The sequence below is a fragment of the Tenrec ecaudatus genome, chromosome 3, assembly GCF_050624435.1.
Source record: "Tenrec ecaudatus isolate mTenEca1 chromosome 3, mTenEca1.hap1, whole genome shotgun sequence".
NCBI classification, from domain to species: domain Eukaryota; kingdom Metazoa; phylum Chordata; class Mammalia; order Afrosoricida; family Tenrecidae; genus Tenrec; species Tenrec ecaudatus.
Genome location: NC_134532.1, coordinates 210,820,388 through 211,108,745, shown reverse-complemented (window position 1 = coordinate 211,108,745; position 288,358 = coordinate 210,820,388). Strand labels below are relative to the sequence as shown.

The following is a 288,358-nucleotide window of genomic DNA, read 5'->3' as shown; positions in this document are numbered from 1 at the left end:
TACCCTGTATGTCCCACTGCCTCACTGCCAGGTGTGACTTCCCTGACCTAACTCGTTGGGTCGCGGAACCTGCCTGGGGGGTCAAGATGCCCCCGTCCCTTTCCCTGCCCTCCTGTTCCTCCCGGGAGCTCTGTTCCTGCCTCAATAAAATCTTTCTCAACTTCACATTCCTGGCTAAATTCTATCTCTGTTCCACGCCTCTGTCTCCAACCTTTCAATACACTTGAGTTTTTCCCACAGCACTGTCCTTGTAAACTGTGTTCAACATCAACAATTTCTGTGACATTTTTCCCAAGCAGGCAACAAAATGTCACAGTATAATGTCCTCTTAAATCGGCCATCACAAAAAAACAAGGTTTGAGCAAAACTGCTTTTATGAATAAATTCACTGTGATCAGAGATAACCTTCCCAGGTGACACCACTGGGTGCACTCAGAGCAAGTTGCTCAATGCTCGCCTAGTGGGAAAAATGCGTACCATGAAAGCTCTGCCTGGAGGAGTTTTTTCCTTTTGTTTTGTTGTTGTTTTGAGGTACCCTCTCATATACCTGTTTCAAAAATTTTGTGTAAAAATTTAATTATCTTTTAACCCCATATTTTCCATATAACTTTTTGGAGTATTTAACTGCACATACACTTTTGACTATAAAGTGGCATGCCTCATTTGGAAAGGATAAAAAAACGTGTGTATGTAAAATATCCCCTTTGTAAAAATCTATTTTGTTAATCCAAGAGCATAGTCCCTCACATTTGAGCATCTCTGATACTGGGCATCTCTGGGTTAGTTTAACAAAGGCTACGGAACACTGATAGTGCTGATACTGCTGCCCTTCCCATATGTGGATTTGTTCATAATTGCTCACATTGCCCTATCATTTGAATTCTGCGCTCTATTGGTTCTAAGGGATTTGAATTTTTTTGTGTGTGTGATTTTTAAGTGCCACTCAAAAGGTTTTTTAAAAGTGCTTTTTGATTAGATATTGAAACAGTCATTGTGCATTCAGAAAGGCACAGAAAACAAGTGCCCAGGAATTGAAGCAAACACTCATTGTTGGAGAAATGACCTCAATTCTCTATTTTCCTATAAAATCACCATATATGCTTTCTGAGTTCTAAGAAAATCACCGCCAGCTGGTGAGGCGGTGACATCGTGTTCTTGAGAAATGTGCAAAGGAGGGCCTTCAATACACCAAGCCATTAGTCTGAAGGGAGGAGAAATGGGTAAGTCTCTTGGAACTGAGATGTTTCACAGCAACAATAAACAGTCTGAGTAACGTATGGATCTCCCAAGGCTATCATCAATGCTTGTCAGATTTTGATTGTAGCATTTGTTTTCTTAGCTGTTAGGTGCTGTTGAGTCTGTTCCGACGCACAGGGACATTAGGTACGACAGCAGGCAACACTGCCTGGTCTTGTACCATTTTCACGATGGCTGGTGCGTTTGAGCCCATTGCTGACGCCCTTGTGTTAATCCATCTTGTTGCGGATCTTCCTCTTTTTTGGTTCAACCTCTACTTTAGCATGTACCATGCTCTTCGTTAGGGACTGGTCCCTCCTGATGACATGTTCAAAGCATATGAGATGAAGCCTTGACCTCCTGACTTCTAAGGAGTTTCTGGCAATTATCTTCCACGACAGACATTTGTTTTTCTGCTTGTTCCAGTTACTTTCATCAACACCATAATTCAATGAACCAATTCTTCCTTTGTTCTCTTTCTTGTCCATTTTTCTTAGCATCTCAGATTGGATGAAATACCATGTACAACTTCTGTATATATGTGAATAGAAAGACTGCAGAATTATACACCCAACTATTAATGGGGATAATCGCTGACTTGTAAGGTTTCAAGTCATTTCCCTATTTAGCTTTCTGTTAATTTCCATTTTTCTACAATCAAGACTTTATTTTCAAGAATGCAGTGTTCCTTGGAAACATGGATATTTTATAGCTTTTAGTTTTAATTTTTTAAATTGTGAAGTAGGTGAGGGAATGTACATTTCAGATCATGAACTGTTAGTTTTTAAAACTCAAGCACATTGCTAAGGCATTCCTGAGGGCACGGGCCAGTTAACTGCTGTCCGCAAGTCATGTGGGCCCTGGCCCAGTCCTGTGCTCACTGCTGTGAACCTTGGCGGGAAGATGCGACTCCCTGCATCTTGGTCCCAGGCCCATGGAGGCTTCATAAAGGGTTCCCAGACAAGCCATCTGCCACCCCCACCTTCAGTTCTCCCTCTGTCAAACGAGGAGTTTGAGGCTCCTTCTCAGGACAGGTAGCTAGGGCACACAAAGGGCTTCCAGTTCCGTGCAACGTCATTCTCCTTGGCCGTCACGTTATGAGAGACACGCTCTCTCTTTATTGGGGGAGGAAGCAGAGCTTCCTAGCTTTCGAAGTTTGAAAAACTCCGAGCCATGCAAACTTAACCAGATTTTCATGATTTCTGAGAAAGCGACAAGTGCTAATGGGCACAAATGGGGCTCTGGTGGTGTAATGGTTATGTGTTGGGCTGCTAACTGCAAAGTCATTAGTTTGAAATCGCAAGCTGCTCCTTGGCAGAAAGATGAGACTTTTTACTCCAGTAAAGAGTTACAATCTTGGAACCCCACAGGGAGTGGGCAGTTCTACCCTGTCCTGCAGTGTGACTATGACATGGGCTCGGCTCAGACTGCAGGGCAGTGGGCTCGGTTTGCAGAGTGGGTCCAGTGACAGGTTTGACTTCTCCACAGCAGTGCCAGGTTTGATTCCTGGCTAATACACCTCATGTGTACCCCCCTCCCCCACCGCCAACCCTGCCCTCCGCGCTCATCTGCAAGTTCAGGCTTGTGTGTTGCTCTGATGCTGCTGTGCCCGAGTGGCACAGTGGTTAAGTGCTCAGCTGTTAACCAAAAGGGCACTGGTTGGAATCCAGCCCCATGTAGCAGTCTGTGTGCATGCTGGGATTACAGCCTTAGAAATCCTGAGCCATTTCTTGACCCTGCATAGTTGCTATGAGTTGGGACCAACTCGATGGCAGAGATGCAGAACACCCAGATGGAGACAAACCATGAAGGCCAAAACTTGGCCAAAGAGATCCTTGTGGATCCCAACAGTCTGATCCTGTTGTGCATGGATGCCTTCACCCGTCTGGCACCTGGCAATGGGGTTGCAACAGCCTCTTGAGCTGGGGTGCTGTGCTGCACTGTCCTCAATGATCTCTATGGGCTCCTCCCTGCTGGAGTGGTGGTTATGGATTCAGCTGCTAACCACAAGGTCAGCAATTTGAAACTACTAGCCATTCCTTAGGAATATATATAAATACAGAAAGAAGTAGTCTTGGAAATTCACAGGGCCATTTCTACCTTTCTACCCTGTCCTATAAGACTGCTGCTAGGCGTCAATTCTCAGTTTATGGACTCCTCCAGGAAGTGCCCGAATGCTCTGTTCTCAGGTTCTGCCCGGCTTCCTCCTTCCATCAGGGGCCCTCTGGCTCGCTCCAAGGCCGACACCACAGTGCAGCTGCCACCTGCGGCGTGAGGCTGTGGTGCCGAGAGCTGTGTCCAATTGTGAAGGATGCAAATACGAGCCCTGGTGGAGCAATGCTTATGGTGCTAGCTGCAAATGGAAAGGCCAGTGCCGAGAAGCTGCCAGGCAGTCTGCTCTGAATGCGTGCTGAGCTGTGGTCACCTGCCACCTTGGAGCAGGGCACCATTGCTGCCTTCCTCCAATTAAAACACAAACACAACAACTCCCTGCTGGGGAGTAGATTCTGACTCACAGCAACCCTGTAGGACAGTCGAACTGCTCCTGTGGGGTTCTGAGACTGTCTATGGGAGCAGTCAGCTTCACCTTCCTCCTGAAGAGCAGGTGGGGCTGAACCATGTCCTTGGGGTTAGAAGCCCAAGGCGTAGCCCACTAGGCGCAGCTCACTACGCCAACCGAATGCCTGCTTTCCAATCGGTCAGAACGCTACGTGCGAGACTTGCTTCACTGCCCTTGTTTCTCTTGGGGGTGACCATGGTTACAACGCATCTTCTCAATGAAAGTAAAGAATTGGCATTCCTCGTCTCTGACGTCCCTCCTGGGCCTCATGTTCAGTGAGCAGGTAGGAGAGGTCATCACTGCCTCCCATCAGGCAACTACTTACTGGGAAGACAGGGCTCTCACAAGGGGGATTTGAAAATCCAGGGAAAAAAAGGCTTGCCACATAGTCTTGGGAATCATTTTATAATTTATATATAAAATCTCAGTAAGAAACCATGTAAAATGACAGAAATATCCATCTTACATTGAGTTCAAGAACAAAATAAATCAAATCAAAACAAAAAAACCAAAAACCATACACATTAAATGTGAATTTTAATTAGAAAACAAGAATATGAACAAACCGCTTTTAAAATAATCTCATTTGGCAACTCATCACATCATTACAGGAGGCAAATTTGATCTTAAGAAAAGTTGAATCTTATGAAAAACACAAGTTGGACAGTCTGCTTATAGGGGAGATAAAACATGTTTAAAAAGAATCTGGCAAATAAGGCCAGAGTCGATCCTGAAATCATTGTGTATAAAACCACCAAAGACCTCAAATGCTCCACTGGGGATGAGTGGGGTTCGGGTGGGGAGCCAGTGGTCAGTGCCTTTCTCTCCTGGACAGCCTGGGAGCCAGCTGGGGTCGGGCACGGAGCAAGGGGTGAAGGGCCATGGGGTTTATGCTTCGTGGTGGGATGTGATTGTACCGACCCCAAGCCCTACACCACACCCGGGCTGGGCGGGAAGTCACGGAGTCGAACAGTATCTAAAAACAAGCTACAGTCTTAAGAAAGAAGTCGTCACAATAGAGGGCAGAAGAGCATGGGCCAGCCTTTCAGGAGCTAAGCTACTTGACCTGGACACATGCGAGGATGACTTCCCTGCCGGATGACAGGCAGGCAAGCAGACAGGCAGACGGGCGGGCAGGCTGGGTGGGGTGTGCAGAGTCTCCACTGGTGACTGACTGCATAGCATTTAAAACCTCTTCTGACCAAGAAACAAAACAAAAACGCCCGATAATAAAATAAAATACACAGATATATAGTCAAGTTCACAGATAAGTTTTCTCTGGAAAATAAATAAGGTGTTCATTGATTAGCATCTTACAGAGTAAAATACAGCCTATCTTTACATGTTTATATACTGTACACAGATGAGCAGGGCAGCAGGGGGTGGGGAGGGTGGTGGTGGGGGGCCCTGTGGGTGGAAAAGGTCGCCAGGTGGGGCAGCCCCACTGGAAAAGGTTAAAATATACAGCTACTTTGTTTTGAGTTGAGATACAAAGTAAACTTATCTTCTTTTACCTGAAAGAAATGTACATAACCTCTTCTATGAACAGTTTATAAAGCTGTTTGGAATATCCCAGGAAACAGCCAGCTAGTGGAACCACAGCACACAGCGAATCTGCTTCCTGGTTGACAAGGCAATGGCTTCCGGCTGCCAGCTTGCTCCCTGCCTCCGGCTCTCCCCGTGTCCCTGGCTGGGTCAGCAGGGCCAGGACTATCGCTTGGCCTTTTTCCCGGGGGCCTCCTCCACTCTCTGCTGGCCTCGAGTCCGAGCCCCTGGAGGGCTGGCTTCTCTCTTGCGCTTGGCAGGTGGAGAGACCTGGGCCTTGGATCTGCAGGAAACAAAGTCAGGGAAGTGGGTGGGAGTGCAGGGCAGCCACAGCAGCCAGGTCTTGGGAGCCGCTAAAAACATGGAGGATGACCCAGCCAATGCGGAGAAGCTCAGTGCTAAACTGGTACACTGAAAGGACAGGGGATGGGGAATTCCACTTCTTCGCAAAAGCAGAGTCACCCGGAGAGAAGTGCAGTTGCTAAAGCTGCGGCTTTGGGATGCTGTTCTGCCCGAGGCAAGTGTTGAGAGAAGCGGTGTTTGCTCACAGCCCCTGCACAACCCACGAGGACATGGGAGACTCAGCTGATGTTGGCACAGGGCATGGAAGGTGAGAGGGGCTTGGGTGAGTGTGGGCGTCTGCACCCAGCTCTGCCCAGTATGCATTCCCCTTGGTGTCTAGTCCCACTGTCTGTCAGAGAAAGAACTGCCGGGCCGACCAACAGACGTGCTCTTGAGGCAGCTGGGAAGAGCCAACCAGGACTGGGACTCAGGCAGGTCTGCCCGGGCAGGCACCCCTGTAGGCACTGTGAGTGAGTGTGTTGGCTGTGTCAGTGCCCGGTGCCCCCTCCCTTTCTCCAGCTGGCCAGGATGAGTCCACTCCCAGTTGGTGTAGCCCTGTGGAACACTGTCACTCCCACAGCTTGCCCGTGGGAGTGACCCTGGGAAGAGAGGCTATTCCAGGGAGCTGGACCATTCCACACACCTCCTACGACCGCCTCCCTCCGCCTGCACTGGCCCGCTCCATAACCTGCTTCCTTGAGCCCTTCCCGCTCCGGAAAGGATGCCATCCCAGCATGGGAGCACTGTTGACGGCCAGGCCAGGCCAGGCCCACTCAACAGGTCACAGCCTACAGACAGCCACAACCTACAGGTGGCCCAGAACAAAAGAACAAGGGATAAAAAGTTGTCAGAAAAAAATGTTGCCAGGAATCGGGAGATCTGACAGGTCATTTCCTGGTCAAGAATCATAGCCCTGCCCTAATGCATATTCACGACTGTGCCTAGGAAATCTGTTACATATTCATAAAGCCCTCAGTTTCCTTCCTGATGTACACTAGAACTGCAAGCCTCCCTTTTCCTGTCTCATGCTCGACCACTGCAAGTCTTTCCTTTCCAGGGTCCTCAGAGAATGATTTGTCGGAAACGCCAAGTTCTCTTTCTCTCTCTCTCTCTCTACACACACACACACACACACACACACACACACACACACACACACACACACACACGGGCACGCACTTTATAGAAAAATAATGTACGACATTGGCATTATGAACTCATGCAATTTAGAGAGTAAAATTACATCAGAGACTTCAACAGATGCACTTATCTGTCTGAGTGTCTACAAGTCTGTGGAAGGAGACGCCGTCAGGATGCAGCATGTTCGGTGGACTGCTGTGATACCGACGTCCTCTCCACGTCTCACTACTCGGGAGTCCAGGCCTGCTGCAGAATGGCCCTCTCACTGCTTCACACTCCCAAACCCCAACCTCCCTGCCTTCAAGTCAATGCTGGCTCAAAGAGACCCCCTGTGGATTTCTGAGATTGTAACTCTTTAAGGGAGTAGAAAGCCCAGTGGTTTCAAACTGCTGACCAAGCAGATCACAGGCCAACACGTGTCTGCTATACCACCAGGCCTCAGGCTTCTGCAAAAAGCCCCTGGCCCACCCACCTGGTGAGCTTCATTAAGGCCCAGTTCAAGGTAAGGAATGCCTTCAGAGACAGCCAACTGTCCTCTGAGAAGACCTATCTTGCTATGGGCTGCCAAGGCACATTGCATTTTATACCCTGGAAGCTACAGCCAGTCTTTGAAAACAACACAGGGGAACCCAACAGAGATGATCCTCCCCCTCCATGTACCATCCAACAGACACGCACCTGGGACCCCATCTATCCTCCTACAGAGATGCGCCTGGGACCGTGTGCACTGGCATCACTGCTCCAGTGCAGAAGCAGGAGCGCGAGCATCGGCTGGGCTACAAAACAGGCTCTCGGCAGCCTGCTGTCCGCCAAGGTAGGAAGTCTTTTAGGCCCATCTCCGCCCCTAGCGCACTCTTCCAGGACGCTGTTCAAGCAGCAGTACTCTGCCCTTCTCTGGGGTGTGGGTGGGGCTTGGCGTCTGTGAGCTGGTAGCTGCCATCTTCACAGCAGCTCGCTGCCAGGTCTTTCCCGGCAGGCGCTTGAGTGGGCGAGAACGGCCAGCCTGCTGCCCTTCCAGTGCCCGGCACCACTGAGGGTGAGCCAAGACCGACATTACCTAGCAGTGGGTGCAAACACGGGGTAAAAGGAAACTGCGGGAGGAGACGACTTTCTCCCCCTGAAAAAAGCGCACGGAGTCACACTGAGTAGGGTGCTGTTGCAGACGCTGCAGTTTTAAGATGATGCTACCTACTGCTGACAGAGGCGGGAAAGTCGTGCTGCTAACAGTCCTTTCCTGGCACGCTATGTCCGGGAAGACCACCGTGGCCTCCAAAGGGATGCCTGTTTACCGAGCAGTTGCTGGGAGTCAGCCAAGTGAGCTCAGGTGGCCGCATCTCCCCTCCCGCTCAGTCCAGCACAGTCAGAGCTGGCACTTTGCCCAGAGGCTGAGGGGAGCTGTCCCCCTGCTCTCAGGGTTGGGAAGGGGACCCAGAGCTCTCTGCTGCTCTTCCCTCAAGTCTACAATGGGGACACGCCCTGTAGCACAGGGTGGAGAAGTGAGAATGAGGGGACCCTAAAGCAGGCAGGCACTGGAGCTTCCTTTCCCTAACTCAGGGATGACAAGGCCCCCACACTGGAAGGCCACGGGGTTAAGAGGTGCCACAATGGCTCTTTATACTGCGAGCAGGCTTTTCTTTTAGGATGCCGTGGTGCACAGGAAGTCACGAGAGTGCCTGACTCTGAGGGCACGCGCACAAGGGAGGCATCTGGAAGAAGGCAGGCTCAGAGGATGGGAAGGACCCGGTCCGCTGGGAGGCTGGTGGTGCGCAAGCAAAGGCAGAGCTGCAGGATTCGGGCAGACGGCAGAGGGTGCCCCCTCTATCACCCTTCTCCTCCCTCAATGAACTCCTAGGGTCCTGAGGACCCCGAGAGACTAGACGCCCTTGGAGGAGACATGCCTGGCCCAGGTGGCATCAGAGGGGCAGAGCAAGGTAGACTTAAGAGGAGCCCTGCCTCTTTCTTTTGGAAACCAAGGCCCCCCAAGCCTGAGACGAAGTGATGAGGCAAAGCGCTTCACAGGGAATGAGATCTCTCCAGGGGGTTAACCAGGGTGTGAGGGAAAACAGGGACTTACCTTCCTAATGGGGGAGGTTTACTAACTTTCTCCCTGGTGGATAACTTCTCTTTTGCTAATTTTTGGCGATTTCTGGGAGAAATTGTTTCTGGGCTGCCAAGTTTGGATGCTGCACGTGCAGGTGGGCCGCTATGATGCTTTCTGAAACAGATTATAGAGATACTGGGCAATAGGGAGGTGGAAGGGAGCCCCGGACACACCAGGCCCGGGCCGACTCAGGAGGCCGAGGCAGCTCATGGGCGGGCCGGAGCCATGGGATGAAGGCCATTAATGTCACCCATGACCATTACTATCTTTGCATTTACTGTGTATGACATTTTATTGTGATTTCAAAAGAAGGGACAGAAGGACACAGGAAAAGAGAAAGTCCACTGTCCACTGATGGACACGATGGAGACAAACACAACCCCAAAGAGCTCATTGGAATCAAGTTAATGCCCAAGATAATCAAAGCAAAGTCACCAGGTGAAATGTCAAGGCCCCATAAGTTGGTCCCAAGCGCCAGCTGCACAGGTGGCAGTGGAGAGAAGGTCTGAAAGGATCTTGAGAAAGGTCATGTTTAGGCGGTGCAGGTCAAGCTGTCCTGACAGGACCTGCAAAGCAAGGTGAGGACAACCCTCTCCCGGAGTCCTTAGACCACACCTGGGCAGAACACTGCTGCTTCACGTGGGCAACAATCAACACGGGAAAAGCGATGGCCAGGGCGCAGCACCAGGAGAAGACCTGGAAGCTGCCCGCCAAGGTTCAAGAGGAAGACCCCCAAAGACCCCAAGAGCAGAAGCTACAGGGAGGCCAGCTCCCACGGGACCCATGAAGAGGATCCTGAGGAGGAAGTGGCTTCCCTTCCATCGGGAGGAGCTGAGGGGAGTGAGTGGTCCAGGGACCAGCAGGCTGCTCGGTTAGTAGGACGGCTGAGCCTGGCCAACCCCGAGAAACAGACGTTACGAAGACCCAGCACCAAACGACGTACACGATAAAGAGAAAAGGATCCGTTTGTCAAGCGAGAGTTCCTAAAATACACCAAGAGCAAGTCTTTGCTGTAGAACCAGAAGAATTTAGTAAGGTTTGCTTCTGAAGAAGCAATTTTAAAAGACAGCTCTGCTAGCTGTTACCTGACATGACTTGAAGGGGGCTAGAAGGCCTGTGGAACTTTCTGGGAGGGAGCCCTGGTGTACGGGGCTTTGTTGGGGGAGGCGGGGGTTCTGGTGCAGTGGCTGCAGCAATGCCCCCCAATCCATCAGCAGTAATCTTGGGGATATAGTTGTAAGCTACCTGTCCAAAAAGCCAACACGGGTGTCACCTTACCTTTAGCCATGTGAGCTCCTAAAGTCTCTGGGGGCAGGAAACCATGGCAAAAGTGGCTCACTCTGTGCTCACTGGAGAGGTCAGAAATACACCTGGATGTGACTATCAGGTACTATTATTACTATTATACTCGAGTGACAGGTGTTTTAAGCCACAGCATTGGAACAGATGTTGCTGAACACACTATGAATCTTGGATAAAGAAATCACAGCAGATGACACCGAGATGAACTGCCTGTGGATCATGTTACCAATGGAGCATGGCCATTAGGGTGAAGGGACACAGTGGAACGACATTTCCCAGTATGTGGCAGAGTTACTGACTGGTGTGAACAGCTTCATTACTGGAGAGGACCTGGAGAAAAATCAGCAAAACCCCACCCACTGCCCTCAAGTTGAGATTCCGACTCACAGCAGCCCCATCCAGGGTTTCTGAGGCGATAACTGTGGGAGCAGACAGCCTCGTCTTTCTCCCAGGGCCAGGCTGGTGGGGTTGAACTAGTGATCTTGCAGCTAGCAGTCTCATACTTGTCTGACGGTGCCACCAGGCTTCAATAATGGGGAGAATGGGTCAGATGCTTGTTTGAACAAAGGGAGACCAGTTTTTCCCCTTTAGGACTTGGTGAAGCCCCAAAAGCGGCCCAGGGCAGTGTTTTGGATTATGCACTAGGCTGCTAACCACAAGGCCAACCGTTCAAACCTACCAGTTGCTCTGAGGGAGAAAGATGAGAGCTGTCTGCTCCAGTAAAGTTCACGGTCTCACAAACACTGTATGGTTACTATGAGTAAAAGCCCACTCCATGACAGTAGGCTTGGTTTGGGTTTATGATTTTCTAAGAGGGGGAGAGCATTCACTGGTAACGTTAAACCCCTTTGCCCGGAGCCATTTTTCTAGAGGGTCTTGATTAGAAGGCGGTCTGGGAGCACACCTGTGGGGGAACACAGGAAACCACCCCCATGGCAGGATGCAACAGTCACACCTGGGCAACTTCAATGCATCCACTGATGACCCCGCTCTGGCTAGATGCACCTGACAGAGCTGTGCCTGCGCTTGCTTCCTCACTTGTACTACAGGGAGCTCCTGGGGTGCAGACACGCTTCATGTACCTATGTGTCCACTCCGAAGGAGTCCTGGTGGTGCTGCTGGCTTAGTGCTGCACTCCTATCCGCAAGGTCAGCAGTTCAAGCCCACAAGGTGCTCCTCGGGAGAAAGAAGTGGTTGTCTGCTCCCAGACAGACGGACAGCCTGGGGAACTCTACAGAGGCACTAGGAGTCGGAATGGACTTGAAGGCAGTGGACTGGTGTGCACCCAGCAGCTCGGCCCAGCCTGAGACAATAAAGAAGAGAATGGGATCCACCCAGCAGGCAGGGCAACCTGACAAAGACTCTGAAGATCCCCAGAGACGGAGAGAGAAGGGATACACGTCAGAGGCCGGAGAGCACGTGCTCCCGCTGCAGGGTCATTGCAGAAGGAGGCTGTTCTGCTGCAGCTGCGGGGGCGGGAGCCGACAGGGGAATCCCAGAGCCGGTCGGATGGCGCTTTATGGTGGGAAAGCCGGCGCAGCCCATTACAAGCTAGGTTTCCCCTTTACCTCTGAGCCTCCAGTCTCGTGGTGGATCGTGTGGTGGCTCCTGAAGGCTCCTCTTCCTCCTCTTCATCCTCTTCCTCCTCAGACTCCTGGTCTTTCTTGTCTTCAGTGGCAGCAGCAGCATCAGAAACGGATTTCAGGCGTTTTCTTTCTGGCTCTGAGGATTCTGTTCAAATACAGGGGTCACATCTGGCTTGCGCTGTTCCCATAGGCAATTCCATGCTCGGCCAGAGTCATGGGGTTTAGAGGAGCCAGGATGGAACTGCGAGGCAGAAGGAGTGGTTTTCCACTTCCTCTGTGTCCCAGCTCTTGCAGTTCACACTGTTTAACTTCCCCTCAAACACACGGGGATCGTTTACTTAGACAGCTCACAGCCAGCCTTCGGGAACAATGCACCTGGACTCGGAAGCACCTGGGACGTAGCACTTCTGACACGGGATTAGAGCCACCCAGCACATGTTTATTCAATGTGACTACGTGAACTGTACTCCCTGGGCCTGTCCCTCAGAACGGTGGCTGTGAAGGGAGACCTGCGGCTAAGAAAGGGCAGGAAGGACGGAGGCGTACCGGCGTCGTCCGAGGTGAGAGAGCGCTTGGGCTTCCTTCCTCTCCGACGCACACTCGCCACTGCCTTTTCTTCCCCATCCTCCTGGAAGCAAGACAAGCAGCGATGATGACCCGGCACCCCGGGATCATTTACTGAGCTGCAAAGGGAGGCGTGAGACAAGAAACGGAGCACTTACGTTGCTCATGCTCCTCTCTTGTGGGTCAGCAGCGTCCTTACTGGACTCGTCTGGAGGAAAAGGGAAAGCACGGCCTTAGTATTTTGCAGCTGGCTGCTGGCGTCGGAGATGGTTTTGACTAATAGCCCATGCCCCGTGTGACAGAGAAAACGCCCCCACCCCCACCAGCATCTGCTGATTGTTCACACCAGCAAGGCAGCAGGTTGTTCTCCTGTGGGGCCGCTGGGCGGGGGAGGGGGCATGCCTGCCCACCTTTCAGTCAGCCGCTGAGTACTCAGCAGCATCAACTTGAATCTCAACTGTCTGGCTTGCCGTCTCTGTGGCTATCAGGGCGACAAGCCAATGCACGCCAGTAGTTTGTGATCACCATGTGCCAGTCATGAAAACGAGGGTCAGAAAGCCCAGCAGAGAGCAGACATCAGGATGCGGGTGAGGATTAGGTTCAGGTTCTCTGCAGTGAGCTGTGTGGTCTGGACCAATTGTGGAAACTCCCTGAGCCTCAGCCTCCCCGCGTGAGAAACAAGGAGTGGGGCTAGGTCACCTGCAGGGTATCCTTTAGCTCTAGAGGAGCCCAGTGGCTAAGAGCGGGCTGTTAACCACAAAACCACCAGGCTTACTCCCGTAGACATCACAGCCTATGGAACCCACAAACCCAGTTGTTCTCTGTCCTGCAGGGTCGCCATGAATCGGAATTGACTCCAGAGCAATGGGTTTTGTTTTGTGTGGCTGGTCTTGTCTCAAATGCTCTGAACCCGGAAAGAGAGGAGGAGAAAAGGGCCGTCCATGAAGCACAGTGAGGAAGGGCCTTAGCCTGGGGTTTATCTGTGTCCCTGGTCCACTTTAGAGACATCATTACCCTTCTATTGGGGAACACGATCAATCACCCCCATGGGGCACTGAGCAAGTCTACGGATAGTCATGCGCTCCCACCTACTGGGCAACTACAGAGCAGGAGATCTGAACCAAAGTCCAATGACCTCCAAATCCATAACCTTGGGATAGACTTCATTCAAAGCTCCATGTAACTCTCCAAGTAGCCAGTCCCCATTTTTCAGGGAGGAAACACGGCTCATGTAACTTAGTAGCTTGGCCAGGGTCACAAAACCAATAGATAGGGGAACAGGCTGAATTTTTCTGACTCCAAATGTGTACACCATGGAAATGAAAAAGTACTCAAGCTTTTAGTACTGCTAAACGCTGCGGTGCCTCGCCTTTGTACACTTGCTTGTGCACATGCTACTGAGAATGCATCCTGGCAAGAAAAGTGAACTTAGGTCCAGTGCGTGATCTGAAATGAAAACGATGGGGGAGAATGGTGAACATGAAGACAGGATTGTGGTCCTGTTCTATCATTTATTTCAAGCTACGAATGAGGAGCCCAGAAGTGACTCAAAAGGGGGTGAGGTCAGAATTTTCCTGAGAAGGAAGGTTGACAACGACTTCTCAAGAACTCCCAACTTTTGATCAGGAGACACTGGTCCCCTGGAGAAGGACGTCATGCTTGGTCAAGCAGAGGGTCGGTAAAAAAGAGGGAGACTCTCAAGGACATTGACTGAAACAGGGGCCACAGCAAGGGGCTCAGCCGTAACAACTGTGAGGATGCTGCAGGACCAGACAGTGCTTCGTTCTGCTGCACACAGGGTCGTTATGGGTCGAAACCAGCTGGCAGGCACCTAACAATAATGAAGATGTTGCTGTTATTGAGCGCCCCGGGGTCGGTTTTGACCCATAACAACACTGTGCTCAAGAGAAGGAAACATCGCCCAGTCTTGCGTCACCTCCACAATCTTTTCTGCTTTCTCTGAGCCCACTGTTGTTGATCTAATCAAGATACAAAGAAAGAGTTCACAAAGTGATCATTACCCGGACTCAGAAAACTAATGTCCAAAAGCAATCCCTAGACATAGTGGCAGTACTGCAAAACCATGCTGCTGCTACTTACACGTTGCCGCCCTGAAGGGACACGCAAGTTACAGAGACTTCTTGTACAGATTGACATAGGATCACATCACACAGGATAACTGGTTAAAAACCAAACAGCAGCAAAATCTCACCTCTTTAAACAAAGACACACCATGATTTCCGACAAGCTCAAAGGAAGCATAACTGCAGGATCTCACAAGGTTAAAAGGATGTGCGAAAAAGATGTGAAACATCGTATGTGCTGTATCTTCCTGGTCAGAACATATACACTGCTGATGTGACCATGTATTACATTGGATCACACTGTATTACATTGGATCAAAAGACACCGTCGCACTGATTTTGGGGGTGTATTTCCACCCTGTAAGCCCATGGAGGGCTCTTCTTGCTTTTTTATTCCAAACTCTGAACCAGGAACATAATATGCACCTTATTAGAAATCTCCGGGAGGACCACTTGAACAGGTCATTGGGAATGCATCCATACCCCACTCACTACCTAGCGATACGCAGCGCCAACATTTTGATGTTGATGCTGAGGTGCGTGTCACAAGAAGCGCTGGCTGTGATGGCTGAGGTTCTGTGTCTCTTGGCTGGGCCATGGTTCTCAGTGATCTGGAGTTTGTGGATTGATGTACTTCGGCGGTTGTTACATGATGCATTCACCCTGTATGTTTACAAAACGCTGACTTTCACCTAAAGTCCTAATTTTGGAACCTACCATGTGGACACGTGTGAGTCTACTTTCCAAGTTCTGACCTTCTGAGGACACGCGCTCTAGGACACGGCATGGACATCGCGCTCTCCCTCCGTATAGGCTCTGAGTCGTGGCGGACATCAGTGTGCACTATGCCCATGGATGGGATGCCTTCACTTCTCTCTGCTGGCCGCCCCAGCATCTCAAGCCTCCAGTGAGCCCCTCACCAAAGGGAGGGTGCTCCCTATGTCCCTGCCCTGGCTGCTCACTTGGCACTTATGGCGTGACATCTTCCTAGTCTCTTCCTGAAAGAGGCTTTAATCCCCTTAAAGACAGAGGTGGTTTTTCATGTTTATTTCAAGACGTAACTTTTAGCAACTTTTTCACCAATGATAAGTTCTTAGGTGAGAGTGAAAAGTCCAGGCGGGTTCTCAGTGACAGCTCAGTGTTCTGTCCACTCCCAAAGCTCGACCCCCGTGTTCTCTCTTCCCTTCCTCTCCCCGCCATCTACCCCTTCTTGGGCTTGGGTATCCTTCTGAAGGGGTGCTGTGCACTTGCAGGAGGCTGTGATTTAAATGTTTCATCCCAAAGTTGCCTCAGGCCAGAGGAAGAGTTGACAGGTACAGTCTGACCAGGATAGAACCCCCAGAAGTGATGCCGACCCAGAGAGACCCAGGAGGGACAGTGGCTTTTGCTGGGGACGCTTTGCCCTCAGGAAGAAAACAGAACACAACTCCCAGCAGCCAGCTTCCCTCACACCCAGGGGGCACGCTGCAGGCACATACCTGGAGATGTGGCTTTCACTCTACTCGGGGGAGGTGGTTCCACCTAAATTTAAAGAAACAGAAACTGAGACAGGCACAGATTTTCAAAACACTGGGTAGAAATGTCGTCAAGCATGCCAGGAAGCTTTAGGGCCCCTGTTTATTGTGCATGGAGTTCCTGGGTGGCACAGAAGGCTAAGTGCTGGGGGACTAGCTAAGACGTTGGTGGGTCGAAACCACCCCGAGGCTCCTTGGAAGAAGGCCTAGTCATCTTCCAAAGGTCACAGCCTTGAACACCTGTGGAGCAGGTCTACTCTGCACACAGTGGGCCGGCCTGAGTGGGGCATGTCTTGAAGGCAGAAAACAAGGTGCTATGTAGAGGTGGTAACATTCTCTGTCCCTGATTCAACATAACAAGCAAATAAAGATCCTCAGGCTTCTCAACACCCATGAGTGCGAGGGCAGCAGTGAGGCTCTTTCTCAGTGACCCGGCTGCCACGCCAGGATAGGCGCAGGAGATACGCAGGAAGGCCCCTATGCTAATACTCCCTGACCCATAACCACCACACACTCAGCACTTGCACCTACAGCCAGCACTTGGTTCACAACAGTCCTTAAGGACTGCCACCACGTGACAGCCAGGGATGGGAGGCCTGGAAGGGCCTGCCAGCGAGGTCTACGAGTCAGGGCAGACCTGAGGCCTGACTGCCATTTCCTTTGTGGGAGGTCAGCAGACGCATGCTCACGCTCGTTACAAAGCTTTCAGTAAGTCATGCAACGAAACCTTCAGACAAGGATTTCATTAGGTTTATACTTCAGGGACCAAGACAAAAATGCGTCAAACGACTGTATGCCTGCGGCTCTCTATTGATCGAAATCAGCGTATACTTACTTCATTCCTCAAGTTATTTTTTTAAGAAGGCAGTAAAATGGAGATACATCAGTGATCTCCATGAAGAAACCATAATCGGAGAATCAGAGAAAGCAGCCATTTCCGACTCTCAGCCAAACCTGACTACAAGACACACCCCTTTCTACCTTTATGTAACCAAACTCAGGAGGGAGGAGGGAGTCAGAATGGAGAACAAGTCACTCACACATTGCTTTTACAAAGAGATTACAAATCAGAAGGTCATTTGAATGGCGACTCAAAGTTTCATTTAAAAAACCCTTTCAAGAATCAGGTCAAAATCTAAAACCTTGGCATTTGATCTCCATTGACCCATTTAAATTTCTTGTTTTTATTATTTCCTAGTTTCTTTTTTGATTGAGCTTTTTTTCTGGTTTATTTTGTTCTTGCTGTTTTTTTTTTTAAAGTATGTTTTCCAATATAGGATAGGTAAATCCACGATGGGTAAACCTACATAGCTAGCAACCACAATAATGGCTTGTGGGGGGCTGGGAGGGAGGCTGGAGGGAAATAGGGACCGAGTACCAGTGAACACAACAAGGAGGAACTGTTCGGGAAGTGAGTGTGGTGATGGCTGTACTGCTTTCTATGATATGATCTCTAGTGAAGTGCATGAGATGTGGATTATATGTCAATAAAACAATTAGAAATAGAAAAGTAAAACATTGTAGGCTTTCAAATGGGAAAACTAACTTAGTTGAACGTACTAGAGGCTGCCGTCCGGGGGCTGGGGGTGGGGGCGGGCTCCAAAACGGAAGGAAGAGCGTGCAATTCCTGGACCCTCCTTAGGACCTTTCAAAAAGGTCACAACCAGAAGCTGGAAGGGCTTGTTATTTTCTTCGCAATTACTTACCGTGGCGGCGCCAGTTTCTGCTCTGGAGTCTTCTTCTGAAAAACAACAGAAATCCCACTGAACATCAGCGTGCCAACGTCCCAGTGTGACCTGCACACCCATGGATACCTACTTGTTTTTACAACAGTTTCCACGGGGTATTTCCGAGGTCTTCCTCGTTTCCTTTTCACCACCACGGGCTGATCTTCCTAAAGGGCAACACGAGATCATCCATCAAACCAAACCACAGCAACAAGCACTCTAGTGCACTGGCGGTCCATGTCGGCTTTGTGCTCGCTGCAGGGTCTGAGGTTCAGTCCTACCAGCTGCTCTGCAGGAGGAAGGAGAGGTCCTCTCCCAGAGACAAGACTTCCAGCCTCAGAACCCCTGCGCAGGCTCTCTGTGCGTTGGACTCGACTCAGGGCCGTGGCTGCTCTACAAGCAGCTCATTTTCTCGGCGTGCTGCCTGCCACGTGTGAGCCACTGTGAAGTCGATGCTGACCGGCTTGGTGAGCCCGCGAAGTGAGAGCAGAACTGCACTTCAGAGGTTTCCCTGGCCGTGGAGCAAGTCCACTTGGCCTGCTGACGGGAGCAGCGCATCAGCCTTGGCGTTAAGGCCACCAGAGTTCCTACCCGATCAGATTCAGCACAGAGCACCATCACCGAGAAGTACGGCGGCCCAGTCTGAGCACCTCACTTCCCTCACTAGAGTCCCCTCTCGTGAGAAAGGTGGGGCATGGGTGAGTTCTCAGGGGCCTGAGAACGCTAGGTTATGAGACACCTCTCGCGTTTACTCTGTAACAGACAGGCCCTCTCATAAAAGACAAACGTAGTCCCTGGGTCTCTCACAAAAGCATAAGAAAACAGAACCTACATTGTGCCCTTAAAAACTTGGCAAGCTTAGCGATGGGTCCCGCAGAAGAGCCAGAGAAGTACTGGCTGGTGTGCAAGGTTGCTTCCCAGATTAGTGGGCTCGGCCTCAGGAGGCTGCAGTTCGCCACCCTGCAGGATCCCTGCACATCTAAGTGGGAGCTCTCTGCTCCTGCACCCTTCTGGGAGCCTGGTCTCAGCGCCTGGGTCTTTTGGGTCCCCCTCTTCGCCTTCTGCACTCCCACTCTGCTCCCATTTCAGCACTGCAGGCCTCCGGTGGGGACCTGGCCTGCCAGTGTGACGCCGTAAGGGCAGGACCCTGCCGACAGTGCTTTGGGTTGACTACCTGGCCGTGCCGTAAGTGGTCTCACGCCAGTGCCTTGGTGAAATGAAGAGGGAGGGAACACAGAACATCACAGTGACACTGACCAGAGGCACTGTGAGGATGGTGCCTGCTGCATTGGAAATACAAGGGCGCCAGCAAAGGTACTAAAGGAAAACCTGGCAGGTTTGAAGGCATTTGTTCTTTGGTCTTATATATCATTCCCAACAAGTACGAGGGAACGGCGTGCGTCTTGCCTCCTGAGATTTCAGGTTGTCCTCTTCGTTCTGCTCCGTCTTCTCCCCAGTGGCTTCACTGCTGCTCTGCTCGTCTGCAGAAAAGGGAGTCAGCTTGTCAGGAGCCCAGGGCAGGCTGCACCGCCGCAATTGCACCCCCGGCAAGTACCACACTGCCATCCTCATCCCCACGCTGCCCAAATCCAAAAGCCTGGCTTTGGTGAGCTGGTAAAGTAGCACCCTCGGGAGAGAACAAGCATCTCACGGCAAGTGATCCCCACAGGCTCCCAAAGCTCCAGAGAGCTGGTGACTGCGAATCAGCCAGCGGGGGTGCCTTTTCGAAGCCTCAATCACTTCCTAAAATAAGTGACCCACGTACAGGTAAGGCTTACCTCTTTCTTCTGTGGTCTTTGACATCGTGCTGTTTGTCTTACAACCTGTCTCGGACAGTTCCTCTCGATCCCTGCAGCTCTCTCCCTATGGAGGTGGAGAACAAGACAAGAAGTCATCGCCTCACTCACCCTCCCCCAAGCTTTCCCCTCAACTTCAAAACAAAGTTGTCTCTTATGATTGTCCACTGGGAAATGTTTCGAAAGAGTATCCATTACTGAGACTATGAAACAGATAAAGATTTTGAGCCAGAAACTCAAAGTATAAGATTCAACTATCAAGCGTCAAGGCCATCCCTCCCTGCACACTGGACACAAGTCTTTCCCTCCCTCATCCTCGACCTTGATTTTTTTAGAAAAACTCCAAGGAGAGAACCAACATGAACTAGAAACAAAGTGTTTTCCTTTGTGGTGGAAGGCAGGGCTGAGGAGAAGGCATCAAGAGAAACCAAGAGAGAGAGAGAAAGAGAGAAGAGACAGACTGACCGACCCACTGGGGTCTCACACTCACATAACAGTTAATTATTCCCCCTGGAGAACCCAGAAGCTTGCAGGTTCAAGTCCACCCAGAAGCAGTCATCCACATCTGAAAAGGCCACGGAAACCCCATGGAACACAGTCAGCTCTATGGCACGTGAGTCAGCTCCATGGCAACTGGCTTGTGGGTGGTGAGGATGGTTTCCCTCTTTCAGATGGCATTTCATGCATGCTTTGGTGAAGGTGTACACAGCAGCGTAATTTCCCACTCAGCACCAGCTGCACAGGTTGCTCGGGGACAGTGATTACATTCTCCCCAATGTGCCACCCTTCTAGGTTATTTCCACCCTTGGGATTTCATCAGTGGCAAAGATACTTTGGACATGAAAAACCAAAATATCTGCCTACCACTGTATTCATGAACAAAAATACATTCTTTTGGATTAATATTTGAAAGGGTCTAGAGTGAAATGCCCCACTGGCCTTCCTCTTCCCACTATCCAGTGTTCTGGACAGAAGAGGGGCTTCTGGCTTGCGTGCTCCGGGAATGAACAAAGGTCCTTGTGCATACAAGCTAGAAACCACAGGCCCTTGAGAACAGGCCTGGTGAAGATACTACAACAGGACTGCGCCCAGAGAGTCATGTGAAACCAGGCACGAGACCCAAGGACAGGCTTGACCATCAGCAGAGCGGCAGGGGGACCTGCTTCACCTCTGGTGTGAAGCGCATCTTCTCTGTGCATAAGGCGTCCTTCTCACCGCGAGAGAAGGACCCGCTTCATTTCCATTGACGTGGTTCTCTGCTTTGATAAACCGGTAGCTGAACTCTCTGCTGCTGAGTTTGGCTTCCCTCTTGACTCTTGTTACAAACCACAGGTCTGGACTTGTGATCTTCACACTTAGGATTTGGGGTAGCTGTCAGATGAGAAGGGGACGGACACCCACACTTCAAATATCTTCTTAAACCTCTTGGGGTTTGGGTCAACATTACAGCAGACATAACACCATCTTCATTCTATTTATTTGGCAGTGAGGGTGGCAAAGAGCTTCTGTCCTTTCCTGGCCATCAAAGTGGCAGCTCCTCCATCGGCTTGTTCATTTGTGCCTGCAGCACAACTGTCCCCTTCCACAGTCTCTTTGTAGGATTCGTAAACCAGGGTTTCTTTCTTTTTTAAAAAAATAATTCACTTTACTTGGGGCTCTTATAAAAGCCGTACATCAGTTGCATCAAGCACATTTATACATGTTGCCACTATCATTTTCAAAGCATTTCCTTCCTACTTGAGCCCTTGACATCAGTTCTTCTTTTTCCCTCCCCCCACCCTCTTGAATCCTTGATAAATTAAAAATTATTGTTTTCATATCTTACACAGTCCACGGTCTCTTTTCGCCCATATTTCTGTTGTTCACCCCCCTGGTGGGGAGTGCTCGTCTATCATCGAGATCGAATCCCTCTTTCCCCCCCACCTTCCCCCACCCTCATGGTGTCGCTACGCCCATTACGGTTCCTGAGGGGTTTATCTGACCTGGATTCTGTGTGTTGAGAGCTCTTACCTGTACCAGTGTACATGCTCTGCTCTAGCCGGATTACTAAGGTAGAATTGGAGTCATGATTGGGTGGGGATGGGGGGAACATTCAAGAACTAGAGGAAATGCTGTGTGTTTCGTCGGTATATATTACGTCCTAAGCCAGAATTTCTTTTGGAGGGGTTGATGCAATGAAAAGTCGACTGACAGACTGCACATACAGCTGAGCAGAGATAATGTCCATTGAACTTTAAAAAAGGCTGAAATTGGGAAAACCAGCAAGGGGGCTATTCTCAAGTCTGTATTGAGCTCACAGCTTTTCCTAAAGCCTTTGAATATAATCACACACCTGACCATGACCTAGACGCTTGCTTCCCTCACGGCCCCAGTGGCCACCTACGGATATGGCTTTAGCAGAGCTTTTTCCCACCACCGCTGGTGTCGAGGGGCTCATTTCGAGGGCACGTTTGGGGAAGCTAAAGCGCGTCTCCTGAGTGAGCAGTCCTGAGACTCAAGCTGCGCTGTGGCTCTCAGCTGGCATCTCTGGAAGTGTTCTGGGCATGCGGTGAGTGCGCTCGTGCTGCGGGTGGTGGTTTGGGGAGTCTCCTCCCTCGTTTCAGCCAGAAGAGCTCATTTTAATCTGTTTAATTCATGTGGCTGAAGAGTCACCTCCCACCAGTTTCAAACCACTGGAGCAAATGGCACTGCCCTCCCTCCCCAAGCTGGCTCACACCCTCATAACCAACACTTGGTCCCGTACACATTTAGTCAGATTGTGGGGGAGGAATGCGATTCACTTTCCTTTTTCCTGCTCTTCTTTTGCTCGTATATCAACATTTGGGTGCAGGCAAAAAGCACATATTTTGAGGGAAAACAGTCTGGCAGACACACAAACATAAAAAAGTCAAGAACAGGAATGAATAGCTAACTCAGATGAAGGGGAAAATAGTAACTTATAGAAGTGAAGAGCGAGAGAAAACTGGATTGAACAAACGTGTGAGTAATAATCATATCTGAACTGTGAGATTAATATAAGCCTGCAGTTTTAGAATGATAAAGTACAAGGTTTGTCAAAGATGCACCTTGAATAAGAAAGTGATTCTTACCAGAGATACACAAGGCAAAAGCCACTGGGATGGAAATCAGAATAAGTCCTCAGCTTGATACAATTGGGTTACCCCCAGGGCTCAGAATTCACTGTGGGAGACCTTACCTTTGTGCCTCGTGATTCGGTTTCTGGGCCAAGCCTCTGGGTACTCTCTCTCCTGGACTCCGGAGCATCTGGACTATCATCTGTAGACCAGTGCGGACAGAATCACAAAGGAATAAAGGCTGAATGAAAAGGAAATTCTATGTAAGACAGCCCAAGACTCCTTTTCTAGGCTTGTGACTTCGTGGCATTTCGGGTAGTTCTAAAGGTATTTATAAGCGACAGGGACAGAACAGGGACTGATGCCTGCTAAGGAAATGAACAAAGGAGACCTCGTAAGAACAGGAGTGGTAAACTCCTTAACCTTGAACCCTGGCCCTGGGGAACATCTGAAATATCCTGATCTGGAGCTGGAGTCGAGAGAGATTTGGAAGAAACTATGCATGAGACCCAAGGATGGACTGAGCAACTAACTAGAAAGCTGTCTGACTTCCCTTTAGATGGCGTCTCCTTGACATGGCTCCGATTCACTCTTGAGGCAAATCTTATTTAGACTCCAGGTGTCCTCACCACAGGGAGGGCCCTTCATCTCCTTTGAAGGGACCCGATGCCTTAATGAAGCTGGCTTAACTCTTTGCTGCCGTGTGCATGTGGGTCTGCGAACTCGGCTTATCTCTGGCTTCTTACCAGTCACCCGGGTGGACCTTGCTAGTTCCCCTGTGGATGACAAGTTCAGATGATTTAAGAACTGGTCACTGGCTTCCGGTCTCCTGAGGAAGAGCACCCTCCACCCCCACCCCATCCCTGAATGCAAATGCTGGAATGACAAGTAACAGTACGTTCTATGGACAGAGTGTAAGGACCAACAACGTTCCCAGCAAGACTTCGACATCCTGAACGAGGACCACGAAGAATGGTCACAGCAGACTCATAGCTTAAGACCTTGGGGCTCGATTGATGTATGAGTGAGGTGAGGTGAGGGCTGGGCCTCTTGGAACCTTACCTTTCATTGTTGCAATGTGATGCTAAGCCTCACTCACAGGGTGAGGAGAAGATGAACTGAGACTGTACGGACATACGCACCCCAGGCACAGTGGGGACTTGATATGTGACCGGAGCATAATCCGATATTGCTAACCAAAGGGGGCAAAGTGGACTACCTAATCTATCCCACATCATCATTGAGTGAGTCTACCGTACGGGTACTGCGTGTCAGAGGTTAATGCACGGTCCGATACGGGAGCCACTCTTCACTGTGGCTAGTTGAATTAACTAAAAGTAAATACAACGACAACTTGTGCCCAGCACCTACTATATTAGACAAGCCAGAGAGAAGCTGTGCCCTCCAGGCAGACGGTTCCATCAGATGGCACTGGGCCAGGTCAGGAGGAACCAACAGGATGGAGCAGAGGGGGCTCTCATATGCACATTTACAGAGCTGGACAGGGCATCCATGGGACACACAGCTGAGGCCCTCTGTGAGTTGTAGACAGTATGGGCTTGTGTTAAGTTCCAAGGGTTATGTCTTCTGTGGGGACAAAGCTCACCTCTTGATCAAGGGTCAGAAAGGGCTGTACAGTGGCCAGCCAGTGGGAAAGCACAGTGGTCCCTCCAAATGTGGGGAGCAAAACACGGCTCTAAAGAGACTATCTCAAACAAGAACACAGATATTACATGCACCCACCCAGTTTGTCTAACATGGCTCTAAAGAGACTATCTCAAACAAGAACACAGATATTACATGCACCCACCCAGTTCATCCTCGGAAGAGGGATAGTGCTTCTTCCTTTTCCTTTTAGGCACAGGTCTGTCTTCCTCTTGGCTCAAAACTTCAGCCTAGAATTATGAACGATCGTATTAAAGGCAACAAGAGAATCTGGAAGAAGCCCACTGAAATGGGAAACATTTGCTTCTAGTCTTTGAAATGAATTTATAATGAACATTAACAAAATCTCGACTAATGTTTTTGGTACCGATTCCAAGTGGACTCATTTTGAAAGCTGGTGTCCTTTCTAGAGATCTAAATATAAGTCCATATGAACTATCCAAATCTGTTTCTGGATATAGTTCAATAATCCTAAACGTTGAATTTTCAAAAGATACTTCTTCAACACTGGTAGCTCTGAAAGCCAGACGTGTCCTGCCACTGATGGCAGGTCCTCAGTAAGATGACAGGCCTTTCCTCCTGCTCCGCAGCCCAGAAATTAATGGCGCCAAAAGGCAAGCAGCCTTATGAAAAAGTCCTGATTGTACAACCTCGGCAAAAAGTTTAAAAAAATCTCTTAACGTCTACCAACAAGGATAAAATTGATTGGCAGACGCCTTAATTTGAATGCATCAAATCAACATAATTACATATTGCTAACTGAAAAGAGGGACCAGGCTACTAAGCACCGTTTCCCACTTGGCCACTGCGTATTTCTTGGTGTGCGCGTTGCCTGTGCCCAGGAAGAGAGCCCTTTGTCCTGTGCAGGTGGGACTACCACTGAGATCATTATGCAAACGCACCTCTTTAGGCTTTGCTTCAATGGTGAGCCCTCTTAGAGCTTCTGTGCTGTCTTTTTTCTCATTGGAAATCTCTGCAACAAATGCAAACAAGAAAAAGAATTCAGATATTTACTCATTCAAATACTTTCTTTTGTGGAAGCGGGATTCAATCATTTGTGGAAGCGGGATTCAATCAGCTGAATGACATCCAGTCTTGTACGTGGCGCTGCCATGAATATTTTAGATTGGTTACCGGCAGATCCTCTCAATAACAGACTCAGGGAAGCGTCTCTATGGCCTCTTTTTGAGATGAATAAATGGGGCTTAAAATGCAAGTAACCTGTCTGGGGCCACAATGCTGACTTTACATAAAAACAATGAAGCCAGCTGCTATGGAGTCAGTTCTGACTGACAGCCACCTTATAGGAGAGAGCAGACAGAACTGCTCCCTAGATTTCTGAGACTATAAGTCCTTATGGAGGAAATAGCCTACCATTTCTTCTCCCTGGGAGTGGCAAGCAGGCTTGACCTGCTGACCTGTGCCTCTCGGGCTCCGTGATTTTACATAGCCAATTTCCCCAGCCCATGTAGCAACACAGTAGTAAGAAGGGGCCAAGGAGTCAACACATTAGCAAACATTCACAAATCTGACACCGCCACATGGAAGTGACAACTGGTACACCCTAGGGCTCACCTAGTGAAGATAGAAAGGGACCTATTAACTCTCCAACAGTGGCTGTGAAATGAGATCTGATCCCTGAGCGAGGACCCACACCTAGTTTGCTCCAATACTGAGATTGCCTGCCGGGAGGGAACACACCCCCAGTTGAGTGCTTGGCCTCGAGTTCCGAGATGTCTCCTCCGTAATGGACTGAGCTCGTGTAAGGCAAACCCAACCCAGCTCCCACCAACTGAGCCACGCATGGTGGCTCCAAGTGTGTCAGGAAGCACTGTATTTGTAGGACTTTTAATGGCCGCCTTGCTGGGAGAAGCTTTCTAGACCTTTTGGATAAGGCACATCTGGGGGATTCATACCTCTACCCTTGTGCTTGGCAGCTGGGCACATCAACGTTCACACCCAAGAAGGACTACACATTTTAAGGCCAGGCATCAAGTGCAGGTTGCATGAACTGGGACGAGTACCTGGACCTCTCAAAGCCTTAGTTTCCTCAGCTACAGGCATGATACTTTCAAGGCTCACCTCCCTGGATCATATGAAGGACGTGAAAGTTTTCAGGGTCCTCAGCATAGGGACTGGCACATAGAAGTCTATCAAATGGCAATCAAAAATTAATACTGAAATGATTACTCAGAAATTCATTAACTTACCTTTATTGTCATAAGATTTGCTATGGATTCCTTCATTTGTTCTTGAGTCGGAATTTTTGACCTAAACATACAATATAAAGTGTTATTTATGAAAATTATTGACAAAAGCTTGAACGCAGGAGAATAAGAAAAACAAAGGGGAAAGTGAGTTACACAATCTGGCTGTTTCCCTGAGCAAATGCCCCGAAGAGCTGGCATACAAAAGCCCAAGGGCATCTTTGTTTCCCAAAAACTCAGTTTAACAAGTGGTCCCCCACTCTCCTTGCCTTTAAAATAGTTATGGAAAAAGGGCAGGAAGCAGGAGAGACAACCATTTCCTGGAATTCCATTCACCCCTTCCCTTTCCAGCCCCCAAATGCTTCATGATTTTGTTTAAAACTCTGAAGGCGGCTGCCATTGGTTTCCTGTCTGTTGCAAACCCCGTCAAGCCTCCTTTACGCTATAACTGAAGGGAAAGACTCTGGGGGCTGCTGGCTGTCACTGAGTTGCTCTGGCTCTTGGTGACCCCCTGTGTGCAGAGAACTGAGAACTGATGCATGGGGTTCTCAAGGCTGTGACCTTTCAGAAGCAGAGTTGACCTTTCTTCTTAGGGGCCTCTGGATGAGTTTAAAGCTCTAGTCCTTGGGTCAAGTGGGCCAGTACTTAACTATCCTGCAATACTCTAATTCCTAGATACAAAGCATCCTGAAGATCTAGAAAGGGAAGATAGTACCGGGAGGGGGAACAGACAGCTACCTGGGGGTTCAGGGGAGGGAGCCAGGTGCAGCCTCCACGAGGTCTCTGTAGGCTACAGCTGTATTTAGAACCTTTTAAAACTGGAGTTCAGCCAAGTGGGGCTTTCTCCTTTTTGTGATTCAGCAGACTGTGTTCAAGGGGTTGTCAAAAACGTTCATGGAAAAATGAAATAAAAAGATAATGGTATTTGTCCATAAACCTCTTGAAGCCCAAGGAGCATATGGACAGAGTGAGGTGGCAAGCAATGCACTCTGAGCTCCTCTGGGGCACTGGGAAGAACAGGCTGCTGGTGCTTTCTCAGCCTTCTGGAAGAGGATCCTGCATTGTGGGGTGCGGGGATGTTGAGGAAATCCCTCCAGACATTAAAGGGATTATGAGGGCTCTATCTGAGGGGAAAAATGTCTATGGCTCAGTACCTTCAGATAAGCAGTCTAATAGATCAAGGCAACTTTAATCTGGAGACAAAAATCGGTTTTGTCTGTAGGTCTAGATTGATTTAAGACCTCAAGATCCAAGTTTTAAGTGCATTATAATCTTATCAGAGATTGTTATTTATTTGATGCGTTTTTATTAGCTTTAGAAGGCAGTTTCCTCCTGTGATAGAAATGAGTGTTCTTCAATGTCTATAGTTGTTTTCTGAGGGAAATTGTGAAGAGTAAGCTTTACACTACAATGTTGCTGAATTCAGACTGACTCATTTTCTGAGGAAAATAACTATGTTTCATGGCTTCAGCGGATAAAGGTGGATGTGGAAAAAGAAGAGAGTATGTGAGCACAGATGCCAACGGGTTGAACTGTCTGGCCTCCATTCAGCTGTCACACCCCACAGCTGCCAATGCAATACAACGTGACCCCAAAGAGAGACAATGTAAGTGGCCTTACATTTAGCGATTCACACGCCCAGGAAGACTCCTCTGGTGGTTCAGCTGCTAAAAAAGAGAGCGAAATAGGGAAGTTCCACAGTGCTTCTACACTACAGAGAAACCTAGTTAACAATCTGCAAGCCAGTGAAGTAGGGTTACATTTCAAAGTAGCCTCGTGAACTGTACAACTCTGACCAATTATTTTCTACAATCTCGGTCCTGTTGTACTATCATAGAAACAGTACGAATTACTGTTGCTTCCATTTTTACGATAATGGTAACCAAAACTCAACCCAACCATTGCCCACAAGTTGATTGGAACTCCAAGCAGCACAACTGGACATCGAAGAACCGCTCCCTACAGTTTCCAAGCCTGGACGCCTTCATGGAAGCAGATTGCCCGCCTCTCTGCATGGAGCAGTGAGCCATGTGAGCTGCAGCTGAGTGTTCACCACTGCCCCTCTAGGGTTCTTGCACGAAGATGGGAATGGTCCACTAAGTCACGACAGTGGTTTCACTAGGCTGGCTACCTGAATCTTTTGAGAAAATGGGGAGGACTCGTTCTCACTGTTAAGCTACAGTGTAACGCTGGTTCACTTAAAAATAAAGCCATCAAATAGTAAGTGAGATCCTTGCCCTGCCAGCAACAGTGGTCTGTTTATCTTCCTTGGAAACAAGTACAGGTCTACTGCTTCTACTCAATAATGACAGAAAACACAGTTTTCTTCTAGACAACTTCCTTTTACGTAAGTAGATCTCTTATTCAGCTGTATCTAAACACAGTAAAGCAATCTGAAGTAAACTGTTGGAACAAAGGATTTTAAAAACTAAAAATGTGACCTCTTTAGCCATTAACAAATAAGATCTTATTTGTACCAACAGACATAGGGATCAATCTTCACTCATATCCCTGTCTGAATTTTGGGTGGATTATATCCAGCCGGGTTTAAACCAGTCCGTAGGAGTAGGCGTCTTCCAGAGCTGGTGGAGACCTTCGCTGAGCAGGCTGAGGAGGCTGCATATTTTACACATTCACTTTCAGATATTTTGTCGAGGGAGGTGCCCACAACCTCCCACAAGCCAGCCATGCATGGCAATTTATACACATAGCACATGGCATTTGAATGGTCCAAGCTCCAGTACCCTTTTCTTGGCCTTGTAGACCTTGAACGACAAACCAAGTCCATTGCAACCTGTGGTGAGCCCAGGTGAGACACAGTGGAAGTGCTTCTTCAGCGTGTCCAGGGCTGTCATCATAACAGAAACAGAGTGGCACAGCTTTCTCCCAGGAACAGCTGGTGGGTTCAGAATTACTGGCCACTTGGTTAGCAACCAAGCCCTTATCCACTGTACTGCCAGGGCTACTTTCAGATGCTAACTGACAAGCCAAAACTAAACCTACTGCTACCGAGTCAATTCTGACTCACAACAAGCCTACAGGACAGGGCAGAACTGCCCCATGGCTCCCTAGACTCACTATTTAAGAGATTGTTCAGCTTACGCACATGTCTTCCCTGTGAAGCAGGACTCCGTCCCCAGGTGGCCTCATCTTCCCTACTGATCTTTATTCCTTTGCACATGCATCTGATGGCAGGGGGTGCACTCTCCACTTTGATTTCCCAAGCACACGCAAGTACCTGGCTTCATAACATTTGTCAGGGGGATAGTTTAAAAGCTGAGCTGATGGCAGTGGACATTACTGCTGCCCCTGTGCATCTTCCCCAAGAGCCCATGCTATAGGTGCAGGGCTAAGTGGTTCCCGAGATGCTGACTCCACGCCTACCCAGGAACAGAGCACCTGAGTTAAGTCAGCCAGCCAGCCACCCTTGGGGCTCCCTGCCAGCTACTGAGAATGGGCCCTGGTACCAAGGCTGAAGCTGAGTCTCTCCAGATGTAGGCCGGAAGAGAAAGCAATGACTCTGTGAAGGGGCTGGGGAGGATAAGAAACTAGGTATTTGCTAGACGTGTCTGCTGGATCAAGCACTACCAATACTTTTCAGTCTCATGAGCGAATGCAGCAAAGTACGTTTGCGCGTGGCTCAATGCTACCTGCAACCAGAAATAACCCCGGCTACTCCTTGTGACCAGCATTAGCACTACAATGAAAACGGAGAAAGGCCTTCAATTTGGCATAGGCTCTCAAGTTCCCAGGACTTTTGCTTCCCTGTCCATACCGCCTGGTGGTGGGTTCAGACGGCCACTGTGATCTACAGGATTCTTTGGCTCCTTGCCAGAAGCAGACCGCTAGGAACTTCCTAGTAGAATTTCCTAGTTCCTCCTCATCTTGAAGCTCTACTGAAACCCGCTCAGCATCACAGGCACACATAAGCCTCCACTGCAGACAGCTGAGCATGAGCTGCACTGCCGGGGCTTCTCCCTGACCCACCACTGCAACACAAGGAGAGACGCAGGCAGAGAAAGGAGCTTACCTACTCCACACGGTTTGTCTGCACACGGACTTTCTGTTTGTGCTGGGGTTTTGGTTGTTTCTTCCACTGAAGGCACAAGAGTCTAAAAAAAGTCCAGGGTCCCAAGAGAGGTAAATTATGTGAGATTTTCCCAAGAGGGTGATTATCCAAACAAGCACAATCAGCATAATATAATGATACAGATGGCCACTTTCAAGCCCGCAAGCTTTGAAAACCAACACATGCCAGATAGAACCAAGAAACAATACAGAAAAATCAATCACATCTCCTATTGCTTTTGAAAGGAAACTCCGGCTGAGCCGAGCACAAGGCGACTCCCAATGGCCTGCCCTGCCTGTGACTAGAACGTGTGGCTCCCTGGGTCAGGACGGCTCCTTGCTTTCCTTTCCCCAACATTCAACTTCTGATGCATGCCAACATTCAACTAACTTCTCTTCTTGGCAAGCCAGCCTTCTCGTGGCAACTCCGTAGCTCCTGCCCCCAGGCCAGCTGTCTGCTCTGTACTGGCCACGCCGCTTTAACATTCATGACCCGGTCACAGGCACTCAAGGTGCCATCGATGAAGGTGGACAAGGGGCATGCAAACTAAATCCCTATTTACTCTAGTGTGCAATGGGAAACTCCCTGAAACTTGGTACAGGGCAAGGACTTGACCTAACCGATGTTTCTTTCTTTCTTTTTTTCTAGCTGATGTTTCTGTGTACCCTCTCTGCTGTGTGAGTGGAAGACTGGAGGAGAGGTTGGAGTAGAGGAAGCCTCAATCCAGTAGGGATGCTACTAAAGTAGCAGGTTAGAACAGGGTCAGGCTGTGGATGTCGGGGACATCAAGGTTCTACTTTGGAAATGGACCTAGAAGAACTGGCTGTAAATGAAATGTGGAGGAAGTGGAGGTGAGGTTCATGGTTCTGGCTGATGTGGAACAGAGGACAATCTAACTCACCACCCTTAGTGCCTCCTCACCCCGCCCCACCAAGATGTGACAATACTCAGATGTGTTTTGCACAATGAGAGTAAGAGCTCTCTGCTGCTTAGGCAGACGTGTGCATGGTGACATGGTACTTACACTACTTACAGTTCAGCACAACGGAGTTATCAGTCATACCTCAGTTTTCAAGCTGGCTTTCCGTTCCAATGCTCCCGAAATATGCGGTGGGGCCTCTTCATTGCCTGATGGAATGCAAACCATTAATCCCACCGCAGACTTCACTCACAGAATAAATCCTGACTCTACAGGCCACGGAAGGCTGCTGCCACCAGGCGCACTCAGCCCCTTTCTCTGTGGGATGACTTGACTGTCAACAGAAGAAAAAGGAGCATGTGGCATGACAAGGATCCTGCCGAGAGTCTGGGCCGCTTGCTCTGTTGCTGGGGGTAAGGTGACTTCATGCTTGCCCAGGAAGAGAACTGCTCATAAAGAGCACTAAGATGTGATTTGTAAAGACGTCTTATGTTCACGCATTTATATCCAGTGATTGGCAACACGTTTTTCCTGAAAGGCAACCTGGGGGATCCCTGAGGTGAAGTCTCAGTGAAACAAAGGTGAGGCTGAGTGGAGAGGCTCACTTTATTTGCTTCACTCGGACACAGCACAAGTGGAGACAGGGCCCAACCACCAAGACAGACAAAACGGAAGAGGAGTCCTCCCTCTGGAGTCTCATCCTTCTACCTTCTGCTTCTCCACTTTCCCTCCTAAATGTACCTCCTGAAATAACCCTGTACTGAAATGACCCTGCAACTGGGCCTCCTGAAATGGCCCTGCCACTGAAATGACCCTCTAGCCCTTTTCCTGGCTAAAAGCAGTATGCTCTAGGGAGTCCTGGTGGCACAGAGGCTACACACTGAGCTGCGTTCTGCCAAGGTCTGCAGTTCGAAACTATCAGCTGCTCTTTGTTAGAGAGAAAGGGCTTTCTACTCCATAAACAGTTACAGCCTCAGAAACTCACAGGGGCCGTTCGATCCTGTCCTATAGGGTCGCTGTGAGTCAGAATCGACTCGATGACAGTGAGTTTTCTGAGAGCTAGTATGCTGTCATGTGTAGTGCCATGTGTGTCAGAGCAGGGCTGTGTTCCAATCACAGGGAGTCAACAGAGGGTTTGGAAACAGATCACCACGTCTTTCTCTCTGGGCAGGACATCATGAACTCAAGAGACTAACCTTTCAGCTTGCAGCTGAGGGCTTGAACCCTGGGAGTCTACAAATAAGCAGGGGGAAACCTATTAGCAGTAGCTCACTGGGGCTGGACTACATGAGATCTAAGTCCGATCCAGGATCAAAGGCCCAGAGGCCATTTAATACATAGGCAAAGGAGCATCGAGGCCAGTCCCTGTCCTTTCAAGGCCAGCCTCAGTGCTCTCAGTTCGCATCGAATCATGCGCTTCATCCTTTTTAAGTGCTTGTCAGATGACATAGAACACATGGCTTGTCAGGCCAGTTGGCCTCTGAACCTGTACGCCCAGGGCCTACCAGCAGGAGCAACCTGAAGTTGGGTGGTAAGATGATGACTGACCCCCAAACCAGACCTTCCAGAGTGACCATCCATTTCTAATAAGACCTGCACCCCCTCACTCTGTTAGGGGTTTAACTCACTTTCCCTAAATATTATATAAAGGTCATGCAAGTTATCTCAACTCTCTGACCTCATTTGCAAAATGGGTTGGGGGTGGGGGAGGAAAATAAAAAAGCCTTCTCTCCAGTGCTCTTGTATGGTACCCTTCATTTTGAGAAGAAGCCTGAGGGCCAGCAGCTCGCCCCGGACAAGTAGGCAAGTGGCTAGCCAGACCCTTCTATCTCCCAGCTCCTGACTCCTTTAGTTTCTAAATATGAGTCTATTTTAGGGAAGGGTTCTTTTGTGCTTGCTATTACGATCCAAGATACAAGACAAACATCTTAAATCGACACTGTCCTGACTACCAGCCATCTGCTGAGAGGCTCACCTACACTATCACCGGTGTGCATCCCTGGGAAACTTAAACATTCACCATGAGAAATAGTTTTCTAATGGCTCACCTTTTCCACACACATTTTCTTCAGAAGAAACAGGGACAGGGCACAGTTCTCCTTGCTCCGACATGCCATTTCTGGCAGCTGGGAGAGCCGCGGCTTTAGGAGTGACTGCGGATTCCTGGCCGTTGACACATTCGATAGTGGTGGTTTTCAGGCAGTCCCCAGGCCCTGACTGGACCAGGGGGGCAGAGGACAGGCTTGCTGCTGAGACGATGGGGGAACCCAGCAGGTCAGTGTTTTTAGCACGGGTCTCTGCTGCTAATACACAGCGATTGCTAACCAAGGAGGCCTCGGCTGTCTGCCCTGCTGCTGCTGGTCCTTGCAGACTGAGGAGTGAGCGAGCGCTCATCTCTAAGTCCCTTCTGGCCGAACAACATGCTGCCATGGGGCTGCTCCCTGCTGGCCTTGCCTCAGGGTGCACATCCTCTCTCTGAGCAGAGCCCAACAGCCCATTCTTGCCTCCTCCTGCAAACAGTAGCTGGCCAGAACCATCCGGGATACGTCTGTCCTTCTCTCCCGCTTGCCGGGCGTTTGGCTGGCCTCGCCCCACAGAGAGCAGCAGCCCGATGGGCGCATTCTGGCCCCCCTCTTTGGAGCTTCCGGCCATTCCAGGGCCTCCGTCTTTTACTTCTGTGATTGGTCTGGGGCACAGACGGTCATTCTCTGCAGCGTGGCTTGGCATGGGGACAGTGTGCTGGCTCACCTTTGTAGGGGACGGTGCTGGTAAGTCACCGGGTCTGCTCAGGCTGGTGGATGGCGGTGCAGCATCTACTGTGCTGGTGGTGATGATGGCTGCATCGCTGGCTTCCTCCTCTCGCGGGGCGGTGCTGACCACAGAGGCTTCCCTTCCTTCAGAGGAGGTGCTTGTGGAGATCATGGCCGTGTCGCTGCTTTCTTCAGTGGGTGCAGGCGAGACGCAGCCGTGCCTCCTGGGGGCTGCACTGGACACGGGGCCGTCACAGTCTTCCACCGAGCTGGTGGAGATGATGGCACTGCCATCCTTTTCCCGCAGGGCCACAGCCACCCCCACAACCGAGGCCTCGCACTCTTCCGCTAGGCTGGTGGAGATGAGCGCGCACTCATCCTTCTCCTCCTTGCTGGTGGAGGCAAAGGGCCGCTCAGCTTTGGTGGGCGCGCTGGGCATGGGCCCCTCCAAGTCCTCTGAGATGGGGCCTTTGTTGCTTTCTTCAGCCGACGCTACCAGCTGCTGACCTTCGGCCGATTTAGGGGTGGTGGCGCTGGAAATGGGCACTTCGAACTCTTCCCTGATGCTTGTGGAAATCATGGCGCACTCATCTTTCTCTTCAGTCCTGGTGGCAGTGGGCTGGCCGTCAGCTCCAGAAACGGCACTGGGCATGGGGGCTTCAAACTTTTGCACGCGTACTATGGCCTCCCCCACGTACTCGCTAGTTCTCAGAGCACCGGAATGGCCTTCCAAAGTTAGAATGGCGCCGAGCGCAGCAGGGCAGTCCTGTGTGCTGCTGGTGGAAATCATCAAGCCTTTGCCTTGACTTTCAGGGCCAGAGAAACTCTGTGGGTCGGGGCTACTGTCGCTGGCTGGACTCGCCATGAGCCCATCACATTGCTTGTTTTCCACGGAGGTTATGGCGCCCTCGTCTCCTTTTCCACTTGCTGCGGGGTCGGCTTCACATTCTGGGAGCGCTCGGGACACGAGGACCTCACTGCTACCCTCCACCGTGCCGGGGGAAACAGCTGCATCTTCAAGCTTTTCTTTCCTGGGGAGCTGACCGTCCCTGTGATCGGCAGCCGCCCCACTCATAGGGCCCTCGCTACCTTCGGGCCCTGACGCCACCTCGCCCTTCGCAGGAACTGCGCTGCTCACGCTGCTTTCCACGAGCCCTTTGGCACTCGAGCAGATCTCTGTGTCTTTCGTTGCCTTCTGCGCGCCACTCCTGCTGTCGGCGCCACTCTCGCTGGCATTGACGCGGGCGACTCCGGCCTCCGCGGGCATGCGCTCTACTTCCGGGCAGAGCCGACGATCCCCTTCTGCGCTCTCGCAGACCAGCGCGCCCTCGCTCTCGTCTATCTCCGTGAAAGTGGAGGCGTGCCCAACTTCATTGCCTCTCCCGGTGCTGGTCACCACGCCCTCGCCTTCGTCGTCGTCCTCTTTGGCGCCGGTGCTGGTAACGATGCCCTCGTCGTCGCAGGGGTCGGCGGCGGCCGAGGGCACAGCGGTGACTTCTTTGGCTGCGGTGCTGTCCATGGTCGGCTCGCCACCTTCTGGCTCAGAGCTCACGGCGAAGCCCCTGCTGCGATCCGTGGAGCCCGTGCAGCCCTCGCTGCGGTCCGCGGAGCCCGTGCAGCTCGCTGCACCCTCTCCATCTTCCTCTGTGATCCCCGTGCTGGTCACGGCACTCTCGCCCTCCGTGCCGTCTGCCGCGGAGCCGTCTCCTCCGGAGCTGGCACCAGCCGCGGGCGGCCGGTTGCCATCAGCCAGGGGCACGCCGGCCCCCGTGACCGCGTGCTCCTCCTGAGGCCCTGCCCCGGTCACCAAGCAGATGACCAAACTATCGCTCCTGCCTTCTGCGACCGTGCACGTCACGGCGCCCTCCGTTTCTTTTTTGGGGCCCAGCCTTGTCGTTTTCGGGGACCCACCTACCTCTTCGCTGCGTAAAGACCCCTGGCTTATTTCTGTGCCGGCACTTGTTACCGCGCCATCGCTTTCAACTTCACTATTGCACACACTGGCCCCTTCCACGACTTCGGAGTCTCTGCCCGCTGAACCGTCGCACTTTCCTTCCGAGCCAGCACTGGTCACCGCGTCATCCTTTTCCTCTGTTCCCACGCTGCTCCCGCCATCGCCAGCTTTCCCTGGGTGAGCTGTCGCGGGGCCGGCTGCTCTCTCTTCAGGCCCAGCCGTGGCACACTCGCCGCTGTCCCCTTCCTTGGTGCTCGTGAGCAAGGTCTCACTGTCGGCAAGGCCCTCGGTGACGACGCCCCCACCTTCTTCGGCTGCAGCAAACACCGTGCCCTGGCTGCGCTCTGCCCCAGCCACCACACGGTGGTTCCTGGAGCAGGCACCTGCCGCAAGGCCTTCGTCGGCCTCAATGCTGGTGCACGGCAGAGCCACCTCCCGGCCCGTTTCTGAGGACGTAGTCGTGGCAGCCCCTGCCTTTACTGAGTGTAAGGGGCCGGCTTTGTCCTTCCTGTCGCTACTAGAGGCCATAAAAGTCCTTTCGGCTCCAGCCGGCCCAGCTGTCGTATTCCTCTGGTCACCTCCTGCACTGGTGTCTACTTCACTGTTCTGGCTCCTGCTTTCCACACCAGCGGAGGAGTCTTTCAGCTCACCTGGGCCTCTGCTTCTACTTAGCGCTCCCGTCAGCCCAGCTCCCGCAGCACCTTGTTCTGTGCTTATGTCCGCCACGTGGTGCTTGGCAAGGCAGTCCTTTTTGCCACTGTCTACCATAGCTTTTATATTCTGCTTTAAACCAGACTCTGTAACAAAACACGTTTCCCTCTTGGACATGTCCGTGAAGCCGATTTTCTTGTTGACATGCACACTCTCCACAGTTCTGTCTGTTAATTTGCTCCCAGGATGTCTGCTTCCTTTGCCTTGTTTGCTGTGTAATGCAGTGGCCTGAGAACCTTCTGGAATGTGACTTAGGTGATCCATGCCTTCTTTTGCGGTATTTACTGTAGAACCTTCACCATCTTCTTTGGTGTCACCCACGGTCAACTTTTGACTGGGGAGAGCGGAGTGGTCCGTGACGAAGGTACTAGTCGCACCATGTTCTAAAACAGTTCTTTTGGCAGACACAGGGATCACCGCTGCGCCCTGAGCCCCTTTCTGAGGCACGACAGTCGCTGAGCTGGGCGGGGAGGGGTCCACATTTCTGGAATGTTCCTGGGCAGCATCTCCTAGAGTAGCACGTTCTTCGGGGGGCCTGGAGGTGTTTTTCAAACTTTTCCGGAGCCTCTCGTTTTCTGATGGGGCACGTGGTAACGTTCGGTGACTCGTTTCAGAGTCGACATTCATGTCGTGAGTTCCTGGTTGGATGACCTCTTTCTCCTCAGGAGCGGGTTTGGAAATAGCACTTGGGGTGTGGCCTTTCCTGGCCAGGGTGCTTCTGTAGCCTGCGTGCTTTTCAGAATTACCTAGCACTCCACGTCCTGGCTTACAGGCTGAGGCTGCTGTTTTGGAATCCACTGTGGGCGCTCTTAATTCTTCCTTTAGAAGACTAGAAGTCGACTTTGTTTTGATAGTGTTTTCAGAGTCGGCGTCTTGCTGAGAACCATTATTGCTGCTGTTCTGGGTTTTAGATATTGGAGACGCATTTGCCCCGGCTGGCTCCGAGTCGACTTCCGTGGGCTCTTGCTCGGGAAGCACGGTGGCATCGCCACTCCTTTTTGGTCTCTGAAGGGAAGAACTACTGGAAGTGCCCAAACTATTGGCTGCTAATTTTTCATCTCCTTTTGTCACTTCTTGTGATAAGCTTCCTCTTCGATTTTCAGACAACCTCCGACTCAATTTCTTCTCCACCAAACTACCCTTCGCCTTTTCATGATTACTGTCAGCTTCTTTCCCATCCCTGTCATCCGGTTTACTTTCTTCCTTCTTCTTCGCATCTTTACTACTGTGCTTCCAGCTCCTGCTCTTGTGCCCATCAGATAACCTCCTCTCAGGCCTGGAGGAACTCGAATCCTTCTCACTCTTACACTTCTCCTTTGACCCGGACGACTTAGCTCTGTGACTGGGCTCTTTCTGAGCCGAGTGGGCGGACGAGGAAGAGCTCTCTGGCAGGGGCTCGGCACCCGGCTCCTCACAGGGCTTGTCCTCACTCTTAGACTTTCGCTGTTTATCTGAGTCACTTTCTTCGGTGTTCTTCTCCTTGTCAGTTCTGGGAGTGACTGCTTGTTTTGTGACATTTTCTGGTAATTCTGTTTCACTCCCTTTTGACAGTTTGCTTTGGCTTTTGGATTTAGACTTTAACACGAGTCTCTCTTCTATCAAGCTCTTTGTCCTTCGCTTCTCTTTGTGAGCAACTTCTTCTGGTTTCAAATTACTTTCTAAATTCGTGGCGTCGGTATCACACTTATCTTCTGAATAACTTTCACTTCTTTTTGGTAACGTGACACCATGCTGCTTGGAACTTAGAGCCTCTTTCTGGATTTTGGAATCACTAGATCTTCTTGATTTGTGGTCTGCTTTTGTTTTCTCGGTTGTCAGGTGCCTCTCCTTTTTACTGTTTTCTTTACGAATGTTCTCATCTGTTTTTATAAGGTATTCGGAAACTGGTTTTCCATCTTTGCCCAAAACCGATAATTTCCTCTCATTCCTATGCTTGCCTTTGCGGTCCACTTTGTCTTCTGAAGAAAGCTTTGCTTGTTGGCTTTGCTTAGGGATATTTTCATCCGCTTTTAGGCTTTTCTCAGAAGAGTGCAGCTCGGCCTCCTCGCCTGCTCTCTGTACACTGTCCCCTGTGTGCTTACGTTTGGTCGCCGATTTGTCTTCTGACAGCGCCTTCTCCTTCTCAGGCTTCTCCTTGGAGGACTTGCCCTCTTTCTTCGGCAGGCTCTTGGAATGTAGTATTTCCGAGTCCTCTTTCTTTAGATGCCGCTCATTCTTGAGGGTGCTCTTCTGCTTCTGTGGTTCTTCGGCACTCGATTCTGAGCGCTCTACTTGCCTCCGCCCATCTCGCATGTCCGTCTCTTCCTGCGCGCTGTCCACCACAACAGGGGTAGATGTCCGTCTTTTATGTTCTCTTTCCACTTTGGAGTCACTTTTGTTCTCATCGGTGGAATGCACACACTCTGAAAGTCTCCGGGTAGGCTTGTTCGAATCGCTTTTTGCATGAGCATGCTTTGGGTCCTTTGACGAGGCCACCTTTTCCTTCTCACAATGCTGTAGGAAAATAAAAATTCAAATGAGAGACACCAAAATTCAATTTTCGATTCAAATGTAATGTTTGAGTGAATTTACTATGTACAGCCAAATTACTGTCCCCTACAGCACAGCTCACGTAATCCTTGTAAGCCACCTACAGTTGGTACTACAAAGAGAGAAACACGCCTGTCACCGCGAGACAGTTCCGGCTGAGAGCGGCCCTAAGTCAGAGCAGGGCTGCTACACGGGGTCTTTCAAGGCTGGAAGAGCTGCAGGAAGAGACCGCCACATCTTTCTCCCGCGAAGCAGCTGACGGGTTCAAAGTGTCGACCTTTCTGGCTAGCAGCTGAGCGCTTTAACCCCTGCGCCATGGGGACTCCTTGGAGTAGAGCACTAACCTCATCACATGCCTAATGACACCTGAGCAACAAGCTGCTGTGCTACGAGTGGGGTGTCCTTCCTAGTACATTGGGCCAGCTTTATAGACGAGCTGTTTCTCCTGAGATTTGTGCATCTAATTAGGAAGGCTTTGTCATTCTGGATCACTTATGCCCATCCAGTGCTGAGCCAAATAGCAGAAACCAAATCAGGTGCTTCCGAGTCGATCCTGACTTAGCGTGACCCTACAGGACACAGGAGGACTGGCCCACAGGGCTTCCAAGGCTCTACATCATTATGGAATCCGACCAGCATGCGGGGTGGCTGGTGGGCGTGCATTGCTCCCCTTCTGCCTAAAAACCTAAGACCTGAGGATGAAGACAGCTGAGATTTTTCAACTGAAAAGCAGGAAATGAGGGAAATCCGATTAATTTATTGTGGAGTTCTGGGGGCACTGTCAGGTAAGGATGGTAGTTGAAAGCATCAGTTGCTGTGCAGAAGATAAGAATGCTTATTCCTATAAAGATTTAGAAAGCTTTGGAGTGTATAGGGTCACTATGGGCTGGAATTGACTCGATGGCAGTGGGGTTATTTATGTATTTGGTATGAATTAGACTACCTGTGGGACAATCTACTAGTGAGGTCTGAAATATAAATGGTACCTTACTGACAATTGGCTCTAATTTTTCTTATTCAAATACGGTTAAAGTCCTCAGAAAAGCTTTTGTGCTTCTGAGTCAGTTTATACTGTACTTCTTTCAACTTCAGCATGAAGACTAATATACTTCCACTTGTGTGTATGGTAAGACCTTAAATATACTTTATAGTTAAAATCTTCCAACAAATGAGGAATTCAAAATTTAATAGGAGTTAAGAATTCTGCAGGAACTTTCACTTAACTTGGAGAGGATCAAAATGTCTTTTAAGTTCCCCTCCAAAGAATTGAATGACCCATACACCGAGCCAAACAAAAGACCATTCCAATGAAGCGTTATTGATTAAGACATACCTCGTTTGTTTTGGGAGTTTCTCTGGAATCTTCTTCAGGTTGTTTCTTTCTGGAATTCTCTTCAATATTCCTAAGTAAACACGGTTTTTAAAAAAAAGGTTGAACATGAAGTTTGTGGGAATCATATGTAAGACTTTTTCAGGAAGATATTTTTAAAAGGCATTCTTTCACAGTACATACAGGAACATAGTCACATAAAATATATACCTGGAATCTTTTCTCCGTTTTTTGCTTAAAGCTACTTTTTTCTCTAGAACCTTGCGTTCTTTAAGGACTTCTTTAATTCGAGGGACTTTGGGTTCCACATTCTTGGCAGATGGCTCTTCCACATCCACACTACTTTTGCCTAGGAAAAAGCAACCAACGAGCAATATTTCAGAAGAGGCTTATCCACTATGTAACACTTGTTTTCCACTAATATTGTCTCATCATATTTATTTAAAAAAGAGGGAGAGAAAGTGCTCTAGCAGGGTCCTTAGGTTGCGTTGGAGTATTTTAAGGGAGATGGAGAAGTCTTTGGCTTTTCTATTTGAGATGAACATGCCATGAAAAGACAAACCCAGATGCTAACCCTTTAAACACACACAGTAAAAATGTATTGCTACACGCTCGCACTTTTATTAAACAAAATCATCAAAATGTGACACTATTATTCCCCAACATGGCCTCATCTTGGTCTATACACTTCTGAAGGCAGGGCTCCTCCCCCTAACCTTTCCCTTTCCCCTTTTGATCGACACGACATGGCAGCTTTGGCATCCTCACGGGACTCACATCACGTTCCTTTGAAACTGTCTTGAGTTTGGGGAACAAAAAGCGGTTTGAAGTGGGGAGGAGTGGGCTGTCGGGTGAATGGGTCAAGGTTGTCCAGTGAAAGCCAGGACAGTCCTGGTTACCCTTAAATGATGGGTCGTGATGGGGAAAAACATTATTCGGTACAACTATACTTGCTTTTTCTCAAGAATGCAGTTTTCAATGTTCTTAAAACTCAAGATCAGCCCTTTAGGATCCCCTAAATAGTCATCATCACCTTCTGTGCTGGCTACTGTCCTTAAATTTAACAGGTCCAGCAGACCCTCTTGGAAGCTGCTATTTTGATCAGAACAAAACGAAAAACAAAACTCATTGCCAACAAGTATATTCCAACTCACAACAACCTATAGGATCGGGTAGAACTGCCCCTGTTGATGTTTGAGACTAAATCTTTACGGGAACAGAGAACCTCATCTTTCCTTTGCAGAGTGGCTGGTGGTTTCAAATTGGCAAGCTCGTGGTTAGCAGCCCAACATGCAACCTACTACGCCACTAGAATACCCCAAAAAGACAGAGACAAGTTGATTAGTGAGAGAACTTGTCTGCACCCATCCACTGATCACAAAGATATCTAAACATTTTTGTGTGGAATAAACCCAGGAATGTATGAATTAACCCTAGTAGCAACATTAAAAAAATAATTTTATTGGGGGCTCGTACAACTCATCACAATCCATCCATCCATCCATCCATCCATTGTGTCATGCACATTTGTACATATGTTGCCATCATCATTCTCAAAACATTTGTTTTCTACTTTGAGTCCTTGGTATCAGCTCCTCATTGTTTCTCCCTCCTTCCCTGTACCCCCCCCATTGAATCCTTGATAATTTATAAATTATTATTATTTTGTCATATCTTACACCATCCGACGTTTCCCTTCACACTTCTCCGCTTCTAATTTACTTTCATATATACATACATTCATATAATTATGAGTATATGCATTTTACATAGGGTTAATACCCAGAGGAATTCGATTTAGCTCAAAATAACATTCTAGATGACTATTTGGCATTATTTTAAAGTGCAAGTCAACTCCATCAATAGCATAGGCTAGCCTTGATTCATATTCCTATGGTAGTTCATTGAAAAATGAACTGTTAGCAAGTGAGACGAGTGAGCTGGCACCTGACAGAATGCTTATAGAGCAACAGATTAAAAGGAAAAAAAGACTTTTAAATGTGACAAGATGGGAACTAAGGAAATCTCCCACATCTGGGAAAAAATGTTCTTTGATGCGCACATTTCCTAGTAACAGGAGTCCCTAGAGGGCAGCGGAGTAGACGAGCTAGATTGAAACTCTGCAGGCTCGTACCTTCTCCACCTTGACTCTTGGCTTTCGAAGACTTTGTCTTTTCTTTCTGCTTTCGCTTTTCTTCAAGCTTCTCTCTGTTAATTTGTCTTCTTAGAAGCCTCTCTTCTTTTTCTTTAGCCTAACAGCACAAAATACTCATAATCACTCTGAGATTACAAAGGAAAACAAAAGCAAACAAAAAAAGAACATGCTAAGAAATTTTGCTAAGGAAAAAAAAATATTAGTTTGCTGTTTGAATGTCTTACCAACTAGACTCAGCACGTTTGCACACGTGTACCTCGAGCTGATGCGCTTCGTGTTACTGCCTTTACAAATGGAAGGTCTGTGGCACTGAGATCTTTACAAATGGAAGGTCTGTGGCAGTCCTGCAGGATCAAGTCACCAAGTTTCCCAGCAGCGTGTGCTCTCATTTTGGTCAATCTCACAATAGTTCAAAAATTTTCATAATGCGACTGCACATGTAATAGACTGCAGTATAGTGTGAACACAACTTTTATATGAACTGAGAAACCCAAACATCAAGGCAACCAGCTTTATGGCGTTATCTGTTTCCTGTGGTGGTCTGGCTTGAACCTGCAAAGCTTCTCTGACTTACCCCTGTAACACACACATTTACAATATATTTCAGAAGTTGGAAGCTACCGGAAAAATAAAGGCAGATGTGAAGCATTTCCACAACTGTCCCAGAGTTTAAAGTTCCACAGTACCGGAAGTCTTATGCGCAGCTCGAACTCCTGACCGGTAACCTTTGCCAGAAAGAAGCATGAAATGAAGGCAGAGATTCAGAGCATGCTTTCCACTGAGGCTCGTTTTGAGCAAAGGATGGTGATAACGTGAACAAGGTTTCACCTGAGACCCACAGAAGTTGACTCTGGTGTTTCCTGCCCCAGACTGCTCCCTGCGAGGCTGGCTCAGAATCCTTCAAGTCACTCGGCAATCAGACACTATGATGAGCCCCTGCAATGACACCCCACAAGGCTCTCCTGAGATATTCCTACAACGAGACCCCAACGATGGCACTCCATGACGACAACCTGCTCACAAGGGTGACCAACAGGCACCCTACCCTAACTCTCCAACCCCACCGTCAGGATTCTGTTCTGGATCCTCTTCATTTTTTAATAATGTAAAAAAAGGGGCTTTCCTGCCCCTTTGGGGCTTCCTCCTTCCACCTCTGGTTAAATTGCAAACAGTCAACCACCCATTTTAGCTGCAGCCTCCTTGGGGAAGACTGCTCCAACCAGTAGTCTGGAACTCCAGGGAGGGGGCCACATCTCCCCTTCTCCTCCCAGGGTCCCTACAGCACGTCAGTGCAGGGCCCACTCATTATGGACCCTCGAGTCACCCACGGATGACGGACGCAGTCAATCCTTCACAGAGTATTTCTTACTTCATCTCATAGGCAGACTGTGGCTGCTCTTTTATGGAAAAAGGAGCCCCAACCCTTCCAGTCGTCACGAGATCGATGCTAGCCACGTGAACTTTAGCAAATGCGAAATAGGATAAAAAATAATTAAAACCACAAATAGGGCCAGTAACAATCATTACATTTTGTTGTTTTTCCACAAAGATTTATTTTCTTGGGGATAATATTTCCTAATTCTAAGATGCCCAAGCTTTCATATTTTAAATGCTTCTGAAGTTAGGAGCCACTGTGGTCGATGTGTGTGTGTACACAAGCTGGCATTTCTTGTTTTACCCCTCAAAAAAGTTGGCGTTAATTCACTGGCATTTCTTACAAGCATCTTCAAACCCAGCAAATAATGTAGATTGTGTTTTCCACCTTTAATGTTATGTTCAAAGCTCTATATCATTCTGTCTCTTTGTATGATTCGATCCAAACTGGATTCAACTCTCCAGACTGAAACACTTCGGCTGTCACCAGCTATTCGCTATTAATGATGAGCAGGTGCACATCTCAGTCACACGCTCATGTCTAGTCTTCCTAGCCACGCAGCAGAGTCTCTGGAGGCCGAGATGGGGCCGTTCCCGCATGTCTGCCTGACTTACGATAGACTGGCGCCGCTGCTCCACAGTGAGCTCATCATCAGAATCGCTGTAGTACTTGGAGTAAAGGTACGGTTTGTGGACATAAGCATGCCGTACATTTTTGGCTTTTCCTTCGTTAGGATTGCTGGTCTGTGCTTTCGTTTTACTCTGCTTGCTCTGCTCTTCATCTGGAAGGAAGTGGGCAGAAAGAGGAGTGCTTGTGACCATAAGGAGAAAAATCAACATGAGTTACTAAAGCATCAGATGCATTTTCCGTGCCATTACCCAGAGGGCCATCAGCACAGCTTTGGAAGCTCACACGAGGCCACTTTGCTTTTACTGGCCCCCAACCCAAACTCACTCCCGCTCATAGTGACCCAGTGACCCTACAGGGCAGGGTAGAACTGCAGCAGAGTGCTTAACCACTGCACCACTCTGCTTCCTTTCTCGCTAATTACTCCCCATCATGGAGTCACTTCCATCCCAGGGCCATGCTATAGGCGAGAGGAGAACTGCTCCAGGGCTTGCGAGTCTGTAAATCACTAAGGAAGCAGATGGTCACAGCTTTCTCTGGGAAAGTAGTTAGCAAGTTCAAAGGTGCAATCTCGTGGTTGGCAGCTCAATACTTAACCCACTGCACCACCCAGCAGGCATCCTGCTCCTGCTACGTACACATTGCCATTGTGTCGACTCCGGCTCAGAGACTCATACAGGGCTGGTTTCTGAGGCTGTGTCATCTTTGTGAAAGCAGATAGCCTCAGCTTTCTCCTGTGGAGCGGCTGGTGGGTTAGAATCGTTGACCTTGCAGTTCGCAGCCCAATGCCTAACCTACAGCACCACCACCACAGCTCCTTTCTCCACTACCCAGTGCTCCCAAACTGTTCTTGTATTTGGGATATGATGTTGATAAACTTTAGCTCTGCTCAGGGAAAAGCTATACAAAGCCCTACAAAGGCCTCCAGTTAGAATTTTCTGTGGGTGAGTAGGTGCAGTGCTCAAAGCCTGAGCAGATGCTCCCCAGGGAGAGGGCTGAAGTGACCCCTAGGGGCAAATTTCAGTAGGGGTGCTGGCACAGCGGTCTTTGGATTCCCTCATGGCTGCTAAGAAAAAACGGAAAGACAGGCAGGTTTGAGTAGCACATCGGTAGCAGTAATAAAAAGAAAAATCAATCCCTTTCCTTCCTTCCATCCACTTTCGCTTCTACTTTTCCCCACTGGGGTCCCTGTAGAAACCCTGCTGCTGCATGCCGGCCTCTGCAAACAACAGCATTGGGGAGTTGATACCAAGTGAACTACACGCAGAGACAGTGAAAATGGTGGGTGGTGGATTCTGGGGTGGAATTTAGGCTCGTGCCTATGGACAAGCCCCACTCTCTGTGTGACTCTCTCCAGTCTAGGGGTCAGCACTCTAGGAGTCAGTCCCTAAAAGCCCATAGCACAGAGCCTGGGACCCAGGAAGCACTCCGTACAGGCGAGCTCCACAGTCTTGGCTGGTCCTACAGTAACCCGGGCACAGAGCTGCAAGTGGACACACCACAGCGTACAGGTGAGGTTCAGGGACAGGGGGACCAGAGTTTGCTCTGAGAGAACATCTCCAGAGCCGGGACTCGGAAACCAACTTCCTGCCACATCACCCCATGCCCCAGCGGGCATGGCCGTCTGTGGGAGACGGAGTTGGCGGGACAGGCACCTCATGCTGCAGGGGCAGCCTCAAGGAAGGTGCCTTACCGTCGGAAGTGATCTCGCCTTCCTCGGTGCTATCAGTCTTCACAGCTTCCTCCTCAGTGTCTTCTTCAAAAGATGAAAGGTCACTGGTATGGACCGAGCTGACCGTGATGTCAGTGAGTCCGTCCACATCAGAGTCGACCATCAAGTAGTCTTCAAGGGTAAAACCAAACACAAACACAGCAGCTTGTTACTAGCACCCACTCAGAACGCAGTTTCTGTGATGCTGAAACTGCTCCTTTAAATGCTTGCCAAAAAAATGAGCTTTTACTCAAGAAATGATAAACCTCTCTGATCAGCTGATAGCAAATAAAGCAGCAGGATTTGCAGAAACACAAAGGCCTATTCCACTAAAAACCCACTGCTGCTGAGTTGAATCCAACTCACACCAACTTTATGAGGAGCAGAACTGCCCCGTTGGGTTTCTGAGGCTGATAGCCTTTATGGGAGGACAGTCTTGGAGCGGTTGGTGGGTTTGAACGGCCAACCTTTCAGGTAAGAGATAAGCAATATAAACAAAAGCAGCAAGGTATTTACAATCTAATATCTATATATATATTCCCCGCCCCCCCCCCCCCCCATATTTTCAAGAACCAGATATAGAGTGGAAACCGTGAACCGGAGCTCAAGGATGGCCTTGTTTTTCTGGGCCTGCCTGTGGTGGGGAAGCCTCCCATTTGTCTCTCCTGTCACTTGCTATCAGCGGAAGGTACTGGGTTTCCGTGTCTGTTTTCACTGTACAGCTATGGATTAAGCTGTGAGGAGTAACGCATGTCAGAAAGCCACGCGTCCTTAATGCAGCTCCCAGAACGCTCACTCTGTGAACCGATGCCTTCATGTGGAAGACAGACACAAGCTCACTGTCCTGTTTGTAGCAAAGGGGACAGATGCTTGCAGCTTCGAGACAATTACCAACCACGTTTGCTGAAATCTGATAAGCAAATGCCTGATGACCCCTTTCCCTCCTCGCCCGCTCCAGAAAGACAGCCTTTGTTCTCAAGAGGCGTAGAGCGTTTGCAAGGTGTTCGTACCTTCTCTGGACCCGTCGGGGGGTTTAGCTTTACTACTGCTCTTCTCTGGAAGAAGTTTGCAGCTCTCTGCTTCCTTTTCCTTCCCTTGCCTTTCGTCTTTTACTCTGGGTGCCTCTTCACTCCGCTTGGAGTGGTCAAGTTTCTTCTCGGGCTTCTCCTTCTTGTCTTTCTTCCGCTCTCCCCGTTCAGTGCTATCTGCTTTCTTTTCGCTTTTGTCAGTGGGCTTAGTCTTTGGGTCACCGTTGTCCTGCTGAACTTCCTTACTGACCAGACTTAAGCTACTGCTCTCCTTTGTGTGGTTTTTAATTTCTTCAAGTGGGCCAGGGAGGTCACTGGTGTCTTCAGACTTCAGGGCTGCTTCCAGCCCGTCCCCGGCCGAGTCTGGGGGCAGCCTCTCTCGATCGCTCGTGTCCTCGGACACCCTCTCTTTCTCAGCGGCTGCATCCACGCTGGGCTGAGACACCAGTTTTTTGAACATTCTCTCACCGGCCTTGGCTGATGACGTTTCTGTGGAGGCCCTGGCAGCACTAGCTTCTTGGTTAAGAGACGTGATGGTTTCCAAGATGGACATGGCATCGTTGGCTACATTAGCACTGGGCCCCGGAACAGGGACACCTTCCAGGGGAAATGAGACAAGAATACATTTAGGCAGAAGGCAAGTACCTTTGCTGAATGACCAGTACATGTCACTATTATCGCTACATGATGCACATGCAGAGATCATTCACGCGCCTTTGGATCTGCAGGCACACACGCCAGGCTTCAGTACTCTAAACCATGCTCTTTCTCGCTAAGTAGTAACACAGGAAAGGAACCATGTAAATCAGAGATGCAATTCCAGTGCCCGGCAAAATAATATGTTTTCTCCCAATTTGTTATTCCCTCTATTCCCTTTACTACAGCGCAAACACACACACACACACACACACACACACACACACACACACACACACACACACACACACCTCCTCCTCATCGTCATTACTAAAATACTACTTTAACAAAAGACGGAATGCTAGTATGAAGGGTACGGATGATAGGGGAAGCCTAAAATCCACTTATAGAATCCTCCGGTGGATGAAGTCTCCACTGAATTCCCTTGGACCATTGACTAGGGCTGTGAATAGCCTTGCCCTTAGACTGCAATGGAAGGTGAATTAATGTAAATAAGCTTAGGTTAAAATTTAACATCCTTGTTCTAGTTTCATTATTTTCTGCTTTCTTTTGGAATGAAGCTTTTTCTGTGCTTTATTTTGCTGTTGTTGCAGGGTTTGGGGTATGATTTTCTTTATATGAAATCTAAACAAGACCAAATTGACAGCCATTGAATTGGTTCCTACCCATAGGACAGGGTAGAATTGTCCCTGGGGGTTTCCCAGACTGTAACTCTTTATGGGAGTAGAAAGCCTCAACTTTCTCCCATGGAGTAGCTGGTGGCTTTGAACTGCCAAACCTTGCAGTTAGCTGTCCAATGAGTAATCCACTATGTCATTAGGGCACCCATATGAAATCCACGATAAGCAAGTCTACAGAGACAGTAACTAGCTAACAATTTCTTAGGGCTATGATGGGAAGTTGGGGGGAAATGCAGAGCTAATAATGATGAGTTCAAAAATGAAGAAAATGTTCTAAAATTGTGGCAATGACTGCACAACTTGAGAAATATATTTAAGAAGTTCAATTGTATGGTATGTGAACTATATATCACTAAAACTGTGAGAACAAAAAAAACAAACAAACTAGTAATTAAAAAAAAAAGGATGTGATGCTGGGTATAGGAAGCTGAAAGTAAGTACAATTTCAATAGATATCTCATAAATCCCCAAACTTCTTTGGCCTAGCACATTTCTTTTCTGAAAAGTACAAACCAAAACACATTATGCAGGGCCTGCCCTGGCAATTCAATGTAAGATAGCCCATCTATTGGGATGCTTTTGCAGTCCCTCTGGATGCTGCAGTCTGCCCACTTTGGGAAACACCGAGGAGCCCGGTAAGGGCATGTTGAAGGCATCAAGCACCCCTGTATTGAGACTCGGTTCACAGAGAAGAGCACTTGGTGTGAGTACCTTGTGCAACGACAGCCGCATCTGGCTTCTCGTCCTCGGGCGTGGTGCCCACACTTGCCTCCTCCTTGTGATTTAATGTGGCCAAAAACTCATGCACGGCTTTCTCTACCTGAGGTCTGAACGTGTGATTGATCTTTGGATCCACAACCTGAGAAATGATTCTGTCGATGCCAGACTCCAACATTCCTGACCTGAAACACAGGGGAATTAAGGGCATAAAAGTAACTATCACTTACATGAAATTCCTTAAAATCCATGACCTAGCCTGAGGCATTCCTCTTGACAGAGGCACAGATTAAGCAATGGAAAGTAGGCTTTCTGTGTGGAGGAGAGTAGCTTTACCCTGCTATGGTCTACCACCAAGTCACGGATGGAAACACACACAGACACACATGGGACAGAGCACACTACCCTGTGTACAGAGAGGAGGCTGCCTCATCACAGCCCTACCTGTACCACACGAGGACACTACTCGTGGAAGCAACTGAGAGGATCAGCGCTTCTTATAAAACAGACAAAAGTAAACGGTCCTTTGATAAACACTAGTCTGTGGGCAACTGAGGAACACAAACTGCAGCTTCATCACACTAAAAATATACAACTTCTGGCAAATGAAAACAAAACGTAAGACTTCTGGCTTTCCCCCTACTGTCTCGCTGGAACAGAGTACTTGCTCAACAGTCAGGGTGTGAGTAGATTGTACCCAACGGGTATTGTGCTGGTCAGCAAGGCAGCCAGAGAGCCGAAGTGCTCCCTGCACTGGGGCAGAAAGCAGATCCCAGCCACCGAGTCATAGACACTGATTCATCCCGTGGACCCACAGGGAAGAGTGAGGCTGGGAGCCTGTGGGGTGGTGGATCTGCTTCACCGAGAGACAGATGCCTAGGTCCAGCTGCCACAGAAGGGGGGGATGGGTGAACAAAGGGGCTCAAGGTGAAGAGGCCCGCAAAGAGGACAGTGATGTCTGGAACGTTAAGAGCACTAAAGGCGTCTGAACAAAATGAGAGGATGTGGATTTATTTTGAGAAATGCACTTAACCCTCGACTCTTACTGTGGAGCAGTAGAGGAGTGGAAACATCCTGTCGAGCTAGTGCTGGCAGAGAGGCCTCACATTCTCTATGGGACGGGAGAGGAGGCTGCTCTCCTTACCCTGCACAAGGCTATTTTTGAGTACAGGGCTATCTGGTGTGGAGGCTGGATCCAATTTTCATCTCCAGAGGCATCTTACAGTCTTGTGATAGTACAACTACTTATGTGGGCCACAGAGAAAAATGAGCCAATTTGTACAAAGTAGGTTACTTGCTTTCAAAAGTTCTAGGATAGAAATTGCCAATCTTGCAATGATTGCCACTTTTTAGAAGTGTCTTTAAAGTGTAGCAGGTAGAAAAGAAACCAGAAAAAAAAATCAATCTTACAAACACACCTCCTGCCTACTATATGGCACCTCTGCAAACAGTGCCCAGATGAAAACGCATCTAAGTTTAACATCTCTCACCCAGCGGTCAGCTCTGATCCTATGTACAAACGGGGGCGGTGCTACCCATCACCTGCTCAGAGCAGGCTCACCGCCTGAGGTGTGGCCCAGCTACAAAGCTAACATGAAAGTAGCTGGTGTTTTTCTAGTTAAAGCTATTTCCCTGTCTCCATTTTAAATTCTGCTAGATACTATTCTGAGTTCCCTAGGTTTTTCAGATTCTGCTGTACAACTGAATGTGCACGGAGAAGAGGTTCTACTGAGTGACCAGTACTCTGAACCATATGGAATGATTAGTTTTTGCACTAGAAAAACATCCACTTCACAGTCTCACCCAAGAGAGGCAATTTAGAACTCTGCAAAGCATCTGAATGGAAGGCTGCTTGAAACTGTGCTTGCTGGGACAAGGAGTCAGAATCCACTAGACGAAGTGGCTCTCAGCCGTCCCAATGCCGTGATCCTTTAATACAGTTCCTCAGGTTATGCTGACCCCCCCGATCATAACATTATTTTCATTGCTACTTCATAACTGGCATTTTGCTACTGTTATGACTCGGGTGATCCCTATGGAAGGGTCGTTCAACACCCACAAAGGGGTCGCGACTCACAGGTTGAGAACCACTGCACTAGAGCAAGACTCTGCATTCTGCTAGTTTAAACCCAACTAGTCTTGTTCTTTGAGGGAGGGTTACATGAGCAGTTAGGGACTTAGTAGTGGCATCTCAAAAAAACGAGAATGGATCCTGTAAACATGTCCAACAACAGAGCCATTCACGGATGGTCCGGGAAGAGCAGCGTCCACATTGTCTGAGATTGAGTGAGCTGGTGGTCCTGTTTTTAAAGGTGTCCAGAGGGAACCCCCTCATTTCCCATTGGGTGAATGCTGGCCCATCTATCACTTGCAGCTAGTGTTGTGGCGGCCAGGTTTTATCTTGGTACACCCAGAATGGTACAGCCTTACGTTCTGTTTAAGAAGCCAAGCGGGAACATCTGGCTGACATCTAGAAGGCAGAAGCTTGAGCCCATCCAGTGGCGCCCTGGAGACACCTGGGACCTGCCCGGAACAGATCAGCACCTAGCAAACCTCATGGGGGTGGTGGTGGCTCTGAGCCAAAAATCAACTTGAAGGCCACATTTAGTTTAGCTTCCTGAAACAAAAAGAATAAACGACCACTTCCCTTGCTGACCGTGCTGAGGGATAAAGCTTGTCTTCCCTTGGTCTATCCACAAATGAAGACTGCGAGCCCCCGAAACACCTGAGGAGGTAGCTCTGGAAACGGCCCAGTGAAAATCAGAGGCACCTGCCTGCTCCCACCCTCCAGCTCCTCCCCAACACCCAGAAGTGCTGGCTATGGTCCCCTTAAGGTCTGCAGGCCTGTCACCTCAGAGGCCTCTTCTGTCTCTTCTACCAGAAACGGCTCTGACTTTTCCCAACAGATCTGGGCAGCCCTCGAATGGCATCTGTGGTTCCCATCTGGACTTGCTTACAGTCTCCTCAACCGTCCTTGAAACTGCAGACAACAATACTACTGTTACACCTCCTTTCTCTCCCACTCTCCAGGGGACAAGGCACACTTCCCAGGCCCCTGGCTTCCTGTGTTACTGAGGGCTGCCCTGGTCTGACTTTCAGTCAGTGTGCGGACTCTGCTGCAGGGCTGCCTGGGAGTCAGGACAAGAGTGTCGAGAAAGGTGTCTGAGGAACTAGGAGGATGGAGGGGAGGTGGGGGAAAGGAGATTAGCTTCACGGTGTACAGGCCACACAGGGTTCCTAAAGGTGCACCTGTGGGTCAGTGTCAGTCAGGGCGAAGGAGCAGGCACTGCTTCAATAGCACAATCACCTTTCCTGGAGCGGTCAAGCAAGGAGAGAAGGGCAAAATCTTCTCGGCTGGGAAAATACTAAGAATCAAAAGACTGTAAATAGTTTTTACAGTAAGTACAATTTTTTTGTTGTTGTTGCTGTCGAGTTGATTACGAAATGTTCTCTGAACATTTCCAGTTTTTCCATTATTGTTTACTATACCATTCACCAAAAACAAGGCTGATAGAGCCAAACACTTTTTTGGGAGGGCTGGGTAGGGGTATGTGTAGGTTACCTCATCACTAAACAGCAGTGTTTAGTGACTAAACAGAGTAAGTGAACACAACTCACAATAAAAGCTATTTTAGAAAAGAGCAAGACTCAGAACAAGGGATAATATTTTTATTTCAGGCATCTTTGATGTCCTCATTTAGAAAATAGAAATAATGAAAGCCTGTTCTTTTAGGATCAAGAAAGATTTGTGAAAGTCACTGTATAGGATATTCTTGCTGTTGCTATCTATTAACAATGTATCTAGATTTCAAAAAAAATAGCCATTTTGTTGTTCTCTTCAAGTATTTACAGTTGACCCCCTCAGCAACACGGTTTGCGCTGTGTGCAGTCACGCGCAAGGGGGTTAGGAAAGTGCTGTGAGGCCGACCAGTCCCCGGAGCGGCTCATCACAGGACCCGGTGCATTTCTCATCGTGTCTACTGCGATGCTGCCAGCCTCGCCCAAGTCACGGCATGCACACGCAGCACCACTCAAGGTGCCAGATGTGCTCACGCGCAGCCGAGAAGAGCCAGCCATGATGCAGAAGACAAAGCAGAGGTGCTTCATCTGGACTTTTGAAAGCGGGGGGTGCAACCCGATGGGGCAGTGGTTCATACAGTTCCTCATGGTGTGGTGGCCTCCAACTACGGTGACCCCCAACCATGAAACTATTTTCATTATTACTTCATCACTGTCATTTTGCTGCTGTTATGAATCAGGTGACCCCTGTGAAACAGTTGTTTGACCCCCCCAAAGGGGTCGCGACCCACAGGTTGAGAACCACTGCTATAGAGGGTCGTGTGACTGAATGTGGGGTTGTGAAACATTAGGTTTTTCATTGTGCAATGAGCAGAATGTAATTCAAAATCAAAGGCTTAAAAAAATCCGAGATGTTTCTCGCAGTACTTGTCCATGTTACAACGTTCTTGGGCGGAAAGGGGACTTGAGTGGACAAAGGAGACGGAAGTTTGGAGTGCAGGTGCCCCACTGTGTACGGGCTGTGGTGGACAGGAAAAGGAAATTCGTGAAGCTGTCTCTGCAGCTATAACAGCAGGAACTAAAACCTTCCTTTTGCCGTGAAAGACCTTTTTAGCTCATACTGAAAATTCAGCTTTCATGTAGGTGTAGTATGATTAGACTGCATTGTATGGAGCAGACCAACCACCGCTGACACAACTGTCTGTGCCTGAGAAAAGAGACCCGTGGCTCTGCTTCCGGGCAGAGTCGGCTGCGCCACTGTAAACCCTGGGACTTACTTGAGCACTTGCTGCCTGATGTTGTTTCTTAGCTGGTTCTTGTTGAGGTGGGGGCTCCAGGTGTGAGTGGCTAAGTGATTGGCCACAAAGTTGTCCACACGCTGTCTCAGATTCTGATAGGCGGGCTGGAAAGAAAGCAAAGGGAAAAAAAACGCAGGTTAAAAGCCTCTCACGCTGTACAAGGACAGAAGCGGCCATGTCAGTAATCTTTATTGGTGCTCCATTTCCAGCATCAACATGGCAGCAGAGTCGTGTGTGTGTGACCAGTCTGCTTCAGGCCATTTACACGCATTGAAATACTGCTGAGTTGTTGGAGACAAGACGCTTGGAGGTCTGAGGAACACGAAGAAGATCTGCACACAACCTGCCAAAGCAAACTTCACTGACGTCAAGAGGAGAACTGCCCTGTGCCTTTCCGAGCCTGTAACTCTTTACGGGAGCAAAGTCCTGCCTTTCCCCCGGGAACACTGATGGTTTCCAATAGCCCAACTCATATCCACCAGGCTCCTGACTGGTAAACAAAGGACTAGAAGATACGGCACACAGCATGCTGTTGTTAAACGGTCACGAGAAAGGGGAGGAGACTGTGGAGAAAGTGGTGATCCGTCCAACCTCTGAGGTTTAGCCATGCAACTCCGAAGAGGTATAGTGCGTTTTGCAGGTAGCAAACCCCAAATCCTCGGCCACTGAGTTAATTTCCACTCACAGCCATCCTATGAAGGGTTTCTGAGACTATAAACAGGAGTCCTGGTGGCATAGTGGGTAACACATTTGGCTGCCACCCACAAGATTAGTAGTTTGAACCCACTAGATGCCCTGCAGGAGAAAGATGAAGCTTTCTGTTCCCACAAAGAGGTAGTCTTGGTAATTCAAAGAGGGAAATTCTACTCTGCCTGTATGGTCGCTAAGCGTCAGAACTGACTTCATGGCAATGAGTTTAAGGGGGCAGACTGTCTCATCCTTGTTGAGGCTGATGGGTTTGAATTACTGCCCTTCAGTTGGTAGTCCAATGCCTAAGCCACAGGGACCAATGAAAGCAGAGAATATGTGGATGAGAAAACAGAGAGGTGGGAGCTTTGTTGTTAGGTGCAGTGGAGTCCGTTACGATCCACAGTGATCCTGTGCATGACAGAAGGAAACACTGGGTCGTCTAGACCATCCTTACAACTGTTCTATGCCTGAGCCCATTGACGCAGCCACTATATCAACGCATCTCGTTGAGGCCCTTCCTCTTTTTCACTGCCCCTCCACTTTATCAACCATGATATCCTTCTCCAGGGACTGGTCTCTCCCAACAACATGCCCAAAGTACATAAGACCAACTCTTGCCATCCTTACCTCTTCGGAGCCCCCCAGCCTTTGGGCACCCTTTAATTTGCTACTTCAATTTGGTTGAAGGGAATATAAAAAATTAGAAAAATGAAGGTGAAGGACTTTGGGTATCTGTGGAGTTATTGTGGGGACAAGGGGAACCACTGAGTGTACGAGCAGAGTAAGATGATGACTCATCTCCCTGTGCTCAGAGAGCAGATACAAAACATGTGTACTCAACAGATCACCAGGTCCTGTCAAGTCAATTCCCACTCCCACCGGCCCATGCGTGTCACACTAAACCTGTACTCCACAGGGATGCAGATCACTGGACCTTTCGTCTCTGGGTGAAAGTGAACCCTTCCTTACCTTTACCCTTTCAGGTAGCAGCTGAGTGCTAAACTGAGGGGCTGCAAAGCGCACTTTGTAAAGCATGTAACAGTTAACGTGACAAAGCTCTGCTCTGGGCTGGCAGGAAAGGGCTGGGGCATGGATCCGGGTGGAAACCTGAGGGGAAGACAGTGCAAACGAAGTGTGGCATTCGATACTAGGTGGCGGTGCTCAAGCAGGAGCAATCTTCCTCCTCCCCAAGGCAGAGAACACAGCAGTTTGGTTATCACAGAGGAGGGGGTAGCACTGGTATCTGGCAGGGAGAAGCCAGGGAAGCTGCTCAATACCCTACAGAGCACAGGGCAGCCCCAACTCTCAAAGGGCAGCACACTGGTCCTAATCGGAAACAGCACTGAGGCTGTAGAAGCCGGACGTAAGGGGAGCTGCCAGAGGGGAACCATAGTTATCTTCCCTTACAAGGTCAGTGCCTAGAGGGATGGGAGGGTAGCTGGACCATTCACTCAGGAACATACATTCCTTCCCCACTGGTAGTCCCAAAGATTTAAAGCATACCTGTACATTTTCCATCATTTCCCCCTCTGCTCTTCAAAGTTTATATTGTGGCAATACCTCCTCAAGCCTCTACAGGCATTTGCACCTCCTAATCACTCTCCCAGGAGCCCTGGTGGGCACAGTGGATTACATGAGATTGCTAACTGAAAGGTCATCAGTTCAAAACCACCTACTGTTCCTTGGGAGAAAGATGAGGCTTTCTACTCCCTCAGAAATGCACAGGGGTTTTCCTCTGTCCTATAGGATCACCCTGTGGGTCAGGGTTGACTGGATGGCAATGAGGCTGCTTCTTTACGTTGTTGTTGAGTCCCTCTACCAGTCCACCTGGCCGGCTTCTGATCGTCAGAGCTCACTCTATTCCGTGAAGTCATCCCTGCATGTAAGGTAGCTGTAGAATGGTCATTCTCCCTCAGGCCCGTGGTCTTCAATTACTGTGAGCTCCACTGAGTCCGCTCCAACTGATGGTGACCTCATGTGTGAGAGAATGAGCGGCTGCCCTGCCCTTCCTGTGTCATGATCACTGAGTCCATGGCTGCGTAGTGCCTTCACAAGAGGCTCAGCTTCCAGAACCACACTAGCAACATTCTGTCATGAGCCAGAGGTTTCCATTGGCTGAGTTTTAGCAGTGGTTTGTCAAAACCTGTCCACCATGAGTGACCTTATTGGTATGTGAAATACCAGTGGCAGTGGCACAGATTTCAGTATCACAGCAGCATGCAAGCCACCACAGGATGACAAACTCTTATGCAGGTGCTGTATTGCTCTCATTATACTCACTACCATGGGGGAAATTCTTATATTGGATTGTATTTGGGGAGGGCGACCTATTTATCTACAACGGAAGTATAAACTGGCCACCCCCCTCATTTCATCTTGCTTCCACCCTGCTTGGCAGACAATAATCATGACAGAGGTGTCAGATGACGAGGTAACGTTCTGAACCACACTTTTCAGGTTAAAGGAAGTCTAACATCCAGCAGACAGGCAGATGACACAGCTTGTTTGCTGAACGTGAGGACTTGAAGAACTTGCTGATAAAATTCAGACCGCAGTCTCAAGTATGGATTACCACGGAATGTATATTAAGCAAACTACCCGCCCCCACAACAGAACCAGTAGACAACATCCTGATAGAGAAAAAAACTGAAGCTGTCAAGCTTTCTTTTTCCTTTGATCTACCACCAATGCTCATCGAAGCAGAGTCAAGAAATCAAATGATACATTGTATTGAGCAAATCTCCCGCAAAGGACCTCTTTAAAGTGTTGAAGAACAAGGATGTCACTTTCAGGACCCACGCTTGCCTGAGCCATCACGCCATTTTATCTTCAATCACTTCATATGCATATGAAAGTTGGACAATAAAAAAGGCCCACAGAAAAAGCATTGTGTCTTTGAATTAGGGTGCTGGAGAAGACTACTGAAAGTACCTTGGACCATCTAAAGCACAAGCAAATCTGTCTTAGAAGTACAGCCAGAATACTCCTTAGAAGTCAGGATGATGAGCCTTTGTCCCAGAAACTTTGGACAAGTTAATCAGGGGAGACCAGCCCGGGAGAAGGACAGCATGCTTGGTAATGTGAAGGGGCAGAGCAAAAGAAGATGGCCTTGGGCAAGATGAACTGACCCTGTGTCTCCAATGATGGGCTCAAACCTAAGAACAACTGTGAAGATGGCACAGGACCGGGTGGTGGTTCGTTCTGTTGTACACAAGAGGCTATTAGATAACATCTAGCAACAACAACATCAACAACACAGTGCACTTAGGACTCTAGGCCCCCTTTAACAAGTTCAACTGTGAACTGCTCTACAAATAGCTGTCCTTGTTTCCAGGCTGGTCAGTAGAAAGCCCAGTGACAAGAGGAATATGGATTCCATTCTTCCTCAAGGACTACGTGTGTGTACAGTGAAGTGGGAGAGAGCTGGAACTTGATGGGACAAGCCTATTTTTCCCAGTCTCCAGTTCCCCACCATTGACAGGGTGCAATGTTACCACCTCCCGGTGGCTATTCCAAACTCAGCCTAGCTCAGTCAGAGCCCATTCCTCTCACAGCAGTCTTCTACTGGGTTTCTGAAGGAGCCCTGGTGGTGCAGAGGGTTATGTGTTGGGCTGCTAACTACAAGCTCAGGAGTTCAAGACCACCAGACACTCTTGGGAGAAAGATGAGGCAATTAACAGTGTCAGAACCCACAGGGACAGTTCGACTCTGTCCTATAGCGTCTTAATGTGTTTGAATTGACTCTATGACAGGGAGTTTTCTTGGAGGGGGTTTCTGAAGCTGTAATATTTGTTTTCCTTCTCTGACAGGTTTGTTCCTCATGCAGGTTCTGGCTTTCACAGGTTTTACCAAACCGTCTTCCATTTCTGGTGCTCTGGCCCAAAATGTGAGTGTCATCCTTGACTCCTCTCCTTCTCTCCCTCCCCACTTAAAAACCCTTAGCAAGCTGTCAGCACTAGACTCGAAATGTTCAACCATTTAATCTCCCCTTACTGCGCCCACGCTGGCCCACGGCTCCAGATTACAGGCAGGCACTAGTCTCCCCCTTTGCCTCACCTTTGCCCATCGAGCAGCCAGAGTGGGACCTCGAGGATTACGCCCACCAACGAACTTGTCTAAACAATCTGTCTAAATCAGATTGTGACCAAGCATGAAACATGCCATTTACTCAGATGGCCAAAAGCTCACTGCCATTGAATTGACTCGGACTCATGGCCAGCCCATCTGGAACGGAAGCCAGACCCACTCATTCTCCCTTTCCTCCTCACTCTTTGTCTCACCTGCCCCAAACCTGCCAACGGCTTCCCTGCCCAGAGTGAAATCTACGGGAAGGGAGGGCAGGGACATCCACCTCCCCTCCCCATGATCTCCCCCAGCGGGTGCTGCACGTTGTGGCCTCTGTCGGGAATGCTCAGGGCCCAGAGAGCTGCATAAATAAAGGAAACTGGCAACCCTTCCTGCTCCTCGCCCTGCTTATCTTTTCATAGAAACCATCACTACCTGACATACTTTACCACTCACTGTCCTCCGGAGGCTTCGGGCTCACAGGGGCCCTGCAGGACAGAGAAGGAATCTTTGTGGAAGAGCAGCTGGTGCATCAGAACCATTGACCTGGTTTTTGAGCAGTCAAGCGCTGTAACCATTGTGCTACCAGGGCTCCTCCCCCTGGTGGATAGTCAGTGAGTGTCTCTCCCTGCTGGGATACGAGCACCTTACCTGCGGTATCACTGACACTTAACGCAGTGCCTGGCACTTAGAGGTGCACAATAAACGGAGGAAGTGTGGGAACAGCATCTTTACTTCCCGGAGAGAAGTGCCACATTTACCTGGTTAGTGGGCTCCCTGCCTCAAGGAGAGCGGGGTGGGCGGGGGACGATGATGGCTGACCTCTGCCACCCAGATGATGACAGCTGCAATGGGAAAAAGCAGATTCTGTAGCCACTTATTTTGCTCCGGCTCTGGGAGCCCAAAGGGGGAACAGCAGTGTCAGCCAGCTGTGGGGCTATCCAAGGTGCCAATTCATTGGGTGTCAAGGGCTGATTTGGTTGGCCATCCTCTGATCTCTATTGGTTAGTTAGCCAAAACACTAAGCTCACTGCCTACAAAGTAAATTGCGATTCAGTGACCCTACAGGGCAGAGCAGAACTACCCAGGTGGGTTTCCCAACTAACTCTTTACAGGAGGAGTCGAAAGCCACCCCTTTCTCCAGCAGTGGCTAGTGGTTTTGAGTGCCTGACTTTCCAGTTAGCAGCAAATTTATAAGCCAGTCTGCCACCAGGGTTCCTTTTAAGGCCCAGTGAAGAACCTAAAGCTGCTGGGGATTCTGTGGACTTCTACCACCACTTGCCTGTTAGTGTGTGTCACTGCGGTGGCTTTTCTGTTGCTGCCATGCTGGAAGCAATTTCACTGTTGTCTCAAATACCAGCAGGGTCACCCAAAGTGAACAGGGTTCAGCAGAGTTCCCAGACTAAGAGCAGAAAGATTAGACTGTCCACTTCAGAAGAATTAGCCACTGAAGACCCCAGGAATAGAGAACACTGTCAGACAGAGAGTCAGAAAACGAGTAAACCAAACTCACTGCCTTCAAGTTAATTCTAACTCATAGTGACCCTATAAGATAGGGCAGAATTGCCCTGGTGTTGGGTTTCTAAGACTAACGGTTCATAGGAGTAAAATGTCTCATCTTTCTCCCTTCAAGCTGGCTGGTGGTTTTGAACTGCTGATCTTGTGGTTAGCAGTCCAACACTTAACTACTATGCCACCAGGTCTCCTTCCTCAGGTTGGCAGGTACTCAAAGTATGTCTGGAGAAAAGCTACTTTCTCAAAGTAGAGTCGACCACGGTGACCTGAATGGAGGAAAGCCTGTGGGAGGAAAGCCTTCAAGACCTTCAATTGTTGACTGTGCATGACTCAAAATTAGAAGAAACTTCTTCAAACATCAGTTAATAATTGGAACTTGGAAAGTATGATGTTTGGATCTATGACAACTGAAAGTTGTCAAAAATTAAATAGATGCATACAGATATTCTAGGTGTTAGCTGAAATGGACTAGCATTGACCATTTTGTATCAGAAAACCAGATGGTTTACTAGGCCGGGAATGACACAATCAAGAGGAAAGGTAAGGCGTTCATAGTCAAAAAGGACATTTCAAGATTTTGAATTTCAATGCTGCCTGTGATGGGACAGTGTCTATCTGAATACAAGAAAATTCAATCAATATATAACTACCTATTGATATATAGAACCAGAAAGCTAGTGATGCAGAAATTGAAGAATTCTATCAACATCGTCAATCTGAAAAGGGTCAAACATGCAATCAAGGTGCAATGAGAGTTACTGGCAAGCAGAATGCAAAAGTTGGAAACCAACAGGAAGGTAGCTGGAAAATGCAGTCTTGCTGATAGAAGCGATGTGCTAGACTTCTTCATCACAAAACCCTTTTTCCCCAACAACACAAATGGCGACTATACACATGGACTTTCCTGGTGGAAAACAAAGAAATCGAAATGACAACAGCTGTGGGAAGAGATAATGGAGAAGCGCAATATTCGCAGCTAAAACCAGGCCAGGGACTGACCATGAAACACCATCAATTGCTCATATGTAAATTCTAGCTGAAGTTGAAAAAAATTAAAAGAAGCCCATAAGAACCAAAATACGACCTTGACTTTTGAGAACAACACAAGAACAGATTTGACTTATCAAACATGAATGACAGAAGATTTGATGCGTGGGTGGACACCAAGCTGACCTCCCATGACGAAAGCAAAAAGGTCCCTAAACAGGCAAGAAAGAATGAAAAACCAGAGCGGATGGCAGAAGAGACTGACACTTGCCCCTGATTGTAGGCTAGCTAAGGCAAATGGAAGAGTCGGAGGTGAATAGAAAATGTCAAAGGGCAGCTCAAGAAGACAGAGTAAAATGCTACAATGAAATATGCAAAGACCTAGAGTTAGAAAACAAAAGAGGAAGTGCACGCTCAGCATGTCTTAAACGCCAGGAAAAAATTAAGCCTTGAATTGCAAGATTGAAAGATTCTATGGGCAAAATATAGATGCAGGAAGGATCCAAAGAAGATGGCGAGAATATACAGAGTAACTACCAAAAGTAACTAGTTCACATTCTACTTCAGGAAGCAGCAAATGATGAAGAGCCAATGGTGCTGAAGAAAGAAGTCCAAGCAGCACTGAAAGCATTAGCCAAAAACAAGGCTCCAGGAATTGATGGACTCTCAATTGAAATGTTTCAGCAGGCTGATGAAACCCTGAAAGCACTCACCCTGGTTTATCCCAAGGAATTTAAGTGAAAGGGATTTGTGTTTGTATCCATTCCAAAGAAGGGTGACCCAGCAGAATGCTTACAGAACTTATAGAACAATATCACTGACAAGACATGCAAGCAAAATTTTGCTGAGGCTCACCCAACAATGGCTGCATCAGTACATTGACAGGAGCTGCCTGAGATGCAGAAGAAATAGAACAAGGGATATCATTGCTAATGTCAGATGGATCTTGGCTGAAAGCAGAGATCAGAAAGATGGTTACTGTGTTTCATTGACTAAGCAAAGGCATTTGACGTGTGGATCATAACAAACTCAGCCTTAAGAAGGGAAAGTCCAGAAAGTACACCGTGCTCATGCAGAACCTGTCCATGCATCAAGAGGCAGTTGTGTGAACAGAATAAAGGAATGCGGCATGGTGTAAGCTCAAGAAAGGTGTGCATCAGGGTTGAGCCCTCTCACTGTACTTACCCAATCTGGATGCCGAGCAAATCATGCGAGAAGCTCGATGAAGAGCACCCTGGCATCAGGACGGAGGAAGGCTTATTAACAACCTGCTATATGCAGATGATGCGATCTCACTTGCTGAAAGTGAGGAGGGCTTGAAGTATCTCCTGATGAAGATCTAGACTTGCAGCCTTCAGTATGGATTACCACTGAATATAAAGAAAACCAAACCACTGACCGGGTAGTAAGCAGTAAGAAAGCCTCACATCCGGACCAAAAGGTAATATCATGATAAATGGAGAAAAGGTCGAAGCTGTCAAGTCTTCATTTTACTGGGATCTACAATCAATGTCAACAGAAGCAGCTGTCGAGGAATCAATGATACATTAGACTGAGCAAATCTGCTGCACAAGACCTTTTTAAAGTGTTGAAAAACAAGGATTTTACTTTAAGGACCCAGATTTGTCTGACCCGCCAGCCATTTTATTTTCCATCACATCATATGCATGTGAAAGTTGGACAATAAATAAGGTCGACAGAAGGAGAATTACTAATTTGAATTTTGGTGCTGGTGAAGAATATTTTACGTACCTTGGATTGCTAGAAGCACAAACAAATCTGTCTTGGAAGAAGTACAGTCAGAATGCCCCTTAGAGGCCAGGATGGTGAACTTCAAACAAGTTCTAAGGACTGCATTCTGTCACTTGGAGGCACGAGGAGTTGAAATGGACTCCATGAACAACAGCATGGCTTCCCGAGTGACAGCACGGATGGGTCTGCTCTGCCTCAGACACGCTGGCCTGGCTAATGGTCTTGCTCTTGGAGGGCACCTGACAGGTACTGAGTGCCTTGATTCTTAAATATGCATGCAGTTGACACACTTCCGTTACCAATGTGTGTTACACTATGTAGTAGAGATCAGTCTGTGACAGAAAGTAGGTCGGTCCTTCAAAACAAAACCCACTGCCGTGAAGTCCATCCTAACTCATAGAAACAAACAAAAAAAGCCCCACAAAATAAGTTTACTATCATCAAGTCCATCCTAACTCATAAAAACAAAACAGAAAACTAAACTCATGGCCATTGAGTAGATACCAACTCACAGTGACCCTACAGCACAGGGTAGAACTGATTCTGCGGGTTTCCTAGACCACGCCTCTTTACAGGAGTAGAGAGCTCCGTCTTGTCCCCAGAGAGATCCTATCCACGGTTCCCACGGCTGTGAATCTTTGTGGGAGCAGTCTCCGCTTTCTCCTGCAGAGGACTGGTGGGTTCCAACCCCGGACGGTGCAGTAAGCAGTCCAATGCTGAGATGAGCACCACCAGGGCTCTGCCCTCACTGCCTGGAGTCAATGCTAATGGACACGGGGCTCTACACGACATGTTAGGACTGTCCCTGCTGTTGCTAGCAACCCAACTTGTAACCCACGATGCCACCACAGCTCCTTAGAGGTTCAGGAATTAAAAGCACCATCAGACGCAGTCTCAGCTTAAGGACGGTTTATTCTTCACATTTGAGACTCAAGGATCCCATGACAGGGACAAAGAGATGTCCTCGCTGGCCCCCACTCACCACATAGGGGTCAACATTAAGGCCACATGAAAGAAAACTCTGGTTTGGTCTTCTTTTAAGACTCTCAAAGGGGTTATTTATTTATTTAAAGATAAACAGCACCAAATGCCACTCAGTAAGAATTTCACAGGGCAAATAAAAATCTATAGAATGGTCAGTTGAGTGGGGGAGAGAAACTTGGGGAGAGGGAAGGAGCTGGCGGGGTGAGGGGCCAACAAGTGAAAGAAGAACAGGTCTGGAGGCAGGAAGTCGGAAAGTCTGAGGGCAGGGAAAGAACTAAGAGCACATCCAGTGGATGGTCCCCCGCGGCAGCAGAGAGTCGGCCCTCTCCCATCAGTCCTACTCTTCTCTTGATAGCACTTACACAGGGTCCTGCAGTCCATGACCCCCGAACTCTCAGAAACTATATATATTAGGCTGAGTCATACAAGGTTGTACACAGTCGACTGCTTTTGAGAGATAAAAACAGCATTTCAAGCGTAGACACACACACACACACACGCACACGCACACACACACACTTATTTTTCTTGGGAAACGAACGGTCCAAGCTCTCCTTAGATTGTCACAACAACTGCGATCATTTTCTGCCCCCCTAGAAAGGCTAAGATTGGCTTCCAGAGGTCTGGTGGGGCACTTCACACACCCTCACTGAGGGGCAGCGGAGGAGGGGAAGGGCCTCAAGGCGATGGACTTACACACAGTGGCTGTAACCCTGGGCTCAAACATAGGAACACTTGTGAGGCTGGCGCAGGACTGGGCGGTGTTTCGTTCTGTTGTGCACAGGGTCACTATGGGTCAGACTGACTTGATGGCACTGAACCACCACCACCACCACCACCACCACCACCAACACATGGAGGCTTAGGATGATGGGAAAGCTGAGTTTTAGGTACTGCAGTTCCCGAATCCGTGTATTTGAAATGTCAGTTTGCACACACAAAGTCAACACAGAGACCTGTGGGGTTCTGAGGACCACTGCGTGAACTCCACCTGCTGAATATACAGAATGGGCTTCACCTGGGCCCACGTCTAATCTTAATCCAGTAAAACAAGAAGCAGGCACTGACTTTATTTCCAACCTGGCGGCTGTACCGAGGTGCTAAAACATATCAAGAAAAACCCTATCATTCCTGAACTGATAAACAACTCCAAGTCAATGAGACACCCCACGGTGCCACAAAACCCCCAATACCCTGGAAGGGCACATTCTCCCTTAGGCCAACAAAGCAGGCTTTGAGAATGGTACCAGGGTCAATAAAACAGGCCCAGTGGCCCAGGCCTAAGGGAACCCCTGCCCTTTCTAAGGGAGGGTTTCCCAGAGTGGACAGCAGAGCAGGGTACCATCCTCTCAAAGCCTGACTGATGCACACAGCAAGGAGCTATCCGCGGCTGCTACCAAGGCCGTTTCGCAGGGAAGCCACTTCCTCCAAGCAGCATGTGCTGAGCGAGAACCCCGATCGGGTGCACCCCAATAGATCTCGGCCCAGGCTGGTCCCCTCGTGCTTTCTGCTTCCAGCTCTCCAGCCTCTCCGTGTCCCCTGCAGCTCCAGGGCGGGCTCCTTCCTGGTGTCCTCTGCACGGCCCTGCCCTGCCCATACCCGGCTGTCTGGTAGGATGCCCCTTCCCCTCGGCGCTGGCTCTCCGCGCAGGTCTCCCCCCCGCCCCCCAGCACCACTTACGGAGCCCACTCTGCGACCCTCCACGTGTCACCGCCTCCCCTCTCGGTTCTCCCACCCTTTCACGACGGCAGGGGAGTGGCTGTCCTCAGCCCCCTGCACCGAACAGTCACGAGTGGTGACGGAACCGTTTCCCCAGCTCAGCTCAGCTCCCGCCGGGCCCGGACCCTGACCACTGCCCGCCGGCCAGCCGAGTCCACCACGGTCACCGAACGATTCCTGCGGAGGACAAAGGCGAACCCTCTCCCCGGGCGCCAGGGGACCTTCAGGAGAGCGGGGCCAAGTGGCCAAGCACAGAGGAAAGCGGGGCGCATGGTCGCCAGGGCTGAGCCGCCCCAGCCGCGACTGCAGCCTGTTCTCCTCCCCGGCGACAAGCCGGGTTCGGCAGGTCCCGGGGACTCCAGAGACACGGGTGGTCTCCTCTCGCCCGGGGAGAGGGGAATGAATGGGCGCCGTGGACCCGAGGCGCCCCGGGGACGGGGCTGCCGAGGGCAGGCAGAGAGAAGCCGGCCCGGCGCGGTCCCGGCCCGCGCGCCCCGCACCTTGGTGTCCACGTCGGCGAGGCAGTCCCGGCGGAACTGGTCGAAGAGGCCCTGGCTCTTGAGGTGGTTCACGATCATGGCCACGAGCTGCGGGTCCCCGGCACCGGCCCCCGCGCTGCCCGCGCCGCCCGCTCCGGGGCCGGTCGCGGGGCCGGGCGGCGGCGGCGGCGGCGGAGGGGGCTGCGGCTGCGGCGGGGGAGGCGGCGGTGCTGGCGGCGGCGGCTGCGGTTGCGGGTTGGTGGCCATGGCGGCCTGGATCGGACGAGCGGGCGGGCGGGTTCTCTGAGGGAGGCGGCGGCCGCAGCGGTCCCGCCGCCTGAGGAAGCCAACGGGATGTTGTTACGGAACCAGAGGACCCAGCGTTGACCCGGAAGTGAAAGGGAACCCGGGGAAAGGAAAAAAAAAAAGGCGGCGAGAGACACCGATGAGGCCTGACGACGGCGGCCGCGAAGAGCCAATTCTCAGCAACTCCGGACGCGCGCGACCTCCCCGGCTGCCGGCGGCGAAAGCGGTGCTGGGGCGGCGCGGGCCGGGCGGTGGGGAGGCCGCCGGGCCGCGTCCTGCACCCACAGCGGCTGGGGGCTCCACCTGAGCCCCAGCTCTCGGCTCCGGGCCGTGGAGCAGGGCGCTCCATCCCGAGGTGGCACCGTCGAGAGCCAGGCTGGCGCCGTTTGTGCCCTCGCCGCCCCTCTGGTCCTCGCGGCCGCCTCGCGTTCCTCTCCCGCAGCGCTGCGCCCTGTCCCCGCCGCCCTTGCCTGCAGCTAATGATTACGTTGTGAGACCGGTCCGCGATGGGCTGCTAGCCCAAAGCCAGTAGTTCGAAACCAACAGCCGCTCGTGGGAAGAAAGATGAGGCTTTCTACTCTCACAATCAGAGTTCCAGTCTTGGAAACCCACAGGGCGCAGGTTCTACCCTACGCTATAGGATCGCTCTGGGTCGGCATCGACCCGGTGGCAATGGGATTTCTTGTCTTAAAAGCGTGGCTCAAATGGAAGCCCGGTGGGGCTTTGAGTTAGAGGTTGGACTGCTAACTTCAGGGTCGGGGGTTCAATCCCCGAACCTTCCCCCAAGAAAAATGAGGTTGTTTGTTCCCATAAAGGGTTCCAGTTCCAGTTTAGGCCGGAATTGATTCCAGGACCGTGGGTTGGGCTTATGGGTAGCACACAGGGCTCAACTACTATCTCAACAGTCCTGTTGAATCCACCCCGGAAGAAAGGCCTGGCGATCCTTGCACGTGGAAGGTCACAGCCTTGGAAACCGTAGGGCGAACAGTTCTGCCCCGAAACACAAGGGCTTCTTTTTTGTGCTCTTCCGTGCCAGGTAAGGCGGTAGTGCGTTTACAAAGGTAACTCTGGAATGACATTCAGAGGTCTGACTGCTACTGTGAGCCCCAATTTGCAAATCAGTAAACTTGGGCCGGAGACATTAAGGAACTCGCCAAAGTTTAAACAGTGAGTTCAATTGGCAGATTCTGGACTGAGCTATCTTTAATGCTAGTCGTAGTATATGATGGAAGCGACGTAAACATGACCTGTTTTCATAGTTATTAAAAAAGAATGTGCATCTCTTGGACAAATGAATAGTGTTGCTTTTTAAAATGCATCTCTCCGTCATCGATGCATCTTTCTTAGTACTGGGAGATTGTGCACCAGTGTTGTCTCTAACTTGTATGCTGTATACCCTAAATAAGCTCCTATAAATAACTACGTGGGAACGGAAGGAGTTTGGTGGTAGCAGTGCCCCTCATTTTTTTTCTTGCCATACTATTCTTGACCTCAGAAACTTTGATAAGACCTCTGAGCTGATTACTCCGTTAAGCCCCGCCTTGAATTTTGTTGAAAGCGAGGAGCCGGAAGCCACCTGACCTGGAAAAGGATTTGTTGGTCTAGTTGGGGTGCTTTCACTTTCTCAGTTTCTGGGAACCAGACCAAAAAGGCTTTATCTAAACGCATCAAATGACTATTGATTAGACTTCTTTGTTTCAACCTGGTGTGCTTCAAGTTGTTTCTCTGACTCAAGTTCAGAAACTGCCGGATAACCTAAATAACAAACACCCGTTTTCCTCTACAGGCCAACCAAATCATCTTTCCTTCTGCTTAACAGCCTGTCTCCACTGCTGCAGTTTCAGCAGCGTTTCATGTGTTTGGGGGACTGTAAAGAAAACAGTGGAGGGAAAAAGCCAGTGGAATGCATTTATAAGATTTACTTTTAAAAGCTGCCAAGATGAAAATGGGATATGCCGCACTTGTTTTTATCCTTTTCCAACATGATCTGTGCAGATGAAATGAAATTATGTTATGTTTTCTTGCACTTACTTGGCCAATGGTGGAATACAATTTGTTGCTGATTTTATACACAGTGTTGAGTATGGCATTTCTTCAGCATATATGGATGGATGGATGTATCAAACTTGTTCAGCTTTTTGGGAATAACCAATTAAGAATCAGCTATAAAAATTCAGCCATTCTCTACATATTTAATTAGATATAGCAGTTAGACTTAAAATAAGCTAGTTGGCTCTCAACAGGAATTGGTTGGGTGACTGGTAGATGATTTTGTTTATAGCATATATAAAATATAAGGTGTTTTCTAGAAAGCAATAAGATGAGTGTTTAAAAAAATAATTTAAGTGGATATAATAGGAGGGTAGAGGGAAGGTGGGGTAGAAAGGGGGAGCTGATGATAAGGCTCTACATATAACCTCCTCCCTGAGGGACAGACAACAGAAAAGTGGGTGAAGGGACACGTCGGACAGTGTAAGATGTGACAAAATAGTAATGAAGGAGAGGGGAGCTGGGAGGGAGGGGAAAATGAGCTAATACCAAGGGCTCGAGTAGAAAGCCAATGTTTTGAGAATGATGAGGGCAACAAATGTGCTTGACATGCAATGGATGTATGTATGGATTGTGATGAGTTGTATGAGCCCCCAATAAAGTGAAAAAAATAATTTAAAGTTAATTCACAATTGATCTTAAAATTTTTTTCCCCACAATTGATCTCAAACAGTGTGTCAGCTGCTTTATTGAGTGGCATACTGCCCCTAAAAGAAATAACATACTATCCCTGAGTTCTTGTTACACTCCGTAAACCCATTGCATGGCCACATTGTAACAAACTATTTTGTAGCTCCGCGAAATTTGGCAGTTCATAGAAAAGAATCAGGGCCATAGTCTATTGTAGAACCGATTTTTCAAAGGTGATTTTCTTTCCATTGGAAGACAGGTCCTAGGAACGAGTATTGTGAATATTTGGGTGGGATGGGGTAGAGAGGGTAGGAAGAGAGAAAATTGCAAGCACTTTCATCTTAAAAGCAGTCTTTTTTCGTTCCACTTGTAGACTAGGAATGAGCATTGTGAATACTTGTGGGGGTCGAGGGATTGCATACATTCGAATCTTAATAATAACAAAGCTATTTTAAGCAGTCAACATTTCTATTAATGATCTCCCTTATTTTTTCACTCTCAAACCAAAACCCAAATGCACCAGCATCTAGTTTCTGACTCAGCTACTCTATAGCACAGGCTAGACATGCCGCCCTCGGTTCTAAGGGAGGAGGAAGCAAGCATCTTTCTCCCAAGGAGTGGCTGGTGGTTTTGAACTGCCGACCTTGGGACAGACTCTCTAGAGCAGGGGTTGGCAAACTGCGGCTGGTGAGGGACGTACATGTGGCTCCTAAGTAAAGTTGAAGAATGAATATGAAACTATCATAGCTTCATTCATAAAATATATATTATTCAAAATATATATATATTATTCAGATAATGGTGATTTCATTGGTTTGTGAAAAAATACATATGGCTCTCCATTAAACTTTTAAGTGTTGTGATGGACTGGATTGGCTCTTCCATCTCAAACATTTGCCGACCTCTGCCCTAGAGGCATATGATCTTTGGCCCTAGTGACTGTCCTTACCCAACTTTTCCTAGAGCTGAATTCAGAACAGCCCCACAGGGCAAATACCTTCTCCTTGAGCGGGACTGAGCTCTCATTTTGTTCCCCACACCTGCTGCTGCTGCTGCTAGGTGCTGTGTAGTCGATTCCAACTCATCGTGAGCCTGCTCTGCACAACAGAATGAAAGCCTGCCTGGTCCTGGGCCATCCGCACATCTGTTATGTCTGAGGTCATGGTGGCAGCCACTGTGTCAATCATCTCCTTGATCTTCATTTTCGCTGCCCCTCTTCTGTACAAGAATGATGTCCTCCAGGTACTGGTCTCGCCTGATAGATGTCCAAAGTACATGAGATGAAGTTTCACCATCCCTGCCTCTGAGGAACATTCTGGCTGTATATTATTTTTAAATTATTATATTGGGGGCTCATACAACTCTTATCACAGCCCACACATTTGACCAATGTGCAAACTGTGTCAAGCACATTTGTACATTTGTTGCCATCATCATTCTCAAAACATTTGCTTTCTCTACTTGCACCCTTGATATCAGCCCCTTATTTTCCCTCTCCCTCCCCAGTTCCTTCTCCCTCACGAACCCTTGATAATTTATAAATTATTTTTGTCATCTTATACTGTCCGACATCTCCCTTCACCCACTTTTCTGTTGTCCATCCCCAGGGAGGATGTTATATGTAGATCCTTGAAATCGGTTCCCCCTTTCCAACCCACCCTTCTTCCACCCTCCCAGAATAGCCACTCTCACCACTGGTCCTGAAGGGATAGGATCCTCCGCCCTGGATTCCCTGTGTTTCCAGTTCCTATTTGTACCAGTGTACATCCTCTGCTCTAGCCAGATTTGTAAGGTAGAATTGGGATCATAATAGTGTGGGGGAGGAAGCATTTAAGAACTAGGGGAAAGTTGTATGTTTCATCGCTGCTACCCTGCACCATGACTGGCTCGTCTTTTCCCTGTGACCCGTCTCTAAGGGGCTGTCCAGTTCTGGCTGTATTTCTTCTGAAACACCTTTCTTTTTCTTTTGTCACCCCATGGTGCTTTCAACATTCTCTGCCAGCACCAGAATTCAAATGCATAGATTTCTTTTCTGGTCTTCCTTATTCAATGCCAAGCTTTCATATACATAGGAGGCGATGGAAAATGCCATGGCTTGGGTCAGGTGCACCTTAGTTCTCAAAGGAATACCCTCGCTTTTCCACACGGTTAGGAGGTCTTGTGCAGCAGCAATGTGTGCTTTGATCTCGACTGCTGCTTTTGTGAGCACTGATTGAGACGAAATCCTTGACAACTGCAATCTTTTCTCTCTTGATCATGATGCTACCTATTGGTCCAGGTGTGGGGATTTTGGTTTGCTTTACTCTGAGTTTTATTGCACACTGAAGGCTGCAGTCCTTAACTCTTATCAGCAAGTGTTTCAAGGCCTCCCCATAACCAGTAAGCAAGGCTGTGTTGTCATCTTCATACTGCAGGTGCTTAAAATGCCCTCCTCCAGTCCTGATGCCATGTTGTTCTTCCTATTACCCAGCTTCTCTGATTATTTGCTTAGCATACAGATCGACCTTTCTTGATTTTTGTACAGTATTCCCATGTTCTGTACACCTAAGTACCTCTTGATCCATCTACAAGCTGCCCATGAGCTCAATTAAGTGTTCTGTATTTGTGTTTGTCTCAAGGCTATCCATAGTTTATTACAATCCACACAATTGAAGGTCTTTGCATAGTCAGTCAAACACAAGTAAACATCTTTTAGAGGCTTATATTCAAACAAGCTGCCATCTAAGTGAGGTGTCAACTAAGTTCACACAGAAGCAGCACCCCAGCCTGTGTGATCCAAAGATGACAATAAAAAAATCCAAATAAGATGAAGGAAAAAGTATCAGAGCTTGGATTAGGAACACTGGAAGACAGTGGGATCCCAAATCCAGCTGCAGGTACCTACTCAGATCAAGCCTCTGGCAGATCCCCTCCAGCCACAGCCAAGGAACTTGAACAGCCTTCCTGTCAGACAGAGATGATTGCAGACTTGATGATGGTGGAGTGAGCCATGGTATGACAGACTTGGTTAGTTGACCTCCCTCTTGACCCAACCTGAATGTGCTCTAGGTTCAAGTATTTCTCACCTGTTCCATGACAGAGATTTCTTCTCTGGACTTTTAAATATTGATGGTGGTCTTTTCTTTCTTGTGCTTTATTTGTATTTTTATCTTTATATTATTACTTTCTTCTTGCAACTCCCCCCCCCAACAAAACAAAACCCCATAACAGTAACAACAGAACCCATAATACTGGTATTCTCTGCTTTCAGCCCAGATCACACTTATACTGGACCAATATTTCCCTAGTATCCCCAGTTTTATGACCACCTTTATTTGAAAGCACACATGCATTAAAGTGTTGGGAAGAATGTTGCAATATTCCAGAGGAACAAACAATATGTCTGGGAAGAAGTATGGCCAGAATTCTCATTAGAAACCAGGATGGGGAGAGTTTGTCTCACATACTTTGAGCATGTTGTCAGGAGAGACCAGTCCCTGATGAAGGACATCATGCTTCGTAAAGCAGAGGGCCAAAGAATGAAAGGAAGAGTCCTCAATGAGACGGGTGGACATAGTGGCTGCAACAAGGGGCTCAAACACAACCGAACTATGACTGAGGATGGTGTCGGACAGGGCGGCGTTTCCTTCTTTTGTCCGCAAACAAGATGATGTGAGACCATACCGATGGCACTGAGTTATCCTGATTATTAACCATTAAAAACCCTATGGACTCCAGAATATTGCCTGTGTTTATCTGGGTACTTCAGAGAAGCAAATCCCCAGATACTCATGTGTAAGAGAGAGCTTTTTTTAAAAAAAAAATCATTTTATTGGGGGCTCGTGCAATTCTTATCACAATCCATCCATCCATCCATTGTGTCAGGCACATTTGTACATTTGTTGCCATAACCATTCTCAAAGCATTTGCTTTATACTTAAGCTCATAATATCGGCTCCTCATTTCCCCCCTCCCTCCGCACTCCCTCCTCCTTCATGAACCCTTGATAATTTATAAATTATTATTATTTTGTCATATCGTACACTGATGTCTCCCTTCACCCACTTTTCTATTGTCCATCCCCCAGGGAGGAGATTATATATAGATCCTTGTAATCGGTATCCCCTTTCTATCCTATGTTCCCTCCACCCTCCCAGTATTGTCACTCTCACCACTGGTCCTGAAGGGGTCATCTGTTCTGGATTCCCTGTGTTTCCAGTTCCTATCTGTACCAATGTGCATCCTCTGGTCTAGCCAGATTTATAAGTAGAATTGGGATCATGTTAGTAGGAGGAGGAAGCATTTAAGAACTAGAGGAAAGTTGTATGTTTCATCATTGCTACCCTGCAAACTGACTGGCTCATCTCTTCCCCACAACCCTTCATTAAGGAGTGTCCAGTTGCCTACAGATGGGCTTTGGATCTCCACTCTGCACTCACCCTCATTTACAGTGATATGGTTTTTTTTGTTCTTTGATGCCTGATAGCTGATCCCTTTGACACCTAGTGATCGCACAGGCTGGTGTGCTTCTTCCATGTGAGCTTTGTTGCTTCTGAGCTAGATGGCTGCTTGTTTATCTTCAAGCCTTCATTCACAATGGTATGTGTATATATATATTCTTTTTATTATTTTGCATGATGCCTTATACCTGGTCCCTTTGGCACCTCGTGATCTCACCGGCTGGTGTGCTTCTTCCATGTAGGCTTTATTGCTTCTGAGCTAGATGGCTGCTTGTTCACCTTCAAGCCTTTAAGACCCCAGACACTATCTCTTTCAATAGCCGGGCACCATCAGCTTTCTTCGCCACATTTGCTTATGCACCCGTTTGTCTTCGGGGATCGTATCATGGAGGTTGCAGCCAATGATATGATTTTTTGTTCTTTGATGCCTGATAACTGATCCCTTCGGGACCACACAATCACACAGATTGGTGTGTTCTTCCATGTGGTCTTTGTTGCTTCTGAGCTAGATGGCCGCTTGTTTATCTTCAAGCCTTTAAGACCCCAGTCACTATCTCTTTTGATAGCCTGGCACCATCAGCTTTCTTCACCACATTTACTTGTTCACCCACTTTGCCTTCAGCAGTTGTGTCGGGAGAGTGAGCATCGTAGAGTGCCAATTTAATAAAAGAAAGTATTCATGCATTGAGGGAGTGCTTGGGTAGAGGCCCAAGGTCCTTCTGCCACCTTAATATTACACCTATAAATATAGACATATAGATCTATTTCCCCATCCTCATATATATATTTGCATGTACATGTCTTTGTCTAGATCTCCATAAATGCCCCTTGACTCCCAGCTCCTTCCTCCATCTCCCTTGACTTTCCTCCTACCCCACTACCATGCTCCATCCCCACGTGGGCTACAGCTATACCTCTTCTCTACGCCAGACACTATATCTTTTGATAACTGGACACCATCAGCTTTCTTCATCATTTTTCTTATGCACACATTTGTCTTCAGTGATCATATCGGGAAGATGGGCATCCAGTGATAGGATTTTTTTTGTTCTTTGATGCCTGGTACCTGATCCCTTTGACACCTCATGGCCACACAGGCTGGTGTGCTTCTTCCATGTGGGCTTTGTTGCTTCTGAGCTACATGGCTGCTTGTTTATCTGCAAGCCTTTAAGACCCCAGATGCTATATCTTTTGATAGCTGGGCACCATGAGCTTTCTTTGCCACATTTGCTTATGCACGCATTTGTCTTCAGCAATCATGTTGGGAAGGTGTGCATCATGGAAAGCCAATTTAATAGAACAAAGTGTTCTTGCATTGAGTAAGTACTTGAGTGGAGATCCAATGTCCATCTGCTGCCTTAATACTAAGAGAGAGTTTTGTATAAAGGTTAAGTGCGCATCAAGAAAACTTCCCACCCAGTGCTGCCCAAACCCACAAGTCCAACATTAACCCATATATTCGACACCAATCCACAAAATCCTCCCCCACCTCACAAAACACACACTATGACACCAATTGCAGGATGAAAGTCAAATCAGTGAATGTGTAAGCATCTCAGTGCTCACAGAGGTCTCCACACAGCTGCTCCAGTAGCCACGGCTGCATCAGTGCAGGTCCATGTGGCTTCTCCTCAGGGATGTCTTACAGAAGGTGAGCCTTGTCAGCTGAAGCAGGGAACTGGCCAAGGCAGCTGCACCTTGGTCTGACCATCACAAAGCAAGAGACCCAATAACTAGAAATGGAGGGCTCACCTAGCCATTTATCTCCCCACCCTTCAATTAACCCCACATGTGTTTTATCATCCAGGTTGGCATAATAAACTAACTACCTCATTGCCCATAGTTTTAATTCACTGACAATTCTTGGTAAAAGTGAGGGAAACCTCAATGAGATGGATTGACACAATGGTTGCAAGAATGAGCTCCAACATACCAATGATCATAAAGAGTGGGTAGGATAATGCTTTGATAATGAGTACAAGATTAAAAAAATGTTCTAAAACTGATTTTGGAAGTGATTGTATAATTCTCTTTGATGTCATTGTCCTATTGAATTGTATGACTTGAATTATATGCCAATAAAGCTGTTGGGAGAGAAAAAGTTTTATGTCAAGAAGTAATTATATATCAAGAAGCTATCTCAGCCTAGTCCAACTCAAGTTCCTAAGTCTGATGCTAGTACCTAAGTCCTTCAGATCCACATAGCTGCAGGCTGGCGATACCAGGATGCAGGAAAATCACAGGCTGGTGAATGCAGAGGCAGTAACTCTAATGTGGGTGCAAACATGGGATGATGTCCACAGCTCTCAGGGTCAGGGGGCCCACATGAGGCCATCCCTGGAGGCAGAGTTCCAGTAAGCAGGAAGGCTAAGTTGCATAGAGAGCGGGAAGTTCCCAGTTTCTCATTTATATGAAGGTGGCACCCCCAAGGAGGCATCAGCCTGTTCGGTTGGACTGTACCCCTATGCTTTCACCATCTTGAAGTTGACAAAAAAAAAATCATCTGGCAACAACAGTCATGGTTTACATGTTTCAGTGGTCTGGAAGCTGTCCCACTGGTATTTTAAATTTCAGCTGGGTGACTCATGGTGGATAGATGGCATCATGGTTATGTGTTGGACTGCTAACCATAAGGTTAGTAGTTCAAAGTCACCTGCTGCTGCTGCTTAGAAGAAAGAGGAGGCCTCCCACTCCTGTGGACTTACAGTCCTGGAAAACCACAGGGGCAGTTTCCACCCTGTCCTATCAGGTCAGTATGAGTTTTATTCTGGTGATTAGCCATCGAAACCCCTATGGATCCTGGAATTGTGCCCGAGGCTTTAATTCACTGACATTATGTTTGGTGAAGCAGAAGGCCAGTAAAAGCGAAGGAAACCTCAGTGAGATTAATCGATACAATGGCTGCAAGGATGAACTCAAGCATTCCAATGATCATGAAGAGGGAATGAGAAGGGGTAACGTCTTGATGTAGCAAATATATATGTAAGAAGGGGTGGGGGTGGCATCTGACCTCCTTTACTTCCCTAGTGGCAAAGAGAACCAAACTCAGCATTTGCCCAAGGTAGATTCCTTTGAGATGGAGGTCAGGCATGTCTCCAACCTTCTACCTTCTGTGCTGGGTTCTGTAATCCATTGAGTGGTAACAGAACTCAGTACTCACAGACAATATTCATGATTATTGGGTTATTAGGGAAGTTAACAGGTTGTAGTTCAGGGTTAGAAATGTTTAGGCCACAGTTACTCAGGCAGGAAAGCTTTGCCCGCAGGTTGGCCTCCCTAGTTTTTAATCTCTCAACCATGTGGTCCCTTAGCCTCTGTCCTCCTTGGGGGACCTGTTATGAAGCTCTTCTAGTACTGCTGATAAATTCCTAAATGGCATTCCACTCCACCATGAACCTCAGCCTGAAGCCACTCGGCTGTCATTCTGTGGGTCAGCAAACCTAACTGCTCCAATTAAGTCCCAAGAAGCATCTCACTCCACAAACAAGACTCTTGCCTGATGGCATTCGAGTTCATTGCTTCATGGCTGGGATGCCCACAGCCCTTGTCTTGTGCTCTGACTCTTGGTTCTGCTGCGGTCACTCCCTCTGGTGTCACAACTCTCTGTCTCCTGGTTCAACCTATGAGGATCTGGAGGTTCAAATGAAAGAGTCTGGTCCTTGCTCTCCTTTCTTGATGTAGTGAGATTCTTCCTGTGTGTTTCCAAGATGGCTCATTTAAAACTCAACAGGATGGCAAAAGTGACCCAAACATTAGGGTTCCAGTTTCTACAATCACCCTGCTTGTAAGTTAATCTGATTAACAACCACTGCCAACTAAATCATATCATCCCATCAGGATCTTCCCCACCTTCTTTTACACAGACCTGCCAAGAGAAGAGGAAATACACCTCATCTGCAAGGTCCAACCCAGGTTGGTGGACGTCAAAAAGACCATGGCTCTAAGAGGAGTATCAAGTAACTCACTGTACCAATGAGCAACACATTAACATGGTGTTTAAATGTCGAGTTTTGCAATAAAGAAGCATTTGTGTTGTTCCCTAAACTCAGGACTTACCTGAAGGAAGGAAGAATAAAATGAGGATGTGGTTACTCTGCCTTGAACAAGTCAATGAACATAATTTTTTATAAATAGCATGGACTCACTTCATGTCTCTGTGTCACATACTGGTAATTCTCATAACATCTCAAAATTCTTCATAATGCTATTGCACACTTAATAGACTTTAGTAGGGTGCAAGCTTGTGGACAGGAACCAGTTGTGTGTGAGGAGCCCAAATAAGGTCTTTGCAGCTGAAGGATGTTGGGCAAGGGAAGAATATTAGACCACCACTCTTCTGTCAGTTTGTCATACTGTGGTGGCTTGTGTCAACACAGCTGGAAACCATATGATGCTGGAAGCCATACCACTGAAATTTCAAAATCCAAGAGGTACCTAGGGTTGACAGGTTCCAGTGGAGTTTGGCATTGCAGTTGAATTACTTGGTATGGCTCTACTAGCCATTGACTTTGTAACTCCTACCAAATGACCGGGTGTGACTATGCAAATGAGGTGTATGGGACCTTAATATGCAGATTGGTCAGTTTTGTCATCTTGCTGGGTATAAAATGAACCATCTCAGAAGCAGGCACAGGACGTCTCACGACCATTAAGAGAGAAAAGCCAGGAGCAAAGCATGCCCATTGGAGCTTCAGATCCCTAGATTGAACCTCCTCATCCAGGGCACATTGAGTGGTGAACCAGAGACATGGCCAAGAAGAGAGGGCAGCAGAGGCAACCACACAAAGAACCAAGAGCATGAGCTGGAACTGAGTGGCTCCCAGGGTCATGAGCTGAGACAAGCAAAGTGCTTTTGAGCAGGCAGTTCACTTGCAGCATGGGTTGCTTCCAGGCACTTAATCAGCTCAGCTGGGCTTGCCTAGCTTGGAGATAGGATGAGAGCCTTCTGGCCAAGGTGTATGGTGGAGTGGTGTGCCCTTTGAGCATTTATCAGCAGTACTAAAGGAATGCTTTAATGCTTGCCTGAGCAGGGCAGAGGTCAAAGGGCAGAGAGGCATGCCTGCAGGTACAACAAAGAAGGGTGGTCTTGAACAGAAATGTACCCTGTTTCTGGTCTTAAATGATAACTTGCTAATGTCCCTAATAAACCTTATAATCATGAATGTTGTCTTTGAATTTTGTGCGGACATTGCTAGGGGTTATTGAATCTAACAAATGAGTGCTGTGGGAAGGATGGCTGGTCTCAGAATGGCATAAAGAAGCTTGAGGGGGCAGGCAGGGCGGGACGGCAGGTCTGGTCTTTGCCTGGTAGGAATTAACCTTGGACTGATGTTGAACCTGATTCCTTTTTCGCCTTGTGAAGTCAGAGGAGGTCAGATGTAGCTCCTAAGCCATTGTGTTGCCGGATCAAGACACACTAGGAAGAAAGACCTAGAGATCTACTTCCAAAAGCTAGCTAAGGAAAGCCATATGGACCACAACTTGCTTGTTTGGTTGGACCCATCACCAAGAGGGATCCGTAGATCCTTGGTGAGATAGGTTGACACAATAACACGCTTGAATGTGTCAATAATTGTGGGGATGATGCAGGACTGGGCAACTTTTCATTCTGTTTCACTGTGAGAGCTAACTCGACGATATCACCATTCATCCATCCAAGTAGAAGATGAAATAATATTTTATAGTGCTTTGAAAACATGGTCGTAATGCTTTGTTCTAAGTCCAATGCAAAACTGCTAGAGAGTCTAAACTTGGTAAATAGTGTGCTTTGGACATGTGGTCAAGTACTCACCACTGCACAAGGTAAACAAGCACTAACAACTATTTCACTGTCAACCAAGTACTGCCAACTATTTCACTTTGTCCTCACACCAGCCCTACGAGGTGGTCATGCTGAAAGAAAATAATCCTGAAGGGGGAAGAAAATGGCAACCAAATAGGACTCATCCCTCCAGAGCTCCTGCTGCTAGACCAGAAAATTGGGAGGTAAGATGAGGGAAACAGGGAGGTGGAGTCCTGAAATTTGAACTAGGGTACCAGGGTTTCTCTTGAACCCTTTTTTTATGTGGGATTTCCACTCACAAAGCAAACCAAGAACGCTTTAAAGCGCTCTAGCTTTGGGGAGCCCTAGGGTGCCAGCTGTGCCCTTGCCAGGAGCAGTGATCTCTGCAGGCAGACCGTGGAGAGGGGACAGAATCCCCAGACACGAGGGGAACCTCTCTCCGGGAGCTCTCCGTGTGGTTGACTGCCTTGAGCCCATGGCCAGGGGAGTGGTGGCAGGTAGCCATAATATAGAATAAAAGAAAAAAATATAGTATTACCTTAGGAAGATCGCAGTGTGGGAGGATATAAGCAGAAAGTTGGGAGTCCAGGGAGCAAATTTAGTTCCAAACTAAATGACATGCATAGCGGAAGCAGACATTGAGCTGCCACAGAAAGAAATTTTCAGAATGCTGCTTGGAGTCATAGAGGATATGAGGGAAACAATACAGAAAAAGGATGAAATGATAGAAGAGGTAAAAGCCTAAATCGAAGAGAAATACAGGAGCTTAGGGAGGAGATAACAAAAAACCAGTAGCACACTCATGGACCTCAAGAAGTGACTGGAACAATCAGAGAACTGCATCAGTGACTTGAAGGGCAGCCAAGTAGACTTTAACAAACATGAACAAAAATCTAATAAGATCATCAGAGAAGCTGAAGAAAACGTATGTCTGATGCTATGAAGCGGAACAACATTAGAATTAGAGGCTTACCAGAGGAAGACACAACAAAGAAGTCATCTGCAACAATAGTGAGAGAATTCTTAGTGGAAAACTTCCCCAGCTTAGTAAATGAGAACCAGGCAACCATTAAGGAGGCTGAAAGAACCCTAGCAAGACGGGATGCCAAGGAGAAGGCACACAATAGTTAAATTATCCAACTTTGAGGAAAAGGAGAAAATCATGAGAGCAACTAGGGAAAAACAAGCAATCACATATAAAGGTTCCCAGATAAGAATATGCTCAGACCTATCAACAGAAATTATGAAGAAGAGGAGAGAGCTGAGTAACATATTCAGAAAATTGAAGGAAAACAATGCAAACCTAAGAATACTCTATCCAGCCAAACTATTGATCAAGATAGACGGAGAAGTAAGAGTCTTCCCAGACAACTAAAAACTCAAAGAATACGTTAGAAGAAACCCAGCCCTACAAAAAATCCTTCCCGACACAGTGTGGGCAGAAGAACAACACTCACCAAGCATAAATAAGAGACCACCACATAGAACAACCTCACCCAGAGGGCAAAAAAGAGAAAACAGCCTTCAAGAAAGCATTGACTTAAATATAGAAATACTTGAAAGGCTGCTGAAGTAAGGTTTAAAAAAAAAAAAAGGCAAATGGGGCATAGGGAAAAGCTACGGTATACAACTATCCCTGGGTGAGGACCAGGTCATATGGCAGGGACCAGACCAAATACAGGGACACACAGGGTAGACCACTAAAAAAGGAGGTGGGAAAGGAAAACAATAAAAAAGAAAAGGGTAGAAGGGGCACAGGGTATTAACCCACCCAAGGGGAGGGTATTGTCTGTGTCTCCACAGGGAAAGAGGGACCAGACTTCATCCCGATGCTCCAAGATGTGAATGCAGCATGCCGGCGTGGAGTAGGGAACCAGTGGAGAGGTCTGGGGGACCGACCCAAACCCCAACTACTAAGGGGACATCTGCCCCTCCCCTCAGAAGAATTTATATCAAAGGACGGCACTGAATCTACAGCTCTGGAAGAGAGACATATCTGATCAGAGCACACGGGAGCAGAGGAAGGGGGAGGAGGAGAGAGTGGAGCACATCATGGCTCACCAAGCCTTGATGACGATGATCCCAATTAGAGCAGCCAGTCCACAGAGAGGACCACATGGCCGGCCCCACTCTGAGACACGATGTCCCTCACTGACCCATATCCCTACAGGGGACAACACTGAATACACAGTGTGGGAATTGCACCTGATCAGATTCCGCCACACTGATGCAAAACATTAAGGGAGTGCAACAGAACAGCAAGGAAATGGAGTTGCGAGGTCCCCAGGGAAAGCTGAAGGTGGACTTTGGGGCCAGGGCATGAAGCCCCAACAGACTGGACTGGAAAACACTCCTAAAGGCCAACAAACAATCCTTGAACTAACTACAAGCTTTTCTTTCTTGTTGAGTTTTGTGTTTGTCATTGGTTTGTTGTATATTGTTGCTTGGTTGTGCTCTGTCTTGTTTTTGTGCATGTTGCTATCTCCGCAGGTCTGTCTAAATAAAATAGGCTGGTTGAACAATTGGAGGAGAAAACAATGGGACTGACAGTTCCATGGTGACATGGGAGATGGGGACGTGTGGGGAAAGGTAGTGGTGTTAATAAACCCAGGGACAAAATAACAACAAGCGATCCAAATTGGTCGTATGAAGGGTGTGGGAGGCTTGGTTGGGCATGATCAAGGGCAACGTAACTAAGAGGAATTGCTGAAACCCTGGTGGGGACTGAGCATGATAGTGGCACAGGAGGGAAGTCAAAGGAAGTAGAGGAAAGAGTGGGAGGCAGAGGGCATTTATAGAGGTCTAGATAAAGACATATACATATGTAAATATATTTATACATGAGGATGGGGAAATAGATCTATGTGCATATATTTATTAGGTTAGTATTAAGGCAGCAGAGGGACATTGGATCTCCACTCAAGTACTCCCTCAATGCAAGAATATTTTCTTCTTTTAAATTGGCATTCTATGATGCTCACCTTCTCAACACATCCGCTGAAAACAAAGTGGGTGAACAGCTAAATGTGGTGAAGAAAGCTGATGGTGCCCGGCTATCAAAGAGATAGCGTCTGGGGTCTTAAAGGCTTGAAGGTAAACAAGCTGGCCATCTGGCACAGAAGCAATGAAGCCCACATGGAAGAAGCACACCAGCCTGTGTGGCCAAGAGGTGCTGAAGGGAGTAATTATCAGGCATCAAAGAACAAAACAATTGTATCATTTTCTGCTCATCTCCTTGATATGATCACTGAAGACAAATGGGTGCATAAGCAAATGTGGTGAAGAAAGCTGATGGTGCCCGGCTATGAAAAGATATAGCATCTGGGGTCTTAAAGGCTTGAAGGTAAACAAGCAGCCATCTAGCTCAGAAGCAACAAAACCCACATGGAAGAAGCCCACCAGCCTGTGTGATCACAAGGTGTCGAAGAGATCAGGTATCAGGCATGAAAGAACAAAAATCTTACCATAGTGAATGAGCAGGGCAGTGCGGAGTGGAGACCCAAAACCCATTTGTAGGCCACTGGACATCCCTTTACAGAAGGGTCTTGGGGAGGAGACAAGACAGAGTGCCACATAGCAACGATCATAAATACAACTTTTGTCTAGTTCCTAAATGCTTCCTCCCCTTCACCCCTCCCCCCGCCCCCCCCCGGTCATGATCTGTATCCTACCTTGCAAGTCTGACTAGACCAGAGGAGGTACACTGGTACAGATGAGAACTGGAAACACAGGGAAGCCACGGTGGATGATTCCCTCAGGACCAGTGGAGTGAGGCGATACTGGCAGGGTATAGGGAGGGTGGGTTGGAAATGGGGAACCTATTTCAAGGACCTGCATTTGACCTCCTCCCTGGGGGACATACAACAGAAAAGTGGGGGAAGGGAAACATGGTACAGAGCCAGATACGATAAAATAATAATTTATAAATTATCAGAGGTTCATGAGGGAGGGGGGAGTGGGGAGGGAGTGGAAAAAATGAGGACCTGATTCCAGGGGCTTTGGTGGAGAGCAAAAGTTTTGAGAATAATGAGGGCAACGAATGTACAAATGTGCTTTACAAAATTGATGTATGTATGGATTGAGATGGGTGGTGTATGAGTCCCTAATAAAATGATTTAAAAAATAAGGCAGTTGGGGAAAGTGGGAAGATACCATTATATTTTAATTCATTTTTCTACACTTTATAAAAATCCCCTCATATTATACTTAACCTTAAATAATACATTGTTTAATAGTATTTTTAAAATATTATATGCCATCTATATAAAAAAGAAAGAGAAAATGTTTTGGAACCGACTGTGGTAGCAATTGTACAATACTGTTTTATGTGATTGCTGGAATGTTATGATATATGTAAGAGCTCCCAATAAAATATTTTAAAAAGGGAAAGACTCCTGAGTGAGGGCTGATGTGATTTTCAGATCCTTTGTAGAAGGCTCTAGGATTCCTGATGGCTATTCCTCTGGTTATCTTTCTGATGGACTCTAGTAAGACCCGAGTCTTTGTGAGATGATGGCTGGCTTTCACTCCGCTAACCCTGGCCTTTAGCTGAGTCAAATGGCCTCGAATCATCCAAAGGCACAATTGTCCTAAAGTCTAAGCTCTCCGGACAGTCTTTTAAAAATCTAGTTGAGTGGTGATTATTGGGAGCCTCGGTGGCATAGTGAATTACAGGTTGGGCTGCTAACCCCAAGATCAGTAGTTCAAAATCACTAGTTGCTTCATGGGAGAAAGATGAGGCTTTCTGATCCCATGAAGATTTGCAGCCTAGGAAACACGGGGACAGTTCTATTCTGTTTTATAGGGCCCTATGAGTCAATTGACTTGATGGTAGTGAGCTTAATTTATTTCTTTTTAGTTGAGTGATCATCAGATCATTCTCTGTGGTAGTTACATAATATGGTGTCAATTTGGGATTTGAGAGGATTACAAGTGGAGGGGTGGAGTCTGACCTGTCAATCAAGATCTAGGCAAGGAAGCCTCTGTGTGGGCATGACCTTCCCCTGAGGATTTGAGAAAACACTAGGATTTCCTCCTTGGAGGTAGAAGACACTTTCCCTGCTCACTCCCTTGGAGACTCTACTGACAAGGCTGACTCCCTGCGAGATATCCCTGAGAAGAAGCCACATGGATCTTCCCTGATTCAGCCAGAACCTTGGACCTGGAGAAGCTACATAGAGACCCCTGCCAGTACTGAGATGCTTACAACACCGCTGGACCCAGAAGACTTCCAACCCACTGGGCTGTGATCATTCTGCATTTGATGTCATTGCATGTATTTCGTGAGTCTGAAGAGGACTTTATATATTGGTATCGGACATGTGGCTAATATTGGACTTATGGACTTAATCTGGACTGGGATGGGGTGTTTTCTCAATATTCAATTGCTGTTGTACATATAAACCTCTTTCTTAAAAATATGTATGAGTGTCTATGAATTTGTTTCTCTAGTCTAACGCAGATGGACATATTCTCATTTTCCTATAAATGAAGTACTTTGAACTATTTTAATACTTCAACATTTATAACTAGAAAGTTTTAGAACTAGTTTTCTTGATTTTTAATTCTTCTTGACCCTAAGCTTGCAATAAAGCATAAATGGCCACATTCAACCCACCTGAAACTACCTTGACTGTATCACTCATAGCCCATTGTATAGACAAGGAAGCTGAACTGTAGAGATGTTAAGTACCTTGTGCAATGCAAAGCCAGGGGATCGAGACCCTTCACTGTGCTTCCTCCTGAGGGGTGGGGGGAAGTATCAAAACCAAACTCACTACCCCCTGAGTCCATTCTAACTCAGAGTGACCCTATCAGACAAGGTAGAACTGCCTCTGTGGGTTCCTGAGACTATAACTCTTGCTGGGCGTAGAAATCATCGTTTTTCTATACAGTAGCTGGTGGTTTTGAAGGCTGAGCTTGACTTTGGCAGCCCAAGACATAACCAATTACACTCCAAGGGCTCTGTGTCAGGCCAGGTTGTCTAGAGAAACAAACCAGTGACCCCCATCCATGGAGAAGGAAGAACTTTATATTAAGAAGCAACTTTACGTCAAGAAGGCACCCCAGGCCAGTCAAACTGCAGCCCAGAGATCCAATGATGCCTGGAGTCCTCTTCAGACTCATGGAGCTGCAGGCCGATGATGCCGAAAGGTAAAGAGGGAAGCAGGGAGATCACAGACTGGTGGGTGCAGAGTCTCATGGATCCAAGGTTGGTAGCAGCATGGTGGGATGGTGACAGCATTGGGTGTATTGTTTCATTTTGTCTGTATTCCCTGTGACTCCTTGTGATCTTTTCCCTTGCCATGATCTACATGCATAGCTCATCGCCACTCCCACCCTGCTTCTTGACTTCTAACTTTGCAACTTGCTACTTCCTGCTTAAACCCATTCCTGACCTGGATGAACCTTTCTTCCTATTTGTTGGATCCAATAACTCAATTCCTCTGCTCTAGGCTGCCCTTGCCTGAGCCGCCAGCCCGTCAGGCCTGGAGCTTTTAATTCAATACCCGTGTGTATCCTGCTAATCCACACAGCCAGATGGTGTGGGTCTGAGGAGCAGAAGGAAGAGGCTCATTATCATCCTAACCTGAATGAGAGCAAACAGCCTGGATTTGGGGGGCTGGACTGCCAAGGGATAGAGATTCCCTCCTGTGTTTAAGCAGGGAATGAGGACGACCCCATGGCTGTGCTGGAGCTCATGAAACAGCTCGTGAGAGATGCTGACGAAATCTCAGTTGAGGCTTAAATGGGGGCTTGAAACCAGCCATCGTTGGGAGGACTGATTTCCACAGGAATTGAGGCCTGATTTCCACAGGAATTGAGGCCTGATTTCCACAGGAATTGAGGACTGATTTCCACAGGAATTGAGGCCTGATTTCCACAGGAATTGAGGCCTGATTTCCACAGGAATTGAGGACTGATTTCCACAGGAATTGAGGACTGATATCCACAGGAATTGAGGCCAGGCACCAATCAGATTCTCTTCCTTGCCATCTCCACCACCCAAGAGAGCAGGCTTTGACTGCTGACTGTTGGAGGTTGGACTTTCCCCAGGGGCCCCTCAGAAGACAGGCCCGGTGGTCTCTTTGTGAGTGATCCACCACAGGAAACCCTCTATTCACAGTTCTGACCCATGTGGCATCACCAGGAGTCAAATCCCACTAGATGACAGTTGTCAGCTTGATGTCAGTGCAATAGCCCCTTGAGTTTCCCTTTTGTCGTCCTAGTTACTGAGTTAGGCATGGAGAGACTCAGAGGGACAACAGCTCGGACAGGCCTTTGGCTGATCATTCCATTTTCCGGCCCCTCCCATCTCTCTCTCTCTCTCTCTCTCTCTCTCTCTCTTTGTCAAACAGACCTCACCTTCCCCACTGCAAGTGAGGAGCACTCTCCTGCCCATCCCTGCCAGGGACTGAATCCCATCCAGCTCCATCCCTTCCCCGACAAGGGCTGGTCAGTCATCTGCATGTTTTTCTCATCACTTCCATGAGGATGGTTTCGCTGGTGGTGGTGGTGGCTGCCCTCTGGCTCCAGACAACCACATGTGGATGGTGGAGTGCTGCCAAGCCCTGGAGCATCTTCAGGCTCCATGGGATGCATATTTGGTCACGGTTGCAGCACCTGCGAGTGTTGTGTTTTGAGTGTTTCCCAACCTAGGAGACTCATCCTGCTTCCAGCATTAAGGCAGATCAATGTTCTTGTGGTAGATTAGCTAACTGGTTATGCATTCGGCTGCAAATCGAAAGGTCAGCAGTTCAAAACTGCCAGCTTCTCCTCAGGAGAAAGATGAGATTTTCTATTCCTGTAAAGAGTTAACAACCTCAGAAACCCACAGAGGCAGCTCTACCCTGTCCTAGAGGGTCACTATGAGTTGGGTTTGACTTGAAGGCAGTAAGTTGAGGGTTTGTTTGTTTTTTAAAAAACTTTTCAGAAGTGGATCACCAGGCCTTTTTAGTTTGTCTTAGACTGACAACTGCTGAAACTTGCCCACTGTGGTGACCCTGCTTCCAGCATCAAAGCAATATGCATCACCACAACGCAGCCCTCTGATGGACGGTGCCAAGCACTGCCAAACCCTCAGGGGTCAAAGGTGGGTTCCGATTCATCATGACCCCATATAGGACAGAGCGGACTGTCCCTGCGGTTTTAAAGATTGTAAATCTTCATGGGTGCAGGCAGCCATCTCTTGCTCCAGTGAAGCAGTAGGTGGATGTGGGTTTGAACCCCTGGCCTTTCAGTGGAGGGAGGATGCTATGATCCAACTCATAGTTTGTGTGTAAATGTGCAGGTATGGATGCTGGGAATATGATTAGAGCTTAAATTCTGAGCACAACTTTTTTTTTCTACCTTTATTGGCACATAATCCACATCATACAATGCAATCATTCAATTATGTCAAGAAGAAGTGTACAATCATTGCCACAATCAATTTCAGAACATTGCAACACCCCCATGATTAAATCACCTTTAAAATGTGTTGTATAATCACATTCAGTTTTAGCACCCCCTCCCTCTCCTGCCATCATTGTTTACCCCGAAGCCCCCTCACCTTCCCATCTCTCCCCTACCACCCACGTCCCCTGCCAACCATTGCATTGGTTCTTATCTCTATGAATTCACTCCTTCTCTGCTTTATAAACTGGTAAACCCAACAGAAACAATAAAGAACAAAATGAGGTGGAAAGGTACAAACAATGGTAACATAAAGATAAAAATACCAACAACGGATGAGCTAGAAATGAAAGACTGCCATCAATATTTTAAAAGCCAGGAAAGGAACTTTTTTTTCTGTCATGGAACAAGCAAGATATTCTTGCACCTAGAACAAATTTAGGTTGGGTCTAGAAGGAGGTCAACTGGCCAAGTATCAAGTTTGACCCAGCCTAAACAGGTGTTTGATGTGAGATTGTTCCTGACCTTTGCCTGTGGCTAGATTGGATCTGCCAGTGGCTTAATCTGACTAGTTATTCTGCAGATGGGTTAGAGGTTCCCACTCTCATCTACAACCTTCTAAAAATTGGGTGTTCACAATATTAGGTCTTATACTTTTCCCTTTGTCATATTTGAATTTTGTTATTGTCATTATTGGATCACACAGCTGGCATGATTTTTCCATGTGGACTTAGTTGACTCCGCTTAGATGGCTGATTGTTTAACTACAAGCCCTTAAGACCCCAGACCATATTCTGATTGAAGTCAGGCACCATCTGCTCTCTTGACCACACTTTGCTGTAGCACCCTGATCTTCAGTGATCCTTTCATGAAGGCAAGTATGGAGCAGGGCCATGTGATCAGGACTAACTGTCCTTGGGTTTGGGCTTGTGTTAAGTAGGAGCCCAGGATCCACCTGCTTCTCTAAGGAATATGCATGACTGAGGTTTACTTTGGCAATTGTTGTATGACAAAATCGAATCCCCATATGACCCACTACATTAGCACCAGCAGCAAACCAACTAGCAAACAAAGAAACAAACAGAGAAAAACAAACAAACAATAAAACACAAGCTAAAGGCAGGAAAACAAAACCCCATATAAACAAAAAAATACAACATTGTCAATCATCTCCCTGGGGTATAAGGCGATTGTACTGATGACACCAATTTCCCCAATGACACAGCACTTGGGACACTGTTGGTATGAGAAGTCTCTGCCAGTACAAATCCACCTGAGCCAAGGCCCATGAGTTGTTGCCCTACACAGTTCTCTCCAGTTCTCTTGAGTTCTGTTTACCCTAAGCGTGGAGCCTGGTATCAGCGGAAACTTCCCTGGATCAGTTCTTCCATGTGCAGTTCCCTACCCAACAAATCAAAACCTGTCATGTCACCATGAGGCTGGTAGGGAGGCACTAAATATATGGTGATTCTGGGTCCCTTTTCATTGGACACTCCCAACCCCAGGGCCCCTGCCAAGGTCCAGCGACCACTACATCCACATCCCGAGGCAGCCACTCTCCGATTCCGCTGCCACTGTAGTACCTCAGTCCTCAGTCCCAGGGTGCAGGCACCTGTTAGGCAGGGTTTAGTTCATTCAGCTGGACCTCTATGTTAAGTCCTTCGGGTGTAGCCCCTGCATTAGGCCATGCTGCCTGCACAGTCAGCAATCAAGGTCATCATGATATCTAGTCCAGGGCATGGCTCAGCGAGGGTTGGGTAGAATCACATTTGTAGAGTCTACCTAGGAACATAAAATCTGTTCCATTGTCCCCCAGGTTCTTAGTCATTGTCTAGCACCCCTTTCCGATGTGAGGTTATTTCTCCCCAATCACCCACCAATAGAACTATCAGCGTCTCCTCCAAAATGTGGATGTCCCCCTTCCCTCCCCTTAGCTTGGTTCTCTGGCAAGTATTTCCTTCCAGTCCTATGGGGATCCCCTTAATTTGTCTCAGCCTTAACTTGATGTTGTAGAGCCTGAAGTGGATGGTCATCTCCCATTTCCCCCAGTTCCCGTTTCCTCTTGAGGAAGTCACCTTAGACAACGTGAACCCTCCTACTTCAAGTAGACTCTTCTGGGGTTCCCAAAAGGGAGGTAGCATGATGTTTTGGGAAGCTTGGGAGCTAGCAGTGCACAGGGTCAAGTGCACTCCATGGCACTTAACCACATTTGGCTGTGGAAGGCTACCATCTACAGCTGGAGTCCTGAATCCATTTTCAGTCTCTTCATAGATTCAGCCTCCATGGAATTCTTTCTGATCACTGACCAGCGATGTAAGAGTCTTGCCCAGAGTGGGTTTGCTGAGACGGCCCTGCCAGCCCAGGGAGGGGCAGCGTCTCCCTGTGCAACTTGCCTGGGTGCATCCTTGACAGAAGTGGGGGGGGGGTGGTGGTGGTGTCTAGAGCCACATGATCATACCCCAACCAAGGTGGTGAGAAGACCCTGAACCTGTCTTGTTAACTTATAACCTGAAATAGTCCCTTCTCCTGCGTCTGTGGTCCTGTTGGTTACTATGACCTGAACTTGATCGTGACTTTGTGAGTTTTCTTTGTGGTCCAGGTCCTGTCTACGTAGCTGAGTAACTGTGAAACCATCATGGCCCCAGGCTGTTAGCCTCTTGTATTGGGACAGTTTGTTTTCCTGCCTCTGCTTAAGACTTAAAATTGTGAAAGGTGTGTATCAGGGTTGTGTCCTCTCACCATATTTGATCAATCTGTGTGCTGAGCAATTCCTCAGAGAAGTTGGAATACTGAAGAAGAATATAGCGTCAAGATTGAAGGAAGATTTATTAACATCCTGGGATATACAGATGGCACACCTTGCTTGCTGAAAGTGAGGAGGACTTGAAACACTTGCTGATGAAGATCAAGGATTGTAGCCTTCGGTATGGATTACGGTATCGATTCGGTGTAAGGACGACCAAAATCCTCACACGTGGACCAATAGGTAACTTCATGATAAATGGAGAAAAAGTTGAAGCTGTCAAGTATTTTGTCTTGTTTGAATCCACACTCAATGTTCATGGAAACAGCAGTCAAGAGATCAAAGATGAGTTGCATGAGGTAAATCTGCTGCACAAGAAGTTTTTAGAGCAGTGGTTCTCAACCTTTTTAATGCTGTGGCCCTTTAATACGGCTCCTCCCAACCATAAAATTATTTTTGTTGCTACTTTATAACTTTAGTTTTGCTACTGGTATGAATCAGGTGACCTCTGTGAAAGGGTCATTTGGACCCCCAAAGGGGTCGTGACCCACAGGTTGAAAACCACAGCTTTAGAGGAGTGAAGAGCAAGGATATTACTTAAAAAAGATCATTTTATTGGGGGCTCATACAACTCTTATCACACTCCATTCATACAAAGGATATTAGTTTGAGGACCAAGGTGAACTTGACCCAAGCCATGATATTTTCAATTGCCTCAATATGCATGTGCAACCTGACATTGAAGAAAGAAGAATAATGAACGTACCATAGACTGCTGAAAGGACAAACTGATTTATCTTGGAAGAGGTACAGCCAGAGTACTCCTTAGAGGCAAGGATGGTGAGACTTCATCTCACATGCACGGGCTTTGTTGTCAGGAGAGACCAGTCCCTGGAGAAGAACATCGTGTTGGGTAGAGAGGAAGCAAGAAAGTGGAAGACCCTTAAGGAGGTGGATTGACACCACGGCTTCCACAAGGGACTTAAGCATAGGAACATGTGTGAAGTTGACACAGTGTTTTGTTGCGTTGTGCAAAAGGTTGTCATGGGTCCGAGCCAACTTGATCTCACCTAACAACCACAACAAGACTTAATAAGTGGCTCTCTACTTGAGTATAGGGTCTCCTTTCCCCCTAGAAGGAGCCCCAGTGGTGGGATGAATTGCACACTGGGCTGCTAACCTCAAGGTCAGTAGTTCAAAGCCACCAGCCCTTCTGAGAGACAAAGATGAGACCTTCTACATCCATAAAGCATTACAATGAGATTGAATTATTGAAATATATGTATGATATGTGAATTGCACATCAGTGAAATTGTTAAAAATAAAGAAACAATTAAAAGAAAAGTTATAGCTTTGGAAAGTCTCAGGGTCAGTTCTACCCTGTCCTGTGTCTGAATCAACTCCATGGCAGATTTGATTTGTAAGCTCCTGGATCAGCGGGGCTGTCCCCATTTTAGCCACAAGGTGGTGCTCTCTGTCCACCTGTGCTCCAGGAGGTAGGCAGGGCGCCCAGGCACAGGTGTGATTCACCACAAGGCCGCTGACATGGGCACACACCCAGTGCTTGCCTGGGGGGGGGGGGAGGGGGGGATATCTCGCATATATCCAGCCCGACAACCTTTCGAGCTAGCAGATGAAGGGTAAGAACAGGACGGTAGGCAGTTTCATTCACATGCACAACTCAGAGGCCTGGGGTTGACTTCCATTCTGACTCCCAGAGACCCCCAAGGACAGAGACTGCCACGTGTCTGCAGGAGTGGCTGGGGGGTTCCAACCATGTAACCGCTGCACCAGAAGAGCTCCTCTTGGGATGCCGAAGGACTGTTTATGTATGCATGTCCCATACCTTTTTATTTATTGAGAATATTTTAAAAATATTTTATTTTCTGGTGAAAATATACACAGCAGAACCTGCTCCCATTCCACTTCTAGGCATAAAGATCACTGGCGACATTCTTCACATTGCTTGCTTGCAACTGGTGGCTGGACCTCAATGGCTCATTTGCATACAAAATGGGTCTCCTTGGCTACTAACCGAACCACTTTAGGACTCCAGGCCCCCAGGGTTGGGGGGAGGGGAAGTACAGTCTCTCCCACCTCTGGTCTGCAGGCCCTGTTCATGGACTGGCCAAGGAGCTTCACTGTGCTCTGCAGGTGAGGAGAACAGCCATTCCTCAGAGAACACAGTGCAATGCTTCTTCTCTAGGGCCACACTGGGCCAGGAACACTCTTTTTCAAAATCATTTTATTGACATTTAACTCTCACTTCAGTAGTTCAGTCATTTTTAAAAATGCTGTTGGCTGGCCCCAGTATGAAATACTAAGTGGACGCCTGCCCCTCTCCCCAGAAGAATTTATTTCAAAGGACGGCATTAGATCTGTAGCTCCAGGAGAGGGACATATCTAATCAGAGCACATGGGAGCAGATGGAGGGGGAGTTGGAGAGAGTGGAGCACATCCTGGCCCTCCAGGCCTTGAGGATGATGACCCAGTTAGAGCAGCCAGTCCACAGAGAGGACCACATGGCAAGCCCCACTATGAGACATAACACGCCTCACTGACCCATGGCCCTGTGGGGGACAGCACTGGAGACAGAGTGTGGGAATTGCGACCAATCTGAGCCTACCACACCGAGGCAAAGCACTGGGGGGTGCACCAGAACAGCAAGGAAATGGAGTGGCAAGGTCCCCAGGGAATGCTGAAGATGGGCTTTGGGGCCAGGCATGGGACCCCAACAGACTGGACTGGAAAACACTCCTAAAGGCCAACAAACGATCCTTGAATTAACTACAAGCTTTTCTTTCTTGTTGTGTTTTGTTTTTGTCATTGGTTTGTTGTTGTTTTGTTGTATATTGTTGCTTGGTTGTGCTCTGTCTTGTTTTTGTGCATGTTACTATCTCTGTAGGTTTGTCTAAATAAGATAGGCTGGATGAACAATCTGGAGGAGAAAACAATGGGACCGACAGTTCCAGGGGGACATGGGATAGGGGGGGTTGGGGGGAAAGGAAGTGGTGTTAACAAACCCAGGGACAAGGGAACAACAATTGATACAAATTGGTGGTGAGGTGGGTGTGGGAGGCCTGGTAGGGCATGATCAAGGGTAATGTAATGAAGAGGTATTGTTGAAACCCAGGTGGGGACTGAGCATGATAGTGGGACAGGAGGAAAGTCAAGAGAAATAGAGGAAAAAGCTGGGAGCAAAGGGCATGTACATAAAGATGTACCTATGCAAATATATTTATATATGAGGTAGCAGAAGGACATTGGGCCTCCACTCAAGTACTCCCTCAATGCAAGAATACTTTCTTCTATTAAATTGGCATTCTATGATGCTCAACTTCCCGACACAACTGCTGAAGACAAAGTGGGTGAATAAGCAAATGTGGTGAAGAAAGCTGATGGTACCCGGCTATCAAAAGATCTAGCACCTGGGGTCTTAAAAGCTTAAGGGTAAACAAGCAGCCATCTAGCTCAGAAGCAACAAAGCCCACATGGAGGAACATGCCAGCCTGTGTGATCACGAAGTGCCAAAGGGATCAGTTATCAGGCATCAAAGAACAAAACATCATATCATTGGGTGCCCACCTCCATGATATGATTGCTAAGGACAAATGGATGCATAAGCAAATGTAGCGAAAAAAGCTGATGGTGCCCGGCTATCAAAAGGTATAGCATCTGGGGTCTTAAAGGCTTGAAGGTAAGCAAGTGGCCATTTAGCTCAGAAGCAACAAAGCCCATATGGAATAAACACATCAGCCTGTGCAATCACAAGGTGTCGAAGGGATCAGGTATAAGGCATCATCAGAACAAAAAAAATCTTACCATAGTGAATGAGGGGGTTAGTGCAGAGTGGAGACCCAAAGCCCATTTGTTGGCCACTGGAGATCCCCTTGCAGAGGGGTCTTGGGAAGGAGCTGAGTCAGTCAAGGTGCGATGTAGCACCGATGAAAAATACAACTTTCCTCTAATTTCTAAATGCTTCCTCCCCCGCCCCCATTATCATGATCCAAATTCTACTTTGTAAGTCTGGTTAGACCAGAGGATGTACACTGGTACAGATAGGAACTGGAAATACAGGGAATCCAGGCAGATGATCCCTTCAGGACCAGCAGTGTGAGTGGCGATACTGGGAGGGTAGAGGGAGAGTGGGTTGGAAAGAGGGAACCGATGATAAGGATCTATATGTGACTTCCTCCCTGGAGGATGGACAACAGAGAAGTGGGTGAAGGAAGATGTCGGACAGGGCAAGATATGACAAAATAATAGTTTATAAATTATCAAGGGCCCATGAGGGAGAGGGAGCAGGGAGGGAGAGTAAAAATGAGGACCTGATGCCAAGGGCTTAAGTGGAGAGCAAATGTTTTGAGAATGATGAGGGCAATGAATGTACAGATGTGCTTTACACAATTGACGTATGTATGGATTGTGATAAGAGTTGTATGGGCCCCTAATAAAATGATTTTTTAAAAAGTTGTATGGCATTTGTTTGTATTTTGTCTTGGTTTTCTATGACATTTTGTCTATTAAACCAGGATAGGTAACCTTGTAGATGCAATAACTGGATTAATATCTTGAAAGGGACATGGCCGGGGATGCTAGTGGGAAAGGAGAACTAACAACAATGAGTACAAGGAAGAAGAAATATGTTAGTCCGGGTGGACTAGAGAAACAAATTCATAGACACTCTTATATGTATAAGCAAGTGCTTTATATAAAGAACAATTGTATATTAAGAAAACATCCCAGCCCAGATCAAGTCCGTTAAGTCTGATATTAGCCCATATGTCCAATACCAGCCCAAACATTTCTCGTCAGACTCATGCAACACATGCAACGATGCCAAATGCAGGAAGATCATAGACCATTGGTTGGAAAGTCTTGTGGGTCCAGTGTTGGTGGAGGCATCTCAGTGCTGGCAGGGGTTTCCATGTGGCTCCTCCAGCTCCAGGGCTCTGGCTCCATCAGTGTAGCTCCATGTGGTTTGTCAACGGCAATGTGTAGCAGAGAGAGCAGTGATTCGCAACCTTCCTAATACTGCGACCCTTTAATACAGTTCCTCATATTGTGGTGACCCCAACCATAAAATTATTTCTGTTGCTACTTCCTAACTATAATTGTGTTACTATTACGAATTGTAATATACATATCTGATATGCAGGATTTATTTTCATTGTTACAAATTGAACATAATTAAAGCATAGTGATTAATCACAAAACAATATGTAATTATATACTGTTGTATAATTATATATATTTATGTGGTTTCCAATGATCTTAGGTGACCCCATGAAAGGGTCGTTCGACCCCCAAAGGGGTCTCAACCCACAGGTTGAGGACCACTGAGAGTGATTCTGTATCTGACCTGCAGTGTGCTATTTATCTCTATTACGCCTCCTAATAAGGTCATCAAGCTGCGTCCTGATTGACAAGCTAGACTCCACCCCTTCCTCAAGTTGACAGTAGATTATGTAACTGCCACACAACTATCCTGGTACTGATAGTGGTGATGGTTGTATAACTCTTATGAATGTGATAGAACTAGGGAAATGTGTGATATGTGAATTGCATGTCAGTGTAATTGTTAAAAAATAAACCAATTTAAAACAAAATAAAAAGAAATAGGAGAAAAAAGAGCTGTATGATCATCACGACATTCAGTTCTGGGCCCTTTTTCTTTCTTCTTTTACTCAGTGTTATGAGCTCCCCATTTCCCTTCAACCTCCCCTGCCGCACCCCAGTAAGCCATGAGTCCAGTGACGGTCTTGATAGACTGACCTCTCCTGGGTTTCATAGACAGGGAAACAAAAACAACACATAGAACAGTGCACACACACAGCCCAGCAACAATAACAAACGAACCCAGAGAAGAACCTCAATGGAAAAGAAAGCAGGGAATATTAACAACTAGAACAAATTAAAAATGGGTCAAAAGGGAGATCAAATGATAAGATATTACATTTTAGCCCAAATCTGTCTGCTATAATAGCCATTAGAAGGCTCTGTGTCATAGCAAGGTTATTTCCATCCCTCTAATACGGTAAGTGGGGATTCAACAGAGGCTTAATCCATGTAGGCCTTCCTGAACTTTGGGCTTCCACTGTCACCTATAGTTTTCTGCAAACCCAGTGTTCAGAGTCTGGGATTTGGATATTGTTATTTATAATCCTTGGATCACACAGACTGGGTGCTTCTTTAATGTGATGCCTCATTTATATGACTGCTTATTTTAACAAAAGCCTTTAGGATCCCAGATGCTATTCTTTCTGATACCCGGGTACCATCTGGTTTCTTTGCCACAGTTTGCTGTAGCACCCATAGCTTCATGAGAGCAAGCAGTGAGTAGGGACATGTCATAAGAACTTATTGTTCTTAGATTGGGGCTTGAGTTAAGTGCAAGCCCCAAATCCATTCACATATCTATGGCTTATATATGTCTCTGGCTCACTAGAGATACTCTTCTGCACAACTGACCTGGATTCCACGTCCCATCAGTGTCCAGCTATTTCATGTCACACAAGTAAAACTATGCTTTCTAGTACCTAGAGCCTAGCACCCAGTAAGCACTGAAGAGTGATACTGTGTTTCCCCGAAAGTAAGACACCCCAGAAAATAAGACCTACTTACAGCACCTTGCTGCAATATAAGGCACCCCCAAAATAAGACCTCCCCAATAATAAGGCCTCCCAGAACATAAAGCCTCCCTGATAATAAGGCCCCCTAAAGCTACTGTAAATCTGAACTCTGGACCGTAGCGGTGGGTGCCACCTGCGCAGCTCACTGTTGGCCGCAGCGCAGCAGGAGCAGACAGGAAGTGTGAGGTCTCTTTTAATCAGAGAGCCCTCGCTGCCCGTAGGACAAGCTGCCGCTTGCTACTCGCTCTTCCCTGACGGAGTCCGGCTGACTCACAGTTAGACAGTGAGTCGCTCGGGGAAGGAGTCGGGCACATTGTGTGGACACACAGGGGTGACTGAGGAAGGGGGATATGTCTGATAAAGAGGTGGAGGGGATGTCTGGTGAAGGTGTCCACTGGCACAGGGGTGGGTGAGGGGGATCACTTAAAATGATCAGAATAGGTTACAAAATGGTAATCCCCCTCTGATTCTCCTGTGTTATTTTAAGTGATCTCCCGCCACACACACTGATACCTCAGTGTCATTTTTTTCCCTCCTAGATATTCGCGCAAAAAGAAAAGGTTACTCCATGGAGTACACGAAAGGAATTGTGGAAGACTCTTAGGGCCCAAATCTTACTGCTTTCTGCAAAGAGATGTTGATTATCCGATTGGTCTGAAAATGGTGAGCAGAGTATGGTCACCTCATTGAACAAGTGGACAGGGCAATGCTGAAAAGCGCCAAGTGTGGATCAGGTCGGCCACCATTATTTCCCGAGCCGGAAGCCCTGATCTGTGAATGGGTTGTTGACAGGAGCGCAAAGGCTTTGGTTGTGAATAGGGCTTGGATTCAAGAATTTGCCCTTGCAATGGCACCACAGTTGGACATAGCCACTGAAGACTTCAAAGCATCACAACGCTGGCTGGATCATTTCCTTCAGTGAAGTGAACCATCTTTAAGAAGATCCACAACTACTACCGTACCGTATACAGGTAATACATTTCCTTTTTTGTTGTTCAACAATAAATGTGTACCGTATCCTTCTTCATGGAAAAATAAGACATCCCCTGAAAATAAGACCTAGCGCATCTGTGGGAGCAAAAATTAATATAAGACACTGCCTTATTTTCGGGGAAACAGGGTAGCACCAACCATCCACTGCCCAGAAAGAACATCCCATCTCAGCAACTCAGTCATATTCCGTTTTCCTGTCTTGGCAATTTTTCTATGGGAGATTCTCTTGTCTCTTCCCATCATCTGGTCTGTACTGGGACTATCCTAAGGTGACCAGATGTCCCGCTTTTGGCGGTACAGTCCCAATTTTTAACAATTTGTCCTGTGTCCCGCGGTGTTTTTAAAAAGTTCCGATTTTTGGAAAGAATGCACGACAAGCTAGGGAAAGGCGGGAGAACGGGAAGGGAATATACGATTTTCAGCTGCCATGTGGCTATTTCGCCCGGATATGAGTTTTATATTATTTTTGTTAATTTTATAATGTTAAACTTTAATAATAACAAATAATTGTTGAGAACTGATTATCGAGAACTGCTTATCGAAGTTCGCATTGTTGATCAGTTGTTAGAACTCGACTACCATTGTTTGGATTTAATGAGCAATGGCATCTTTTGGCATTGACAACGAAGAAAACATTTTGTAACTGTCTCTCAGATGATGCACATCATACTGCGTGCTAGTGCTAGTTAAAGAAGTGATGCAAACAAATCAGCTATTCAGATAATTTAGGTAAATTATTTGTTTCATAAATACATAAATTTTCTTGAATTTAGCAGACAGTACTCTTATTATTTATATTTTATAGTGGTGATAAAAAGTCTTGCGCCAGCCTTGAAAGTGACACTTATGACATACGTTATGGTAAATTCAGAGAAAAAAATAATACAAGTTAGTATTGTTATTATTTAGAAAGAAATATAGGATTAAAATTAAAATAATTAAAATATATATAGTTACTTTATAACAATCAACTAGATTTAATTTATAAACTAACAACAAACTGTGTTCATGTAACTATGTAACTACTTGCTGTGTTTTTAAGCAATATGTATATAATATTTATAATATAATTTTAAATATTTTTTGGGATATTTAACATAACGAGTAAGAAAAGAGAATGAAAATTCAATGATGATCTAAGAAGTGAATTTCCTTTTATTAAAAACACCAAAAGCGATTACATGGTAAAATGTGAGAACTGTAATGGTGAATTTTCCATTTCGCACGGCGGGAAGAATGATATTTCAAAGCACTTGGAGATACAGGAACATAAAAGATATTTAAATACTGCTGCATCTTCCTCCAAAATATAGGAATTTTTTTCGGAAAACAACTTATGGAGACGAAGAAAATAAATTAGCATTAGCAGAAGGACATGTCTTTTCATGCTATTAATCACAATCATTCCTTCAGATCTATGGACTACTGTACATCACAAGTTGTCAAAAAGTTGTTCAACCAAAAATTTGTCTGTGCCAGAACAAAATCTGAGGCAATTGTGTGTAATGTGCTTTCCCCATAAGCATTTTCAGAATTAAACAAAAATCTAGAAAAAATTAATTTTATATTCATATATTCTGATGCTTCTAATTATAAGGATTTGAAGTTATTTCCAACCATTATTAGATTTTTTTGATTCAGAAACTGGAATAAAAATTAGAATTTTAGATTTCATTTCTGTGCCTGGCGAAACTTCTGAAATAATTTTCAGTTCCATTATTAATATTTTGGGAAAAAATTAAAAATAAAATGATTGCATATTGTGCAGACAACATGAATGCAAATTTTGGAGGAAAAGCGAGAAGAGGTACAAATAATATTTTTTATAAATTAAACAAAAACCTTAATCAAAACATTATTGGTGTTGGTTGTGCAGTGCACCTAATACAGAACACCATTCAAACAACTGCTGATTTGTTGCCCGTAGATGTGGAAAATACTGTTATTAAAATATATTCTTATTTCAATATATACACTGTGCATGTTGAAATGCTTAAAGAATTTTGTGAACCTGTGGAATTCGAATATAAAAAAAACTTGGATACAGTAAAACACGCTGGTTAGCTCTTTTGCCAGCTGTCAAAAGAATTTTGAAAATATACGATCCTTTGAAATCCTACTATCTATAACAGGATAAATGTCCTAGAATTTCAGAAGAGTTTTTTTGAAAAAGAATCTTCAAAAATATGGCTAGAGTTTGTACGCAATCAAGTAGCTCTTTTTCAAAATGCTATAAAACTTATTGAAGGTGACAAAATTTCGGTAATCAAAGTAGCAAATGAAGTTAATAATTTAAAATTTCAGTGTCAAGAGTGGTTAGAAAATAATTTTCTTCCGTTAACTATCCGTAGTAGTATAAGCCAACTAGAAGAACAAGGTGCAATAAATCATGCAGATATCATGAATCACTTAAAAAAGTTCTATAGTAACTGCATAGGTTATTTAGAAGAGTGGATGATACATTACAATGATATTGAACATTTTCAATAGGTTACATTAAAACAAGAACTTAATTGGAATGATGTGCAAAAATCATTTGGTCATATTACTCAAAATTTTCCATATAGTAATAATACCAAAAATGATCTTTTTAATGAGATATCATTATTAAAATATATATTGATAAGGAAAAGGTTAAATCTTGGGCATCAGCAAAAATCGCAATAGAGAACAAATGGTTAGAAATATTTCATCATTTTGAAAGAACCATGTTCCATACAATAATGCACTAAAAATTGTGGAATACGCGTTGTCCTTACCAGGAACTAATGCTGTGACTGAATGCATTTTTTCTACAGTAAATGAAGTGGGGACATCAGAAAAATCACAATTAAGTGTTGAGACTTCGAAAGCCATTTTATGTGTGGAATATAATTTAACAAATTCTTGTGAAAAAACTTCATGACCTTTTAAACAACAATAGCAATCTACTAAAAAATTCACTCAAGTGAGAAATATGCCAAGGAATAAAATAATACTATACATAATTTTTAATGTATTACATTTGTAAATTATACTTATGTTGAAATTTAAAAAATATTACAATACCTTTTTGCATTGTAAGAAAATTTTTGTTGCTCCATATAGACCAAATTTTTAATCAAGAAGCCCCCCTACCCCGGGTCCATGATGTCCCGCTTTACCAATGATAAAATCTGGTCACCGTAGACTATCCTCTTTCCTCAGAGGTGCCATACAAATAAAATAACTCAATACCATGGAGTCCCAATTGTTACTATACTTGGTTGCTAACCAAAAAAAAATGTGACTCCAGTCTACCAGAGGTGCCTCAGAAGATGGGCCAGGTGACTCCGTTCTGAGAACCCCATGGAATGCAGTTCTACTCTATAGGGTTCTACTCTATAGGGGCCGTGAGCTGGCATCTATAGGACAGCCCCTGATTGGCTCTGGTAGTGTTTCTGTGTGCTGAAACCAGTGGAAGTGTCTTTCCAGCGGGGACAAAGAGGCCCAAAGTAGTCCAGGGGGGCTTGCCCCGTGGCCATCCCTGGAGAGTTCCTTGGACAAAGTCCCAACTGTAGTTTTAATTGTTCAAGTCTCCTCCCACTTCCTTCCTCCTTAGCAGCTGTTTCCCTCTTCTTTCCCTTTAAAGGTCACCGCAGCTGGTTGTCAGTTTCCCCAGACAACCAGAAGTTGTGGAGGACTGGAAGCCTGGAGGTGGCTTCTGCATCAATGGTTGGCTCAGGCGTGAGGTTCCCCCAGGGCATCAAGTCAAGCAAAGGTCTCCAGGTACACCAGGGACCCAAGGCCTGCTTTGGCAACGACTTCACGCATCATCTCTGTAGTCTTTCCTATTCTCTGTAAAACACCAGGTGGGAGTTAGGAGGACGTTTCCATCTGCTGCTTGTGGAGGCTAGAGGATTTCTGGGGACTTGAGGATCACAAGTGGGGATGCAGAGGGTGGTGTTTCCTGGACGCCCAATCAGCTCTTTTCAGAGCAGCTGTTTGTATCAATTGGTTAGATTTATTAGTTAGAGTGAGGTTCCTTATAAAAAAAACACACACACAACAAAAAAGCCTGTTCTGGATTAAATTCTGTTGTCTTAAGGTATCTGTCGAAATTCTAACCCCTGTGTCTATAAATAAAGGAGCCCTGGTGGAGGGTGGAGTAGTGGTTATACATTGGGCTGCAATCCATACGGTCAGCAGTTCGGAACCACCAGTCGCTCCTGAGGAGAAAGACTGTGTTTCCCACGCCTGTCAACAGTTACAGGCTCAGAAACCCACAGTGGGTCGCTGTGAGTCAGCATTGACTTGGTGGCAGGGAGCTTGCTTTTAGGTTTGGTGCTTGTAAACGAGAGGGTCTCTAGTGGCATAGCAGCTAAAGCAGCAGTGAGCTTGGCTTTAGATTTTGGGGCCTGTAAACAAGAGGCTCTCTCATGGGATAGCAGCGGTAGGAATGGGCTGCTAAGCAGAAGGTCAGTAATTTGCACCCACCAGTCACTCTCTGGGAGGAAGATGTAGGAACCTACTTCCATAAAGATTCCCCAAAACCAAACTCACTGCTGGGGAACTCCAAGGAACGCCAAGGAGCTGCAATGTTTATGGTCAGCCACCAGAAACAGAGGAGCCAGGCTGCCAGAAGGAAACTGATGGGGTAACTAGGTAACCCAGACCCCCTCTAACTCACAATCCCGACTTGACAGTCACCCTAGAGGACAGAGTAGAACTAGCCCACTGCATAACCCTCTCTGTCACCAGGACTCCTTAAGACAACTTCAACTCCCATTAAGTATTCATCGATAAGGAGCCCTGGGGGCACTGTCGAGTAAGCATTGAACTATTAACTGCAAATGCACCAGCCATTGCGAGGGAGTAAGCTGAGGCTGTCAGTTCCAGTAGAGACCTACAGACCCTGGAGCCCTAGATAGAGTCTTGACTCAATGTCGACTTGTTAACAATGGGTAGAGGGCTTAACAGACTTCATGATTATCTTCAAGATACAGTGCACACCCCATTGGAGGGATGCACGCTGGTTTTAAGTGATATATGGAAAAATGTTCATAGTTACTATGTTTATTTCAGTATGTACCAGGATCACCAGCATCTATGATTGCCTTGCCGTTGCTTAGCATGAAGTTCACTTGCTGCCAGTGAGTCGATTCCAATTCATAGCAGCCTACAGGACAGGGTAGGACGGCCCCTGTGGGTTTCCAAGACGGAAACTATGGGAGTAGAAAGCCTCATCTTTGTCCTGAGGAGCAGCTGATGGCTTTGAAATGCTGACCCGGCGGTTAGCAAACCAATGTGTAACCACTACACCACCAGGGTCCATGAATGAAGCCAGGATGAAGCTAGACTTAGTTAAATGATAAGTGGGCTTATTCAAAGGAAGAGAATAGGTAAATCCTGGTACAGGCGGCATAGGCTAACTCGACAAACATTTGGGGAGATGGAGAAAATGACCCCCAGGCTCCGACAGTTTAGCAATCCTCCTCCCCCTCTGCTTCTTTCTCCTCTTCCCATTTTCATTCTGTGGTCTAGTTCTCCCTGGGATAGAGGGCAAACAGCGTGCATTTGAGTTTCAAAACAGCTGCCTTGACATGCTCGGCCTGTGCTCAGTGGTCCTGTCCGCCCTCCCCTCGCCGGTAGGCAGAGAGCTGTTTCATCAGAGGGCAGCCCTGCTTGCCCACCTGCAGCCTCTGAGGAGGTGCGGGGGTGCCTGCAGGAATGCAAACCAGAAGGAGAGTCAGACAAACAAAGGCGCTGAGGGGGGTTGCTGTCTACACTTCGCTGGGGACTCCAGAAGGTGCTCGGCTCCATCAGCAGAATGGCTCAGGCGTTCATGGTTGACACAGCAGGCCCTGCCGAGTAAGCAGCTGGGAAATTGTTAGTCTGGCAGACAGTTGATCCTGTCTCGCTCCTTTTGAGCCATCAGATTTGGCTGGCTTCTTAAAAAAATAAAAATATACTTCTTGTCCACGAAATCATTTCCTATATTCTCCTTGCCAACTCAGTCCTAACGAGAGATGGTATGTTTCTTGTCTTGGTTCTGGATCCTGAACGATGCGTCCGTGATGGTTGTGAGGAGATGGGGGCAGGGCATACCCACTGTGTACAGGTGGACGGGCACGGGGAAGGGGATCTGTCCGTGAGGTGGACATATTTAGTCCCCATTTCTCACGAGCTGGACAGGTCCTGGTGGCTTAGTGGATTACACGCTGGTCTGTAACTGCAGGGCCACAGGGCCAGCTGCCCTGTGGGAGGAAGATAGGGAGAAGGGGAGAAATGTGCTCCTAAGAAGTGAAGCAAAAAACCTAACCAAACAACACCACATGCATTGCTCAAAGTACTGCCCACTGGGCGGGCTCCTTCGTCGCTGTCCCTCAGGGCGGTCCCAGGAAGGGCTACGGTGCTGCAGCTGTGTCCTGTCACGTGGTGCCCGCAGAGAATCATCTGGAAAGCGGGCACGAGACGTCTTTTCCTCAGTTGCTTGATGATAATGCACTTCCCATGGAACCAGAGGGAAGGTCATGTGACAGGACGGGGCACCATGGGCATGTGGGCCACTTTTTCGCATCACTGACTTGTGCGTCCAGGTCCTGCTGGAGCCAGAACTGGTTCTACCCGGGCTTTGCTGTGCATAGCCAGTTTGACGATTACGGCTCGGTGAGGCACATGGAGGAAGGGGGCTGGCTCCCTCCCAAGCTGATCTTTCCCCTGGTGTTCTCCCCCCTTCCTAAGCCGATTGCTGCCAAAGCCACCTGAGGAGAACTCTGCAGGGTGCTTGGCTGGCATGTTGATGGAGAGGTATGGAGGTATGGAGTGGGCTTGAGTGCACTGCAGAAGTTGAGCAGCTTGAACCACCCGGGGACCCCAGCGGCTCCTGGGAGTTTTCTTGTGTCCCAAATATGTATTGGTAGCCGAATGTCTAGGACTTGGACACGACCCTGTTCGGAAGGGGTGTTTTCTTGTGACGCGCATGAGACTACACCTAACCAGGGTGGTTTGGTAATTAGGCATGATGTCAACTGGATACTCCTGACCAAGGGTAGAGTCAAACCTGTCTAGCAAGTCTCAGCCGATACACCTCCTTGATGTCATGGTTGGAGTCCTGGTGGCACAGTGGTTACGAGTTGGGCTGCGATCCACATGGATGGCAGTGAGAAATCCCCAGCAAGCCTTCAGGAGAGACAGGGCTTTCTACTCCCACAGAGCATTTACCGTCCCAGAAACCCACGTGGGTCACTATGAGTCAGCATTGACTCGATGGCAGTGAGGGTTTTTTGGATGTCATAGCCTTTTTTAATTAGCGAGGTAAGGACAGAGCCGTAGAACTCTGCCTGTTTCTGAGGGTGGTCACATGTGGGCCACTCGACACAGAGCTGCTGGAACACTGCCATGCTTCCACCAACTGTGGATCCACTTGATTCTGCACCCACTGGTCTGTGATCTTCCTGCCTCCTTGATTCATCATTCTGCGTCACTGCCACGTGCCTCCCGGAATCTGAAGAGAGTCATAAGGACCAGCCTGGACCTAGGGACTTGAGTTGGACTCGGCCGGGAGGTCTTGTTGATATATAATTCCTCCTTGATAGAAAGCTCTTTCTAAGACATATGTGCGTATCACTGCATTTATTTCTTCTCTAGGCAACCTGGCCTAACACCGATTGTGTCGGTTTCGGATCTCTGAGGAATAAAATCAGCGAAATGTTTTTGTTGTTGTTGTTAGGTACCATCAAGTCGGTTCTGGCCCATAGTGACCCAGTGCACACCAGAAGGCCACACTGCCTGGTCTTGCCCATCTTCACATTTTTTGTTGCAGCCTCCGTGTCGATCCACCTCGTTGAGGGCCTCCCTCTTTTTTGATGCCTCTCTGAAGTGCCTGTGTAAACATATGAGGGGGTTTCGAAAAGATCATGTATCAATTTCGTTCTCTATCAACTCCATTTTTTTCCATGAACTTTCTGAAGCCCCCACCCCCCTCCTCCAGACACCCCTCTTTACCTCCATGAGGCGATGTTGGTGTGCCGTGCTGTTGAGTTGGTTCTCATTCACAGCGACCCTCTGTGCTACAGAGCCAAACACTGCTGCGTCCTGCACCAGCCTCACGGTTGTTCTGCTGGAGCCCGTTGCTGCAGTCACTGTGCCAATCCGTCGTGCTGAGGGCCTTCCTCTCTTGCTGATCTTCTACTTGACCAGCGTGATACTGTTCCCTGGGACTGGTCTCTCCTGATCACATGTCCAAAGTGCACGAGACAGTCTCATTGTGTTATCTCCTAAGGAGCACTCAGACTGTACTCCTCCTGAGACAGATTGGTTACATAACATCAACCCAGTTTCTCCTTGGTAATCAGGACCGGTCACACTAGCTAATATGGTAACACCCTTCTGGGCCAGATGATTCAGAAGCATGAGGAGCCCAAATGGCCAGGTGGCATCGTTAAGGCTTAGTTCAATGAAATTAGTGTTGTGTCTCCTTGTGGGAGCACACCTCCCTTTGGAACTAAGACTTCTGACTCCCAGGCTTCAGAGAGCAGGGTCTTGGGGACAGGAAGTAAACATTTAGTAAGTGAAACACTAGGTGTAACAATGAGGTGCCCTTTATAGGCCCCGATTTCTGGGCCCAGGAATTCTGGCGATGAGAGAAGCAGCACTAGCTATCGAATGCTGATTAAAAGTATGTACAGCCTCCTGGAAAACATTACTCCAAGCGTGAAAGAATTTTCACTTAGTCTGTGCTATAATTGAGTCTTTAGAAGAATCTTGCATCATTCTATCAAGTCGGTTGCTTTACGATGATGGGGAACATAGTCCAGTAGTGAATTACATGCGCTAGACCCACTGTCGTACTTCATTTGCTGTGAAATGAGTTTCTTGAACTAAGGCAATGCTGGGTGTAATATAATTCTGTAAGTCCATAGTTTTGGCAAAAACCCTGTATACAGGGAAGGCAAATCTACAGCAGCAGGAGATTTCTATTCTACTAAGAACAAAATGCTGTCCTATCCATGATGGAAAAGGTCCAATGTAATCAACCTGCATCAGCTTGCTGGCTGATTGCACTAAAGAATGGTGTCATGTTGAGTGGGCAGTCCTTGTGATGGCAGACTGGGCACTCAGCAGAGTCCTTAGCTGCTCTGGCCTTGGTGAATGGAAGTCCATGCTGCTAATCCACGCACAATCTCCATGCTACCCCCACAGCCACGTGGTTCAGGAGCCCCTGAGCAATGGCAGGAGTTTCTGAATAACGGACTGGTTGGTGCCCATAGAAGTGCCATTCTATTCACTTGATTGTTAGCATCGTCCATGGTGAGCCAGCCTGTAGTGAACCTTCACCCGAGGCACACATGTCTTCACTTCTTCAGAGATGTCTCCATTTAGAGATGTCTATCCACACACCTCTCCCCCAATTCTCCTTAGCATCCGGTTTCCAACCCTTTCTTTCACCAATTTTTCTGTCAAGTTTCTGGTCATCCAGCCAAACTGTTGGACACAGCCTATGAATCAGCATATGATCAGACATCTAGCCATATCTTCTTCTAAGCTAAGTGAACAACAAGGTGCACTGCTCAAAGTTCTGCCCCCTGGGAGGATTTCCCTTCATCTCTGTCCTTCAGGAGGTCCCAGGGACTTTCGAGGGGTCTCTTCAGAGCATGTAGAACCATCTGTAAAGCAGACATGAGCTGTCTTTTCCTCGGTCAACTGGATATAAGGAACGCTCCATTCAGCGCCAGGTGCAGACTGGGAGAGGGACGGTAATGTGATAGGAATGGGCACCAAGGGCATTGGGGCCACTTTTTCTTTAAAAAAAAAAAAAACCTTTGGTGCAGTTATTATTTTTAAATTGGGGCAAACACATACATTACAAAACATTCTCCAATTCGACAGCTTCTACATGTATAATTCAGGGCCATTGATTATACTCTTTGTGTTGGAAAATTATTATTGATAGCCTTTCCCACATTATTCCTCCACCATTCACATAAACTCAATGCCCCTAGAAGCAACTCTTCCTCCTTCACCCAAGGACTATTTCTTTACGTCACGTGTGCGTCCAGGTCCTGCTGGAGCTAGAATTCACACTACCGCTGCCTTTGATGATGGAGTTTGGCTATGCATGTTCAATTTATGAGTATGGTCTGTGACTCACACTTGGTAGTCACACTCTTGGGCTCATTGAGATTCGATTCTAGTTATAGGGCTCGAAGCAAAAACGGGTGGTGGTGGTGGTCCTAGTGATGTTCAGGAATGCCTTTCAAAGTATCTGCTTCAGGTGAGACCTCAGGAACTGTCTCAGGCAATTCCCCAAGCAATGTTTCCCACAAGGGCTTCTCAGAGGTAACTGAGTTAATCTCATCAGATGAGAAGATGAAGGCTGATTTGACTGCAAAGGCGATTTAGAAGACAAAGCTGGGGGAAGCTCTTCAGATGGGGTAGAAAGGCTTGTTCAGCTAACTATCGAAGGTGAGTCAACAGATTGTAGGGGCTAATTGCCCCTGGCGTCTTCTACCGGCCCCTACTTCACCATGTCTTGAGGTAGGCGGGAAGACGTGCAAGGGTACAGAGGAGCCGCACCCAGAAGTTGTGGGAGAGTTTTGAGGTGACTCAAGAGGATGTGGGCAAGCACTCTCCAGTCTCCTATAGACACATCTCAGGGTGCAGGGTGGGAGGGAAAAGCTGGTAAGCTCCCTGCCAATAAGTGGCACGGATGGCACCAGTTGGCCCGAGGGCATGTTTATTGTGAAAGCTAGCTACCGAAGATCAAACTTCTTTTTTCTTTTTCTGACGGGTGTAATTTAAAGGTACAGCCAATGTTTGCTGTGGGTAATTGAGTCTTTCTTTGCTCTTGAAAATCACGGGGGCTTGCTGTCGGCACTGGGAGACATCATTTTCGAACTTTCCCAAACGCCTGAAGCGAAACCTGGTTTCTATCGTGAGCTGGCAGAGCTGCCATTTTCAAGATGTGCGGATACCCGCCGTCTCCAGGCAGCAAAAAGGCAGTTGTGTTTGTATTTCCATTTTGCCCTTTACGAGAACATTGCAGCTGAAGCAATAGGCCTTTCCCTTCAGCCTGTTCTTTTAAATAGAAATTGCAGTGGCATTAAACTCTTTTAATTTAATTCCAAATACCAGCTTCTAAGGTTCAATGACGTCAAAGCTCGGTTCTGCTGCCCAAACACAGTTGGTGCTGAGGCAATAAAGCCTAATCAATCAGATATACCAGAATAAAAATACAGGCAGGAGACATGTTTATTAAAAAAGGTCATGGGCAGTATTTGTGGAGTATTTGGGCCAAACAAGGTTCTTTCTACATTTTTCGGGGAGACAGTCATGCGCATTTTGCAATCATTTGAACAACAAATGTAGGAATGTGTCTTTCCCTATGCGCCTCCCCCCCCCCCCCAAATGCTCATTGAAGAGAGAACAGGAAATTTACTGTGTCCTGCAATGGAAAAATCCCAATGATATATTGTTGAGTGAGTAAAGAGGCTTTTAAACACTGTTGAGTAGCGATTTTATGAAAAAGGGAGGGGTGGGTGGGAAGAGAGGAGTTGATAGTTTTATTTATTTGTATTAAACCATCGTCTGAGAAACTCTAAATGAAAACACAAAGACAAATATTTGGGGATGAGTTGAGGAAGGTAGAAATGAGTAAAGAGACTTCTCATGCGTAATTCTCATGCCATTTGAATGTTTAAAGCATGTGAACTTTAAACATAGTGAATGGAAAAATAGTGAGTGGGTTTCTTGGTTAAAAAAAGATAATATAAAAGCTAAGGAATATTAATAATAATATATATAGTATTTGAAGGTAACATCATAATTAATCCATTCCACAGAGCTCAAATATCTGCGTATAGTGAATCCTTGGCAAATATTTAGGGGTTAAATATTTCAATTTCAATTTGATATCTATGCAGCCATTCATCATCCAGACAGCAGGGGGCAGTGTTTCCTTTTCTTTTTCCTTTGTCTATTGGTACCTCCCTCCACCTCCCCAATTTTATATGCAAAATCAACCAGGAGCCCTCAAATTTAAATCTATGTGCAACATTCACCACATTCTCTCGATTCTTGTTGTAGCTAGCTCATCCCAAATATCTTTAGGGCATTTGGAGCTTCAAGACAGCATGCTAATGATAAAAACGCGCTGATTATTAGGTTTGCTTTTGTGAAGTCTAAAGTCCTTCTGCCTTCTGCTCTGAGCCTCCTTCTTGTCCTCCCAGGCCAACCACATACACGACCTTCCGTAATCAAGTCCTGAAAACAAAATGTGAATTATGGAAATTCACAGCTGGGCTGTTGTTTTTTCTTTCCTTTGTAGTATTTGGAAGGGAACACAGTTCAACAAACAACCAAACAAACAGAGAGCAGAGTTTGGGCTCCCCAGGAGTGTTGCTAAAGTAAAGCAAGCAGAGAGAGGAAGAGAATGGCAGCGGATTGAATGTTGATCTGTGCACCTGGCACTGTACCTGTGCTGACTCCAGGTGTTCCCCAGTGTAGTAGACCAGGTTGGCTAGAGAAGCAAATCCTGTGACACTCATCTTTGTGTAAGAGAGAGCTTTACATCAAGAAGTCATAAATAATCAAGAAAGCATCCCCACTCAGTCAAACTCAAGTCCATAAGTCAGAGACTAGGCCGTAAGTCCTTCTTCAGACCCACGCAGCCACAAGTGATGATGCAGAATGCAGGAAGACCACAGGCTGGTGGGCACAGGTGCATCCAAGGTCAGTGGAAGCACGGCAGTGCTCTGGCAGCACACAGGTCAGAAAATACGCAGGGGAAGATCCAGAGAGAGGGGGAGGGCCCTAGGGTCTCCTCACCCCCCACTCTTAAGGAGACAGCAGCAGGCTTTGACCTGATTGACAGGTTGGACTCTACCCATACACTTTTAGATATCTTCAAGTTGACATAAACTTTCCTGACTGTCACACTAAGCGGGGAAGTGTCTGCTCCACTTTGCTGAGGGGAGATGAAGGCTCAGAGGGGACTGAGCAACTTGCTTAAGTTTGTGTGCGTTCCTGAAGGAGTTGGAATTGGAAGTCGACTGTGACCGTATCCAAAATGGAAACCTGAAACTATTCCCTCCTTGGCTGCTGTTGTTGATTGTGAATTTGCTGACCTTGACTCATGGTGATCCCCAGGGTTTCCTTGACTGCCATCTTAATGGACACACATTAAAGGCCACAGCTTCTTCCTTGCTACTTGAAGGAGGGTTTGTAACAATAACTTCTAGGTTGGCAGCCAGCTACAAACCTCTAAGGCCACCTCAAAAGAAACCCCCCTCAAATGCACTGCCACTGAATGGATGCTGACCCTTAGTGACCCTCAGGGCAGGGTAGAACTGCCCCTGTCTGGTTCCAAGACTGTACCTTTTAAAATTATTTTTTAATTGTGGCAAAAATATACAAAATGTTCTCTAATTCAACAACTTCTACATGCATAACACAGTACTATTGATACTCTGTATGTTGTACAGCCATTATTGAAATCCTTTTCCCAATTATTCCATCACCATTAAGATCAACTCAGTGCCCCCTACGCAACAATTCTTCCTCCTTCACCCATGGTAACCATTGGTCATTTGGCCTAGTTTTGTTTCTTCTTTTTTGTTTTTCAGTAGTTTTCTTGATCTAGTATTTACATATCATACACTTCCATATTAAGTCACTTTAAAAAATCATTTTATTGATGAGTTCACACAACTCATCACAATCCATATATCCATCCATTTTGTCAAACACATTTGTACATTTGTTGCCATCATTATTTTCAAAACATTTTCTTTCTACTTGAGCCTTTGGTATCAGCTCCTCACCCACCCCCACCCCCTGCCAACTCTCCCTCATGATAAATCACTTTAAAAAAGAGTTCTATACACAACATCACAACCAGTTCTGATGCTGCCTCCCTGCTTCCATAGTCATTGTTTGCTCCCTAAATTCCCTCCCCCTCCCCATCCACTCCCAAGTCCCCAACAAACCATTGCACTACTTATTGCCTCTGTGCATCCATGACTTCTGTGTTTCACAAACTAGGAAGCCCAACAGAAAGAATAGAAAACAAAACAGAACAGCAAGAAGAAAATAATAATACTATAAAGAGAAAAATAGAGAGTAAGAAAGAAAAGACCACCATTAATTTGCAAAGAGCCAGAGGGAGAATTTCTGTCATGGAACAAGCAAGAAATATTGGAGCCTAGAGCATATTCACATTAGGTCAAGAGGGAGGTCAACTGACTGTGTAGTACATCATACCATGGCTCGATCCACCATAATCAAGTTTGCAATAACCTCTGATAGTAAAGCCGTTCGAGTCCCTTGTCTGTGGCCAGAGGCTTACTCGGACTAGATATTCTGCACATGGATTTTGGGCTCCTATTGATCTCCATAGCCTTCTACAAATTGGTCATTCACAATCGAAGCTCTGATACTTTTCCCTTCATCATATTTAGATTTTTTAATTTATATCTTTGGATCACAGAGGCTGGTGTGTGTCTTTCGTGTGGGCTTAGTTGAAGCCTTACTTAGATGGCTGCTTGTTTGAACACAAGCCTTTAAGACCCCAGACACAATTCCAATTGATAGCTGGGCACCATCAGCTTTCTTCATTACACTTTGCTGTAGCACCATTATCTTCAGTGATCTCATCATGAAGGCAGGTATGGGCCAGGGGGCCAGGTTATCATAGCTTACTTCTCTTGGATTGGAGCTAGAATTATGTGGGAGCCTAGAACCCCATCTGCTTGTCTACAGGTTATGGACTACTGTGGTTTACATTGGTGGTCGTTATTATGACAGAAACAAAAACCAACAAGAACAAAACAAACAAACAAAGAAACAATAAAGAAAACCACTGTCAATCATTACCCTGGGGTAAAAGTTGATTGCATTAATAGCATAATAATTTATCCAGTGACATAGAACTTGAGCAACTGTTGATATGAGTTCATCCCAGTATAGCCCAACAAGAGCAGCAGTCCAAGAGTTGTTGCTTTGTACAGGTTGATTTCTTAATTGACTGAGTTCTATTTACACTGACCATGGGGGCTGGTGCTAGGGGAAATTGTTCCTGTATTGTTTCTTACAAGGGCAGGTCCTGGCTTATCAGTTTAAACCTGACATATTAATGCAAGGGGGGAGCACTGAGGTACTAAATATATGGTGCTAAGACTGTAACTCTCTTCTTTGCCCAACAAGGGTTGTCTTCCAAGTGAAGGCTTTATTCTCTGCTGCCGCAGTCAGTACAATGTATGACTTCATGCACACTGCGTTCATAGGGACTAAGACGCACAGACAGCTAGGTTTCCAAAGCAGAGAAGCAACGGAATACTTGTCTATTTATAAGTACCGTGCGCTAACCAATTGCGGCACTGGAGCACCTGAAATACTTGTCTATTTAAACACATCGGCTTCTGGGCATTTAACTGTGCTTTCTAAGAGATGACATGTTCTTGAATTTGTACTTATAAATCATCTCACACTCAGAATTTCACGAAGTGTAGAACACGAAGAATCAATGAAACAATGTTCTATAACTTCAGACATCTGGATGGCTCATTGCTGGCTGGATCTTCAGGATGAGCGTCTCACCCTACGTTTCAACCTCCAAGCCCGTCTTTGGGAGGGTGGATGCATTGGCTAGGCCCTGCTCCTTCCTGTCCGCTGTCAGATCAGATTCTGGTTCCAGCTGTGGTGCTCTCCGAGGTTTTGAATGACATTCACCACCCATTGGGTCAGAAAGGGCTTGTCATCAATGCCACAGTGGTCCGGGACCCTGTCTTGGTTCTCTTTATTCTTGTAACACCAATTCCCAATGAGACGGATGAGATGAGACTTAAACCCAGCGGCCACACTTGAGAGGTCACATGCAGTCAGCAGCAGCTGCGAGGTTTATAGTGTCTTTTCCAGCTGTGTGAACCAGTCATAAAAGATCGATCCCTCTTTCCAGCAAGCCAGGAGAACCTGTCGATGGATGAGCAGGTTAGTATTAGCTGGTGTGTCACAAAAGGCCATCAAGAAGTCGGATTGTCACCAGAACCTCCTCACCTTCCGTTGGTTGCTCTTAGCCCACTTCAGCCCACTCCTGAAGTTGTCCACAGAGGCGCCGGCGATCTGCTCCCATGGCGCAGGGACACGGGACGTTGTCCGTGACCAGGGAGTCCTCACTCACGATCTTGGCTATAATAAAGTCTAGACATGTCACCCTTTCTTGGTTGCGCAGCTTTGCCCAATTCCGGGTCTTTCAGAAAATGATCCGTGACCACCAAAAAAAGGGCATTCGGATTTGGGCAGCATTTGGTGAGCTTCTGACGCCAATGACAACACTGAGGCTGGCTTGCAGGTCGCGCTCCAGACCGAGGCCTTGGAACATTAGCATCGAAGAGCAAACTGCAATCTTTTTGTCATGACAGTCCAAGCAAATAAAGAAGAATTCTGGGACAGTGCGAACTCAAACAATGGACCGGGACATCGTGTTCTGTTGCCTAGAAACTGCAGGCCACAGCGGACAGCTGTCCACAGGGATTCCCGCTCCTGAAAACGAAGTATCAAATCACACCAACAACAGTCATAAGCAAGTTTCTGGTGGGATCCTGGTTCGGGGGACACTCGATGCAAGCGCTGGGGGACGGTGAAAGAATTGGGACAGGTCTCTCCTGTCAACTTGTCCAATGTTGCCTCTGAGGATCCTTCTGGCCACTCTTCTTCCAAGACAGAATTTTGTCCTCCTGGCAGTCCATGACACTTTCAACATTCTTCTCCAGCACCATTCAAATGCCCTGATTCCTTTTCTGTTTTCTGGAAAATGGGTGATTTTCTTCTGGCTGTTTTTGAGTCCATTCAAACCCCATTTCCACTGACTCGATTCTGACTCAGAGAGACCCAATAGGGTGGAGTGGAACTCTTTTGGGTTTGCGCTACTGGAAATATTTGCAGGAGCAATCCACCCCATTTTACTTCCCCGGAGCACCTGACAGGGTTCGAACCACAGACCGTGTGGTTAGCAGCACAACAGTGTACACAATATGGTGACAGGGCTCTGACCTGTGGTGCTGGCAAAGCATACTGAGTATGCCGCGAGCTGCGAGAAGAAAGGCCACATCCATCTTAGAACGAATATAAGCAGACTACTCCTTTGAAGCAAGGGCAGTGAGATTTCAGCTCATTTTCGTTTCTTCCTTCTTCTTCTTCTTTTTTTTTTAAACATTTTATTAGGGCCTCAAACAGCTCTTATCACAATCCATACATATACATACATCAATTGTATAAAGCACATCTGTACATTCTTTGCCCTAATCATTTTCAAAGCATTTGTTCTCCACTTAAGCCCTTTGTATCAGGTCCTCTTCCCCCCCCTTCCTCCCCGCTCCCCCCTCCCTCATGAGCCCTTGATAATTTATAGATTATTATTTTGTCATATCCTGCCCTATCCGGCGTCTCCCTTCACCCCCTTCTCTGTTGTCCATCCCCCAGGGAGGAGGTCACATGTATATCCTTGTAATCGGTTCCCCCTTTCTAACCCACTCACCCTCTACTCTCCCAGTATCACCCCCTCACACCGCTGGTCCTGAAGGTATCATCTACCCTGGACTCCCCATGCCTCCAACTCCTATCTGCACCAGTGTACAACCTCTGCTCTATCCAGACTTGCAAGGTAGAATTCGGATTATGGTAGTTGGGGGGGTGGGGGGGAGGAAGCATCCAGGATCTGAGGGATCCTTCTTCTTTTTTAATTGGCTAAGATGAATCAATAGATTTGGGCAAAGTAGAGGGTCAGTGAACATGCACGAAACCCTCAATGCGATGGATTAACAAAGCACCCCAAACCAATGGACTCCTTCAATAACCGTGAAGATGGCAAAGGGCCAGGCATGCTTTGTTCACTTACACATAAAACAGCCGCTGGTTGGAGCTGGCTTGATGAAACTAACCATGGCAAATGATTAGTATAGTGTTCTATTTATGCTAACGACAAGGCAGCTGTTTTAAATACATGTAAGCTCATCGCCCTTAGTCCAAGGATAAGCTGATCTGTTTTGGAAGAAGTACAGCCAGAGTGCTCCTTCGAGGCAAGGATGGAGAGACTTTGTCCTACATACTTGGGGCATGTTGTCAGGAGAGACCAGTCCTTGGAAAAGATCATGTTTGGCAAAGTAAAGGGGTGGCGAAGGGGGGAAGGTCCTCAGGGTGATGGATTTACACAGTGGCACAGGAGGATGGCACAGGACCAGGCAATGCCTCATTCTGTTGTGCTTAAGGTCGCTATGGATAGGAAACAATCTGATGACACCTAACAACAATAACATTGCCCTTAGTAGATTCTGACTTATAAGGATCCTTCATGACAGAATAGAATGGCCCCATGGGGTTTCCAAGGCAACCACCTTTATAGAAGCCAACGGTTGCATTGTTCTCCACAGGGTCAGTTGGCAAGTTTGTACTTAACCATGGCTCCCGCCATGGTCCTTTAAATACACACTTTTGTGTAAAAAAATCATCAATTTAAAGAAAAACAGGTGAATTGATTCCAATAGATGTAGTAGAGATTACAAAATGCACCTCCAAATGCCACTGCTGTTGTGCGCTGTTGGATTGAGTTTGACTCTAAGCAATGGCCTGTAACAAGGTAGAACTGCTCTATAGGATTTCCATGGCTGTCATCTTGATGCTAGATTACACCTTGTCATAAAGGAAACAAAGATCCTCACAACTGGACCCATGAGTAATACCATGATAGATGGAGAAAAGACTGTAGTTATCAAGGATTTCATTAAACGTGGACCCACGGTCAACAGGCAAGAGATCAAATGATTACTATGATGGGCAACCATATTGAGAGGAAGGAGATGGAGAGCCCGCAGGCAGCGAGGGAAGGAGAAGGGTGGTGAGAAGCAATGGGCGTGGCTGGATGTCTGGAAGCGTGATCTCTCCTGCCCTGGTCAAGCTTATCATAAGCCTGCAGGTATCAGATCCCTGGGCTGATTTTAAACCCCAAGGTCATCCGATAACCCCAAGTTTTGTCGCTGAAAATGGCAAGCTTACTTCGCTGTCTATTCCCTGGGTCAGCCCTAGTTTAGGGGAGAGCATGACTGGGTTTTATGGGTGGACCTGAGAAATAGGACTAGTCCTGATCGGTCCATTCACAATCTGGAAGATACAGACAGGCCTGAATCTGTCCATCACACCTGACCAAAGCCCGTCGACACAGTTCATTCAGGGGTAGCTCACTCAGGTTCCCACACGCTGTGTCAAATGCTTTTCTTTCCTTTCCAAATAAACTCTGTGTTCTGCTTGCTCTCTTGTGGTCTGTGAGTTCATTCTTTGGGCCAGGAGACCAGGATCCCCAAGACATATCAGAGCATTTACAACAATATTAGTTACCACAATTTGCAACTTGCAGACTCGTTTGTCTTCAGACGGACTATGATGGCTATTTCCTTCCAAGTGGAGTATCTATAGACTCAAATAGTGGCTGAGGAACTCTCCACCACGGCTCCCCTTTTAGCTACACAGTAGACAGTTGGGCAAAGTAGACAATTACACCAGGAGGCACACACTCCTTAGAACAATCAACCACAGCAGAAGAGAAACATTTTCTCACGAACAAAGCTCAGAGGACAGTGAAAACAGTACACACGAGACGGTAGGGAAGAGGGTTGTGGTTTGTTGAATGGAAAACCAATTTGCTCTATAAACTTTCACCCAAATCACAATTTAGAAAAGTCAAAGGGTTAAAATAAAAAATAAAGGGCAGTTGATGGACTTGTTCAAAGGAGGGGGTGGGGAGTGAAAAATAAGAATATCAAATGACATTTTATATCAGCAAACATCCGCTGCACTAAACCTCCCCGCAACCCAAACCAAACTCCCTGCCATCTAGTCAATGCTGACTCATAGTGATGTAAGGAAAACCCTAATAGGGACTCTTAACCTTTGGAAAAGAAACCCAACACACTGCCTCCATCCAGGCATTTCCTCATTTCTGGAGCTCCCTCATTACATGACCCCTTCCTCTTTGCTAACAACCTGCGTGCACTCAAAATCCCTGCCTATTTCACCCCTGTGATCTTGAGCAGATTAAGTATAAAAGCTCTGCCCACTCAGGCCCCAGATCTTCCAGAACGCTAGTTCCTCCAGGTCTCTGGCTCAAGTTCTCCACGAGGGCCATTTCTCAGTCAGGGTTTTACTGTTACAGTGACTCCCTGTGGGGTTCTGAGACTGTAACTGTTTACAGGAATAGAAAAAGCCTAGTCTTTCTCCCGAGGAGCTGCTGGTGGTTTTGAACTTATGCCCATGCAGGTTGTAGCCCAACACATAAACATGACTCCAGCAGGCACCCCCACCTGAGTACTGAAAACCAAGGATGTTACGTGAGGATTAGGGTGTGCCTGACCCACTCCTTGGTACTCTCAGTTGTCTTGTAAGATTGTGAAAGCAGGACAGTGAATAAAGGAGATTCAAATGCATTGATTCTTCTTAGTTCTTCCTTATTCAGCATCCAACTGTCACATGCACAGGAGGCAGCTGAAATACCATGGCTTTGGTCAGGTGCAACTTAGGCCTCAAAATGACATTCTTGCTCGCCAATCGTTTAAAGAGGTCTCGTGCAGTAGATTTTTCCCAATGCAATACGTCAATTGATTCCTTTAATGCTGCTTCCATGAGCATTGATCGTGGATCTCAGCAAGATGAAATCCTTGACAACTTCAAAATTTTCTCTATTTATTATGATATTACCCAATGGTTCCATTTTGAGGATCTCCCCCACCCTTCAAACATAATGAAAGCTGGAGTCCTTGACCTTCGTCAACAAGTGCTTCAAGTCCTCCTCGCTTTCAGCACTGTTTTATTGTTTCAGTTGCACGAAGTAGCAATTGGATTATAAGAAACTCACTGCCATCGAGTTGCGGTCTCCATGTTTGAGCATACAAGGCGCAGTTCTCTGGATGAGGATGGCTTGCCACTGTGCACTTTCTCAGGAGAGTCTGGGGCTCCCCTTCAACAACAGGTGATGGCAGTGGATTGTGGGAATGGGGCTGGAAAGTGACACAGTGGAGGGGCAGAAATTGAGATAATCTCATCCGTGAACACAGCATGCTACTATCCTGGCCTTTTACCACCCAGCTCTCACCTGGGGTTCCAACATCTTGTGAAAAGAGATTGTTATGAATGTTTGCAAGATCAGAGAAAGGACAGTGATGGAGAAGCTTCAGAGGTTTGTCCAAGGAGGGGGACAAAGCTAATACTTGAACTTTTCCATAAATGAAAACCTGCTAATCCTTCTGACAGTAGACTGCAGGGACAACATCTTTTTAAGATCAATAATAACAGCAGCAGCAGAGGCAACAACAAATTGTCAGTATAAATGCATACACTGTGTTGGCTTCTGAATCATGTGCCCCATGTATGTGTCTTGAATATGGCATGGAAAACACTGGGCACATTGGGCAGCCTGTGAGTTCTTAATGTGCATTTATGTGGTGCTAAAATAAGAGTGGCATCCTAAATAAAAAAAAACAAATAACACAACAAAACCAAAGTCACAGCGACTGCTCATATCAAGATCAACAGTTTGAACCCAATACCTGCATTTTGGGAGAAAGATGAAATGTTCAATGACCTTAAGATTTACAGCTTTGAAAAACCTACAGTTTTGAAAACGCACAGGGGCAGCTGTACTCTGTCACCACAGGTCTAGCATCATAGCAACATGCAAACTGTTTGGGCTTGACTACTCACCTAAAAATGGATGGTTCAAACACCCCCATCTCTCCACAGACAAAAAGGCCTAGCAATCTGCTTCTGGGAAAAGTACAGCAAGAAAAACCCTGTGGAATTTACTTCCCGGCAACTAACAACGGACTTTCAGCACCACAGCCAGCGACATGCAAGCCTCCGCATGTGTCATACTGACTGATTCCAACTCAACTCACTGCCATCAGGTCAAGTCCAACTCAGAGCAACCTACCAGACAGGGTTGAACTGCCCCTGTGGGTTTTCAAGGTCATAGTTTTTTGTTGTTGTTATTAGCTTTCACTGAGTTGGTTCCAACCCATAGCGACCCTATGCACAGCAGAAGGAGACACTGTCTGGTCCTGTGCCATCCTCACCATTGTTTCCATGCTTGAACCCATTGTTGCAGCCACTGTGTGAGTCCATCTCATTGCAGACCTTTCTCTTTTTCACTGCCCCTCCACTATACTCAGCATGATGTCTTTCTCCAGGGGTGGATCTCTCCGGACAACATGTTTAAACTATAGGAGATGAAGTCTTGCCATCCTTGCCTGTAAGGAGCACTCAGTTCTTCCAAGACAAATTCGTTTGCTCATTTGACAATCCTTTTGGTACTTTCAATATTTTTCTCCAGTATCACAGTCAACTGCATGGATTCTTCTTGGTCTTCCTTATTCAATGCCTAACTTTGACCTGTCTATGAGGCCATGGAAAATACCATGGCTTGGGTCAGGTACAACTTAGCCTTTAGTTTTTTTGTACCTCTGTACAGGAGTAGAAAGCCTCCTTAGTCTCCCACAGAGTAGCTGGTTGTTTCAAATTGCAGACCTTGAGGTTAGCAGCCCGACATGTCATATTACACCACTGGGGCTCCTCTAATTGACTAACAAAGATCACAAGTGTCTCATATGGTGTACAAATTCCAGACTTTCGAGACAAAGACAGACTGGAAAAAAGGCCTGATAAAAATCGATCTCCAAGAATGAACCAATAAAAATTCCATTGGTCACAGAATATGCTCCAAGAATTTGGATGCACTCTCAGGAAAGACTAGATACTAAAAAAGAGCATCGTGTTTAGTCAAGTTGAGGGTCAACCAAAAAGAAAGAAACCAAAATAATGGGTTCATGCACTCTCAACAAGCGTGAGGTGGCACAGAACTGGGTGGTGTTAAGTTTTTTCATGTAGAACATCACCAAGAGTTGCAGTTTAAATGAAACACCAGACAGGTCTGGAGAGGAACAGTAACAAGAGAGGTTTGCACACCTGAGATAAAAAGGTAGTGTTTATCCAAGGACATAGTTCAGAAAGGTTAGTTAGCAAAAAGAAGGAGGAATAGATATGGAAATACAGTGATTAAGTGGGATAAGCGATGCTACATTGTGGAGTTTGCAATCAATGATATGTAAACATATTCAGGAATTGTTGAGTGGAAAACTTATTTGCTCTGTAAATAATTAAAATAAAAGATCATACTCAGAAATTCTTTGAGGTAGTTCTATTATTTTATAGGGTCTCTATGTGTCTGAAGTGACTCAATAGTGGTGGGTTTATAGGTGGTTAAAGCAAAGGTAGAGGCTGTCTGCACTGCTCCTGCATCCACTTGTTGTGCAGCACATATTAGTGTTAACAGTGAAGCCAGACTGACCAGTTTGAATCATGATCCTACTACCCTAGGTTATTTAAGCCTAATTCCCCCCCCCCCCTTGTGTCATATTTAATATTGCATTAGATTATCAGCACTTCCTATGGTTTTTTGACAGTTCAACAGAAGCATTTTTAATCCAAGGGTCTATCCCCCTAAAACAGGGGTTCTCAACCTTCCTAACATTGCGACTCTTTAAAACAGTTCCTTATTTTGTGGTGACCCTCCCAACCATAAAATTATTTTTGTTGCTACTTCATAACTGTAATTTTGCTACTGTTATGAATCAGGCGACTCCTGTGAAAGGTCATTCGACCCCCAAAGGGGTCGCGACCCACAGGTTGAGAACTGCTGCCCTAAAAAGTTAAAGGTAACTAGACAGATAGTTAATACAATTTCAGATTAAAAGATATAACATGCAGTCCTTGTGGGGATAGTTAAATTGTATTTGCAGATGAGTCACTCATCAGCAGGGAAGCCAATAAATGGTTGATTCAGGAGGGTACACAATTTCTAGCTTCAGTCCTGAGCTGGTCTGGCCACCAAGTCAGGAATTTGGTCTTTAGATGAGAAAGATGTACCCAAGATATTATGCCTCCTAATTTTGCAGCATTTAGACCTTTTCCCCACTTATCCACTAAAGCAAACATGCCTGAACAAGTAAGGCAGAAGATGATACGGATTGAAACAACAGTTGGTAAATGTATGAGAGACCCAAACTGACTGTCATTAGGCAACCTTGGGATCAACAGAAATCTAAAAAATCCAATGTTGTTAGAGGCTCTTGGAATATCCTTATTTCAATCTGCAGTAGGCATTCTCGTTTTCAAAACTGAAAGAAGTATTTTAGTTCACCTGATTTATAAAAAGCTGGTTCAGTGACAAACAGGAAAAGTTCTATTACACCTTGTTCTTTCTTTCTTTGTTTTACTGAATGATCATTTTATTGGGGGTTCTTACAACTCTTATTATAATCCATACAGAATTATATCAGGCATATTTGTACATATGATTCATCCTTCTTTTGTAGACATTCATTTTCTTTTTTTTAAACTAAATACTTTTATTGGGGTTCATATCTCTCATCACAATCCATATATTCATCCCGTGTGTCAAGCACATTTACATATATGCCAACATCATAATTTTCAAAGCCTTCTCTTCCCACTTGAGTCCCTAATATCAGCTCCCCATTTCTTCCCCCACCTTCCCCCACCTGCCCTTCCTCATGAACCCTTGATAAGTTATCCTTGTGATCAATTTCCCCTTTCTCCCCCCACCATCCCCTAAAGGGGTTTGTCTATCCTGGATTCCCTGTGTTGTAGGTTCTTGTGTGTAGCAGTGTGCATGTTCTGGTCTAATCTGATTTGTAAGGTAGACTTGAGGTCATGATTGTGCGGGGAAGGAAGCATCAAAGAACTAGAGGAAAGTTGTGTATTTTGTCGGTGCTATACTGTACCCTGACTGGCTTATTTCTTCCCTGTGACCCCTCTGTGGGGGGTGTTCAATTGTTCACAGATGGGCATTAGGTCTTCACTCCATGGCTCCCTCCCCCACCCCCCGCACCCTGCCCTTTCACCTTGGGTAAGATTTTATTCTGGGTCTAAGATGCCTGGTACCTGGTACCATGGATACCTCATGAACACACAGGCTGGTGTGCTTCTTTGATGTGGGCTTTGTTGTTAATCCTAACTTTTGTAATCTGCAAAGTGCGAGGCATAGAACCTACTTTTGTGAGGACTAAATGATGGTGAGTGGTGAAAGACAACAAATAAAAACACAATTCATTGTATATAAGTTGGTTCTTACTCAAAGCAACCACATAGGACAGAATGGAATTCCCCTCGAGGGCTGTAATCTTTTCCTCATGGTCTGTTAGGTCAGAAGCCACACACTGAACCATGGTACCATGTTCAATAAATAATAAAAAAACATTGACTGCAATCAAAGTGACTCCAAGTCAGGAAATGACAGAGTAGAACTTCCTCTGTGGGTAACCACATCTTTAACTCTTTACGGGGGTAAAAGTCTCATCTTTCTCAAGGTGGGGCTAGTAGTTTCAAACTGCAGACCTTGTGTTAGCAGATCATTACATAACCACTATGATATTAGGGCCCTTCTGTTCAATAAGTAGTAACCAAAAGTTACTAAACCCTTAAAGGATGCTTAAGAGTCTCTGGGTAGTTTAAGTGTACTCAGAACCACTTCAGAAGAAATACTAGCCATCTACTTCCCACGAACCAGCCATGGGAAATCCTGTGGAGCATAGTTCTCCTCTGACCCACAGGGGTCTTCCTGAGTTGGAACAGACCCACTCAGAGACCCTAGCACGGCTCTGCTCTTCTTAATGAATGACGAAACCAAGCTCTTCCCTTTCCTGACCTTTCTGGACATCCTTCACATCATCGCCGCCAATGGCACACACAGGTGTGTTGTTCTGTCTAGGGAGAAGCTTCCTAGATCCCAGTTTTAATCCACTTGCTCTTCAGAAGTAACCCCCTAGGGATTAGACGTTCCCCTGGAGCGGAAGTCCTCCCGGTTCACATTGTGAAAAGAGCATTTTGCACTAGCAGGTCTTAAAGCTGACAGGGCTTACTGATAATAGATTCATTGTCTGAGAATGGACTTTATTGAGAAAGTATGGACCCAAAGATCACATGATACTTTCTGAAGTTACCCCAGACTGCGAGGTAGACTAGGATCCAGGACTCCTCACATTGCCCATTGTCCTTCCAACCTCTGTATAGAGGAAGAACCTGGAATATTATGGATTTTCCATGTATGCATATCTCATATCATTTGAGTTGAAGCTGAATAATCCAGTCACATATTTATATAATTTCATTTTTAAAATGTTAGTTTTAACAAAATAGCCTAGCTTTAAACAACTATCTTTATAACAACTATTTTAACAATGAAATATTTTGTGACTAATAAGAGGACAAGGTAGAATAGCCGTGGACTATGAAAATCACGGTCTAGGCTATGTTCACCTAAGACCTCAAGAAAAATTCTGTACAGTCATCATTTTATTGTGCTCACCATAAACTGGGCAAACATTTTACAAAAGATTAAAAGCATTCAAAACATTTCAGAATTCTGTCACTTGTGGAAATCTCTATGCATTCATGAACCAAATTAGCGCCAGCTTTGGGAAAAGTCAAATTACTCTACTAATGGCAACCGTGGAAAGAAGATTTGAATTAAATTCTCTGATTAAATCAAACACCATTAGAATGTTACTTTAGCAAACAAAACATTTGTGAAAGTAGGTTTTCAAACACATGGTTAGTCAATGTTAAATAAGTGGCTTAATATTTTTTACAGGAAGGAATAAATTTGTGAAGTTGGGGAAATATATTTTCCTAAGAACAACATTAATAATGATGAGACATAATAATGATTATTAATGAAAAAATGCCTGGCATTTACTAGTGATTTGATCTAAATGTAATCTACCGTGTTTCACTCCCCCTTACAGCTTCTTGGAGCAGCAATCTCTCATCCCAGGTATGTGGGGGCCCTGATGGTCTCATAGTGAAATGCTTACCTGCTGATTCAGGGGTCAGCTCTTCAAATCTACCAGTTGCTTTGTAAGAGGAAAAACATGGCCATCAACTTCTGTGAAGATCCCGACATTGGGAAACTTTTGAGTACTTCTACTCTGTCCTAGAAGGTCACTGTGTGTTGAAATTGACTCAGAGGAAGCAGGCTTGATTTGTGTGTGTGTGTGTGTGTGTATGTGTGTGCCTTTATAAGGTATATGACCTGTGAGTTACTTATGGGCATGTACCTATTTTCTTCTTCTTTTTAACCGATAAGGTGAGTTCTTCAACATTAGCATTTCAGTCTCCCTAGTTCCTTCTTCTTCTTTGAGGAGTGAAGTCAGAAAACTTTCGGTAAAGAGTAAGAGAGAAAGTGTTTTCAGCTCAACGAGCCCGACAGACTCTTGTTGCAATGACCAACATATGATGTCTTAGGACAAAAGCAGTCAGAGACAATATGGATAAACAAATAGACTTGGTTGTGTTCCAACCACACTTTAGTTACAAACACAGGCTACAGGCTCGGTCTGGCCCCAGGGCTGCCATTTGTCATTTCCTATTCAAGATTGAAGAGTTCAGGCAAAAAAATCAACAAATGCGCAAACCGCAGCTGTCTACTGAGCCATGACTCACTTGCTTTAGGGCTGCTTAATGTGATGGCAGACACCATCAGTGTTGGTCTGTTTTCTCAGTGCTTCCCAGGTTCAAGAAGCATAGTTCATTTTTTAAGAAGTTCTACTGTTTTTCTATTCTTCAAAAGATATCATACAAGACTTATCGAATAGTTGAAATGATGATTCCATTTATGTAGCTATTCTCCCGTTTTGCTCCGTAGCTCATGATCCTCTCTCATGTGTCCAGATTACTAAAGACAGACACCCTTTGCTGCATACAGGGGCTCTGCATTGTTCATAGCCTAGTTTCCTGATGTTTGCAGCAGGGTGGCCATGGGTCCAGGCATCACAAATACAACAATATCTCAAGGAATCGGATCAATGTCTTCCCTGTATCCCTTGAAGCACTTGCTGAGGAAGATCAAAGACTGTATCCTTCAACATGGATTACAAGTCTATGTAAAGAAAAATAAAAGTTCTCCTACATGTACCACTAGGTAACATCATGATAAAAGGAGAAAAGATTGAAGCTGCCAAAGATTTTATGTTGCTTGGATCCGTGATCCATGCTCATGGAAGCAGCAGTCAAGAGATCATTTGAGGCCTTACCTCAAGTAATCTGTTACACAAGAACTCTTTAAAGTGTTGAAGAGCAAGGATGCTACTTTGTGGACTAACCTGACCTAGGTCATAGCATTTTCAATTGTCTCATAAGCGTGTGACAGTTGGACATTGAATAATGAAGACTGAACAAGAATCAATGAACTTGAGTGATGGTGTTGGCCAAACATAAGTACTATGAACTGCCAGAAGTATAAATACACCTGTCCTGGGAGAGGTACAGCCAGAATGCTCCTGAGAAGCGAGGAGGGTAAGATTTCATTGTACATACTTTGGATATGTTCTCAGAAGAACAAAGTGCTCAGAACAGGACATCGTGCTTGGTAAAGTAGAAGGTCAGTGAAAAAGAAGGAGACCTTCAATGAGATAGATTCACACAGTGGCTGCAACAATGGGCTCCAACATGCCACGAGGATGGCAGAGATCAGGGCAGTGTTTCCTTCTGTTGCCCATCGATTCACTACGAGTTGGAACCAACTTGGGGGCACCTAACAACAACAACAACAACAACAACAACAACATCCCTTTAAGAGTTAAGCACTCTCAAGGGGATGATATATCCAGGGTGCAGTTTAGCACTGATGAAACACACAACTACCCTCTAGTTCATTAACATTTCCTCCTTCCACTATTTTGGCCCTAGTTTTACCTCACTAATCTTGCTAGTCCTGTGTATACATGGGTACAGCCAAGATCTTTCAATGCATGAAATTCAAGAGGGAGAATCCCCTCAGAAATGGTAAGGGAGGAGTATTCACTTCTTGAGGATACAAGAAGAGAGGGTGGGAAAGGGGAACAGATAGCTATATGACTGTAGAACCGCACTCGAAGAGAATGCACATCGGAATTTAAGGAGAATGGATACAGGGAATGGAGTAAGTTAATGCAAAAAAAACCATGAATATAAAATATACTGAGAGTTCAGGGGGGTGGTAGGGTTGGTGAGGGAGGGCATAAAGGGGAGCTAACATCAAGGAGTTCAAGAAGAAAAGAAATTGTATTGAAAACGATGAGGGCAGCAATACATTAGAGATACATTTACTCATTATTCCCTAATATGATTCACTAAGTTTATCATTTTCTATCTTTATATCATAATACATACCGCATCCTCCTCACCACTTCCACTCATGCACAGTCCAGCATTTCAGGAGGTAGCATATGAACAAGAACCGAGGGAGCTAAAGGAAGAAGTTCGAACTGCATTGAAAACAGAACTAAGAACAAGGCTCCAGGAATTGATGAAGTACCAATTGAAATGTTTTAGAAAGCTGAAGAAACACTGGAAGCACTCACTCACCTATGCCAGGAAATTTGGAAGACCTGTCCAACCGACAGGAAGAGAGCCATATTTGTGGCCTTTGTAAAGAAAGGTGACCCAACAGAATGCTCAAACTATAAAACGATATCATTGATATCGCACACAAGTAAATTTTTACTTAAAATCATCTAACAACAGTTGCAGCAGCATATTAACAGGGGCTTCCAGAAGTTCAGGCCAGGTTCAGAAGAGGATGTGGAACAAGGGGGTATCATTGCTGATGTCAGATGGATCTTGGTTCAAAGCAGAGAATACCGGAAAGGTGTTTACTTGTATTTCATTGACTATACCAAGGCATTTGACTGTGTGGATCATAATAAACTATGTATAACCTTGAGAAGAATGAGAGTTACAGAACACTTAATTGTGCTAATTTGGAACCTGTACATGGGTCAAGATGCTATTATGCAAACAGAACAAAAGCACAGTTTAAAATTAGGAAATGTGTGCATCACAATTTTAGCGTCTCATATTTGCTCAACCTGCATGCTGAGCAAATCATCAGAGAAGTTGGACTATCTGAAGAAAATATGACATCAGGATTGGAGGAAGGCTTATTAACAACCTGCAGTATGCAGATGAAAAACACCTTGATTGTCAAAAGTGAGGAGGATTTCAAGTATTTGCTGCTGATGTTCAAGGATAGCAGCTTTCAGTATAGTTTACGACTGCATGTAAGGAAGATCCAAATCTTCCCAACTGCACCAGGATCATGATAAATGAGGAGAAGGATAACATTGTCAAGGATATTGTCTTGTTTGAATCCACAATCAATGTTCATGGAAGCAGCAATCAAGAGATCAAAAGACACTGCATTAGGTAAATCTGCTGCACATGACTTCTTTAGAGTGTTGAAGTGCAAGGATGCTACTTTGATGACTAAGGTGTGCCTGGCCCAAGCCTTGGTATTCTTCATTTCATCATATACACGTGGAAGTGGGACATTGAATAAGGAAGACTAAAGAGGAATAGATACATTTGAATTGTGGTGCTGAAGAAGAATATTGAAAGTACCATGGACTTCTAAAATGACAAACTGATATGTGTTGGAAGAGTTGAGGCCAGGGTGCTGCTTAGAGGTCAGGATGGGAAGACTTTGTCTTTCATACTCTGGATATGTTGTCAGGGGAGACCAGTCCCTGGAGAAGGACATCATACTTGGTAAAGTGGAGAGGAGGTTAGGGGGGGCAAAACCGTCAATGAGATGGATTACTACAGTGGCTGCATCAATAGACTCAGGCATAGGAACAATTGTGAGAATGGTAGTGAGTGGGTATATCAAATATTTGTCAATAAATGAATGAGTGCCCAACTATGTGGACACCTGTCCCTCCCATCAGAAGAATTTATTTCAGAGGACAGCACTGAATCTTCAGCTCTGGGAGAGGGAAATGTCTGATCAGAGCACACGGGAGCAAATGAAGGGGGAGGAAGAGAGAGTAGAGCACATCCTGGCCCACCAAGCCTTGAGGAAGATATTCCCGCTCAGAGCAGCCAATCCACAGAGCAGACCACACGGCCTGCCCCACTATGAGACACGACATTCCTCACTGACTTACAGCTCTACAGGGGACAATATTGGAGACACAGTGTGGGAATTCCTCCTGAACTGATTCCACCACACCGAGGCAAAACACTAAGGGTGTGGAACAGAACAGCAAGGGGAACAGAGCAATGAAGTCCTCAGGGAATACCAATAACAGACTTTGGGGCCAGGGGTTGGCGCCACAACAGACTGAACTGGAAAACACTCCTAAAGGCCAACAAACAGTCCTTGAACTAACTATAAGCTCTTCTTTCCTGTTGTGTTTTGTTTTTGTCATTGGCTTATTGTTGTTGTTTTTTTTCCTTTTATTTTGTTGCTTGGTTTTGCTCTGTCTTGTTTTTGTGCATGTTATTATCTCCGCAGGTCTGTCTACATAAGATATGCTGTATTAACAATCTGGAAGAGAAAACAACGGGACCGACAGTTCTGGTGGGACATGGGAGAGGGGGATGTGGGGGGAAAGGTAGTGGTGTTAACAAACCCAGGGACAAGGGAACAACAAGTGACCCAAATCACTGCTGAGGAGGGTGTAGGTGGCCTGGTAGGGTTTGATCAAGGGTAATGTAACCAAGAGGAATTACTGAAACCCAAATGAAGACTGAGCATGATAGTGGGACAAGAGGAAAGTCAAAGGAAATAGTGGAAAGAGCTAGGAGGTAAAGGGCATTTATAGAGGTCTAAATAAAGGCATGTACATATGTAAATATATTTGTATATGAGGATGGGGAAATAGACATATGTGTATATATTTATAGATTTGGTATTAAGGTAGCAGATGGACATTGAGCCTCCACTCAAGCACTCCCTCAATGCAAGAATACTTTGTTCTATTAAATTGGAATTCCATGATGCTCATCCTCCCGACACAATCTCTGAAGACAAAACTGGTGAATAAGCAAATGTGGTGGAGAAAGCTGATGGTGACCAGCTATCAAAAGATATAGTGTGTGGGGTCTTAAAGGCTTGAAGGTAAACAAGCAGCCATCTAGCTTAGAAGCAACAAATCCCACATGGAAGAAGCACACCCGCCTGTGTGATCACGAGGTGTCGAAGGAATCAGGTATCAGGCATCATAAGAACAAAAAATCATATCATTGTGAATGAGGGGGAGTATGGGATGGAGACCCAAGGCCCATTTGTAGGCCACTGGACATCGCCTTACAGAAGGGTCTCGGGGAGGAGAGGAGCCAGTCAGGGTGCAATGTAGCAATGATGAAACATACAACTTTCCTCTAGTTCCTAAATGCTCCCCTCCCCCCACCCATTCTACCTTACAAATCTGGCTAGACAAAAGGGTGTACACTAGTACAGATAGGAACTGGAAACAAAGGAAATCCAGGGCGGATGATCCCTTCAGGACCAATGGTGCAAGTGGTGATACCGGGAGGGTGGGTTGAATAGGGGGAACTGATTACAGGTATCTACATATACCCTCCTCCTTGGGGGACCGACAATAGAAAAGTGGGTGAAGGGAGATGTTGGACAGTGAAAGATATGACAAAACAATAATTTATAAATTGTCAAGGGTTCAGGAGGGATAGAGGAGCGGGGAGGGAGGGGAAAATGAGGAGCTGATGCCAGGGGCTTAAGTGGAGAGCAAATGTTTTGAGGATGATGAGGGCAATGAATGTACAAATGTACTTTACACAATTGATGTATGGATGGATTGTGATAAGAGTTTTATGAACCCCTAATAAAATGATTTAAAAAAAGAAATGAATGAGTGTTAAGTCACATAGCATATGCTCATAAAGTTTGGGTATACCAATGAAATGTATCTATTCTCTCTACCTCCAAGAATTTAGAATAGGTACCTACAGAGATTATACATGCTATCAATATAATTCTGCATGGAATGTAGAGCACATTGTGAAGTTGCTATAGTTGAAGCCTGGATTTGTTTAGAGCAGCAGAGTGCCCATCTTGTATTACCTGAGTGCCTATATAAGTATATCTTGCCTTCAGGTTATCTAATGCCTAGCGGCAAATAGATAAGCAGTATGTCTTCCCTCCACCTGTGTTCTTCACACCTGGAGTACTCAGTGATTCTTGACCATGACACTTGCTCACTGTGTCTGGACATGGCTTCTACATTCAATTAAAATCATTTTTACAGACTAAAATAAAAACCAAATGTCTTTGATCATCGAGACCCTGTGTAGGGCTTCTGAGACTAAATCTTTACAGGAGTTGACAGCCTTACTTTCTCCTGAAGAGGAGCTGGTGGGTTTGAACCCTCAATCTTGTGATTAACAGTTCAGCACCCAACCCATAGTACCACCAGGATTTCTTAGTTTCACAGACAACTACAACTTATTGCTTAGAATCAGAACTCACGTTGATGCCTATTTTCATGTCTGGTCTTCATTGAAGAGGGGTCTTTTATGGTTTATTTTCCTGAAGAGCCCTAGGGACGAGAAGCTCCCTTTTATTTACCATTTGTTTGTGGCTATCAGAAAATTCTTCTATCCAAATACAATCTCTCCTGCTGTCAACATAGAGCTGTCTATATCCTTCAACCTGAACAAATAACTTCAAGAAATATGATTTGTTTTTGCTGCTAAGAAATAAAAGAGAAACCGCCGAGGAGAAATGAATCTTTCAACCTCTGTGAGATTACTGTGAAAGTGATTGGAAAGAGTCCCCAAGACTACAAAGACCACGTCGAGAATGCCAGACCACTTTTCAACGCACAGCTGTTTCGAGTGAGTCTGGTGGGCTAGTGGTCAAGCCCTTTCTGCTAAATGACAGGTCGGCGATTTGAAGCCACCAGCTGCCCCGGGAGAGGAAGATGCTTCCATGAAGATTTACTGCCTCCGAAACCATGATGGCTCCTTTTCCTTTGTCCTACAGGGGTCGCTATGAGTCTGAATGGATTGCAATGGGGTTAGTTCTGGTGTTCTCTGCTTCCTTAATGTGTCACCATTACCCATGCTTTTTTTAACCTTTTAAAGCACTTTACAAACATTTCCTAATTGATTTATTACCCTGGAACCAGTTCAGAACACAGCGAGAGGAGTGATTAACAGGCCTGAAGAGCAGATTTATGAAGAAAGATTAAGAACTGAATATGATCTGAAGCTCAGCCCAACAAAGTTCAACGGGCAGACACGGTAGCACCTATAATTACCTGACGGAGGGGGAACTCAAAGCAAGAGATGAATTATTTCACTTGGCCATTAAACCTTTCAAGGGAAAGTTTAATTTTTTTTTCAAATGAAGAAAAATTCAGGCAGGCAGATTGATTCTCTGGGGCAAGGGGCTGTCCCAGAAAGCTGCAGACTCAAGGTTGCTGCAGGACCAAGGTCGACGGAAGAGAACGATGCTGACAAAGTCTCTTCCTCGCCGTTTCTATCCTCCCCTCTCCAAACAGCCCATCTGTTTTTAATGCGTGATTTGGGAAGCCTTTCCTATCTTTGTGCCTCTGGGAAGCAACTGAGAATCTGCAACACTCAACCCAAAGAGAATTACAACCAAATTCAGCTCTGGGAATGTTCTCTGTCACAAAGATGGGGTCTGTTGTTGCAGGCACCAAAATGGGGATTGATGTTATTTGTCTTTCCAGGTTGTTGATCAACAGCTGTTTGCAAGTTTACAGAAAATGTGCAAGGACAATATCAACAGCAGTCACTCCTGGATTCTTCATGTTTCAACATAGCCTTTCAGGGTAACATTTGTTTATTAAGAATGAATGCCTCTCAATTGAAGCTCAATTGTTCTGTTGTGCATCTTCCCTCCAAATCACTCCTTGATTTAGACATGGATTCCCTCAAAATGCCTGGAATGAGACTTTACTATGCACATCTACTGAGCCAGCCAAGTTGGACCAGGAAAAACATTTCACTGGTAAAGAAATGTCCCTGGTCTGCAAGGAGCCAATACTGAGAGCTGAGGGGCAAGGCACCCACAAGCCTTCTGGAGCACCTGTATGGATTCTTCTTGTGGTGAACTGTGGGCTGGGATCTGGACAGGTTGGTGAATGGTTAGGTCTCCTGATCTCCTTCAGTAGCCTCACAGCCTTGAATACGTGTAGAGTAGGAAGCACAGTTCTACTCGCCAACATGCGGGGTGGCTGTGTTTTAGAATTGCCTTGATGGCAACTGGCTCCCTTGTTTGTCTTTAGGTCACAGTCTTAAGTGAGAAGTTCATCAGGGAAGGAAGAGAATGGTTAGGGAACATCTCGGGGGAAAATTATTCCGGGGGAAAAAGACGCAGTGCTGCCATGTTGGATAGCCTCAGGGAGTCTCTCTCACATTGTATTTGACATGAATGGAAAGTTCTGGAGTTGAAGGATGCAATAGGACTGAAGAGACTGTGACAGAGGTCTACGTTGGGCTACAGAGGCAAATGGGGACTCCCTGTACCATATAACAATATGCTCCCCAGGCCTGCACCACCCTCATTCCCCATTGTAACTCAGATTGTTGTGAGTCTTCATTGGCTGAGTTTTGGAAGTAGATCACCAGGACTTTCTTCCTAGTTCATTTTAGTCTGGGAGCTCCGCTGGAACTTGTTCCGCGTCATCAACTGTTTCCACTGACAGATAGGTGGTGGCTGTACATGAGGTCCCTGTGAGTTGTGGGCGACTTGACCCTAGCTAACAGGAACAATAACAATAGATGCAGAAAGACAGAGACATGAACTATTTTCAAAAGTGCTGGCAAAGCTCCTGGTCATGTTGTATTAATTAGGGTGAAGGAAATCAGGCACGTTTATGGCTGAAGAAAAGCATCTTAGAGTGTAAGGAAGTTTGTGAGAACATGGTTGCCATGGGAATGGGCAGTTGAATGGCAGGTTGGACAACTTTGTGTACAGATAGCTGTGATGAAGAGGAAGCAGGCAACCAAATAAGAGGTTGTCCCATAATGGGACTTGAATGGCGTTTTGGAGTAGCTATAGATCTGGGGAAGCCATTACCGATCAAATAAACTACTTGATGAGGGAATGATTGAGAAGGATTGATTTGACAGTGGGGTAGAAGGAGGAAGCGGGGAGGGACTGGTAGCAGGCTCTGAAATCACTCAGGAAGGTGGGTCGGAGCAACATCACTGCAGTGGGGATGGAGAAAGGCACTAACAGGAGTCCACAGTTTACCTTCATCCCTTTGCCCATGTTTCTCTTTCCAGCCCATTATGATGAGATGTTTATGCTTTTGAGGTGACTGCTAGCTAGTGCTGGGGAATGCTTAGAGATGCTTTATATTTTAACTTGCGTGGACACAGAGGTTGACGAATATGCAGAACAACGGGACCTGGCAAAGTCCTTTGTCATCTGACAAAATGACTCTGCCTTCTTAATAGTGGGAGCCAGTTCATAACTCTTTGCCACGTCTCTAACAAGCACCCTCCTTTCTCTGGAGCTGATGAATTTTGTAGAAATTTCAAGTAGCGTGGAAAGGTTATGCGGAGCCAATAAAACATCCCCTAGGTTGAGAACTGGATGACTTTTATGTCATGGACTTTAATAACGTGTGATATTACAGAGAACATGACACAAAAATTATTATCGCTGGTCTTGAGCACGATACCTACCACCATATCGAGTTTACAACCCTCCTGCCTGAAAGCTAGCATATACGATTTGCTGTACAATGCTATAAAAGGATTCAAACTGTCTATTTGGAAAACCTGGCTCTTCAGCAAATAAGTAGAGGAACTGGAATATAAAAAAAGTATATTAAAAACTTTCAAAAAATCAGCAAGGGCTTGGGAAATAAAACCTAATCGTTAAGAGATAGACACAGAATGGCATTTTCTTTGTTTTGGGTGGAAAATGACAAAATACTATTCGAAGTTAAAAGAGACTTGTTGGTGACATGGTTAGGTATTGGATTGCTAACTTCCAGGTTGGAAATTCAAATCCATCAGCTGCTCCTTGGGGGCAAGCAGAGCCAGTCTGCTCATCTACAGATCTGCAGTCTTGTGAAATCTATATAATGGAGCCCTGTTGGTGTTGGGGGTTAGGTGACGGACTGCTAAACTGCGAGATCAGCTGTTTGAAACCACCAGCTGCTCCTTGGGAGATAAATGAGGCTTTCTACTTCCATAAATATTTGCAGTATAGGTTCCCAAACTTAATTGGCCTACTGTCTTCTTTTCAGTAGGTCAAATAAGTTTCAAGGATGTTACTTTGAGGATTAAGGTGCACCTGACTGAAGTCATGGTATTTTCAATCACCTCATATGCATGTGAAAGTTGGACATTGAATAAGAAAGACAGAAGAAGAATCAGTGCATTTGAACTGCGGTGCTGGAGAAGAATATTGAAAGTACCATGGACTGCTAAAAGGACAAATAAATCTGTCTTGGAAGGAATATCAACCGAAGGCTCCTTAGAAGCAAGAATGGCGAGACTTGTCTTAAGTGCTTTGGACATATTATCAGGAGAGACCAGTTCTTGGAGAACGACATCCTGCTTGGTAAAGAGCAGGGTAGCAACAAAGAGGAAGGCGGGGGCAAGATGAATGGACACAGGGGCGACAACAGTGCACTCCAACATGAAAATACTTGGGAAGCTGGGGCGGGCTGGGACCGTGTTCCGTTCTGGTGGACAGAGGGCTGCTTGAGTTGGAACCAACTCGATGGCACCTAACAACCCCCTTTCAGGGAAAAAAATGACTCAGTGCCCCCCCCTGACACTTAAAAACTTTTGTACTCGAGTCCACAATCCAGGATAAAGTGTAGGTAGCTGCTTTTGCAGCCCCCAGTGGCTCTCAGTCATCTTTGGAATTGCCCCTTTTAGGAAACACTGATTTATACTTTTGGAAACCCACAAGCACAGGTCTCTCCTGTCCTATAGGGTCCCTGTGAGTCAAAATCCATTCAGTGGCAGTGCATTTTTGAGTAAGTGGAAATTGACCCCATCAGCATAAAAGACAACAAGCACTTTTTGTTGGCTTTTCACCATATTTTTCAGAAGTCTCACCAGGAGGAAAAAAAATGCTTTGAGTAAGACTTACATGGGGGTTTGCTGTTGTTAGATGGGGTTTATTTTGACTCATAGAGACCCAGAGTAGAACCACATCACAGGGCTTTCTAGGCTGGACTTTCACCAAAACAAGCCACTAGGTCTTTCTCTGTGGAGCTCTGGGTGGGTTTGAACTGCTAACCTTTAGGTACAATTGTCAAAACTCACCAAACTGCATATTTAAGATCTATGTATTTCATATATTTATTATAGCTCAACGAGCCACTACAATGAAAAAGTTACATGCTTGATTGCCAATGGAAAAATGTTGGTAATATGAAACCATCCAGTGGCTACATGGGAGAGATTTGCTTATTGTTATTGTTAGGTGGGTCAGTCAAGTCAGTTCTGACTCATAACGATCCTATGTACAACAGAATGAAACACTGCCCTGCAATATCCTCACACTTGTTAGGTTTGAGCCCAATGTTGTAGCCAGTGTCACTCCATCTTCCTGTGGGTTACCTTCTTTTTTTATATATATTGAAAAAGTTTATATTTAGCATTAGCCAGCTGGGCTCACTTTAGATGATTCCAATTTTGTTGGCAACATCTACAGCGTCATAGTCAGGAGCCAGTCGAACATATTCCTTCTTCTCCCCATCAGGCCTGATCAAGGTGTTGACCTTGGCTATGTCAATGTCATAGAGCTTCTTCACACCCTGTTTGATCTGGTGTCTGTTGGCCTTGACATCCACAATGAACACAAGTGTGTTGTTATCTTCGATCTTCTTCATGGCAGACTCTGTAGTCAAGGGGAACTTGATGATGGCATAATGGTTCAGCTTATTTCTCCTGGGGGCACTCTTCCGAGGGTGTTTGGGCTGCCTTCTTAGTCTCAAGATCTTGGGCCGTCGGAAGGTGGGTGATGTGCGGATCTTCTTTTTTTGTGTGTGGCTGTGGACGACTTTCAACACAGTCTTCTTGGCTTTTAAAGTCTTTGCTTTGGATTCCATTTTGGGAAGGGCAGGGGCTTCCTTCTTCGCCTTCGGCGCCATCTTCACGAAAAGCCTGTGGGTTACCTTCTTTTTTCTTGATTCACAAAGATCTTCTGTAAAAATTAAACTCTAAACTCACTGCCATCGAGTCAATATGGGCTCATAGTGAGCCCTTGTGGGTTTCTGAGATTGTAATTGCTTTGGGAGAAGAAAGCCCACTCTTTCTCCTGAGGATCTGCTGGTGGTTTTGAACTGCCGACCATGCAGATAGCAGCCCAATGTGCAGCCACTAGACCACCAAGGCTAAGAAAACCCAATGGGCAGTTCTTTGCCACAGGGGTTTTCTACGAGTTGGTTTGATGACATCCAACAATCACCACCATCAACAGAAAAATACCAGCAATAATGAAGTAATTGAAAAAAAAAAAACAACACCTCACATTCTGCCATCATTCCAGTACTAAAAGCCAAGCCCACTGCCATTAAGTCAATTCCTATATACAGTGACCCATTATAAGACGTCTGAGTAGGTAAATATGTAGGAGAGTGGATATCCTTCTATTTGTCCCATCTAGTGGCTGGTGGTTTTGAATCACTGACCTTCTGGTTGATGGTCTAGTGCAAAATTAAAATCCACTGGGTTGGAGGCTAGATCAGCCCTGGTGCTGACAGAACTTTGGAGTACAAACCCACACACAGAAATCTATTTTTTGGAGGTGTTTCCGAGTTCATTTAACGTAGGCATCTCTGAGCAGCTGGCAGATTGGCTAGCGTGGAGGTGCCATCAGTGCCCTGGGCTTCTCTGGCTAAGCATAGACTGCAAAAGTCTTTCTGAAAGCCTGAAACCCACTGTGGGCTTGCAACTAGGTTTCATCATTTTGCACCCATGAATCATTGATGGTGACCCCACGTAGCACTGTTGCAGACAATTCCAAGGCGTTGGCTTCTCTGGCTAAGGAGAAAATATAAAATATTTTTATTTTTTAATCATTCTACTGGGGTGTCTTACAAATCTCATGAAAATCCATCATTTAATTGAGTTAAGCACACTTGTACATAGGTTGCCACCAACATTTCCAAACCACTTTTTTTCTACTTGTGCCTTTGATATCAGCTCCTCTTTCCCCCACTCCCTCCCACCCTCATGAATCCTTGATCAGTTATATGTTATCGTTGTTCTTGTTCTATTGTGCGTCTCCCTTGGAACCTACTGTGGAGTAGCAAACAGGTTTCATCTTTTTGCATCCATGCATCACTGATGGTAACCTCATGTAGCATTGTTGCAGACAATTCCAAGGCTTTGGCTTCTCTGGCTAAGGACAAAATAACAAAAGTTTTTTTTGAGAACCTGGCACCCAGTGTGTGGTTGCAAATTGGTTTCATCTTCTTGTAACCATGAATCATTGATGGAGACCCCATGAATTGCTGTTAGCAAGGATATTCCAAGGCTTCAATCAGCCAATCAGCCAACCCACCTACTCACGCACCCACCAACCAACTACCAATGAGTGGCTGTTCAGTCAATTCTGGTTCATTTGTGTTTCATCAGGTTTTCATTGGCTGTCATCTTTTGGATACAGATTACCACCTCTTGTCCCAGGCACCCCTGAGAGGGTTTGAACTTTTCAGTTAGTGGCCATACACCATAGACACCATCCAAGCACTTCACTTACTAACAACCACAGTTGAAGTGTGATGGAAGTAAGAAGAAGTGTGATATGTACTCCAGAGAATTTATTAGTGGTGAAAGCACTCAAATGGTGGTGATAAGCAAATGTGGTGAAGAAAGCTGATGGAGCCCGGCAATCAAAAGATATAGCATGTAGAGTCTTAAAGACTTGGAGGTAAACAAGTGGCCATCTAGCTCAGAAGCAACAAAGTCCACATGGATGAAGAATCACACAGCCTGTGTGATCATGAGATGCTGAAGGGATCAGTTATAAGGCATCAAAGAACCAAAAAATATATCATTGTGTGCTCACCTCCCTGATAAGATTGCAAAAGACAAATGTGTATATAAGAAAATGTGGTGAAGAAAGCTGATGGTTCCCGGCTATCAGAAGATATAATGTCTGGGGTCTTAAAGACTTGAAGGTAAAAAAGCGGTCATCTAGCTCAGAAGCAACAAAGCCCATGTGGAAGAAGCACACCAACTTGTGTGATCACGAGTTGTCTAAGGGATCAGTTATCAGGCATCAAAGAACAAAAAATCATGTCGTTGTGCATGAGGGGGAGTGCGGAGTGGGGACCCAAAGCTCATCTGTAGGCAACTGGACATCCCCTTATGGAAAGGTTGCAGGGAGGAGATGAGTCAGTCAGGGTGTAGTGTAGCAACGATGAAACATACAACTTTCCTCTAGTTCCGAAATGCTCCTCCCCCCTCATGATCCTAATCCTACCTTACAAATTTGGCTAGACCAGAGGATGTATACTGGTACAGATAGGAACTGGAAACACAGGGAATCCAGGACAGATGATCCCTTCAGGACCAGTGGTGATACCTGGAGGGTGGGGTAGAAAGGGGGAACCGATTACAGGGATCTACATATAACCTCCTTCCTGGGGGGGCAGACAACAGTGAAGGGAGAAGTCGAACAGTGTAAGATATGTCAAAATAATAATGTATAAATTATCAAGGGTTCATGAGGGAGGGGAGGAAGTGGGAGGGTGGGGGGAAAATGCGGAGCTGATTCCAGGGGCTTACATGGAGAGCAAATGTTTTGAGAATGATGAGGGCAATGACTGTACAAATGTGTTTAATACAATTGAAGTGTGTATGGATTGTGATAAGAGTTGTATGAGCCCCAATGAAATGACTAAAAAAATATACAACTCACTAGGTCTGGGGAACAGATTGCATCTTCTTCCAGAAACGTCCAAGGACAAAGCCAGACTTGAAAGAATCTAACAGCGTGAGTGGAGTGTTAGTTTCACAAGGCGGAGCGCTGGAAAAAGCAGCTCTATGAAACGGTGACTGAAGCTCAAGAATATGAGGACGAGAACAGGAGGGTGGAAGTATTTATGCGGCAGACTGGATTCCCTGACCGATTAAGGGCATAGCCTCAGAGCCTTTCTGATGCTGCAAAGAAAAAATATGAATCGATTAGAGTTTATTGAGTGAGAAATTGTTCATGAACATTAAGTACCCAAAATGAAAATGGTGAAGGAGCTTGAGTTTGCAGTTACAATACCATTTGCGTGACCGTCTTGGCCTTTGCTGTGAAGAGTTGCTGCTGTTGCTAGGTGCTGTTGCTCCCAGTGATGCTATGTATGGCAGAAAGAAGCCCTGCCTGGTCCTCACTATTGTGATGCCCGAGCCCATTGTTGCTGTCACTGTTAATATACCTCTCCTAGGGTCTTCTTTTGTCCTCTGACATGCTGCTTTATCAAATATGATAAAGTCCTTCTCCAGGGACTGAGCTCTTTCGATGGCATGTCGAAAGTATAAGGGGCAGTGGTGGTGGTGGAAAATTTTAATTGCCTTTTAATTTAATTTTTCCATGAAATTTTTGAAGTCCCCTCATAGGTAAGATGAATTCTCATCATCCTAACCTGTAAGGAGAATTCTGGCCAAACACCTTCAAACCCAGATTTTTTCATTCTTCTGACAATTCAAGACGTCAGTTCGTCTCTATTACTCCTTACTTATTGTCCAGCTTTCCCATGGTATGAGGTGATTCCCAATAGCATCACTTGGGCCAGGTGTACCTCAGTCCTTAAAGTGACATCTTTGATCTTTAATGCTTTAAACAGTAATAGCCACATCTTTTTAAAAAGCCATTGCTGAGTAGCTCCCCATTATATTCTGTCTGCATCTCTTTCAAGACAGACTTTGTTTTTTTGACAATCGATAGACTATGACAGATACTGGCTCACTTGCTTTGGACATGTCATTAGAAAGTATCAGTTGCCGAGGAGGACATCCTGTTTGGTGAAGTAGAAGGTTGACATAATAACCACAGTAGTGGATTGCGACATGCTACAGTTCTGAGGATTGGGCAGGACTAGGCAATGTGTCGTATATAAATGAACTTGCTGGCAGCTAACATCATGATCAGTAGAGATCAGTGACGATGTCAAGGTTGTCTAAAGAAACAAATTCAGTGGCAATCATCTATGTATAAGAAGGAGCTTTATATCAATAAGTAATTATATATCAAGAAGTCATCCCACTCAAATCCCAAAGTCTGATGCTAGTCCATAAGTCCCTCTTCAGACTCATGAGCCATATGCCAGTGACACAGAATGGTGAAATGGGAAGCAGATGGTCATAGGTCAGCGAGTACAGGGCTAGGTGCCTTCAACGGTCAGTGGAAGCGTGGCAGGGTGCTGATAGCTTTTATAAGGGGCCATCTCTGGAGGCAAGCACAGAGGCCCAGTGAAGTTCCATTAAGGAGGAAGGTGAAGTGGGGGGGAGGGGGGAAGAGAGATATCCCAGAATCCCTCACTCTCATACAGTAGCGCCTCCCACCCAAGGAGGTATCATCAAACTACATCTTGATTGACAGGTTTGACTCCACCCCTAGCCAGGAGGATCTAATTGACATAAAATCCTCCAACTACCACATTCCATTTCCGTAAAACTATTTCCTTGAGGCAGGGACTCTGGAAAATTAAAAATTTGTGCCAGTGAGTACTTAAAGAATCTTCATGATGAACCTATGTGGCACCTGAATTACCTCCCATTTAACAGAGGAGGAAATTGAGGCATAGAGAAGGCAAGCGAATCATAGAAATCAGAGTCAGAATTTGATCTCAGACAAGGTAGCCCTTGAGTCTGTTCTGTCAACCACTTCACTTTGAACCTCTTTTTTTGAGGCTGATGAAGCTGGATGAACCTAACATCAGAAAGGGACACAAGATACGGACACTCTCGTCCCTGCTCATTTGGCTGTGCAATCCTCTAAGGAAGCAGTGCTCCACCGGCTTCATTATTGTTGGTGCTGGAGGCATCTGTAGACTCCAGTCATTCACCTCAATTCAGACCGAAGATAGACTGGTAATGAGGGTGTGCATCTACGGTGCTTAACTATCCCTTATGTTCAAGTAAGGAAGCGCGGGACATTTCTCCAGAGGGCTCCACATGCATGTCCTTCTGTTTCTGGTTGTACTTGGAAAAACTTGTTGAAGATGATGGTGATAGGAAGAGCGACTCCAAGATGCCACAGATGATGCGAATGCTGGCAATATGCTTCCCAGCCAAGGTGACCAGGTGGGTGCCCCCGTAGCCCACAGTGGTTGTCATGCTGATGGTGGACCACCACCAGCAAATGGGAATGCTGGTGAGGCCCGAGGTGGGCTCATCTTTCTCCACAGAGTAGATGAGTACAGAGAAGATGGCCATGCCCACTGACAGAAAGAAGAGAGTAGCCCAACTTCATGGTAACTGTGCCTCAGGGTGGCCCTCAGAGACCGGAGCCCCCGTGAATGTCGGGCAAGCTTGAGAATTCAGAAAATCCTCATCAGCCTCAGGATCTGGACCACTTGGTCCATGTTATCAATGCCCTCGTTCTCGTCTTCCTGGGTGTCGACAGCCAATATCAGTGGTTCTCAACCCTCTAATACATTTCCTCATGTTGTAGTGACCTCTAAACCATGAAATTATTTTCGTTGCTACATCATAACTGTAATTTTGCTACTGTTATGAATTGGGCGACCCCTGTGAAAGGGTCGTTTGACTCCCCCAAGGTGCAGTGCCCCACAGGCTGCCCAATGTGGCATGGAAGGGAAGAAGGGGGACAAAGTCAATTATGTTCAGAGAGGTTTTCCAGATGGCCAGCTCCCCAGTAACTCAAGTGATGCATGCGCTCTCCACACCATCCAGCGCAGGGTCACCCACTGCTCCGTCCTCATTCTGGACCTCAGACATGCTGTGGACACACATGGCCACGAGGGAAGCCAGCACCACACTCAAGGACAAGATGGCAATAAACTTGGCAGACAGACAATATGCGGGATTTCCCCATCTAATCCTGTTGTTCTCCCGGGGCTACCCAAATCGCAGCTTGTCTAATTTCTCCAGCTCTTTTTCAAAGAGAGACAGCTCTTCAGTTCAGAGGAGGTCTCCGTGCTCACATCGTTGCTTCTCTGGTCCCGTGGTGGGCCTCCTTGTGCTCCTGATAGCAATGACTTCAGCAGGGGTCAAGGAAATAGAACAGCTCGATCTCCTGGCAGACGGAGAACGCGCACAGCTCCTCCATGACACGCAGCACAGTAGACATTCAACACATCTCAGAACAAAGAGGGATTCCTATCGAAACCACATTCTTTATCAGCCATGCTGTAACCACCACACAACTCCAGAATGGCAGGCCAGCAACTTCCTGAGTCTGGGGTGAGGACACTGCAGGAGATCAGCTGATTGCTTAACGCCCTCCACATTCCAGTTGATAAGCTGCTCCTCTTGTCCAGGGCGATGGAAAAGCCTCGTGGAGGGTACAAGCGGTGGGGGAGCGACTTGGAAGGAAAATGAAGACGATCACTCTGCCCATTTGTGGTGGCCGAGGTCATACACGCTGACCTCTTCCTGCCCGCCTGGGGTTTCCATCCTCATCCAAGAAGCATCACCCATCTTCCCTCCTGAGAATTTATCTATCTATTTATTAATCATTTTATTGGGGGCTTGTACAATGCTACTCACAATCCATCCATCCATCCATTGTCTCCAGCACATTTGCACATTTGATTCCATCATCATTCTCAAAACATTTGCTTTCTACTTGAGCCCTTGGTATCAGCTCCTCATTTTACCCCCCCCCCCTTTCCCCTTCCACTCACCCATGAACCCTCGATAAGTTATAAATTATTATTTTGTCATATCTTACACTGCCTGACGTCTCTCTTTACCCAATTTTCTGTTGTCCATCCACCAGGGAGGAGGTTATATGTAGATCCTTGTAATTGGTTCCCCCCTTTCATCCTAGCTGCCATCCACCCTCCCGGTATGGCCACTTTCACTATTGGTCCTGAAGGGTTTATCTGTCCTGGATTCCCTGTGTGTCTAGTCCTAGCTGTACCAGTGCACATAGAGATTAAATGCCCCCAACGAGGAGAAGAATCTGTTCTCTGGTTGTCCAGACCAAAACTATTGGAGGGAACTCACTTTCACTTGGTAGGAGTCTGGGCATGTCTGCCTACCTGGGCTTGACTCCGCTGCTGGACTGCGCTGCGTGGTTGGCCCAGAATGGGTCTCCACTTTGAACTTTTTATCGGCAGGAGATTCAACCTCAACTTACTGCCATCAAGCTGATTCTGATTTATAGCAACTCTCTAGGACAGGGTAGAACTGCCCCTGTGGTCTTCTGATACTGTAAATCTTTACGGGACTAGAAAAGCCTCTTTTTCCTCCTCCTTTGAAGAGACTGGTGGTTCTGAAGCCTCCCTGAACTTTATTGTTGTTAGGTGCTGCTGAATTGGTTCCCGTTCATAGGGACACATCACACATCAGAAGAAAATACCATCTGGTTCTGCACGATCTTCACAATCATCCTTAGGCTTCAATCCATTTTCCTCAAGGGCTCTCAGATTTTTTCGAAGCCATCTGTTTTCTCCAGCATGATGTCCTTCTCTTAGGGACTGGTCTACCTGATAACATGTCCAAAGTATCTGAGATGAAATCTTACCATCCTTGCCTTTCAGGGGCATTCTGGCTGCACTTCTGCCAAGACAGATTTGTTTGTTCTTCTGGTCATCCACGGGACTTTTGATATTCTTTACTAGCGCCATAATTTAAATTCATCGACTCTTCCTTGGTCTTCCTCAATCAGTGTCCAACGTTTACACTCCCAGGTGGTGTATTGGTTATGGATTGGGCTGTTAACTGTCATGTATACAGTTCATAATTATTAGCAGCTTTTTGTAAGAAAGATGAGGTTTTCTGCTCCCAAAAAGATTTACAGTCTCAGAAACCCAGAGGAAGCTCTTCTACTCTGACCTATAGGGTCTCTGTGAATTATAATAGACATGATGGCAGTGAGTTTGGAGTTATTTTCCTGAATAGAATACACAAAAATTGCATGCTTATTGTAAATTCAGAAAATAAGCCTTCCCTGCCTACTCCAAGATTATATACAGCTGTCAGTTCTAGAGGAATGGACATGCAGGGCATGGGAGTCATTCTGATAGGCCCAGTGATTTGCTCTCAGTTGCTAACCTATTGTTGTTAGGTGCCACCGAGTTAATTCCAGCCCACAGCGACCCTATGCACAACACAACAAACGCTGCATGGTTCTTCACCATCCTCACAATTGTTTCTCTGTTTGAGCCCATTATTGTGTCAGTCCATCTCATTGAAGGCCTTCCTCTTTCTCACTGGCCTCTAGTTCACCAAGGATGGTGTCCTTCTCCAGTTGACTGGTCTCTCCTGACAACACGTCCAAAGTATGTGAGAGGAAGTTTCACCATCCTTGTCTCTAAGGAGCTCTCTGGCTGTTGCCTCTCCCAACACATATCAGTTTGTCCTTTTCACAGACCATGGTCCTTTCAATGTCTTCTTCAGCGTCACAATTCAAATGCAACTGCTCTTCATTGGTCTTCCTTACTCAGTGTCCAACTTTCACATGCACACGGGACCATGGCACACACCGTGACCTGGGTCAGGAGCACCTTAGTCCTCAAAGTAACATCCTTGCCTTTTGATTCTCTAAAGGGGTCTTGGGCAGCAGACTTACCCAGTGCAACACTTTTTTTTTTTTTAATTTCTTGACTGCTGCTTCCAAGAGCATTGATTGTGGAACCAAGCCAGACAAACTCCTTGGCAACGTCAATCTTTTCTCTGTGTCTGTAGGTTGTCGTTTCAAACACACTCATCTTCTCCATAGAAGAAAGGTCTGAAAAAATAAAATAAAGCAGAAAGGTCTGTTGAGCTACTTTTGTGAAGATCGCACCCAAGATGTACGCCATGGAGCCGTTCCCCTTATTCAGATGGGGTCGCGTGGAGCCCGTATCCACTGCACAATAAAGAGAATAGTGCAGCGGTCCAGCTGCACTGTGACTTCTCATCAGAGATCTGCAACACGTTTGATAGGCCTGCTTTTCCATGAAGGAGTCCTGTGTTGGGATAACCACAGGTGGGCAGTTGGAAACCCACCGGCTGCCCTGCAGGAAAAAGATGAGGTTATCTATGACCACAAGGATAAACTCTACACAAGGTTTAATTGGATCAACTCAATGATTTTTTCCCACATAGGAGCCATGGTGGCACCATGGTTTAGTGCTTGGCTGCTGACATAGAGGTTGACAGTTAGAACCCAATGCCTGCTCCTGGGGAGGAAGACGTGGCTGCCTGCGTCTCTCAAGATGATACCTTGGGCAGCAGTGGGTTTGATTTGTTGCTATTGTTGTGGTTAGTTTGTGATTATATTACTTGGATGTGCCGAGGCACACCAAAAGCGTCAGAAAATAGAGACCTCTGATTTCATTATCAGAGTGAAAACGATTTCCCATGTTCTGCTTCTGGGATGACTGATGCCCTGCTGGCCATCAGGCAGGAGGGAAATTTTGTTTACAAGCCACCAGTTCCCGGGGCTCTGGAAAAAAAAGCCTCTGCGAGTGTTTTGGTGGAAGAGAGTTAATCAGTACCATCCCTAACTGACTTATTTTCCACATAAACCAAAGGTTAGAGGTGGATTGCAGGGGTAACACACAGGATAGCTTTATTTGAAGGGGCAGCCAGCTTTACCCTGCGGCACTAGGTCCACATTTCAATTTGTTTGCATGGCATTGGTCTGACGGTCATTCTTGTCTTAGCATATTTATTTCTCTCTTGGTAGACTTGTGTAGTGAAACCATTTAGAGAAACATTTAAGGGTTTAATAATTAAAGCTGATAAACAAAGTCCCCCAGGGCCCCGCATTTTAAACCAGCCTAGTGCCCAGTCTGGTGCTATCCTCACAATATTAGGTACGCTTGAATCCATTGTCCCAGCCTCTGTGTGAATCCATGTCATCGAATTTCTTCAAGGGCATCAGAAATATCGTTCTCCCCCAGCAATGTAAGCAGTGATTCTACATCTAGACTTAGGCCAGATGGAATATACAGGAATCAGATAGACTACATCTGTGGAATGAGATGATGGAGAAACTCAATATCATCAGTTAAAATAAGGCCAGAAGAGGAGAAAACAATGGGACCAACCGTTCTGGGGGGACGTGGGAGAGGGGGAGGTGGGGGAAAGGTAGTGGTGTTAACAAACCCAGGGAAAAGGGAACAACAAGTGATCCAAATCGGTGGTGAGGAGGGTGTGGGAGGCCTGGTAGGGCATGACCAAGGGTAATGTAACCAAGAGGAATTACTGAAACCCAAATGAAGACTGAGCATGATAGTGGGACAAGAGGAAAGTAAAAGGAAATAGAAGAAAGAGCTAGAAGGTAAAGGGCCTTTATAGAGATATAAATACAGGCATATACATATGTAAATATATTTGAATATGAGGATGTGGAAATAGATCTATATGCATATATGTACAGATTTAGTATTAAGGTAGCAGATGGACACTGGGCCTCCACTCAAGTACTCCCTCAATGCAAGAATACTTTGTTCTATTAAACTGGCATTCTATGATGCTCACCTTCCCAACACGATCGCTGAAGATAAAGCAGGTGCATGAGCAAATGCAGTGAAGAAAACTGATGGAGCTTGACTATTAAAAGATATAGTGTGTGGGGTCTTAAAAGCTTGAAGGTAAACAAGTGGCCATCTAGTTCAGAAGCAACAAAGCCCATATGGAGGAAGCACACTAGCCTGTGAGATCACGAGGTATCAAAGGGATAAGGCATCAGGCATCATCAGAACAAAAAGTCATATCATTGTGAATGAGGGGGAATGCGGAGTGGAGGCCACAAACCCATCTGTAGGCAATTGGATATCGCCTTACAGAAGGGAAGTAGGGAGGAGACGAGCCAGTCAGGGTTCAGGGTAGCAACGATGAAACATACAACTTTCCTCTAGTTCCTAAGTGCTCCCCCCGCCACCACTACCATGATCCCAATTCTACCTTACAATTCTGGCTAGGCCAGCGGATGTATACTGGTGCAGAGAAGAACTGGAAACAGGGAATCCAGGGTGGATGATCCCTTCAGGACCAGTGACGAGAGTGGCGATATCAGGAAGGTGGAGGGAGAGTGGGTTGGAAAGGGGGAACTGATTACAAGGATCTACATATAACCTCTTCCCTGGGGGATGGACGACAGAAAAGTGGATGAAGGGAGACATCAGACAGTGCAAGATATGACAAAATAATAATTTATAAATTATCAATGGTTCATGAAGGAGGTGGGAATGAGGAGGGAGGGGAAAATGAGGAGCTGATGCCAGGGGCTTAAGTGGAGAGCAAATATTTTGAGAATGATGAGGGCAATGAATGTACAAATGTGCTTTGCACAAGTGATGTATGTATGGATTGTGATAAGACTTGTATGAGCCCCCAATGAAATGATTAAAAAAATAAGGCCAGAAGGCAGTTGCTCTTATGCAAGTTCAAGTTGAAGAAATTTAAAACAAGCCCATGATATCCAAAATATAACCTAGATTATAACCAGCCAAAGTTTAGAGACCATCCCAAGAGTAAGTTAGTCTCACTGAGCAGTGATGGTGAAAGACCAGAAGAATGGTAGCATGGCATCCAGCATACCATGTGTGGAGAAAGCAGGAGGTCAATTAGAAAGACAGGAAAGAGAAAACCATAATGGAGGTCAGAAGAGACCCTCACATTTGTCTGAACACAGAGAAGCTAAAGTGAGTGGAAGATGTGATGTTGTGAAAGAGCTTAACAGGATTTCAAAGGGTGGCTGGAGAAGTCCACGTGAAATATTGGAATGCAAACACCTGGAGTTAAAGGGCAGACAGTGATTTGCAATGTTGATTAATCTAAAAACAGATAAATCCTTCTGAAATCATGTCTTCATCACTATCTCCCTCTTCACTGTATCTCTTTCTTTTGGATTTCTCCCATCCTATTTTATACTCCCTTCAATTGCATCCTCATCTTCTCTTTCTCTTTTACTTGTTGATGAGGAAAGCACCTCCTTAAAGGTATGAACAGTAATGCCGGCACTTTATAAACAGAGAAAATGAAGCTCAGAGACGAGGAGTGAGGAAGGACTTTGAAGCAGAGTTGGAATGAGTTCTTGTGATTCACAGCCAAATAATCTTTTTAAGTGTTTGCTCAAAGTATTTTTAAAAAACCACTTTATTAAATACATGAAATTGCAAAACATTTAAAATATTTTTTTTGCTATAAAATATCAGATGGTCTTTCATATTTAAAATTACAGAAGAAAACAATAAAAATCATCTACTACCCTTTACCTAGAGAGAATAATTGTTCTAACTTTCAGTATCTTTTCTTCTAGTCTTTCCCCTGTACAGGTGAGCAGAAGCCATCTGTATTTTAAACAGATAGGATTCTATTGCACAGGAAGATTTGTACACTTATACTTTTTTTGATCGAATTGTCTGTCACTCAATTTTGTTTTGAAAGGGTAGGGATTGGGGCTGTAGCATTCTAATCTCTGATTGTGCTATAATTTATTGAACTACTTGGGGGAACTTATTTCATAGAGTTTAATGCTCCCAATTTTTAATTTAAAAATAGCTGAATGAAAGGGGGGGGGGAAGAGGGAACCGATCACAATGATTGCTGCATAGGTACCCCTCTCCCCAGGGGGACAAACAACATAAATGTGGGTGAAGGAAGACAGCAGTCAGTGTAAGATATGAAAATAATTTATAATATATAATTGATCAAGGGTTCACGATGGGAGAGGGAGTAAGGGAGGAAAAAAGAAGAGCTGATACCTAGGGATCTAATAGAAAGTAAATGTTTAAGAAAATGATGATGGCAATCTATGTACAAATGTGCTTGATATAACTGGTGTATGGATTGTTATAAGAGCTGTAAGAGTCCCCAATAAAATGATCTTTTTTTAAAAAAGAAAGAAAATGAAAATTTTAGTACAATAGCTGGTAGAGCCTCCATTAGCTGCAAACACAACATAAGCACACTGCTGTTAGCTGATTCCTTACACAACAGAGCAGCACGTTGCTGGCTCCTGGGCCATCACCCCAGTCAGTGGGGTGTTTGATCTCTGTGACACACAGGATGATTTTGGAAGTTGATTGATCATCAGACTTTTATACCTCATCCATCATCATCTGGAAGCTCTGCTAACCCTTGTTCACTGCGTCAGTCGGGGTAGACCAGAGAAGCAAATTCATGGAGACTCATATGCATATAAAAAAGAGGTTTATATACAAGAGCAGTTGAATATTGAGAAAACATCCCAGCCCAGTCCAGATCAAGTCCATAAGTCTGATACTAGCCTATATATCCAATACCAATCTATAAAGTCCTCTTCAGACTCACGAAACACATGCAATGACGCCAAATGCAGGAAGAGCACTAAGTGGGAAGTCTTGTAGATCCAGTGGCCTTGTAAGCATCTCAGAGCTGGCAGGGGACCCCACGTGGCTTCTCCAGGTCCATGGTTCTGGCTGCATCAGGGTAGGGCCATGTGACTGCTCCTCAAGAATGTCTCACAGGGAGTCAGCCTTGTCAGTAGAGCATCTCCAAGGGAGTGAGCAGAGAGAGAGAGTCTCTCCCATCTCTAAGGAGGAAAATGCCAAAGTTCCCAGAATTCTACGGAGAACACCATGCCCACATAGAGACCTCATTGGTTATATCTTGGTTAATAGGCCAGACTCCACCCCATTCACTTATAATCCTCTCAAGTTGACCCCAGATTACGTAACTACCACATTCACCATCAAAGCAACCTCCATGTTTTTGCTGACAGAGGTGGTGACTGTGTTTGAGGGTACCCTGGCCAGGAATCAAACCCCAGCTTCTGGCATGGAAGATGAGAATTCTACCACTGAAGCTGTACTACCCCCATGCCCCCAAATAACCCATGCGTAAACAGAGAAGAAGAGGAAGACCCTCAATGAGTTGAATTGATGCAGTGACTGCAGAAATGGCTCAAACATAATAAAAACAACCGTGGGGATGTTGCAGGAACATTGTTAGGGGCATGGAGTCGGGACAGGCCCATAGCTCCCACTATGCACAGGCTCCTGTGCACAGCACAATGAAACCCTGCCCGGTCCGGTGCCATCCTCCACAGCACGTCATCATGACAACAGACACAAGTAAAATGTGTTTTAAGTGAGAAAGGAGAGTCTTGGTAGGAAGTTAGAAGTTACGAGAAAGGCCAGGCTTGCGAGCAGGGATGGGGAGACTTCTTCTTACATACTTTGCATGTGTTGTCAGGAGAGACCGTCCACGGGGAAGGACATCAAGCTTGGTTAAGTACGGGGGAAGGGATAAGGAGGAAGGCCCTTAGGAGGTGGAGTCGCACCATGGCGCCAACAATGGTCTCAAGCATGGGAGCGCTAGGAGGAAGGCTCAGGACTGGGCAGTGTGTGTTTCATTGCGCACAGGGTCGCTGTGGTCAGAATTGACTCGATGACACGTAGCAGCACCAACAATTCTGTGACGCTCTGTAGCTCCTGACTTGAACAAACTGAGTATTACACACTGAACTTGCCAGAAAAGTGTCTGTCTGCGGGAAGCTGCAAAATCAAGCTTCCTGAATCCAGGCAGGCCACCTGTTGTCCTTTGGCTTGAAATCTGATTGGACCTTCACATCTACTTACTCAGACTGATGAAACTTTCCTTCTGTCCCCAAGGTTGTTCTCTGAGTGCCAGATGCAGCTGTAGCCAGGGCAGCAAGAGATTTTTTTTTGTACGGTGAAGAACAAGTTAGAGTAATATTTGCTCATCGACACCTGCCTTGGAGAGTGACGCAGTAGCAGGCTGCCTGGCCTCTTGTACCGCTGTGGCTCAGGCTGAGCAGTCACAGGGTCTGAATCACCTTCTGGCAGCACCGTGTGGCAATGTGCTAATTATTTTTACGATTCCAGGTCAGCCATAAAGGTGGCCTCGCTGCATTGCTCTTCTCCGCAGCCCCGTGACGGCGCACATTGTTTCCCTCACTGAGTTTGCGTGCCCAGCTCACCAGGGTAGAAGTCAATGGAAACTCACGCTAAGTTGCTTCCTGAGTTGAAGTCCATTAATATGGGTCTTTGACCCATAAGGACTTATGTATGTATTTTAATTCTGGACTCTTTTCCAGTTGCTAAAGTCCTATTTTGGTAGGCTTCCTCTTCTAGATTAATGGAGAGGATTAGGGCGGCATTAAGACCTGACTTTAGTACAAGGTGTGACCCAAGTCATGCCCTTTGTTTCTTTGGGTCATCTTTAGACACTCCTTGATGAGATGGTGTGACTCAAGGCATGGTTGTTTGTTTCAGTGGGATATGTTCTGCTCAAAGCCCCAAACCACACCTTCATCAAAACCCTCCTTTTGTTTCCTGACTGAGCTTTGGCAGAAGCAAGCAGACCTGCTGTGACTTCTGGACATTTTTGGGTTCTGGCCCTGGACCCTGCATTTGCTTACCTTCATTTAACCTTCAGAGTTGGGACTTACCAGCACCTCCTGAGACATTCCTTAAAAGCTTATGAGCTTCTGGGGTACATTTCAATGAATCACAGAACTCAGGGAAGCGAGTGAAAATATTTCAGGATGAGTGGGGATGGGGTCAGGAATGGAACGGGCTATAGAACATCTTGGAAGAGCTGGACATCTGGGACATCTTTAACCTCCAATTCCTTGGGACTAGATGAATATTAATTTTTAAAAAGGATATATCACCACAATTTATATGTTTTCTCTGCATTTTTCTTCTTCTTCCCTTTGTTTGGCCCATTTTTTCCCCTCCTGATTCTTACTGTAGTTGGCTGGTGGTACAAATCTTCATGGCTAAAGCACTGCCTGCTACCCAAAAGATTGGCAGTTCATTTCTATGTTGAGGCATTCCAGGGGCATGGGCTAAAGGTTAGCTTCTGAAAAACCAGCCGTCAAAACCCCTAGACATCAAGTCCACCCAGACATGGTCTCCATCCTTCTCTGGTGACTAGTGGCGAGGGTATCAAAAGCTTGTAAGCAGTCACTGAAGGTTCTGTTGTACACAGGGCTGCTGTGAGTTAGGATGGACTCAACAGCATTGAACAGGGACACCACTACCAACCTCCCCCTGCTCCAGAGACCCCAACAAACTACAAATAAAACATGTTTCAATTAAGTAATGACAGTTGAGATGATAAGAAATTAGAAGATGTCAAGCGAAGGCCAGGTCTAAGAGGCTTTTGAGAGTTGTTCTTACATACTTTGGGCATATTGTCAGGAGACAACATGGTTTTAGGGTTGGAAGGTATGCAACTATTGCTCCCTCCCTGCCCACAGTACAGAAGAATGATGAGCATCTGAGACACGTGGAAACAATTACACCAGTGGTCGAATGGCCGGTGTGGATATCAGTCTCTATGACCTAGAAAACAAAAGAATTAGATGGTTCCCTGCTGTCATTACCAAGTGCTCTGAAAAGAATCACATTTGAAGGTATTAGCTAGAGTGGGAGAGAAATGTGTACAAAACACAAAATCAATAAAGAGCCCAGGCTTAACTGGTTGGATAGCGACAGGTGGAACTTTGGAGCCCATGACTCCTAGTTACTCTTCAGAATTGGAAGCGAACTCACCCCCATGGCTTAAATTTCAGCCAAAACTATAGACCGATCTCTCAGATCAACAACACAAGGGAGGAGGTGGGATAATCATTGATTTAACATCAAAAGGGCAGCATTAACCCAAGGACAAAGCTCAGGAAGTTTAGGAAAGAAGTAGGAATGGAAACAGGGAACCCAGAGAGTACGTGGGGGAAGGGATATTATATTGAAGGGATTGCAATAAATTAGTGAAATAAGATGTGTATGAATCCATGAGTGGAAAACTGATGATCTGCTGCGTAAGTCTTCACCCAATACACAATCAGAAGTCACAATAAAGAGAAATGCATGGGTCACACAGTGCTACTCTGACATAAAAGGAGTCACTACGGCTTGGGATCAACTCAATAGGAACTGGTTTTGGGGTTGGCAGCTCTCCAAGAACCTTTCATTGATGCAATTCATAAATTACTCGGAAGACCAAGTCTGGTTAGGAACTGCTTGCAGGGCTTAATTGGCAAGTAGGAAGAATGGGGTTCAGCTCTGTCCTTAAGCAGTTTGTGTGTGTGCCCTTGGTGAGCCCCAGCAGCTTGTTGGTTGAGCACAAGATCATAAGACCCCAACGAATGAAGAGCGGGCTGCCGTCTCTGTGCTGAGTCACAAGTCTCTCGTTTCTGCAGCTCCCTCATTCTCCTGGCACCTCTTCTGGGACAGCACACTTACTTCTAGCCTGGAAGCAGAGATCTCACATAGTCATATTAAAATGACCACAGGAAAGTTAACACCCAGGATTTAGTCATTTGAGGGGAAAAAATAAAGCCTCAACTCTTTTAACTAAACAGGGCAGCTTTGAAATTTCATGGAAACCGTAATAGAATATGAAATGCTCTATTACCTTTGGTTGTTTCACGAGGAGATGGGCATTTCCGGGATGACGTTCATCTGAAGGGCCTCCAATGCCACCCCCTCATTTTATAACGCATGCATCCTTGGGGCAAAGAACACACTCGGCCTACTCTTCTTCCCAAGAAGTAAAACTGCTTCTGGGATCCAGGTCAAAAGGCTCTGTTCAGTAACAACTTCACTTACATGACAGGTTTTAGCATTTGAGGATGGATTTTCTTTTTACCAAATTTGATGCAAATTCATAGTTTTCCAGGCTGAGCAGATGGCAGTCCATCCATCCTGCTGTTTGTCCAGTTGTTGGTGCATGAATTGAATCGGGGAAACCACAGGAGGGACCCAGAGCTAGACTGTTAAGGGTTGGGCAAAGGGTCTGGGGACGCTGTTGAAATCTGACAAAGATAAGCCAATGAAATCCAGGTACCTGTAATGAGGTGGTCCTTTAGATTACCTGCTGAGCTACTAACTAAATGGTCATTGATTTGCACCCACTCTCTGCTCTGAGGGAGAAAGGTATGGGGCCTGCTTCTGTAAGGGTTCATAGCTTTGCAGTCCTCGGAAGCAGTACTACTCTGTTCTATAGGGTCGCAAAGCCCTATTAGACTCAACAGCAGTGGGATTGGTAGGCAGATAGAATGCGGCACGTGTGACTCAGTGCTAGAATTCGAACTTCCCATCAGGGAAACCTAGGTTTGATTTGTGGCCAATGTACCCCATGCACAACTTCCACCCACCTGTTCGTGAAAGTGTGTGTATTACTATGATGCTGCTCAGGCATCACTAGAGCTTCCAGAACAAGTCAGACTAGGAAAAGATGCCCGAAAATGAAAATCTATGGATTGAATTAATCTGCAAGTGATCATTGGGATGACTCAGGGCTGGGCACTTGTTCTATATAGAATTGCCTTGAATCAGGGGCCAGCTTAAAGACAATAGATGTGCAAAAGCTCGTAACAGATGCGTCACCATAAAGGGTATATAGGATGGCAAATAAACACAAGAAAAGATGCTCCACATTACTAGCCATTTCCTGTGACTGTCAAGCCAAATCCAGTTCATGGTGACCACATGTGCTACAGAGGAGAATTGGTACCTAGGGGTCTCTTGACTATTGTCTTTACTGAACCATTTTACTAGGTCTTTCTTTTACATCATCACTGGGTGAGTTCGAACCATCAATCTTTAGGTTAATAAACTCAAACCCAAATTTATTGCCATTGAGAAAATTATGACTCATAAGGACCCTATAGGACAGAGTAGAACTGCCCCTGTGGATTTTTGAGACTGCAACTCTTTTTTAAAAAATACTTTTATTGGGGGCGCCTAAATCTCTTATCATAATCCAAGCACATTTTCAAATATGCTGCCATCATCATTTTCAAAACATTCTCTTCCCACTTGAGCTCCTAATATCAGCTCTCCATTTCTTCCCCCTCCCTCCTCCACCCACCTGCCTTCATAAACACTTGATAAATTATTATTTTCATATCTCACATTGTCCTCCATTTCCCCTCACCCACTTTTCTGTTGTTTGTCCCCCTGGAAGGGGGCTATAAATCGATCCTTGTGATAGATTCCTCCTTTTTCCCCTCCCTTTCCCCTTATCCTCCCGGTATCTCTATTCTCATTGTTAGCCCTGAGGTGTTTATCTATCCTGGAGTCTCATGTTGTGGGCTTTTATCTGTAGCAGTGTGCATATTCTGGTCTAATCCAATTTGTAAGGTAGAATTTAGGTCATGATAGTGTGGGGAAGGAAGCACCAAAGAACTAGAAGAAAGTTGTGTGTTCCATTGGTGCCATACTGCAGCCTGACTGGCTCATCTCTTGCCTATGATCCCTCTGTGTGGGGATGTCTGCAGATGGGCATTGGGTCTCCACTCCATGCCCCACCCCCCATTCTGCCATTCACATTGGGTATGATTTTGTTCTGGGTCTTAGATGCCTCATACTTGATCCCATCAATACCTCATGATCACACAGGGTGGTATGCTTCTTTAATGTGGGCTTTGTTGTGTCTTAGCTAGATGGCTGCTTGTTTATGTTCAGGCCTTTAAGACACCAGATGCTATATCTTTTGATAGCAAGGCACCATCAGCTTTCTTCACCACATTTGCTTATGCACCCATTTTGTCTTCAACAATCATGTTGTGAAGGTGAGCATCATAGCATGCCGGATTATTAGAACCAAGTGTTCTTGTGTTGAGGGAGTGCTTGAATTGAGGCCCAGCGTCCATTTGCAACCTTAATTCTTAACATATAGATATGAGTACATAGTTCAATTCCCCTCTCATTTTATATATATGTATATATATCTATATCATCTATATCTATATCTATATCTATATCTATATCTATATATCTCATATGTATGTGCCTGTATTTAGACCTCTATAAATGTCCTTTGCTTCCTGGTTCTTTTCTCTCTTTCCTTTTACTTTCCTCTTGTCCTACCATCATATTCAGCTTTCATTCAGGTTTAATAATTTCTTGCTGCTACATTGCCTTTGATTAAGCCCCACTATGCATCCTATACACTTTACTCCATTGATTTTAGTTCACTTGTAGTTCCTTGTTCCTAGGTTGGTTTTCTCACACCCCCTTCCTGTATCCTCCCAGAACAATTGACCCTAAGACTGTAACTCTTTATGAGAATAGACAGTGGACCTCAAATTTCTTGCACCACCTAGAATTGATAACCCGGGGTTATGACTAGAAGTAATCCACTGTAAGCAGGGAGTGGAATCACTTACCTGCTCAGTGCAGAAGCAGGGCTGGGGTGTCATTGTGCTCAGCTGACGAGCTGTGAGAGTCCAGGATGGAGGAAACTATGACTACCTTCAATAAGGATGGCTTCCAAACCAAAGCCTCAAGGGGAGTTATTATTGATGACTGCAAAGATGAACTTCCACTTCAAAACAACAAAATATACCAGGAGACATATCTCACAAACCCAATCCACAAAAGAAGTCACATTAAGTTAGTTAAATGCTGTTGAGTCGGTTCTGATTCAGCTGTCTTCTGTGGAACAGATGGAAACACTGTCAGGCCCCGTGCCATCCTCACATGGTTAGGTTTGAGCCTGTTGTAGGCATGGTGTCAATCTGTTTCTTTTTCATTAAGTTCTATTTTACCAAACATCAGATTTTTTTTCTAGAGGCCAGTAGGTCCTGATAACATGTTCAAAGTTTGTGAGACAAAACAAAGCCTCCTTGTTTTTAAGCATGTTCTCACTGCATGTCCTCCACGATAGAGTGAGAGCTATAAAAAGAACCTTGAAGTAAATATGGCCGCTATATGCAGAGATATAGGGCATTTTCTAGTATCTAGAAAATGAAAAATTAAGTACTTTGTTATATCTATGTGCACTATCTCTTGAGAGTTAGAATTTGAATCTAGGCATATGTGACTTCAAAGGTTCTGCTTGTGCTTTTAAATGAAAAATATTATAAATTGAGTGAAACTTTCCCGAGTACATCAATTTTCCATAACAAACTCATATGCATGTTGTTTCATGTAGTTGATTGTGGAATGCACAATGTGACGCCACTCATCCTAGCTCTATCCTCGGTCTCCCATTTCCATTCTTTGTTCTCTCCTAACCATCCTGAACTCTGTTCCAGGGTAAATGTTATTCTTTCGTTCCCAAAGAGTTGATTATTCCAAGGAGTATGTATCTCCCTAATGTTTCATTTCTCCTTATGGATTATCTTTTGTTTGGTTGAAAATTGAGCCATAGGGATGAATTCATTTCCAGGCTTGAAGGCCTGAAGGTGACTAAAGTTGTTGTCTTTGTCTGATGGACATGTCTGGTCATTTCTGGATTTTGTTCAACATGTTCCCCCCCTCGGTCCAAGAGCTCCTCATATGATCTTTTAGAAGAATCGGGAGTTGTCGCTGGGCACCATCTAGATCTTTTGGTCTCAGTGGATGCTGATGTTCATTAGATCATTGGACTAATTTTCTTAATTCCTTGATTTTCTTCACTCTTCTTTGCTCCAGATATGGTGAGACCAACAGTTGGACCTCAGACAGCAGCACACAAACTTTTAGACCTTAGTTGCTCTTTACCAGTTGCTACAAGTATGAAGTAGAACATTATTTGGATTGACTAGATTATGCCAATTGACCTTGGTGTCCCCTGAGATGATTGTCCTGAGCCTCCAGGTATGAAGTTTCTGCCTTTCCACAGTACAAGGATCAGATTAAACACACACACACACACACACACACACACACACACACACACACACACACATGCGCGCATGCACACAGGACAATAAATGAATAAACAACAATGAAAGCACAACAATTTTCCTAGAATGGCAGTGGAGTCGACTTTTAGTTGTCTTTTGCTCTTTTTTTTTGAGTGAATCAATAGTCAATTGGGGAGCCGTGGTGGTGTAGTGGTTACAGGTTGGGCTGCTCACTGCAAGGACAGCCGTTAGAAACCACCAGCCTCTGCAGGAGAAAGACAAGGTTTCCCAGTCCCTTAAAGATTTACGGTCTGAGACTTATAGGGCCAGTTGTACCCTGCCCTATAGAGTTGCTATGAGTCAGAATCAATCCAATGGCAGTGAATTTAGGTGTTTAAAAAATATCTAGTTAATTGGAAGTCTCTGGTGTCACAGTATCTGGGCACAGAGGGCTAACCCCTTTGGATGGTCATGGAAAAGGTAAGCAGTTGGACGCCCCCAGGAGAAAGTTCAGGTTGCCTGTCCCTGCAAAGATCTACAGTCTCAGAAACCTTAGGGAGTGCTCCGTCCCACAGGTTTGCTGTGAGGCACAATTGACTAGATGGCAGTGGGTTTGGTGCTTTGGTTTTGGTGGTACAGTGGCTAAGACCTCGGCCACTAACTGAAAAGTTAGTGATTTGAACCCATCCAGACTCTCCAGGTGCTCCATAGGAGACGGATGCGGCAGTCTGCTTCTGTCACGATGTTGCACACAACCCGAGGGGGCAGATCTCGTCTGCCCTCAAGGGTGACTATGAGTTGGAAAGGACTCAAAGGCTTGGTTTTTATTGTTCGCTTGGGTGCTGCCAGCTCTTGGTGATCAGTGACTACCGACAGCTTGGTGGTCCCACCTTCCCAGTGCACCACAAAGGAAAGCCCTGGCAATCTGATTCCAGTCAAGAGAACCCTATGAAGCAGCACCCCACTATGCCACCCAAGGCCACCATGAGTTGGAATCAATTTCACAGCAATAAGGTGTGTGCGTGTGTGTGTGCGAGTGTGTGTGCGCCCGCGCGCATTCAATTGCTCTTTGGGGGAAACAGGAATGTAACCACGCCCTGTATACAGGTGATTATGCAAATTTGGTTCAACAAAGGATACAAAATGAATTCAAACATAATGGTTTCCTATGACATGTATCATGCCACTCCCTCTACCTATGACAAGGACAGAATTGGCAGAGTAAGAAAAAAAAATCTGGACTTGAAGTTAGCTGTGTGCATCCCAGTTTCCTCAGATAGAAAAGGAAAGGTTTTTTGTTCATTTGTTTTATGTGTTTGCTGGTCCCAAGTTCCCTGTTCAAGTCTAAACCTCTATAAATCTGTGATTTGCAATGGCTTTTCTAAATTCCTTCCAAATGTTAACAGGGGAGCTAAGCATGCTTTGAGGGAGCTGCCCGTGGCTTGGCATTCTGCTCAGCCCCGTCTTCGGTTGCTTGAAGGATCTCTTTGGTCTCCCAGTTCTGCTTCCTGCAGGTTTGCCAGCGCCTTTGGCTAAGAGGTGACCTTGCAAAGTGAAATGACCTTTCTGCATTCCTCTCTGCCAGCAGCCACGCTCCCCAAAGGCTGTCTGAGATAATGGATGAGGTTTATGGCCCAATGTGATCCCTAATCCTTCTGCAGTTCTTTATACATTTCACAATCCTTCCATGAACACTCATTTCTTTAAGCCCCACAATCGTCTGTAGGTAAGCAAGACTGGCATGATTATTCTTGTTTGAAGGATGAGAAAACCAAGCAATGTGGAGCTACACTTCTCTCAACAAGGTCACGCAGTAAACTGCGGGTGGAGGGAGGAATGGAATACAAGTTTGCTGGATTCAAGGTCAAATTTACTCCTCCTGCACTGTGTTTGCATTGGGCTGCCCAGATGGGGAAGGAAAAGAAGATATTCACCACCTGTCTGCTAGAAACGGCATAGACTTTTAGTGCTGGGGGCGACTGTGGAAAGTACCGTGCACTGCTAAGAGAGACGATCCGATTTGTCTTGGAAGAAGCATGGCCAGAGTGCTCCTTGGAGGCAAAGATGGTGGGAATTTGTGGTCTTACATAATTAGGATAGATGAGTATTGTCAGGAAAGAACAGTCCCTGGAGAAGGCCACCGTGTTAATCATGGCGGGTAAAGTAGAAGGCCATAGAAAAAGCGGCAGGCCCTCAATGAGGTGGAGTGACACTGTTTTGGCAACAATAAGCTCAAACACAGGACAAATTGTGAGGACGGCGCAGGACCTAGCAGTGTTTTGTTCTGTTGTGCATACGGTTGTTAGAGGTTGAAACTGACTCGATGGCACACAACACCAACAACAGCAAACAGATACTCCAAATGTGTTGGGATAATGTGTTTGGAAGAGGAGTCCCTGAGTAGCCTCAACAGTGAGCAAAGACCTCCAGGGTCTGTCTCTGAAAGGTCAGAGACTTGCAGGCTTTGTTATTGCTGTTGTTAGGTACCCGTGAGTCAGCTCCAACCCATAGTGACCCTCTGCACAACAGAACACAATACTGCGTGGTCTTGCGCCCTCCTCACAGTTGTGCCTCTGCCTGAGCCCATTGCTGCAGCCTCTGTGTCCATCCATCTCCTTGAGGGCCTTCCTCTTGTTGGCTGCCTCCTATGGAGTTCAGTTCTACTCTGCAATCATGGGGTCACCAGGAGCCACGTTTAACTTGACAGCAATACACACACACACACACATGTGCGCCCTTGCACGTGAGAGCACAGTGTGTTTGGAAGGGCCATCAGAATGGATTCAAACAAACTGAGGATCATGAAGCTGGCTCAGGGCCAGGCGATGTTCTGCTATAGACAAGGTCTGGGTGAGTCGGAGCTACCTGGATTTGGAATGCAAATATTCCTCAGGTAGGTTTCATCTCTTTGATATCCTCCAGCAAATTTTCCCAGAGGGAAAAAAGACAATGAGAGAGCTTGTCCAGGACCATTCTATTTCTCCCTGAAGGACACTATTAGGACATTTGAGGAGAGATGAATGGTCCTCCTTATTAATGGTGAGTGTGGTGATCAGATAAGCCAGGAACTCCTTGTGGATGCTGTCAGGTCCTCTTCCCCAGATGGCTGGGTCCACCATGATGTTTCTCAGCCTGCCCTCAGGAAGTATTGACACATACATATAATAACACCTGCCCTCTCGTCCTCACTGGGCTGTTGAGAAGATCGAATGAGATTATGCAAATGCTTTCCTTTTCTTTCTTTGTAAATATAGTCAACTGGACACAATAAGGAAATTTGTGAGGGCCTGCTGTTCTGGCTATAGGGATTGGGCCAAGGATTGCCATGTGCCTCTGGAAGAACTAATTCGAATCTTTGCTTGAGTTCACTGTGGTCCCTAAGAAACAAGAATAGCTATTTCTCTCCAAGATGACTCTTTGTGAGCAAGATTAGTCTTTGATGTGTTTCAGAAAGAGCTTCCTGAGGATGGTGTCCCTACACATCACAACCAAGAGCACATTCCAATCACAACCAATCACACTACACAACACAACCAAGAACACGTTCAAAAGAAATATTGATTTTTTTCTTTTATTTTAATAAATCACTTTACTGGGGGCTCTTACAGCTCCTATAAAAATCCAGACATCCACTGTATCAAGCACATTTGTTACATTTGTTGTTATCATCCTTTTCAAAACATTTTCTTTCTACTTGAGCCCTTGGCATCAGGTCCTCTTTTATTCCTCTCCCTCCCCCAATCCTCTCACCCTCATATACCTTTGATAAATTATAAAATCATTATCAAAAGAAATATGTCTAGTGGCCATTTTGAACTTCTATATCTCATCAGGCTTACAAGGTGACCTGTCTTTGGAATCACTGCTCAGTTCCCGGAGACAAGAGTTTCCTGTGTTGTTTCAATCCCCAAAGTGAAGACACTGCGGTCAAGCCAATCCTGAATTATAGTGACTCCTTAGTAGAGGGTAGAGTCGTCTCATAGAGCTTCCAATGCTGTAACCTTTATGGCATCAGATTCCACACTTTTCTCCTAAGGAGTGGATGGTTGATTAGAACGCTAGACCTTTTGGTGTTAAGCCAAGAGCTTAATCACTGAGCTACCAGGGCTACCTCCTTTATGGTGTCCTCTAGCTTAAGCTGATCTTCTGTTATTTGTAACTTAAAAGACGCTCATAAGTACTGGGGTGGGTGGAGGGGCCTAAAGTCCTGGGTGTCTATGAAATTGGGCAGTGAAAGGATTTCTACCATCCAGGTCAGAACAATCATAGTCAAGGTGAATTCCTAAAGACTAGACAGATGATAGATAGACAGCTGTCATCCAGTTGACTGTGACTCATGCTAATCTTATGAACAATAGTACGATACATTACACAGACCTGCATCATCCTCACAATTGCCGGAAAGCTTGAGTCCTTTGTGGCGATTGCACCAATCCATCTCATTTAGGGGTTTCCTTGGTGGCCCTCTTCTTCATCATGGGGGACGCTCTCCTCCAGTGATTGGTCCTTCCTGATGGCATGTCTGAAGCAAATGATTTAGCCAGTGCTCCATAGTGATCCAGAAGGATTTTATTGGCTTTGTTTCTGGGTGTCTGAAAGCTCAGCTAAAACCTAGCCACTGTGGTTGATCCTGCTGGTAATTGAAACACTGGTGACACAGCTTCCAGCCTCATAGCAACACTGTAAGCCATCCCAGTATGACCAACTGACGGACAGATGGTGGTACTGGGAACTCAGTTTTGCCTAGTTTACAATAGTAATGAATTGGCTCCCTTTTCAGAACAGACTCATCTAGAGAATCCAACATATAAGAAGGATAGATGTTTTAATATCACTTCTCTGGGTTCTTGTAAACATTTTCATGCGGAACCATCTGGGCTGCTTGGCGAGGAGCAGAGAAGGATGACAGAGTGAATTCCAATGCAGGATTTTTAGCCCCAGATGATCATTTAAAAATACTGTTGCTTTGATCTCAGGAGAGAGACCATATCTGGCTATATCTGATCTTTTGTGGATGAGTTCCAGGAATTTTAAAATTGTATTTAAAGCTCTAGGAATTAGTGAGGAGGCTCAGTGGTATAGTGGTTACATGTTGGGCTGCTAACCGCAACGTCCAGCATTTTGACCCCATTAGCTGGTCCTTGGGAGAAAGACTTGATTTTTTTCCTCCTGTAAAGAGTTATTGTCTCAGAAGCTCACAAGGGCAGTTCTACCCTTTCCTACAGGGTAGCTATGAGTCAGAATTGACTCAATGCCAGGGAGTTTGGACACATTTTGAGGAACGATCGGTGATTCTCAAACTTGCAAAGCAAGAAGAAAGTAACCCAAGTGATGCTATGCAGTATTTGCCTCTGTCTACACAAAACTTTCTAGTCAAGAGATACCTGGAATTTAAATGACCTGAAAGCAGAAGCAGTGCACAAGTGAGTCAGTTTATGACCACTGTGCTTCTCTGGTGCAAGTCAAATGTCTCTATAAACATTTTTCTGTTACAAAACTATGCGGTGTAGTGGTTGTGTATTGGGCTGTGGTCCACAATGTCAACAGTTTAAAACTACCAACCTCACCGTGAGAGAAAGATGGGTCTTTCTACTCCTGTAAATATAGTGACAGTCTTGGAAACCCACCAGGGTTTGCTATGAGTTGGCGTCGACTCGATGGCAGTGAGTTTGTTTGTTTGTTTTTCTATACTTCACTCTTTTAGTTCATTACATAAAGTGCATGCAACCTTGACCTCTGGTTCATCAAGGGCGAGTGGCATTTTCAAGGCTGACTTTCTTGCAGGATCAGCAGAATTGCTCGCTCTGGATGGGCTCAGCAATGAGAAAACAAGAAACTCTGTGACGGGAAGAAAGTGGAAATATGGGCGTAACCCTGGCCTTGGGTTTTCCTCCCTGAATCTTACCACCCTCGGAGTCTTGACCTCTACTTCGGAGGAGATCTCCAGCGCACCATTTTCCCAGATACCAGGGGGGAAGGGTGGAGGAGGGAGGAAGTCAAGAGTTCTAAAATTAGCATATAAGATGAACATAAGTTTAGTGAACTTGTTATTGTTGGGGGAAAATATGTGTGTGTGTGTGGGGTGTGAATCCCTCAATCATGCTTAAATCATTGCACTCATACCCTGCATTACTCAAAACTCTAGAACAAACTTGTATTTCTTCTTTTCCCTTTCTAACCATGAGTTACAGTTAGTTGCTGTGCACTACGACTTACGACAACTTTCTGTATAATAGAACAATGCATTGCCTGGCCTTCACCATCTTCATGATCATTCATGTGATGGAGTTCATTGTTGAGCCCATTATGTCAATCATCTCATTGAAGGAAGGGAACTCTCTGCTTTGCCAACCACGCTGCTGTTTCTTTCCAGTGACTGGCCTTGTTCCTTAGGAACATGTCCAACATCCTCTCACAGGGGTCACAGGGAAGAGATGAGCCAGTCCAGGTGCAGTACGGTACTGATGAAACACAATTTTCCTCTACTTCTTTGGTGCTTCCTTCCCCCCACTATCATGACCTCAGTTCTACCTTACAGATCAGATTAGACCAGAACATGCACACTGCAACAGATAAGAGCCCACAACACAGGGAATCCAGGATAGATAAACAACTCAGGGCCAACAATGAAAGTAGAGATTTACATGTGACCTCCTCCCTGGGGGACGGACAATAGAGAAGGGGGTGAAGGGAGATGCCGAATAGGGCAAGATATGACAAAATAATAATCTGTAAATTATTGTGAGGGAGGGGGGAGCAGGGAGGGAGGGGAAAAAAGAGGACCTGATGCAAAGGGCTTAAGTGGAGAGCAAATGCTTTGAAAATGATTAGGGCAAAGAATGTACAGATGTGCTTTATACAATTGATATATGTATATATATGGATTGTGATAAGAGTTGTATGAGCCCCTAATAAAATGTTTAAAACAAAACAAAAAAACAAAAAACAAAACAACAACAACAAAAAGAAAATATAAAATTCCTTATAAAAATTGAGTGGACTTTAAATCTGGGCCAGCAATGCTCGAAGAGCCAAGAGGGATGGTACGGGGGTGGTATCAATGGATTGAAGAGTGCAGTGTTAAAGAGAATTGAGCCAATAATAGGATCTATCTCTGAAGTGAGGCTTATTTGGGGAAACATCCCCAAGTGGGACTCTTCACTCTCCAAGTGGAAAGTTTCAGCATCAGCAGACATTAGGAGACAAGTCCCAGGGGCTGTCTTAGAGATGAAAATCTTAGCACCTCAGTTACTAAAGGTCTGTGGATGGCAGTGACTGCCTAGTCCAATTGAAGGGTCTCCCCATAGATTAAGCCTCCATTGAATTCTTTCTGATCAGTAAGCAAGGATGTAGTTTGAATTTGCCCAGAGGCAGAAGAACTTGCAAAGTGGACAAGGTGTCCTATACTCCTTAAATTTAGCCCTAACTGTCTACATCAGATGGCCCTGGACCAGTCTTGTAAAATGTTTTATCTGACAGTGTATATACCCCAATTATGGTCCTGTCCCTGCTTCTATAGTCCCACTTATAACAATGATGTATTGATTGTCCACCAATCATGAACTTGTGTGTTTCCTTTGTTCCAATATTATTTAATTAGATTCTCGGCTTGAATGTTTCCTTGACCTACACTAATGATCTCCTTCATCTGGGTGACTTCTGTTTGTGTCTTTGTATTCTCTTTGTCTCTATTATGACTTCATAAATGTTCTCCTTAAATTATATAAAAAAAGAGAGTAGAGATACCAGGAGGACTCGGGGAGGGTCGGGGGAGAAAGGAGGGAATCTATCACAAGGATCAGTCTAGAACTCCTTCCCAGGGGAATAAACAATGGAAAAGTGTATGATGGGTGACAGAGGACGATGTAAGATATGAAAATAATAATCTATAACTTATCAAGGGTTCGTGAGGGAGGGCGGGTGGGGGAAGGAGGGGGAAAATGGGGAACTGATATCAGGGCATCAAGTGGGAAGAGACTGCTTTGAAAATGATGATGGTGGCATATGTGCAAATGTGCTTGGCACACTGGATGAATGTATGTATTGTGATAAGAGATGTAAGAGCCCCCAACACAAGTATTAAAAAACAAACAAAGAACATGGCCAAACTAAGCGAGTTGAAGTTTTACCATTCTCTCTTCTAAGGAGTCTGCTGCTTGTACAATTCTAAGATGGGTTTGTTCATTTTCCTGGGAGACTATGGGATATGCATTGGACACCACCATTGAGATGTGTCCATCTTCTCTTTCTTTTTCATTGTCCAGCTTTTGCATGTACCAGAGATGATCCAGAAGGAAGAAAAGATGCTTTGTAATCAATTACAGATGCATCTGGCCCAAAGTCTGGTGTTGATAGATGGAACGACAGCAAGGTAAGAGAAGGAATTTCTCAATTTGAATATGTTCTGTTTTATCGAATTCTATCCAAGAACTATCCTAAGTGACAGGAGATTAGATACCTCCTTGCACAATAGGCTTATCAACGGTCACACACATAACCCACTATGCCATCAAAGCTCCTTATTTATTGTACAGGAACTTTTATTTCTGGCCTCCCCCCTTTTTTCAATCATTTCATTGGTGGCTCACACAACGCTTATCACAGTCCATACATAGATTCATTGTGTCAAGCACATCTGTACATCTGTTGCCATCATCATTCTCAAAACATTTGCTTTCTACTTGAGCCCTTGATATCAGCTTCTCATTTTCCCCCCTCCCTCCTTGCTCCTCCTCTCCCTCATGAACCCTTGATTATTTATAAATTATTATTATTTTGTTACATCTGACACTGCCCGATGTCTCCCTTCACCTACTTCTCTGTTGTCCGTCCCCCAGAGATGAGGCCATATGTAGATCCTTGTAATCAGTTTCCCCCATCAACACCACCTTCGCTCCACCCTCCTGGTATTGCCACTCTCTCCACTGGTCCTGAGGGGTTCATGTCTCCTGGATTCCCCGTGTTTCCAATTCCTATCTGTATCAGTGTCCAGCCTGATTTGTAAGATAGAATTAGGATCATGATGGGGGATGGGGGTAGGGGAAGAAAGCATTTAAGAACTAGAGGAAAGTTATATGTATCATCATTGCTATGCTGCCCCCTGACTGGCTTGTCTCCTCCCCACCGACTCCTCTGCAAGGGATGTCCAGTTTCTGGCCCTTTTTAAAGATAAATTCCAAGTTCATGTTATTTTCACTGTTTAAATATATCTTTGCATCAAAGGGCAATATGTGAGTTATAACGACCTAAATATTCAGTACAGCCAAACTACTTTAAATAAGGTCAACGCATACTTCCTGTATTTTAGGTGTTAACTAACCATACATTAAAATATCCTCATTTTATTGTGGATAAAGCAGAACAAAAGAGCTACATGGCCTATGTTCTGTGTCTCAAAACTAGAGCTGAACACAGAATCCAGGACAGATAAACTCCTCAAGACCAATAATGAGACCAGTGATACCATGAGGGTAGGGGCAAGGTGGGGGGATAATGGGGCAGAAAGAGGGAACCAATTGCAATGATTGACGTGCAAACCCCTCCAACCCCCAAGGGGGACGAACAACAGAAATGTGAGTGAAGGGAGACAGTGGATGGTGTAAAATATGAAAATAAAAAATGATAAATTATCAAGGCTTCACCAGGTTGGGGATGGAGGGGAAAAAAAAGGTGCTGATACCAAGGGCTCAAGTAGAAAGAAAATGTTTTGGAAAGGAGGATGACAACATATGTACAAATGTGCTTGATATAATTGATGTATGGATTATTATAAGTGCTGTAAGAGCCCCCAATAAAATGATTTATTAAAATTAAAAATATCCTCATTCATCTCAAATTCAGGGGAAAAAACCCCTCCAAAAAACCCAATAACAAAAAAACTGGAGCTGAAAGGGAAAATTGGTGCCATTTTTTGAATCAGCCGGTCAAATATTCAGAGACAAGTCTCAGATTTGAAGCTCCAAGATACGTGTTGGCCAGTTATGTGTGATCAAAGGCGTGCCTGCCTTCCTGTGGTGTCTGGAAGCTGCTTATTCTCAGGGGCTCTGTCTTGAACTTTCTCTCTTCTTTTCCTCAGAAGGGGCCCTCCTTGAGAGGTTTTCCAGTTGGCCTCCGTTCCCGCTGCCTGCTGCTGGTTTTCCTGGAGGGACGAGAGCAGCAGAAGGGCCCTTGTCTCTGACAAGCATTATGGCAGAGTCAGGGAGGAGCAGCAGTGATCGGAGTGCCTTGGCATACCCAGACCCAGCTTCATACACTGGTCCTGTCCCAGAGCTTAGAGCCCCGGGAAAGTTACTGGACTGTCCTCCTTCTTGCTTCCTCTCATCTGTTAATTGGGGGTGTTCTTGCCAATTTTCCAATGTGGCTAAAAGGATTACCTATGTGGTTGTGCTAGAAATGGAGTTTCTTCCCCCTTGCTGGCCAGTTACATGGGGACAGTGCTCCTGGAACTTGCTGGAGGAGACACTGAAAACCCATCTCCAGGTGTGTGGGGGGAGGTAAGATGTTTACAGACAACCTCCCTGAAGGCAATCAGTCAACAGACTAAGGAAGGCCCTGCTCCCTGCTGCTGGGGACAATGGGCTAAGACTTGAGACCATTAGCTTGGTTCCTGTAGGTGGGGTTCACACCCTACTAATAATGGTTCCTCTGGGGATCCAGAGAACAGATCAAACCCACTCTGGGACATTCAAAGTTAAGCTGCCATCCTGACCCTAGGACCTGCCCATCTTGTCACATGTATATCCCCAATTCCTCCTCTTCCTATTGTCTAGATTGCCCCCCTCTCATTGCTGTATAACCTATAGTACAACCCCTTCCTGTGACCTATGTCTTTACCTGTAATTAGTGGCCTAGCACGCCCCAAAGGTATATAAGCCTGCGTTAGCAATAGAGAGCTCTCTCTCTGGCTCCTTCTCCTCCTTTGACCTCTTGTACACTCACCCTCTCCTCTCCCTTTCTTGCTTGCTCCCCTGTTCCCTTTCCCCTTGTCCTCCTTCTCTTCCCCCTCTCTCCACGTGGACCACTAAGAGGGGCTGATGTGAGCATTGATACCATATGTGTCTGACTCCATTACTTCAATCTCTCTCTTCTAATTGGTGCTCTGTATGACTTTAATATATTTATATACCTCAACTGTACAATTGTGCCTATCAAACCCGTGGTTAGTGGTGCGGGGCTGGCATCCCCAATTCCAACCACACAGGTGAGTCATTTGTGAATCAAGGGGGCCTCAGGTATGTGGGATGACAACTGTGCTGTGCAGGGTATTTAGTGGCTGAATTTTCATACGTAGGCCACTAGAACTTTCTTCAGAGGTGTTTATATGCTCACTGGAACCTTCAACCGTTAGCTAGCTGTTGAGTGTGTTGACCATTTGCACCAGGTAGGGACTCCTGGTGAATGTAAAAGCTGGGATGGATTCTTTAGCAATGCACCCTGTGTATTATACTCAACGAAGTTATATGGGCAAGAAAAGAGTTTGAAAGTGACTTTGAGAAAACATCCATTATTCATGAAATTATTTTTCTGTTTTTCTTTCTCAGACACAATTGCCCTCAGATGATCATCTAGCTTTATAGGCTGTTAGGTTTGGACTCAATTTATAGTGGTGAGATCACCCTAAATGACCATAAAGTTTTAAGTGACTATCTTGCTGTCCATCTTGCCTGGAAAAGAGGAAGGATATTGTTTTCCTAACTTTTGATTGAAGCAATATTTCTCAATCACGTTCAAGTTTGTTACCACCTATAATAATGTCAGGATAAATCACAGGACGGGGGAACTGTTTTCTCTCTCCTCTCATTGTAGCTACCCTACAATTCAACCACCAATTCATCCTAGTTGGGGAGTTTCAGCACTCTGGGGAAGTAAATTCAAGTAGATCTTAAATTAATATGACCAACCTGTGAGTTGCTATAGTACTTTGTTGAGAATCCACAGAAAGAGCTATGATCAATTTATAATTCCTTTTCTAGGCAGAGATGAGGGGGCCATATATTTCCCATATAAATATATTTTTTTTTACTATAAATTCTTCATCATTTCATCACACTATCTATTTTTTCTTCCCCTTTTCTATTGGTACAACAATATGGACATCACATTAATTGATTTAATATCATTTATGTACATAATTCAGTGACATCCATTGCATCAATCATGCTGTGCAAGCATCACCAATATCCATTGACAATATTTCCATCACTATAAGCAGACATTCAATGCTTCCTAAACAATGATTTTTCCCTCCCAGTGCTGGAAACCACTGTAAGATTTTGATTTTTCTAACTTTTGTTATTCTATAGATTTCATTTCAGTCTTCTTAGGCATGTTTTGATTGACTTTCTTCTCTTAACATATTATTTTCAAGGTTCATGTATACTGTAACACGGTGCCTAGTTTTTCTCTCCACTTTTTATCTCCTAAGATACTGGCATAGCCAGAAGCAGATATACAAAGAGATGATGTACATTACCCATCCCGTCTTTGTGTGCACTTACCTTTTAACGAGGACCTTTACCTAATGTATAAGCATGGTTACTTTTTTTTTTTTTGCCTTTTTTATGTATCGCCTTCCATTGATCCTCTGAAGATATTTTGAATTTCAAATAAACAACAAGCCTACTGCCGTTGAGTGGATTCCAACTCATAGTGACCTATAGGAAAGAGCAGAATTGCTCTTGGAGTTTCTGAGCCCAGGTCTTTATGAGAGCAGACCCCTCATCTTTCATCCGAGGAGCAGCTGGTGGGTTTAACCTTGGACCTTGTAGTCAGTAGTTCAGTATTTGTCCCACAGGGCCACAAGGACTGTTAACAATTCATTCTTGTATTCTCTTACCTCCTATTTTCCACTCCAGAAACTGGTACATTCCTCTCCCCCCAAGTCCCCCCAAAATGAAAACCCTAACTTACTGCCACTGAGTCAATTCTGATTCAGAATGACCCTCCTAAATGGCAGAGTAGAACTGCTCACTTTGGGTTTGTGAGACGATAACCTCCAAGGGAGTAGAAAGTCTCCTCTCCTTCAAGGTAGGGACTAGTGGTGGCATAACTGTTGACCTTGAGCTTAGCAGCTAACATGCGACCCACCATGTCACCAGGGATCCTCAGAACCTTTGTTACCAGCAGCTTACCATCAGCTTTATTTTCTAGTTTGAGATTTTAACTTTCCTTTCTTAAATAAACCTCCATATTGTTCATGAAATAGCTTTCTAATCACTAAATATAATTGTGTCCTATTTCTACTTATAGTTGGGCAATGAATAAGAAGAGAATTGATTCATATGAATGATGGTGTTGACTAGGACTATTGAAAATACCATGAAAAGCCCAAACCAGCAAACCTCTCTTGGAAGAAGTATAGCCAACATGTTTCTTCGAAGCGAGGATGCTGAGACTTCGTACTTTGTACTCTGGACAGGTTTTCAGAAGATACCAGTTCCTGGGAAAGGACACCATACTTGACAAAGTAGAGGGGCAGTGAGAAAAAGGAAGACTCTCAACAAGGTGGAATGAGTTTTCTTATCATAAAATAGGGGAAAATTCAATGTAGTCTGTGGGAGACATTAATAAGCTAATCTATATAAAGATGCAGTAGACGTCCTGGTGATTCAGTGGGCTAAGCATTGGGATGCTAGTTGAAACATTGGCCATCCAAATCCATGCATTGCTCCAGGGAAGAAAGAAGGGGTAGCCTGCTTCCAGAAAGATGTACTGACTTGGAAACCATATGGAATAGGTCTACTCTGTTTTAAAGGTTCAGGAGTTGTGACTTGGTTCTGACTAGGAGTTGGAAGAAACTTAAATCTAGTGGGATTTTAGTTTTTAGGTTAATAGTTCAGAGTTAGAATTCTTGCTTTCCACTGGCTAGTGTACCTCAACCATAGTCACCACTCATCTGCCCGTGGAGGCTTACATGTTGCTATGATGAAGAATAGGTTTCAGCAGAGCTTACAAATAGAGACTGCCTTGGGGAAAAAGGCATTATGACCCACCTCTGAAAAATCAGTCAGTGGAAAGCCTTTGAATTACAGTACTCCAATGGATTCCATTGTGCCTGAGTTGACCATTAGTTGGGGTCGACTCAATGACAACTAACAACAATAACTTCTGTCTAAATTCCTTAGGATAATGACTGGCGCAGGGTATCTGTTAAACTGATCTATTTTCCTTAATGTGGTTATGACCTAAGCTCACAGTCTACTTGGGGGAAGTAAACAAGTTCGAAATATACTGTGAAAAGGACTCGAATCAATATATAAATAGAATATAATAAGATGCACAGGTCAAGAGATGCAGTAGGGAACAAAGGGCAAGGATAGAGAATGAGTACAAAACTTACTGTGTTAGTCCAAGTTGGCTAGAGAAACAAATCCATCGACACTCATTGTGTATAAGAAAGAGCTTTATCTAAAGTGTAATTATTATATGAAGTCCAGTCCAAGTTCATAAATTCGATATTAGCCTGTGTTAGACAGGGTTCTCTAGAGAGACAAAACCAGATTGCTAGTAATTTTCTATATATATATTTATAAAGATAGATATATAACACAAGAAATGAACTGTTAAATTATATACAGATAGATAGATATATAATACAAGAAATGAACAGTTAAATTATAAAGCTGTATAAATGGCTCAGTGCAACTCACTCTCCTGAGAGAGTTGTGAGACACTAGCAGTTCTATTAGTCTTGAGGGCTGCCAATTTCTTCTCTATAGAGAAGGTAGCAAACAGCAAGGCAGGTCACCAACTGTCGGTCCCCAGCTCCAGAGATGGGCATTCCAATTCTTTGGGCTTAAAGGGACCTCAACTTACAGTGACACAGTCCACAGGCTAGGCGTCCCACAGGTAATGCACCTTTTATATTGAGGCACAGAACAAGCAAGGCAGCCACAAGCTGGTCCGATGAGGAAAGAGTGAGAGACAAGAAAGGCGAGGCTCATCGAGCCATTTATCTCTCCGCCCTTCAATAAATCCCACTGAGTTTATGGGCCAGGCTGGCACAATAAACTATTGCATAGCCCATATGTCCGATACCAGTGTATAAATTCCTCTTCAGACTCACAGAACACATGCAATGTCATTGGATGCAGGTAGATCACTGGGAAGTGGGTAGAAAGTCTTGTAGGTCCAGCGGTGTTGGAAGCATCTTAGTGCTGGCATGGGTCTCCATGTGGCTCCTCCAGCTCCAGGGCTCTAACTCGTTCATCCTCTCTCCATGTGGCTTGTCCACAGGAATGTCTCACAGGGAGAGTGCATGTATACTGCCTCCGGAGAGCTATTTATCTCTGTAGTGCCTCCAAATGAGGTCACCAAGTTGTGACCTGATTGACAGGCGAAACTCCACCTCTTCACTCTTAATAGTCTCAAGTTGACACCAGATTATGTAACTACCATACCTACTCAGAGGAAATGCTTTCTAGAGGAGGGAAAGCTTGAGCTGAATTCCAAAGGATGGCTCAGTGGTGTGACACAAAGAGGGACTGCAGTGGACTGTTAAGATGGGGCTCCATCAGCCAAATCTGGCCCTTTGCAGCTGTGCTAAGAGTGAGATATAATCAACCAAAGAGAAATGTTCTTGAAATCAAAATTTTTGGTTGCTTTTGGTGATATTGTTGGGTAAGCAATGGACAGCTAACATCAAGTTTGGTGGTTCAAACCCATCAGTTGCTCTTGGGGAGAAGGTTGAGGCTATCAGCTCCCATAAAGATTTATAGGTTCAAAGACCCTGTGAAGAGTCTCTATGAGTCATAACTAGATGGAAGTGTTTTGTTTTTGAAGCAGCAGAATTTAGATTAGCCGACTGACATTTCAGACACTATGACCTTTCACAGGTGGAGGGGAGAAACAGGGAGGAAGAGAGCTCGTTTTTACCATATGGAGTCTTAATGTTATATTGATCAAAGAGCCCTGCTGGTTCAGTGCATTAAGCATTAGACTGCTAACTGAAACGTTGGTGCTTCAAGCCCATCTTCTGCTCTGCAGAAAAGACGAGGCACGCTGCTTTCATAAAGATTTATAGCCTTTAACGTACATATGTGCATATATTTGTATATAATTATAGGGATACAGGTCTATGTCCATATATTTATATGTAAAGTATTAAAGTAGCAGATGGACATTGTGCCTCTACTCAAGTACACCCTCAGCACAAGAACACTTTGTTCTAATAATCCGGCATTCTGTGGTGCTCACCTTCCCGACACAATAGCTGAAGTCAAAATGGGTGCATAAACAAATGTGGTAAAGAAAGCTGATGGTGCCCGGCTCTTAGAAGATATAATGTCTGGAGTCTTAAAGGCTTGAAGATAAACAAGCTTCCATCTAGCAGGGAAGCAACAAAGCCTACATGGAAGAAGCATACCAGCCTGTGTGATCATGAAGTGTTGACACGATCAGGTGTTAGTCATCAGAAGACTCAAAAGAAAGAATCATATTGATGTGAATGAGGTGGGCCAGAGTGGAGACCCAAAGTCCATCTGTAGACAATTGTACATCCCCTCACAGAAGGGCCACAAGGAAGGGACAAGCCAGTCAGGGTGCAGTATAGCACCGATGAAACATACAACATTCCTCTAGTTCTTTAATGCTTTCTCCCCTCCACTATCATGACCCCAGTTCTACCTTACAAATCTAGCTAGACCAGAGCATGTATACTGGTATAGATAAACACTCTTGACACACGGAATGGAGGACAGATAAACCCTCTAAGAACAGTAATGGGAGTAGCAATATGAGTGTAGGGGGAAGGTGGGGGAAGAAAGGGGATAAAGAGGGAATCGATGGCAAAGACTGGCACATTAAATCCTCTCCCCGCCCCCTGAGACAAATAACAGAATCCTGAGTGAAGGGAGACAGCAGACATTGTAAGATATGAAAACAATAATAATTTATAATTTATCAAGGGTTCATGGGGTTGAGAGGGTAGGGAAGGAAGGGGGAAAAAAAAGAGGAGCTGATACCAAGGACTCCAGTAGAAAGAAAATGTTTCGAAAAGGATGATGTCAACATATGTACAAATGTAATTGGTACAAAGGATGTATGTAAGAGCTGCAAGAGCCTCCAAAAAAGATTTATTTAAAAAATTTGTTGAAAGAGTCTTGCAGGGAAGTGGGCAGAGTGCTGTGTGCTGTATCCTGAGCACAGGTGGAGAGATGAAATGTGATGGGAACATGGAAATAAAGCTTCCACTGAGATAGATCCCAGCAGCACTGCCACCATCATTTATTGCTTTCTTGCCTCTTGTCAGCACTCTGCCAAAGCCCTTGCAAATCTCCTTGCTAATGGGACGCTAATAACAACAAGTAGAAGAATGAAGAAAATGTTCTGGAATTGATGGTGATGATTACACAACTCATTTCTAATATGTGGAAACCATTGAATTGTATGATGAGTGAATTTTATGCCAATAAAACTTAAAAATTAAAAAGAGAATAAGTGAATTTCTGTAGGAAAAAAAAGATTTACAGCCTTTGAAGCTCTCTAAAAACAGTTATACTCTTGTTCTGTGTGTCCCTAGGAAACAATTAGAAGGCAGTTGAGTTTTTATTGATCAAGAATTGAAATCGTATCTTCCATAAGAATAAACAGAGTCAGAGATTTTCAAGCAAAGCCTATTAATATGCTTTACAAAGTCTAAGAACACCTTAAAATTTTGTGGGAAGTGTGTGTGTGTGTGTGTGTGTGTGTGTGTGTGTGTGTGTGATAGAGAGCCATCTGATTATGTAAGTGCACATGAATATTGGACTCCTTGTAATTAATATCCAAAGTTACCTATGACATTTTAGACTCCTCCTTCACTTGCTTTGCTAGCTGGAAGCAAAAAATAAAAACAAACTAGAGGCTGAACTTTTAAGTGACTTGGCCACATACAATTTTGTACACCTGGGGCTTGGCATTTCTGCGATAGCACGCTAATCTTGTTCAGGGCCTGAAGCAGGAAACAAGCCCTCATGGAAATTAAACAACTGGTCCACGATCCACATTATGTCTGGAGCTTGAGGCTCTTTGTCTCCTGTGGGGAGAGAGTAACTAGTTCTCTGCCTCCGCTCTTTTGCTTCCATCAGATCCGTGAGTGTTATAGAGATGTGGCTAATACAGTCTCTTGTTTCACACGGAGGTTCCCAGGATTCAGGCTGAGGACTGATGCCCTTATGCATCTGTGCCGACCAGTGACTGCTGGTCATTGCTTCTTTGTTGTGAGTTAGAGCATTGGGGACATTATGGTTATCCTGTTCAGCCATAGGCATGGCTTCTCCCTTCTATTCAAAATGCTCTTTTTCTTTTTGAAATTAGTTCAGATTTCCAAGTTCTATTTTGTTTTAAAAGTATATTGTTTTCTAGAATAAAAGAAAATAAATGAACAAGATGAAACAGAACAAGTGGCTCAAAGTCTTAAAGTTAAAATATGAGTAGTCTTCCCATCAGAGAAGTGAAGTTCCTTTTTTCTTTCTTTTTGTTTCCTTGGCGGTCAGAACTAACAGCTTATTTTGTATTCACCCAGGCACTTGCTGGTGAAACTCACGCCCCCACATGTGCATATGACTTGAGAACAAAATGCCGTGCACTTTTGCCTTTGTCTTTCTCACGCTACACTGTACAATGGAGTTACCAGCAGCCAGTAGTGATCTAGCTCACATTCGCAAAGGGCTGGCACTCTGGAATTTAATCCGATAAATTGGGATCATTTATTCAATTAGACAGCACGCTTGGTCAAACACAGGGACAGTGGAAAAGAAGAAACCCCTTGACAAGATGGATTGACACTTGGCTTCAGCAATGGGTTCAACTATAAAAAAGGATTGTGAGGATGGCGAGGGACGGGGCAATGTTAGGTTCTATTGTACGAAGGCTCGCTATGGATCGGCACTGACTTGACAGCATCTAACAACAATTAGTATGCCCCGCTACAACCTTTGGCCAATGCCAACCATTCTGAAGGGAAAATGTGTCACCATATATGTTTTCATACATGAACATGGAGATCTGTAATATATCTGCGGGTTATGTATCTGGAAGTGGAATTGGTGGGTCGAGGTGCAGGTTTGTGCATCTCAATTAACTTTGCAATCTCTATTTCTACATTAATCCAACATGAAAACTTATTTAAAGAAGCATTTGTGGTTCTGCGTTAGATTTTACATCTTCCTTACAGGAGACGCAGGTCTGATAGTCAGTCAGTGTGTCTCATGTAGACAGCACTAGCTGGCCTGTGGAGGATTGCATGTGGCTGTAAAGTTGAGCAGGTGTCAGGGAACATTCCACGTTAGGAAGAAAGCCTTGGCGTTCTAGGTCTGTAAAGCAGAGATCCACTGCCGTGGAGTCAACATTGGCTTCTTTGTTGTTGTTAAGTGTCATTGAGTTGGTTCCAACTAACATGCAGAAGAGAATGAGAAGCTGCCCGGTCCTGCACCTCCTCACCCTTGTTATTATGTTGGGGTTCCTCTTCCGGTCACGGTCCTGCTCCAGCTCCTGGTGGGCTTCCTCCTTTGCACTGACTTCCTACTTCGACAAGTGTGATTTCCCCTCCCCCCCCCCAGGAAGTGATCTCTCCTGATAACATGTTCAATTGAGTGTGACAAAGTCTCACCGTCCTTGCCTGGAAGGAGTACTCTGGCATTATCACTTCCAAGACAGATTTATTTGTTCTCCTAGCCGTCCATGACACTTTCAATATTCTTCACCAACATCATAATTCAAGCACATCCATTTTTTGGTTTTCCTTATTCAGTGCCCAACTTTCACATGCATGTGAGGTGATTGAAGATAGAATATTGAAACTGTTCAAGTCCTCAAGATGACCTCGACACTTTAAAGACTTCTAGCGACCCTGAAAACCCTGTGACGCACAGCATCATGTGACCCATAGCTGACCACGAAGATGGAGCAGGACAAGGCCATAGTTTGTTCCCTTGCATGAGGATTCTCCCTGAATTAGGGCCAAACTTGATGGGAGGTGACAATCACAACAAGCCATTTATTTATTTATTTTCAAATGTTTATTTTTCAACACGATGCTATAAGATTGGCCAAGAGTTAAACATAAATACTAAAAAAAGGAATTATTTAACTCTCTAGTCATTGAATAAGCGTGAAGAGGATTTAATCTCGCTAGGATTCACAATCAGTGTTCATAAAGGCGGCAACAAGAAGTCAAAGAAAACCCTGCATTGGGTAAATCTTCTGCACAAGGATTCGTTAAATTATTGAGGAGCAAGACTATCACTTTGAGTACTAAGATGTGCTTGACTCAAGGCATGGTATTTTCAATCGCCTCATATGCACGGGAAAATTGAACATGGAACAAAGAGGACTGGAGAAGAATTGAGCACATGAATTGTGGTGCTGGCAAAGACTATTGAAAGAACCACGGGCCGCCAAAAGAACCAACAAATCTGTGTTGGAAGAAGTAGAGCCAGCGAATGCTCTTGAAAAGCAAGGATGATGAAATTTCATCTCACACATTTTGGACATGCTGTCAAGAGAGACCAGTCCCTGGAGAAGGACATCATGCCTGGCAAAGTGGAGGGACAGCGAGAGAGGAAGGCTCTCAGGGAGATGGTTGACACAGTGCTTGCAACAATGCGCTCAAACACAACAATAATGAGGATGGCGCTGGGACAGGGGAAGCTTTCTTTGTGGAACGTAGGGTTGCTATGAGTTGGAAATGACTTGATGGCACTGAAAACATTAGCCATTAAATTGACTTCACTTTAAATCCCATATAAAGCCAAGTTTCGTTTACCTAAGTAACTTTTCCGGGAGCGTTTTGTTCGACTGTTGCTGAAAGCTGTCTGCTCTAAAATGAAATTAGCTCACAGAGTATAAGCATTCTATATTTTCCTTAACATTTTTGTCTCCCATGAAAATTTTTTGTAAGGCTTGGCATTTCCTTTTGAATAATGCTTTAGCTTACTCATAGAACCCAAAGATTTTTTTCTTAGTTAGCAGTTGGGCTACTAAGTTCAAGGGCAGCAATCAGAAATCACCGGACACTCCTCCAGAGAAAGACAGGCCATTCTACTCCTGCAAAGAGTGACAGTCTCAGAAACTCACAGAGACAGATCTACTCTGTCCCATAGGGTTGCTCTGAGATGGAAGTGAGATGAGAGGAGACAATTAAGTCCACAATTTCGAGTTAAGTTTTAACAGGGTGTGAACCTGAGGTTAAGCTTCTTATTTTGACCTATGATGTCTAATTGCTTTAAAACTACTTGTTGAGAAAGTTACCTTTCTCCCCTTACTTTTACGCATTTCTTAAAGGTCCACTACCTCTGCGTTGGTGTCCTCACATCCATGCCCATCGCATGATCCCGCCCAATTTGCTCATTGAATGGAACTCAACTGACCTGCACTCAGTGGGTAGTCCACCCTGCATGAAGTTGCGACAAAAAAAAAATCAGTTCTTTTTTCTATGACATGTGTTTGCATAACTTGTGTTTCCCTTGAGTAATCCCGCAGGAGTTTATCTATATACATTAGCATTTCTATTGGCTATATTTTTCTGTGTTTGCATGACTTTCTATTTCTGCATGCTGAATCTCCAGGATGTCACAGAGTCTTGTGTGAAATAAAGTGAAGGAGCAGTCAGAGATTGTTTTTTTAGTTGCTTTGTAGCGATTAGCATGTTAGTATTTAATAAATATTTGGCGAACTGAATTGAGGCGAAAATAATTGAATTGATGCTAGCATTTCCAAGAGTGGTGTTGGCTAAATTGCTATTCTTTACCTCCAGTCTGATCCTTAACGATCTTACTAAAGTCCAGTGATGGATGAGCAAAGCATAAAATGCTTCACTCTCCCCTCCCAAGGCCCAAATGCCGACACTTTCATGCCTGTTGATTCTCTTCCTTCATATAAACGATAGGGCTGGCCATGGGTTACTTGAAGTGATTGTATTGATCTTTATTCTTGGATGCAATTGGATCCTCCCCTTGCAGGCAAGTTGTCATTGACTTTTACTTGGTGAGGCAGACAGTAATAATGATACGTTTTAGGAGAAAAACAAGACCAGTCTAATTGCCTGTCTAATGTGACCAGTCCGATGAGCTGGACTATTTACATAGACAGATTAAAATTTTTATCATCTTTTTGGATAGGTTCTTTGATCTCTTATACAAACACAGATTCATAGAGGAGGAAACACATATTCAAGTATTTAAGCTTTCAACTCAAATAACATACATACATTTCAAGTCTATCATGGAAGAGGCCTTCCACGGAGAGACCTGAATTCAATTGGACAACTGCACCTCATGCACAGACAGTCACTACCCGTCTACCAGTGGAAGTTTGTTGTAGTGATGATACCGAACAAGTTTCAGCAGAACTTCCAGACTAAGCAGACTAAAAAGAAAGGCTTCGGGATCTACTTCTGAAAACTAACCAATGCAAACACTGTCAATCACAATGATCTAAATACGCAACCAATCACAGGTGTGACACTGTACTAGGAAGCATTTCATTTTATTGTTTCAGGGTTATTATGAGTCTAGGGCTGACCTGATGATGGTAGCTAACAACAACAACAACAACATATAGTACAAACATAAACACACACACACACACACACACAACCTACGAGAAAAGAGCCAACTTGAAAGGGATGCCTATTCTTTGCCATCAGGAAGCACTCTTGTTGCTAATGAAGCGGACACAACAGCATCAAAGAGCTTGCAAACTCCGCAGAAGTGTGACAGAGTACAACTGTCCCGTCGGCTTTCCAATACTGGGCATCTTTGTGGAAGTAGGACAGCATATCTTTCTCCTGCAAAGCAGCTGGTAATTTAAAGCAGCCAACTTTGGGATAGCAATGGAATGCTTTATCCACTGTGCCACTAGGGCTCCTTTATGACATACAGGTGAGTAAAAAGTGCAGGTAATCATACCATATGCACAGCATGATCCCACTCTTATAAGGACCTTTTGTACATGCACAGAAAATAATATGAAAATTGTCCTAAAATTGCATGTTCAGGTTTTCAATTTATGGAGATGGATTATGAATGGTTATTTTGTTTCCTTTTTTCCTGAGCATTTTGCTCAAAAATTTTCTATTTTACTTAAAAAAAGATGAGCCTGAGTTATTTTACAAATGAGGAATAATCGAAGTGAAATTAAATTCAACAATTCTATAAGTCAAATAAGCATTACATAATGTTAACAACCTCCTTTCACCCCCTCTGCTCCATAGAAAACACTAGCACTGCTGGCAGGATCGGCATCGTTACTATGGACTGATCATATTTTGCAGTTTGAACCCTTTTCGTGATGGAACTATTTTATGTTTTGAATTTTTGCTGATACCACGTGCTTTCAGTAAAGGAAAACATACTGCAATTAAGGGAAAAATGAAGCAAGATGGATTTTGTCACAATTATATGGGATATATATGTCCCAGGGGGACTCTGGTGAAAGAGCTGGTAGGGGTGAGGCCCCTTCAGATTCACACCAGCTCCCACTAAACATACACTACAACTGGAATACCTGTTTCTCAAGAAACTTGAGAGGTTGAAAATGTTTGTGGGTTAGTAGTCAAGGTTTATGGTGCCAATCTGGCCAATAAATACATGTGAGGTTAATTGAAGGGCGGAGAGATAAATGGCTTGGTGAGCCTCGCTTTTCTAGTTCTTGGGTTTCTTGTTTTCTGATGGTCAGGCCAGGGTGCAGCTGCCTTAGCCAGTTCCCTGCTTCAGCTGGCAAAGCTTACTTCCTGGGAGACATCCCTGAGGAGAAGCCACATGGACCTACCCCGATGCAGCCCTAGGTGCTGGAGCAGCCGTCTGGAGACCCCTGACAGCACTGAGATGCTTACACATACACTGATTTCAATTTCCTCCTGCAGTCGGCATCATAGTGTGTATTTTGTGAGATGGACGAGGACTTTGTACATTGGTGTTAGACATATGGGCTAATGTTGGACTTATGGGCTTGGACAGCACTGGGTTGGGATGCTTTCTGAATGTACACTTACCCTTTATATAAAACTTTCTCTTATACATATCTGTTTCTGTGGATTTGTTTCTCTATTTTTCCAGACTAACACAGTGGGTAATATACACAAATGTCAAAGAGGTCATAAAAGGTTAATCAATGATCTTTCATCTTTATTAATTCATGCAATAATGAGGAAAGTGTCTAATCCAGATGGGGTACAAAGGTGACAAACACGTGCCAGAGAGAGAGAGTTGACTGTACACATAGCTACAGAGTACCCAAAGAACCAACAGATCTGTCTCGGAGGAAGGACAATCAGATGGTTCCTTAGAAGCTAGGATGGCAAGACTTCGCCTCATGTACTTTGGCATGTTGTCAGGGAGATCGGTCTCTGGGAAAGGACCTCATGGATGGTAAAGTGGAGGGGCAGCAAAAAAAGACGAAGACCTTCCACAAGGTGGAGTGGCACAGTGGCCTCAACAATGGGCTCAAACATAACAACATATGTGAGGATGATGCAGGACCAGGCCGGACTTTGTTTTGTTCCACATCAGGTTGCTATGAGTTGGAATTGACTTGATGGCACCTAACAACAACAATCCACAGAACACATTTTCCTAATGCCCCAAACGATGAAAAAAAAGGTAGTCACATAGTGAGGAGGGGAGCCTGCAGAAAAGTAGCATGATAGAAAAAGATGTGGGTCTTCCATCTGGGCAACTTCTTGCAATCGGAGTGGTTGCTGCCTCAGTACTATTGTCACCAATTATGGGGGAACACTAAGCCATCTTCCCAGCATCCATTCATCTTCTAATCCATCAATCTTCTTTATTAGTGCTTTGAAATTCAAATCCTATAAATGTGTATGGACACTCCCCACAGTATCCATAATGATTCATTGTTGTATTTCCATTTCAAGATGGCACTGAAGACAAATGTGCGCATTAGCAAATGTGGTGAAGAATGCTGATGGTGCCCGGCTATCAAAAGATATAGCGTATGGGGTCTTAAAGGCTTGAAAGTAAACAAGCGGCCATCTAGCTCAGAGGCAACAAAGCCCACACGGAAGAAGCACACCAGCCTGTGTGACCATGAGGTGTTGAAGGTATCAGGTATCAGGCATGAAAGAACAAAAAATCATTATCATTATAAATGAAGGTGAGTGCAGAGTGGAGACCTAAAGTCCATTTGTAGGCAACTGGACAGCCCCTTACAGAAGGGTCGCAGGGAGTAGATGAGCCAGACAGGATGCAGGGTAGCAACGATGAAACATACAACTTTCTTCTAGTTCTTAAATGCTTCCCCTCCACTATCATGATCCCAATTCTACCTTACAAATCTGGCTAGACCAGAGGATATTCACTGGTACAGATAGGAACTGGAAACACAGGGAATCCAGGGCAGATGATCCCTTCAGGACCAGTGGTGAGAGTGGTGATACCGGGAGAGTGGAGGGAGGGTGGGGTAGAAAGGGGGAACCAATTACAGGGATCTACATATAACCTTCTTCCTGGGGGATGGACAACAGTAAAGGAAGACATCGGACAGTGTAAGATATGACAAAATAACAAGAATTTATAAATTATCAAGGGTTCATGAGGGAGGAAGGAGCAGGGAGGGAGGGGCAAAATGAGGAGCTGGTATCAAGGGCTCAAGTAGAAAGCAAATGTTTTGAGAATGATGATGGCAACAAATGTACACATGTCCTTGACACAATGGATGTATGTATGGATTGTGATAAGAATTGTAGGACCCCCCAATAAAATGATTTAAAACAAGATGGAAAAGGTGAAGGGCAGAGAGAGTATTTTAGCAGCAGAGCTAGGGCTAGCTCCTGTGCCTCTCAAAATCCCTGTTGGACACTCTTTTCAGTACTCCGTAATTCTACCTAAACCTTGATTTGTCGATCACAGTGCTTCAAAGCCAACACTTCAGCCCTCCATGACCAGGTGAGCAATTACTGCTTTCTGTCATAAGAAATAAACAAGATGGTGACAGGCTTCTGAAGTTGTGCTTTTTGCCTCGTGGTACTCAGCTTCTGCAGTTAGAAGATAGGGTTATTTCTGGTGAAATCCTTGCTATAAGGTTTGCTGATCAATTTTTCTTACAAAAGATTTCTAATCAATTTTCCTTACAAAAGATTTCCTTACAAAATATTCCTAATGGTTAAATGTAAGCATGTAATCAAGCAGTACCTTAAACAAGATGGGCCTTGACTCAGAGGGATGGAGTACAGCAATATTTTAAATAAAAGATGATCACTCAGTCATTTATCTTTAAATCCAATTATCAGGGTTAGAAACTATACACTGATGGCAGCTTAGTGATGAACAGCAAGCTAAATGTGAAACTCCACGAGCCAGTGCCTTTGACGTCAACAAACTGCACAAAAATAGCATCTTAAGACCATTTGCAAAGGGCTGGTAGAGCTACAGGGCTTTCTGCAAAGCAGAGAGTGCAAAGAATACCAGATTAATCACATTCTGGCGGCAGACTGTTGAAAAAGAATGGCTTTGCCTACAAATGGAAACTGCTACCAGCTCTCCCTATCCACTCCAATCACCCTCCCATCTGCTTGGGTTCATAGTCTTGTCGCCTTTGGAAAATTACAACACAGAGCATGTTCTCCTGGAAGTCTGTTGTCAAGCTGAATATCCTGGGCCTCAGAATGGTGACAATAGTTGTACAGTGTCCCTGTACGAGCATCACAACAAAGTGCCCCAGTCCTGCTAGACAATGGCACAGACAGAGCACATTGGAGAAGTTCTCATGCTGACACAACCCTCCTCATGCCTCAGAATCATTGCTGCTTTGTTCTTTTTCCTCTTCCTCCTGCTTTCCTGTGTATCCTATTCCCTTCACACCCCAGACACACTATTAGCTCAATACAAGGCCTCGAGGGACCTGAAGGGTTCCAGCCGAGGGTGGGATCTTCAAGAAGAACTTTATTCCGTTCTATCTCCAGGTCCTTAGCTCCAGTCCCAGCCCAGGGTGGGAATTCCATGCATAACTTAAATGAATGAACGAATGATGCCAGTACTTTCATAGAATGCTTTATACTTTACAACCATTACATGCTTTATAAACTAAGTTCACGGATGCCGTCGTCATAAACTACTGTCGAATCAACCGTGGCTCATAGTGACCTTTTAGGGTAGACTAGAAATGCCTCCTAGAGGTTCTGAGGTTGTCATTCTTCACAGTGGCGGGAAGTTGCCTCTTTCCCCCCTGAGCAGTTAGTGTGTTTTGAAACACTGACTCTGCGGTTATTTAATCCCACCGTGTCCCCAGAGGTCCCTCATAACCACAGTGAGCACGGAAAATCAGGTATTATATTTCAACGCGTGAGTTCAGGTTTTCCAAGAAGAAGATGATAAAATGGAACTGATTATGTGATACATTGGCTGGGTCAACTGCCCTGGAGGAAACATGAGAAAGGAGTAAGGTCGTCTGGGAAGCCATCAGCCCATCCAACCAAGAGGCAGGGCAAGAAGGAAGACTGAGGGGGAAAATGAGACGGTCATACAATTCTTTGTTTAAAAAACTTTTAATTGTGATTTGAGTGAAACATCACAAAACAAACTATCTTTTCATCAACAATTCTGCTATGTAATTCTAAGCAAGTTTTGGCCAAGCTGATGAGGAGTCAAAAATCACTGGCTAGAGGAGTCCTGTGTCTCTTGCCACGTGTCTGCCTCAATGTCCCACAGTGTTATGCTCTGTTGTTGGCTAGGAGCTACTGATGGTGCCAAGGCAGTGATGGGTTGCAGAGTGTCATGCTAGGTCACTTGGTCTCTCTGCTGTGGAGCTCTTGGAGGCACAGTCCCATTATCACCACACCCTCGTTTATGAGTAAGCTGTTGTTAGGTTGGTTCCGACTTATAGTGAGCCTGTGTGCAACACAACAAAACACTGTCCAGTCCTGTGCCACCCTCACAGTTGTTCTTATGTTTGAGCTCATCCATGCATCCACTGTGTCAATCCATCTGGCCAAAGATCTTCCTCTTCCCTGCTACTTTACCAAACGACATGTCCTTCTCCAGGAACTGGTCTTTCCTGACAACATGTCCAAAGTACAAGAGATGAAGTTTCATCATCGTTGCCTCTAAGGAGCACTCTAGCCATATTTCTTCCAAGACAGATTTGTATTTTTCTGTTAGAAGTCCATGGTACTTTCAAGATACTTTGCCAGCACCATAATTCAAGCATATTGATTCTTCCTCAGTCTTCCTTATGCAATGGCCAACTTTCACAAGTACAGGAGGCTGTTAAAAATACTATGGCTTGGATGCATCTTAGTCTTCAAAGTAACATTCTTGCTTTTCAACACTTTATAGAGGCCATATGGGTAAGAGCTTCTCTGTCTTCTCACTAAATAGCTGTTCTGATGAATGTGGATGTAGGTCTTCCTTTTCTGACCTGAGTTCCTTGGAACTAGATCAGACAGATCTCAGGTTCAAACACACAGCCTTTCATACTGCCAAGTCTGCCCAAGTCTTCAGACTCTTTGTTCTCAGGAAAATCATGGCTTCACTCAGATTGGGGTGTCCAGTGGGAAGGAAGACCACTGGGAAGGCCAAACACTGGTTGGGCCAATGTGTATGGGGATATGAGAAGAGCCTAAGAGTGCATTTTATTTTTACTCATAAGAGAAAGAAATGCATAAGGCTTGCTGGCGAATTCTAGACATCTAGGAGCCCTGCGACATAGTGATTCTATGTTGGGCTGCTAATTGCCAGGTCAGCAATTTGAAACTACCAGCTGCTTCTCAGGAGAAAGACAGGACTGTTTGCTCCTGTAAAGAGTTACAGTCTCAGAAACTCACAGGGGCAGTTCTGCCCCATCCTATAGGGCATATGAGTTGGCATTGACTTGATGGTAGAAAATTTGGAATTCTGGAGGGGGGAGTATGTATGAAATGTTCTGTTATGATTACAACATGCCGGAAGTATAATAAAAGCATCTTATAATGAAATAGTGCATCATGCTCTATAGAATCACCCACGCTCCCCTAGGGAGGTGATGTTCTTTGCTGTAGTTTTCAAGGCTACATTCCCTGACCCTTGATAGTGCTTGGCAGAGACACACAGTATATATTTGTCACTGTCGAATGACGGATGTAGCATTAGCCTTGGCAGGGAACTGAGAGAACATCCAATGTACTTTAAAATCTAACAAACACAAAACACGGAACAGTTGCTTAGGACTACTTGTCGTAGGGATGTCTCCCGCCCATCTGATGCTGCCTCTAGTCTGAGATCTCTGCTGCGGCCACTCAAAAATTAGTGGCCACCGAGCCAGCTCTGACTCTTGGTGATCCTATTTGTAACAGAACAGAGTGTTGCCTGGCGCTGTGCTGCTGTCCTCATGTTCGTTGGTTGACTCAAGTTCATTGCTGCAACGTGTGCATTTTGAGTGCCTTCTATCCCAGCGGCCCTTCTTCAGCCTATCAGACAACATCCTGTTGTGATCTGTAGAGTTCTCATGGGCTAATTTTTGGAACTCTATCTCTAGCTCTTTCTTCCCAGTCTCTCCAGTGAGTTTGAAAGCTCATCTGAAGCCTGCTCCCCATAGGTGACACTGCTAGTATTTGAAATACCTGTGACATAGCTTCTCAAATCATAGCAACATACAGCGACAGTAGGACCAGCAGAAAGATGGATGGTGGCAGTATAGTGCGTCAATATTGGAATCGTTAGCCCCCTTCTAAAGGGAAGACTTCATCTGTCCATTTTTCTTACTGCCAGCAACCTGGTAAGCAGATTAAAACCAAATTATCAGAGAAGAAAGAGCAAGGATCCAAATGAATCATTTACAGAAAACTCAGTACATGAAACCCCATACGATAGATCGATTCTTGTGGGAATTCCGAAGAGATCCCAATTGTCATACAATAGATCTCAAAGAATCAGAGGGACACACCAAGTTGCAAATTCCCAGAAAGACGGACTTTTAGGGGCTGTTCTTCGGTGTTGGAAGCAGTAGAGTCAGAGTGCTCCTCAGAGGCAAGGATGGTGAGATTTTGTCTTACAGACTTTGGGTACATTGCCAGGGAAGACCAGTCCCTGGAGAAAGCCATCCTGCTTGGTAAAGTGGAGAGGCAGGGTTTATTGTAAGTTTGTCAAGAAGCCCCTGGAGGTTTTCAAGCAGGGGAGTCACGATCTAAACCTTCCTCCTCTGTAGCACGTGCAATGGCAGTGCAATGTACATGCTATGATTCCTTCCGACCCATCATTCTCCTGAATCCAGGATGAGAAGCCTGAGTGAGACCCTTCCTTTCTGTGCGGTCAGCAAAGCTGCGGCTTCACTGCATGGCTGCCGGGGGCTGCAGGTGTTGGGGCATGCATTCCCAAGGCCGAGCAATCAATAAGTCGTGGAATTAGGCACTGGCTAGTGTGTTGAACGTGTTGACAGTCCCTCTGAGGGAAATACACACCAGGTTGCTAAGGGAGACACCTGGTCCAGGCTGTTTACTTTCTGTTTCTCCATCCTCATCAGGCTCGAATATCCCGTGAGACCATGCCATGTGCCACTATACTGGGCACACAGACATTCCTTATGTCGGAAATGGTCCAAGCGTAATGATTACTGATCTGTTTTGTTGTATTTTAAGAGGCTGCTGGAGAACAGTCGATGTTATCGGCTTAGGTATATCACATATACAAACTCTTGCGATTCCAACAACTTTGGGATGTTGGTGATATTATCTTCCCCATTCACAGATGGGAAAACCGAGGACCAAAGAGGTTGATTGTGTTACTGAGCTGCGACGCGTTGCAATACAGCAGAGAGGCCCTGGAGTCCCCTGTCAGCCTCTTGGATTCAGCAGCGTGTAGACGTTGATCTCCAACTTCACAGTACTTTCCTCACGCTGCTTACTCAGCTGTGAAATGGAATCATAACAGCTACGTCAGGGAGTTGTGAGCATCGAGAGACATGATGTAAAGTACCCAATTCATTAAAAGAGCACGCTCACCACATATAATGACGCTTTGCAAATTGTTGTTAGTATATCTCTCTATATTCCATATGCAGTGATGCTATTCCTCTGAATATTTTTCCCAGTTCATATATGCACAGGTTTATTCCAAACAAAGCATGTTTAACACAGTCCACAAAGGGAGTGCTCTGTAACGTACTTTGGTGAGTAGCAACTGAGGTGTGACTTTTATTGGTCTCTCCCTGTCCAGAGGGAACAGGAGTGAGGATTTTCAACGACACATGGAAACAATTTGTTCAATGGCCTAGTGAACCAGACAAACATTGGTTTAGGCAATTCAATTAATTTTGTTCAAAGTTGCATCTAAATGTTTGAATAAATCGGTGTTACAGCAAATTCTCTAGACTCTGTCTTAACGAGTGTGTTTGGAGGAAGGTGAAATAGTACATAGAGTTTTCTTTGGAGATTAGAGAGCAATGAGTCAGAAATTTGAACAAGTTGATGTTAATTGCATGTCATTTTCCCCTTTTGTTTTATGCAAGAATACACAAAATAAACTAAATATGCATTACATGGTCAGACCTGATTCAGGCACTCTGGTGAGAGAGGTAGGTGAGAGATGTAGCCGACCAGCTTGACCTTTCAAGGAGCCTGTGCAGTAATTATCCAGGAAGGGCTGCTGCTGGGATGGTAGATGTGTGTGTGTACGCGTGCGTGTCTGTGTGTTTGTGCATGTGCATGAGAGAGAGAGAGAGAGAAAGAGAGTGTGAGAGAGAGAGAGAGAGAGAGAGAGAGAGAAGGAAAGAACAGAGAAAAAGAGGGAGAGAGAGGTAAAAGGAGAGAGGAAGAGAGATAGAGATGGAGGGAAGGGGAAGGAAGGGTGGAGGCAGAGAGTGCTTTTAGTATGGATTGCAATTCAATATAAATAAAACCACAATCTTCACAATTGGCCCATTAGACAACATCATGAAAAATGGACAAAAGATGGAAATTGTCAAGGATTTAATTTTATTTGGCTCCACAATCAATGCTCGTGGAAGCAGCAGTGAACAAATGAAGTTGTGTTGCATTGGGTACATAGATCAAGAGACAGCTTTGTGATCGGGACAAGGTAACCCTGCTTAGTTTAAGATCCAGAAAGGTGTACAATAGGTTTGCATCTTCTCACCATATTTATTCATTTCGTATGCTGAGAAAATAATCAGAGAAGCTGGATTTTATGAAGAAGGGTGTGGTATCAGGTTTGGAGGAAGGCTTATTAACAACCTGACCAATGCATATGACACAAATTTACTTGCTGAAGGTGAGGAGGACTCGAAGCACTTGGTGATGAAGATCAAGGATTGCAGCCTTCTTTGTGGGTTACAACTCAACGTAAAGAAAACCAAATCTTCGCAAGTGGACCAGTAGTAACATCATGATAACTGGAGACAAGACCGAAGTTGTCCAAGATTTTGTCTTCCTTGGACACACAATCAGTGCTCATGGAAGCAGCAGGTAAGAGATCAAGCGATGGGTTACATTGGGCCAATCTGTTGCAGAAGATCTTTTTAGAGTGTTGAAAAGCAAGGACGTTACTTTGAGGACAAACGGGCACTCAACTCAAGGCATGGTATTTTCCATCGCCTCAGATGCATGTGAAAATTGGACGTAGAATGAGGAATACTGAAGAAGAATTTATGTATTTGAATATTGGTGCTGGAGAAGAAGACTGCCATAAGAACAAACAAATCTGTCTTGGAAGAAGTGCAGCCAGAGTTCTTAAAGACAAGGCTGGTGAGACTGTCTTACGTATTAGGATATGTTGTTAGGAGAGACCAATCCCCAGAGAAAGACCTCATGCTTGGTAAATAGCAGGACCCCACAAATGAGGAAGATCTTTGACCAGATGGATTGGCACTGGGGGTGCATGGACGGGCTCACACATTAAGAACAACTGTGAGGATGGCACAGAGCCAGACAGTGCTTTGTTCTGTTGTACACATGGTCCCCATGAGCCAGAAGCAGCTTGAATGGCAGCTAACAACATCATACAGATCAAAGCACTAAGCTGAGAGCGTTCAATCACATACCTCACAGGGTCCTATAGTTAATAAGAGTCCAAAATGGGATTCAAACCCAGTTTTGTCTGGCTTCCAAACCTGAAGTCTTAGGCAAGGCTCATATTGATGTAGCAGCCACCTAGAGCAGAGAGGAATAGGCCTTACGCACGGAGTAAGGAGGTTGGCTTGATTCTTTGGGTAGACCCAAAGTCATAGTCACTTATTTGATGATTTTTAGTGAGAGACTGGGGTGTGAACCCAAATATTGGTCTTTGAACTTACTCCTAGTGGGGCAACCAAAATGGCATCGACAATTTCAAACCTTTCAGCCATTCAGTCTTCACCTCTACAGAAAACGTGGTGCTCTGGAATGCCTGTCCTCTGAAGGATGAAGTCAGTGTTAAGGGGTTTTTGCACCAAGTGCAAAGGATCCTTAAAGAGTGACCTGGAGAAACAGGATAGAAGAGAGCACCAGAGAACTGAACAAGGCACATGTTTGAGCTCCCCTGCACCTCGGGGTGGGAAAGAGCCTGGTGTCAACAATTCATGACTAGATATGATCTTAATGAAATGAGGGGACACAGTTGATCCTTTTGATCTGTCTGCCAAGAAGCAAGACTAAGCTTTGCTGCCGTCAAGCCAGCCACACCAGGTATTTGTTATTTAATTTAAATTTCACAGCCTTCTGTGTTCATCTCTGTCCTAGATGAGTCTCAGCTCAATATTTCTCACAGGGAGGTGTTTAGAGATACAGAGAACTCCCTTAGCATCTAAATATAAAATATGATTCTGACTTTTCATTCCTGCTTTTGTTGTGCTTGTGATCTGAATGGCCTTGTGGAAAAGCTTCTCTGGAGCCATAGCTTGAGGATTCATTCATTTACTCAGCTCATATTTTTAATGTCTCTGCAGTCATTGGTCCGGTACTGAGGATATCGCATTGGTCAAAAAGAAGTGAACTCCCTAAGCTGATGGAACATGCATCCTATTCATGGGATTCAGGCATATAATGTATTGTATCAGGCGGAGATAGGTGCTAAGAAGAAAAATAAATAATGCCAGAGGAGAGAAACCAGAGTAATAGCACAATGGTATTTTGGATACGTTGCCCAGGAGGAACCTCACCACTAAAGTATCACTGGAGCTTGAATGAATGAGGAACAGTGAAGGCATTAGTGTGTCAGGAGCTGAGTTAGGAAGAACAGTAGTAGGAGATTAGAGAGCGCTAACCTCTAACCCTAAAAGCCTTATAAGGCTGGCAAGGACCCTGAATTTTATTCTGAAAACACATGGGTCAATAAGAGAGTTTCGACCTAAGAGAAGAGAAATATTTGGACTTATGATTCCAGCTCTGTGGGAAATAAATTGTAAGATGATAAGGATGGAAACAGGGAAATCACAATCTATCCAAAGGTTATTGAAATTATAATAATTCAGGAAAGCCATGATGGTGACTTGGGAAAGTGACAGAAGCAGGGGGAGTTGTGTGAAGTAGTCTGATTCCAGAGCGATGTTTAATAGGATTTGTTGATCTATAGATATTTGATGGCTTGGACCAGGCAGTGTTTGGTTCTGTTGTGCATAGGGTTGGCCGTGGGTTTGAACCGACACAGACGTACTTAACAGCAGCAACAGATGTGAGATGAGAGAAAGGATGACTCTAATGTTTTTGACTTGAGAGATTGGAAGGATGGAGTTGTCATTCACTCAGAAGGAAAGGACGAGAGAGAAAAAAAGAAAACCCCAACATAAGGAGCTGAGCTTTGGAAATGTGCAGTTTGACATGCCCATCAGGTACTTGGGTACAGAGTTGAAGTAGGCAGTTGAATGTAGAAGTCTGGCGTTCAGGGAACATTTAGATGCCATCAGGATATAAATTATATTTCAGGACATGAGATTGGATTTGATGGCCCAGAGAGTAAGTGCCTTTGGACACCCCAACATCTATAAGTTAGGAAATAAAGAGAAGGAGCCAAAGATACTGAGAAAGAGGTGTGTGTGTGTGTGTGTGTGTGTGTGTGTGTGTATGTGTGTGTGTGTGTGTGTGTGTGTGTGTGTTAGCAGAAGGACCCAAGGGATGCCCAGAAGGCACGTGAAGAAAGTGCTTCAAGGAAAGATTGTTCAATCAGGCCAAATGCGATTGATGTGCTGAGTCGGTAAGAAGTAAGAGTTGAGTGAGATTGGCCATGTGGAGGCTTTTGGTGAACTTGATAGATCAGATTATAGTTGTCTCATAGGAAGAGTTTTTTCCTCTGGAAGAGAGGAGACTGTGGCTGGAAGGAGTCGTCGGAATCATTATGTACCTGTATGCTGCTGGCAAGGATTCTACAGAGAGGAAATAACTGGTGGTGGCAATTTCCTTGAGTTGGTGAAAGGGAATGTGATCTCAAAGACACGCAAAGGATCTTCCCTTAACTGGGAGCCTGTCAACTCTTCCGCTGTTGAGGAAAGTGCCGAGTGTATGGTACAGAGACACTTAGTGTGGTAGATTTGATCGTGGTCACTGGTACAGAGACACTTAGTGTGGTAGATTTGATCGTGGTCACCGGTGGTGGCATGTGGAAGCTCTTTTCTGATTACTCTATTAGGTCACTCAATGAAAGGTAAGGCCTAAGAGTAAGGAGGAGGGGACAGATGATAGGACACTGAGCATAGGTGTACAGACAACCCCAAGAGGAGGAGCGATATCTGACTGGGGTAATCTAGTATGTTTCATGAGCAGCGGTGATGCTCTATTGCACTTAGTGTTCATACAGGTAAAAGTAAACCAGTGCTTGAGGTTGTGTATGCATGTTTCTTTTTCTTTTTTCTCTGTTACCAGTCATGCTTACTTGTTCTGCGCAGGCACAGAATGGTCAAGAAGTTGGCTTTAAAGGGGATGTATGTTGAATGAAGAGTATGGATATAAAATGCCAATCAAATTGCCAGCTGAGACGAGTGTTTCATGTTACAGGTGAGGCAAGAATAAATGGATCCTATTCTGCATTGAGCCTCCGCAAGCATAGTGAACTCTAAAAATAGAGTATAGCAAATCAGCTCTTTGGGGGAATTGCTTGGTAGATCTTCTCTTACAGACCCCTGCATGCATTTAGTTTCCCAGACTCTAACAGAATTAATTTGTATCACACCTACAACCATTTTCTCCTCAGAAACTCTTCTGTCTTCCTATGCAGTTAGGTCTTTGGAAGGAATACAAGCAAAGACGGAGGATATTATGTGCTGGGAAGCTGACTAAGGGGAAAGAGTTCAGGGGATTTGGATTTTTCCTAGTCTTTATGGTGGTCCCTGGAGCTTAGCCTTGGCTTTTATATTTTAATTCTGCTCAGGAAAAGACATTTAATGATGCTAAAAGGAATTCATGTTTAATCTAAAAATTTAAGTATCACCTATATAAACATTCATATATTGTAAAAATCATGTAATCACACACTAGCCATCACCAGGTCTCAATGTTTCATAGGTTAATGAATTTTTTTCGGCAGGTGTTTTAAACTTTATGGATAAAAGAATTCTCTTTGATTAAAAACCTCTACTCAGATTTATAATGCCTTATTAGAGAATAAGACAGAAATTAAAGAATGTTCTCTTAAATGGAAATTGGAGTCTAAAGGCAGGGGTGGAACATGACTGTCTCAGGGAAGGTGATTTCCCTTCTCTTGGTGAGGAAACCAGGGCAGACAAGTGCCTATTTGGAAAAATGCTAACATTACTTAAACAGATCCCAGGGAGCAAAAACACTCAGTATTATGTTTCTAATTAGGGACTTTGGACCAACTTTTTATACAGCCTTTGGTGACAGAGGATGTGTGCTGTAGACAACTGGGACCTTAACCTTCACCCTTTCAAGGTGCACAGCTTACCTCATAGGCCACACCAGAAGGATGCGATTTGGAAACCCCACTAAATGCAGCAAGCTTTACCTTACAGACGCCTATAGCTGATTAAAACACCCTAGCGTGCGAAGAAGCAGATTTATTATGGCTTTGGAAGGCACTGGATTTTGATTCAAATCTCTTGCTTCGAGGCTGCCTAATAAATGGCAACGTAAGACTATCATATATTTGTTATTTTTGTACTCAGCTTTTTAATGACACGTTTTAGTCTCGCAGGCATACTTCTGCCTCTGTGAATGGGTGTTTTTGAAAGCCTTTCTGTATGTCCAGTCCTCATTATTTGCATAAATAATGTCCAATTCTTTAAAATTTTAATCTGTACAAGTCAACAATCCACATACTTTAGTATAAAAAGCTGTCTTATCTATGTATGAAGGAGCCCTAGTAGCATAGAGATTATGCATTGGGCAGGAATCCATAGATCAACAGTTCAAAACCACTAGCTGCTTCATGAAAGAAAGACAGGTCTTTCTACTCCTGTAAAGAGTCACAATCTTGTAAACTCACACGAGGCAGCTCTACCCTGTCCCATCGGGTTGCTATGAGTTGATATTGACCTGGTGGCAATGAGTTTTAAAAATATATATACATGTATACTTTTCATTTTGTAACAGTATTTTATATTCCATAGCATTCACTAAGTTAATGAAACTTTCAATAAAATGACCATATATCCAATGAGGATAATTTATAATAGTCCCCAATAAAATAAGGATGTGTTTAACATGGACCATAAACATAAATAAACCATAGATAGGGGAATGGATTTTGAGCTGTCACTTTAACTGTAAGCCCAATCTAAGAACCATGAATTCCTACTTAATACTTGCTCTTGTGAAGAAGTCACTGAAGATGGGGGTACTGCAGCAAAGTGTGGTGAAGAAAATCAGATAGTGACCACCTGTCAGAAAGAATAGCATCTGGAGTCTTAAAGGCTTGTGTTAAAATACGTACCATCTAATGGAGGTGTCAACTAGGTCCACGTGGAAGAAGCTAACTATTCTGTGTGATTCCAAGATCATAAATAATAAAATCCACAGCTGGAGGAGGGAATAATTGTAGAGCTTAAATTATGAGAACCTATCGATGATACTGAAAGCACAGAATTCATTTGCAGACTCTTCATGTGAATGAGGCCTCTGGAGAATCCTCTCTGATCATTGGCCAGGAATCCGACTATCGCCTTTTTATTAGGCAGAGTGCATTGGAGAGTGGATCAACACAGGCGCTGCTGGGGCGGTTAGGCACCATCCAGTCAGTTCTGACTCACAGTCACCCTATATACAGCCGAAAGAAGCACCACCAGCCATGAGCTTTCCTCACAATTATTATGTTTGAGTCATTGTTGCAGCCACTGTGTCATTTCATCTTGTGGATAGTCTTCCTTTTTGCTGCCATTCTACTTTATCAAGCATGATACTCTTCTCCAGGAACTGATCTCTCCTGATAACAATGTGCAAAGTATGTGGGATGAAATCTTGCCATCCGTGCATGTAAGAAATAGTCTGGCCGTGCTTCTTCCAAGACTAGCGGTTCTCAACCTGTGGATCGCGACCCCTTTGGGGGTTGAACGACCTTTTCACAGGGATCGCCTGGTTCATAACAGTAGCAAAATTACAGTGATGAAGTAGCAACTAAAATAATTTTATGGTTGGGGGTCACCACAACATGAGGAACTGTATTAAAGGGTTGCAGCATTAGGAAGGTTGAGAATCACTGTCCAAGACAGATTTGGTTTTCTTTGGCACGTTCAAGGTCTTCACCAGCACCATAATTCAAATGAACTGATTCTTCTTCTGTCTTACTCAATATCCAACTTTCACGTGCATTTAGGCAACTGAAAATACCATGGTTTGGGTCAGGGACGCTTTAGTCCCCAAAGTAACATTCTTGTTCTTTTAACACTTTGAAGGGGTCTTTTGCAGCAGATTTATCCAGTGAAATGCATCCTATGATCTCTTGACTGCTGGTTACATGAGCATTGATTGTGGATCCAAGCAAGGCAAATCCTTGACAACTTCAATTCTTTCTCCATTTATCATGATGCTATCTATTGGCGCAGTTGTAAGGATTTTGATTTTCTTTACACTGAGTTGTAATCCATACAGGAATCCTTGATCTTCATCAGTGAAGACTTCAAATCTCCCTCACTTTCAGCAAGCAAGGCTGTATCACCTGCATATCAAAGGCTGGAAATAAGTCTTCCTCCAGTCCTGATGTGACATTCTTCGTCATATAATCCATCTCTTCTGATTATTTGCTAGGCATCCAGATTGAATACACATGGTGAGAATATGCCACCTGACACACATCTTTCTTTATTTTAAATCATGCCACATTCCCTTGTTCTATTTCCATATCTGCTTCTTGATCCATGCACAGGCTCTGCATGAGCACAGAAAGTTCTGGAATTTCCACTATTGGTTATGTTATCAGTAGTTGGTTATGATCCACATAGCCTTGGCATAGTTAACAAAACACAAGTAAACAATTCCCTCTAGTATTCTCTGCTTTTACCCAAGATCTTTCTGACATAAAAAAATTATATACCTGTTTCATATCCTCTTCTTAATCCAGCTTGAAACTCTGGCAGCTCCCTTTTGCTGTACTACTACAACCATGTTTGGATGATCTTCCATTGAAATAGTTAAAGTTTAATGTGCCAACCTGGCTGATAAACACATGTGGGATTAATTGAAGGGTGGAGAGATAAATAGCTCAGTGAGGCTCGCTCTTCTGGTTCTCTGGTCTCTTGTTCTCTGATGGTCGGACCAAGGTGTGGCTGCCTTAGCTGGTAAGGTTCACTTTCTGTCAGACATCCCTGAGAAGAAGCCACATGGACTTACCCTGATGCAGGCCTGGGTGCTGGAGAAGCCATGTGGAGACCCCTGCCAGCACTGAGGTGCTTACATTGCCATGGGATTCAAAGACATTCTGTCCACTGCCCTGTGATCCTCCTACATTCGGCATCATTGTGTGTATTTTGTGAGTTTGAGGAGGACTTTGTAGATCGGTGTCAGACATATGAGCTAAGTGGGATTTATGGGCTTGGACTGGACTGGGTTGGGATGCTTTCTGAATGCACACTATCTGTACAAGTCTCTTTTATACACATATGAGTTTCTGTGGATTTGTTTCTCTAGTTTACCTAGACTAAGACGTCCACAAAATTATCATTGCATGTGATGTTATTCCATAGTCAGTGTGTTCTGTTGGGTCACCGTTCTTGAAATGGGTCCAAATAGGGATCTTTTTATGTCAGTTGGCCAAAGCGCTGGTTTCCAGATTTCTTGGTGCGGACGAGTGCTTCCAGTGGCTCATCAGCCTGTTGAAACAGTTTAGTTAGTGTTCTAGCCAGTCCGGGAGCCTCCGCTGTGGTTCACACATTCAGTGCAGCTTGAACGTCTTCCTTCGGTATCATTGGTCCTTGCTCATATAAATGACCTCTGTAAATGACTAAATATTGGCTCGTTCTCTTTGGTACACTCACTGTGTACTCCTGTCACCTTCTTTGGATGCTTCCTGCATCATTCAGTCTTTTATCCATAGAATCTCCCAATATTTCAACTAGAGGGTTGGATTTTTTCCCTTTGAGTTCTTTCAGTGTGACATACTCATTGTGTTCTTCCATTTGGCTTCTTAACTCTAGGTCTTTGCACAGTTTATTGTGATACTTTATTTTGTCTTCCTGAGTTTCCCTTTGAAATTTTCTATTTAGTGCTTGGCTTTATCGTTTCTTCATTTGCCAGCGATAAGCAAGTTTCACAGTCTCTTCTGGCATCCAGCCAGATCTTTTCTTTCTGGAAAGAAAACACCTGAGTGAATGTGGACGAAGGAAAGGAGTAACTCATCCCAGAAGCACCGTTTGCCCTTGTATCCAAGCAGCTTTCTACAATCCACCTTTTCCAACAAACAGACAAACATTGTATTTTCCATCCTGCGGGGCTCCTTGATCTACTTCCTAACTGGCGCAGGCTTTGTAAAGAAGGCGATCCATTGGTCTCCCCAGACTAGTGATACTGTGGAGTGCGAGCTTAGGATTGGGTGCTACACCTCCTGAATACAAGTGGAGACCAGCTTTTTCCACAAAAACCATCTGGCGATGCCACCTCTCTAAACCCTTTGGGAGTTTTTCTTTGCTATCGACACTGCTTTTTTCTGTTATTTTTAGATATCCTTTTCTCTGCAGTCAACATGATGTCCTGAAAGGGATAGATGGTGTATTTTAAGGAGTCCAGAGGATGGAAGGCTTCCATTTTCTTATCATTCTGCCTGGTTCCTATGCACCCACAGAACTGTAATGTGCTAGAAAGACACAATCTAGTGTATGCTCTTTTAGGCCAACTATTGGTCCTGAGCCTTGGGCGAATTAATTAGCTACCCGAGACTCATTTTTCTCATATGTAACATACAATAGGCCAGCTAATGTTCATTTGACCCACTGTCATGTGGATTAAATGTGCTTGCCAGATGTATCTACTGCTGTGTCTGGCATAATTAGATATATCATCATTGACCATGGTGCTCTCTTAGTAACCTCACTTTGTTGTTGGGTGTTGCCAAGTTGATTCTGACTAACAGCAATCCCATTTGTCAGAGTGGAACTCCTCCACAGGGCTTTCTAAGTTGTAATATCAATGGGAACTGATCACCAGGTCTTTACCTTGCAGAGCTTCATGGTGGGATAGAACCATTGACCTTTTTGTTAACAACTGAGTGCTTAACCTAGAAGCTCTGAATAATCTATATTTTATAAAACCAGAAAGTGGAGGCGCTTAGAGGTTATGGAAAAGCAGACAATGCACAGAGAGAACCACAGGGCTGGTCCCACCACGAGCCATGGCATCTCTCATTGAACCATAGGACTACGGGGACAACATTGGAGACATAGTGTGGGAATTGTGCCCAATCTGACCCCATCACACTGGGATAAAACTCTAAGGACATGCAACATATCAGTAAGGGGAGCAAAGTGATGAAATCCCCAGGGAATACCAAAAATAGACTTCGGAGACACTGTGGCACCCCATCAGATGCCACTGGGAAACTCTTGTAAAGGTCAACAAACAAGACTTTGAACTATTTATAGGTTTTTCCAGTTTTGTCAGTGACTTTCTTTTTGTTGTTTTTATTTTTGTTGTTATGGTTGGTTTTGACTTCCTTTGTTTTGTTTAGCTTTGCCTGGTTTTTGTGCTTATTAATGTCTCTGCATGTTTATCTAGATAAGCTAGGTGGGATAAACAACTTGGAGAAGAAAAGAATGGGACCAATGGATCCAGGAGGATACAGGAGCAAGGAAAGCGGGACAAAAGAAGGGGCATGGGGAATCCAACCCAGGGACAAGGAAACTACAAGTGAACTAAAATCAATGGAGAGAAGGGCATAAGATGCCTAGTAGGGCTTAATCAAGGGCAATGTAGCAGCGAGGAATTGCTAAACCCAAATGAATGCTGAATATGGTGGTGGGACAAAAGGAAAGTAAAAGGAAATAGAGAACTAGGAGGCAAAGGACATTTATAGAGGTCTAAATACAGACATGTACATATATAAATATATTTATATATAAAAGAGGGGGATAGATCAATGTATTTATATCTATATACTAATAATTAAGGTTGCAGATGGACATTGAACTTCTACTCAAGTATTCTCTCAACACAAGAACACTTTGTTCTAAGAAACCGGCATTCCGTGATGCTCACCTTCCTGACATGATCGCTGAAGACAAAATGGGTGCATAAGCAAATGTGGTGAAGAAAGCTGATGGTGTCAGCTATCAAAAGGTATAACGTCTGGGGTCTTAAAGTCTTGAAGATAAACAAGTGGCATCTAGGTCAGAAGCAACAAAGCCCACATGAAAAAGGCATACCAGCCTGTGTGATCATGAGGTGTTTATTGGATCAGGTATCAGGCATCTAATACCCAGAGCAAAATCATACCCAATCTGAATGGGGCGGTGGGCGTGGAGTGGAGACCCAAAGTCCATCTGTAGACAATTGGACATCCCCTTACAGAAGGATCACAAGGAAGAGATGAGCCAGTCAGGGTGCAGTATAGCACCGATGAAACATACAACTTTACTCTAGTTCTTTAATGTTTCCTTCTCCTACTATCATGACCTCAATTTTACCTTACAACTTGGATTGGACCACAGCATGCACACCACTACAAATAAGAGCCCACAACAAAGGGAATCCAGGATCGATAAACCCCTCAGGGCCAACAATGAGAATAGAGATATCAGGAGGATAATTGGAAGGATGGAGGGAGAAAGGGGGAATCAATCACAAGAATCAACATATAACCCCCTCCCAGGGGAACAAACAACAGAAAAGTGGGTGAAGGGTGACAGAAGATGATGTAAGATATGAAAATAATAATCTATAACTTATCAAGGGTTCATGAGGGAGAGTAGGCAGGGGAAGGAGGAGGAAAATCAGTAGCTGACAGCAAGGGCTCAAGTGGAAAGAAAATGTATTGAAAATGATAACGGCAGCATATGTACAAATGTGCTTGACACAATGGATGAATGTATGGATTGTGATGTAAGAGATGTAAGAGTCCCCAATAAAAGTATTTAATTAAATAGTGGGATACAGGCTAACAGAGGAGACCAGTCCCTGAAACAGGACTTTCTCCTTGGCGAAGTGAAAGGGCAGTGAAAAAAAGGGAAGGCTCTTGGATGATTGACACAGCTAGGACACAGTGAGCACAAGCGTAACAATTGGGCGGATGGCGCAGGCTGGCTGGAGTCGTGCTGTACTGTACACAGGGCCTACAGGAGTTAGAATGGACTTAATGGCACCTGACAACAAGTAATGAGTTTTCTTCTAAGGAGAGCACCTCTCATTTTCCACTTCCTTGCGGTATGAGCGACCCATGCAAATGGCTCTTTTTCAGGTCTTGATGAGATTTAAAAAAAGCCATATTAAGTGGAAAGCCAACCCCCAATATCAATCTGATTAGAATTGAAAGTCAAATCACATCTAAAGGCAAGCTATTAATAAGCAAATGGGGAAACGCACGTGAGATCCTTTATTTTGGTTCTTATTCCCTGGAGATGGAAACGGACTTGGATAAAGATGGTGTGTGGTGGGTCAAGGATCCTCGAGAAAAGGAAGAAAGAGACACAGCGAATCTCTCAAGGAACACGAACCTGAGCTTGGGCACCTTGATCAGCACCCACCCACCACCCACCTTTCAACTAGGAAAGAACAAATAGGAGGATTATAAAGGCTTCAGGAAGTTCTGGGCCACAGGCAACTTTCTGATGAGTAAGTCAGTATTGGGAATCGTTTCTGTGTAAAGTTCAAAACGCCGACCCAATCTCTCCCTCCAAGAAGTAAACTGTTGTCCAAGAATTGATTTTACTTCTATTAGAGGGGTGGGAAGAGGCAAAAGAAAACAAAAATGGAAAAGGAAAAAAAAGAAAAGAACAAACACTGCCGAAGGAGGCTGAGCTAGGACGATCTACAAAAGGAGGACAGATGTTGACCGCAGAGAAGGAATAGGTGCCATCTCTTAGAAGGGAACAGCCACAACCACAACAGCGGAACAACAAATGTGTGATCGCAGGGTGGGGTGGGCTGCTAGCCAACTCAGTAGCCTTTATTTGCTCCTTCATCAGAAACTCTAGGGACACAAGACATAATCATTTCTTGACTGGAGTTTGACTCCTCCCTAGCCGCGTGGGTGGGGAATGACCTTGGCTCGCTGTGTGGGTCTGAAGTGTGGGGAACACTGGGCTGCGCTCCTTTCTGCTGCTAATCAATCCCAGCGTGAGTGCTGCCTGTGGGTGGAGGAGAGAAACCAGCGCTTGTTTATGCTGGGAACTTTGCCGAGAGATTTGGTTTGAGAAGGACCCTAGCTTTCAGGGCATTGATCCACTCTGTAAACCACAGACCCAAACAACAACAACAACAACAACAACAGCAGCAGCAACAACAACAAACAAAAACCCGCCAAACTCACTGCCATCAAGTCAATTCTGATTTATAGAAACCATAAAGGTCAGAGTAGAACTGCCCCTGTGGATTTCTGGGATGGTAAATTTTTCACAAGAGGAGAAAGTCTGTCTCCTGCAGAGCAGCTACTGGTTTCGAACTGCTGACCTTGCAGTTAGCAGCCCATGCATAACCATGACACCCTCAGGGCTCCTTGTGAAAACCACAAGTCCCATGGAAATGGAAAATGACAGCACTTTGAAAAGCTGGTGGAAGAGATTTTCGCTTTTATGAAAAGAGGCCAGCAGCAGAACTAGAGTCCAGCGCTTGTTTTGCAGGGAGCTGCTGCAGAGGCAGCCTGAGTCTGGTAAAGCCAGAACGGCGCCCCCAAGCGCCTTCCCCGGGTACTGCAGCCAGTAGTATCCACCATCCATAGCTGTGCACTGTGTAACGCTATTGGCAGTAGCATGTTATTTAGTGTGATTTAGGGGGTGAATTTTGGGGTCTGGGAATGCTCAAAACATTCACCACTTAAATGAATGGTGATCAATTATTTGATTTACATCATTTTTGCTTTAGAAAGGCTTTAGAGGAGCACGCTCCTTTCAGAATTGGGTGGGGGTGGAGTACCTGTGTCGTTATACCTAAAACTCTTTGCTAATCTTTTTGAAACTTCTTTTTTAATTTTTCATCACTCCAATACTGCTCTATCTATCTATCTATCTATCTATCTATCTATCTATCTATCTATCTATCTATCTATCTATCTATCATCTATCTATCTATCTAATCATTTTATTGGGGGGTCATACAAGTCTTATCACAATTCATCCATCTATCCATCCATCCATTGTGCCAAGCACATTTGTACATTTGTTGCCAACACCATTCTGAAAACATTTGCTTTCTACTTGAGCCCTTAATATCAGCTCCTCATTTCCTCCTCCCTCCCCACTCCCCGTCCCTCATGAACACTTCATAATTCATAAATTATTATTATTTTGCCATATCTTACACTTTCAGATGTCTCCCTTCACCCACTCTTCTGTTGTCCAGCCCCCAGGGAGGAGGCCATATGTAGATCTTTTTTGGTACAATAGTGTAGTAATTAGTATTTGTGAACCTGTAGCAGTAGCTTTTTTTCCCTGTAGATGAAGTAGTAATTAAAGGACAAGGAGAAAAAAACCCACTCTGCCTAGTTACTAGTCATATAATAATGTAATTCAGTGTAGAAATATTTTACAAAATCATTTTTCTGTTAATATTCATACAATCTAAGAAGTAGTACATTTAAGCCATTTACAACTATATTATTCTATGATTAAAATTGATGATAAGGCTAAAAAAGTTCACGTGAAAATTAAATGAAAAGATAATAGAATTTGCCCATAAACTGTTTGAAGTGCCTTCATATTCTTAGGAAGATTGCATTGGGCTAAGAAGCTTTTGGCACTTCAAGCTTGTGTCTTAGACAAGAACTTCATATCTCTGTGTCTCAATTCACTCATACATAAAAGGGGGGCTATAGCCCCTTAAGGTTTTGTAAAGAGAAAATGCAATTTTACTTCTTGAGGCTAGCAATCAAACTGTCCAACACCCCCTCCGCCCGGTTATTTAACTTCCCACCATTGGAGTGATTCTGACTCATGGTTAAGTGCCATCTCGTTGCTTTTGACTCCGAGTGACCCTACGTACAACAGAGTGAAACATCGCTTGGTCCCGTGCCAGCCTCACAATTGTTCGTATGTGTGAACTCATTGTTTCAGCCACTGTGACAATCCTTCTCGTTCAGGAGCTTCCTCTTTTCCCCTGCCCTCCCACTTTACCAAGCATGATGTTCTTCTCCAGGGACTGGTCTCTCCTGATAAGATGTCCAAAATGTATGTTCTAACTCTTAGTGACCCTATACAGAGTTTCTTTAGAGGAACAGCTGGTGAGTTTGAACTTTGTGGTTAGCAGTTCACCACCCAACTAATAGCACCACCAGAGCTGCTTATCCATAATTTAGGAAAGCAGAAATCTTGATAAGTATTTTTCCTCCTTGAGATGTGTGTTAAGTATAACTTTTGTTCCCTTCAGTGCAATATGCAGTTTAGTTTATTAAATAACAGAGCTAATGGCACATAATCCACATACCATGCAATTCAATAGTTCAATGATGTTGAGACAATCTTACAATCATCACCACAATCAATTTGAGGAGATTTCCTTCTTTTCTGTACTCAGTAGCACTGTTTCTCCCACCTCCCCAACCACATCCGCAAGAAACCATTAATCTAGTGACTGTCTCTACAGATTTACCTAGGCTGCATTTCATACACAGAAAATCATTGAAAACAAAGAGACGAACAACAATTGGAAAGCAAAACAGAAATGCCTCAATCAAAAAGAAAGTGGAAAAGATTAAAATCTAGAACAACTTTAAAGTGGGTCAAAAGGGAGATCAAATAATAAGGTGTTCAATTTTAACCTAAGTGAATCCGCCATGATCCATTTTCCAATGCAGTCCGCATGGCAACATGGGTATTCCCATGCCGGGTCTCTGATCAGAGGTGTTCACCACGGGCTTAATCCATGTGAATTTCCCTTTCACAGAAACAACGTTTAAATGGTTGACTGCTATTTTAATTTCTTTCTTTCTTTTCCTACTGTGGTAAATTCTTCACACAATTCAGTGACATTAGTTATGCTATTTAAGCATTGCCAGCATCCACTTACAGAAATTCCATGACCCTCAGCAGAGCTCAGTGTCCCCTAAGGAGTGGATCTCCTTTGTCTCCTCTCTCCCATTCATCCCTGGGAGTCACTAACACACTTTGGAACCTACACCCTCGCCTATGCTAAATATTTTATGTAAGTAGAAACATAGAATATTTGTTCCTTTATAATGCACTTATTTCACTTGGTTAATACAGATAATTTAATATCAGTAATTTGTTAAACACTCTCTGGAGTAGAAAAAAGGCAAAAGGAAATGCAGGGGTAACACAGGAATAGTAACTGGAGGGATGAGAGAAAGAAAGTGGGGTGACCAGAATGTGGACGTGTGCGGGAGATGCCTGGGACGCTCAAGTCTCTGAGAAAGAGGCACTGCCCGGCTAGTGCTGGGGTCTTCAAAGAAACACAAGGAGGCCCCGAGACACATGGAAACTGACATCAATTGCCCCTACGAAGGAAAGCGCTCTTATCTGCCTGACACGTTCTTCACCCTTCATCCTTTCAACCGAGTGCCCTCTGTTGGCAGAATAGCTGGCAAAATGAAAATGTAATTCTTCACCCTGAGCCAAAAAGCAGAGTATAAACGGATGGGTCTGGTGTTGAGAGGCACTAGTTTGATAACTGGTACTTAGTGCTCAATATGTTATGTAATGCTATTTGTCAGGTGCCTGAGTGGAGCAAGAGGAGCCATGGTGGTGTAGTGCTTACGTACGTGGGTTTCAATCTGCAAGGTCCGCAGTTGAAACACCACCAGCCTCTCGGGAGAAAGACTGAACTTTCTACTCCCAGAAAGAGTTACAGTCTCAGCAACTCATAAGGGGGCAGTTCTGACCTGTCTAACAGGGTCGCTGTGAGTAGACATCGACTAGGGAGATTAGGGTAGTTCAAATGATTTGTGCTTGACCACTAACCTAAAGGTTGATGGTTCAGATCCACCCAGGATGCAGTGGAAAAAAGTCTGGGTCATGTGTTTCCTTAATCATTGAAGCTAAGTAAACTTTATGAAGCAGTTCTACCCTGTAGCATCTAGGGTTGCTATGCCGCAGAATTGATGGATCATCAATGAGTTTTGGTGTTTTGGCTTTATAGGTCAGGTCATGCATGTGGCTTCTCTTCTGTTCCTCCTCTACCTCCCTTTTCTGCTTCAGTAATCTTGAATTACCAAAAAGTTGGTAGGCGTAAGGGCCCATAGATCTCAGTGGGAGGTAAAATACAGAGAGAAGGAGCCTCATCTTCCCATGAGGGATTTCAAGCCTCCATTGTAGGATACTTTCATTTGAGCAGGTTGCGCTTTAGAGACAATTTTAAGGGGCTCTTCCCCAAAGGGGATCTGGTTGGTGCTTCATGGGAAGAACAGTTCTTGACATACAGAAATCAGGGCCAAGTGATGATGTTGCTTAGATTTGCACAAGAGCGTGTGCAACTGAGCATAGCTCCTAGGAAAGGGAGACAGAGTACACACAGGAAATGGTGGTTGGGTATGCCTGGAAGAGTGTTCATGAGGTGTCAATGGGAAGAGGTATTAGAAGTTCAAAAACAAGCAATCAAATCAATGTGAAGGGATGTGGATGTAGTGGAGACCCAAACCCACCAGTAAGATAATTGGACAGTCCCTCTCAGAAGGGCCAAACAGATGGGAAGAAATATCCAGGGTATGGCATAGTACTGATGAAGCACACAACTATCTTCTAGTTATTTAATATTTCCTCCCCTTACTCAGTGGTTTTTATTTGTTTTACCACATTAATCATGTCAGATTTGTGTTTGTTCATTTGTGTATTTAAGATCATTTGGTGCATGAAAGCCAAGAGAGAGAACCCTTCAGAAACAGTAACAGGAGCAATGGTTCCCTGGGGTATGGGAAGAAAGAGAGAAGGGGGAATAGGGGGCTGATTGTATTAATGACTGTATCAACCCCCTTGATAGGATCAAGCAACATCATTGCATATGAATGGATATATTGGATTGTGTAAGATACGGCAAAAAGTATCATTGGAAAAAATAATGGTAATAAGGGTTCCTGGGGGGTTGCGTGAGGGAGGGAGGGGGATAAAAGGGAGCTGATACCAAGGAGTTCAAGAAGAAAGACAATGTTTTGAAGCTGATTGTGGTAGCAATTGTGTAATACTGCTTGATGTGATTGAACTATTGGATGTTATGATATCTGTAAGAGCTCCCAATTTTATATATATAAAGGGGCATGTACAAATATATATATAAAAGAGTGCGTGCAAAGAGAGACTGGAGCTTTGGCCACTCACCCCTTTGACCTGACATTACTGCTTGACTACTTCCCCCCCAAATATTTTTATTGACATATAATTCATGTATCTTGCAATCGAATACTTTAAAAATATTAACAATAGTTGTGCAATCATCACCATTAGAACCTTTTCTTCATTCTTGTGCTCCTTGTTATTGACTCCCCTTTTGCCCCCAACTTCCCCCGCAATAGCCCTGAGAAACGGTTCCTCTATACAGCCTCGACGGCTTTTACAAAGAACATGCTGACAACCAGGTGAAGTTTCAGAGCAGGTCATCAGTTTTGCAACCCACAGTTGATACGGACATTTGTTTCAAGGTCTCCCTTGCATTCTCCTCAATGGACCTTCCCGGATCCTATTTCCAACCCGTGCTTTCTGTTTTCATCCCTCCTTTTTTTCCCCTAACTCTTTGATATTTTCTTTAAAAGTCCCCAACATTTTATTGGGGGCTCATACAACTCTTTTAACCATCCATATATCCAGCCATTTTGTCAAGCACATTTGTACACATGTTGCCATCATCATTTCCAAAACATTTTCTTTCTACTTGAACCCTTGGTATCAGTACCTTCTTTCTCCCCCCCTCTCCCTCCCTCCCTGTTGAAATTTTGATAATTTATAAATTATTATTATTTTTTCATGTCTTGCACTGTCCAATGTCTCCTTTTACCCACCCCCTAGTGAGTTGTCTATCCCCTGGGAGGGAGTTATAGGTAGGTTTTTGTGATCAATTCCCTCTTTCTCCCCCCACCTTCCCCTTACCTTCCTGGTATGGCTACTCTCAATATTGGTCCTGAGAGGCTTACCTGTTTTGGAATCCCTGTGTTTCCAGGTCTTATCTGTACCAGTGTACGTGCTCTGGTCTAGCCAGATTTGTAAGGGAGAATTGGGTTCATGATAGTCGTGGGGAGGAAGCATTAAAGAACTAGAGGAAAGATGTATGTTTCATTGATGCTACACTGCACCCTGGCTGACTTGTCTCCTCCTTGGGAAACATCTGTAAGGGGATGTCCAGTTGCCTACAGATGGGTTTGGGTCTCTACTCTGTACTCCCCCTTCATTCACAATGATAATTATTTTTTTTGTGAGCCTTGGATGCCTGATACTTGATCCTACACCTTGTGATCACATAGACTGGTGTGCTTCTTCCATGGGGGCTGTGTTGCTTCTCAATTAGATGGCCACTTGTTTATCATAAAGCCTTTAAGACCCCAGATGCTGTATCTTTTGATAGTTGGGCACCATCAGCTTTCGTCACCACATTTGCATAGGTACCCACTTTGTCTTCAGTGACTGTGTTGGGAAGGTGAGCATCATGGAATGCCAGGTTACTAGAACAAATGGTTCTTGACCAGTAAGCTTGGTCTCTTTCGTGATTTGGGTTTTGTTCCACATTTTCTTCCACTCCACCCGGGACCTTCTACTGTGATCCCTTTCAGAGCATTAGACAGTGGTAGCTGGGCACCATCTAGTTTTCAAGTCCCAAGGTTGTGGAGGCTCATGTTTGCATGGTTTATTAGTCCATTAAATCCAATATTTCTGTCTGTCTTTTGGTCTTCATCATTCTTCTTTCTCTCAATGGGAGAAACCGGTAGTTGCACATTAGATGCGCTTTCTTTCTAATGTTAATGCACACCGTTTTCATTATTATAATATTAAAATTAGGCAATGTCTGATGATTAAAAAAAGCTGCTTATGGAATGCATGGTATGCTAAAACTTTATTTATGGGATGTTGAATCCTTAGAACTATGATTTTTCTCAGAATATGAATAGAAACATCCATTGTCTCTAGACTTGCCACTCCAAAGGGTCTCAAAAGGGGTCTTTGGGAAGACTAAAGTAAGTGAGGGGGCACCACACCAGACCCTGAAGAGCACACAGCTCTCGTGGATTTTGGCGTGCGTCCGCCTGCACACTGGCATGGTGGCACTCAGCGGCCCTGCACTGAGCAGCCGGGAATTGCAGCAGGTTGCCCGGCAGGGCAGTCAAGGGCAACAATTTTGGGGACCTGCCCTGTCTTTCTGTGCTTGCTGGGGATGGGGATCAGCCGCAGCACGGAAACCAAAGCGTTTTCCGAATTCAAGGTTCTTTTAGTTCCAGTTGTGAGACGCCAAACTAGACCCCACTGGGTTGCAATGGTGATCCAATGACAGCCCTGTTTAAGACGTCTTGCATATTTTAAAAGCAGAGCAATTCCAGGAAAAGAAAACATTCGGAGGGATCCTGTGTACTTACAAGGGTTCTGGTGTCACATTTCTTCAAGTGTAATCACCAATGACTTTGAGAGCAGGCAGGTCTGAGCAACGCCGGGGAATGTTCTTGCCACCACAACACAACCTGAGCTAATACAACACAATGCCAGCAGAGAGTGGCCAGGAAGGGTGGCTTGGAATGGGGGGGGGCATTGTTTATGACTTGGATGCAGGCACCCGTTCATAGTCCCACTAGATTCTAAGAAGCCACCCAAAGCTGGAGGGCTGTTGGGGGGTGGGGTGGGGTGGTGAGCACAAGGAAGGCAGAGACAGACCCCAGGCCACGTAATCTGCAGCAAGGTGATTGTGTGATGCGGTTTTTCCCAGCTGAGGTAGATAGGTGGGATGAAGACCAATTTAAATGGGCGTTCTTGATCCCAGAAGTTCACCTATCAGGACAGTGGTTACACTTGACCGGAGGATTTGTTAGCGCACGATTTAATATTTCAAACGGACAAAAAACTTAGTATTATGTCCAGTGTCTTAAGATAACTTGCCCTTGAATGGGAGCTTCCTGCCTAGTACTTTGAGGTCTACAAAGTATATTTAAAAAAATCTCCTACTAGATGAGTCAGTCAGGGTGCTGTGTAGCACCGATGAAGAATACAGTTTTCCCCCAGATCCTGGATGCTACCTCCCCCCCCCCCCAATTACCATGATCCGAATTCTACCTTGCAAGACTGGATAGAGCAGAGGTTGTACACTGGTGCATATAGGAGCTGGAGGCACAGGGAATCCAGGCTGGATGATACCTTCAGAACCAGGGGGTGAGGGGGCGATACTGGGAGAGTAGAGGGTGAGTGGTTTGGAAAGGGGGAACTGATTACAAGGATCTACATGTGACCTCCTCCCTGGGGGACAGACAACATAGAAGGGGGTGAAGGGAGACGCCAGATAGGGCAAGATATGACAAAATAACAATCTGTAAATTATCAAGGGCTCATGAGGGAGGGGATTTGGGAAGGGAGGGGGGAAAAAGAGGACCTGATGCAAATACTTTGAAAATGATTAGGGCAAAGAATATACAGATGTGCTTTATACAGTTGATGCATGTATATGTATGGATTGTGATAAGAGTTGTATGAGCCCCTAATAAAATGTTTTTAAAAAAATCTCCTACTGTGGAAAAGGAAGCCTGTTTAATGGAATGGGGGTGGGGAAGGGCCTGTGGTTTTTCTTGATGACTAATTGCTGTAACACTGTCCTTCGGTTGGCTGAGGGCATTTCATAGTTTCCATAGACATTAGGGGCCAGACCCCTTATAGGACAACTTGGGTGCTGTAGAAATTCTGCCATTTTGTTAGCACTGAAAGAGGTCTTGGGTCCACCACTCCACTAGAACTATTACCTCCAGTCATCTTAATGTTTGTTGAAGATCTGATGAGTGGGGTGCTGCTTGGTAGTTAGGTGCACATCCCATTTTAAGGGACTATATCCAGTTTCCATAAGTTGTCTGATCCCATGGGTGCTGCCATCTTGCGGCCCTGTCGCTCCATGGACTTGTGTCTTGAATTCAGTTTGTTTGGGATTTCAAAGAGATTCAAGACACAAGTCTCACTCTCAGAGAGCACAAGTACACACAAGCCTAAAATACAAGGCAACATTCTAGAACCAGCTCTGCTTCTAGATGTGCCAATGTCTTCTCTTTGGTTGGATCAGCCTTGTGTCTTTTCCTCTTTTCAGATCTAATGGACCTAAGCGACTCTGAATCATGGCCACACAATGAGCAATAACACAAGCTGTTGTTGCTACTATTGTTGGCGGCCATGCAGTGATGCGTCTGGCTCATGGCTGCCTTCCTCACGATGGAATTACATGATGCCCAGTCCTGAGCAGTTCCTACGATCCGTTGCGCATCAGACCATTTTGCACCATAGGGTTTTCATGGACTGTTTCTGGCAGTAGATTGCCCGCGAGCCTTTGTTCTGAGTCATCCTCTGAAAACTTCAACGAACATGTTCATTTTCATGGCAACCTGCCAGCTTCCATTGACTGATGGTGTATGAGGTGCACTGGCCAGACATTGAAGCACACGGGAGGATTCTACCACTGAAAAGAGTAATCTTTGCATACATCTACCTCTGAGTTTCATCTCATGGTTGCCTCTAATCATTAAAATTTCCTGCCCACACTGGAAAGCTCTGATTTTCTTCCTGTTGTACGGAGGTCCCTCTGAGTTAAAACAGGCTCAATGGCACCTAACAACAACAACAAAGTCTGCAAAGCATGTTGGGTAATTATTACTTTCCAGACAGGAGTACTGAGGCCCCAGGAGGTGGTTTCATGAGGGAAAGTCACAGACCTGCAGAGTAGAGGAACTGGGACTCAGAGTTTCTATTGTTCTTTGTATTGTGTCGCAAAGCCTCATATCTTGACTTGGAAAATGTGACGCATAGTCCCCAACTGTCACAGCTACTGACCGACTGACTACAGCTATGCTGGCTATAAATACAGCCAAATGACACAGGCTGCAAAGCAACCAAACCACCAGTTCTTCACCTGAATCTGCCACTCAATACCAGATCATGGTGGTCAAGGGACAGGAGGTGTGGGTCAGGTTGCTGCCAAACAGAGAATATGCATCTTTCTCTGATGGGGACAGGCATCTCCGTCCTAATCTTTGATGAGGAAAATGGCTCCCATTGGATTAGGTATCCAAGGTGCTTTTGAAGTCAAAACTAGCTTTAGAGTTTGAAATGACTCCCGTGATGTATTTTTGATAGAAATTCCACTTAAAATGCAGACACGTTTCCTTGATTGCTTGATTTGCCTTTGGGGTGAGGGTCTAAGATGCATCAGAACTATGAGCTCAGAAATGTGTGAAGTTGGGAGCGAAGCAGGAAACAGTGCCAGGAGTCAGCATAGCCTGGTTGAAAATGCACAGCCGGCACCTTTCACGGCCTTGAGTGTAGGGAGGTGTGATGGGAATAAAAAGGGACTTAGGAAATATAGGTCTTGTTCAGTGGTGGGATTCAAATAATTTAACAACCATTTTAAGTACCCACAAAGATATACCGAAAGGTAGATTATTATTTCATACAGTTAATATTTAAATACAAATAATAAAAGAGATACACCAAAACTAGATTATGCTTTAAGAGCTTTAAAATATTAATGAAAAATACTATATAACACCTGGCAAAAAACAATAATACTGTTATTTAAGATATTTTCACTTGCTTCTTGATGGGCATTCTCACTTGCAATATTCTTTGCTTTTATCCAAGCACTATTGACTGTGTGATTTATCTTTAACCATCTTTTCACTGTAGGAATAGGATGTCATTCCTTTAGAGTAGGGGTTCTCAACCTGTGGGTGGCGACCCCGTTGGTGGGTCAAACGACCCTTTCACAGGGGTCACCTGATTCATAACAATAGCAAAATTACAGTTAAGAAGTAGCAACAAAAATACTTTTATGATTGAGGGTCACCACAACATGAGGAATTGTATTAAGGGGTCGCTGCATTAGGAAGGTTGAGAACCACTGCTTTAGAACTAATCTAATTAACAGGAAGAAGGAAAAAGGAAACAGAGGAAAGATCTAGGAAGCAAAGCATAGATAGAGGTATAAATATAGGTGTGTACATATGTAAACATATTAATTTATTTATAAAAGTAGAGGTATATTTATATGGCAATACACTGAAGTAGTGGATGGACTTTGGGTCTCTGCTCATACCTTCCCTCAACGCAAGAACACCTTTTCTAACAACCTGGCATTCGGTGATGCTCACCCTCCCTGCATGATCGCTGAAGACAACATGGGTGCACGAGCAAATGTGATGAGGAAAGCTGATGATGTCTGGCTATCAAAAGATATAGTGTCTGGGGCCTTAGAGCATGAAGTTAAACAAGCGGGCACCTAGCAGAGAAGCAACAAATCCACATGGAAAAAGCTCACCAGCCTGTATGAGGTGACTTCTCTGAATGTATTATGTTCATCTTTGAAAACCCCCTTTCTGCTGAACTTAAAGCAATGGCTCAGGCAATATTTTTAGCTCTTTGAACACTTTCAGGAATTGCATACTTCATTAAAAATATCTTGTGGAGCCTGTATATCATGAGGTATTGACAGAAAGAGGTACCAGAAGTTAAGAAACAACCAACCAAATCGATGTGAAGGGCTATTGATGTAGTGGAGACCCAAAAACCACCTGTAAGATAATTGTACAGACCCTCTCAGAAGGGCCACACGGAAGGGATGAACCACACAGCTATCCTCTAGTTCTTTATAGTTCCCCTTACTATTATGTTTTATTTTAACCTCATCAATCATGTTAAATTTGCATATCTTCATTTGTATATTTAAGATCATTTGGTACATGAAAGCCAAGGTAGAGAACCCTTCAGAAATGGGGTGGGGGAGGCAGGGATAAGGAGCTGATAGCATTGCTGACTGTATAACCCCACTCAAAGGGACCAAACAACAGAATTGTAATTGAATAGCTATATTGGGTCAAGTAAGTTATGGGAAAAACAAAAACAACAAAAAACCAAACCTATTATAGGAAAAAAAGGAGGGGGTTCCTGGGGGCAGGGGGTGGGGGAGGGAGGGGATAAAGGGGAGCTGTTATCAAGGAGTTCAAGAAGAAAGAAAATGTTTTGAAACTGAGGTAGTAATTGTACAATACTACTTGGTGTGATTGAACTATGGAATGTTATGATATCTGTAACAGCTCCCAATACAATTATTTAAAAAAATCTGGTGGGAATTTGGGGTTAACATAAAGCTGATATAAATGAGAGCATGTCACACTCTGGTTGGTTGGCATTTTCCCTCTTTACCTTATATGACTGCTTACTGAAGTAACTAATGCAAAGGAAAAAAATGTAATATTTCATCAAAAATATACTGAGTCTTATGAAATGAATAAATAAATATTGAAAGCCTAGTTCTGGCTAATATTTTATACCTATGGATGGAATGGACATTCATACGGGCACTTAAAATACTCTGTCACGCAGACAGAACCCTCTTTGTAAGTGCCACTTTAACAACCAGTTGGTTGAACTCAACAAAAATTAGCTGCCGAATGAATGCACACCGCCTGAATCCCACCTCTGCCCCTGTTCCTTTAGCTCATTTCTTAAGTGCCTGTGCTGAGACCTGGGGCAGCAGAGAGGAAACTCTCTGCTTTGCTTTCCAGGAGATCCGAGATTAGTTGCGGAGAAATGTCAACCTGTGCTTGTATTACGCTAGAAGAGGTGGGTCTACAACTACTGATGAACACCACAGAGGAAGAAATGACTTATTTTGCTTCTGGGGCATCTTGGAGGGTTTCAGCAAGTAGATGATATTTATTAGGGTTTCAACTTGTGAGTAAGACTTTTTTACATAGACAATTTGAGAAAGTGCATACTAAGCAGAAGAGCTATTATATCTAAAGACTCGGAGTTATATCCAAGTTCAAATTAACAATAGAATGAATGGCAGGTGGTTTCCAATAGGTTGTAACCAAGGACGCAGCCATCAGTAGTTTATAAGTTTCTGTTTTCCCATGTCATTGATAACCCTGGGTGTGTATGTATATATACATATATAATTTTTTTGTAAGGTGGTGTTAGAACAATTTATATAAAAATAATTGGAGAGACCTGGTGGTGTAGTGGTTAGGCATTGGGCTGCAATCCACGTGGTCAGTGGTTCAAACAAACTGCAGCTCTTTGAGATAAAGACTGGGCTTTCTACTTCTGTAAACAATTATGATCTTTGAATCGATCTTCACTATAACTCAGCATTGACACAATGGCAGTGAGTTTGGTTTTTGAATTGAGGTGGCATGGGGAGGTGAGTGGATGCACCCCTGAAGGAGAGGTTTCTTGATGGGAGAGCAGAGAAGTAAGTCTTTTTGTGAACGTGGGAGGAGACTCTATCAAGTGACATCTAAGTGCTAGCCAAGCATCAGAACCAGGCTGTCTGGATTTGCACCTTGGCTCTGCTGTTTACAAGTGATGGCACCTTCTACACCATAGTTTCTTGTTGGCAACATGAGAAAAATGATAATATTACCCACTGATAGGGCCTCTTGTGAGGAACTAGATTATATGCTCTGGGGTTCTTTCAGTTAATCTTTGGATGGCTAGCCAAAGGATGGTCTTTCAAACTCATCAGTTTAGTCACAAGGTCAGCAGTTTAAGACAACCATGACTCCATGGGAGAAAAATGAGGCTTTCTCCTCCTATAAAAAAATCACAGCCTTGGAAACCAAAGAGATCCATTCTACTCTCCCCTATAGGGTTTCTATGAGTCAAACTCTACAAGAGAGCAGGGAGTTTGGTTTTGGATCGGTCGGGATCTACTCTATGGAGATGATAGTGGGTTTTGTTTTGAGTTAAGCCATTTCCCATGAATCCTGTACTTTACCAAACATGATGTCATTTTGTGGTGTTTGGCTTTCCAAATACACACCCATATCAAATGACATGAAATCTTGCCATCATTTCTCATTTATAAGGTGCATCTGTTGTAGTTTTTTTTTTTTGCGCGTCCCTGGGTGGGCATGAATGTTGTAGTTCTTTGAAGACAGGCAGACCATGGTATAGCAGATGTTCTTCACCAAGAGCATGTCAGTTCTTCGTCTTCCTTTTTCATTGAAGTACATGTCTCCCTCACTGCCATTGGGCTGATGTCCACTCACAGTGACCACATAGGACAGGGTAGTGCTGCCCCTGTGAGTTTCCAAGAGTACAGATATCTCATACGATTTCTATTTTAGTGCCACATGGAGAAAAGAATGCATATACACGAAAGGAAATTATAATTTATTCAGCATTTAGCATGTGCCACCCACTATGTTGCCACTTTAAATATGTTTGCTAATATAATCCTTTTTAATTGCTTATTTATAGAAACAAGAAGGCCAGGGAGGATTTTTAAAGATAAGCCCAGTCAGTACCCCAAGTTACTGAAGTATTATACCACAGAGATGGGATTTAAATTGTGATTGTTCTGACTCCAAAGATTATACTTGATTTTCTTAATCATGATATTCTTCTCATATTTGTGGGAGAAAAGTGAGGCTTTATGCTCCAGTAAAGAGTTAGTCTCAGCATTAGGCCTCTACTCAAGTCCTCTCTCAGCACAAGAACACTCTGTTCTAATAAACTGCCATTCTGTGATGCTTACCTTCCCCACACAATCAATGAAGTCAAAATGGGTGTATAAGCAAGTGTAAAGAAAGCTGATGGTGTTCAGCTATTGGAAGATATAGTGTCTGGGGTCTAAAAGGCTTGAAGTTAAATAAGCGGCCATCTAGTTCAGAAGCACCAAAGCCCACATGGAAGAAGTGTGCCAGCCTGTGTGATCATGAGGTGTTGACAGGAGCAGATCAGGCATCAGAAGACCCCAAACAAACAATCATATTGATGAGAATGAGGGGGGTTGGAGTGGAGACCCAAAGTCCATTGGTAAACAATTGGACATTCCCTCACAGAAGGGTCACAAGGAAGGGACGAGGCAGCCAGGGGGCAGTAAAGCACCGACAGAACAGACACCATTGCTCTAGTTCTTTAATGCTTCCTCATCCCCACTATCATGACCTGGGTTATACCTTAGAAATCCAGCAAGACCAGAGCATGTACACAGGTGCAGATAAGATCCCTGGACACACAGAATCCAAGACAGGTACCGCTCTCCCCACCAAAACAATAATGGGAGTAGCGATACCATGAGGGTAGAGGGCATGTGGGGGGAGAGGTCGAGAAGGGGGAACTAATAGCAATGATTGGCATATATTTCTCCCCTATTGGAGGGGGGGCAAGCAACAGAAACATGGGTGAAGCTAGACAGTGGACTGTGTAAGATATGAAAATAATAATAATTTATAATTTATCAAGGGTTCACAAGGGTGGGAGGGTGGGGGAGAGAGGGTAAAAAGAGGAGCTGATACTAAGCACTCAAGTAGAAGAAAATGTTTTGAAAAGAATGATGGCAACATATGTACAAATATACTTGATAAAATTGATGTGTAGATTGTTAAAATAGTTATAAGAGCCTAAGTAAAATGATTTATTTAAACAAACAAACAAACAAATAAAAAAGAGTCCCAGAAACCCACAGGAGTTTCCTTGGAGGCAAGGATGGTGAGACTTCATCTTATGCACTTTGGACGTGCTGACAGGAGAGACCAGGCCCTGGAGAATGACATCATCCTCGGTAAGTAGAGGGGCAGCGAAAAAGAAGACTCTCAGCAATATGGATTGACACAGTGGCTGCGCTGATGGACTGAAGCATATGAGCACTTGTGAGGATGCCATAGACCTGGGCAGTGTTATGCTCTGTTGTACGTAGCATTGCCATGCGTTGGAACCAATTTAAGTGCACCTGACAATAATAGTTAGTCTTGGAAACTTTCATGAGAAGTTCTACCCTGTCCTTTAGGGGTTTTATGAATCAGAATTTACTAGATAGTGGTGGGTTTCTTTTTCATGTTTTTGGTCTCATTTGTGTTACTTTTTGGTGGGGAAGGGGAAGGAATAAATTCCCCATTTCCCCCAAAATTGCTTCTTTCCCCAATTCATTTCACCTTGCCATTCTCTTTTGGAAGACCTGGGTCTGGTGTTGTGATAACAGTCATTTGAAACTGTAGTGAGGTAGGAAGCATTGTGTCTTCATGGAAATCCCTTGGCTACACAGTCTGTCAGGTGGCTGATCCTCAGCTTGGCGTCCTATTTCTAATACAAGCCTAGCCTGATAGACATGGGCCTATCAGTACTAACCTCTCCTTTGGGAAACTCTGGACTCCTGCTCCCTTTTCATGGACTTTCTTTCCCAACAACCCACGGAAGGACTCTATCTTTTGATGGAATATTCTTTCCTAAGTAGAAGAATGGTTAAGAATTATTGATCTATTTGCAGAAAACTCAGCCACTGAAAATGTATGGAGAAAAGTTCTAATGTCATGCACGTGAAGTCATTGTGACTTGGAGTCAACTCAATGGTAATTTTTTTTTTTTTACTTTAGGTCCATTGAGGGTGTTAAAAAACTGCGACATCATGCCATCTCTCTCCTCCTCATCTGTCATAGTGGCTTTCTGTTACCACTACACCAAGTAAAACACTGGGTCTTGAATCTAAATGTATCAACCCTCTTGCGTTACTATGATTTGGGTGTGCCCCTTTGTGGCCCCTAACTTTGGCCCATATCTAATCCTATAGTACAGGATCCCTGGTGGTGCAGTGGGTTACAAAAATTCAGTTCTGCATCAGATTCTGCCACACATGGTGTAGTAGTGTTAGGAAGTTATTAGATTTCCTTGATTAAGGAGTGACTATGGTGGTGTACCTTTTCCCATCTTTCCTTAATGCTTCCTGCATCATTCAATATTTTGTGTATAGAATCATTCAAGATGACAACTTGAGGTTTGAATTTGTAACTCTTCTAGCAATGAGAAACCTGTACCATGAAATTCACCACCATGTTACACAATTTATGTACTGGGGTAATTTTTTAAAGTGTCCGTCTTAGATCTTTAACTGAGTTGAGAGTTTTGAATGCAGTCATGTGAGAAATGGTTAATTGGTCTATTAGATTCCAGCGATCGATGCGTAAGTCGTGGCTGGTGTTCCCCAAGGGCTTATCCCCAGTAGAGGAGATAGACATATAATCAGGAAATTAAAATGCAGTGTGATACATGTCATAACAGAAATGTGTACAAAGTCTTATGGGAAGAGAAGGAGTGGAGAAAGGATTTATTCACTTCAATTCTAACATTTTCTCAGCCCTGTGCTAATGATTTGCCTGTAACATCCCATTTAATACTTATAATAAAAATTCAGTAAGATCTGTAAAGGAGGGACCTACTATGACTTCTACTACTAGAATTTGGTTTGTGGAGTCTGTGGAGCTACAGGCCCCAACATCTTGCACTTTTTCACGATCTTGTTTCTTAGCAGACTAGGAACAGGTCATGGACAAGTTGAGTTTGATGAATGGGTCAGTTTCCTGGGCAGAGGAAAGAGGGGAAAGAGGTAAGGGCATGCCAAGTAGAAGAACAAGAGATTCATTGACTTCCCAGGATGAACAGGGCACTAGGGTCATAAGAGGAGACCAAGAAACAAACTATTTCTGGGCCACAACTCCTACTTTGCCATTGGCCTCTTGACTTAATGTTTGAGTCTCTCGTTGGAGCCATTGCGGCAGTCTGTCTTGTCAAGGGCATTCCTCTTTTTTGGTGGCCTTTCCTTGTCCTTCCCCAGGCACTAGTCTCTCCTGATAACACATCTAAAGTACGTGAGATGAAATCTCACCATCCTTGCCTCTAAGATACACTCTGCCTGTATTTCTTCCAAGACAGACTTGTTTGTCCTTTTGTCAGTCCATGGCCCTTCCAATACTCTTCAACAGCTCCGTCATTCAAACGTAAATTCAAACTCTTGTGTCTTCCTTATTGTATGTCCAACTTTCAAATATATATGTGGTCATGGAAAACACTATGATGTGGGCCAAGTGCACTTTAGTATTCAAAGCAATATGCTTGCTTTTCAACACTTTAAAGAGATCATGTGCAGCACATTTACCCAATGCGACGCATCACTTGATCTCTTGACTACTGCTTCTGTGAGCATTGATTGTGGACCCAAGCAAGACGAAATCCTTGACATCAACCTTTTCTTCATTTGTTGTAGATGTTATCCCAGCTGTGAGGGTTTGGGTTTTCTTTACATTGAGTCATCATCCATACTGAAGACTGACGTCTGTGATCCTCATCAGCAAGTGCTTCAAGTCCTCACTTTCAGGAAACAAAGTTGTGTCATGTGCACATGGCAGTTTATTAATACATCTTCCTCCAATCTTCATGCTGCACCAAACCCACTAAGTCAGCTCTGGCTCGTAGAGATCCTGTGGAATAGAACTCCAGTGTTTCTGGAGCTAAACCTTTCTAAATCTTTATAGGTACACACTGCCTCATTTTTCTCCCACCCATTTTTTCAGTTAGCAGGTCAGTGCTTAACTTATTGAATCACCAGAGTGCCCAAAGTAGGTGACAACGAGCATTTAAAAAATTCCCAACATACTATTTTGCAATGCGAAACAGCCTCTCATAATTCATTTGACTTATTAAAAAAATTCATTTGTTTTTAAAACCTGAAGTTGAAGTCACAAATTCTTCATTTTTCATTAATTTATTGTTTGTTTGGTAGCCAGACATTTTCGTTAAAAGAAAAACCACCTCCAAAGATCTTTCTTCAAATCTTTTATGATGAAACATGCTTTCCTCATGAAGTGGTTACAAAACTACGCTAGTGTTATGTCTGTCTCTCCATTGATTTTATAAATCCTCTATAGTTAAGAATTTAGGATTAGGGTATCTTTGCTTCCTTTGCAGAGCATGACATAAAGCACTAAAATTTCCAATGACGTTGACTCCATTGACTGAGAATAGAACTGTGTGTCGCAGGGTTTTCAATGGCTGAATTTTTGGAAGTAGACTGCCAAACCTTTCTTCCGAGGCAATTCTGGTTGGATGCGAATGCCCATCTTTTTATTGAGCAGCTGGGCACCTCAACCATTCACAATACCCACAACTTCGATGCACAAAATACCCAAACAAACCAGTTACTGTTGAGTTGTTCAGAGGCCGGCCAACAGCATGTGCTGCAGTTAACAGAACTCCGTAGAATGTTCAGGGTGGTGGCTTTTCAGGCGTGGATAACTAGTGCTTTCATTGAAGGTACCTCTGGGTAGGTTCCAACCACCAACCTTTCAGTTACTAGTCAGGTGCTTGACTGTTTGCACCACCAAGGATACCACACAGTAGGGACTTGATAAAACCTGGATCAAACTGGTGCACAGCAGTCTGAAAAATCCTCCAGTTTTGAGGTTCCCTGTTAGGCAACAGCAGCTGTAGCAAGATAGAATTCAGTTCACTTAAACTGCAATCATTTCAATGAGAGGTACTTAACGAGTGTTTTTTGAATGGATGAAAAACACAGGGATGGGCCCTTCTTGTTTCTTCACTACACTAGATGTTAAGTTGGTCCCCTGAGGATAGAGAGCTCTTTAACCTTCACCTTGCCTCGCTGTGCACCATGCATGCCCTTGGTACTCGAAAAGCTCTGCTGAACTAAGTTGGGGAAGTGGCACTTGTCATCCATTTAGAGAGCTGCTCCAGAGGTTGCTTTGGCCCTCAAACTGGCAGGCGATATTTGGATACACAAGTGGAATGGATGGATTTTTTAAAAGAAAGAAAATAATTCAGAAGCCGGGGAGGCAGCCCACTCTCTTGTTTCTTTTTCTCTCTTGTCTATTTCACGATCAAGCAGGAGAGGCCAGGCAAGAACTTGCTGTTGTCCCTACAGTGGGAGATGAAGAGCTAAAACATCAACAGGACAGACCAAGAAGAAAGACTAAGGAACATGGAGGTGTGGGACTTTTCCACTCTGCTCCCCAACCTTGCTTGGAAGCCTCAATTGGTGTGGCCGATACATAATGTCCTGCCAATCTGAGTGAAGGGGTGGAGTCTAGCTTGTCAATCAGGTCTCAGCTTGATGACCTCATTTGGAGGCAAAATAGAGATAAATAGTTCACGGGAGGCCAGACCCAGTCTCTCACTGCCTTCCCTTTCTTGCTATTGAGACACTCAGAGAGCTGGAGGAGACACGTGGAGACCCACACCGGCATGAGATGCTTCCATCACCACTGGATTTACAAGACCTTCTACCCACTGGCCTGTGATCTTCCTGCATCCGGCGTCATTGCAGGTGCTGTGTGAGTCTAAAGAGGAATTTATGGACTAGTATCGGACATATGGGCTGATATCGAACTTATGGACTTGCTCTGAACTGGGCTGGGATGTGTTCTCAACATACAATTTCTCTTTTATATAAAGCTCTTTCTTGTCTAAGAAACACATGTGGGTGTCTATGAAGTTGTTTCTCTGGTCAACCAGGACAAGCACAATTTGCCCTGAGGTTTTCTAGTCACAGGATTCCTCCCCATTCTCCCAGCCCAGCTCATCTGCCAGAGACAGAAAGTGTGAGCAGAGCAGGCAAGCTAGGGCATCTGCTGGGGACAACCGCTGCAGCAGCAGTGCCCACAGGAGCGGTGGTTCATTTCATCCTCGGATTTACAATTATAATGAGGCTTCATCTGTTGACTGTCAGCCTGCCATCCATCAGCTCTGTTCCCCTGGAGGCGATGCTTAGGTTCCTGTTGGGTCTCTGAAACATTGGTTTGTTCTCTCCCTTGCTTCCTGCTCCGTGTAGCACTGGTAAACAGAGGGAATGGGGCTACAGATGGGAGCTGTTTGTTGCATGCACGTGTCTTGGGGCAAGGCAAGGCAGCCGCTGGTGCCTCTGCCAGAAATACACCAGCTGGTGATGTGTTTGTGCTTGCTTTCCCCGCTCCAACTGCAAGGCTGAGCAATCAGAGGACTGACGTGTCAAGCCCGACTTTCTTCGACACCGGCTCCCGTTTTGTGTCTATACTTTCTTGGCCTGGAAGCTACCCTCCTGTGGACCTTGCTTCTCAGGTATCCTCGTGGAGAAGTGTTAATAGTAGGCCCTCTGTGACAACAGATGGAGGTGAATAGCTTCCTGTGTGGCATTAAGCCCATCTCAGCCACTAGGTTGAGATAGTTCACTGCTTTCAAGTCCTTTCTGATACACAGTGATCTGATAGGACAAAGCAGAACTGCCCCGGTGTATTTTTGAGACTGCAACTCTTTATGGGAGTAGAAAGACTCATCTCCCCCCCACCCCAAGTCATTGGTGGCTGTGAATTGCTTACTTTGAGGCTAGCAGACCAACAATTTATCCATATGCCGCCAGGGCTAACCTGGCACAAATAGAATATTTCCAGCTTATTTTGGTCAGAGTTGGTGTTGCTAGGTGCCGTGGAGTCAGTTCTGACCCATGGCGACCCTAAGCACAGCAGAAGGAAACACTGCCTGGTCCTGTGACAGCCTCACAATCGTCTCTGTGCCTGAGCCCACTGTGACAGCCACTGAGGGCCTTCTTCTTAGCTGCCCCCCTACTTTACCAAGCATGATGTCCTTCTCCAGAGACTGGTCTCCCCGAAGACCTGCCCAAAGTATGTAAGATGAAGTTCCACAATCCTTGCCCTTAAGGAGCACTTTGGCTGTACTTTATCTAAGATAGAATTGTTTGTCCTTTTGGTGGTCCGTGGGGCTTTCAATATTCTTCTTCAGCACTGCAATTCAAATGCATCGATTCTTCTTGTGGGAGACTTGGGTTGAATTCTCTAACCAGTAGGGAGGCCTCACGGATATTATTTATGTTCTATTTTGGGAGGAAGACAGTTGAATCCCTTGTTCAAGCCAAGTCATTTATCAAGTCAGTCACACTGAATTTTTCAGGAATGGAAGCACTATGTCTCTGGACTACATTATTTTGAATTCAGAGATTTCCTACCTGTGATGCATGTTTGTCTCACCATGGGGTATTAAGACCCAAACACACACACACACACACACACACACACACACACACACACACTTTGGGAAAGAACAGCATGGGTAAACCCATGTTATAAATGTAAACATCTCATTTTAAAATGGAAGCCAAAAGAGCAGCACTGAAATTAAAAGTTGTGAATTCCTTTGTCTTGCATCGTATCACTAGAGCTTGAGTTTCCTTTGAGACCTGCTTCGCCACACTGCTGATGTGTACATCGCTTGAATTTGGGACTGTTGAATTCTGTCATCTGGCTGACTCTTGGTGACCTGTTTGCTGCCTCCAGAGTGCCCACACTGTTCTACGGAAGACTCACCTGTCCGTTTCCTTAACCTAGCACTGAGCAGCCCTTGTGAGTTGAAGGACTTTCAGTATATCAACTGTTTCAGAGAAATGTGTTGAACTGAGCCCTCTGTACCACTGTGTGGACTAATTAGCTGTTATATTCCTTTGTGCTCTATATATGCATATTCATCCATAATATATATGTGTGTGTATATGTGTATATATATATTTATATATATCATAAGTGTATTGGTTTAGTTTTTCTAGAGAACCTTGTCTAACACAGCATCTGACAAGTGAACAACGACTGTCTTCTTTGTTCCAGATGCACACTCAGCCTAATTTGGAAATTGAGTGCGAGTATCTTCATTGCTCTTTCTCTTTTCTTTCCATTAATGTGGGCAGTACAATGGATCCTTGGAGATGTGATTTACTTGGGAAGCCCAGGTGGACTTTTATGAAGATCGAGGAACATACTACCTTGTTGTTGGTAGATGCCATCGATTTTGTTCTGATTCACGGCAACCTGTGTACGACAGAACTAAACACTGTCCTGTCCTATGCCATCCCATAATTATTCACTCATTTCGTAATCCACTGTTGCAACCACTGTGTCAATCCATCTTATTTTGGGTCTTCCTACTTTTTGCTGCCCTTTGTTAGCATCATGATGTATTTTTCCACAGAGGGTTATCTCTCCTGACAACTGGTCCCACAGTATGTGGGACCAAGTCTCGCCATCCATGCTTCTGAGGTTGTACTTTTCCCAAGACAGATTTTTTGTCAGTCCATGATTTTTTCCATATTCTTCACCAACCAACAGTATTGTTCAAATGCATCGATCCTTCATCAGTCTTTCTTACTTAAGTCCAACTTTGACATGCATATGAGGTAAATGAAAATATAATGGCTTGGGTCAGGTGCCCCTTAATCCATGATGTATTAGGGAAGAAAATACACAGAGAAAAGTGAAACATCTCCACTCTACTTCATCTCCAATGTGATGCCCCTTCTTCTATTATGAAAGATAAGTGAAAATCAGAAAGGAGATCTATTCGTCTGGTACCATCTCATCTAGAGAGCTTAGCCCAAACCACTCTCAGCTGCTGTGAAGGGGTTTGAAAAGAAAGCTGGTTGGGGGAAAGCAGAATGATGTATTTGCCTAAGTAGGGTGACCAAGTATCCCAGTGCCCAAGACTGAGGGGTTTCCCAGGACACAGGGCTTCCAGGGCTAAAATGTCTCAGGCAAACCAGGACAACTTGGTCACTCAATATTCAGAACCAGAGTACATTCATCTCTCTTTTTATGATCCTTAAAAATATGCACAGCAAATCATACACCAACTCATCGATATCTATATATCTATACGTACCAGTTGATGACATTGATGGCACTCTCCAAGATGTGCGGCCAGTGCCACCCTCCTCTTCTGAACGGTTCTTCCCATGTTGACCCAAGCTCCTTGTCGCCGACGCTTCCTGTTGAACTTGCTATTATCAGTTTGATCTCATATCGATGGCTTTTCCCAAGAAGACAGGGCTCAAGGTAAACATTCTTTATTAATTAAGCTGAACTCTTATTTGGTTTAAAGAAGACTTTAGGGGATTTTTTGATTTGAGTTTTAATATCTAAGGAAATCTCAAGCCAATAATTTTTTGGGGCACATCAATGGCTCCTCAAAATCTGTGCTCCAGGAGGAGTAGAACTCTGTCCTTCATTTCCCTTCTCTTGGTCAGGATGCATCTATAGAATCTTGGTGAACTATGGTAGCCAGGGGCCATTTGGCTCTCATGGCCTCACGGCCATGGAAGCAGTGGTTTGTGAAGGCAATTTGTTTACATTTCTTAAAAGGAGTACAGCAAAGTCATGCAGTTAGAGAAATTCTTTGATCGTTTGAGTCAAGTCTGTTTCTCTTCTGGAGAAAAATGAGCACTTACTGTGATAATGTGTATTTGCACCCGCCTAATTAGCTAACCACAGCCCATGTTGGTGGGGAGATTGGCATAGGTTTGAAACGCCCGCTGTCTTTTTCCAATCCACAGACCACCTTTCTTACCTCTCACCTTTAAAGCTAACAGAATTCTAAAATAAAAAAGTATTCCATAATAGCTTTCTGAAATTCATAGTTTAAAAAGAATAAGACAAATATTCCAAGCGACAATATAATTGCTGGAGGGAATTTAAGATTACGTTACAGTGGTTTTTGTCTTTAGGGGGTATATTAATTACAGTGTTCTAGAAGTCACTTGAAATAATAAGCTTCTGTGGTGGTTAAGACACCAGAAGCACAATTAGCTTCACTTGCTTCATTTTCATTTTTTGTGTTTTTGGATTTTTCATCTTAAAAAATATATATCAGCGCTTTTTATTATGGGACTCCTGCCTTTCCAGATGGGAGATGGGGTTGGGAAAGTTACAGCTTGACTTGAGCGGATCTTTGGTCCCATTGTCCTTCCATCCTATAGCCATGTCCCTTGGCACAGCGATTAATTTTGTGTTTGGAATGACTGATAGCGGGTCCCCTCTCCCTTTTCATATTCATGGTGAAAGCAGACAGACTTGCCCTCTTGACATAGATATTAGGGTTCATTTAGACTACATAAAATCTAGAGGTCCCATTAAATGGCTGGATTTTTAGGCTGTTCAGAACTGTAAATGGTAATTGGATTTTTCTAGCTAGAATTGGTGTAACTTGAGTCAGATTCCAAAAGAAACTCCTTCCTTTAAAAAAGAAAAGCTTGAAGTCAGTCTCTTCAAGTTTAAAATGCAGAAGGACAAGGGCGAAATCTACAGAAATGTTTTCCACTGACATTTTAAAGAATAAACCTTTTCCGGATTGACCACACATTATGGATGCTGAAGAACAGAATTTTGAACATCTCGAATTGGGTTAACTCATTGTCATGGAGATGATTCTCACTCAACCATCGTGAGACTTCATCTTCTTTATTTTAGCCCTGTTTCAAGGAGGGACCAGTCCCTGAAGAAGTACACCAGGCTTGCTAAAACAAGAGGTAAGCAAAAGAGAGGAAAATCTCTCAGGGAGATGGGTTGACACAGTGGCTGCAGCGATGTGTTCACATGTACCTACTATTGTGAGGATTGCACAGGATCTGGTAACGCTTTGTTCTGTTATTCATGTAAATAGGGTCACTACGAGTCGGAACCAATTTGATTATATGTAACAACAACAAATTAGGATGCATTTGCAATTTAAAGACCTATTGGATGAAATGTAGTATTCTGTTTGTTTGTGTGTGTGTGTGTGTGTGTGTGTGTTGGCTTCATTATAGATTTCCTTGTCTCTATAAGAAACTCTTGCATTACAAACTAGGCCTCAAAATGTTGTAGGAAGCACATGGGATTCAGGGCCAGGAGTCCTAAAATCCCGGCCACGCTTTCCTCTTGAGCAGTGTGAACTGCAGCACACCATTTCTTATTTCTAGGTTTCTATTCCCCCCTGTAAACACTGTAGAGGGTGGAGCAGCTGGTCTTCAGGATTGCTGTCATCAGGCCCCCTGGGATGGGGAGGAGGGGGGACAAAAGGGTGGGACTACAGAGGTTCCCTTACCTCCTGGATTCTAGAACAGTTCTGTATTATCTGTTTCCTAAAACATACTTAATTTTAAAGTTCCCTTTGAAGAGTGAGTTCTGCTGACAGGACACATGGAAATAAAACAGATGAAAAAGTTATGCAACCGACATATGCACCTGCTGTTCTGGGTCTAAGGAATTTTGTGAATTTGCCACCAGAGTTTTGAATTCTCTATTTAATGAATACGGTGCATAGGGTTTCTCTGGCGGCTTATTCTGAAGTTGGCAGCAGCGTCCTTCTTTGTTCTCAGTCTGGAAGCTTTGCTGAAACCTGTTCATTTTGGGTGACCCTGCTGACTTTTGACATGCCAGTGACATCACATGACAGCAATGCACAAGCATTGACAGTAGGACAAACTGACAAGAACATATAATTAGGCTGATGGATTTGCAATCGATTGATTTAATATACACAGTAGTTAGAAACAAAGGCATTGGGTTATATAAAAATTACATTTAACATAAAATAGAAATGAAACAAAAAAAGCAGCCTAGATTGCTTCTTACATGCTAGGTACTTAGTAAAGCACTTTCAATGCATTGCTTCACTTAGTTCGGAAGCAGCCTGTATTATGTTGTTAGCTGCCATCTCGTTGGAGACCCTGCGCACAACAGAAGGAGACAGGGCCAGGTTCTGAACCATCCTCACAATGGTTCCTATGCGTGAGCTCATTGTGGCAGCCTCTGTGTCCATCCATCTCACCGAGGGCCTTCCTCTTTCTCACTGGTTCTCGACTTTACCAAGCACGGGGTCCTTCTCCAGGGGCTGCTCTTTCTTGATCACTTGTCCGAAAGAAAAAGTCTGGTCATCTGTGTCTCTCAGGAACACTGGCTGTACTTCTCCCAAGACAGATATGTTTGTTTTTCGAGCAGTCCATGGTATTTTCCATATTCTTCTCCAGGACCACAAGTCAGATGCATTGGTTTTTCTTTGGCCTACCTTATGCACTGTACCCCTGCGTCACACGCATATGAGACAATTGAAAACACCACGGCTTGGGACAAGCGCACCTGAGTCTTCAAAGTGCAGGGCGTGCTTGAAAGAGGTCTTGTGTGGCAGGTTTACCTAGTGCAACTTGCCTTTTGATCTCTTGAGGACTGCTTCTATGACTATGGATTTTGGAGCCAAATAAAACAAGATACTTGGTAGTTTCAACCTTTGCTACCTATTGGTCCGGTTGTGAGGATTTGGGTCTTCCTTACATTGAGTTGTAATCCATGCTGTAGGCTACACCCCTTGATCTTCATCAGCAAGTGCTTCAATTCCTCCTCGTTTTCAGCAAGCAAGGTTGTGTCGTCTGCATATCCCACGTTGCAAATAAGCCTTCCTCCAATCCTGATGCCACATTCTTCTTCATATAACCCAGCTTCTCTGAGGATTTGCTCAGCATACAGATCGAATATGGATGGTGGGAGGATAAAACCCTGATGCACCCCTTTCCTGATTGTAAACCACGCAGGATTCCCTTGTTCTGTTCACACAATGGCCTTTTGATCATGTATAAATGCTACATGAGCACAGCAAAGCCTTCTGGAATTCCCATATGATAGATGAGCCAAAGGAAACGGTAAATAGGAGTAACTTGTATTCAAACTCAGAAGTCCTTGTGCCCAGGCAATGTTTGCTGTTAGCATCTACGGCCTCGGCACCTGACCTAGGGTTTTCATTGACTGCGTTTCACAAATAATTGTCAGGAAGCGCCGCTGAAACCTCATTAGCATCTTAGCGGACACATGAACTTCCACTGATTGACAAGCGTGCTGTGGCTGCACATGATGGGAATTGGTATGAACTGAATCTTGGTCTCTTACATAGAAGTCAAGAATTCTGCCAATGAATCATTTGTACCTTCATTAACCAATGGTAACCCCCAAGAGTGAGGATGGTCAGCAGATGGGGGGCAAGGCGATGGGAAATCCGTATTGTGATGACTATGCCAGCCATGCTGATCCTTCCTAGGAATGTTTAGGCAAGATTTCTCAATGATGGCACTGTTGCCATTTTGGGTCAGGTGCGTTTGGTTCTGTTGGGCTGTTTTTGTGCACTGTAAGATGCTTAGCAGCATCGCTGGCTTTTATCAGGTGCCAGTAGCACACCCTCCCCCAGCTGTGACAACTAAAAATACCTCCAGACATTCCCAAATGTCCCCTGTGGGCAAATCACTCCCTGCGGAGAACCACTGTTATTTGCATGCTCATGCAAGGCATTGGTTTGCCGCTCCAAACCAGTGAAGCTGAAGCTAGCAGACATTCCTCTGAGGTGCACAAAATTCTCTCCTACAAACTTTCAGCTTTGATATTGTTCCTCTCCGCAGCTGGGGTCTTGATTTCCCCAAGGTGACTCACACAGCCCTGTCGGTGGGAATCAGTTGGTTATCTGTTCTGACAAGGCCAAGAGTGTTGGAGGGAGGCGCAGTGTCAGGCTCAGCCAAGCATGCAGGTGCACAATTACAGCTCTGCACTGTGCTCGCCAAAGCCCGGAAATCGAGACACTTTGATGCAAGGTCTGTATTTTTCTGACCAGCGCCGGGAGTCCCGAATCTTAGATTGAATAGTGGAATTGATTATATATTCCGTTTGCTACAATCCTACCAGCATGCACACCTAGTCATCTTTTTATTTTCTGGGTCCTCCTCCACAGATAACTCTTAATGCAATTTTCTTAAAGGAATTTTCCATGGTGAGTGGGTTTTCCAGAGTAGGTCTGGGAAGTATAGTTGCAGTACCATTATACCTCCCTCAGGAATTTTGGGCAGGGGCATGGGATGTGGGGAGGGGACTGGCTAGGCCTAGCAGGAGAACAGTTTGAGGCTAGGCGAGAGAGGATAGTTGGTATTCGCTGTCACTGGACTGGCTCTGCCTCGTGGAAACCCATGCACAACACAGTGAAATCAAATGCCCCTTGTTGCTGCAATGTCTTCAGGGTAGACTGTGTGAGCCTATTGTTGTGTGCCGCCCAGGCTAGGGAGTTCGTCTTCCAGGATTCTATCAGACAATATTCTGCTGTGATCCATCTGGCTTTTAAATATTTTTGTTCTTTTGTAAGGATGCCCTTTTCCCCCTGACATTACTTTAACATTGATTGATTGATTCCTTTAAAAGTGTATATAAATTATCAACACGTACTTATTATCATTTGCTGAATCGGGGTTGAGAACTGGGAATACGAAACTCAACATTGGCGTACGTTAGTATCAAGAAGACATGGTTCTCTATCAAGACGCTCATTGTCTAGTCGACTGGGGAGTGTTACGGGCATTTAATGAAAGAATGCAAATAAAGAATTTGACATGATGCTTGGTCCAGGTCCAGTGAGTGGTGGCTACTGTGAGTTATTTCTGCTTGTCCTCTTGAGTTGTCAGTGGCTTGGTAGCCTGTGCTTGCTTGCTGCTAAGAGCTAGAGAAGCAACCTCTCTGGCAGCATAGCCACAGGGCCTCTGCCCCTCCAACAACACATGCCTGCAGAGGCATTTCTGCTTCTGATGGCTGGATTAAAATATACAGTAGAGTAACTTTTCATTTGTGTACATTGCAAGTGCAGAGGTTGGCAGGGCAAACAGTGGCGTCTCATTGAGCTCTGAGCTCTGGCCAGATTCGGACGGCAGAGCCCAAGAAGCTATAGGATTACAAGGCGTTCCGGTGGCCACTCATCTTCTTGCCCGGGTACGACTCCGGTTTGATCTCATGGTGAAGAATAACACGGTCTTATACAGTGTCTCCATTTTCCTGGCTCGGCTCACCAGAAATGTTACCGGCGTCTAGATCCTTGTCTTCTTAAAAGAAAGATTCACTTTTGGGAGACATAGGGTATGGCAAGAGGATTTTATCAAGGGATGTCTAAGGAGGAAGAAAAATCCTCCCAGCCAGCATGGCTAGTCTTGGTATTTCTTATTGGCTAATCTTCAGAAGTAGCATGCAATTTTCTTCCCAGTATGTCTTAATCTGGAAGCTCTCCTGAAACCTGTCCCCCTTGGGAGAGCCTGCTGGTATTTGAAATACTGATGGCACAGCTTACAGTGTCAGAGAAATATGCATGCCACCACAGCCCAACCGGCTGACAGATACACAGTGAGCAGGAGAAGAAGCCAGATGTTAGAAGGGGAAATCAGGAAGGAAAATCATGGAAGGCCAAAATTCAAATAAAGTTGCCAAAAAGGCAGATCCTAAGATAGAGGCCTTGAACCACACTGTTAGTTTGGGGAAATTAAAGCATGGGGAAAGGATCTACAATAATCGTGCAGAATGGACTTGTCCCTGCAGCATTTGTTAACCACATGTTTAATGTGTCACGGAGTTCTGGTGGTGCCATGGGTTAAGATTTGGACTGCTAACCACAGGTCGGCATTTCAAACCAACCATCCACTCTAAGGGAGAAAGATAGGGCTGTATTCTCCAATAAAGGCTTATGATCTCAGAAACCCTAGGGAATAGTTCCATGATGTCACGTGTAGCATCTGTACGAGTCAGACTTGGCTCCTTAACTCTGACAACCAAGTGTCCAGGAGTCCTGGGGGTCCAAATAGTTAAGTGCTCAGCCCCATGGTGTGATCTGGGAGTTCTGCTTCTTTGGTGCACGTCACAGGGATTTTTATTTAAAAGTCAGCTCCGTGTGACTGTGCACATGCACAGTGGAATGGAGAAGTCTTATCCGTACTCGCAGAAAGGGCGAGTATAATTAACAGGGTTGTTGCTATTGTTTGGTGCAAACAAGGCAATTCTGACTTACATGACAGAGTAGCACTGCCGCATGGGGCTTCCTTGGCTCTAATATCTGCAGAAGTAAAAGGCCATGTCTTTCTCTCCTGGAGCCACTGTCATGGTTCGAACCAGCAACCTTTGGTTAGCAGTCATTTAAGTCATCATTTGTCCTACCAGGGTTCTACATTCCTGATGGTCCATCCTGTTTCTTCCATCTTACTTTAATATTGACTCTCCCCTTGAATCTGATGGCTTTCAGCTGGAGGGGCTACCACTACTACCATCCATTCTCAGCAGGTTTATCTGACTCATAAACACCCTACAGGGAAGAGTTGAACTGACCTTTGCGTTTCGGAGGCTGCACATCCTCACTGAAGCAGAAAGCCTCGTCTTTTCCCATAGGAGACAGTGCTACAGTAACTGCTGACTTGGCAGTTAGCAGCCCCAGAGTAGCCCATGACACTCCCAGGGGTCTGTATTGGAGGGACTAGTGGTGTTTAATCCTTAGTTAGGATAAAAACAAACAAACAAACAAAATCAAACTCCCTGACATTGAGTGGATGCTGACTTACAATGACCCTATAGGACAGGGTAGAACCGTCCCCAGGAGTTTCTGAGATTGGAACTCTTTTTTTTTTTTTTTTTTTGAGATTGGAACTCTTTATAGGCATAGAGAACCTTGCCTTTCTTCCACGGAGCAGCGGGTGGTCTTGAATGGCTGACCTGTGGTTAGCAGGCCAACGCATAACCACGATGCCACCAGTTCTCAAGTCGGGATAGAGTCTGGAGATGAAGTGGGGATGAGGGTCACATGGAAGAAGGAGCAGGGAAAGCAGATAGACTGATAGTGTACTATTGTCTCTTATTCCTGGCTCAGCTCAGCTAGATATTAGGAGACAACCCATTTTAGGTTCGCTTGTTTTATTCTTATTCATAAATCATAGATAACATGACTGTGCTAGTATGGCTTTGCCTGATTTGTTGGTCAGTTTTCTGTACCGTGGAAGCTTATCGGTTGCTGCGGTGCCAGAAGCCCTGTCCCCAGCATTTCAAATGCCAGCAAGGCCACCCAACATGTACATGTTTCCACAAAGCTGCCAGACTGAAAAAAAGACTGCCAAGAAGGAATAAACTGTCCATTTTAGAAAAATTTTCCACTGATAACCTCATGGATAGAAACCAAACATTATCAGATACTGAAAACCTAATGACCAGCATTAGAACACTGTTATTGCATTGGGTAAATCTACTTCAAAAGGCCTCTTTAAAGTGTTGAAAACAGGGATTCATTTCATGGACTAAGGTGCACCTCACCCAAGCTATGATATTATCAGTTGCCTCAAGTGCATGTGAAAGCTGTACATTGCACAAAGAAGAGTTGAAACACTTGAATGGTGGGGCTGGAGAAGAAGATTGAAAGTACCATGGACTGCCAGAAGAACCAACCAATCTGTCTTGGAAGAAGTACAGCCAATTCTGTCCTTACAGCCAATTTTGTCCTTAGAGACAAAAATGGCAAGACTTCGTCTCACTTACTTTGGACTTATTGTCAGGAAAGACCGGTCCCTGGAGAAGGCACAGTGGATTAGAGGAAGACCTTTGACAAGATGGACTGACACGGTGGCTCAATCATCAGAACACACATGAGGATCGCATGGGACAGGACAGTGTTCTGTTCCACTTGGGGTCTCTATTATTTGGAAGCCGCTCGATGGTGACTAACAACAACAACGACAACAACAACAAGGCTATTCTTATTTCATAATAGGATGATTATTAACCCATCTTTGTTGATTAAAGAACACTTTTCCCTTTGCCATAACCACACACCTTTTCAGGGGAATGAGTCACCGGGCCTGGGGGCTCAAGACCATAGTTTTGAGCAACATTAATGTCAGTTGGCACAAAGAAAACATTCTCATCTTAGTTTGGTGTGATTTTAAAAGTGACTGGGGACTTAAAAGGTTGTGAGCTGCCTTCTAAGGTATAGCTGTGTTTTTTTTGGGGGGTGGTGGTGGGAACTAATAGAGATATTACTCTATAGTTCAGTCACATCACGCAGTCTTGTACAATGACTACCACAATCCGTTTCAAAACATGCTCTTCCTTCTTGAACTCCTGGACTTCAGCATCCTTTACCAGCACCCCCCCCCCACTGTGTCCCATAGAAGCCCTCATTCTACTTGCTGTCTCTATAGGTTCATCAACCCTGGGTTTCATATACTGAAAAGCACATAACACAAATTCAAGAGGGTCAACCCAATGACCTCTGAGATAAATCCCAATATAAACAAACCCCAAACACAAAAACACAGAAAATGTTGAAAACCACACCAGGCCCAATATACACCAGAAGGAGGCTCAACTGACACAGTCTTAACCGTTCGAGTCAGGTCTATCTTTTTGATCTTCTCTAGCCAGCGCTCCGGCGGATGCTGCTTGGTAACTGGTTTCTTCCCATCCCTCTGTGATGAGTAGAGGGGAGTCACCGGAGGCTTCTTTGCTATGCAGAGCTCACAAATGCACCTCGGGCTCCCACTGTCATCCGTAGTAAGATCCAACTGTTGATCTTTCTCCCTCTGTAGAAAAGAAGAGTGGAAAGAAGTCAATGACACATGTAAACAATTAACGGAAAGGGCTAAAGAACTATGAATACTCAGCTTCTCTGGCCAGGAGACCAGAAGAACCAGATGGTGGTGGGCTGCCTGGATGACTCCCTGAGAGTGATCACAGAGGAGGAGCGTAGACAGACTGGGATAATATTGTGGAACAAATCTCAAAATAATAAAAAAAGACCAGGCTTATCGACCTGGGAGAGTTGGGTGGGATTGCAGAGATTATGGACTAACTCCTGCCCCTGCCTCTTCAACACTCTTCCAAATGATAAAAGGAATTTCAAAGTGAACATTTACAACAGGGAGATATAAGCTCCTGAGCACAGTCAACCATCCAAGGTCAACAGGGCAGCCTTTGTCCCGAGACCAGGCTCTGAAGGCAGAGAAGCTGGGAAAGAAGAAGGCACGGGAATGGAAAACACAGGGAGGCAGTGGGGTAAGTGCTTTTGTTTCATTCCACCAGGGCCATGAAACAAAATGTGTAGGAATTGCTGAGTGGAAGACTAACCTTCTTTGTAAACGTTCACCTAAACCACGATTCAAGTTAAAATAAAAAGAAATGTAGTGAATAAGTTGAAGAGCTCAAAATAAGGTTTTAACTTTTTGGATGAAAATAGACACAGCTCATGAGGCATAGTTTCAACAATCTCTCCGTCTAACCGTCAGTAACAATGGTCATGCTCCTTTCTTGCCGTCCTTATTCAAACGACTCCACCATCATTCTCTTCAATGCACTCTCCTCGCCTGTCTTCCAACCTTCCAGTTGCTGCTGTCAATTTGCTCTCATGCAGACAATCATTTAAAAGGCAAGCACAATGCTCAAAGCAGACCTGCTTTACCAATTAAGGTACCCCACTTTGACTTTATTTTTTCAGTTTAAAAATATTTTGGGAGATAGTTTTGGTTTACAACATAAACTGGAATGAGTATCTCAACACCATTGAGTTGAATATATATGTATTCATTTTATTGGGAGCACTTACAGATAGCATAACATTCCATAGTTCAATCACATCAAGCAGTATTGTACAATTGCTGCCACAATAAGCTTTGAAATATTTTCTTTCTTGAACTCCTTGATACCAGCTCTCCTTTATCCCTTCCCTCTCCTCAACCTACCCTCCAGGAATCCTTATTTTTTATTTTATTGTTTCACCTAGAATAGTCTCCCCCCCCATATCTTACACATTCCAGTATATCCATTCACATACAATTCTGTTGTTCGATCCCATCGAGTGGGGTTATTGAGTCATCAATGTTCTCAGCTCCCTATTTCCCCTTCTCCCCATCTTTCCTCGTGCCCTCAGGGAACCATTCCTCCTGTTACTGTTTCTCAAGGGTTATCTAGCTTCACTTTCATGTACCAAACGATCTTAAATATACAAATGATCATATGTAAATCTAACATGATTAATGAGGTAAAACAAATAAAAACCATAACAGTAAGGGGAGGAAATATTAGATAACTAGAGGATAGTTATGTGGTTCATTAGAGCTATACCACACTGTGGATTTTCCTTCCCTTCAGTGTAGCCCATCTGAAAGGGACTGTCCAATTATCTTACAGGTAGGTTTTGGGTCTCCTCTACACTCATACCCCTTTACACTGATTTGGTTGCTTGAGTTTGAACTTCGGATACCTCTTCCCATTGATACCTCATGATAACATAGGCTGGTATGCTTCTTCCATGTGGGAATTGTTGCTTTTCTGATAGATGGCCACTTGTTTAACTACAAGTCTATAAGATCCCAGATGCTGTATCTTTTAATAGCTGGGCACCATCAGCTTTCCTCATCACATTTGCTTATGGAACCATTTTGTCTTCAATGACCCTCTCAGGAAGGTGAATATCATACAAAACCACATTATTAGAAGAAACGGTTCTTGTACTAAAGTAAAATTTAAGCAGAGGCGCAAAGTCCATCTGCTTTCTTGTTGCATTTGCATTTATATACACATATAAGCAATTATACCTATATTTATGTATTTACATATATACATATTTTTCTCATTTCCTTTTTCTTTCGTCCTGCCCCACTATCATGCTTACCCATTTTCCACCTCTCAGATACAACTAAATTGATCAAACATGACAAAAAAAGCTACACCCTCCTCGCCTTCAGTTTTAAAACACTTACTATCCTCTGTACCAGTCACTGTTGGCTATCTGCTCCTTCTCTGTAAGATTGCCTATCTTTCTTATCTTGTACAGATAAACACCCAAACAATAATAAAAACAACAACAGAACACAGAGAGATAGTCACCAGATTAACAGGGATCCTGACATAGAGCAGATGAAAAGCTGTCTGTTAAATAGAGAGCAGGGCATGTTATAATCCATCAGTCTCACCCCCTCCTAGAGCTGAATTGTTTTGAGGGCTCATTCACTCCTAATGACTCCAGAAAACATGTGTATCCTTTGAACGCTTGCAGTTCTGTCTTGCGTCTTCCACTGCCTCTACGGGATTAGAATTCTTCTAAAGATTCTTTGATCAAAGCCTTTAAAGCTACATTTTGGAAGAAAGATGGAATAAACATTTATTTTACATCAGGGATTGCACTTGTTTCTTCTGCAGGTATTGTCTCGTTGAGTCCATTTCATATAGAGGAGACAGTGATAGTACCTCTGATGGAGGGGCAGAGGTAAAATGAGATCAAACATTACTTCCATGCACCAAAGACCTCTGTACGTATTAATAAAGTTGATGAACTTGGTTGTTGGAGGAGACTAAGAGAGGAGAATTTCTCTCCCCTACTCTATATTTCCTTGACAAAAATAGTCCTTTTGTCAACAAAAGGAAAATTAAGCCTTAACAGTGTTTTGTCTGTCTCGTGTTATTAGCTTCTTGTACTGTAGGCAACAGGGAGGTGTTGATCAACCTGTGATTGAAAGGAAGCTTCATTTTAGGAAGGTAAAATGTGACTTTGGAGAGAAGGATGCTGCAGAAAAACCATTCTGAGCCTGGGTTTTATAATGTTAAATCACTATATCTCCCAGGACTGTTTTCATATAGTGGAATAAGACCTTATCACAAAGAGTGATGATAACAGTCATGGTAAAACTTCAGGATGCTCGGAGGTGTGTTTTTAGGCAGGTGCTTTTTGGTAGCACACAGATAACATCATACAGTAAAATGTGTGATAGGGTATGGGGGATGGGCAGCAAAAACTGATGAAGTTTTAGGAGGAATATAAGAATTTAAGGCAGCAGAGGTTATAACGTATGCACACAATCCTGTAATAATAGTGATTGTGAAATTAGACACCCAGGCTGTTGCCCACCGGGGAATTAGCAAGCTCCAAACCTATGTGGTTTGTTAGGGTCCAGAGATAAGGATCTCTCTCTCTCTCTCTCTCTCTCTCTCTCTCTCTCTCACACACACACACACACACGCAGCAGCAGCAGCAAGAGTTAAATTACAGTTTTATTAAAGCATAGGCACTTCAAATGAAATGAAACAGATCCCCTTGTGAATTGAGAAGGAGCAATTTAAGCATAGCTGAGACAGAATTCTCTCCAGAAGTGAAGTGGGTCCTCCCTCTCAAGTTGAGAAGGGATGCTGTCTAGGGGAATGCTTCTGGTTTTTAAAGGGGAGGGGCTTATCATTCTGCAGATCGTCAAGGAACATTGCAATCAGTCGTTCTGTCTGGACTTGGGTCTCATATGTTTTTCTTTCTGTTTTTACTGGGCTGCTGTTGTGGGTCAGCATGTCTCAGAATGTTTCAGGTTGATCTCTGAATACAGTACTGCGTCAGGATTGTCACGAGGGCCTGGCTTCAAGATTAAGGTGTTTTCCAAGCTGGTTCTCAGAGACCACTTTGTTCATAACTTGCTTCACAGGGTCCATTGTTCATTCCCTCAGCAGGCAGGGCAGAAGCCCCTATTCTGTCCCTATCAGTGATATACAATGAATAGACGCTTGTTTCATTGAACAGGTGTGGGAGGGAGATTAGAGGTCTACTCACAAATAGGTTTGACAGAGAATATTTGCACGTATGTACTTACCAATGCTGCAAATAATGTGGGGCAAAGTGCTGAAGACTCCTTAGATAAAGCCAAGTACCTCTAGGAAAGAAATCACTGGGTCTATGGGCTCTATACCATACTTTTGGAGGGCACCAAGCTCCACTGGCATAACATGGTCCACAAAGTCAATATTCTACATCCTACTCCAGTGAGCAAAGTTTGGGATCTTAAGAGGTTGTGAGCCACCATCTAAGGTTCAACTACTGGTCTTTCCTTTTCTGAAGGAAAGAGGAGTTAGGAAAATCAAGGAAACATGGAAACAATTCGACCAATGGCCTAATGGACCACACAAACAGCCCCAGTCCTGAGACCAGAAGAATTAGATGGTGTCTGGATACTGCTACCAACTGCTCCAAAATGGATTTCATTGGAATCCAATGCAGTCTAATGATTAGAGGAAGAGCTAAAGTGGAACAAAATCAAGACTCATAAAGGACACCAGGCTTATGGATCAAATAGAGATGGGTTGAACCTAAGACTCTATGATCCTTAGTCATTCAGACTTAAAACTGAACTCACCCAAGGCCCAATTCTCCAACAATAGACAGGCGCTCAAGGGAAACAGTGATAAGAATGAGCCACACACAGCTCAGAGTAGGCACGCATTAAAGATGAAAAGGACAGCATTCACCCAAGGACAAAGTCTAGATGAGATAGTAAAGAAGGAGAGCAGGAAGCAGGAGATGGGGAAGACATGGTGGGGTGAGCCATGGTGACGCTCCCTGGAGGGATCGCAATGAAGAGAGGAAGCCAAGCGTGTAGGAATTGTTGAATGGAAAAACTGATGACCTGTTCTGTAAATGATCACCCAATTTTTAATACAAGTTTTAAAAATATTTTAAAAAGAAAGAAAAGAGAAATAAACATGGGCTTCCTGCTGAGTGTCAGACTCTGTATTTTTATCTCTTGGTTATGGTTTCATTTTGTAAACGTAAGCACAAAGATCCATCTGGTTTTGCCTACTCTCGAACCAGAACTTTGACTCCAGTAGTTTGGAGAGGCGTCAACTATGTTTGTTTTGACATAGTCCCACAGCAAAGAACTCCTGCGTGTGTTCTTTCCATAGAGACTTTGTAAGGACCCCAAATTGTCTTGTTCCGAATAACTGAGTCTGTGCTCTAGGCGTGTTTCTCAACCATTCTTTGTGTGTGTGTGTGTGTTTCTTCCTAAGAAGCCTTTTCAAGACATTAACCTCCCCACCATGGATTAAAAAATGCTCATGGTTACAGTTTATTAAAACAAGAAGATGCAGATTACAATCAGCGAAGCGAAGAGGCACACAAGGCAGGATCCAGGAGTGTGCCAAGCTTCTCATTGACCTCTCTCATGGAATAGCTCAGATCACCCTTCTTCTGGCAACAATGGCAAAGGGCAGTGCACGTGGAACACTGCCAACCAGGAAAGATCACGCAGGCCTTGGCGTCCAGAGTTGTTAGTGGGCTGCGGTCATGCAAACGTGATTGTCCACTTGGCTGACCGTGAGCTCCAGATACTCCAGACATTGAGTTGATACTGTGTGGCTGTGATGAATGAGTTCTTTTATGTAGACTTTAACTTTTATAACTTAATTAAAAAACACGTTTACTGTGATTTGGATGAAAGCTTAAGGAGAAAATTAATTTTTCATTCAACAGCTCACAAACACTTAGTTTCTTCTTAGTGATTGGGATCCCCACAATGTCGTGTTACTCATCCCACTTCCTCCTTGTGTTTCCTGTTGACATTTCTCTTTTCCGAATCCTTCCTGACTTCTGAACTTTGTCCTTGGGCAAATGTTGCCTTTCTGATCATGAAAGGTTGTTCTCGGCAATGCTTACATTGCCAGTGTGATGGTTCACTATATAAATCTCCACTCTTGGCCTGGAAATTGAGCCATGGGCATGATTCCAATCCCAAGTCTTTTAAGGCTGTAAGGGGAGACTAGTCCCTGGATTGGGACATCATGCTTGGTAAGGTAGAGGGGCAGCTTAAAAGAGGAAGGCTGTTGATAAGATGGAATGACACAGTGGCTGCAAAAACAGGCTCAAGCAAAGGAACAACTGTGGGGATGGCACAGGATTGGGTAATGTTTTGTTCTGTTATGCACAGGCTCCTATGGGTTGGAATCAACACCGTGGCACCTAACAACAATAACAATAATAACAAAACCACTATAGCTAATTATTGACTGTGGTCCTTTTGAAGTCCACAAAACATCATAATGCCTAAGTATTTTCCCCCTTAACAACTAACGTGTATGAGCACATCTTTCAGGGTAATTTTGCCCTTGTGGATAATACATACTGTAGGATGTGAATTGAAATTCCTGGTGGTGCCAGGAATGAACTGTTTCGTCTGCTAGTTGAAAGATTGAAGACTTGAGTCCACTGAGAAGAACCTAGGAAGACAGACATGGTAATCTAATTTTCAAGAAATTAGCCATTGGAGTTAATATGAAACACAATCCTCCTTTGGCAGTTATACACTTTCCATCCATGAGTTGGTATTAACTCAAGGACACCTGGCTACATAATAGATTATGCAAGAGTTCATCAAGTGCTCCGTGAGTATATCAAAACCAAGCCAAACTAAGCCTAATCATTGCCATTGAGTCCATTCTGACTCATGGTGACCCTATAGGACAGGGTAGAACCATCCCTGTGGGCTTTCAAGACTGCAACTTTTTATAGAAGTAGAAAGCTACATCATTCCCCTTGTAGAGTGGCATGTAGTTTTGAACTGATAACCTTGCAGTTAGCAGCCAAGAACATAACCACTATGCCACCAGGGCTCCATAGTATACACATAAGGTTTAAAAAGATCATGAAAAAATGGAATGAAAAAATACTGAAATTTTTCCATGAACTCTTTGACATACCCTCTCGCGCGCGTGCACGTACATGAGTTACATGAGGCTAAATTCAAAAGCATATCAGAAAGCTCTTAGTATTATTGGTGACGCAATGGCTTTGACTGTGTGGCTCAGAACACACGCTGGATCACATTGAGAACAAGGGGAGTTGAAGAACACTTAATTGTATTCATGGGGCACCTGCACACAGACTAAGAGGCAGAACCAGGGACTACTGCATCGTTGAACTATTCTTATTCCTTTCGCTGTATTTAATCTTCATGCTGAGCAGAGAATATGGAAAGTTGTGGAGCATGAAGAAGAAGGAGGTGTCACGATGAGAGGAAGCCTAGTTAACAACCTGTAATATACAGATGGCAGAACCATGCTTGCGGAACGAGAGAATGACTGGAAGCAGTTGCTGATGAAGACTAAGAACTGTAGTCTTGAGCAAGGATCACAACCCCTTGTAAAGAAGATAAAAATCCCCACAACTGGACCAATAGACATCAGCTTGATAAATGGAGAAAAGACTGATGTCAAGGATTCAGTTTTATTTGGGTCTACAATCAATGCTAATGTATACAAGTGCAATTTAAAAAATATTTATCTATATTATGCAGCTCTGCTTACTTCATTTATTTGTTCATATAGGTTTTTTTTTAGTGGATTCCATTGGGTTTTCTGTATGCATAATGTGATCTGTGAATCGAGATGAATTTTACTTCTTCCTTTTGAATTTGGAAGTATTTTAATTCTCCCTTCTCTCCACCCTGTATTATGGGTTAATTCTCATGGATACAATCTCCGGCGGAATGTTGACTGGAAGTGGTAAGAATGGACATGCCTTGCTCCTGACCGTAAGCGAAAAACTTTCAGTCACTAACCATCAGGTATGAAGCTAGCTGTTTCCCAGAGATGTCCTTAATCCTGCTGAAGAAGTTACTGTCTGTTCCTAGTTGGCTGAGAGCTTTTTTTTCAACCACAAAAGAGTGCTGGCTTCTTTCAAATGCCTTTTCTGCTTCTATTGAGCTGACTGTGCAGTTTCCCACTGTATTACATTAATAGGGTGCATTCACAGGTATCCAATTCTGCATTTCATTTTGGTGAATGTTGTGAACATTTTACTTTGAGTTGGGTGAAGGTCTCCAGAGCAGATCATCAGTTTTACACTCAACAATTCACACACATTTCGTTTGAACCCACTCGTGCAATCCTCACAGTATGCCATTACTTATCCCATGTCCACCCTGCGTCTTTCATTTCTGTTCCTTCTTCCTAACCCTCTGCACTTAGTCCTTTGATTAAACGCTGCTCTCTTGCTTCCCGATGGTTCATTATTTTTCCAGGGGGGTGAGATTCGTTCAAGATCACATATAATCTTGGTAGTCCCACTATTCTCTGCCTGGCTATAAGCCTGGCCCCTTTTATGATTTGGGGCTTTGTTCCACAATCTTCTTCCACTCTCTCCAGGGACTTTGACTATCATCTCTTTCAGGGATGTTGGGCACCATCTAGTTCTTCTGGTCTCTGGGTGCTGGGGACGGATGATGGTTGTGCTTCCATGGGTCTTTTGAGCTTCATCACTCTTATTTTCTCTGGACAGGGAGAGAACAGTAATTGTCGTTTAGATGGCTGCTCACAAGTTTTCAAGATCTACTCCTACTCACCCAAGTAGGTTGTAGAACATTGCCTTTGTGAACTCAATTGACCTTGGCACCCTCTGAGACTCTGGTCCTCAGATCTCAGGCTCAGCAACTCACTTCCTCAAAGTGTTTGGCTTTGTGTAAGACACATTCAAAACTTTATCTTATGTATGTTCTACCACATTCATAGATATATTTTTAGTAAAAGGAAACACACATAAACAGATTTCTGTCAAACCATATGTATTGGTGGGTAGGCTTGTACTGCCTTTCCCCCACCTGTTAACCTGTGTGTCTATCCAAGGATCTAATTGTACATAAAGCCTGCAACATCTTGACGTGGCTCACAAGAACTGCTTGTTATCTGCCATTCAGTAAGCCCTTGACTGATGTTAGTGCACGATGCACAATGGAACAGATCTCTTCCCCGTCTTGTGGTCTCACCCTCTGATTGGTTGAGGGTTCCACTGTTGTGATCTATAGGGTTTTTTTGGTCGGATTTTTTTAAGTAGATCACCAAACCTCTCTTCCTATTTGACCTTAGTCTGGAAACTCCACTGAAAGCTGCTCAGGCTCATGAGAACATCCAAGCCTCCACTGACTGACTTGTAGGCTTCTCATGAGGTGCAATACTGGAAATTGAATAGGGGTCTCTTGTATGGTACCACTGAAACACTATTGCTCTCATATGGAGCAGGGGGTCAAAGAGTAAACTGAAAAGAAATGAGAACAGGGATCTCTGAGCACCTGCTTCTCTGAGCTTTTAAAACATTATGAATTGGGACTTAATACATGTGCCGTATCAGTCCATTGTTCAATCGCATCCAGCAGAATCAGACAACTGCTACCACTTTCCCAACATTCTTTTTCTTCCTGGACCCCTTGACATGGTCTCCCCTTCAACCCACCTCCACAACTCTACCCCCTACCTCACGAAACTCTAAGTCTATTTGCTGTCTCTGTAGGTTCCTCACTACTGGGTTTCATATACCAGAAAATGGGAAAACATATAACACAATTTCAACACCTCTGAGATACACCCTAATATGAACAAACCAAACCCAAACAGGACAACACAAACCAAATATACAGAAAAATTTGGAAACCAGATCTGGTCCAGCATGTATCCTGGGGGTGGGGGATGGGTGGGGATCTGCTAACAAAGTTTTAACTGTTCAAGTCAGATTTATGCCTCTGATCTTCTATTCTCAACTCTCTAATCCACTCTATTGAGTAACCACTTTCCTCCCATTCCTCAACTGTGCATAGAGGGAGTTCACCAGTGGTTTGTCGTTCCCACAAACATATCTTGGGTTCCCACAGCCATTCATAACCTTCTGAAAACCAGTTTCTAACATTTTAGTTTCTGTTATCAATTCCTCCTTCGACTTCAGATTATGTGCTTCACAATCCTTTGGTGACTGAGATGGTGTGCTCCTGCCATGCAGACTTAGTTGACTACTCACTTAGATGGCTGCTTGTTTGGAGACAAGCCTGTAAGATCCCGGGGGCTATTTTATCTGAGAGCTGGGCACCATCTAATTTCTTCATCATGTTTTTCTATAGCACCCGTGTCCTCTGTGTTCCCTTGCTGAGGATGAGTATTGAGCAGGATCATGATGTAAGAACGACTTGTTCTTAATTTGGAGCTAGGATTTAGTGTAAGCCCCAAACCCATTCCTGGATATCTCTCTCTCTCTCTCTCTCTCTCTCTCTCTCTCTCTCTCTCTCTCTCTTTCTCTCTCTCTCTCTCTCTCTGAGACACACACACAGAGAGAGTGAGCACTGTGTGACCTTGGGCAACCTACTTAGCATTGCAGCAATTGCAGAATTAAGAAAGATACTATATCCAGTTACAAGCAGAATTAGGCTCTTTTGTTACGCTGGGTTACTTCTCTCAGAACAGCCAGTTACAGTACAAATATTACATGGTACATATTTACATTAAAAATAAAACTCCAATGAGGAGCTGATAGCAAGGGCTTAAGCAGACAGCAAATGTTTTGAGAATGATGATGGCAACAAATGTACAAATGTGCTTGACACAATGGAAGGATGGGTGGATTGTGATAAGAGTTGTACAATTCCCCAATACAATGAGTACAAAAAAAAACCAACTCCAAAAATCTTGATGCTACTCATAGTGACTCCATAGGAACAGGGGATGCTATGGGTTAGGACTCCTCGAACTGCCCCTCTGAGCTTCCAGGACGGTAAGTCTTTACAGGAGTAAAAGGCCCCCCTTCCTCCAGTGGAGCGGCTGGTGGTTTCGAATTGCTGACCTTGAAGTTGGCAGCCCAGTGAGTAACCACTAACTACACCACTAGGGCTCCTTACATTAAAAATAATAGATTTTCTATCTGAAATTCAAATTTAACTTTACACCTGGACTTTTATTTGCCAAATACACATCCCTAGGTGTTTCCTCAGTCCCTCATAGAAACTGTTTTATGGTGAGTCCACTTACAACTAAAAAAAAAAAGTCTAGCAATCCATATTTGTCTACACCAGTGCATAGCTTTCCTCAATTTTCTTGGCTGTTCTTTTCTTAAAATAATGATTTTATTGTGCTTACGGTGGAAATTTCTACCACAGTGGGTTCACATCTAACACTTCCGACCTGAATGTTCGCTTGAGTTTGGGTCCATTTCCACAACAGGTCCTCGTGCTCTTTCATTCGCTTCAGTTGCATCATTACAGGTCTCCCGATTCCCGGCCTCCTTACAGTCTTGTCCTTGACAGAGTGTTTCCTTGGGAAGCAAAGAAGGCACTTATGTCCTGATAAAAGATGACTTCACATCTCAACACCAGAGCAGTAATTCCCAAAGGTTTAAGTGTCAGGGCCACTTAACACTCAACAGTTTCTCAAAGACGCCAACATCTTTTACTTGTATTTGTTACATTTATATTTGTCTTCTCATAAACAGACTGATTTTTTAATAATATGTGTTTAATGATACACCTGAAGATAACGTAACATTCATTGCTAGTTAAAATAAAGGGCAATTTTAAGTTAACATTTTCCATATACTATTCAAACACGTTCCCACCTCTACCCCAAGAGTGAAAAGAGTGTCATGGCTTTACATTTCCCTGCATCTCTTTTGGTTTAATATAAGACTGCAGGATTTTCTTATATGTTCCGACATTTAATCTGCTGTGACTTTACATGTCATGTCGTCTCTGAAAACTCCAACGTGTATCTGTGAGAGTAGGAGAATGAAAAGGGACAAACAGTCATAGAGCATTTTGAAAAGAACTGTGACCTCACAAATTCCTCTTAAAATTGTCTGTGGGCGTCCCTACACCAGGTGCTGATGACTGTTGGCTAAAAATACCAGCTCTTCGACTTTGGGAATGATACAAACCCATCCATGCATCAGTTCCCTCATCTGTCAAAAGGGAATGATACTAGTACCTATCTCATAGATCTGCTCTGAAGATTGTGTAACTGATCTCAGAATAGTATGTCCATATTAGAACATTGCCAGTGAGTGTGAGCTAATCCCTAATGAATTGGCACCAGAACTGTTTTCTTTCTCCTTTCTCTTTGGAGTAGAAAAAGAAAGCTGCCGTTGAGTTGACTCGGATCCATGGTAATCTTATGCACAATAGAGGAATGTCACCTGGTACTACAGCATCCTCAGGATCACTCGTGTGTTCGAAGCCATCTTTGTGACTATTATGCCAATCGGTCTTGCCAACAATCTGTCCCACCTTTGCTGGTCCTCTACTTCCTCAAACATGATGTTCTCCTGTAGTACCTGAGTCTTCCTGATACCTCTGAGCAAGGTAATTGGGCATTAACCCATTGTGAAACATACACCAGGTCCCTGTTTTCCACCTGAGGTGATTGGGACTCAGGTTAAATGACTTGCGGCCAACCAGAAATCTCTGAAGCGAACCTTCATCTCTGGCTACACATCCAGTGCCACTGAAGTCTCCTCCTGGCCTTGCAGTTTGCATTTTTTGCATTAATATGCATGAAGTACACCTCCTCCCTAGGAGGCAGGTTTGCCTGCATCAGCTTTTAATGTTGGTGCCTGAAAATTGTTTTTATTAAGGATGGAGAATTCAACGAATGGACAGATGGATCTGAAGGTCTTTAAATCACTTTGGAGATGTAAAGCGCTGGGTAAGTGTTATCATCCATGTGCCAATAATTTGATTTTTAAAAAAGGGCAATAAGCATGCAGAACTAACTGTGAGAAAATGAGATCTGCAAAGTGGGCATTGGACATCACCTTTGGGGCTGAAGAACTCATGTTTATTCAAATTTTCATTCAGGAAGTTTTTATGGACCGAGGAGAAAATTTCTGCCCAAACACTAATAAATTCAGAAGCACACCACTTTGTAGGAGAAGGTGGGAAGGATGTGTAACTGCATTATCATTAGCAAGGAGGCAAAGATGTACCTCTGGGAGAATATTACAGGACAGAAACCTGGGGGAGAGAGGTAAAGAAGCTAATGGCAGATACTACTGACTCCTTAGAAAGTCTGATATCTGATTCCTAGTAGTCATTATATAAAATAAAAATCAACATGCTTTTGGGGAAAGATACTACTTAATCTGAACATCAGGGGTCAGCTCACATTTTATTAAGTAACCCAAAGGTAGATATTTTTGACTTTGGGGTACTTATTCTCTATTACAATTACTCCATTTTGCTCTTGTAACAAAAACAGTCATGTTAGTTGCCATTGAGTCGATTCCGACCCATAGCAACCTTATACACAACAGAAGGTAACACTGCCTGTTCCGGCATCATCCTCACAATTGTTCCTATGCTGGAACCCATTGCTGCAGCCACGGTGTCCACCCATCTCCTTGAGGCCCTTCCTCTTTTTCACTGCCCCTCCACTTTACCAAACATGATGTTTGTGTTAGGCTGCACTGACTAGAGAAACAAATGCAGTGACACTCATATAAGAAAGGGCTTTATATCCAGGAGTCATTATACATCAAGAAAGCAGCCCAGCCTAGTTCAACTCAAGTCCAAAACCAGGCCATTAAGTTCCGCTTTAGACTTACCCAGTCACCAGCAATGATAGCTGCTGGTATTTGATATGCCAATTGCATAGCTTCCAACATACAACATGCAAGCCATCACAGTTTCAAAAACTGTCACTTTCATGGTAGAAGACATATCAAATTTATGCTATGGCTTCTTCTTCACTTGTATGACCTTGACTTTGAGGTATGCTATCAACTTGCACTCCTTATATATGCCAACATGTACATTTGCCTTCTCTACATTCCTCATGAGCCTCCATTACTTTTGGCATATTGGATTTCATGTTGGGCTTCTAATCACAAGGTTACTTCCAAACTCTCACTGGCTCTGTGGGAGAAAGATGAGCTCTTCTACCCCAGTAAAGAGTTCCAGTCTCAGAAATTCATAGGGGCAGTTTTACTCTTTTGTGTAGAGTTGTGATGAGTCTGAATCAAATCAATGTCAATGGGAATTCTCTCAGGATCCGGGTTGAAAGTAGAGAATTTGAGAAAAATGAGTACCTGTGTTTTACTGACTATCTATAGACTGGATACATCAAATTAGCTAATATATTACATTGTGAGGAATGGCAATTCATGAACATTAAATCATGCTGATACAGAATCTGTACAAAGATCCAGAGGCAACTGATCCACTATTCAAACAGAATAAGTGGATACTTCATGGTTTAAAATTAGGAAAAGAGTGTACCAGGACTTTAGGCTTTCCCCATATTTATTCAATCTGTTTACTAAGCAACTAATCCATGACTCTGGACAATATGAAGAACATGACATGAGGACTGGAGGGACTCATTCACAACCTGCTAAATGCAGACGACATAACCTTTCTACAAGATGACTTGAAACACATTGATGAAGGTAAAAAACCTGCAGTCTTCGGTGTGGATTACACCTCAGCATAGAGAAGAAGAATGACCACAAGGGGACCAATGAGAAATACCTGAAAAGAACCAACAAGTGGAGACAACATTGAAATCGCCAAATATTTCATTTCACTTCTTTCAATAATCAATGCCGTTGGAAGCTGTCATCAAGAAGTCAAATGATCCCAACAGATGGACTGGAAAACACTCCTAAAGGCCAACAAAGAGTCCTTGAACTGACTACAAGCTTTTCTTTCTTGTTGTGTTTTTTTTGTCATTGGTTTGTTGTTGTTGTTTTGTTGTATATTGTTACTTGGTTTGGATCTGTCTTGTTTTTGTGCATGTTATTATTTCCACAGGTTTGTCTAAATAAGATAGGCTGGAGAAAACAATGGGACCCACAGTCCTGGAAGGACATGGGAGAAGGCGTGTTGGGGGAAGTGGTAGTGGTGTTAACAAACCCAGGGACAAGGGAACAACAAGTGATCCAAATCGGTGGTGAGGAGGGTGTAGGAGGTCTGATAGGGCATGATCAAGGGTAATGTAATGAAGAGGAATTACTAAAACCCAAATGAAGACTTAACACGACAGTGGGACAAGAGGAAAGTCAAAGGAAATAGAGGAAAGAGCTAGGAGGCAAAAGGCATTTATAGAGGTCTAGATAAAGGCATGCACATATGTAAATATATTTATATATGAGGATGGGGAAACAGATCTATGTGCATATATTTATACATTTAGTATTAAGGTAGCAGAAGGACATTGGGCCTCCACTTAAGTACTCCCCCAATGCAAGAATACTTTCTTCTATTAAATTGGCATTCTATGGTGCTCACATTCCTGACACAATCGCTGAAGACAAAGTGGGTGAATAAGTAAATGTGGTGCAGAAAGCTGATGGTGCCCAGCTATCAAAAGATATAGCATCTGGGGCCTTAAAGTCTTGAAGGTAAACAAACGGCCATCTAGCTCAGAAGCAACAAAGCCCACATGAAAGAAGCACACCTGCCTGTGTGATCACGAGGTGTCGAAGGGATTAGGTATCAGGCATCATCAGATCAAAAAAAATCTTATCATAGTGTATGACGGGGAGAGTGTGGACTATAGACCCAAAGCCCATTTGTAGGCCACTGGACATACCCTTACAGAAGGGTCTCAGAGAGGAGACGAGCCAGTCAGGGTGCGATTTAGCAATGAGTGAAAATACAACTTTCCTCTAGTTCCTAAATGCTTCCTCCTCCCCTACTATCATGATCGTAATTCTACCTTACAAATCTGGCTAGACCAGAGGATGTACACTAGTACAGATAGGAACTGGAAACACAGGGAATCCAGGGCGGATGATCCCTTCAGGACCAGTGGTGTGAGTGGTGATACTGGGAGGATGGAGGGAGGGTGGGTTGGAAAGGGGGAACCAATTACAAGGATCTACACATAACCTCCTCCTTGGGAGGAGGACAACAGAAAAGTGGGTGAAGGGAGACGTCGGACATGCAAGATATGACAAAATAATTATAAATTATCAAGGGTTCCTGAGGGGGAGGAGAGCAGGGAGGGAGGGGAAAATGCCAGGGACATAGGTGGAGAGCAAATATTTTGAGAATGATGAGGGCAATGAATGTACAAATGTGCTTTACACAATTAATGTATGTATAGATTGCCATTAGAGTTGTATGAGACCCTAGTAAAATGATTAAAAAAGAAGGAAAAAAATAAATTAAATGATGTGTTGCATCGGCGGCTCTGCTGTAAGTGGGTTTTTAAAAAGCAAAGAGGCCACTTTTTTTTACTAAAATTGCAACTGGCCCAAGTCATAGTATTTCCAGCTGATTCTCATGCATGCAAAAGTTGTGTAATGAAAAAGAAACACCTGAGCATTTAAATTATGAGGTTGGTGAAGAATGTGAAGTATCCCTTGGACTGTCAGAGGAATGAATAAATCTAGCTTGGAGGAAGTATAACCAGAAAACTCCATAAAAGTGAAGACATGCTTATTTTGGACATGTTAGCAGGAAAGACCAATCACTGGAGACAGACATCGTGCTTGATAGCACAGAAAATTGAAAAAAGAAACAAATCCTTCGGGGAGATGGATTGGCACAGTGTCTGCCACAATGGGCTCAAATACACCTATTGTTGTGAAGATGGTATAGGCCTGGACAGTGAACAACAGTTGTGTTATATTTAAACTCCTTCTGAATAGGAGCTGATTCATGGCATCTAATAACAACAACAACAACAATCTCCCCAGGAACCCCCATTTTTACTCAGGGTGGAAAGCTTATCATTTCATATCAATGTCGACCTAGTAATTTTTAGATTTAAACATAGTGAATTGTGAATGACAGCTCTGTTAATTTAAGACTCCTTACCCTCTTCTTAGTAAATTGTTAGGTGCCATTAAAGTTGATCCCAACTCCTATCATTCCCATGCACAACAGATTGGAATTCTGCCTGGTTCCGTGCCCGCCACCCAGTTGTTCTGCTGGAGTCCATTGCTGCACTCACTGTGGCAATGAACGTGGTGAGGTTCTTCTTTTCTCACTGACCGTCCACTTCACCAACCATGCGTGATGTCCGTTTCCAGGGACTGCTGTCCTCATATCTGAAGGATGTGGCTTGAAGTGTTACCATCCTCATTTCTCAGGAGCGTTCTGGTTGTAACTTCTTCCAAGACATATGAGTTTTTTCTTCTGGTTGTTGATGGTAGTTAGGTATTATTCGTCTCCAAAAACGTCATTCAAATGCACCAATTTATCTGTAGGCATCCTTAGTAATTGTCCAAAGTTCACACCTATACGAGGCGATTGAAAATACCATGGATTAGGTCTTGCCCATTTTAGGCTTCAAATTGACGCTCTGTAAAGCACATGATTACAGGTCCTGGAGTTGAAATAACTTCAGCCTCTTCTCAACTTTTAAAGGGGTAAGAATGCCTGCTTATTGGTGTGGAGTCAGGCATGGAATGTGAGTGTCTAGTGGGTGAGTTTTGGCTACTGAACTGGAACACCCTTTAAGGTGCCTGGTGTAGACATTTATCCGAGCCCTATCCCATAATCTAAGTTACCAGGGGTTTGATATAACTTTTTGCAATGTGGGTTAGCAGTTTCTCCTTTATGTGCTTCATTTTATCTACTTCCTTATTTTGGAAGCTGCTTGTTGCTAACATATGTGATCCTGGTCTGAACTCCAGTCATAGTGTCTGTGCATGATCTATCCTTTTCCTCTTACCAGCTGATCAGTTTCATTTCCAAAGGAAGGAAGGAAAACCGATCCGTCATTTTTCCTTCCTGCTCTTTGGTTTGTGGTATAAGGTCAATGCTCTGAATTATAAAGCTTCCCTCCACCCTCCACCCCTTTTGGTACTACCAACATAAATGCAGGCTTCTGAAATTTCCACAAACATAATCAACCAACCAAAATCACCCACTTTAAAAACTTTTTCTTCCTGCAAAATTGTTGTTGTTGTGTGCTTTCAAATCAGTTCCCACTCGTAGTGACCCTATGCACAACCGAACACACAGAGCCTGGTCCCGCGCCTGCTCGCGGTGGATATTATGTGCGAGTCCCTTGTTGCAGTCTCTGGGTCAATCCACTTCTCGCTCATCTTCCTCATTTCCATTGACCTTCCTCTTTGCTGTCGTTTTCCAGGGACTGGTCTCTCCTGACAGCATGTCCAGAGTACTTGCAATAAAGTCTCCCCATCTTAGTTACTAGGGAACATTCTGCCATACTTCTTCCAAGGCAGTTGGTGACTTTCCGAAAACCAAAACAACAAACCAAAAAGAGGTTCTTTGTTCTAGGTGCTGTAATTTTCTCACGAGGCTCATGTATATAGAAGACTAATACTCCTATCTGAAATCTCTCAGAATATTAATGCTTAGCATTTCGTGTGGCCAAAGGTGCATGAGATGGGGTCTTTCCACCTTTCCTCCTAAGGAGCATGTAAGGAAAGCCAATCTCTGGAAAGGACATCATGCTTGGTAAAGTAGAGGGCCAGTGAACAAAGAGGAAGATCCTTCAAGAGATGGATCGATACCGTGGTTGCAACAATGGGCTCAGGCGTGACAATAACTGTGAGGATGACAGGATTGCACAGTAGCTTGGGAGTTGTAGGTAGTGTTATTATGAGTCAGAACTAACTCAACAGCACTTATCAATAGCTTTAACATGCCCCCATTCCATGAAGCTTCCCTTCATGCCCTAGCTGGTGTAGGACTCCCTTCTCGGCACTCTACTAGTACTGTTAGCAGGTTTGTATCCTTGAAGCCACACGCGCTTTTGTGATGGCCTTTTGTCAAGTCTCAAGCACAATGTGATATAAGGCCTAATATTTCATGGGCTACCTTGAAATATGTCAAGGTCTAGGACCTAGATCTTGACATAACATATTTAGACCTTTAGGGCCCCAAGGACTGACCCTTACATTCCCATGCTATTGAGATAGATTTCTACTCATTTGCCCCCTCCCTTCCCCCACCTTCTGGCTGGACCATCTGCACTCCACCCAATCTTCAACCTAATGAGTTTCATTTCCATTTCACCCCAGGATTATGCAAACAAGCCAATTACATCCCCTTGCAGGAACAAGGTGGCTCTTAGTCCTTTGTTCCTAACAAAGTTGGCCTCCCTCTGCCCCTGTACAGGAGGGCCATGCTACTATGAGTGGCAGGCAGTGTCTGCCTCTTTGGGGCTGTGAGCATATGTGACTAATAGACTGCTGTCAATCTCCTCTTTCCAATGATGGGTGGGGCATATCCATCCTCAGAACGCTATCACAGAACTCCCTCCTTCCCCAGAGGAGGGGCAGGAAAATTGCACGATATGGTCACCTTGAAGGCAGAAGCAACGCTTTTTATTTATTTTCATATTTCCAGGGTTCAGTACTGTGCCTTGCTTACTGTACCTGCTAAAAAGTTATATTGAATACCCCATTCAAGTCCTCTCTTTAGTTCATTCAACAGCATCTCTTCAGTATCTATTTCATTGAGAATGGCGTTCAAGATTTTGTTCTATCCTTTCAATTAATCATAAAATCCTTGGAATCAGGCACTAACAATATTATGTAACTATATTTTCCGTCTGTGCTCCTAATGTACTCAGTACAGAACTAAGTGCAGGTAACTATTTGCTTGGTTGAAAATTAAAAAAAAAATCCTCCCCGCCTAATTTTAAAGAAAACCAGTCCACGCAGTGTATGTAACACTCCTGCTGTTTCTCCAGCAGGTCACGTTGGCTTTGCTGCATCACATATTCTCGTGGCTATTTTAGTTATTCAATATTTGTCAGGTCTCCAAGGCTTATGACATGTTTAGTTAAAGCCAACTCTGTTCAGTGCCTCCAGGTGGATTGTGCTGGAGGGAAATTGAATACGCATTGAGTGATGGTCAGATATTGGCTGGTTTCCCTCAAATGAGCTCTCTAATCATTCCCTGGTCCGGCCCTGTGAACTTATCGAAACTGTTAGAGGATGCACTCTGCATTTCACAGTAAGTTCCCTTCACGTTGGTGTTTTCTTTTTTTATGGAAATATGATGTCAGGAAATTTTGATCATTGGTCAAGGAAATTTCCACTAATTACTCCCCCTATTTTATCCCTGTATGGAATCCAACTTCCTCGCCTATCTAAATAAAGAGGGCAGGGGACAGACACTGCAATCTTTATCACCATATTTACGTAAATTTCTGTGATTAAGAAAAAAGGGATTTGGAAACTGGAATGAGGGCACCCCCAAAGTACAATGGGTCATTTGCTTCACGTTTAGAACCATTATGAGTCCAAAGTTGATGGATCAGCATCATGACTGCAGAGAAGTTAAGGAACTGGAGGAAACAACATCTAGGACTGGATAGATGCCAATCAATGGGCTGTCCCCTTTCACATAAATATCCTTTAGGAGAATCCTGAGGTAAGTATTTTCTTTAGTTTGATCTTTAAAAAAATGAGGGACTTATGCAGGTCACAAAAACATGCCCAACCCCGCACAGGCAAAGTACTGGAAGACCCTGGTTTGGAGCAAGCGTGTCTCTGTCCCCGGAGCACATGCATGTTCTTTCCCAACCACTGTGCAATTCCCAGCACTGGTAATTGTCCTCTGTTTTTATTTAAACAACAGTGTGATTGAGTGCGCGTCGTCACAAATGTGAGCATCATTAATGCTTTGGGCCACCAGAGTACCATTTAGTGCAAGGAAGCAGCTCTCTTTTCATACAAATCATTTATTTGTACCAAAGTCTTCCACTTGAGCTCCCAATGTGAATTGGACTAATGTATTATTTTATCCTAATGAGGCTGTTGGAATCCAGGGTGAATAGAATCTATGAGACTACAGACTTTCAATGCTTTCATTTATTTTCTGGTCGTAAAATGTTAACCTATATGATTTGGATTCATTTACACAATGACTCTCATTAAAAAGAAAGTTGGATGAACGACTGCGCTCCTTATGACCGTTTTCTCAAGACAAGATCTTTCGCTCAGAAACAGAAGTATTGATTTTGATGCCAAGTGTAAATAGATCTGAGCCATTTGAAATGTAGGGTGAAACATTGATCTCAAAGAGGCTTTGGTCTTCTTCTCACCTTGGCAAATGCATTCTTTCACCTCTGAAGCAGGTATACTGGAGCAACCCAGAGGGATAACAGGGCTCTGCTGAAAATTTTCAATAAAATTGAAAAGCTGAAAAAAAAAGTATTTAAAACCCAGAATGTGAGTGCCCTTAACTCCAAACAACTGAGATATAGAACTTGATAATACTTCAATAGCTTTCATCCACTGGCCCATCCGTTCTTTGATAGCATGTAAAATCCAGACTGCAAAGTGTGTACCACAGCGTTTCAGTACACCAATTCCAGGATTGATTCTGCTAAAGGACCTGACCGGCGTTTACAAACAAATGGCAGAGATTAGAGCAAGAAGTAAGGAAAAATAGAGCTTGAAAGGGAGAAACGAAGGCAGGACATTGTCAGAGGGAACAGACTGTCAGGGGGAAAATACTGAGACGAGAGAGAGGAAAAAGATATCGGAGCACAGACACATGCAAAGAGAAATGACACGAAATGAAAACTACTTGGAGGTTCATGGGCATTTCATCCAATTTTCCTCCCTGTGTTTTGAATATAGCATGCAAGGAAGTGGCTCTGATCTGACAAAAACATTGGCGACCAAAGGTTTAGACTTGAATTCTGGTTCCGCTGTTAACATTTGATAAGACCTCCAGCAGATTGCTTCAATCGGTTGGGACCTCCGTTAACTTATAAGTGAAATGGAATGAGGATTTGAGATTTTACAGTGTATGATTAACTGATGTCATGAATGTGAAAGAGTGTGCAAATGTTAGTTGTTACAGTTGTTGTTGTCGTCAGGTGCCATAGAGTTGGTTCTAGCTCACAGGGACCCTAGGGCACAACAGAACGAGACACTGCCCAGTCCTCCACCAGCCTCCCAATTGTTCTTATGCTGGAGACCATGGTTGGAGCCACGCTGGGAGTTAATCTTCAGGAAGGCATTCTTCTCTTTCGCTGTCTTTCTACTTTACCAAACATGACGTCCTTCTCCAGGACTGGTCTCTCTGGACAACATGCCCACCACATACAAGATGAAGTCTTGCTATCCTTGCCTCGAAGGAGCACGCTGGCATATTCTAAGAAATTGGTTTGTCCTTTTGGCAGTCCATGGTACTTTTCAATATTTTTTTCCAGCATTACTATTCAAATGCATCCATTCTTCTTTGGTCCTCTATTTAATGTCTGATTTTCAGCTGCATATGAACCATGCCATGGTTCAGACCCACCTTAATCCTCAAAGCAATAGCTTTGCTTTTCAATGCTCTAAAGAAGTCATGTGCAGCAGATTTACCCAGTGCATCTTTTTTTGATCTCTTGGCTCCTGCTTCCATTAGCGTTGATTGTGCATCCAAGAGAGATAAAAATCTTTGAGATAAAAATCTTTGACAACTTCTTCTTTTTTTCTGTTTATGATGATGTTACCTATTGGTTCAATTGTGAGGACTGTGGTCATCTTTACAAAGAACTGCGATCAATACTGAAGCTGCAATCCTGGGTCTTCATCAGCAAATGCTTTAGGTTCCTCTTTACTTTCAGCCAGCGAGGTTATGCCATCTACACATCTCAGGTTGTCAATAAGCCTTCATCCAATCCTGACACCACACTCTTTATCATGTAAGCCAGTTTCTCTGATTATTTGCTCAGTGTATACATTGAATATGGTGAAAGGATATAAGTCTGTCACATATCTTTCCTGATTTTAATCCATACAGTCTTCCCTTGCTCTGTCTGCACAACTGCCTCTTGATCCATGTAGAGGTTCTAAATGAGCACAGTGAAGTGTTCTGGGACTTCGATTCTTCTCAAGGAGATCCATACTTTCCTATGATTCACGGTGCTGAATGCCTTGGCATAGTAAAAACAAAAACACAAGTAAACATCTATCTGGTATTCTGTGTATTGAGCCAAGATCCATCTGACATCAGCAATGATATCCCTTGTTCAAAGTCCTCTCTGTCAGCTCCCTGTCAATGTAGGTCTGAAACCGTTGTTGGATGATCTTCAGCAATATTTTACTTGCATGTGATATCAATGATATTGTTGTGTAATTTGAGCATTCCGTTGGGTCACTTTTCTCTGGAATGGGTACAAATATGGTTCTCTTCCAGTTGTTATTCGGTACCGTTAAATTGGGTTTGATTCATTCAATTGTTGGTATGTTTGAACCAACTGTTGCAGGCATTGTGTCAATCCATCTCATTGAAAGTCTTCCCTTTCTCCCACAACTCTCTATTTTATTAAGCATATTCTTCTTCAGGGACTGGTCCATTACTATAACATGTTCCAAGTACATGAGAGAAAGCCTTGTTATCCTCACTTCTAAGAGCATTCTTATTCTTCCAAGACAACCTTTCTTGTTCTCTGGCAATCGATAGTACATTAAATATTCTTCACCAACACTGTATTTCAAATACACCCGTTCTCTGTTTTTCTGTATTCATTTTCTACCTGTCTCATGGATATGCTGCAATTGTTAGGCTCCAATTCATAGCAACTTCATTTACAACAGAATGAAATATTTGCCCATGCTATACCATCTTCAGAATTGGTGCTATATTTGAGCACATTTTAAGTTCTGTCCCAATCCATCTCATCTTTTTTTTTAAGCTGGCCCTCTACTTTACCAAGTATGGTGTCCTTCTTTAGAGAATGGTCTGTCTTCATATTATGCTCAAAGCCATGATAATGTTCAATGTACATGATATGAAATCTTGAAATTTTTTCTTCCAAGGAGTGTTGCAGCTGTACTTCTTCCAAGAAAGAGTTTCTTCAATATTCCTTACCAATACTTAATTCAAATGCATAATTTCCCTTGTCTTATTAACTGCCCAGCTTTCATATACATATGAGGGACTTGATGCTTTCTGACCTCTGCAATGACTTACCTTGTGCCATGCCCTCTTCTGCATCCAGGTGCATTCCTGGCAGCCCCTTTTTGACGTACTGCTGCAACTCTTTTTGCATTGTCTTCAGCAACCTTTATCTTGCCTTTGGTATCCGTGACATTGCTGATTGGTTTCTGGGCTTATAAATGGTGCTCACAAGTTGCCTACCTGCCATTGTGCACATCTCTTTGCATCTCATCTGTTTCTTAGGTAACTCAGAAGTGATTAGATTTAGAACACAATCTACTTGCTAATTAAAATGAAGGTAAGATAAAGTCCTATTTTCATCCATAAGCAGAAGAGCCAGGAATTCAACACATACTTTTGGGAGACACAATTAAATCCTTAACACTCACCTTCTTTTTGTTGTTTTAGAATTTTTTATTGTGAATTGGATGAAGATTTCCAAAGCAGAGCATTGATACTACATTCAACAATTCATATACATTCTGTTACTCAAGCTCACATTTCAATGTTGCTTCAATTGTTTTGCTTGAACCTGTTCAAAATGTTAGCTCTGATCTACGCCTACCCCAAACAGGCTCATTTCCCAGCCTTCCCCAGGTCAGATTGACTAAATACGAAGGTTATTTAGAACTATCTTTTTTTATCACTCTACATTAATTTTAATACCACATCCTGTTAATGCAGCTCCCCAATGTTTTGTGATTCTGTTTGCTCTCCTTCAGGTCTGCCGCTGTCACTGTAGTACAAATCACAATCTTTTCTCACGTGGATTATGATGTTGATTTTCAAATGTGTTTTTTCACTTCTGGTTCTTTTGTGAAGTCCCAGGCTAGTACAAAAGGTTGAGCTACTAACAGAAAGGTTGGAAGTTCAGTCCACTCAGAGCTGGCCCTGTACCGCTGCAAAATCAACCACTGGACACCCTGTGGACCGCGGCTCTACTTCCAGACACTATGAATTGCCATTGACTCAATGGCAACGGAAACTTGAGTTTACTTGTCTTGTTTCCACACAGCACACAGCAATCACAGCGACATTTCAAAACCACAAAGTGGTTATGCCATTGTACAGTTTAACAGCTTTCAGTTGGGCCTCCCATGGTGCTTATCCTAATATCCAGCACTTTCATCAAAGTTGACATGACCCCGTGTTCCTGTTGCTCTGGTTTCGCCTCACGCATCACTGATCCTTCTAATTATTAACAATCTTTTTTTTTTTCTACCCACCATGTTGCAGAATTTGGCACTTCCTTATGTTACCTAGCAAAGCCACTATTAAAAACTCAAAGTTTAGAGACCAGCAAAAGAGACGGTCCTTTGTTTATACCAAAGCCCCAACCAAATCCACCACTACTGGATAGACTATGATTCCTGACTCCCCTGTCCGACAGGGTAGGTAGAACTGCCTCATCGAGTTTCCACGACTGTAATCTTTCCAGAACTGCCAAATCTTTCTCCCAGATGATGAGTTCTAACTGCCCGCCTTCAGGCTAGCAGTTGAGTACATAACCACAGACTCAGCAAGGCTGCTTGTTTGCTTACACCTGGTGTGCAATGTACTATCTTGGCTGCCTTCAAAGGAAATGTGGAGGAAAGGTAGACCATTTTGCAAATGTTGACAATTAAGATTTTCAAGGGCTGGCTTTCATTTGAGACAGAAATTAGAACTGGGAGGGAGCTTAGTGAGCTTGCAATCCTATCCTTTCCGGGGGGGAAATGCAGAGGTGGCGGCTCTGCTAAGTGAAACGACTTGCTGAAATCATAGCCCCTGCTCATTTTCGCACGCTGTAAGTACCTTTTAGGAATAGACGTTTGGCACAACTGAGGGCAGGTCAAACTCCCCTTCTTTCTCTAGTCCGGTCTTTTGGTCTCCAAATGTACTCCTGCTTTAGGAATGGAAAAATGAAAAGAAAAAACCCTGTCATTGTTGTGTTTTTTTTTAAAAAAAACATGTTATTAGGTGCTCATACAACTCTTACCACAATCCATACATATACACACATCAATTGTATAAAGCACATCTGTACATTCTTTGCCCTAATCATTTTCAAAGCATTTTTCTCCACTTAAGGCCTTTGCATCAAGCCCTCATTTTTCCCCTTCCTCCCCGTTCCCCCCTCCCTCATGAGCCCTTGATAATTTATAAATTATTTTGTTATCTCTTGCCTTATCTGGTGTCTCCCTTCACCCCCTTTTCTGTTGTCCGTCCCCCAGGGAGGAGGTCACTTGTAGATCCTTGTAATCGGGTCCTCCTTTCCAACCCACTCACCCTCTACTCTCCCAGTATCGCCCCTCACACCCCTGATCCTGAAGGTATTGTCTTTTTACGAATAAGTTTAAGGGAGAATATTATAAATATGTAATTGCTTCTTGATAAAAAAGCCTTCTTACACATATATGTGTCACTGGATTTGTTTCTCTAGTCAACTGTCCTAACATACCATAATGCACAAGTCTGAATCATTCAATAGTTATAGGAAAGGTCTGTGTGTGAGGTGGCAGTAGGATTTAACTACCTCAGCTCTGGTTTCAGATTGCCTGACTTTATATTGCTGCTCTTAGATCCATCAGTTGTGTGGTTTCTTGCAGCTTACTTAAATTCTCTGCCTTAATTTTATCATCTACAACATGGAAGACAATTTTTATACTTCTGCCTACTTTTTGCACCTGTTATTCATAGCTTTCACTGAAGACCATCTCTTCAACATGGTTGTCTACCAAGTCGACTCACAAAGATGTAGTGTTCCCCTTCAATGGAGAAAGTAGGTCTGTTACCTGACCCCTCTAATAAAGGCAGTAGCTCCCTCTGAGGTAAAAGTCAGACAGACTTGCTGGTGGCCTCCAGATGGTTGGGGCTTTACTAAACTCAGGGTTACTCATTGACTACTACGGCCTAAAGCAGGTACAACCTGCACCTGACCCACTTCTTTTGTCCCTGTGGGGTCTGGGAAGGAATGAAACAGGATGTGTTTGTGAAGTCCTTGCTGTGTGTTGTGCCTGGAGTCCTTTGTTTCTGACCCAAAAGTATGCGTGTGGCAGGTTAACTTACTAGCTTGCAAGAAAAGTAAAGTCTTGAATCCTTCAGGGTTCTGGGCAACAATCGTCTAGAAAAACTCACTGTCACTGAGTTGATGCCAACTCATAGGAACCCTGTAGGACAGGTCAGAACTGCCTCTGTGGGATTTCGAGAGTACAAATCTTTATGAGTAGAAAAGCCTCATCTTTCTCTCAAAGAGAAGCTGTTGGGTTTGAACTGCCCACCTTGCAGTTAGCAGCCAATGCGTAACACCACCAGGTATCCTTGGCAACAATTTTAAACCTAAACAAAACTCACTGCCATTGTGTCCAAGTGGACGCATAGTGCCCCTTATAGGTCAGGGCAGAACTTCCCCTGTGAGTTTCTCAAACTAACAGTTTACAAGAATAGAAAGCCCTGTATTTCTCCCATGGAGCAACTGGTGGTTTCAAACTGTGGACCTTGCATATCACAACCCAACCACTAACCACTATGCCACTGAGGGTCCAGGCAGTACTACTAGTCCTACTTTATTATGGTGCTGAAAGGAGAAAGTCAAGCGGCACTGAGTGTATTAGCCAAAGGGCTCCAGGAATTGATGGAGCAGCATAGAAATGTTTCAACAAGCAGATGAGATTGGCTGGGAACTCCCTATTTTAAATGGCTGGCTCTCTCCTGTCTAATTCCCATTTTAACAAGGAAAGCAGAATCAGTGTGGGATATATATTAATACTGATTTCAAGGCCTTGGTTTCACGACTGTAACAGCAGGTCCGAAATCCAAAGGATGTCAGGGAGGGCCGGCCCGAATGCTCATATTTGAGCTTCTGTCCATCGAACCTGGTTGGAATGTCTTCTTCTTCATCAAGTAATCCTTAGCTCTTCCCTTATGATCTATCAGCTGGTGGCAGCATGCTCACTCAGATTATGTAGGATAGATAATCTTCCTTATCAAAGTCTACTGATTGATGGGTTTAAGTCACAGCTACAAGATACCTCCATGGAAACACCTGGATCTGTGTCTGCTGAAATGATTAGCCACATTCAATTATCAAAAGACTATCACTCTCCAAAAGCTTCCTAGCTTCTTTGCCTGTTGGACTTTTTCATGTCACATAGTATCAACTAAATTACTATTTTTACTCATTTTATCAGTTGTCTTTCTCCCTCATTAAAAACCACGAGAAGTTTTTGACTGTTCATTATTGATTCTCTGCACCGACAATGGTGCTTGGCTTGTAATAGTACACGGGCATTTCATATTTTGGAATGAGTGAACGAATGGTGTGAAGCACTTAGAACAGGGTTGGACATAAATATACACATAGTGTTAATATAAAGACTTCACATTCGCAGGTCTCTTCATATCTTGTTCACATTCATCCTTTGCTACCTGGGCAGCCTTGCAATGAGCCTCTGAGGGGCACTCCGGGTCCTTTCAGATCTACCCTGCTTTACATAGTCTTACATGTGGCTCTTTTCTCCAGTGCAACACGTGCTTTCACTGGCGAGTTGTTGACGCTCCTCAATGTTCTGGGCTAGACCCGCGATCTCCATTGGTTCACACAAGCTGTTTTCCCAGGCATGGATGCATTCCCCAATTCTCCATTCACCAGGCTCATTTTTACTCCTCTATAAACACGTGGTTTAAGTTTTGTTTTTAAATCTTTTTATCAGGGGCGCGTACAACTCTTATCACAATCCATACATCCATTCATTGTGTCAAGCACATTTGTACATTTGTTGCCATCATCATTCTCAAAACATTTGCTTTCTACTTGAGCCCTTGGTATCAGCTCCTCATTTCCCTCCTTCCTTGCTGCTCCTCCCTCCCTCATAAACCCTTATTTAATAATTTATAAATTATTATTATTTTGTCATATCTTACACTGCCCGATGTCTCCCTTCACCCACTTTTCTGTTGTCCATCGCCTCGGGAGGAGGTTATATGTAAATCCTTGTAATTGGTTCTCCCTTTCTACCGCACCTTCCCTCCACCCTCCCGTTATCGCCACTCTCAGCACTGGTCCTGAAGGGATCGTACATCCTGGACTCCCTGTGTTTCCAGTTCCCAAGTTTTTACCGATTTTCAAGTCCCTTCCTCATTCCCCAGACTATTATTCTCAGCTGACGTCATACTCCCGATCACGTAGCTGAGTGCTTCATTATATTTCTCCCTGCCTCTCATTACATGGCAAAGCGTGAGGGCAGGCCCCTTCACTCACCTCTGCCTTTCAGGAACAGAGTGCGGCCCTTGAGAGAGAGAGAGAGACAGATACTCAGTGTGTTTGGGCCCAAATGGATGCTGTTGAATTAGGGCCCCACGTGGTTTCAGAGTAGCTGCTTTGCTCAGCATGACTCATAGCCATGTCTCACTGCCTTTACTATGCATTAGAACCACCCAGGGAGATTAAAAATACAAATACCAACTCCAGAAATCTCTGTCCAGCTTCTCTGGGATGAGATTCGGGTGTGGGTATTTTCCAAAGAAGCTCTTCAGGCAGTTTTGAGGGACAGTCAAGGCTGAAAGACACAGAAGTAGTGTCAGGTACCTCTGAGCAAAGCTTCTAGTCGATTTGCTCAATGTCTGTCAAGGAGAGCAGACGCTACCCCCCTTTATTCTCTAACTTGAGAAAAGACTATTGCCTTGGGCAACTTTGTGCCTAGAACCTTGGCTTCTGTCCAGGCTGCTGCTCAGAGTAAATGGTGTACTTGTGTTTAGAAGAGGTTGGTCTGAAAAGGATTTACATTTTTACTACATTTTATTTTTCTATTGGAAAGCAGCCCAGGTTGTTCAATGGCTAGGAGTTGGGCTACTAGACACCAGGTTACCAGTTCAAAACCATCAGTTGCTTTGCAGGAGAAAGACAACGCTTTTATGTCATTGTATACTGTCCCAGAAACCCACAGAGGTAATTCTGTCTCTATAGAGCAATACCCTGCCCTATATGGTCTCTATGAGTTGGAATAGACTTGATGGCAGTGAGCTTGAGTTCTTTTGAGTTTTTGATCGAAAAGGAGATATTAAGTGATCATAGGCTGATGCTACAGAGATAAGAGAACCGGACTGTAAATTTGCCATTCAAGTTCAACTTGTTCTTTGGGGATGGGAAAGAGGCTATGGACGGGTGATGGTCGGTGGAGATCAGCCTGTCAGGTGCCCGCATTCTTTCCTTCTAACCACTTTTGTCCCCAGCGTGGTTAAGACAGAGGGATGATGTATCAAAAGCCCTAGCTCAGGAATTTACTACTTCTGTTGTTAAGCTTCCGTTTTAGCAACATAAAGCTATGCTACTACGGTATTCATTTGGTTCTGACTCATTGTGACCCTCCTTACCGAAAAATGGAATACCACCTGATCTTGTGTAATCCTCCCTATTGTGAGAATGACAAAAAATGAAAGTGCCCAGGTTTGTTCCATCCTCACAATTAAGTTTGAGCTCATTCATGCAGCTGCTATGTCAATCCACCTCATCAGGGTCTCCCTCCTCCTCCTTCTCCTCACTGATCCTCTACTTTAACAAGCATGATATCTTTTCCCAGGGACTAGTCTCCCTCTGACGACATGACCAAAGCACATGCGATGACATCTCGTCATCCTGACATTTAAGGAAGTTTCTGGGTGGACGAGGCTATTTCAAGACAGATTTGTCAGTTCCTCTGGAAATCTATGGTCGTCATTATTCTTCTCCAATATGGTAATTCACCACAGGTCTCAAACTGACAACTTTGCTCATTAACCCTCCCATGCTGTCTTCTGCAGCACAGCTGCCCAGTGCTCTACATCCTTTGATTTCTTGCCTGCTGTTTGCCTGAACCTTGACTGTGGACTCAAATACAATGAAATCTTGGGCAACTTCAAACTTTTTTCCATTTTTCCTGCTTCACTATTGGTCCACTTGTGAGGATTTGGGTTTTCTTTACCCTGGGTTGCAATTCATATTTCAGGCTAAAGTCTTTGGTTTCATCAAGCAGTGCTTCAAGTTCTGAAAGCAAATTGGTATCATCTGCAAGTTTTTAAGTCTTCCTCCAATCCTGATACTACATTTTTCTTCAGATAGTCCGGCATATGAATTGAGTAAGTAAGATAAAAGATACAATCCTAATGCACACCTTACCAGTTTCTAAACCATTCAACATTCCTTCCGTGTCTTCTGTTGGAGTGACTGCCTGTTGGTCTATGTACATGTTCTGCATAAGCACGATGGAGTGTTCTAGAATTCCAATGTGTCACAATGTTATGTATAGCTGGCTATGATCCACATAGTCAATAAAACACCAGAAAACATTTTTTCCTGATATTCTCTGTTTCAACCAAGATCCATCTGACAGGCAGTGATATCTCGGTGCCACATTTTCTCCTGAATCTGGCTTGAATTTTTGGCAGTGAATGCAGTCATTTTTGAATGATCTTCAACAATATTGTCCTTGCCTGTGGTATTAATGGTATTAATAATTTCCACATTATGTTGGGCCATTTTTCTTTGGCATGAACACTTATCTACCCTCAAAATTTCTTGGTATAGACTATTGGGTGCTTCTGTTGTTTGTTGAAACATTGCCATTGGTTTCTATCAATTTCTGGAGCCTTGTCTTCACTATGACCTTTGGCGCAGCTTGGGTATTGATTGCTGATGGAGCAGAGCTGGGACAGGAGGGAAGTATTTCAACAGGAAGTGGCTAATAAGATACCCATGAATAAATAAGCTATTTGGGTTGTTAATGGGACCCTAGTGGTGCAGTGATTAAAGTGTTTGTTAACAGTCACTATTACTACTACTCTTACTATGTACTTATTCTGATCTGACCTCTAAGGTTCAGCATTATCAATATCGCTGGTGCCCTTCTGGGTCTATTAGTTCCCTGTGGCTACTGCAGCAAAGGGGCCCACTCTGGGCGCCAGTTTGTATTGCCTTACAGTTCTGGAAGCTGGGTTCTAGTTTTTTTTTTTTAAATCTCAATAATGTTTATGTTATAATACAAGCTCATTCAAGTATTTTACACATTTCTTTTTCTGTATTTTGTTGTCCTTTTCAATGTGATCTCCCAGCACATGGTAAAGAGAGCGTACTCTGAGCGGGAGGTGGGCCCTGCTCTGGGTTCTAGTTTTGATCTCTCTGCGGATTGTAAAGAAGGATCCTTTTTGCCTCTTCTTAGGTTCTCGAGTCCTTTGTGATTCTGGTTTTGTAAGCATATCACTTCAAGCTCTCTCCGTTTCTGCCACATGATTTTCTTTCTGTGTGTTTCTGTTCTCTATTCTTATAACGACCCGAGTCATTGATTAGGGCCAAGCACAATCCAATGGGAATATCTAATCCAGTGCAAATGGTTAACATAGTTGTTAACCAAATGGTTTAGGTTCATTTCCAACGAGCAGTATCTGGCAAGAAAGGCCTGGTACTCTACTTTTGAAAAATCAGCCACCAAAAATCCAGTGGAACAGAGTTCTGCTTGGATCCACAAGAGGTCACCACGAATTGGGATTGCTTTGGTGCAACTTGGTTTCTCTAATCCATTATGGTCTCATCTTAACTTGCTTACACAGGTTAAGACGCCATTTCTAAATAAGTTCATATATACAGGCAGGATTGTCTGTCCTTATCCTTGGTGATAGTCTGATATTGTAGGGACAACAGATGAGTCACCAAGATGTTAAATCTCATGAGCTCAGGGTTTGACAGAAGCAAGGTCAGAGCCATATGAGAGCCCAGAGAGGAACATCTCACTGGGGGATGGTAAGTTTGTGTGTGTAGATCAAGGATGGCTTCCAGGAAGAGGCAGTTTTTCACTCAACAGCTCTCAGCTTTCTCTGAAGGTAAATGTGATGCAAACATTTAAAAGTTTGCTTCATAGCCTATGCCCAATGTACAGCCACACCTATCTGTCAGTGGTGCCTTGGGTGTGGCTATGATGCTAAACAAGTTTCAGTGGAGCGTCTAGACTACGATGGACTAGGAAGAAAGGCCTGGTGATCTACTTCTCCAAAAATCAGTCAATGAAAACTGGATAAATCCCATCAGTCTGTACACGATTACGGGGAAGGCACAGACACAGGCAACCTTCCATTCCCGTGTACAGGGCATCACCGTGAGCTGATGGAGGCTAACCACAACAGGCTGGCGACCAGCAGTGAGGGCAGCCCTGGGATTCAGAAAGAATGAGAATTCAAGCCAGAGGGGGATGTGGTGAGAGAGGTGAATGTGGAGTTGCGAGAGGATCAGGCCCCAGAGGACATGAAAGGAGTGAAAGAAGGTAGTCAGAGGCCACTCAGCACCTCAACAAATGGAAGATGAACGATGGACCAGAGTCCTGGGTTACATTTTAAAGTTGTTTCCACTTTCAATTTAATATTTTTGGCTTTCTTTGCGATTAAAGTTTTTCTCTTCTGTTTTGTCATTTTGCGTGTGCTTCCTGTTTAGGCTTTGTAACAATTTCTGTATCATCAACCCATGATAGATTAATCGAGAGTGGGTAACTGGATTAATAGTTATCTAGGGGCACAACAGTGGAACTTGTATGTGTGGGGGGTGGAGCTAACAGAAATGAGTATGAGAAGAAAATAATCTGAAATTGTCTTCTTAAAGTAATTGAACAATTAAATTGTATGATATGTGAGCTATACTCCAATAAAACTATTTTCTTTAAAGTCAGACAGAGTTCGTGGGTTATCCCTCAGCCATCTATAGATCTATGTCTACTGTGAGCATTTGTGCATTTCCCTGAGGAGGCAGTAAAGGCTCCTTTGGGGCATTGAAGGTGACTAGGCGGAAGCTGAGGATCCAGGATCTTTTTAAAAGCAGGTTTATAAGACGAGAATTTGTAGAGAATATGGAGAGTTACCATGGAAATTCGTAGAGAAAAATAGGGCCAAGCGTGCGGGGAAAAACAAGCAAGTTTGGGCCTCAAGAACATCCCCGGAGTGGCCGTCAGTCACAAGCCCCCTTGGACAAAGCATTCTCAGGGGAACGCAGTAGCTAGAACGGCAGCTGAAGGCCACCTGCCCTCCTGCAGGCTCTGAGCCCTCCCAAGCTCAGATGAAAGGACTGATCTAAAACACCCTCAATCAATTCTCCTTTATCTCGTCTCTTCTTTTCCTCAGGCAGGATAATCCTCAGTTTTGCACTTCCCCATTTCATCCTGCATGTAGCATGCATTGATCTTTTTTTTTTTTTGTAGTTGTTTCTGCCAGTCGATATAGGCACTGAAGGAGAAAGATGGAAACCTGGGCCCTGCAACTCTAAAGTCAGGATGGTGAGGGGGGAGTTTAGCCCCCTAAAAGTCATCACTTTTTTTTTAAGGGCTAGGTCCTAGAGAGTGTACAATACAGGTTCTTTTTGAGAGATGTGTAGTAATTTTGAGTTAATTCTATTCCTCTTTATACAACCCTGACACCAAAACCTCTTCCTGAATATCCCATCAGGCCACATTGTGGTGCAATGTGCCATGAAGTCATCATTGCATATTTGCAAATTATTAGGAAAGGGAAGGCATTGACATGTCAGTCACAAAAGGTCGACACATAGCATCTCAGATGTGGGGTAATATTCTGTTATTTAGACTTTTGTGGTTCATAAAGCAAACTTCTCCTTTGCTCAACACTTGCATGAAATCACTATTTTAAGAATGAATTTGAGATTCAAAAGGGAGGTCATTCCTTCATGGAGAAAACATTTGCAGAGCATCCTCTCTGGTCCGGTGTTATTTGAGGTGCTGGGGATAAGTTCAAGGTAACTGGAAAAGACAAAGTTTCTGCTTTTATCTCTTCCTGGCACCTACTCATAGGAAAGACGTGTTGGAAATGGATTTGAAGTGGTTTATTTTTAGGGCTGTGTGGCGCAGAGTTCAGTCACTTACTGCTGGTTGCATCTTTGGCAAATGGCTGAGGGTCTGGGTGTCCATTTATAGAATAGACACAAGGACTAGTCCTGCTTCTTGGAGTTGCAGAAAAATTTAGTAATAATGGAGATTGGGTAACTGGCATGTAGTTGAAATTCATAAAGGACACTTTCCATCAGTACACAGCGATAGCTGCGATGGCTTGAAAGAAGTGGTTCTTTCTCAGTTGGGTCAAAACCTGAGAAAACTGCTTAGACGGGGTTGCCTTGACCTAAACATTGAAAGACCATCTTCTATTCTTGGAAACTGTATTTTCTACACTGTTAGGACATTTTTGATTGCTATAATAACTTTACTTGCACACTAAAATCTATTCCAAATTGTATGAGTACAAGTCAGTAAGTTGTAAGTCTCAGTAAGATTCAAAAAATAGGTAGGAAGTTGGATAACCTATTCAGAAATGAAAATACATATGAAATCAGGTTCATTCTTTTCAAATCCTACTTTATAGTGACAAATAGAGGCTTGATTCTGAAGTCAGAGGGAAAACCTTGGTTTGAGCCTGGGGCTCTCCAGTAATCTCTGTGTGCCTCAAAAGTGCCGTAAATCCTCCAGGTGTGCACATCCTTGTGTGGGTAATAGAGGAGCAGTAACCCCTGCATTATGGGGTTTGATGAGTCTTAAGCGAACACAACCTTGTAAAGAGCTTGCCATGGTGCTGGCTGAACAAAGGATAGCGGAACAGTGGAAGTGGATCCCTCTGAGACCAGACTCCCATGACTTGTCTGCCACTTCGGCATACTGTGGTGGCTTGTGTGTTGTGATGCTGGAAAGTAAGTCAAAGGCCAGCAGGGTCCCCCAAAGTGAACAGGTTTCAGTGGCACTTCCAGACGAAGATGAAGAAGGAACTACCGACACTCTTGGGAGGAATTAGCTGCTGAAAACCTTTTAGTCTGTGGTCAATGGCACCCAGTTATTTTTCCCCCCAGTTATTCTTTGAACAATTTATTGACATATAACTCATAATTGCATGCTTTAAAGATAGCAAAAGAGTTCTGAAACCATTACCACAATCAATTTTAGAAACAGTTCTTCATTCTGGTCTTCTGTATTATTACTAGCTCTCCATTTCCCCCACCTTCCCCTGCTATAACCCTAAGAAGCAACGAAAGCAGTTCCTGTCTCAATAGATTTACCTACCCTGATTTCAAAAAATGGGAAAGTATGCGATCCTCCCACTAACAATGACAACATGAGACCCAGGAACACCTCAATTCTTATCGGAAATTCTAAATGCAAAATGGGGAGACCAAGGAATTGCTAAATATAGTTTGCTGAATCGACACAAAGGTGATAGCATAGGTGAATACTAGTTACTTCACAAAGGTGATTTTAAATGAAGACATCTTCTGGAAACCCATGCGAACCCTAAACATTCTGAAAAATGTGTGTGTGTGTGTGTGTTATGAGGAGCATGAAGAGAGGTCAGAGTTCATGCTCATCCTAGTGACTAGATACACAGCGTATAATAGACACACAGCAAACCTCTGAGCATCTGGTTTTGAATTGGAGTTAGAAAAAATATTGTCTCCAACCTGTTTTTTTCTCTTTTACTAGAGGACTTCAGGGGAAATGTTTTTTTTATTATTTTATTAAGTAGAGGAAGCCAGGAAGACACAGTATTTTATGCCTTGATTATCTCTCTCTACCAACTTGCTATTTATCTCCATGGGGAAACTAGAGGCAATAATTAGAGAATTAAACCTCCCTTACTCACTCATGCGGTACACTCTATCACTTACCATTTGGTATTTATTTTCCAGATGAAGGAGTTTAATTTATTTTTCTTTCTTCCCTTGGGTCCACAGCAGCCTGACCTGGAACAGCCTCCAGTTCTGTCTGAAAGGAGCCTCTATGTTCACACTCAGGAGTTTTGCTCACTTTGGGCAGGAAACGAAATGCTCTGGTCTCTTTAATGAACACTCTATCTTGGGTAGCAAAGGATGGAGACGCTCCTTGTGGGTAGTAGAGGATGCTTTCTCATTCCCAAGACACATCCTCCTCTTCACATCTCATAGTTGCTGTGGCAAACAATGCAGACCTCGGAGATTAAGGCTCACACGCTCACAAAAGCCAGAATGCTCTTTAGAAACAAGGATGATAAGATACCATCTTTCTTGCTTCAAACATCAGTGGTAAATGCCAAACTCTTGGAGAGGATGTCATGTTTGTTTGCTTGTTTTTTCTCCTCAATTCATCTAGTTTTAAAAAAATCATTTTATAGGGCTCTCATACACTGCTTATCACAATCCACACATCCATCTAGTGTGTAAAGCACATTTGTACATACATTACCCTCATCATTCTGAAAACATTTTCTCTCCACGTAAGCCCCTGGCATCAGCAACTCATTTTCCCCACTCCTTCATGCTCCTCCCTCCCTCATGAACCCTTGATAATTTATAAATTATTATTTTGTCATATCTTGCCCTGTCTGACGTCTCCCTTCACCCACTTTTCTGTTGTCCATCCCCCATGGAAGATGTCACATGTAGATCCTTGTAATCGGTTCCCTCTTTCCAACCCACTCTCCCTCTACCCTCCCAGTATCACCACTCTCAGCACTGGTCCTGAAGGGATCATCTGCCCTGGATTCCCTGTGTTTCCAGTTCCTATCTGTACCAGTGTACATCCTATGGTTCAACCAGATTTGTAAAGTAGAATTGTGATCATGATAGTGGGTGAGGGGAAGCATTTAGGAACTAGAGGAAAGTTGTGTGCTTCATCATTGCTACACTTCACCCTGACTGGCTTGTCTCCTCCCCGTGACCCTTCCATAGGGGATGGAGGACCTCATGTTTGGTAAAATTGAGGGGCAGTGGAAATGAAAGAAACTTTCAATGAGGTGTATTGATACAATGGCTCAAACAATGGACTCTGACATGTCAATAATCACAAAGATAGCACAAAACTAGGCAATATTTTGCTCTGTTATACAAATGTTCACCTTGACACGGAGCCAATAGCAAACTGCAAGTGCCAATTTCCAAGCGAGAATAATAATCTGCTGCAGGTTCTTATCTGCAGGGGAAAATGTGGCAACGGTAACATTTGCCGATGCCTTCCAACACGTTGAGCATCTTTCTAACTCCAGCTTCAACTCCTGCATGGAGCCTGCTTAGCCTCTTGGGTCTTGATAATTTGGTATTCAGTGTTTGCTTCTCAGATGTGTCCTTTCTCTCCAGCCCATTTGATGTCTGCCTGGGCTTTGGCAGGTGTCCAAATCCTATTGTTCTCCCTAGAGGAGGTGGCGGAGCGGTACTCTGTAAAGTATGCACAGGCCTATGGACTCGTTGTGTTTAGGCATATGTAAATTATTTAGCAACGGCGGTGTAAATGGTTCCGTGGAGATTGTGGGAAGGCCAGTTTTAGATTGATCTTGTCTTGGGGAAATGCGAAGGACTCTATGCAGTGGGCCTAGGTCCAGGGCAAAGCTGTACGTACTTCACTTATTCTTTAGATCTGATTGACGCCATATTCGGGTTTGTCTCCAGACACTGCCCTCTATAAATAAGTGTTATGGCTTGAATTACGTCCACCCAGAGAGATGTTCAAATCCTAATCCCCAGTACTTTGGTGAAATTAGGTGAGACTTTCTCCTATTGTAAAGAGTTAGCCTTAGGTAGTTCTACTCATTCTATAGGGCTGCTTATGAGTTGGAATTAACTCAACGGCAATGAGTTTGAATTGGGTTTTGAGTCAAGTCAAGTTCAACTCATAGTGACTCTACATACAATAGAATGGAATACGGGTCAGTTTTGGACTGCCTTCACAATTGTGATATTGGAGCCTATTGTACCCAGGAGTCAATCCATCGTTTTTTTGTTTTTTGCTTTGAGTCAATCCATCTTGTCAAGGTTCTTCCTTTTCCTCTTTTTCTCTGCACTTCTGGTTTGTAAACAGAATGTTGTTTTCCTGGCATTGATCTCTCCTGATAACATGTCAAGACTTTCCAGCACCATGTACTTTCTAGAACCATAATTCAAGTGTATGGAGTCTTCTTCAGTTTTCCTTAGTCAATGTCCAATAGAGGTGATTAAAAATAGCACAGCTTGGAGCAGGTGAACCTTTTCCTCAAAGTGACATCCTTGCTTTTCAACACTTTAAAGAGGCCTTGTGTAGCTGATTTGTCCAGTGCAATTCGTCATTTGGTTTCTTGACTGCTCCTTCCATGAGCATTGATTGTGGGTTCAAGGAAGATGAAAACTTTGGCAACTTCCACCTTTCCATTTCTCATGCTGTTTTCTATTGGTCCAGTTGGAAGATTTGGGTTTTCTTTACACTGATTTGCACTTCATACTGAAGGCTCCCATCCTTGATCTTTATCAGGAAGTGCCTCAAGTTCTCTTGGCTCAGCCATGTTCTTCCTCATATAATCCAACTTCTTGGGTTATTTGCTCAGCATAGAGATTGAGTAAATATGGTGAAAGGATACAAGGCTGGTGCATTTCTTGCCTGATTTTTAACTCCTCATTATCTTTCTTTTGGTCCATTCTCAGTTTCTGCAGGAGCACAATAAGAAAATGTTCTGGAATTCCCATTTCCCAATTTAAAGAACACCAAAATAAGGGTTACTTGTGGTTTATGGAGTATGTAAATGCACTTAACTGAGTGGATCATAACAACCGATGGGTAGCCCTGAGAAGAATGGGGATGCTAATACTTGTGAATTTGACCTTATTTGGAAATAGGGTGATTACTTGTGTTGCTAGTTAAGATGAAGCCATCAGAATGGGCTCTAATTCTTTTTCCCCCCTTACCCACCTCTTTTTGATGGTTTGTTGTACTGTAGTCACTTGTGTGTTGCTCTGATGCTGGAAGCTTTGTCACTGGTACTTTAAATACCAGCAAAGTCATCCAAAGGGAACAGGTTTCAGTGGAGCTTCCAGATTAAGAACAGACTAAGAAGAAGGAATAGGCTGTCCTCTTTGGAGGAATTGGCCAAATTCTTTAAGGTAGCCTAAATTCCTTATGGAAATGAGCAGCTCATTATTAGATATTGAACATCTCAAGAAGCAAGGACAAAGATGTACCTGATAATTTCAATTGCCTCATATACACGTGAAAGTTGGAGGTTGAATAAGGAAGAATCAATGCATTTGAATTATGGTGCTGGTGAATAATATTGCAAATATCATGGACTGCCTAAAGACCAAATAAATTCATCTTGGAAGAAGTACATCCAGAATGCTCCTTAGAAGCAAGGACAGTGAGACTTCACCTCAAGTACTTTGGACATGTCATTAGGAGAGACTAGTCCCTAAGAAAGGACATCATGCTTGGAGAAGTGGAGAGACAGTGAAAAAGAGGAAGACCTTCAATAAAAGGGGTTGACACTTTATCTACCCTCGAAAACATTTTGGGTTTCATCTGATTCTTAATATTTTCTATGTGTGTTTTATTTTTCATATTGGGATTTGTCTCTGTTGCATTTCATAATTGTGAGTCACCATCTTAAATCTTGGCTCTGTGTTTTTCTATGTTTTTTGGTGTATGAAACCCAGGTTTGATGAACCTATAGCGACAACACTAGACTAAGAGTTCAGTGGGGGCGGGGGAGCGGGGGTCTGGTAGTGGAAGTGCAGCTGGCGGGGTGGTAATAGGAAGCTGATATCAAGGAGTTCAAGAAGGAAAAAAAAATGTTTTGAGACAGATTTTGGTAGTGATTTCACAGTGTTGCTTGATGTGATTGAACTATGAAATGGCATGATGTCTGGATTAGCTCCTAATAAAATGGTTTGAAAAAAAAAGATGAATTGACATAATGACTTCAACAATGGGCTCAAGCATAAGGAAAATTATAAGGATGGTGAAGGACCAGGCAGTGTTTCGTTCTGTTGTCCATACGAATGCTAGGAGTCAAAGCTGATTCAGTGACAACTAACACCAATTTCTTGACTGGCGTCCCTAAAAGAAGAGGAGGAGAGACATAGACATAGAGAGAAACATAGGGCACTACGTGATGATAGAAGCAGAGATAGGCCTTATGTCCCCCCACATGCCCAGAGATGCCTGGGATCACCAAATAGCTGGGAGAGGCAAGACAGTACTGTCCCCCTACAGCTTTCAGGGAGAGGATGCCTCTGCTAGTACCTTGATTTCTGACTTCCTAACTTCCAGTACAAGGAGCCATGGTGGCTTAGTGGTTATGCATGGGGTTTAGAGCTTCATGGTCGCCAGTGTGAAACCACCAGCAATCTACAGGGGTCGCTATGAGTCAGCATTGACTTAATGACAATGATTTTGGTTTGGTTTAGAGCCTCCAGTACTGTGAGTGGACGAATTTCTGTTGTTTAAAGCCACCTCCTTTGCGGTTATTTGTATGGCAGCCCAAGCAAATGAAAACAAATATTAAATCCTTATCCTGGTCTCCCCTATGCAACGTTCACATCTTTAGACTCCCAAACCTTTCAAGTGGATTCTGATCCTGACCACTTTATAAATGTCAGAGAACTATGCTCCACAGTTAAAAAAAAAAAGCATGTATAAGAGGTGATTGAAAACACAATAGCCTGAGTCAGGCACACTTCAGTTCTCAAAAGGACATCTTTAGCATGTTGAAGAGGTGCTCTGCAGGAGACTGACTAATGCAATACTTTTGATGATTTCTTGAAGGCTGCTTCCTTGGGTGCTGCTGATGAGTCAAAGTAAAATGAAATTTTTGAAAATTTAATCTTTTCTCCATTCATCATGTTGTTGTCTATTGGTCCATTATAAATATTTTTCTTTATATTGAGTTATAATCCATATTGAAGGCTATGCTCATCAATCTTCAAAGTCCTATTTGCCTTCCGCAAGCAAGGTTGTGTCATCTACATACTACAGATTGTTAGTGATCCTTTCCCCAATCCTTCTTCATAACCCCCAACTTCTTGAATTATTTGCTCAACATATCGATTGACTAAGTATGGTGAAAAGGTACAACCCTGACACACACCTTTCTTGATTTTAAATCATGCACTATTCCCTTGTTCTGTTTGAAGCGCTGCCTCTTTGGTCTGTGTAGTTTCCACATGAACACAGTGAAGTGCTCTGGAATTCTCATTCTTCTCAACATTATCCATAGTTTGTTATGACCCAATAAGAGTCAAGACACTCAGTCAAATGGCTTTGCATGATGAATTAAGCACAAGTAAACATCTTCTTAATATTCTCTGTTCTCAGTCTGGAGCCCTGGTGGTGTAATGGTTATGGATTGGGTTGGGTTGGGATCTATAGGGTTCTCAGGGAAAAACCACCAGCAGCTCTATATGGAGAAAGACATGGCTTTCGACTCCCATAAACAGTTACAATCACAGAAACCCATGGGCAATTCTACCTTGTCCTATTGCCTCACTGTGAGTCACCATCAACTTGATGGCAGTGAGTGATTCTCAGCCAGGATTCATCTGTGGTTGGTAATGCATTCCTAATTCAACTTGGATTTCTGGAAGCTCCCCATCAATGTATTTACTGCTGCAATGTTTTTATCTTCAATAAAAAACTTACTTGCATGTGATATTAATGAAATTAACCCCACATAAAATTGTCAAATAAAATTTAGAATGTCTAGCTAAATCTGAATATCAGATCAACAATATATAATTATTCAGGATAATAACCTCCCAAAACCAAGACCACTGCTACTGGGTTAGCTCCTACTCTTAGCAACCCTATCTAGGGTCCCGGAGGCTGTGAATCATTGTGGAAGCAGGCAGCCTTATTTTCTTTCTGTGGATTGGCTGATGGGCTTGAACCACTGGACTTTCATTTAGCATCCCTTTGCCTCCACTCACAGTGCCACTGGGCATAAGTATGTTCCAATAGTAAATACTATTTGATACTAAAGCACTTATTGCTTTTAAAATTTTCTTTCCTAAATAAGGCCACCTTACCTCTAGGGCTGGCACTTTGTTGGTGAAATATTTGATGGAGTACCCGATTTTTGTAAATGGCTAATGCCATTTGCTCCCAACTCAGTAGTTGGGTGCTCCAGGCAACGTAGAGTGCTTTGGAAAAAAGTCCTGCCATACCTCTTCTTAAAATATAATTTTTTGAAAACCCTGCATAGTACAGTTTACTCTGCTACACTGGAGGTTGGCATGAGTCCTAATTGACTCGATGGCTAGTGGCTTTAAAAAATTATTTGGTAATATATGCTTCATACAATTAATGTATGGAATGTTATAAGAGCTCTAAGAGCCAACGATAAGATGGCTTTTTAAATTGTTGAGTAAAACAAAGAAGCTAGAAAGAAACAAGGAGAAAGTAAGACACGAAACAAAACCTGCCAACTGAGTTCCTTTTATTTTCACTTAACAGTTTTATTGGCATTTCATCCACATATCACACAATCCAACAATTGAATCATATCACGAAGGGCTGTACATCATTATCACAATCAATTTTTTAGACATTTTCTTCTTCCTTGTACTCATTGTTATTTGTATAATCATTTTGTAAATTGTGGCAAAAATAAGCACAATAAAGAATTCTCCAATTCAACAACTTCTACATGTATAATTCAGTGTCATTGGCTACACTCTTCATGTCGTACAGCCATTCTTGACGTCCTTTTCTGAATTCCCTACCACCATGAGCAAATACTTAAGGCCCCTAAGCAAATACTCTTCCTTTCTTCACACGTGATGCCAGTTGAGTTTCTGGGTCTTTTTGACTTCCTGTTTCTATGGTTTATTCATGCTCAGTGAAATGAATGAATTAAGAGGAGCTGGCTATTAAATACACTTTCCTCTTTCAGTATTTCTCCTTTGCAATCTTTATCGCCCTCTCGTAACCTCAAGTTTAGTGCATGGTGCTGAAAGGCTGCTGGAAAGTCAGCCATCATATTTATGTTCCAGACAGGCAGTAGGTTAAGATGGAAGATCCCTTACTCCTCTTCATGAAGATAATTCCCTGAAAGTTCTTTATAACTTGTCTCCTTATATCTCACTAGTTGGAGTTTTGTCCCATGACCACTCCTCAGGACATAAATGCAAACTTTATTCCAGTGGTCATATAGGCGCTGCTAAAAATTGGGGCCGGCTTTTAAAGAAGAGGAGAATGGATGCTAGGGAGTTGTAAGCAACCTGTGTCACATGTAGAGAGGCAGAAAGTCTCCTGGGTATCTTCAGATTCTTGCACACTGTGCTGTCTCCTCTGCTCCATGATGCCCTTGCAGGTGTGAGGATAAAGATTTGCATTCCTGGCTTATAGCTTCAAGAGGATACCCTGATTCAGAAGAAATTCCTTATGATTCAAAGGAGCATCTTAATCCTTAAAAAAAAAAAGCTGGAACTTTTTGTTGTGTGGACTAGTATCTGCATGAAGTGGGTGAGATTCTGGAATGAGGACCCTTCTGCCATCTGATACTTTTTCCTGTCTTAAAGAAGTTGCAGATGTACACAGCAAAGATTCCACGAGAGAGGAGATCCAGGGGCCATCTGGAAGCAGTTTATATTTCTGGAACTAAAGAGGAGACAGAGGCAGGGATAGGGTGTGACGCTTAGTCTGTGGGATAGTGACATGATGTAGCTCGTCTAATCACGGACATTGCAGCTCCCACCAAGTGAGTTTTTCTTGATCAGTCTGGGTAAGAGGAAGTGGGGGAATATGCTGATAGGATTATATGCTTCAATTGTTAGGGATTATTGACAGAGGTCGTTGTGATTGGAAAACTTGCAAATCCAAGGTTGCAAAGGAACTGCATTTTGAAAATTTTTGATCCTGATGGGCAGTCTTTTCATTTCTCCCGTAAAGTCCATACTTGTTAGTGTGGTCTGCGTGGACATTGCAATGGATTGTCAAACCCAGGATAAATGTAGAGAATGTCATGGGAGGAATGGCGTGTGTGGGAAGGGTGGGGGCTGGTGGCATGTCTGACCTCTGCTTAATGGGAATCAGTCTGGGGCTGATGAGTTTGACTCTTCTCCCTTTGAAGCCTGAGGTGGTCAGTCATGAGCTCTATGTTGTTTTTGGACAGTCAGACAAAGGTCAAGTACTGGGAAGTCTCTGAGTTGTTGAAAATCAAAGATAGTAGCCTTCAGTATGGATTGCAACTAAATGTAAATAAAACCCAACTTCTTACAACTTTACCAATAGACAATGTCTTCTTAAATGGAACAAAGAAGGAAATTGTCAAGGATTTCATTTTGCTTGGATCCACAATAAATGCTCATGGAAGTAGCAGTCAAGAAATCAAATGATGCATTTCATTGGGAAAATCTGCTGCATAGGACCTCTTTAATATATTGAAAAGCAAGGCTGTCATTTTGGGAACTGAGGTATGCCTGACCAAACCATAATGTTAAAAGAAATATCATTTTATTGGGGGCTTGTACAACTCTTATCACAATCCACCCATACATCCATTGTCTCTAGCACATTTGTATATATGTTGCCATCATTTTTAAAGAATTTTCTTCCTACTTGAGCCCTTGGTATCAGCTCCTCATTTTTCTCCCTCCCTCCCTCCCTCCCTCCCTCCCTCCCTCCCTCCTTTCCTCCCTCTCTCTTTCCCTCCCTCACGAACCCTCGATAATTTATAAACTATTATTATTTTTTCATGTCTTGCACTATCTGATGTCTTCCCCCACCCCCTTGTCCGTTGTCCATTCCCCTGGGAGGGGGTTATAATAGGTCATTGTGATCGGTTCCTTCATGAGCACCTAAAAGATGGGCATTGAACAAGGAAGGCTATAGAAAAACCACAGAAAAATTGATGCATGTCTTGGTTAATAATATTGAAATTACCATGAACTTCCAGAGAAACAAACAAATCTGTCTTGGAAGAAGTACAGCCAAAATGCTCCTTAGATAGTGAGGCTTTGTCTCATATAATTGTGGCATATTATCAGGAGAAGCCAGTTCCTGGAAAAGGTCGTCATACTTGGTAAACTAGAGGTTCGGTGACCATGAGGGATCATGTCAGTGAGATGGATTGGCACAGTGGCTGCAACCGTGGGCCCAAGCAAGCAGCAATGGTGAGGATGCTGTAAGTCTGGGTGGTTTTGTTGTTCTGTTATATATAGATTCCTTAGGCGCCAGACTAGACTCCATGAAATCTAAAAACAATGGCAACAGCAACATAAGTTTGATCCATTTTTCTAGGACTCTAACAGACCCCAGCAGACTGGATGTTGTCTCAGACTCATGGCAACTCCATTCTCAATGGAATGAAACGTTGACCCAGCCTGCTTCATCCCATGATTGACTGCGGGTCGGACCATTGTGATCCATAAGGTTTTCATCTTCTGAGCTTTGGAAGTCGGTCAATAGGTCTTTCTTCCTAGTTCATCTTTGTTTGGAAGCTCTGCTGAAACCTTTTAAAATATCATATAAACATGTAAGCCTACACTGAAAGTTGGAGATTGTACTATAGATGCATAGGTACATAAGAATAGAACATGGATTTCCCACATGGAAGGCAAGAATTCTACCACTGGATCACAGTGTCCTTAACTCTGAGCATAATGAAGTAGACTGTAGAGGAGTCATCTATGAGAGTTCAAGAGAAAACCAACAGGATGGTGATGATATGGCTTACCATCGGCAGAATAAATGCATTAAAGAGATATTTTGATCTTAGCCTTTATTAGTAGGAATCCCTGGGGTTGCCAATAGTTAAGCACTCAAGTACTAAATTAAAGGTGTTGAATGGACCATGTAGCAGACACCAAGGAACAAAAACAGTCAATGGGTAATCACCTTCCTCACATAAACGCTGAAGACGAAGGTGGGCATAAGCAAGTGTGGTGAAGAAGGCTGATGGTGCCCGGCTACTGAGAGATATAGCATCTGGGGACTTAAAGGCTTGAAAGCAAACAAGCGACCATCTAGCCCAGAAGCAACAAAGCCCACACGGAAGCAGCACACCAACATGGGTGGTCGTGAAGGACAGAGGAGACCAGGTCTCAAACAACAAAGGCGGGGTGGGTGGGGGTGGGAATCACATCACCGTGAATGAGGGAGAGTGCGTGATGGGGACCCAATGCCCATCTGTAGACAGCTGGACATCCCTTCCAGATGGGTAGTGGGGAGAAGATGAGTCACCCAGGGTTCAGTGTAGCAACAATGAAACTCAAAACCTTCCTCTAGTTCCTGAATGCCTCCTTCACTCCCTATTATCATGACCACAATTCTACCTTGCGGACCTGGTTAGACCAGAGGATGTACAGCGGTGCAGTAGGGATCTGGAAACACAGCGAATCTAGGACGGACGAACCTCTCAACACCAGCGGTGGGAGTGGTGACACCAGGAGGGAAGGGGGTGTAGAAAGGGAGAACCGATCTTGGAGATCTATGTGTAACCTCCTCTCTGGGAGATGGGCAATGGGAAGGTGGGTGAGGGGAGATGCCGGGCAGTGTAAGATAAGATAAATTAATTATTTATAAACTATTAAGGGACCAGGGGGAAGGGGGGAGTGGGGAGGGAGGGGGAGGGGGAAAAAAGGAAACTGAGCTGATTCCAGGAACCCAAGTGGAAGGCGAATTTTGAGAATGACGAGTGTAACAATGTATAAGGGTGCTTTGCTCAACTGATGTATGTATGGATTGTGATAAGAGTTGTATGAGCCCCAATAAAAAGATTTAAAAAATAGGTAAAGAAAAGACAAAAAAAACTGAAGAAAAAAAAAGGTGAGAGGTTGAAATTTACCCAAAAATCCCTTTACAAACAAAAAAACACTGGCAATATGCTTTGATCGGTCCCAGCCCTGAGCATCCGTGGGCATGCAGGGGGTTTGCAACACACTAGGTTGCTGAGTCAGAATCAAGATGGCAGCTGACAGAATTTAATGAAGTAGATTAAATCATGCCCTACGTTATACAGATCAGATCACACCTGAAATAGAGCTTTCAGATCTGGTTTGTGTATTTTAAAGGGAAAATGATAGACCTGAGTTTTAAGAGGAAAAGGGAACCAGAGTGAGCCTGAAGAGCCCCTAGAGCTCATCTATTTAAAAGGCCTATCAATCGCTTTGGTCAGACATACTTATTAAGTTTGTGTGTTACTCTAGTCTGACAGAGGTAGCAAAAAAGTATGATTGACAGAATTAATCAAGAAGGGCAATGGTCCCAAGTCCATCAGTGGAATTGGAAATAGATTAAGGTAACTTAAATAACCGAGTCTGCTGCCATCAAGACTGACTCATCCTGACTCTACAGGATAGAGTAGAACTGCTACAGAGGAGAGCTGAGACTTTAAGTCTTCACAGAAGCACATCTTTCACAGAATGGCTGGTCGATTTGAACTGCTGATCTTGTGGTTAGCAATGCAACACTTTTTTTTTGTTTGCTTAAAAATGAAGTCATATTAAATTTTTTCCCATAGACCATATTATTTAATAATAAAAATTAAAATGGAACAAAAGGAAAAAAGATGGCTATAAAGTGGAACTGATAAGTGGGCTTGGTGTGTAAGAGGCAGGGGCTACAGGACACAAGAGCCTGGGGACTACAGGAGCCCAGGGATGCAGGAGGAGATGCTGATTCAGCTCATAGGTGGCACAGTCCTAGGCCAGGCTGTTCTGAAAATAGAGACTGATGAATACCCAAAGGAGATGATGAGCGAGATGGAGAAAAGCTTCGAGAGACATAGGGTACCACCTCTGTGTCAATCACCTCCCTTCCTCGCCTAGCTCTTCCCTCCCAGAGGCTTCATGAGAAAGAAGGGAGGAGATGGCTAAGGCCCAAGATAGCTGTAGGGAAGAGGGGTGGTGGCAGTGGTCACTGCTCCTTTTGATATGTGGGCACAGGTGGCTGCCAAACTTCAGCACTGGTAGCCCAGCACTTAGCCCACTGCCCCACAAAAATCCATTGAATTAAGGTAAACATAGGAATGTTGGTGAAGCAATCCACCTAGAAAACAAGAAGAGAATGAGGGATCCCCGGGGCACCAGCTGTTCAAAGATTCTAGTCGACAGTGGACCCACCCATGGTACCTGTGTATCTCTTAGAGGCAAATGGGATTGTGGGTTGCCAACGAGTCTCCAACGAGGCAGCACTGTTATTGGTGTCTTCTCTCCAGGTTAACAGTTTGACCTAGATTTGTGGGTTATGTTGCATAATCCTATGCGTTGATTTTCACTATGAAATCAATTCAGTAGACTCCCTAATCCTGATCAGAACAATGACATGGGAAACCAGATAATGCTCCTAAGTGTCTCTTAGGGAGATGCACTTGAATGGAGGGGTCTGAGTCATATGCCTAGAATGCTTGATGGTGTCCAATGTGTCTGTACCTGCATTGGGAATGCCTTCTGAATAACAGTTCGGCAGTTCAGGTTGCAGTCAACTCCTATAAATCTGGCAGGTGAGGTGCCTTTGAACTGGAACCTACAGATGTACAACAGGATGAAACACTGCTAGATCCAGCACCACCAACCGTAATCATTACTGCCTACTCTACTCTGGCTTCTCTTCAATTCATGTGCATCTTTCACCTTTTCATTACTGCCTACTCTCTGCAAGCTCCAGGTCATTTTTCCTTAAGGATCTGTATGGTAAAAAGGAGTACCTTTCCATGCCACCTTGGAATCATTTTCCTTCAAGGATGCTCTCCCAGATACCCTCAGTCATCCCCTATATTAATCCAACCTCCTGGGAACACAAGTAAATAATCCCCAACACTTTGGGCTTGGACTTTTCCCCAAACCCGTGTTCCCAAGTGGGTAGGCGTATGTATTCATTCACAAATCTGGAGAGATTTTTCACCCCATCCTCTGTTTACTAATGTTTTCATCACTTTCCCTCAAGGAGCTCATTGTATCATGCAGGGTCCCAGCGAGAAACAGATGGCGTGTTCACATTAAGATAATTTGAGAAGAATTTAATAAGGGACTATTTACAGAGCATGAGCAGGGTTTAGGGAAATTACAAGGAATAGAGCAATACTACAGGGCTATGAACTCTAATTGCCACCTGTTGACTTGAAAGGCTTGGGAGAGGAAGGAGAATCCAGAGGTAGAGACATCTACAAGGAACAGCCTCTAACTAGGACCTACCTCTCATCTTTGCCACGTTCAACAGAATTCTCACCTTCCGTGCCAGAGACTTGGATTCAATTCCCTAATACATACAAAGCATGTAAAGCCACTATCCATCTGTCAGTGGAGGCATGAGTGTTGCTATGTTCTCACTGCCATTGAATCAATGCCAACTATGTTTTATGTCAACTTGGCTGGGCAAAGCTTTTCCCATGATGTGGTCAACTCAATGACTGGAATCTGTGAAGCCAGCAAGTGGGTGTAGGAATAATAGGGTGGAGTACCACCTCTTTAGACTGGTCATAGCTCTGATACCATTGAGGGAGGTTTCCTTCGGGGAGTGGCCCACTTTTAGTATAGATTGCTGCTGTGTGGAAACTACCTCACTTTGGAGTTGGACAGTGGGAACAGATTACAAGGATCTACATGTGACCTTCTCCCTCGGGGATGGACAACAGAAAAGTGGGTAAAGGGAGACGTCAGAAAGGGCAAGATATGACAAAATAATAATTTATAAATTATCAAGGGCTCATGAGATAGCGGGGAGCAGGGAGGGAAGGGAAAAATGAGAAGCTGATGCCAGGGGCTTAAGTGGAGAGCAAATATTTTGAGAATGATGAGGGAAATGAATGTACAGATGAGCTTTACACAATTCATATATGTATGGATTCTGATAAGAGTAGTATAAGCCCCTAATAAAATGATTAAAAAAGAAATGAAAAAAAAGAAATATTATAAGTGGACAAAAAAGTGGGTGAAGGGAAACAGCAGTCAGTATAAGGCATGGAAACATTTTTTTATAAATTATCAAGAGTTCATGAGGGAGGGGGAAAATGAGCTGATATCAAGGCTCAAGTAGAAAGAAAATTTTTTGAAAATGATGATAGCAACATATGTATAAATGTGCTTGACACAATGGATGGATGGATAGATTGTGATAAGAGCTGCAAGCACCCCAATAAAATGATTTAAAAATATTTTATAAGTGGCTTGAACTACAGTATACTCTGCTACCTGGTCAGTTGACTTCTCTCTTGACCCACTTTGAACTTATTCTAGGTTTAAATATTTCTTGTTTATTCTGAGAGAATTTTTTCTCTGGCTTATATTAATATTGCTAGTGGCCTTTTCTTTCTCCTATTTTCTCTGTTTTGTTTTTTATTGTTTCTGCTATTTTTCCCATTTTATGAAACACAGAGCAAATGCATAGAGACAATGACTGAAGTAATAGCTTATCTGGGATGGGGGTGGGCATTGGTTGAGGGAATTGAGGAGCAAATGATGTATACAAGAGGGGAAGGGTGCACTAGAACTGATTGTGATGATGTCTACACAACTCTTTTTAAAAGCAAGTATGGAAATATATGATATGTGAATTTAAAATCAATTAAACTATTAAAAAAAAGAAACTACCTCACTTTGTCTGCTGTATCTGGGTCTTGCAGCTGGTTTGCTGACCTTATGTTATATTGTCTGCCAATTCAAGGAGCTATCAGCAGACTTTGGATTCATTCAGCTGACCTCAGATTTATTCACTGCTGCCTTTACTAGCCTGTGATCTGCCTGCTTAATCTTCCTACTTCTGTTCATCAGCCCCTGCAGCTACATGAGTTAGAAGAAGCCTCCAGCTTACATCTGACCCATAGCCTTGAACTGTACAACTTTGTGAGATATTTCTTGTTATAAATCTCGTGGCAGTTACATAATCTCCTGTCAACTTGAGTGAAGAGGTGGGGTTTAACCTGTTAATAAGGTTGCAGCTTAAAGACCTTATTTGGAAGCGTGACAGAGATAAATAGCTCACTAAAGGCCAGACCCTTTCCTGCAGTTGAGATACTCAGGGAGCTGGAGGAGACACGTGGAGACCTGTGCCAGCATTGAGATGCTTTCACAGCCACTG

General features: G+C 44.6%; 1 protein-coding gene and 2 pseudogenes across 4 annotated transcripts; all 3 read right to left on the bottom strand.

The window, feature by feature from the left end:
• Window positions 1-4,221: 4,221 nt before the first annotated feature.
• BOD1L1 (biorientation of chromosomes in cell division 1 like 1) lies at window positions 4,222-67,053 on the bottom strand. Of its 4 annotated transcripts, none has more exons than XM_075544523.1 (27): window positions 66,685-67,053; window positions 54,452-54,576; window positions 49,650-49,840; window positions 47,584-48,198; window positions 46,556-46,705; window positions 44,850-45,016; window positions 42,840-42,957; window positions 40,916-41,054; window positions 40,709-40,778; window positions 33,480-39,339; window positions 31,576-31,640; window positions 30,474-30,555; window positions 28,064-28,110; window positions 26,447-26,507; window positions 25,139-25,209; window positions 24,382-24,466; window positions 22,694-22,773; window positions 19,480-19,564; window positions 19,109-19,182; window positions 17,793-17,868; window positions 17,681-17,712; window positions 15,939-15,981; window positions 12,535-12,584; window positions 12,359-12,440; window positions 11,795-11,957; window positions 8,898-9,038; window positions 4,222-5,624 (listed from the first exon to the last, which is right to left on the bottom strand). In XM_075544523.1, exons 1-27 carry the CDS (start codon window positions 66,928-66,930, stop codon window positions 5,507-5,509), a joined length of 9,036 nt encoding a protein of 3,011 aa, XP_075400638.1. In that variant the 5' UTR covers window positions 66,931-67,053; the 3' UTR covers window positions 4,222-5,506. The 4 variants fall into 4 exon arrangements, with proteins under 4 accessions (XP_075400638.1, XP_075400636.1, XP_075400637.1 ...); XM_075544521.1 differs by having other exon boundaries at window positions 17,681-17,715; window positions 66,685-67,052; XM_075544522.1 differs by having other exon boundaries at window positions 17,681-17,715; window positions 28,064-28,107; window positions 66,685-67,052.
• Window positions 67,054-114,133: 47,080 nt separating this feature from the next.
• LOC142442515 (ataxin-10 pseudogene) lies at window positions 114,134-137,582 on the bottom strand (annotated as a pseudogene).
• Window positions 137,583-142,502: 4,920 nt separating this feature from the next.
• LOC142442514 (delayed-rectifier potassium channel regulatory subunit KCNS3-like) lies at window positions 142,503-260,697 on the bottom strand (annotated as a pseudogene).
• Window positions 260,698-288,358: the final 27,661 nt, after the last annotated feature.

Bases quoted from the DNA above. Each gene is read 5' to 3' on its own strand.
- BOD1L1 (XM_075544521.1), bottom strand. From the start codon at position 66,930: ATGGCCACCAACCCGCAACCGCAGCCGCCGCCGCCAGCACCGCCGCCT. The intron at 28,111-30,473 runs GTAAGCTCCTTT...TCTCTTTTTTAG, and splicing joins AGACAAACCGTGTGGAGTAG to CAGCTGAACCACCAGAGGAG. The intron at 15,982-17,680 runs GTAAGTAATTGC...CTTTAAATTTAG, and splicing joins CAGAAACTGGCGCCGCCACG to GTGGAACCACCTCCCCCGAG.